We start from the raw sequence: 288,358 nt of genomic DNA, 5'->3' as shown, positions 1-288,358 counted from the left end.
ACGTTATACGTTATACGCTATACGTTATACGTTATACGTTATACGTTATACGTTATACGTTATACGTTATACGTTATACGTTATACGTTATACGTTATACGTTATACGTTATACGTTATACGATATGCTCTACACGTTAAACGTTATATGTTATAAGTTATACGTTATACGTTGTACGTTATACGTTATACATTATTCGTTATACGTTATACGTTATACGTTATACGTTATACGACATACGTTTTACGTTATACGCTACACGTTGAACGTTATACGTTACACGTTATACGTTATACGTTATACGTTATACAATATGCTCTACACGTTACACGTTATACGTTATACGTTATACGTTATACGTTATACGTTATACGTTATACGTTATACGTTATACGTTATACGTTATACGTTATACGTTATACGTTATACGTTATACGTTATACGTTATACGTTATACGTTATACGTTATACGTTATACGTTATACGTTATACGTTATACGTTATACGTTATACGTTATACGTTATACGTTATACGTTATACGTTATACGTTATACGTTCTACGTTATACGTTGTACGTTATACGTTATACATTATTCGTTATACGTTATACGTTATACGTTATACGTTATACGACATACGTTTTACGTTATACGCTACACGTTGAACGTTATACGTTATACGTTATACGTTATACGTTATACGTTATACGTTATACGTTATACGTTATACGTTATACGTTATACGTTATACGTTATACGTTATACGTTAAACGTTATACGTTATACGTTATACGTTATACGTTATCCGTTATAGGTTATACGTTATACGTTACACGTTATACGTTATACGTTATACGTTATACGTTATACGTTATACGTTATACGTTATACGTTATACGTTATACGTTATACGTTATACGTTATACGTTATACGTTATACGTTATACGTTATACGCTATACGTTATACGTTATACGTTATACGTTATACGTTATACGTTATACGTTATACGTTATACGTTATACGTTATACGTTATACGTTATACGTTATACGTTATACGTTATACGATATGCTCTACACGTTAAACGTTATATGTTATAAGTTATACGTTATACGTTGTACGTTATACGTTATACATTATTCGTTATACGTTATACGTTATACGTTATACGTTATACGACATACGTTTTACGTTATACGCTACACGTTGAACGTTATACGTTACACGTTATACGTTATACGTTATACGTTATACAATATGCTCTACACGTTACACGTTATACGTTATACGTTATACGTTATACGTTATACGTTATACGTTATACGTTATACGTTATACGTTATACGTTATACGTTATACGTTATACGTTATACGTTATACGTTATACGTTATACGTTATACGTTATACGTTATACGTTATACGTTATACGATATGCTCTACACGTTAAACGTTATATGTTATAAGTTATACGTTATACGTTGTACGTTATACGTTATACATTATTCGTTATACGTTATACGTTATACGTTATACGTTATACGTTATACGTTATACGTTATACGTTATACGTTATACGCTATACGTTATACGTTATACGTTATACGTTATACGTTATACGTTATACGTTATACGTTATCCGTTATAGGTTATACGTTATACGTTATACGTTATACGATATACGTTATACGTTATACGTTATACGTTATACGTTATACGTTATACGTTATACGCTATACGTTATACGTTATACGTTATACGTTATACGTTATACGTTATACGTTATACGTTATACGTTATACATTATTCGTTATACGTTATACGTTATACGTTATACGTTATACGACATACGTTTTACGTTATACGCTACACGTTGAACGTTATACGTTACACGTTATACGTTATACGTTATACGTTATACAATATGCTCTACACGTTACACGTTATACGTTATACGTTATACGTTATACGTTATACGTTATACGTTATACGTTATACGTTATACGTTATACGTTATACGTTATACGTTATACGCTACACGTTGAACGTTATACGTTACACGTTATACGTTATACGTTATACGTTATACAATATGCTCTACACGTTACACGTTATACGTTATACGTTATACGTTATACGTTATACGTTATACGTTATACGTTATACGTTATACGTTATACGTTATACGTTATACGTTATACGTTATACGTTATACGTTATACGTTATACGTTATACGTTATACGCTATACGTTATACGTTATACGTTATACGTTATACGTTATACGTTATACGTTATACGTTATACGTTATACGTTATACGTTATACGCTATACGTTATACGTTATACGTTATACGTTATACGTTATACGTTATACGTTATACGTTATACGTTATACGTTATACGTTATACGTTATACGTTATACGTTATACGTTATACGTTATACGTTATACGATATGCTCTACACGTTAAACGTTATATGTTATAAGTTATACGTTATACGTTGTACGTTATACGTTATACATTATTCGTTATACGTTATACGTTATACGTTATACGTTATACGACATACGTTTTACGTTATACGCTACACGTTGAACGTTATACGTTACACGTTATACGTTATACGTTATACGTTATACAATATGCTCTACACGTTACACGTTATACGTTATACGTTATACGTTATACGTTATACGTTATACGTTATACGTTATACGTTATACGTTATACGTTATAGGTTATACGTTATACGTTATACGTTATACGTTATACGTTATACGTTATACGCTATACGTTATACGTTATACGTTATACGTTATACGTTATACGTTATACGTTATACGTTATACGTTATACGTTATACGTTATACGTTATACGTTATACGTTATACGTTAAACGTTATACGTTATACGTTATACGTTATACGTTATCCGTTATAGGTTATACGTTATACGTTACACGTTATACGTTATACGTTATACGTTATACGTTATACGTTATACGTTATACGTTATACGTTATACGTTATACGTTATACGTTATACGTTATACGTTATACGTTATACGTTATACGTTATACGCTATACGTTATACGTTATACGTTATACGTTATACGTTATACGTTATACGTTATACGTTATACGTTATACGTTATACGTTATACGTTATACGTTATACGTTATACGATATGCTCTACACGTTAAACGTTATATGTTATAAGTTATACGTTATACGTTGTACGTTATACGTTATACATTATTCGTTATACGTTATACGTTATACGTTATACGTTATACGACATACGTTTTACGTTATACGCTACACGTTGAACGTTATACGTTACACGTTATACGTTATACGTTATACGTTATACAATATGCTCTACACGTTACACGTTATACGTTATACGTTATACGTTATACGTTATACGTTATACGTTATACGTTATACGTTATACGTTATACGTTATACGTTATACGTTATACGTTATACGTTATACGTTATACGTTATACGTTATACGTTATACGTTATACGTTATACGTTATACGTTATACGTTATACGTTATACGTTATACGTTATACGTTATACGTTATACGTTATACGTTATACGTTCTACGTTATACGTTGTACGTTATACGTTATACATTATTCGTTATACGTTATACGTTATACGTTATACGTTATACGACATACGTTTTACGTTATACGCTACACGTTGAACGTTATACGTTATACGTTATACGTTATACGTTATACGTTAAACGTTATACGTTATACGTTATACGTTATACGTTATCCGTTATAGGTTATACGTTATACGTTATACGTTATACGTTATACGTTATACGTTATACGTTATACGTTATACGTTATACGTTATACGTTATACGTTATACGTTATACGTTATACGTTATACGTTATACGTTATACGTTATACGTTATACGTTATACGTTATACGTTATACGTTATACGTTATACGTTATACGTTATACGTTATACGCTATACGTTATACGTTATACGTTATACGTTATACGTTATACGTTATACGTTATACGTTATACGTTATACGTTATACGTTATACGTTATACGTTATACGTTATACGATATGCTCTACACGTTAAACGTTATATGTTATAAGTTATACGTTATACGATATGCTCTACACGTTAAACGTTATATGTTATAAGTTATACGTTATACGTTGTACGTTATACGTTATACATTATTCGTTATACGTTATACGTTATACGTTATACGTTATACGACATACGTTTTACGTTATACGCTACACGTTGAACGTTATACGTTACACGTTATACGTTATACGTTATACGTTATACAATATGCTCTACACGTTACACGTTATACGTTATACGTTATACGTTATACGTTATACGTTATACGTTATACATTATACGTTATACGTTATACGTTATACGTTATACGTTATACGTTATACGTTATACGTTATACGTTATACGTTATACGTTATACGTTATACGCTATACGTTATACGTTATACGTTATACGTTATACGTTATACGTTATACGTTATACGTTATACGTTATACGTTATACGTTATACGTTATACGTTATACGTTATACGTTAAACGTTATACGTTATACGTTATACGTTATACGTTATCCGTTATAGGTTATACGTTATACGTTACACGTTATACGTTATACGTTATACGTTATACGTTATACGTTATACGTTATACGTTATACGTTATACGTTATACGTTATACGTTATACGTTATACGTTATACGTTATACGTTATACGTTATACGTTATACGTTATACGTTATACGTTATCCGTTATAGGTTATACGTTATACGTTACACGTTATACGTTATACGTTATACGTTATACATTATACGTTATACGTTATACGTTATACGTTATACGTTATACGTTATACGTTATACGTTATACGTTATACGTTATACGTTATACGTTATACGTTATACGTTATACGTTATACGTTATACGTTATACGTTATACGTTATACGTTATACGCTATACGTTATGCGTTATACGTTATACGTTATACATTATTCGTTATACGTTATACGTTATACGTTATACGTTATACGACATACGTTTTACGTTATACGCTACACGTTGAACGTTATACGTTATACGTTATACGTTATACGTTATACGTTATACGTTATACGTTATACGTTATACGTTATACGTTATACGTTATACGTTATACGTTATACGTTATACGTTATACGTTATACAATATGCTCTACACGTTACACGTTATACGTTATACGTTATACGTTATAACATATGCTCTACACGTTACAGTTATACGTTATACGTTATACGTTATACGTTATACGTTATACGTTATACGTTATACGTTATACGTTATACGTTATACGTTATACGTTATACGTTATACGTTATGCGTTATACGTTATACGTTATACGTTATACGTTATACGTTATACGTTATACGTTATACGTTATACGTTATACGATATGCTCTACACGTTAAACGTTATATGTTATAAGTTATACGTTATACGTTGTACGTTATACGTTATACATTATTCGTTATACGTTATACGTTATACGTTATACGTTATACGACATACGTTTTGCGTTATACGCTACACGTTGAACGTTATACGTTATACGTTATACGTTATACGTTATACGTTATACGTTATACGTTATACGTTATACGTTATACGTTATACGTTATACGTTATACGTTATACGTTATACGCTATACGTTATACGTTATACGTTATACGTTATACGTTATACGTTATACGTTATACGTTATACGTTATACGTTATACGTTATACGTTATACGTTAAACGTTATACGTTATACGTTATACGTTATACGTTATCCGTTATAGGTTATACGTTATACGTTATACGTTATACGTTATACGATATGCTCTACACGTTACACGTTATACGTTATACGTTATACGTTATAACATATGCTCTACACGTTACAGTTATACGTTATACGTTATACGTTATACGTTATACGTTATACGTTATACGTTATACGTTATACGTTATACGTTATACGTTATACGTTATACGTTATACGTTATGCGTTATACGTTATACGTTATACGTTATACGTTATACGTTATACGTTATACGTTATACGTTATACGTTATACGATATGCTCTACACGTTAAACGTTATATGTTATAAGTTATACGTTATACGTTGTACGTTATACGTTATACATTATTCGTTATACGTTATACGTTATACGTTATACGTTATACGACATACGTTTTGCGTTATACGCTACACGTTGAACGTTATACGTTATACGTTATACGTTATACGTTATACGTTATACGTTATACGTTATACGTTATACGTTATACGTTATACGTTATACGTTATACGTTATACGTTATACGTTATACGTTATACGTTATACGTTATACGCTATACGTTATACGTTATACGTTATACGTTATACGTTATACGTTATACGTTATACGTTATACGTTATACGTTATACGTTATACGTTATACGTTAAACGTTATACGTTATACGTTATACGTTATACGTTATCCGTTATAGGTTATACGTTATACGTTACACGTTATACGTTATACGTTATACGTTATACGTTATACGTTATACGTTATACATCATACGTTATACGTTATACGTTATACGTTATACGTTATACGTTATACGTTATACGTTATACGTTATACGTTATACGTTATACGTTATACGTTATACGTTATACGCTATACGTTATACGTTATACGTTATACGTTATACATTATTCGTTATACGTTATACGTTATACGTTATACGTTATACGACATACGTTTTACGTTATACGCTACACGTTGAACGTTATACGTTACACGTTATACGTTATACGTTATACGTTATACAATATGCTCTACACGTTACACGTTATACGTTATACGTTATACGTTATAACATATGCTCTACACGTTACACGTTATACGTTATACGTTATACGTTATACGTTATACGTTATACGTTATACGTTATACGTTATGCGTTATACGTTATACGTTATACGTTATACGTTATACGTCATACGTTATACGTTATACGTTATACGTTATACGTTATACGTTATACGTTATACGTTATACGTTATACGTAATACGTTATACGTTATACGTTATACGTTATACGTTATACGTTATACGTTATACGTTATACGTTATACGTTATACGTTATACGTTATACGTTATACGTTCTACGTTATACGTTGTACGTTATACGTTGTACGTTATACGTTGTACGTTATACGTTGTACGTTATACGTTGTACGTTATACGTTGTACGTTGTACGTTGTACGTTATACGTTGTACGTTGTACGTTGTACGTTATACGTTGTACGTTATACGTTGTACGTTATACGTTGTACGTTGTACGTTGTACGTTATACGTTGTACGTTATACGTTATACGTTGTACGTTATACGTTATACGTTATACGTTATACGTTATACGTTATACGTTATACGTTATACGTTATACGTTATACGTTATACGTTATACGTTCTACGTTATACGTTATACGTTATACGTTATACGTTATACGTTATACGTTATACGTTATACGTTATACGTTAAACGTTATACGTTATACGTTATGCGTTATACGTTATGCGTTATACGTTATGCGTTATACGTTATGCGTTATACGTTATGCGTTAGACGTTATGCGTTATACGTTATACGTTATACGTTATACGTTATACGTTATACGTTATACGTTATACGTTATACGTTATATGTTATACAATATACGTTATTCGTTTCACGTTATACGTTATACGGTATAAGGCAATGCGTTATACGTTACACGTTATACGTTACACGTTATACGTTATGCGTCATGCGTCATACGTTATACGTTATACGTTATACGTTATACGTTATACGTTATACGTTATACGTTATACGTTATACGTTATACGTTATACGTTATACGTTATACGTTATACGTTATACGTTATACGTTATACGTTATACGTTATCCGTTGTACGTTATACGTTGTACGTTATACGTTGTACGTTATACGTTGTACGTTATACGTTGTACGTTATACGTTGTACGTTATACGTTGTACGTTGTACGTTGTACGTTATACGTCGTACGTTGTACGTTGTACGTTATACGTTGTACGTTGTACGTTGTACGTTATACGTTGTACGTTGTACGTTATACGTTGTACGTTGTACGTTATACGTTGTACGTTATACGTTGTACGTTATACGTTGTACGTTGTACGTTGTACGTTATACGTTATACGTTGTACGTTATACGTTATACGTTATACGTTATACGTTATACGTTATACGTTATACGTTATACGTTATTCGTTTCACGTTATACGTTATACGGTATAAGGCAATGCGTTATACGTTACACGTTATACGTTACACGTTATACGTTATGCGTCATGCGTCATACGTTATACGCTATACGTTATACGTTATACGTTATACGTTATACGTTATACGTTATACGTTATACGTTATACGTTATACGTTATACGTTATACGTTATACGTTATACGTTATACGTTATACGTTATACGTTATACGTTATTCGTTATACGTTATACGTTATACGTTATACGTTATACGTTATACGTTATACGTTATACGTTATACGTTATACGTTATACGTTATACGTTATACGTTATACGTTATACGTTATACGTTATACGTTATACGTTATACGTTATACGTTATGCGTTATACGTTCTACGTTATACGTTGTACGTTATACGTTGTACGTTATACGTTGTACGTTATACGTTGTACGTTATACGTTGTACGTTATACGTTGTACGTTGTACGTTGTACGTTATACGTTGTACGTTGTACGTTGTACGTTATACGTTGTACGTTATACGTTGTACGTTATACGTTGTACGTTGTACGTTGTACGTTATACGTTGTACGTTATACGTTATACGTTGTACGTTATACGTTATACGTTATACGTTATACGTTATACGTTATACGTTATACGTTATACGTTATACGTTATACGTTATACGTTATACGTTCTACGTTATACGTTCTACGTTATACGTTATACGTTATACGTTATACGTTATACGTTATACGTTATACGTTATACGTTATACGTTATACGTTATACGTTATACGTTATACGTTATACGTTATACGTTATACGTTATACGTTATACGTTATACGTTATACGTTATACGTTATACGTTATACGCTATACGTTATGCGTTATACGTTATGCGTTATACGTTATACGTTATACATTATTCGTTATACGTTATACGTTATACGTTATACGTTATACGACATACGTTTTACGTTATACGCTACACGTTGAACGTTATACGTTATACGTTATACGTTATACGTTATACGTTATACGTTATACGTTATACGTTATACGTTATACGTTATACGTTATACGTTATACGTTATACGTTATACGTTATACGTTATACGTTATACGTTATACGTTATACGTTATACGTTATACGTTATACGTTATACGTTATACGTTATGCGTTATACGTTATGCGTTAGACGTTATGCGTTATACGTTATACGTTATACGTTATACGTTATACGTTATACGTTATACGTTATACGTTATATGTTATATGTTATACAATATACGTTATTCGTTTCACGTTATACGTTATACGGTATAAGGCAATGCGTTATACGTTACACGTTATACGTTACACGTTATACGTTATGCGTCATGCGTCATACGTTATACGCTATACGTTATACGTTATACGTTATACGTTATACGTTATACGTTATACGTTATACGTTATACGTTATACGTTATACGTTATACGTTATACGTTATACGTTATACGTTATACGTTATACGTTATACGTTATACGTTATACGTTATACGTTATACGTTATACGTTATACGTTATACGTTATACGTTATACGTTATACGTTATACGTTATACGTTATACGTTATACGTTATACGTTATACGTTATACGTTATACGTTATACGTTATACGTTATACGTTATACGTTATACGTTATCCGTTATACGTTATACGTTATACGTTATCCGTTGTACGTTATACGTTGTACGTTATACGTTGTACGTTATACGTTGTACGTTATACGTTGTACGTTATACGTTGTACGTTATACGTTGTACGTTATACGTTGTACGTTGTACGTTGTACGTTATACGTTGTACGTTGTACGTTGTACGTTATACGTTGTACGTTGTACGTTATACGTTGTACGTTGTACGTTATACGTTGTACGTTATACGTTGTACGTTATACGTTGTACGTTGTACGTTGTACGTTATACGTTATACGTTGTACGTTATACGTTATACGTTATACGTTATACGTTATACGTTATACGTTATACGTTATACGTTATACGTTATTCGTTTCACGTTATACGTTATACGGTATAAGGCAATGCGTTATACGTTACACGTTATACGTTACACGTTATACGTTATGCGTCATGCGTCATACGTTATACGCTATACGTTATACGTTATACGTTATACGTTATACGTTATACGTTATACGTTATACGTTATACGTTATACGTTATACGTTATACGTTATACGTTATACGTTATACGTTATACGTTATACGTTATACGTTATACGTTATACGTTATACGTTAAACGTTATACGTTATACGTTATACGTTATACGTTATACGTTATACGTTATACGTTATACGTTATACGTTATACGTTATACGTTATACGTTATACGTTATACGTTATACGTTATACGTTATCCGTTGTACGTTATACGTTGTACGTTATACGTTGTACGTTATACGTTGTACGTTATACGTTGTACGTTATACGTTGTACGTTATACGTTGTACGTTATACGTTGTACGTTGTACGTTGTACGTTATACGTTGTACGTTGTACGTTGTACGTTATACGTTGTACGTTGTACGTTATACGTTGTACGTTGTACGTTATACGTTGTACGTTATACGTTGTACGTTATACGTTGTACGTTGTACGTTGTACGTTATACGTTATACGTTGTACGTTATACGTTATACGTTATACGTTATACGTTATACGTTATACGTTATACGTTATACGTTATACGTTATTCGTTTCACGTTATACGTTATACGGTATAAGGCAATGCGTTATACGTTACACGTTATACGTTACACGTTATACGTTATGCGTCATGCGTCATACGTTATACGCTATACGTTATACGTTATACGTTATACGTTATACGTTATACGTTATACGTTATACGTTATACGTTATACGTTATACGTTATACGTTATACGTTATACGTTATACGTTATACGTTATACGTTATACGTTATACGTTATACGTTATACGTTAAACGTTATACGTTATACGTTATACGTTATACGTTATACGTTATACGTTATACGTTATACGTTATACGTTATACGTTATACGTTATACGTTATACGTTATACGTTATACGTTATACGTTATCCGTTGTACGTTATACGTTGTACGTTATACGTTGTACGTTATACGTTGTACGTTATACGTTGTACGTTATACGTTGTACGTTATACGTTGTACGTTATACGTTGTACGTTGTACGTTGTACGTTATACGTTGTACGTTGTACGTTGTACGTTATACGTTGTACGTTGTACGTTATACGTTGTACGTTGTACGTTATACGTTGTACGTTATACGTTGTACGTTATACGTTGTACGTTGTACGTTGTACGTTATACGTTATACGTTGTACGTTATACGATATACGTTATACGTTATACGTTATACGTTATACGTTATACGTTATACGTTATACGTTATTCGTTTCACGTTATACGTTATACGGTATAAGGCAATGCGTTATACGTTACACGTTATACGTTACACGTTATACGTTATGCGTCATGCGTCATACGTTATACGCTATACGTTATACGTTATACGTTATACGTTATACGTTATACGTTATACGTTATACGTTATACGTTATACGTTATACGTTATACGTTATACGTTATACGTTATACGTTATACGTTATACGTTATACGTTATACGTTATACGTTATACGTTATACGTTAAACGTTATACGTTATACGTTATACGTTATACGTTATACGTTATACGTTATACGTTATACGTTATACGTTATACGTTATACGTTATACGTTATACGTTATACGTTATACGTTATACGTTATACGTTATACGTTATACGTTCTACGTTATACGTTGTACGTTATACGTTGTACGTTATACGTTGTACGTTATACGTTGTACGTTATACGTTGTACGTTATACGTTGTACGTTGTACGTTGTACGTTATACGTTGTACGTTGTACGTTGTACGTTATACGTTGTACGTTATACGTTGTACGTTATACGTTGTACGTTGTACGTTGTACGTTATACGTTGTACGTTATACGTTATACGTTGTACGTTATACGTTATACGTTATACGTTATACGTTATACGTTATACGTTATACGTTATACGTTATACGTTATACGTTATACGTTCTACGTTATACGTTATACGTTATACGTTATACGTTATACGTTATACGTTATACGTTATACGTTATACGTTATACGTTATACGTTATACGTTATACGTTATACGTTATACGTTATACGTTATACGTTATACGTTATACGTTATACGTTATACGTTATACGTTATACGTTATACGTTATACGCTATACGTTATGCGTTATACGTTATACGTTATACATTATTCGTTATACGTTATACGTTATACGTTATACGTTATACGACATACGTTTTACGTTATACGCTACACGTTGAACGTTATACGTTATACGTTATACGTTATACGTTATACGTTATACGTTATACGTTATACGTTATACGTTATACGTTATACGTTATACGTTATACGTTATACGTTATACGTTATACGTTATACGTTATACGTTATACGTTATACGTTATACGTTATACGTTATACGTTATACAATATGCTCTACACGTTACACGTTATACGTTATACGTTATACGTTATAACATATGCTCTACACGTTACAGTTATACGTTATACGTTATACGTTATACGTTATACGTTATACGTTATACGTTATACGTTATGCGTTATACGTTATACGTTATACGTTATACGTTATACGTTATACGTTATACGTTATACGTTATACGTTATACGATATGCTCTACACGTTAAACGTTATATGTTATAAGTTATACGTTATACGTTGTACGTTATACGTTATACATTATTCGTTATACGTTATACGTTATACGTTATACGTTATACGTTATACGTTATACGTTATACGTTATACGTTATACGTTATACGTTATACGTTATACGTTAAACGTTATACGTTATACGTTATACGTTATACGTTATCCGTTATAGGTTATACGTTATGCGTTACACGTTATACGTTATACGTTATACGTTATACATTATACGTTATACGTTATACATCATACGTTATACGTTATACGTTATACGTTATACGCTATACGTTATACGTTATACGTTATACGTTATACATTATTCGTTATACGTTATACGTTATACGTTATACGTTATACGTTATACGTTATACGTTATACGTTATACGTTATACGTTATACGTTATACGTTATACGTTATACGCTATACGTTATACGTTATACGTTATACGTTATACGTTATACGTTATACGTTATACGTTATACGTTATACGTTATACGTTATACGTTATACGTTAAACGTTATACGTTATACGTTATACGTTATACGTTATCCGTTATAGGTTATACGTTATGCGTTACACGTTATACGTTATACGTTATACGTTATACATTATACGTTATACGTTATACATCATACGTTATACGTTATACGTTATACGTTATACGTTATACGTTATACGTTATACGTTATACGTTATACGTTATACGTTATACGTTATACGTTATACGTTATACGCTATACGTTATACGTTATACGTTATACGTTATACATTATTCGTTATACGTTATACGTTATACGTTATACGTTATACGACATACGTTTTACGTTATACGCTACACGTTGAACGTTATACGTTACACGTTATACGTTATACGTTATACGTTATACAATATGCTCTACACGTTACACGTTATACGTTATACGTCATACGTTATAACATATGCTCTACACGTTACACGTTATACGTTATACGTTATACGTTATACGTTATACGTTATACGTTATACGTTATACGTTATGCGTTATACGTTATACGTTATACGTTATACGTTATACGTTATACGTTATACGTTATACGTTATACGTTATACGTTATACGTTATACGTTATACGTTATACGTTATACGTTATACGTTATACGTTATACGTTATACGTTATACGTTATACGTTATACGTTATACGTCATACGTTATACGTTATACGTTATACGTTATACGTTATACGTTATACGTTCTACGTTATACGTTGTACGTTATACGTTGTACGTTATACGTTGTACGTTATACGTTGTACGTTATACGTTGTACGTTATACGTTGTACGTTGTACGTTGTACGTTATACGTTGTACGTTGTACGTTGTACGTTATACGTTGTACGTTATACGTTGTACGTTATACGTTGTACGTTGTACGTTGTACGTTATACGTTGTACGTTATACGTTATACGTTGTACGTTATACGTTATACGTTATACGTTATACGTTATACGTTATACGTTATACGTTATACGTTATACGTTATACGTTATACGTTCTATGTTATACGTTATACGTTATACGTTATACGTTATACGTTATACGTTATACGTTATACGTTATACGTTATACGTTATACGTTATACGTTATACGTTATACGTTATACGTTATACGTTATACGTTATGCGTTATACGTTATGCGTTATACGTCATGCGTCATACGTTATACGCTATACGTTATACGTTATACGTTATACGTTATACGACATACGTTTTACGTTATACGCTACACGTTGAACGTTATACGTTATACGTTATACGTTATACGTTATACGTTATACGTTATACGTTATACGTTATACGTTATACGTTATACGTTATACGTTATACGTTATACGTTATACGTTATACGTTATACGTTATACGTTATACGTTATACGTTATACGTTATACGTTATACGTTATACAATATGCTCTACACGTTACACGTTATACGTTATACGTTATACGTTATAACATATGCTCTACACGTTACAGTTATACGTTATACGTTATACGTTATACGTTATACGTTATACGTTATACGTTATACGTTATGCGTTATACGTTATACGTTATACGTTATACGTTATACGTTATACGTTATACGTTATACGTTATACGTTATACGATATGCTCTACACGTTAAACGTTATATGTTATAAGTTATACGTTATACGTTGTACGTTATACGTTATACATTATTCGTTATACGTTATACGTTATACGTTATACGTTATACGACATACGTTTTACGTTATACGCTACACGTTGAACGTTATACGTTATACGTTATACGTTATACGTTATACGTTATACGTTATACGTTATACGTTATACGTTATACGTTATACGTTATACGTTATACGTTATACGTTATACGTTATACGCTATACGTTATACGTTATACGTTATACGTTATACGTTATACGTTATACGTTATACGTTATACGTTATACGTTATACGTTATACGTTATACGTTAAACGTTATACGTTATACGTTATACGTTATACGTTATCCGTTATAGGTTATACGTTATGCGTTACACGTTATACGTTATACGTTATACGTTATACATTATACGTTATACGTTATACATCATACGTTATACGTTATACGTTATACGTTATACGTTATACGTTATACGTTATACGTTATACGTTATACGTTATACGTTATACGTTATACGTTATACGTTATACGCTATACGTTATACGTTATACGTTATACGTTATACATTATTCGTTATACGTTATACGTTATACGTTATACGTTATACGACATACGTTTTACGTTATACGCTACACGTTGAACGTTATACGTTACACGTTATACGTTATACGTTATACGTTATACAATATGCTCTACACGTTACACGTTATACGTTATACGTCATACGTTATAACATATGCTCTACACGTTACACGTTATACGTTATACGTTATACGTTATACGTTATACGTTATACGTTATACGTTATACGTTATGCGTTATACGTTATACGTTATACGTTATACGTTATACGTTATACGTTATACGTTATACGTTATACGTTATACGTTATACGTTATACGTTATACGTTATACGTTATACGTTATACGTTATACGTTATACGTTATACGTTATACGTTATACGTTATACGTTATACGTTATACGTTATACGTCATACGTTATACGTTATACGTTATACGTTATACGTTATACGTTATACGTTCTACGTTATACGTTGTACGTTATACGTTGTACGTTATACGTTGTACGTTATACGTTGTACGTTATACGTTGTACGTTATACGTTGTACGTTGTACGTTGTACGTTATACGTTGTACGTTGTACGTTGTACGTTATACGTTGTACGTTATACGTTGTACGTTATACGTTGTACGTTGTACGTTGTACGTTATACGTTGTACGTTATACGTTATACGTTGTACGTTATACGTTATACGTTATACGTTATACGTTATACGTTATACGTTATACGTTATACGTTATACGTTATACGTTATACGTTCTATGTTATACGTTATACGTTATACGTTATACGTTATACGTTATACGTTATACGTTATACGTTATACGTTATACGTTATACGTTATACGTTATACGTTATACGTTATACGTTATACGTTATGCGTTATACGTTATGCGTTATACGTCATGCGTCATACGTTATACGCTATACGTTATACGTTATACGTTATACGTTATACGTTATACGTTATACGTTATCCGTTATAGGTTATACGTTATACGTTATACGTTATACGTTATACGTTATACGTTATACGCTATACGTTATACGTTATACGTTATACGTTATACGTTATACGTTATACGTTATACGTTATACGTTATACGTTATACGTTAAACGTTATGCGTTATACGTTATGCGTTATACGTTATGCGTTATACGTTATGCGTTATACGTTATGCGTTATACGTTATGCGTTAGACGTTATGCGTTATACGTTATACGTTATACGTTATACGTTATACGTTATACGTTACACGTTATACGTTATACGTTATATGTTATACAATATACGTTATTCGTTTCACGTTATACGTTATACGGTATAAGGCAATGCGTTATACGTTACACGTTATACGTTACACGTTATACGTTATGCGTCATGCGTCATACGTTATACGCTATACGTTATACGTTATACGTTATACGTTATACGTTATACGTTATACGTTATACGTTATACGTTATACGTTATACGTTATACGTTATACGTTATACGTTATACGTTATACGTTGTACGTTGTACGTTATACGTTGTACGTTGTACGTTGTACGTTATACGTTGTACGTTATACGTTGTACGTTATACGTTGTACGTTGTACGTTGTACGTTATACGTTGTACGTTATACGTTATACGTTGTACGTTATACGTTATACGTTATACGTTATACGTTATACGTTATACGTTATACGTTATACGTTATACGTTATACGTTATACGTTCTACGTTATACGTTATACGTTATACGTTATACGTTATACGTTATACGTTATACGTTATACGTTATACGTTATACGTTATACGTTATACGTTATACGTTATACGTTATACGTTATACGTTATACGTTATACGTTATACGTTATACGTTATACGTTATACGTTATACGTTATACGTTATACGCTATACGTTATGCGTTATACGTTATACGTTATACATTATTCGTTATACGTTATACGTTATACGTTATACGTTATACGACATACGTTTTACGTTATACGCTACACGTTGAACGTTATACGTTATACGTTATACGTTATACGTTATACGTTATACGTTATACGTTATACGTTATACGTTATACGTTATACGTTATACGTTATACGTTATACGTTATACGTTATACGTTATACGTTATACGTTATACGTTATACGTTATACGTTATACGTTATACGTTATACGTTATACGTTATACGTTATACAATATGCTCTACACGTTACACGTTATACGTTATACGTTATACGTTATAACATATGCTCTACACGTTACAGTTATACGTTATACGTTATACGTTATACGTTATACGTTATACGTTATACGTTATACGTTATGCGTTATACGTTATACGTTATACGTTATACGTTATACGTTATACGTTATACGTTATACGTTATACGTTATACGATATGCTCTACACGTTAAACGTTATATGTTATAAGTTATACGTTATACGTTGTACGTTATACGTTATACATTATTCGTTATACGTTATACGTTATACGTTATACGTTATACGACATACGTTTTACGTTATACGCTACACGTTGAACGTTATACGTTATACGTTATACGTTATACGTTATACGTTATACGTTATACGTTATACGTTATACGTTATACGTTATACGTTATACGTTATACGTTATACGTTATACGTTATACGCTATACGTTATACGTTATACGTTATACGTTATACGTTATACGTTATACGTTATACGTTATACGTTATACGTTATACGTTATACGTTATACGTTAAACGTTATACGTTATACGTTATACGTTATACGTTATCCGTTATAGGTTATACGTTATGCGTTACACGTTATACGTTATACGTTATACGTTATACATTATACGTTATACGTTATACATCATACGTTATACGTTATACGTTATACGTTATACGTTATACGTTATACGTTATACGTTATACGTTATACGTTATACGTTATACGTTATACGTTATACGTTATACGCTATACGTTATACGTTATACGTTATACGTTATACATTATTCGTTATACGTTATACGTTATACGTTATACGTTATACGACATACGTTTTACGTTATACGCTACACGTTGAACGTTATACGTTACACGTTATACGTTATACGTTATACGTTATACAATATGCTCTACACGTTACACGTTATACGTTATACGTCATACGTTATAACATATGCTCTACACGTTACACGTTATACGTTATACGTTATACGTTATACGTTATACGTTATACGTTATACGTTATACGTTATGCGTTATACGTTATACGTTATACGTTATACGTTATACGTTATACGTTATACGTTATACGTTATACGTTATACGTTATACGTTATACGTTATACGTTATACGTTATACGTTATACGTTATACGTTATACGTTATACGTTATACGTTATACGTTATACGTTATACGTTATACGTCATACGTTATACGTTATACGTTATACGTTATACGTTATACGTTATACGTTATACGTTATACGTTATACGTTATACGTTATACGTTATACGTTATACGTTATACGTTATACGTTATACGTTATACGTTATACGTTATACGTTATACGTTATACGTTATGCGTTATACGTTATGCGTTATACGTCATGCGTCATACGTTATACGCTATACGTTATACGTTATACGTTATACGTTATACGACATACGTTTTACGTTGTACGCTACACGTTGAACGTTATACGTTATACGTTATACGTTATACGTTATACGTTATACGTTATACGTTATACGTTATACGTTATACGTTATACGTTATACGTTATACGTTATACGTTATACGTTATACGTTATACGTTATACGTTATACGTTATACGTTATACGTTATACGTTATACAATATGCTCTACACGTTACACGTTATACGTTATACGTTATACGTTATAACATATGCTCTACACGTTACAGTTATACGTTATACGTTATACGTTATACGTTATACGTTATACGTTATACGTTATACGTTATGCGTTATACGTTATACGTTATACGTTATACGTTATACGTTATACGTTATACGTTATACGTTATACGTTATACGATATGCTCTACACGTTAAACGTTATATGTTATAAGTTATACGTTATACGTTGTACGTTATACGTTATACATTATTCGTTATACGTTATACGTTATACGTTATACGTTATACGACATACGTTTTACGTTATACGCTACACGTTGAACGTTATACGTTATACGTTATACGTTATACGTTATACGTTATACGTTATACGTTATACGTTATACGTTATACGTTATACGTTATACGTTACACGTTATACGTTATACGTTATACGCTATACGTTATACGTTATACGTTATACGTTATACGTTATACGTTATACGTTATACGTTATACGTTATACGTTATACGTTATACGTTATACGTTAAACGTTATACGTTATACGTTATACGTTATACGTTATCCGTTATAGGTTATACGTTATGCGTTACACGTTATACGTTATACGTTATACGTTATACATTATACGTTATACGTTATACATCATACGTTATACGTTATACGTTATACGTTATACGTTATACGTTATACGTTATACGTTATACGTTATACGTTATACGTTATACGTTATACGTTATACGTTATACGCTATACGTTATACGTTATACGTTATACGTTATACATTATTCGTTATACGTTATACGTTATACGTTATACGTTATACGACATACGTTTTACGTTATACGCTACACGTTGAACGTTATACGTTACACGTTATACGTTATACGTTATACGTTATACAATATGCTCTACACGTTACACGTTATACGTTATACGTCATACGTTATAACATATGCTCTACACGTTACACGTTATACGTTATACGTTATACGTTATACGTTATACGTTATACGTTATACGTTATACGTTATGCGTTATACGTTATACGTTATACGTTATACGTTATACGTTATACGTTATACGTTATACGTTATACGTTATACGTTATACGTTATACGTTATACGTTATACGTTATACGTTATACGTTATACGTTATACGTTATACGTTATACGTTATACGTTATACGTTATACGTCATACGTTATACGTTATACGTTATACGTTATACGTTATACGTTATACGTTCTACGTTATACGTTGTACGTTATACGTTGTACGTTATACGTTGTACGTTATACGTTGTACGTTATACGTTGTACGTTATACGTTGTACGTTGTACGTTGTACGTTATACGTTGTACGTTGTACGTTGTACGTTATACGTTGTACGTTATACGTTGTACGTTATACGTTGTACGTTGTACGTTGTACGTTATACGTTGTACGTTATACGTTATACGTTGTACGTTATACGTTATACGTTATACGTTATACGTTATACGTTATACGTTATACGTTATACGTTATACGTTATACGTTATACGTTCTATGTTATACGTTATACGTTATACGTTATACGTTATACGTTATACGTTATACGTTATACGTTATACGTTATACGTTATACGTTATACGTTATACGTTATACGTTATACGTTATACGTTATGCGTTATACGTTATGCGTTATACGTCATGCGTCATACGTTATACGCTATACGTTATACGTTATACGTTATACGTTATACGTTATACGTTATACGTTATCCGTTATAGGTTATACGTTATACGTTATACGTTATACGTTATACGTTATACGTTATACGCTATACGTTATACGTTATACGTTATACGTTATACGTTATACGTTATACGTTATACGTTATACGTTATACGTTATACGTTAAACGTTATGCGTTATACGTTATGCGTTATACGTTATGCGTTATACGTTATGCGTTATACGTTATGCGTTATACGTTATGCGTTAGACGTTATGCGTTATACGTTATACGTTATACGTTATACGTTATACGTTATACGTTATACGTTATACGTTATACGTTACACGTTATACGTTATACGTTATATGTTATACAATATACGTTATTCGTTTCACGTTATACGTTATACGGTATAAGGCAATGCGTTATACGTTACACGTTATACGTTACACGTTATACGTTATGCGTCATGCGTCATACGTTATACGCTATACGTTATACGTTATACGTTATACGTTATACGTTATACGTTATACGTTATACGTTATACGTTATACGTTATACGTTATACGTTATACGTTATACGTTATACGTTATACGTTATACGTTATACGTTATACGTTATACGTTATACGTTATACGTTATACGTTATACGTTATACGTTATACGTTATACGTTGTACGTTGTACGTTGTACGTTATACGTTGTACGTTATACGTTGTACGTTATACGTTGTACGTTGTACGTTGTACGTTATACGTTGTACGTTATACGTTATACGTTGTACGTTATACGTTATACGTTATACGTTATACGTTATACGTTATACGTTATACGTTATACGTTATACGTTATACGTTATACGTCATACGTTCTACGTTATACGTTATACGTTATACGTTATACGTTATACGTTATACGTTATACGTTATACGTTATACGTTATACGTTATACGTTATACGTTATACGTTATACGTTATACGTTATACGTTATACGTTATACGTTATACGTTATACGTTATACGCTATACGTTATGCGTTATACGTTATACGTTATACATTATTCGTTATACGTTATACGTTATACGTTATACGTTATACGACATACGTTTTACGTTATACGCTACACGTTGAACGTTATACGTTATACGTTATACGTTATACGTTATACGTTATACGTTATACGTTATACGTTATACGTTATACGTTATACGTTATACGTTATACGTTATACGTTATACGTTATACGTTATACGTTATACGTTATACGTTATACGTTATACGTTATACGTTATACGTTATACGTTATACGTTATACGTTATACGTTATACGTTATACGTTATACGTTATACGTTATACGTTATACGTTATACGTTATACGTTATACGTTATACGTTATACGTTATACGTTATACGTTATGCGTTATACGTTATGCGTTAGACGTTATGCGTTATACGTTATACGTTATACGTTATACGTTATACGTTATACGTTATACGTTATACGTTATACGTTATATGTTATACAATATACGTTATTCGTTTCACGTTATACGTTATACGGTATAAGGCAATGCGTTATACGTTACACGTTATACGTTACACGTTATACGTTATGCGTCATGCGTCATACGTTATACGCTATACGTTATACGTTATACGTTATACGTTATACGTCATACGTTATACGTTATACGTTATACGTTATACGTTATACGTTATGCGTTATACGTTATGCGTTATACGTTATGCGTTATACGTTATGCGTTATACGTTATGCGTTAGACGTTATGCGTTATACGTTATACGTTATACGTTATACGTTATACGTTATACGTTATACGTTATACGTTATACGTTATATGTTATACAATATACGTTATTCGTTTCACGTTATACGTTATACGGTATAAGGCAATGCGTTATACGTTACACGTTATACGTTACACGTTATACGTTATGCGTCATGCGTCATACGTTATACGCTATACGTTATACGTTATACGTTATACGTTATACGTTATACGTTATACGTTATACGTTATACGTTATACGTTATACGTTATACATTATACGTTATACGTTATACGTTATACGTTATACGTTATACGTTATACGTTATACGTTATACGTTATACGTTATACGTTATACGTTATACGTTATACGTTATACGTTATACGTTATACGTTATACGTTATACGTTATACGTTATACGTTATACGTTATACGTTATACGTATACGTTATACGTTATACGTTATACGTTATACGTTATACGTTATACGTTATACGTTATACGTTATACGTTATACGTTATACGTTATACGTTATACGTTATACGTTATACGTTATACGTTATCCGTTGTACGTTATACGTTGTACGTTATACGTTGTACGTTATACGTTGTACGTTATACGTTGTACGTTATACGTTGTACGTTATACGTTGTACGTTGTACGTTGTACGTTATACGTTGTACGTTGTACGTTGTACGTTATACGTTGTACGTTGTACGTTGTACGTTATACGTTGTACGTTGTACGTTATACGTTGTACGTTGTACGTTATACGTTGTACGTTATACGTTGTACGTTATACGTTGTACGTTGTACGTTGTACGTTATACGTTATACGTTGTACGTTATACGTTATACGTTATACGTTATACGTTATACGTTATACGTTATACGTTATACGTTATTCGTTTCACGTTATACGTTATACGGTATAAGGCAATGCGTTATACGTTACACGTTATACGTTACACGTTATACGTTATGCGTCATGCGTCATACGTTATACGCTATACGTTATACGTTATACGTTATACGTTATACGTTATACGTTATACGTTATACGTTATACGTTATACGTTATACGTTATACGTTATACGTTATACGTTATACGTTATACGTTATACGTTATACGTTATACGTTATACGTTATACGTTATACGTTATACGTTATACGTTATACGTTATACGTTATACGTTATACGTTATACGCTATACGTTATGCGTTATACGTTATACGTTATACATTATTCGTTATACGTTATACGTTATACGTTATACGTTATACGACATACGTTATACGTTATACGTTATACGTTATACGTTATACGTTATACGTTATACGTTATACGTTATGCGTTATACGTTATGCGTTAGACGTTATGCGTTATACGTTATACGTTATACGTTATACGTTATACGTTATACGTTATACGTTATACGTTATACGTTATATGTTATACAATATACGTTATTCGTTTCACGTTATACGTTATACGGTATAAGGCAATGCGTTATACGTTACACGTTATACGTTACACGTTATACGTTATGCGTCATGCGTCATACGTTATACGCTATACGTTATACGTTATACGTTATACGTTATACGTTATACGTTATACGTTATACGTTATACGTTATACGTTATACGTTATACGTTATACGTTATACGTTATACGTTATACGTTATACGTTATACGTTATACGTTATACGTTATACGTTATACGTTATACGTTATACGTTATACGTTATACGTTATACGTTATACGTTATACGTTATACGTTATACGTTATACGTTATACGTTATACGTTATACGTTATACGTTATACGTTATACGTTATACGTTATACGTTATACGTTATACGTTATACGTTATACGTTATACGTTATACGTTATACGTTATACGTTATACGTTATACGTTATACGTTATACGTTATACGTTATCCGTTGTACGTTATACGTTGTACGTTATACGTTGTACGTTATACGTTGTACGTTATACGTTGTACGTTATACGTTGTACGTTATACGTTGTACGTTATACGTTGTACGTTGTACGTTGTACGTTATACGTTGTACGTTGTACGTTGTACGTTATACGTTGTACGTTGTACGTTATACGTTGTACGTTGTACGTTATACGTTGTACGTTATACGTTGTACGTTATACGTTGTACGTTGTACGTTGTACGTTATACGTTATACGTTGTACGTTATACGTTATACGTTATACGTTATACGTTATACGTTATACGTTATACGTTATACGTTATTCGTTTCACGTTATACGTTATACGGTATAAGGCAATGCGTTATACGTTACACGTTATACGTTACACGTTATACGTTATGCGTCATGCGTCATACGTTATACGTTATACGTTATACGTTATACGTTATACGTTATACGTTATACGTTATACGTTATACGTTATACGTTATACGTTATACGTTATACGTTATACGTTATACGTTATACGTTATACGTTATACGTTATACGTTATACGTTATACGTTATACGTTATACGTTATACGTTAAACGTTATACGTTATACGTTATACGTTATACGTTATACGTTATACGTTATACGTTATACGTTATACGTTATACGTTATACGTTATACGTTATACGTTATACGTTATACGTTATACGTTATACGTTATACGTTATACGTTATACGTTATACGTTATACGTTATACGTTATACGTTATACGTTATACGTTATACGCTATACGTTATGCGTTATACGTTAAACGTTATACATTATTCGTTATACGTTATACGTTATACGTTATACGTTATACGACATACGTTTTACGTTATACGCTACACGTTGAACGTTATACGTTATACGTTATACGTTATACGTTATACGTTATACGTTATACGTTATACGTTATACGTTATACGTTATACGTTATACGTTATACGTTATACGTTATACGTTATACGTTATACAATATGCTCTACACGTTACACGTTATACGTTATACGTTATACGTTATAACATATGCTCTACACGTTACAGTTATACGTTATACGTTATACGTTATACGTTATACGTTATACGTTATACGTTATACGTTATGCGTTATACGTTATACGTTATACGTTATACGTTATACGTTATACGTTATACGTTATACGTTATACGTTATACGATATGCTCTACACGTTAAACGTTATATGTTATAAGTTATACGTTATACGTTGTACGTTATACGTTATACATTATTCGTTATACGTTATACGTTATACGTTATACGTTATACAACATACGTTTTACGTTATACGCTACACGTTGAACGTTATACGTTATACGTTATACGATATACGTTATACGTTATACGTTATACGTTATACGTTATACGTTATACGTTATACGTTATACGTTATACGTTATACGTTATACGTTATACGCTATACGTTATACGTTATACGTTATACGTTATACGTTATACGTTATACGTTATACGTTATACGTTATACGTTATACGTTATACGTTATACGTTAAACGTTATACGTTATACGTTATACGTTATACGTTATCCGTTATAGGTTATACGTTATACGTTACACGTTATACGTTATACGTTATACGTTATACATTATACGTTATACGTTATACATCATACGTTATACGTTATACGTTATACGTTATACGTTATACGTTATACGTTATACGTTATACGTTATACGTTATACGTTATACGTTATACGTTATACGTTATACGTTATACGCTATACGTTATACGTTATACGTTATACGTTATACATTATTCGTTATACGTTATACGTTATACGTTGTACGTTATACGACATACGTTTTACGTTATACGCTACACGTTGAACGTTATACGTTACACGTTATACGTTATACGTTATACGTTATACAATATGCTCTACACGTTACACGTTATACGTTATACGTTATACGTTATAACATATGCTCTACACGTTACACGTTATACGTTATACGTTATACGTTATACGTTATACGTTATACGTTATACGTTATACGTTCTACGTTATACGTTGTACGTTATACGTTGTACGTTATACGTTGTACGTTATACGTTGTACGTTATACGTTGTACGTTATACGTTGTACGTTGTACGTTGTACGTTATACGTTGTACGTTGTACGTTGTACGTTATACGTTGTACGTTATACGTTGTACGTTATACGTTGTACGTTGTACGTTGTACGTTATACGTTGTACGTTATACGTTATACGTAATACGTTATACGTTATACGTTATACGTTATACGTTATACGTTATACGTTATACGTTATACGTTATACGTTATACGTTATACGTTATACGTTATACGTTATACGTTATACGTTCTATGTTATACGTTATACGTTATACGTTATACGTTATACGTTATACGTTATACGTTATACGTTATACGTTATACGTTATACGTTATACGTTATACGTTATACGTTATGCGTTATACGTTATGCGTTATACGTCATGCGTCATACGTTATACGCTATACGTTATACGTTATACGTTATACGTTATACGTTATACGTTATACGTTATCCGTTATAGGTTATACGTTATACGTTATACGTTATACGTTATACGTTATACGTTATACGCTATACGTTATACGTTATACGTTATACGTTATACGTTATACGTTATACGTTATACGTTATACGTTATACGTTATACGTTAAACGTTATACGTTATACGTTATGCGTTATACGTTATGCGTTATACGTTATGCGTTATACGTTATGCGTTATACGTTATGCGTTAGACGTTATGCGTTATACGTTATACGTTATACGTTATACGTTATACGTTATACGTTACACGTTATACGTTATACGTTATATGTTATACAATATACGTTATTCGTTTCACGTTATACGTTATACGGTATAAGGCAATGCGTTATACGTTACACGATATACGTTACACGTTATACGTTATGCGTCATGCGTCATACGTTATACGCTATACGTTATACGTTATACGTTATACGTTATACGTTATACGTTATACGTTATACGTTATACGTTATACGTTATACGTTATACGTTATACGTTATACGTTATACGTTATACGTTATACGTTATACGTTATACGTTATACGTTATACGTTATACGTTATACGTTATACGTTATACGTTGTACGTTATACGTTGTACGTTGTACGTTATACGTTGTACGTTATACGTTGTACGTTATACGTTGTACGTTGTACGTTGTACGTTATACGTTATACGTTGTACGTTATACGTTATACGTTATACGTTATACGTTATACGTTATACGTTATACGTTATACGTTATTCGTTTCACGTTATACGTTATACGGTATAAGGCAATGCGTTATACGTTACACGTTATACGTTACACGTTATACGTTATGCGTCATGCGTCATACGTTATACGCTATACGTTATACGTTATACGTTATACGTTATACGTTATACGTTATACGTTATACGTTATACGTTATACGTTATACGTTATACGTTATACGTTATACGTTATACGTTATACGTTATACGTTATACGTTATACGTTATACGTTATACGTTATACGTTATACGTTATACGTTATACGTTATACGTTATACGTTATACGTTATACGTTATACGTTATACGTTATACGTTATACGTTATACGTTATACGTTATACGTTCTACGTTATACGTTGTACGTTATACGTTGTACGTTATACGTTGTACGTTATACGTTGTACGTTATACGTTGTACGTTGTACGTTGTACGTTGTACGTTGTACGTTGTACGTTGTACGTTGTACGTTGTACGTTGTACGTTATACGTTGTACGTTATACGTTGTACGTTGTACGTTGTACGTTATACGTTGTACGTTATACGTTATACGTTGTACGTTATACGTTATACGTTATACGTTATACGTTATACGTTATACGTTATACGTTATACGTTATACGTTATACGTTATACGTTCTACGTTATACGTTCTACGTTATACGTTATACGTTATACGTTATACGTTATACGTTATACGTTATACGTTATACGTTATACGTTATACGTTATACGTTATACGTTATACGTTATACGTTATACGTTATACGTTATACGTTATACGTTATACGTTATACGTTATACGTTATACGCTATACGTTATGCGTTATACGTTATACGTTATACATTATTCGTTATACGTTATACGTTATACGTTATACGTTATACGACATACGTTTTGCGTTATACGCTACACGTTGAACGTTATACGTTATACGTTATACGTTATACGTTATACGTTATACGTTATACGTTATACTTTATACGTTATACGTTATACGTTATACGTTATACGTTATACGTTATACGTTATACGTTATACAATATGCTCTACACGTTACACGTTATACGTTATACGTTATACGTTATACGTTATACGTTATACGTTATACGTTATACGTTATACGTTATACAATATGCTCTACACGTTACACGTTATACGTTATACGTTATACGTTATACCATATGCTCTACACGTTACAGTTATACGTTATACGTTATACGTTATACGTTATACGTTATACGTTATACGTTATACGTTATGCGTTATACGTTATACGTTATACGTTATACGTTATACGTTATACGTTATACGTTATACGTTATACGTTATACGTTATACGTTATACGTTATACGATATGCTCTACACGTTAAACGTTATATGTTATAAGTTATACGTTATACGTTGTACGTTATACGTTATACATTATTCGTTATACGCTATACGTTATACGTTATACGTTATACGACATACGTTTTACGTTATACGCTACACGTTGAACGTTATACGTTATACGTTGTACGTTATACGTTATACGTTATACGTTATACGTTATACGTTATACGTTATACGTTATACGTTATACGTTATACGTTATACGTTATACGCTATACGTTATACGTTATACGTTATACGTTATACGTTATAGGTTATACGTTATACGTTATACGTTATACGTTATACGTTATACGTTATACGTTAAACGTTATACGTTATACGTTATACGTTATACGTTATCCGTTATAGGTTATACGTTATACGTTACACGTTATACGTTATACGTTATACGTTATACATTATACGTTATACGTTATACATCATACGTTATACGTTATACGTTATACGTTATACGTTATACGTTATACGTTATACGTTATACGTTATACGTTATACGTTATACGTTATACGTTATACGTTATACGTTATACGCTATACGTTATACGTTATACGTTATACGTTATACATTATTCGTTATACGTTATACGTTATACGTTATACGTTATACGACATACGTTTTACGTTATACGCTACACGTTGAACGTTATACGTTACACGTTATACGTTATACGTTATACGTTATACAATATGCTCTACACGTTACACGTTATACGTTATACGTTATACGTTATAACATATGCTCTACACGTTACACGTTATACGTTATACGTTATACGTTATACGTTATACGTTGTACGTTGTACGTTGTACGTTATACGTTGTACGTTATACGTTGTACGTTATACGTTGTACGTTGTACGTTGTACGTTATACGTTGTACGTTATACGTTATACGTTGTACGTTATACGTTATACGTTATACGTTATACGTTATACGTTATACGTTATACGTTATACGTTATACGTAATACGTTATACGTTATACGTTATACGTTATACGTTATACGTTATACGTTATACGTTATACGTTATACGTTATACGTTATACGTTATACGTTATACGTTATACGTTATACGTTATACGTTATACGTTATACGTTATACGTTATACGTTATACGTTATACGTTGTACGTTGTACGTTGTACGTTATACGTTGTACGTTATACGTTGTACGTTATACGTTGTACGTTGTACGTTGTACGTTATACGTTGTACGTTATACGTTATACGTTGTACGTTATACGTTATACGTTATACGTTATACGTTATACGTTATACGTTATACGTTATACGTTATACGTTATACGTTATACGTTATACGTTATACGTTATACGTTATGCGTTATACGTTATGCGTTATACGTCATGCGTCATACGTTATACGCTATACGTTATACGTTATACGTTATACGTTATACGTTATACGTTATACGTTATCCGTTATAGGTTATACGTTATACGTTATACGTTATACGTTATACGTTATACGTTATACGCTATACGTTATACGTTATACGTTATACGTTATACGTTATACGTTATACGTTATACGTTATACGTTATACGTTATACGTTAAACGTTATACGTTATACGTTATGCGTTATACGTTATGCGTTATACGTTATGCGTTATACGTTATGCGTTATACGTTATGCGTTAGACGTTATGCGTTATACGTTATACGTTATACGTTATACGTTATACGTTATACGTTACACGTTATACGTTATACGTTATATGTTATACAATATACGTTATTCGTTTCACGTTGTACGTTGTACGTTGTACGTTATACGTTGTACGTTATACGTTGTACGTTATACGTTGTACGTTGTACGTTGTACGTTATACGTTGTACGTTATACGTTATACGTTGTACGTTATACGTTATACGTTATACGTTATACGTTATACGTTATACGTTATACGTTATACGTTATACGTTATACGTTATACGTTCTACGTTATACGTTATACGTTATACGTTATACGTTATACGTTATACGTTATACGTTATACGTTATACGTTATACGTTATACGTTATACGTTATACGTTATACGTTATACGTTATACGTTATACGTTATACGTTATACGTTATACGTTATACGTTATACGTTATACGTTATACGTTATACGCTATACGTTATGCGTTATACGTTATACGTTATACATTATTCGTTATACGTTATACGTTATACGTTATACGTTATACGACATACGTTTTACGTTATACGCTACACGTTGAACGTTATACGTTATACGTTATACGTTATACGTTATACGTTATACGTTATACGTTATACGTTATACGTTATACGTTATACGTTATACGTTATACGTTATACGTTATACGTTATACGTTATACGTTATACGTTATACGTTATACGTTATACGTTATACGTTATACGTTATACAATATGCTCTACACGTTACACGTTATACGTTATACGTTATACGTTATAACATATGCTCTACACGTTACAGTTATACGTTATACGTTATACGTTATACGTTATACGTTATACGTTATACGTTATACGTTATGCGTTATACGTTATACGTTATACGTTATACGTTATACGTTATACGTTATACGTTATACGTTATACGTTATACGATATGCTCTACACGTTAAACGTTATATGTTATAAGTTATACGTTATACGTTGTACGTTATACGTTATACATTATTCGTTATACGTTATACGTTATACGTTATACGTTATACGACATACGTTTTACGTTATACGCTACACGTTGAACGTTATACGTTATACGTTATACGTTATACGTTATACGTTATACGTTATACGTTATACGTTATACGTTATACGTTATACGTTATACGTTATACGTTATACGTTATACGTTATACGCTATACGTTATACGTTATACGTTATACGTTATACGTTATACGTTATACGTTATACGTTATACGTTATACGTTATACGTTATACGTTATACGTTAAACGTTATACGTTATACGTTATACGTTATACGTTATCCGTTATAGGTTATACGTTATACGTTACACGTTATACGTTATACGTTATACGTTATACATTATACGTTATACGTTATACATCATACGTTATACGTTATACGTTATACGTTATACGTTATACGTTATACGTTATACGTTATACGTTATACGTTATACGTTATACGTTATACGTTATACGTTATACGTTATACGTTATACGCTATACGTTATACGTTATACGTTATACGTTATACATTATTCGTTATACGTTATACGTTATACGTTATACGTTATACGACATACGTTTTACGTTATACGCTACACGTTGAACGTTATACGTTACACGTTATACGTTATACGTTATACGTTATACAATATGCTCTACACGTTACACGTTATACGTTATACGTTATACGTTATAACATATGCTCTACACGTTACACGTTATACGTTATACGTTATACGTTATACGTTATACGTTATACGTTATACGTTATACGTTATGCGTTATACGTTCTACGTTATACGTTGTACGTTATACGTTGTACGTTGTACGTTATACGTTGTACGTTATACGTTGTACGTTATACGTTGTACGTTATACGTTGTACGTTGTACGTTGTACGTTATACGTTGTACGTTGTACGTTGTACGTTATACGTTGTACGTTGTACGTTATACGTTGTACGTTATACGTTATACGTTGTACGTTATACGTTATACGTTATACGTTATACGTTATACGTTATACGTTATACGTTATACGTTATACGTAATACGTTATACGTTCTACGTTATACGTTATACGTTATACGTTATACGTTATACGTTATACGTTATACGTTATACGTTATACGTTATACGTTATACGTTATACGTTATACGTTATACGTTATACGTTATACGTTATACGTTATACGTTATACGTTATACGTTATACGCTATACGTTATGCGTTATACGTTATACGTTATACATTATTCGTTATACGTTATACGTTATACGTTATACGTTATACGACATACGTTTTACGTTATACGCTACACGTTGAACGTTATACGTTATACGTTATACGTTATACGTTATACGTTATACGTTATACGTTATACGTTATACGTTATACGTTATACGTTATACGTTATACGTTATACGTTATACGTTATACAATATGCTCTACACGTTACACGTTATACGTTATACGTTATACGTTATAACATATGCTCTACACGTTACAGTTATACGTTATACGTTATACGTTATACGTTATACGTTATACGTTATACGTTATACATTATGCGTTATACGTTATACGTTATACGTTATACGTTATACGTTATACGTTATACGTTATACGTTATACGTTATACGATATGCTCTACACGTTAAACGTTATATGTTATAAGTTATACGTTATACGTTGTACGTTATACGTTATACATTGTTCGTTATACGTTATACGTTATACGTTATACGTTATACGACATACGTTTTACGTTATACGCTACACGTTGAACGTTATACGTTATACGTTATACGTTATACGTTATACGTTATACGTTATACGTTATACGTTATACGTTATACGTTATACGTTATACGTTATACGCTATACGTTATGCGTTATACGTTATACGTTATACGTTATACGTTATACGTTATACGTTATACGTTATACGTTATACGTTATACGTTATACGTTAAACGTTATACGTTATACGTTATACGTTATACGTTATCCGTTATAGGTTATACGTTATACGTTACACGTTATACGTTATACGTTATACGTTATACATTATACGTTATACGTTATACATCATACGTTATACGTTATACGTTATACGTTATACGTTATACGTTATACGTTATACGTTATACGTTATACGTTATACGTTATACGTTATACGTTATACGTTATACGCTATACGTTATACGTTATACGTTATACGTTATACATTATTCGTTATACGTTATACGTTATACGTTATACGTTATACGACATACGTTTTACGTTATACGCTACACGTTGAACGTTATACGTTACACGTTATACGTTATACGTTATACGTTATACAATATGCTCTACACGTTACACGTTATACGTTATACGTTATACGTTATAACATATGCTCTACACGTTACACGTTATACGTTATACGTTATACGTTATACGTTATACGTTATACGTTATACGTTATACGTTATACGTTATGCGTTATACGTTATACGTTATACGTTATACGTTATACGTTATACGTTATACGTTATACGTTATACGTTATACGTTATACATTATACGTTATACGTTATACGTTATACGTTATACGTTATACGTTATACGTTATACGTTATACGTTATACGTTATACGTTATACGTTATACGTTGTACGTTGTACGTTGTACGTTATACGTTGTACGTTGTACGTTATACGTTGTACGTTGTACGTTATACGTTATACGTTATACGTTATACGTTATACGTTATACGTTATACGTTATACGCTATACGTTATACGTTATACGTTATACGTTATACATTATTCGTTATACGTTATACGTTATACGTTATACGTTATACGACATACGTTTTACGTTATACGCTACACGTTGAACGTTATACGTTACACGTTATACGTTATACGTTATACGTTATACAATATGCTCTACACGTTACACGTTATACGTTATACGTTATACGTTATAACATATGCTCTACACGTTACACGTTATACGTTATACGTTATACGTTATACGTTATACGTTATACGTTATACGTTATACGTTATACGTTATGCGTTATACGTTATACGTTATACGTTATACGTTATACGTTATACGTTATACGTTATACGTTATACGTTATACGTTATACATTATACGTTATACGTTATACGTTATACGTTATACGTTATACGTTATACGTTATACGTTGTACGTTGTACGTTGTACGTTATACGTTGTACGTTGTACGTTATACGTTGTACGTTGTACGTTATACGTTGTACGTTATACGTTGTACGTTATACGTTGTACGTTGTACGTTGTACGTTATACGTTATACGTTGTACGTTATACGTTATACGTTATACGTTATACGTTATACGTTATACGTTATACGTTATACGTTATTCGTTTCACGTTATACGTTATACGGTATAAGGCAATGCGTTATACGTTACACGTTATACGTTACACGTTATACGTTATGCGTCATGCGTCATACGTTATACGCTATACGTTATACGTTATACGTTATACGTTATACGTTATACGTTATACGTTATACGTTATACGTTATACGTTATACGTTATACGTTATACGTTATACGTTATACGTTATACGTTATACGTTATACGTTATACGTTATACGTTATACGTTATACGTTATACGTTATACGTTATACGTTATACGTTATACGTTTTACGTTATACGTTATACGTTATACGTTATACGTTATACGTTATATGTTGTACGTTATACGTTGTACGTTATACGTTGTACGTTGTACGTTGTACGTTATACGCTACACGTTGAACGTTACACGTTACACGTTATACGTTATACGTTATACGTTATACAATATGCTCTACACGTTACACGTTATACGTTATACGTTATACGTTATACAATATGCTCTACACGTTACACGTTATACGTTGTACGTATTACGTTATATGTTGTACCTTATATGTTATACGTTATACGTTTTACGTTATACGTTATACGTTATACGTTATACGTCATCCGTTATACCTTATACGTAATACGTTATACGTTATACGTGTTACGTCATCCGTTATACCTTATACGTAATACGTTATACGTTATACGTTATCCGTTATAGGTTATACGTTATACGTTATACGTTATACGTTATACGTTATACGTTATACGTTATACGTTATACGTTATACGTTATACGTTATACGTCATACGTTATACGTTATACGTTATACGTTATACGTTATACGTTATACGTTATACGTTATACGTTATACGTTATACGTTATACGTTATACGTTATACGTTATACGTTATACGTTATACGTTATACGTTATACGTTTTACGTTATACGTTATACGTTATACGTTATCCGTTATAGGTTATACGTTATACGTTATGCGTTATACGTTATACGTTATACGTAATACGTTATACGTTATACGTTATACGTTATACGTTATACGTTATACGTTATACGTTATACGTTATACGTTATACGTTATACGTTATACGTTATACGTTATACGTTATACGTTATACGTTATACGTTATCCGTTATAGGTTATACGTTATACGTTATACGTTATACGTTATACGTTATACGTTATACATTATACGTTATACGTTATACGTTATACGTTATACGTTATACGTTATACGTTATACGTTATACGTTATACGTTATACGTTATACGTTATACGTTATACGTTATACGCTATACGTTATACGTTATACGTTATACGTTATACATTATTCGTTATACGTTATACGTTATACGTTATACGTTATACGACATACGTTTTACGTTATACGCTACACGTTGAACGTTATACGTTACACGTTATACGTTATACGTTATACGTTATACAATATGCTCTACACGTTACACGTTATACAATATGCTCTACACGTTACACGTTATACGTTATACGTTATACGTTATAACATATGCTCTACACGTTACACGTTATACGTTATACGTTATACGTTATAACATATGCTCTACACGTTACACGTTATACGTTATACGTTATACGTTATACGTTATACGTTACACGTTATACGTTATACGTTATGCGTTATACGTTATACGTTATACGTTATACGTTATACGTTATACGTTATACGTTATACGTTATACGTTATACGTTATAACATATGCTCTACACGTTACACGTTATACGTTATACGTTATACGTTATAACATATGCTCTACACGTTACACGTTATACGTTATACGTTATACGTTATACGTTATACGTTATACGTTATACGTTATACGTTATGCGTTATACGTTATACGTTATACGTTATACGTTATACGTTATACGTTATACGTTATACGTTATACGTTATACGTTATACGTTATACGTTATACGTTATACGTTATACGTTATACGTTATACATTATACGTTATACGTTATACGTTATACGTTAAACGTTATGCGTTATACGTTATGCGTTATACGTTATGCGTTATACGTTATGCGTTATACGTTATGCGTTTTACGTTTTGCGTTATACGTTATGCGTTATACGTTATACGTTATACGTTATACGTTATACGTTATACGTTATACGTTATACGTTGTACGTTGTACGTTATACGTTGTACGTTATACGTTGTACGTTATACGATGTACGTTATACGTTGTACGTTGTACGTTGTACGTTATACGTTGTACGTTATACGTTATACGTTATACGTTATACGTTATACGTTATACGTTATACGTTATACGTTATACGTTATACGTTATACGTTATACGTTATACGTTATACGTTATACGTTATACGTTATACGTTATACGTTATACGTTCTACGTTATACGTTCTACGTTATACGTTCTACGTTATACGTTATACGTTATACGTTATACGTTATACGTTATACGTTATACGTTATACGTTATACGTTATACGTTATACGTTATACGTTATACGTTATACGTTATACGTTATACGTTATACGTTATACGTTATACGTTATACGTTATACGTTATACGTTATACGTTATACGTTATACGTTATACGTTATACGTTATACGTTATACGATATGCTCTACACGTTAAACGTTATATGTTATAAGTTATACGTTATACCTTGTACGTTATACGTTATACATTATTCGTTATACGTTATACGTTATACGTTATACGTTATACGACATACGTTTTACGTTATACGCTACACGTTGAACGTTATACGTTACACGTTATACGTTATACGTTATATGTTATACAATATGCTCTACACGTTACACGTTATACGTTATACGTTATACGACATACGTTTTTCGTTATACGCTACACGTTGAACGTTATACGTTACACGTTATACGTTATACGTTATACGTTATACGTTATACAATATGCTCTACACGTTACACGTTATACGTTCTACGTATTACGTTATATGTTGTACCTTATATGTTATACGTTATACGTTTTACGTTATACGTTATACGTTATACGTGTTACGTCATCCGTTATACCTTATACGTAATACGCTATACGTTATACGTTATCCGTTATAGGTTATACGATATACGTTATACGTTATACGTTATACGTTATACGTTATACGTTATACGTTATACGTTATACGTTATACGTTATACGTTATACGTTATACGTTATACGTTATACGTTATACGTTATACGTTATACGCTATACGTTATACGTTATACGTTATACGTTATACGTTATACGTTATACGTTATACGTTATACGTTATACGTTATACGTTATACGTTATACGTTATACGTTATACGTTATACGTTAAATGTTATACGTTATACGTTATACGTTATACGTTATCCGTTATAGGTTATACGTTATACGTTACACGTTATACGTTATACGTTATACGTTATACATTATACGTTATACGTTATACGTTATACGTTATACGTTATACGTTATACGTTATACGTTATACGTTATACGTTATACGTTATACGTTATACGTTATACGTTATACGTTATACGTTATACGTTATACGTTATACGTTATACGTTATACGTTATACGTTATACGCTATACGTTATGCGTTATACGTTATACGTTATACATTATTCGTTATACGTTATACGTTATACGTTATACGTTATACGACATACGTTTTACGTTATACGCTACACGTTGAACGTTATACGTTACACGTTATACGTTATACGTTATACGTTATACAATATGCTCTACACGTTACACGTTATACGTTATACGTTATACGTTATAACATATGCTCTACACGTTACAGTTATACGTTATACGTTATACGTTATACGTTATACGTTATACGTTATACGTTATACGTTATGCGTTATACGTTATACGTTATACGTTATACGTTATACGTTATACGTTATACGTTATACGTTGTACGTTATACGATATGCTCTACACGTTAAACGTTATATGTTATAAGTTATACGTTATACGTTGTACGTTATACGTTATACATTATTCGTTATACGTTATACGTTATAGGTTATACGTTATACGTTACACGTTATACGTTATACGTTATACGTTATACATTATACGTTATACGTTATACGTCATACGTTATACGTTATACGACATACGTTTTACGTTATACGCTACACGTTGAACGTTATACGTTACACGTTATACGTTATACGTTATACGTTATACAATATGCTCTACACGTTACACGTTATACGTTATACGTTATACGTTATAACATATGCTCTACACGTTACAGTTATACGTTATACGTTATACGTTATACGTTATACGTTATACGTTATACGTGATACGTTATGCGTTATACGTTATACGTTATACGTTATACGTTATACGTTATACGTTATACGTTATACGTTGTACGTTATACGATATGCTCTACACGTTAAACGTTATATGTTATAAGTTATACGTTATACGTTGTACGTTATACGTTATACATTATTCGTTATACGTTATACGTTATAGGTTATACGTTATACGTTACACGTTATACGTTATACGTTATACGTTATACATTATACGTTATACGTTATACGTCATACGTTATACGTTATACGTTATACGTTATACGTTATACGTTATACGTTATACGTTATACGTTATACGTTATACGTTATACGTTATACGTTATACGTTATACGTTATACGCTGTACGTTATACGTTATACGTTATACGTTATACATTATTCGTTATACGTTATACGTTATACGTTATACGTTATACGACATACGTTTTACGTTATACGCTACACGTTGAACGTTATACGTTACACGTTATACGTTATACGTTATACGTTATACAATATGCTCTACACGTTACACGTTATACGTTATACGTTATACGTTATAACATATGCTCTACACGTTACACGTTATACGTTATACGTTATACGTTATACGTTATACGTTATACGTTATACGTTATGCGTTATACGTTATACGTTATACGTTATACGTTATACGTTATACGTTATACGTTATACGTTATACGTTATACGTTATACGTTATACGTTATACGTTATACGTTATACGTTATACGTTATACGTTATACGTTATACGTTATACGTTATACGTTATACGCTATACGTTATACGCTATACGTTATACGTTATACGTTATACGTTCTACGTTATACGTTGTACGTTATACGTTGTACGTTATACGTTGTACGTTATACGTTGTACGTTATACGTTGTACGTTGTACGTTGTACGTTATACGTTGTACGTTGTACGTTGTACGTTGTACGTTGTACGTTATACGTTGTACGTTATACGTTGTACGTTGTACGTTGTACGTTATACGTTATACGTTATACGTTGTACGTTATACGTTATACGTTATACGTTATACGTTATACGTTATACGTTATACGTTATACGTTATACGTTATACGTTATACGTTATATGTTATACAATATACGTTATTCGTTTCACGTTATACGTTATACGGTATAAGGCAATGCGTTATACGTTACACGTTATACGTTACACGTTATACGTTAGGCGTCATGCGTCATACGTTATACGCTATACGTTATACGTTATACGTTATACGTTATACGTTATACGTTATACGTTATACGTTATACGTTATACGTTATACGTTATACGTTATACGTTATACGTTATACGTTATACGTTATACGTTATACGTTATACGTTATACGTTATACGTTATACGTTATACGTTATACGTTATACGTTATACGTTATACGTTATACGTTATACGTTATACGTTATACGTTATACGTTATACGTTATACGTTATACGTTATACGTTCTACGTTCTACGTTATACGTTGTACGTTGTACGTTGTACGTTATACGTTGTACGTTATACGTTGTACGTTATACGTTGTACGTTATACGTTGTACGTTGTACGTTGTACGTTATACGTTGTACGTTGTACGTTGTACGTTATACGTTGTACGTTATACGTTGTACGTTATACGTTGTACGTTGTACGTTGTACGTTATACGTTGTACGTTATACGTTATACGTTGTACGTTATACGTTATACGTTACACGTTATACGTTATACGTTATACGTTACACGTTATACGTTATACGTTATACGTTATACGTTATACGTTATACGTTACACGTTATACGTTATACGTTATACGTTCTACGTTATACGTTATACGTTATACGTTATACGTTATACGTTATACGTTATACGTTATACGTTATACGTTATACGTTATTCGTTATACGTTATACGTTATACGTTATACGTTATGCGTTATACGTTATGCGTTATACGTCATGCGTCATACGTTATACGCTATACGTTATACGTTATACGTTATACGTTATACGTTATACGTTATACGTTATCCGTTATAGGTTATACGTTATACGTTATACGTTATACGTTATACGTTATACGTTATACGCTATACGTTATACGTTATACGTTATACGTTATACGTTATACGTTATACGTTATACGTTATACGTTATACGTTATACGTTAAACGTTATACGTTATACGTTATGCGTTATACGTTATGCGTTATACGTTATGCGTTATACGTTATGCGTTATACGTTATGCGTTATACGTTATGCGTTATACGTTATGCGTTATACGTTATACGTTATACGTTATACGTTATACGTTATACGTTATACGTTATACGTTATATGTTATACAATATACGTTATTCGTTTCACGTTATACGTTATACGGTATAATGCAATGCGTTATACGTTACACGTTATACGTTACACGTTATACGTTATGCGTCATGCGTCATACGTTATACGCTATACGTTATACGTTATACGTTATACGTTATACGTTATACGTTATACGTTATACGTTATACGTTATACGTTATACGTTATACGTTATACGTTATACGTTATACGTTATACGTTATACGTTATACGTTATACGTTATACGTTATACGTTATACGTTATACGTTATACGTTATACGTTATACGTTATACGTTATACGTTATACGTTATACGTTATACGTTATACGTTATACGTTATACGTTATACGTTATACGTTATACGTTATACGTTATACGTTATACGTTATACGTTATACGTTATACGTTATACGTTATACGTTATACGTTATACGTTATACGTTATACGTTATACGTTATACGTTATACGTTATACGTTATACGTTATACGTTATACGTTATACGTTATACGTTATACGTTATACGTTATACGTTATACGTTATACGTTATACGTTATACGTTATACGTTATACGTTATACGTTATACGTTATACGTTATACGTTATACGTTATACGTTATACGTTATACGTTATACGTTATACGTTATACGTTATACGTTATACGTTATACGTTATACGTTATACGTTATACGTTATACGTTATACGTTATACGTTATACGTTATACGTTATACGTTATACGTTATACGTTATACGTTATACGTTATACGTTATACGTTATACGTTATACGTTATACGTTATACGTTATACGTTATACGTTATACGTTATACGTTATACGTTATACGTTATACGTTATACGTTATACGTTATACGTTATACGTTATACGTTATACGTTATACGTTATACGTTATACGTTATACGTTATACGTTATACGTTATACGTTATACGTTATACGTTATACGTTATACGTTATACGTTATACGTTATACGTTATACGTTATACGTTATACGTTATACGTTATACGTTATACGTTATACGCTATACGTTATACGTTATACGTTATACGTTATACATTATTCGTTATACGTTATACGTTATACGTTATACGTTATACGACATACGTTTTACGTTATACGCTACACGTTGAACGTTATACGTTACACGTTATACGTTATACGTTATACGTTATACAATATGCTCTACACGTTACACGTTATACAATATGCTCTACACGTTACACGTTATACGTTATACGTTATACGTTATAACATATGCTCTACACGTTACACGTTATACGTTATACGTTATACGTTATAACATATGCTCTACACGTTACACGTTATACGTTATACGTTATACGTTATACGTTATACGTTATACGTTATACGTTATACGTTATACGTTATGCGTTATACGTTATACGTTATACGTTATACGTTATACGTTATACGTTATACGTTATACGTTATACGTTATACGTTATACGTTATACGTTATACGTTATACGTTATACATTATACGTTATACGTTATACGTTATACGTTAAACGTTATGCGTTATACGTTATGCGTTATACGTTATGCGTTATACGTTATGCGTTATACGTTATGCGTTTTACGTTATGCGTTATACGTTATGCGTTATACGTTATACGTTATACGTTATACGTTATACGTTATACGTTATACGTTATACGTTATACGTTATACGTTAAACGTTATACGTTATACGTTATACGTTATACGTTATCCGTTATAGGTTATACGTTATACGTTCTACGTTATACGTTGTACGTTATACGTTGTACGTTATACGTTGTACGTTATACGTTGTACGTTATACGTTGTACGTTGTACGTTGTACGTTATACGTTGTACGTTGTACGTTGTACGTTGTACGTTGTACGTTATACGTTGTACGTTATACGTTGTACGTTGTACGTTGTACGTTATACGTTATACGTTATACGTTGTACGTTATACGTTATACGTTATACGTTATACGTTATACGTTATACGTTATACGTTATACGTTATACGTTATACGTTATACGTTCTACGTTATACGCTATACGTTATACGTTATACGTTATACGTTATACGTTATACGTTATACGTTATACGTTATACGTTATACGTTATACGTTATACGTTATGCGTTATACGTTATGCGTTATACGTCATGCGTCATACGTTATACGCTATACGTTATACGTTATACGTTATACGTTATACGTTATACGTTATACGTTATACGTTATCCGTTATAGGTTATACGTTATACCTTATACGTTATACGTTATGCGTTATACGTTATGCGTTATACGTTATGCGTTATACGTTATGCGTTATACGTTATGCGTTATACGTTATGCGTTATACGTTATTCTTTATACGTTATACGTTATACGTTATACGTTATACGTTATACGTTATATGTTATACAATATACGTTATTCGTTTCACGTTATACGTTATACGGCATAAGGCAATGCGTTATACGTTACACGTTATACGTTACACGTTATACGTTATGCGTCATGCGTCATACGTTATACGCTATACGTTATACGTTATACGTTATACGTTATACGTTATACGTTATACGTTATACGTTATACGTTATACGTTATACGTTATACGTTATACGTTATACGTTATACGTTATACGTTAAACGTTATGCGTTATACGTTATGCGTTATACGTTATGCGTTATACGTTATGCGTTATACGTTATGCGTTTTACGTTATGCGTTATACGTTATGCGTTATACGTTATACGTTATACGTTATACGTTATACGTTATACGTTATACGTTATACGTTATACGTTATACGTTAAACGTTATACGTTATACGTTATACGTTATACGTTATCCGTTATAGGTTATACGTTATACGTTCTACGTTATACGTTGTACGTTATACGTTGTACGTTATACGTTGTACGTTATACGTTGTACGTTATACGTTGTACGTTGTACGTTGTACGTTATACGTTGTACGTTGTACGTTGTACGTTATACGTTGTACGTTATACGTTGTACGTTATACGTTATACGTTATACGTAATACGTTATACGTTATACGTTATACGTTATATGTTATACAATATACGTTATTCGTTTCACGTTATACGTTATACGGTATAAGGCAATGCGTTATACGTTACACGTTATACGTTACACGTTATACGTTATGCGTCATGCGTCATACGTTATACGCTATACGTTATACGTTATACGTTATACGTTATACGTTATACGTTATACGTTATACGTTATACGTTATACGTTATACGTTATACGTTACACGTTATACGTTATACGTTATACGTTATACGTTATACGTTATACGTTATACGTTATACGTTATACGTTATACGTTATACGATATACGTTATACGTTATACGTTATACGTTATACGTTATACGTTATACGTTATACGTTATACGTTATACGTTCTACGTTATACGTTGTACGTTGTACGTTGTACGTTGTACGTTGTACGTTATACGTTGTACGCTATACGTTGTACGTTATACGTTGTACGTTGTACGTTGTACGTTATACGTTGTACGTTGTACGTTGTACGTTATACGTTGTACGTTATACGTTGTACGTTATACGTTGTACGTTGTACGTTGTACGTTATACGTTGTACGTTATACGTTATACGTTGTACGTTATACGTTATACGTTATACGTTATACGATATACGTTATACGTTATACGTTATACGTTATACGCTATACGTTATACGCTATACGTTATACGTTATACGTTATACGTTCTACGTTATACGTTGTACGTTATACGTTGTACGTTATACGTTGTACGTTATACGTTGTACGTTATACGTTGTACGTTGTACGTTGTACGTTATACGTTGTACGTTGTACGTTGTACGTTGTACGTTGTACGTTATACGTTGTACGTTATACGTTGTACGTTGTACGTTGTACGTTATACGTTATACGTTATACGTTGTACGTTATACGTTATACGTTATACGTTATACGTTATACGTTATACGTTATACGTTATACGTTATACGTTATACGTTATACGTTATACGTTATATGTTATACAATATACGTTATTCGTTTCACGTTATACGTTATACGGTATAAGGCAATGCGTTATACGTTACACGTTATACGTTACACGTTATACGTTATGCGTCATGCGTCATACGTTATACGCTATACGTTATACGTTATACGTTATACGTTATACGTTATACGTTATACGTTATACGTTATACGTTATACGTTATACGTTATACGTTATACGTTATACGTTATACGTTATACGTTATACGTTATACGTTATACGTTATACGTTATACGTTATACGTTATACGTTATACGTTATACGTTATACGTTATACGTTATACGTTATACGTTCTACGTTATACGTTGTACGTTGTACGTTGTACGTTATACGTTGTACGTTATACGTTGTACGTTATACGTTGTACGTTATACGTTGTACGTTGTACGTTGTACGTTATACGTTGTACGTTGTACGTTGTACGTTATACGTTGTACGTTATACGTTGTACGTTATACGTTGTACGTTGTACGTTGTACGTTATACGTTGTACGTTATACGTTATACGTTGTACGTTATACGTTATACGTTACACGTTATACGTTATACGTTATACGTTATACGTTATACGTTATACGTTATACGTTATACGTTATACGTTATACGTTCTACGTTATACGTTATACGTTATACGTTATACGTTATACGTTATACGTTATACGTTATACGTTATACGTTATACGTTATACGTTATACGTTATACGTTATACGTTATACGTTATGCGTTATACGTTATGCGTTATACGTCATGCGTCATACGTTATACGCTATACGTTATACGTTATACGTTATACGTTATACGTTATACGTTATACGTTATCCGTTATAGGTTATACGTTATACGTTATACGTTATACGTTATACGTTATACGTTATACGCTATACGTTATACGTTATACGTTATACGTTATACGTTATACGTTATACGTTATACGTTATACGTTATACGTTATACGTTAAACGTTATACGTTATACGTTATGCGTTATACGTTATGCGTTATACGTTATGCGTTATACGTTATGCGTTATACGTTATGCGTTATACGTTATGCGTTATACGTTATGCGTTACACGTTATACGTTATACGTTATACGTTATACGTTATACGTTATACGTTATACGTTATATGTTATACAATATACGTTATTCGTTTCACGTTATACGTTATACGGTATAATGCAATGCGTTATACGTTACACGTTATACGTTACACGTTATACGTTATGCGTCATGCGTCATACGTTATACGCTATACGTTATACGTTATACGTTATACGTTATACGTTTTACGTTATACGTTATACGTTATACGTTATACGTTATACGTTATACGTTATACGTTATACGTTATACGTTATACGTTATACGTTATACGTTATACGTTATACGTTATACGTTATACGTTATACGTTATACGTTATACGTTATACGTTATACGTTATACGTTATACGTTATACGTTATACGTTATACGTTATACGTTATACGTTATACGTTATACGTTATACGTTATACGTTATACGTTATACGTTATACGTTATACGTTATACGTTATACGTTATACGTTATACGTTATACGTTATACGTTATACGTTATACGTTATACGTTATACGTTATACGTTATACGTTATACGTTATACGTTATACGTTATACGTTATACGTTATACGTTATACGTTATACGTTATACGTTATACGTTATACGTTATACGTTATACGTTATACGTTATACGTTATACGTTATACGTTATACGTTATACGTTATACGTTATACGTTATACGTTATACGTTATACGTTATACGTTATACGTTATACGTTATACGTTATACGTTATACGTTATACGTTATACGTTATACGTTATACGCTATACGTTATACGTTATACGTTATACGTTATACATTATTCGTTATACGTTATACGTTATACGTTATACGTTATACGACATACGTTTTACGTTATACGCTACACGTTGAACGTTATACGTTACACGTTATACGTTATACGTTATACGTTATACAATATGCTCTACACGTTACACGTTATACAATATGCTCTACACGTTACACGTTATACGTTATACGTTATACGTTATAACATATGCTCTACACGTTACACGTTATACGTTATACGTTATACGTTATAACATATGCTCTACACGTTACACGTTATACGTTATACGTTATACGTTATACGTTATACGTTATACGTTATACGTTATACGTTATACGTTATGCGTTATACGTTATACGTTATACGTTATACGTTATACGTTATACGTTATACGTTATACGTTATACGTTATACGTTATACGTTATACGTTATACGTTATACGTTATACATTATACGTTATACGTTATACGTTATACGTTAAACGTTATGCGTTATACGTTATGCGTTATACGTTATGCGTTATACGTTATGCGTTATACGTTATGCGTTTTACGTTATGCGTTATACGTTATGCGTTATACGTTATACGTTGTACGTTGTACGTTATACGTTGTACGTTATACGTTGTACGTTGTACGTTGTACGTTATACGTTGTACGTTGTACGTTGTACGTTGTACGTTGTACGTTATACGTTGTACGTTATACGTTGTACGTTGTACGTTGTACGTTATACGTTATACGTTATACGTTGTACGTTATACGTTATACGTTATACGTTATACGTTATACGTTATACGTTATACGTTATACGTTATACGTTATACGTTATACGTTCTACGTTATACGCTATACGTTATACGTTATACGTTATACGTTATACGTTATACGTTATACGTTATACGTTATACGTTATACGTTATACGTTATACGTTATGCGTTATACGTTATGCGTTATACGTCATGCGTCATACGTTATACGCTATACGTTATACGTTATACGTTATACGTTATACGTTATACGTTATACGTTATACGTTATCCGTTATAGGTTATACGTTATACCTTATACGTTATACGTTATGCGTTATACGTTATGCGTTATACGTTATGCGTTATACGTTATGCGTTATACGTTATGCGTTATACGTTATGCGTTATACGTTATTCTTTATACGTTATACGTTATACGTTATACGTTATACGTTATACGTTATATGTTATACAATATACGTTATTCGTTTCACGTTATACGTTATACGGCATAAGGCAATGCGTTATACGTTACACGTTATACGTTACACGTTATACGTTATGCGTCATGCGTCATACGTTATACGCTATACGTTATACGTTATACGTTATACGTTATACGTTATACGTTATACGTTATACGTTATACGTTATACGTTATACGTTATACGTTATACGTTATACGTTATACGTTATACGTTATACGTTAAACGTTATGCGTTATACGTTATGCGTTATACGTTATGCGTTATACGTTATGCGTTATACGTTATGCGTTTTACGTTATGCGTTATACGTTATGCGTTATACGTTATACGTTATACGTTATACGTTATACGTTATACGTTATACGTTATACGTTATACGTTATACGTTAAACGTTATACGTCATACGTTATACGTTATACGTTATCCGTTATAGGTTATACGTTATACGTTCTACGTTATACGTTGTACGTTATACGTTGTACGTTATACGTTGTACGTTATACGTTGTACGTTATACGTTGTACGTTGTACGTTGTACGTTATACGTTGTACGTTGTACGTTGTACGTTATACGTTGTACGTTATACGTTGTACGTTATACGTTATACGTTATACGTAATACGTTATACGTTATACGTTATACGTTATATGTTATACAATATACGTTATTCGTTTCACGTTATACGTTATACGGTATAAGGCAATGCGTTATACGTTACACGTTATACGTTACACGTTATACGTTATGCGTCATGCGTCATACGTTATACGCTATACGTTATACGTTATACGTTATACGTTATACGTTATACGTTATACGTTATACGTTATACGTTATACGTTATACGTTATACGTTACACGTTATACGTTATACGTTATACGTTATACGTTATACGTTATACGTTATACGTTATACGTTATACGTTATACGTTATACGTTATACGTTATACGTTATACGTTATACGTTATACGTTATACGTTATACGTTATACGTTATACGTTATACGTTCTACGTTATACGTTGTACGTTGTACGTTGTACGTTATACGTTGTACGTTATACGTTGTACGCTATACGTTGTACGTTATACGTTGTACGTTGTACGTTGTACGTTATACGTTGTACGTTGTACGTTGTACGTTATACGTTGTACGTTATACGTTGTACGTTATACGTTGTACGTTGTACGTTGTACGTTATACGTTGTACGTTATACGTTATACGTTGTACGTTATACGTTATACGTTATACGTTATACGTTATACGTTATACGTTATACGTTATACGTTATACGTTATACGTTATACGTTATACGTTCTACGTTATACGTTATACGTTATACGTTATACGTTATACGTTATACGTTATACGTTATACGTTATACGTTATACGTTATACGTTATACGTTATACGTTATACGTTATACGTTATACGTTATACGTTATACGTTATGCTTTATACGTTATGCGTTATACGTCATGCGTCATACGTTATACGCTATACGTTATACGTTATACGTTATACGTTATACGTTATACGTTATACGTTATCCGTTATAGGTTATACGTTATACGTTATACGTTATACGTTATACGTTATACGTTATACGCTATACGTTATACGTTATACGTTATACGTTATACGTTATACGTTATACGTTATACGTTATACGTTATACGTTATACGTTAAACGTTATACGTTATACGTTATGCGTTATACGTTATGCGTTATACGTTATGCGTTATACGTTATGCGTTATACGTTATGCGTTATACGTTATGCGTTATACGTTATGCGTTATACGTTATGCGTTATACGTTATACGTTATACGTTATACGTTATACGTTATATGTTATACAATATACGTTATTCGTTTCACGTTATACGTTATACGGTATAAGGCAATGCGTTATACGTTACACGTTATACGTTACACGTTATACGTTATGCGTCATGCGTCATACGTTATACGCTATACGTTATACGTTATACGTTATACGTTATACGTTATACGTTATACGTTATACGTTATACGTTATACGTTATACGTTATACGTTATACGTTATACGTTATACGTTATACGTTATACGTTATACGTTATACGTTATACGTTATACGTTATACGTTATACGTTATACGTTATACGTTATACGTTATACGTTATACGTTATACGTTATACGTTATACGTTATACGTTATACGTTATACGTTATACGTTATACGTTATACGTTATACGTTATACGTTATACGTTATACGTTATACGTTATACGTTATACGTTATACGTTATACGTTATACGTTATACGTTATACGTTATACGTTATACGTTATACGTTATACGTTATACGTTATACGTTATACGTTATACGTTATACGTTATACGTTATACGTTATACGTTATACGTTATACGTTATACGTTATACGTTATACGTTATACGTTATACGTTATACGTTATACGTTATACGTTATACGTTATACGTTATACGTTATACGTTATACGTTATACGTTATACGTTATACGTTATACGTTATACGTTATACGTTATACGTTATACGTTATACGTTATACGTTATACGTTATACGTTATACGTTATACGTTATACGTTATACGTTATACGTTCTACGTTATACGTTATACGTTATACGTTATACGTTATACGATATGCTCTACACGTTAAACGTTATATGTTATAAGTTATACGTTATACGTTGTACGTTATACGTTATACATTATTCGTTATACGTTATACGTTATACGTTATACGTTATACGTTATACGTTATACGTTATACGTTATACGTTATACGTTATACGTTATACGTTATACGTTATACGTTATACGTTCTACGTTATACGTTATACGTTATACGTTATCCGTTATAGGTTATACGTTATACCTTATACGTTATACGTTATGCGTTATACGTTATGCGTTACACGTTATGCGTTATACGTTATGCGTTATACGTTATGCGTTATACGTTATGCGTTATACGTTATTCTTTATACGTTATACGTTATACGTTATACGTTATACGTTATACGTTATATGTTATACAATATACGTTATTCGTTTCACGTTATACGTTATACGGCATAAGGCAATGCGTTATACGTTACACGTTATACGTTACACGTTATACGTTATGCGTCATGCGTCATACGTTATACGCTATACGTTATACGTTATACGTTATACGTTATACGTTATACGTTATACGTTATACGTTATACGTTATACGTTATACGTTATACGTTATACGTTATACGTTATACGTTATACGTTAAACGTTATGCGTTATACGTTATGCGTTATACGTTATGCGTTATACGTTATGCGTTATACGTTATGCATTTTACGTTATGCGTTATACGTTATGCGTTATACGTTATACGTTATACGTTATACGTTATACGTTATACGTTATACGTTATACGTTATACGTTATACGTTAAACGTTATACGTTATACGTTATACGTTATACGTTATCCGTTATAGGTTATACGTTATACGTTCTACGTTATACGTTGTACGTTATACGTTGTACGTTATACGTTGTACGTTATACGTTGTACGTTATACGTTGTACGTTGTACGTTGTACGTTATACGTTGTACGTTGTACGTTGTACGTTATACGTTGTACGTTATACGTTGTACGTTATACGTTATACGTTATACGTAATACGTTATACGTTATACGTTATACGTTATATGTTATACAATATACGTTATTCGTTTCACGTTATACGTTATACGGTATAAGGCAATGCGTTATACGTTACACGTTATACGTTACACGTTATACGTTATGCGTCATGCGTCATACGTTATACGCTATACGTTATACGTTATACGTTATACGTTATACGTTATACGTTATACGTTATACGTTATACGTTATACGTTATACGTTATACGTTATACGTTATACGTTATACGTTATACGTTATACGTTATACGTTATACGTTATACGTTATACGTTCTACGTTATACGTTGTACGTTGTACGTTGTACGTTATACGTTGTACGTTATACGTTGTACGTTATACGTTGTACGTTATACGTTGTACGTTGTACGTTGTACGTTATACGTTGTACGTTGTACGTTGTACGTTATACGTTGTACGTTATACGTTGTACGTTATACGTTGTACGTTGTACGTTGTACGTTATACGTTGTACGTTATACGTTATACGTTGTACGTTATACGTTATACGTTACACGTTATACGTTACACGTTATACGTTATACGTTATACGTTATACGTTATACGTTATACGTTATACGTTATACGTTCTACGTTATACGTTATACGTTATACGTTATACGTTATACGTTATACGTTATACGTTATACGTTATACGTTATACGTTATACGTTATACGTTATACGTTATACGTTATCCGTTATACGTTATGCGTTATACGTTATGCGTTATACGTCATGCGTCATACGTTATACGCTATACGTTATACGTTATACGTTATACGTTATACGTTATACGTTATACGTTATCCGTTATAGGTTATACGTTATACGTTATACGTTATACGTTATACGTTATACGTTATACGCTATACGTTATACGTTATACGTTATACGTTATACGTTATACGTTATACGTTATACGTTATACGTTATACGTTATACGTTAAACGTTATACGTTATACGTTATGCGTTATACGTTATGCGTTATACGTTATGCGTTATACGTTATGCGTTATACGTTATGCGTTATACGTTATGCGTTATACGTTATGCGTTATACGTTATACGTTATACGTTATACGTTATACGTTATACGTTATACGTTATACGTTATATGTTATACAATATACGTTATTCGTTTCACGTTATACGTTATACGGTATAATGCAATGCGTTATACGTTACACGTTATACGTTACACGTTATACGTTATGCGTCATGCGTCATACGTTATACGCTATACGTTATACGTTATACGTTATACGTTATACGTTATACGTTATACGTTATACGTTATACGTTATACGTTATACGTTATACGTTATACGTTATACGTTATACGTTATACGTTATACGTTATACGTTATACGTTATACGTTATACGTTATACGTTATACGTTATACGTTATACGTTATACGTTATACGTTATACGTTATACGTTATACGTTATACGTTATACGTTATACGTTATACGTTATACGTTATACGTTATACGTTATACGTTATACGTTATACGTTATACGTTATACGTTATACGTTATACGTTATACGTTATACGTTATACGTTATACGTTATACGTTATACGTTATACGTTATACGTTATACGTTATACGTTATACGTTATACGTTATACGTTATACGTTATACGTTATACGTTATACGTTATACGTTATACGTTATACGTTATACGTTATACGTTATACGTTATACGTTATACGTTATACGTTATACGTTATACGTTATACGTTATACGTTATACGTTATACGCTATACGTTATACGTTATACGTTATACGTTATACATTATTCGTTATACGTTATACGTTATACGTTATACGTTATACGACATACGTTTTACGTTATACGCTACACGTTGAACGTTATACGTTACACGTTATACGTTATACGTTATACGTTATACAATATGCTCTACACGTTACACGTTATACAATATGCTCTACACGTTACACGTTATACGTTATACGTTATACGTTATAACATATGCTCTACACGTTACACGTTATACGTTATACGTTATACGTTATAACATATGCTCTACACGTTACACGTTATACGTTATACGTTATACGTTATACGTTATACGTTATACGTTATACGTTATACGTTATACGTTATGCGTTATACGTTATACGTTATACGTTATACGTTATACGTTATACGTTATACGTTATACGTTATACGTTATACGTTATACGTTATACGTTATACGTTATACGTTATACATTATACGTTATACGTTATACGTTATACGTTAAACGTTATGCGTTATACGTTATGCGTTATACGTTATGCGTTATACGTTATGCGTTATACGTTATGCGTTTTACGTTATGCGTTATACGTTATGCGTTATACGTTATACGTTATACGTTATACGTTATACGTTATACGTTATACGTTATACGTTATACGTTATACGTTAAACGTTATACGTTATACGTTATACGTTATACGTTATCCGTTATAGGTTATACGTTATACGTTCTACGTTATACGTTGTACGTTATACGTTGTACGTTATACGTTGTACGTTATACGTTGTACGTTATACGTTGTACGTTGTACGTTGTACGTTATACGTTGTACGTTGTACGTTGTACGTTGTACGTTGTACGTTATACGTTGTACGTTATACGTTGTACGTTGTACGTTGTACGTTATACGTTATACGTTATACGTTGTACGTTATACGTTATACGTTATACGTTATACGTTATACGTTATACGTTATACGTTATACGTTATACGTTATACGTTATACGTTCTACGTTATACGCTATACGTTATACGTTATACGTTATACGTTATACGTTATACGTTATACGTTATACGTTATACGTTATACGTTATACGTTATACGTTATGCGTTATACGTTATGCGTTATACGTCATGCGTCATACGTTATACGCTATACGTTATACGTTATACGTTATACGTTATACGTTATACGTTATACGTTATACGTTATCCGTTATAGGTTATACGTTATACCTTATACGTTATACGTTATGCGTTATACGTTATGCGTTATACGTTATGCGTTATACGTTATGCGTTATACGTTATGCGTTATACGTTATGCGTTATACGTTATTCTTTATACGTTATACGTTATACGTTATACGTTATACGTTATACGTTATATGTTATACAATATACGTTATTCGTTTCACGTTATACGTTATACGGCATAAGGCAATGCGTTATACGTTACACGTTATACGTTACACGTTATACGTTATGCGTCATGCGTCATACGTTATACGCTATACGTTATACGTTATACGTTATACGTTATACGTTATACGTTATACGTTATACGTTATACGTTATACGTTATACGTTATACGTTATACGTTATACGTTATACGTTATACGTTAAACGTTATGCGTTATACGTTATGCGTTATACGTTATGCGTTATACGTTATGCGTTATACGTTATGCGTTTTACGTTATGCGTTATACGTTATGCGTTATACGTTATACGTTATACGTTATACGTTATACGTTATACGTTATACGTTATACGTTATACGTTATACGTTAAACGTTATACGTTATACGTTATACGTTATACGTTATCCGTTATAGGTTATACGTTATACGTTCTACGTTATACGTTGTACGTTATACGTTGTACGTTATACGTTGTACGTTATACGTTGTACGTTATACGTTGTACGTTGTACGTTGTACGTTATACGTTGTACGTTGTACGTTGTACGTTATACGTTGTACGTTATACGTTGTACGTTATACGTTATACGTTATACGTAATACGTTATACGTTATACGTTATACGTTATATGTTATACAATATACGTTATTCGTTTCACGTTATACGTTATACGGTATAAGGCAATGCGTTATACGTTACACGTTATACGTTACACGTTATACGTTATGCGTCATGCGTCATACGTTATACGCTATACGTTATACGTTATACGTTATACGTTATACGTTATACGTTATACGTTATACGTTATACGTTATACGTTATACGTTATACGTTACACGTTATACGTTATACGTTATACGTTATACGTTATACGTTATACGTTATACGTTATACGTTATACGTTATACGTTATACGTTATACGTTATACGTTATACGTTATACGTTATACGTTATACGTTATACGTTATACGTTATACGTTATACGTTCTACGTTATACGTTGTACGTTGTACGTTGTACGTTATACGTTGTACGTTATACGTTGTACGCTATACGTTGTACGTTATACGTTGTACGTTGTACGTTGTACGTTATACGTTGTACGTTATACGTTATACGTTGTACGTTATACGTTATACGTTATACGTTATACGTTATACGTTATACGTTATACGTTATACGTTATACGTTATACGTTATACGTTATACGTTCTACGTTATACGTTATACGTTATACGTTATACGTTATACGTTATACGTTATACGTTATACGTTATACGTTAAACGTTATACGTTATACGTTATGCGTTATACGTTATGCGTTATACGTTATGCGTTATACGTTATGCGTTATACGTTATGCGTTATACGTTATGCGTTATACGTTATGCGTTATACGTTATACGTTATACGTTATACGTTATACGTTATATGTTATACAATATACGTTATTCGTTTCACGTTATACGTTATACGGTATAAGGCAATGCGTTATACGTTACACGTTATACGTTACACGTTATACGTTATGCGTCATGCGTCATACGTTATACGCTATACGTTATACGTTATACGTTATACGTTATACGTTATACGTTATACGTTATACGTTATACGTTATACGTTATACGTTATACGTTATACGTTATACGTTATACGTTATACGTTATACGTTATACGTTATACGTTATACGTTATACGTTATACGTTATACGTTATACGTTATACGTTATACGTTATACGTTATACGTTATACGTTATACGTTATACGTTATACGTTATACGTTATACGTTATACGTTATACGTTATACGTTATACGTTATACGTTATACGTTATACGTTATACGTTATACGTTATTCGTTATACGTTATACGTTATACGTTATACGTTATACGTTATACGTTATACGTTATACGTTATACGTTATACGTTATACGTTATACGTTATACGTTATACGTTATACGTTATACGTTCTACGTTATACGTTATACGTTATACGTTATACGTTATTCGTTATACGTTATACGTTATACGTTATACGTTATACGTTATACGTTATACGTTATACGTTATACGTTATACGTTATACGCTATACGTTATACGTTATACGTTATACGTTATACGTTATACGTTATACGTTATACGTTATACGTTATACGTTATACGTTATACGTTATACGTTATACGTTATACGTTATACGTTATACGTTATACGTTATACGTTATACGTTATACGTTATACGTTATACGTTATACGTTATACGTTATACGTTATACGTTATACGTTATACGTTATACGTTCTACGTTATACGTTATACGTTATACGTTATACGTTATACGTTATACGATATGCTCTACACGTTAAACGTTATATGTTATAAGTTATACGTTATACGTTGTACGTTATACGTTATACATTATTCGTTATACGTTATACGTTATACGTTATACGTTATACGTTATACGTTATACGTTATACGTTATACGTTATACGTTATACGTTATACGTTATACGTTATACGTTATACGTTCTACGTTATACGTTATACGTTATACGTTATACGTTATTCGTTATACGTTATACGTTATACGTTATACGTTATACGTTATACGTTATACGTTATACGCTATACGTTATACGTTATACGTTATACGTTATACATTATTCGTTATACGTTATACGTTATACGTTATACGTTATACGACATACGTTTTACGTTATACGCTACACGTTGAACGTTATACGTTACACGTTATACGTTATACGTTATACGTTATACAATATGCTCTACACGTTATACGTTACACGTTATACGTTATACGTTATACGTTATACAATATGCTCTACACGTTACACGTTATACAATATGCTCTACACGTTACACGTTATACGTTATACGTTATACGTTATAACATATGCTCTACACGTTACACGTTATACGTTATACGTTATACGTTATAACATATGCTCTACACGTTACACGTTATACGTTATACGTTATACGTTATACGTTATACGTTATACGTTATACGTTATACGTTATGCGTTATACGTTATACGTTATACGTTATACGTTATACGTTATACGTTATACGTTATACGTTATACGTTATACATTATACGTTATACGTTATACGTTATACGTTATACGTTATACGTTATACGTTATACGTTATACGTTATACGTTATACGTTATACGTTATACATTATTCGTTATACGTTATACGTTATACGTTATACGTTATACGTTATACGTTATACGTTATACGTTATACGTTATACGTTATACGTTATACGTTATACGTTATACGTTATACGTTATACGTTATACGTTATACGTTCTACGTTATACGTTATACGTTATACGTTATACGTTATTCGTTATACGTTATACGTTATACGTTATACGTTATACGTTATACGTTATACGTTATACGTTATACGTTATACGTTATACGCTATACGTTATACGTTATACGTTATACGTTATACGTTATACGTTATACGTTATACGTTATACGTTATACGTTATACGTTATACGTTATACGTTATACGTTATACGTTATACGTTATACGTTATACGTTATACGTTATACGTTATACGTTATACGTTATACGTTATACGTTATACGTTATACGTTATACGTTATACGTTATACGTTATACGTTCTACGTTATACGTTATACGTTATACGTTATACGTTATACGTTATACGTTATACGTTATACGATATGCTCTACACGTTAAACGTTATATGTTATAAGTTATACGTTATACGTTGTACGTTATACGTTATACATTATTCGTTATACGTTATACGTTATACGTTATACGTTATACGTTATACGTTATACGTTATACGTTATACGTTATACGTTATACGTTATACGTTATACGTTATACGTTATACGTTCTACGTTATACGTTATACGTTATACGTTATACGTTATTCGTTATACGTTATACGTTATACGTTATACGTTATACGTTATACGTTATACGTTATACGCTATACGTTATACGTTATACGTTATACGTTATACATTATTCGTTATACGTTATACGTTATACGTTATACGTTATACGACATACGTTTTACGTTATACGCTACACGTTGAACGTTATACGTTACACGTAATACGTTATACGTTATACGTTATACAATATGCTCTACACGTTATACGTTACACGTTATACGTTATACGTTATACGTTATACAATATGCTCTACACGTTACACGTTATACAATATGCTCTACACGTTACACGTTATACGTTATACGTTATACGTTATAACATATGCTCTACACGTTACACGTTATACGTTATACGTTATACGTTATAACATATGCTCTACACGTTACACGTTATACGTTATACGTTATACGTTATACGTTATACGTTATACGTTATACGTTATACGTTATGCGTTATACGTTATACGTTATACGTTATACGTTATACGTTATACGTTATACGTTATACGTTATACGTTATACATTATACGTTATACGTTATACGTTATACGTTATACGTTATACGTTATACGTTATACGTTATACGTTAAACGTTATGCGTTATACGTTATGCGTTATACGTTATGCGTTATACGTTATGCGTTATACGTTATGCGTTTTACGTTATGCGTTATACGTTATGCGTTATACGTTATACGTTATACGTTATACGTTATACGTTATACGTTATACGTTATACGTTATACGTTATACGTTATACGTTATACGTTAAACGTTATACGTTATACGTTATACGTTATACGTTATACGTTATACGTTATACGTTATACGTTATACGTTAAACGTTATACGTTATACGTTATACGTTATACGTTATCCGTTATAGGTTATACGTTATACGTTCTACGTTATACGTTGTACGTTATACGTTGTACGTTATACGTTGTACGTTATACGTTGTACGTTATACGTTGTACGTTGTACGTTGTACGTTATACGTTGTACGTTGTACGTTGTACGTTATACGTTGTACGTTATACGTTGTACGTTATACGTTATACGTTATACGTTATACGTTATACGTTATACGTTATACGTTATACGTTATACGTTATACGTTATACGTTAAACGTTATACGTTATACGTTATACGTTATACGTTATCCGTTATAGGTTATACGTTATACGTTATACGTTATACGTTATACGTTATACGTTATACGTTATACGTTATACGTTATACGTTATACGTTATACGTTATACATTATACGTTATACGTTATACGTTATACGTTATACGTTATACGTTATACGTTATACGTTATACGTTATACGTTATACGTTATACGTTATACATTATTCGTTATACGTTATACGTTATACGTTATACGTTATACGTTATACGTTATACGTTATACGTTATACGTTATACGTTATACGTTATACGTTATACGTTATACGTTATACGTTATACGTTCTACGTTATACGTTATACGTTATACGTTATACGTTATTCGTTATACGTTATACGTTATACGTTATACGTTATACGTTATACGTTATACGTTATACGTTATACGTTATACGTTATACGCTATACGATATACGTTATACGTTATACGTTATACGTTATACGTTATACGTTATACGTTATACGTTATACGTTATACGTTATACGTTATACGTTATACGTTATACGTTATACGTTATACGTTATACGTTATACGTTATACGTTATACGTTATACGTTATACGTTATACGTTATACGTTATACGTTATACGTTATACGTTATACGTTATACGTTCTACGTTATACGTTATACGTTATACGTTATACGTTATACGTTATACGATATGCTCTACACGTTAAACGTTATATGTTATAAGTTATACGTTATACGTTGTACGTTATACGTTATACATTATTCGTTATACGTTATACGTTATACGTTATACGTTATACGTTATACGTTATACGTTATACGTTATACGTTATACGTTATACGTTATACGTTATACGTTATACGTTATACGTTCTACGTTATACGTTATACGTTATACGTTATACGTTATTCGTTATACGTTATACGTTATACGTTATACGTTATACGTTATACGTTATACGTTATACGCTATACGTTATACGTTATACGTTATACGTTATACATTATTCGTTATACGTTATACGTTATACGTTATACGTTATACGACATACGTTTTACGTTATACGCTACACGTTGAACGTTATACGTTACACGTAATACGTTATACGTTATACGTTATACAATATGCTCTACACGTTATACGTTACACGTTATACGTTATACGTTATACGTTATACAATATGCTCTACACGTTACACGTTATACAATATGCTCTACACGTTACACGTTATACGTTATACGTTATACGTTATAACATATGCTCTACACGTTACACGTTATACGTTATACGTTATACGTTATAACATATGCTCTACACGTTACACGTTATACGTTATACGTTATACGTTATACGTTATACGTTATACGTTATACGTTATACGTTATGCGTTATACGTTATACGTTATACGTTATACGTTATACGTTATACGTTATACGTTATACGTTATACGTTATACATTATACGTTATACGTTATACGTTATACGTTATACGTTATACGTTATACGTTATACGTTATACGTTAAACGTTATGCGTTATACGTTATGCGTTATACGTTATGCGTTATACGTTATGCGTTATACGTTATGCGTTTTACGTTATGCGTTATACGTTATGCGTTATACGTTATACGTTATACGTTATACGTTATACGTTATACGTTATACGTTATACGTTATACGTTATACGTTATACGTTATACGTTAAACGTTATACGTTATACGTTATACGTTATACGTTATACGTTATACGTTATACGTTATACGTTATACGTTAAACGTTATACGTTATACGTTATACGTTATACGTTATCCGTTATAGGTTATACGTTATACGTTCTACGTTATACGTTGTACGTTATACGTTGTACGTTATACGTTGTACGTTATACGTTGTACGTTATACGTTGTACGTTGTACGTTGTACGTTATACGTTGTACGTTGTACGTTGTACGTTATACGTTGTACGTTATACGTTGTACGTTATACGTTATACGTTATACGTTATACGTTATACGTTATACGTTATACGTTATACGTTATACGTTATACGTTATACGTTAAACGTTATACGTTATACGTTATACGTTATACGTTATCCGTTATAGGTTATACGTTATACGTTATACGTTATACGTTATACGTTATACGTTATACGTTATACGTTATACGTTATACGTTATACGTTATACGTTATACGTTATACGTTATACGTTATACGTTATACGTTATACGTTATACGTTATACGTTATACGTTATACGTTATACGTTATACGTTATACGTTATACGTTATACGTTATACGTTATACGTTATACGTTATACGTTATACGTTATACGTTATACGTTATACGTTATACGTTATACGTTATACGTTATACGTTATACGTTATACGTTATACGTTATACGTTATACGTTATACGTTATACGTTATACGTTATACGTTATACGTTATACGTTATACGTTATACGTTCTACGTTATACGTTCTACGTTATACGTTGTACGTTATACGTTGTACGTTATACGTTGTACGTTATACGTTATACGTTATACGTTCTACGTTATACGTTGTACGTTATACGTTGTACGTTATACGTTGTACGTTATACGTTGTACGTTATACGTTGTACATTGTACGTTGTACGTTATACGTTGTACGTTGTACGTTATACGTTATACGTTATACGTTATACGTTATACGTTATACGTTATACGTTATACGTTATACGTTATACGTTATACGTTATACGTTATACGTTATACGTTATACATTATACGTTATACGTTATACGTTATACGTTCTACGTTATACGTTATACGTTATACGTTATACGTTATACGTTATACGTTATACGTTATACGTTATACGTTCTACGTTATACGTTGTACGTTATACGTTGTACGTTATACGTTATACGTTATACGTTATACGTTATACGTTCTACGTTATACGTTATACGTTATCCGTTATGGGTTATACGTTATACGTTACACGTTATACGTCATACGTTACACGTTATACATTATACGTTATACGTTATACGTTATACGTTATACGTTATACGTTATACGTTATACGTTATACGTTATACGTTATACGTTATACGTTATACGTTATACGTTATACGTTATACGTTATACGTTATACGTTATACGTTATACGTTATACGTTATACGCTATACGTTATACGTTATACGTTATACGTTATACATTATTCGTTATACGTTATACGTTATACGTTATACGTTATACGACATACGTTTTACGTTATACGCTACACGTTGAACGTTATACGTTACACGTTATACGTTATACGTTATACGTTATACAATATGCTCTACACGTTACACGTTATACGTTATACGTTATACGTTATAACATATGCTCTACACGTTACACGTTATACGTTATACGTTATACGTTATACGTTATACGTTATACGTTATACGTTATACGTTATACGTTATACGTTATGCGTTATACGTTATACGTTATACGTTATACGTTATACGTTATACGTTATACGTTATACGTTATACGTTATACGTTATACGTTATACGTTATACGTTATACGTTATACGTTATACGTTATACGTTATACGTTATACGTTATACGTTATACGTTATACGTTATACGTTATACGTTGTACGTTATACGTTATACGTTCTACGTTATACGTTGTACGTTATACGTTGTACGTTATACGTTGTACGTTATACGTTGTACGTTATACGTTGTACGTTATACGTTGTACGTTGTACGTTGTACGTTATACGTTGTACGTTGTACGTTGTACGTTATACGTTATACGTTGTACGTTATACGTTATACGTTATACGTTATACGTTATACGTTATACGTTATACGTTATACGTTATACGTTATACGTTATACGTTATACGTTATACGTTATACGTTATACGTTATACGTTATACGTTATACGTTATACGTTATACGTTATACGTTATACGTTATACGTTATACGTTATACGTTATACGTTATACGTTATACGTTATACGTTATACGTTATACAATATGCTCTACACGTTACACGTTATACGTTCTACGTATTACGTTATATGTTGTACCTTATATGTTATACGTTATACGTTTTACGTTATACGTTATACGTTATACGTTATACGTCATCCGTTATACCTTATACGTAATACGTTATACATTATACGTGTTACGTCATCCGTTATACCTTATACGTAATACGTTATACGTTATACGTTATCCGTTATAGGTTATACGTTATACGTTATACGTTATACGTTATACGTTATACGTTATACATTATACGTTATACGTTATACGTTATACGTTATACGTTATACGTTATACGTTATACGTTATACGTTATACGTTATACGTTATACGTTATACGTTATACGTTATACGTTATACGTTATACGTTATACGTTATACGTTATACGTTATACGTTATACGTTATACGTTATACGTTATACGTTATACGTTATACGTTATACGTTATACGTTATACGTTATACGTTATACGTTATACGTTATACGTTAACCGTTATACGTTATACGTTATACGTTATACGTTATCCGTTATAGGTTATACGTTATACGTTATGCGTTATACGTTATACGTTATACGTTATACATTATACGTTATACGTTATACGTTATACGTTATACGTTATACGTTATACGTTATACGTTATACGTTATACGTTATACAATATGCTCTACACGTTACACGTTATACGTTCTACGTATTACGTTATATGTTGTACCTTATATGTTATACGTTATACGTTATACGTTGTACGTTATACGTTGTACGTTATACGTTATACGTTATACGTTATACGTTATACGTTCTACGTTATACGTTATACGTTATCCGTTATGGGTTATACGTTATACGTTACACGTTATACGTCATACGTTACACGTTATACATTATACGTTACACGTTATACGTTATACGTTATACGTTATACGTTATACGTTATACGTTATACGTTATACGTTATACGTTATACGTTATACGTTATACGTTATACGCTATACGTTATACGTTATACGTTATACGTTATACATTATTCGTTATACGTTATACGTTATACGTTATACGTTATACGACATACGTTTTACGTTATACGCTACACGTTGAACGTTATACGTTACACGTTATACGTTATACGTTATACGTTATACAATATGCTCTACACGTTACACGTTATACGTTATACGTTATACGTTATAACATATGCTCTACACGTTACACGTTATACGTTATACGTTATACGTTATACGTTATACGTTATACGTTAGACGTTATACGTTATACGTTATACGTTATACGTTATACGTTATACGTTATACGTTATACGTTATACGTTATACAATATGCTCTACACGTTACACGTTATACGTTCTACGTATTACGTTATATGTTGTACCTTATATGTTATACGTTATACGTTTTACGTTATACGTTATACGTTATACGTTATACGTCATCCGTTATACCTTATACGTAATACGTTATACGTTATACGTGTTACGTCATCCGTTATACCTTATACGTAATACGTTATACGTTATACGTTATCCGTTATAGGTTATACGTTATACGTTATACGTTATACGTTATACGTTATACGTTATACATTATACGTTATACGTTATACGTTATACGTTATACGTTATACGTTATACGTTATACGTTATACGTTATACGTTATACGTTATACGTTATACGTTATACGTTATACGTTATACGTTATACGTTATACGTTATACGTTATACGTTATACGTTATACGTTATACGTTAAACGTTATACGTTATACGTTATACGTTATACGTTATCCGTTATAGGTTATACGTTATACGTTATGCGTTATACGTTATACGTTATACGTTATACATTATACGTTATACGTTATACGTTATACGTTATACGTTATACGTTATACGTTATACGTTATACGTTATACGTTATACGTTATACGTTATACGTTATACAATATGCTCTACACGTTACACGTTATACGTTCTACGTATTACGTTATATGTTGTACCTTATATGTTATACGTTATACGTTATACGTTATACGACATACGTTTTACGTTATACGCTACACGTTGAACGTTATACGTTACACGTTATACGTTATACGTTATACGTTATACAATATGCTCTACACTTTACACGTTATACGTTATACGTTATACGTTATAACATATGCTCTACACGTTACACGTTATACGTTATACGTTATACGTTATACGTTATACGTTATACGTTATACGTTATACGTTATACGTTATACGTTATACGTTATACGCTATACGTTATACGTTATACGTTATACGTTATACATTATTCGTTATACGTTATACGTTATACGTTATACGTTATACGACATACGTTTTACGTTATACGCTACACGTTGAACGTTATACGTTACACGTTATACGTTATACGTTATACGTTATACAATATGCTCTACACGTTACACGTTATACGTTATACGTTATACGTTATAACATATGCTCTACACGTTACACGTTATACGTTATACGTTATACGTTATACGTTATACGTTATACGTTAGACGTTATACGTTATACGTTATACGTTATACGTTATACGTTATACGTTATACGTTATACGTTATACAATATGCTCTACACGTTACACGTTATACGTTCTACGTATTACGTTATATGTTGTACCTTATATGTTATACGTTATACGTTTTACGTTATACGTTATACGTTATACGTTATACGTCATCCGTTATACCTTATACGTAATACGTTATACGTTATACGTGTTACGTCATCCGTTATACCTTATACGTAATTCGTTATACGTTATACGTTATCCGTTATAGGTTATACGTTATACGTTATACGTTATACGTTATACGTTATACGTTATACATTATACGTTATACGTTATACGTTATACGTTATACGTTATACGTTATACGTTATACGTTATACGTTATACGTTATACGTTATACGTTATACGTTATACGTTATACGTTATACGTTATACGTTATACGTTATACGTTATACGTTATACGTTATACGTTATACGTTATACGTTATACGTTATACGTTAAACGTTATACGTTATACGTTATACGTTATACGTTATCCGTTATAGGTTATACGTTATACGTTATGCGTTATACGTTATACGTTATACGTTATACATTATACGTTATACGTTATACGTTATACGTTATACGTTATACGTTATACGTTATACGTTATACGTTATACGTTATACGTTATACGTTATACGTTATACGTTATACGTTATACGTTATACGTTATACGTTATACGTTATACGTTATACGTTATACGTTATACGTTATCCGTTATAGGTTATACGTTATACGTTATACGTTATACGTTATACGTTATACGTTATACGTTATACGTTATACGTTATACGTTATACGTTATACGTTATACGTTATACGTTATACGTTATACGTTATACGCTATACGTTATACGCTATACGTTATACGTTATACGTTATACGTTATACGTTATACGTTATACGTTATACGTTATACGTTATACGTTATACGTTATACGTTATACGTTATACGTTAAACGTTATACGTTATACGTTATACGTTATACGTTATCCGTTATAGGTTATACGTTATACGTTATGCGTTATACGTTATACGTTATACGTTATACATTATACGTTATACGTTATACGTTATACGTTATACGTTATACGTTATACGTTATACGTTATACGTTATACGTTATACGTTATACGTTATACGTTATACGTTATACGTTATACGTTATACGTTATACGTTATACGTTATACGTTATACGTTATACGTTATACGCTATACGTTATACGTTATACGTTATACGTTATACATTATTCGTTATACGTTATACGTTATACGTTATACGTTATACGACATACGTTTTACGTTATACGCTACACGTTGAACGTTATACGTTACACGTTATACGTTATACGTTATACGTTATACAATATGCTCTACACGTTACACGTTATACAATATGCTCTACACGTTACACGTTATACGTTATACGTTATACGTTATAACATATGCTCTACACGTTACACGTTATACGTTATACGTTATACGTTATACGTTATACGTTATACGTTATACGTTATACGTTATGCGTTATACGTTATACGTTATACGTTATACGTTATACGTTATACGTTATACGTTATACGTTATACGTTATACGTTATACGTTATACGTTATACGATATACGTTATACGTTATACGTTATACGTTATACATTATACGTTATACGTTATACGTTATACGTTAAACGTTATGCGTTATACGTTATGCGTTATACGTTATGCGTTATACGTTATGCGTTATACGTTATGCGTTTTACGTTATGCGTTATACGTTATGCGTTATACGTTATACGTTATACGTTATACGTTATACGTTATACGTTATACGTTATACGTTATACGTTATCCGTTATAGGTTATACGTTATACGTTATACGTTATACGTTATACGTTATACGTTATACATTATACGTTATACGTTATACGTTATACGTTATACGTTATACGTTATACGTTATACGTTATACGTTATACGTTATACGTTATACGTTATACGTTATACGTTATACGTTATACGTTATACGTTATACGTTATACGTTATACGCTATACGTTATACGTTATACGTTATACGTTATACATTATTCGTTATACGTTATACGTTGTACGTTATACGTTATACGACATACGTTTTACGTTATACGCTACACAGTTGAACGTTATACGTTACACGTTATACGTTATACGTTATACGTTATACAATATGCTCTACACGTTACACGTTATACAATATGCTCTACACGTTACACGTTATACGTTATACGTTATACGTTATAACATATGCTCTACACGTTACACGTTATACGTTATACGTTATACGTTATACGTTATACGTTATACGTTATACGTTATACGTTAAACGTTATACGTTATACGTTATACGTTATACGTTATCCGTTATAGGTTATACGTTATACGTTATGCGTTATACGTTATACGTTATACGTTATACATTATACGTTATACGTTATACGTTATACGTTATACGTTATACGTTATACGTTATACGTTATACGTTATACGTTAGACGTTATACGTTATACGTTATACAATATGCTCTACACGTTACACGTTATACGTTATACGTTATACAATATGCTCTACACGTTACACGTTATACGTTCTACGTATTACGTTATATGTTGTACCTTATATGTTATACGTTATACGTTATACGTTATACGACATACGTTTTACGTTATACGCTACACGTTGAACGTTATACGTTACACGTTATACGTTATACGTTATACGTTATACAATATGCTCTACACTTTACACGTTATACGTTATACGTTATACGTTATAACATATGCTCTACACGTTACACGTTATACGTTATACGTTATACGTTATACGTTATACGTTATACGTTATACGTTATACGTTATACGTTATACGTTATACGTTATACGCTATACGTTATACGTTATACGTTATACGTTATACATTATTCGTTATACGTTATACGTTATACGTTATACGTTATACGACATACGTTTTACGTTATACGCTACACGTTGAACGTTATACGTTACACGTTATACGTTATACGTTATACGTTATACAATATGCTCTACACGTTACACGTTATACAATATGCTCTACACGTTACACGTTATACGTTATACGTTATACGTTATAACATATGCTCTACACGTTACACGTTATACGTTATACGTTATACGTTATACGTTATACGTTATACGTTATACGTTATACGTTATGCGTTATACGTTATACGTTATACGTTATACGTTATACGTTATACGTTATACGTTATACGTTATACGTTATACGTTATACGTTATACGTTATACGATATACGTTATACGTTATACGTTATACGTTATACATTATACGTTATACGTTATACGTTATACGTTAAACGTTATGCGTTATACGTTATGCGTTATACGTTATGCGTTATACGTTATGCGTTATACGTTATGCGTTTTACGTTATGCGTTATACGTTATGCGTTATACGTTATACGTTATACGTTATACGTTATACGTTATACGTTATACGTTATACGTTATACGTTATCCGTTATAGGTTATACGTTATACGTTATACGTTATACGTTATACGTTATACGTTATACATTATACGTTATACGTTATACGTTATACGTTATACGTTATACGTTATACGTTATACGTTATACGTTATACGTTATACGTTATACGTTATACGTTATACGTTATACGTTATACGTTATACGTTATACGTTATACGTTATACGCTATACGTTATACGTTATACGTTATACGTTATACATTATTCGTTATACGTTATACGTTGTACGTTATACGTTATACGACATACGTTTTACGTTATACGCTACACAGTTGAACGTTATACGTTACACGTTATACGTTATACGTTATACGTTATACAATATGCTCTACACGTTACACGTTATACAATATGCTCTACACGTTACACGTTATACGTTATACGTTATACGTTATAACATATGCTCTACACGTTACACGTTATACGTTATACGTTATACGTTATACGTTATACGTTATACGTTATACGTTATACGTTAAACGTTATACGTTATACGTTATACGTTATACGTTATCCGTTATAGGTTATACGTTATACGTTATGCGTTATACGTTATACGTTATACGTTATACATTATACGTTATACGTTATACGTTATACGTTATACGTTATACGTTATACGTTATACGTTATACGTTATACGTTAGACGTTATACGTTATACGTTATACAATATGCTCTACACGTTACACGTTATACGTTCTACGTATTACGTTATATGTTGTACCTTATATGTTATACGTTATACGTTATACGTTATACGACATACGTTTTACGTTATACGCTACACGTTGAACGTTATACGTTACACGTTATACGTTATACGTTATACGTTATACAATATGCTCTACACTTTACACGTTATACGTTATACGTTATACGTTATAACATATGCTCTACACGTTACACGTTATACGTTATACGTTATACGTTATACGTTATACGTTATACGTTATACGTTATACGTTATACGTTATACGTTATACGTTATACGCTATACGTTATACGTTATACGTTATACGTTATACATTATTCGTTATACGTTATACGTTATACGTTATACGTTATACGACATACGTTTTACGTTATACGCTACACGTTGAACGTTATACGTTACACGTTATACGTTATACGTTATACGTTATACAATATGCTCTACACGTTACACGTTATACGTTATACGTTATACGTTATAACATATGCTCTACACGTTACACGTTATACGTTATACGTTATACGTTATACGTTATACGTTATACGTTAGACGTTATACGTTATACGTTATACGTTATACGTTATACGTTATACGTTATACGTTATACGTTATACAATATGCTCTACACGTTACACGTTATACGTTCTACGTATTACGTTATATGTTGTACCTTATATGTTATACGTTATACGTTTTACGTTATACGTTATACGTTATACGTTATACGTCATCCGTTATACCTTATACGTAATACGTTATACGTTATACGTGTTACGTCATCCGTTATACCTTATACGTAATTCGTTATACGTTATACGTTATCCGTTATAGGTTATACGTTATACGTTATACGTTATACGTTATACGTTATACGTTATACATTATACGTTATACGTTATACGTTATACGTTATACGTTATACGTTATACGTTATACGTTATACGTTATACGTTATACGTTATACGTTATACGTTATACGTTATACGTTATACGTTATACGTTATACGTTATACGTTATACGTTATACGTTATACGTTATACGTTAAACGTTATACGTTATACGTTATACGTTATACGTTATCCGTTATAGGTTATACGTTATACGTTATGCGTTATACGTTATACGTTATACGTTATACATTATACGTTATACGTTATACGTTATACGTTATACGTTATACGTTATACGTTATACGTTATACGTTATACGTTATACGTTATACGTTATACGTTATACGTTATACGTTATACGTTATACGTTATACGTTATACGTTATACGTTATCCGTTATAGGTTATACGTTATACGTTATACGTTATACGTTATACGTTATACGTTATACGTTATACGTTATACGTTATACGTTATACGTTATACGTTATACGTTATACGTTATACGTTATACGTTATACGTTATACGTTATACGTTATACGCTATACGTTATACGTTATACGTTATACGTTATACGTTATACGTTATACGTTATACGTTATACGTTATACGTTATACGTTATACGTTAAACGTTATACGTTATACGTTATACGTTATACGTTATCCGTTATAGGTTATACGTTATACGTTATGCGTTATACGTTATACGTTATACGTTATACGTTATACGTTATACGTTATACGTTATACGTTATACGTTATACGTTATACGTTATACGTTATACGTTATACGTTATACGTTATACGTTATACGTTATACGTTATACGTTATACGTTATACGTTATACGTTATACGTTATACGTTATACGTTATACGTTATACGGTATACGTTATACGTTATACGTTATACGTTATACATTATTCGTTATACGTTATACGTTATACGTTATACGTTATACGACATACGTTTTACGTTATACGCTACACGTTGAACGTTATACGTTACACGTTATACGTTATACGTTATACGTTATACGTTATACAATATGCTCTACACGTTACACGTTATACAATATGCTCTACACGTTACACGTTATACGTTATACGTTATACGTTATAACATATGCTCTACACGTTACACGTTATACGTTATACGTTATACGTTATACGTTATACGTTATACGTTATACGTTATACGTTATGCGTTATACGTTATACGTTATACGTTATACGTTATACGTTATACGTTATACGTTATACGTTATACGTTATACGTTATACGTTATACGTTATACGTTATACGTTATACGTTATACGTTATACGTTATACGTTATACATTATACGTTATACGTTATACGTTATACGTTAAACGTTATGCGTTATACGTTATGCGTTATACGTTATGCGTTATACGTTATGCGTTATACGTTATGCGTTTTACGTTATGCGTTATACGTTATGCGTTATACGTTATACGTTATACGTTATACGTTATACGTTATACGTTATACGTTATACGTTATACGTTATCCGTTATAGGTTATACGTTATACGTTATACGTTATACGTTATACGTTATACGTTATACATTATACGTTATACGTTATACGTTATACGTTATACGTTATACGTTATACGTTATACGTTATACGTTATACGCTATACGTTATACGTTATACGTTATACGTTATACGTTATACGTTATACGTTATACGTTATACGTTATACGTTATACGTTATACGTTATACGTTATACGTTATACGTTATACGTTATACGTTAAACGTTATACGTTATACGTTATACGTTATACGTTATACGTTATCCGTTATAGGTTATACGTTATACGTTATGCGTTATACGTTATACGTTATACGTTATACATTATACGTTATACGTTATACGTTATACGTTATACGTTATACGTTATACGTTATACGTTATACGTTATACGTTATACGTTATACGTTATACGTTATACGTTATACGTTATACGTTATACGTTATACGTTATACGTTATACGTTATACGTTATACGCTATACGTTATACGTTATACGTTATACGTTATACATTATTCGTTATACGTTATACGTTATACGTTATACGTTATACGACATACGTTTTACGTTATACGCTACACAGTTGAACGTTATACGTTACACGTTATACGTTATACGTTATACGTTATACAATATGCTCTACACGTTACACGTTATACAATATGCTCTACACGTTACACGTTATACGTTATACGTTATACGTTATAACATATGCTCTACACGTTACACGTTATACGTTATACGTTATACGTTATACGTTATACGTTATACGTTATACGTTATACGTTATGCGTTATACGTTATACGTTATACGTTATACGTTATACGTTATACGTTATACGTTATACGTTATACGTTATACGTTATACGTTATACGTTATACGTTATACGTTATACGTTATACGTTATACGTTATACATTATACGTTATACGTTATACGTTATACGTTAAACGTTATGCGTTATACGTTATGCGTTATACGTTATGCGTTATACGTTATGCGTTATACGTTATGCGTTTTACGTTATGCGTTATACGTTATGCGTTATACGTTATACGTTATACGTTATACGTTATACGTTATACGTTATACGTTATACGTTATACGTTATACGTTATACGTTATACGTTATCCCTTATAGGTTATACGTTATACGTTATACGTTATACGTTATACGTTATACGTTATACGTTATACGTTATACGTTATACGTTATACGTTATACGTTATACGTTATACGTTATACGTTATACGTTATACGTTATACGTTATACGTTATACGTTATACGTTATACGTTATACGTTATACGTTATACGTTATACGTTATACGTTATACGTTATACGTTATACGTTATACGTTATACGTTCTACGTTCTACGTTATACGTTCTACGTTATACGTTCTACGTTATACGTTATACGTTATACGTTATACGTTATACGTTATACGTTATACGTTATACGTTATACGTTATACGTTATACGTTATACGTTATACGTTATACGTTATACGTTATACGTTATACGTTATACGTTATACGATATGCTCTACACGTTAAACGTTATATGTTATAAGTTATACGTTATACGTTGTACGTTATACGTTATACATTATTCGTTATACGTTATACGTTATACGTTATACGTTATACGTTATACGACATACGTTTTACGTTATACGCTACACGTTGAACGTTATACGTTACACGTTATACGTTATACGTTATACGTTATACGTTATACGTTATACGTTATATGTTATACAATATACGTTATTCGTTTCACGTTATACGTTATACGGTATAAGGCAATGCGTTATACGTTACACGTTATACGTTACACGTTATACGTTATGCGTCATGCGTCATACGTTATACGCTATACGTTATACGTTATACGTTATACGTTATACGTTATACGTTATACGTTATACGTTATACGTTATACGTTATACGTTATGCGTTATACGTTATGCGTTATACGTTATGCGTTATACGTTATGCGTTATACGTTATGCGTTATACGTTATACGTTATACGTTATACGTTATACGTTATACGTTATACGTTATACGTTATACGTTATACGTTATACGTTATACGTTATACGTTATACGTTATATGTTATACAATATACGTTATTCGTTTCACGTTATACGTTATACGGTATAAGGCAATGCGTTATACGTTACACGTTATACGTTACACGTTATACGTTATGCGTCATGCGTCATACGTTATACGCTATACGTTATACGTTATACGTTATACGTTATGCGTTATACGTTATACGTTATACGTTATACGTTATAGGTTATACGTTATACGTTATGCGTTATACGTTATGCGTTATACGTTATGCGTTATACGTTATGCGTTATACGTTATGCGTTATACGTTATGCGTTATACGTTATACGTTATACGTTATACGTTATACGTTAAACGTTATACGTTATACGTTATGCGTTATACGTTATGCGTTATACGTTATGCGTTATACGTTATGCGTTATACGTTATGCGTTATACGTTATGCGTTATATGTTATACGTTATACGTTATACGTTATACGTTATACGTTATACGTTATACGTTATACGCTATACGTTATACGTTATACGTTATACGTTATACGTTATACGTTATACGTTATACGTTATACGTTATACGTTATACGTTATACGTTATACGTTATACGTTATACGTTATACGTTATACGTTATACGTTATACGTTATACGTTATACGTTATACGTTATACGCTATACGTTATACGTTATACGTTATACGTTATACGTTATACGTTATACGTTATACGTTATACGTTATACGTTATACGTTATACGTTAAACGTTATACGTTATACGTTATACGTTATACGTTATCCGTTATAGGTTATACGTTATACGTTACACGTTATACGTTATACGTTATACGTTATACATTATACGTTATACGTTATACGTCATACGTTATACGTTATACGTTATACGTTATACCATATACGTTATACGTTATACGTTATACGTTATACGTTATACGTTATACGTTATACGTTATACGTTATACGTTATACGCTATACGTTATACGTTATACGTTATACGTTATACATTATTCGTTATACGTTATACGTTATACGTTATACGTTATACGACATACGTTTTACGTTATACGCTACACGTTGAACGTTATACGTTACACGTTATACGTTATACGTTATACGTTATACAATATGCTCTACACGTTACACGTTATACGTTATACGTTATACGTTATAACATATGCTCTACACGTTACACGTTATACGTTATACGTTATACGTTATACGTTATACGTTATACGTTATACGTTATACGTTATGCGTTATACGTTATACGTTATACGTTATACGTTATACGTTATACGTTATACGTTATACGTTATACGTTATACGTTATACGTTATACGTTATACGTTATACGTTATACGTTATACGTTATACGCTATACGTTATACGTTATACGTTATACGTTATACATTATTCGTTATACGTTATACGTTATACGTTATACGTTATACGTTATACGTTATACGTTATACGTTATACGTTTTACGTTATACGTTATACGTTATACGTTATACGTTATACGTTATACGTTATACGTTATACGTTATACGTTATACGTTCTACGTTATACGTTGTACGTTATACGTTGTACGTTATACGTTGTACGTTATACGTTGTACGTTATACGTTGTACGTTATACGTTGTACGTTGTACGTTGTACGTTATACGTTGTACGTTGTACGTTGTACGTTATACGTTGTACGTTATACGTTGTACGTTATACGTTGTACGTTGTACGTTGTACGTTATACGTTGTACGTTATACGTTATACGTTGTACGTTATACGTTATACGTTATACGTTATACGTTATACGTTATGCGTTATACGTTATACGTTATACGTTATACGTTATACGTTAAACGTTATACGTTATACGTTATGCGTTATACGTTATGCGTTATACGTTATGCGTTATACGTTATGCGTTATACGTTATGCGTTATACGTTATGCGTTATACGTTATGCGTTATACGTTATACGTTATACGTTATACGTTATACGTTATACGTTATACGTTATACGTTATACGTTATACGTTATACGTTATACGTTATACGTTATACGTTATACGTTATACGTTATACGTTATACGTTATACGTTATACGTTATACGTTATACGTTATACGTTATACGTTATACGTTATACGTTATACGTTATACGTTATACGCTATACGTTATACGTTATACGTTATACGTTATACGTTATACGTTATACGTTATACGTTATACGTTATACGTTATACGTTATACGTTATACGTTAAACGTTATACGTTATACGTTATACGTTATACGTTATCCGTTATAGGTTATACGTTATACGTTACACGTTATACGTTATACGTTATACGTTATACATTATACGTTATACGTTATACGTCATACGTTATACGTTATACGTTATACGTTATACCATATACGTTATACGTTATACGTTATACGTTATACGTTATACGTTATACGTTATACGTTATACGTTATACGTTATACGCTATACGTTATACGTTATACGTTATACGTTATACATTATTCGTTATACGTTATACGTTATACGTTATACGTTATACGACATACGTTTTACGTTATACGCTACACGTTGAACGTTATACGTTACACGTTATACGTTATACGTTATACGTTATACAATATGCTCTACACGTTACACGTTATACGTTATACGTTATACGTTATAACATATGCTCTACACGTTACACGTTATACGTTATACGTTATACGTTATACGTTATACGTTATACGTTATACGTTATACGTTATGCGTTATACGTTATACGTTATACGTTATACGTTATACGTTATACGTTATACGTTATACGTTATACGTTATACGTTATACGTTATACGTTATACGTTATACGTTATACGTTATACGTTATACGTTATACGTTATACGCTATACGTTATACGTTATACGTTATACGTTATACATTATTCGTTATACGTTATACGTTATACGTTATACGTTATACGTTATACGTTATACGTTATACGTTATACGTTTTACGTTATACGTTATACGTTATACGTTATACGTTATACGTTATACGTTATACGTTATACGTTATACGTTATACGTTCTACGTTATACGTTGTACGTTATACGTTGTACGTTATACGTTGTACGTTATACGTTGTACGTTATACGTTGTACGTTATACGTTGTACGTTGTACGTTGTACGTTATACGTTGTACGTTGTACGTTGTACGTTATACGTTGTACGTTATACGTTGTACGTTATACGTTGTACGTTGTACGTTGTACGTTATACGTTGTACGTTATACGTTATACGTTGTACGTTATACGTTATACGTTATACGTTATACGTTATACGTTATGCGTTATACGTTATACGTTATACGTTATACGTTATACGTTAAACGTTATACGTTATACGTTATGCGTTATACGTTATGCGTTATACGTTATGCGTTATACGTTATGCGTTATACGTTATGCGTTATACGTTATGCGTTATACGTTATGCGTTATACGTTATACGTTATACGTTATACGTTATACGTTATACGTTATACGTTATACGTTATACGTTATACGTTATACGTTATACGTTATACGTTATACGTTATACGTTATACGTTATACGTTATACGTTATACGTTATGCGTTATACGTTATGCGTTATACGTCATGCGTCATACGTTATACGCTATACGTTATACGTTATACGTTATACGTTATACGTTATACGTTATACGTTATCCGTTATAGGTTATACGTTATACGTTATGCGTTATACGTTATGCGTTATACGTTATGCGTTATACGTTATGCGTTATACGTTATGCGTTATACGTTATGCGTTATACGTTATACGTTATACAATGTACGTTATACGTTATACGTTGTACGTTATACGTTGTACGTTATACGTTATACGTTATATGTTATACGTTATACGTTATACGTTATACGTTATACGTTATACGTTATACGTTATACGTTATACGTTATACGTTATATGTTATACAATATACGTTATTCGTTTCACGTTATGCGTTATACGGTATAAGGCAATGCGTTATACGTTACACGTTATACGTTACACGTTATACGTTATGCGTCATGCGTCATACGTTATACGCTATACGTTATACGTTATACGTTATACGTTATACGTTATACGTTATACGTTATACGTTATACGTTATACGTTATACGTTATACGTTATACGTTATACGTTATACGTTATGCGTTATACGTTATGCGTTATACGTTATGCGTTATACGTTATGCGTTATACGTTATGCGTTATACGTTATGCGTTATACGTTATGCGTTATACGTTATGCGTTATACGTTATACGTTATACGTTATACGTTATACGTTATACGTTATACGTTATACATTATACGTTATACAATCTACGTTATTCGTTTCACGTTATACGTTATACGGTATAAGGCAATGCGTTATACGTTACACGTTATACGTTATACGTTATACGTTATGCGTCATGCGTCATACGTTATACGCTATACGTTATACGTTATACGTTATACGTTATACGTTATACGTTCTACGTTATACGTTGTGCGTTATACGTTGTACGTTATACGTTGTACGTTATACGTTGTACGTTATACGTTGTACGTTATACGTTGTACGTTATACGTTGTACGTTGTACGTTGTACGTTATACGTTGTACGTTGTACGTTATACGTTGTACGTTGTACGTTATACGTTGTACGTTATACATTGTACGTTATCCGATGTACGTTGTACGTTGTACGTTATACGTTGTACGTTATACGTTATACGTTATACGTTATACGTTATACGTTATACGTTCTACGTTATACGTTATACGTTATACCTTATACGTTATACGTTATGCGTTATACGTTATGCGTTATACGTTATGCGTTATACGTTATGCGTTATACGTTATGCGTTATACGTTATGCGTTATACGTTATACGTTATACGTTATACGTTATACGTTATACGTTATACGTTATACGATATGCTCTACACGTTAAACGTTATATGTTATAAGTTATACGTTATACGTTATACGTTATACGTTATACATTATACGTTATACGTTATACGTTATACGTTAAACGTTATGCGTTATACGTTATGCGTTATACGTTATGCGTTATACGTTATGCGTTATACGTTATGCGTTTTACGTTATGCGTTATACGTTATGCGTTATACGTTATACGTTATACGTTATACGTTATACGTTATACGTTATACGTTATACGTTATACGTTATACGTTATACGTTATACGTTATCCCTTATAGGTTATACGTTATACGTTATACGTTATACGTTATACGTTATACGTTATACGTTATACGTTATACGTTATACGTTATACGTTATACGTTATACGTTATACGTTATACGTTATACGTTATACGTTATACGTTATACGTTATACGTTATACGTTATACGTTATACGTTATACGTTATACGTTATACGTTATACGTTATACGTTATACGTTATACGTTATACGTTCTACGTTATACGTTCTACGTTATACGTTCTACGTTATACGTTCTACGTTATACGTTATACGTTATACGTTATACGTTATACGTTATACGTTATACGTTATACGTTATACGTTATACGTTATACGTTATACGTTATACGTTATACGTTATACGTTATACGTTATACGTTATACGTTATACGATATGCTCTACACGTTAAACGTTATATGTTATAAGTTATACGTTATACGTTGTACGTTATACGTTATACATTATTCGTTATACGTTATACGTTATACGTTATACGTTATACGTTATACGACATACGTTTTACGTTATACGCTACACGTTGAACGTTATACGTTACACGTTATACGTTATACGTTATACGTTATACGTTATACGTTATACGTTATATGTTATACAATATACGTTATTCGTTTCACGTTATACGTTATACGGTATAAGGCAATGCGTTATACGTTACACGTTATACGTTACACGTTATACGTTATGCGTCATGCGTCATACGTTATACGCTATACGTTATACGTTATACGTTATACGTTATACGTTATACGTTATACGTTATACGTTATACGTTATACGTTATACGTTATGCGTTATACGTTATGCGTTATACGTTATGCGTTATACGTTATGCGTTATACGTTATGCGTTATACGTTATACGTTATACGTTATACGTTATACGTTATACGTTATACGTTATACGTTATACGTTATACGTTATACGTTATACGTTATATGTTATACAATATACGTTATTCGTTTCACGTTATACGTTATACGGTATAAGGCAATGCGTTATACGTTACACGTTATACGTTACACGTTATACGTTATGCGTCATGCGTCATACGTTATACGCTATACGTTATACGTTATACGTTATACGTTATACGTTATACGTTATACGTTATACGTTATACGTTATACGTTATACGTTATACGTTATGCGTTATACGTTATGCGTTATACGTTATGCGTTATACGTTATGCGTTATACGTTATGCGTTATACGTTATACGTTATACGTTATACGTTATACGTTAAACGTTATACGTTATACGTTATGCGTTATACGTTATGCGTTATACGTTATGCGTTATACGTTATGCGTTATACGTTATGCGTTATACGTTATGCGTTATACGTTATGCGTTATATGTTATACGTTATACGTTATACGTTATACGTTATACGTTATACGTTATACGTTATACGCTATACGTTATACGTTATACGTTATACGTTATACGTTATACGTTATACGTTATACGTTATACGTTATACGTTATACGTTATACGTTATACGTTATACGTTATACGTTATACGTTATACGTTATACGTTATACGTTATACGTTATACGTTATACGTTATACGTTATACGCTATACGTTATACGTTATACGTTATACGTTATACGTTATACGTTATACGTTATACGTTATACGTTATACGTTATACGTTATACGTTAAACGTTATACGTTATACGTTATACGTTATACGTTATCCGTTATAGGTTATACGTTATACGTTACACGTTATACGTTATACGTTATACGTTATACATTATACGTTATACGTTATACGTCATACGTTATACGTTATACGTTATACGTTATACCATATACGTTATACGTTATACGTTATACGTTATACGTTATACGTTATACGTTATACGTTATACGTTATACGTTATACGCTATACGTTATACGTTATACGTTATACGTTATACATTATTCGTTATACGTTATACGTTATACGTTATACGTTATACGACATACGTTTTACGTTATACGCTACACGTTGAACGTTATACGTTACACGTTATACGTTATACGTTATACGTTATACAATATGCTCTACACGTTACACGTTATACGTTATACGTTATACGTTATAACATATGCTCTACACGTTACACGTTATACGTTATACGTTATACGTTATACGTTATACGTTATACGTTATACGTTATACGTTATGCGTTATACGTTATACGTTATACGTTATACGTTATACGTTATACGTTATACGTTATACGTTATACGTTATACGTTATACGTTATACGTTATACGTTATACGTTATACGTTATACGTTATACGATATGCTCTACACGTTAAACGTTATATGTTATAAGTTATACGTTATACGTTGTACGTTATACGTTATACATTATTCGTTATACGTTATACGTTATACGTTATACGTTATACGTTATACGACATACGTTTTACGTTATACGCTACACGTTGAACGTTATACGTTACACGTTATACGTTATACGTTATACGTTATACGTTATACGTTATACGTTATACGTTATATGTTATACAATATACGTTATTCGTTTCACGTTATACGTTATACGGTATAAGGCAATGCGTTATACGTTACACGTTATACGTTACACGTTATACGTTATGCGTCATGCGTCATACGTTATACGCTATACGTTATACGTTATACGTTATACGTTATACGTTATACGTTATACGTTATACGTTATACGTTATACGTTATACGTTATGCGTTATACGTTATGCGTTATACGTTATGCGTTATACGTTATGCGTTATACGTTATGCGTTATACGTTATACGTTATACGTTATACGTTATACGTTATGCGTTATACGTTATGCGTTATACGTTATGCGTTATACGTTATGCGTTATACGTTATGCGTTATACGTTATGCGTTATACGTTATGCGTTATACGTTATGCGTTATACGTTATACGTTATACGTTATACGTTATACGTTATACGTTATACGTTATACATTATACGTTATACAATCTACGTTATTCGTTTCACGTTATACGTTATACGGTATAAGGCAATGCGTTATACGTTACACGTTATACGTTATACGTTATACGTTATGCGTCATGCGTCATACGTTATACGCTATACGTTATACGTTATACGTTATACGTTATACGTTATACGTTCTACGTTATACGTTGTGCGTTATACGTTGTACGTTATACGTTGTACGTTATACGTTGTACGTTATACGTTGTACGTTATACGTTGTACGTTATACGTTGTACGTTGTACGTTGTACGTTATACGTTGTACGTTGTACGTTATACGTTGTACGTTGTACGTTATACGTTGTACGTTATACATTGTACGTTATCCGATGTACGTTGTACGTTGTACGTTATACGTTGTACGTTATACGTTATACGTTATACGTTATACGTTATACGTTATACGTTCTACGTTATACGTTATACGTTATACCTTATACGTTATACGTTATGCGTTATACGTTATGCGTTATACGTTATGCGTTATACGTTATGCGTTATACGTTATGCGTTATACGTTATGCGTTATACGTTATACGTTATACGTTATACGTTATACGTTATACGTTATACGTTATACGATATGCTCTACACGTTAAACGTTATATGTTATAAGTTATACGTTATACGTTATACGTTATACGTTATACATTATACGTTATACGTTATACGTTATACGTTAAACGTTATGCGTTATACGTTATGCGTTATACGTTATGCGTTATACGTTATGCGTTATACGTTATGCGTTTTACGTTATGCGTTATACGTTATGCGTTATACGTTATACGTTATACGTTATACGTTATACGTTATACGTTATACGTTATACGTTATACGTTATACGTTATACGTTATACGTTATCCCTTATAGGTTATACGTTATACGTTATACGTTATACGTTATACGTTATACGTTATACGTTATACGTTATACGTTATACGTTATACGTTATACGTTATACGATATGCTCTACACGTTAAACGTTATATGTTATAAGTTATACGTTATACGTTGTACGTTATACGTTATACATTATTCGTTATACGTTATACGTTATACGTTATACGTTATACGTTATACGACATACGTTTTACGTTATACGCTACACGTTGAACGTTATACGTTACACGTTATACGTTATACGTTATACGTTATACGTTATACGTTATACGTTATATGTTATACAATATACGTTATTCGTTTCACGTTATACGTTATACGGTATAAGGCAATGCGTTATACGTTACACGTTATACGTTACACGTTATACGTTATGCGTCATGCGTCATACGTTATACGCTATACGTTATACGTTATACGTTATACGTTATACGTTATACGTTATACGTTATACGTTATACGTTATACGTTATACGTTATGCGTTATACGTTATGCGTTATACGTTATGCGTTATACGTTATGCGTTATACGTTATGCGTTATACGTTATACGTTATACGTTATACGTTATACGTTATACGTTATACGTTATACGTTATACGTTATACGTTATACGTTATACGTTATATGTTATACAATATACGTTATTCGTTTCACGTTATACGTTATACGGTATAAGGCAATGCGTTATACGTTACACGTTATACGTTACACGTTATACGTTATGCGTCATGCGTCATACGTTATACGCTATACGTTATACGTTATACGTTATACGTTATACGTTATACGTTATACGTTATACGTTATACGTTATACGTTATACGTTATACGTTATGCGTTATACGTTATGCGTTATACGTTATGCGTTATACGTTATGCGTTATACGTTATGCGTTATACGTTATACGTTATACGTTATACGTTATACGTTAAACGTTATACGTTATACGTTATGCGTTATACGTTATGCGTTATACGTTATGCGTTATACGTTATGCGTTATACGTTATGCGTTATACGTTATGCGTTATACGTTATGCGTTATATGTTATACGTTATACGTTATACGTTATACGTTATACGTTATACGTTATACGTTATACGCTATACGTTATACGTTATACGTTATACGTTATACGTTATACGTTATACGTTATACGTTATACGTTATACGTTATACGTTATACGTTATACGTTATACGTTATACGTTATACGTTATACGTTATACGTTATACGTTATACGTTATACGTTATACGTTATACGTTATACGCTATACGTTATACGTTATACGTTATACGTTATACGTTATACGTTATACGTTATACGTTATACGTTATACGTTATACGTTATACGTTAAACGTTATACGTTATACGTTATACGTTATACGTTATCCGTTATAGGTTATACGTTATACGTTACACGTTATACGTTATACGTTATACGTTATACATTATACGTTATACGTTATACGTCATACGTTATACGTTATACGTTATACGTTATACCATATACGTTATACGTTATACGTTATACGTTATACGTTATACGTTATACGTTATACGTTATACGTTATACGTTATACGCTATACGTTATACGTTATACGTTATACGTTATACATTATTCGTTATACGTTATACGTTATACGTTATACGTTATACGACATACGTTTTACGTTATACGCTACACGTTGAACGTTATACGTTACACGTTATACGTTATACGTTATACGTTATACAATATGCTCTACACGTTACACGTTATACGTTATACGTTATACGTTATAACATATGCTCTACACGTTACACGTTATACGTTATACGTTATACGTTATACGTTATACGTTATACGTTATACGTTATACGTTATGCGTTATACGTTATACGTTATACGTTATACGTTATACGTTATACGTTATACGTTATACGTTATACGTTATACGTTATACGTTATACGTTATACGTTATACGTTATACGTTATACGTTATACGTTATACGTTATACGCTATACGTTATACGTTATACGTTATACGTTATACATTATTCGTTATACGTTATACGTTATACGTTATACGTTATACGTTATACGTTATACGTTATACGTTATACGTTTTACGTTATACGTTATACGTTATACGTTATACGTTATACGTTATACGTTATACGTTATACGTTATACGTTATACGTTCTACGTTATACGTTGTACGTTATACGTTGTACGTTATACGTTGTACGTTATACGTTGTACGTTATACGTTGTACGTTATACGTTGTACGTTGTACGTTGTACGTTATACGTTGTACGTTGTACGTTGTACGTTATACGTTGTACGTTATACGTTGTACGTTATACGTTGTACGTTGTACGTTGTACGTTGTACGTTGTACGTTATACGTTGTACGTTATACGTTACACGTTATACGTTATACGTTATACGTTATACAATATGCTCTACACGTTACACGTTATACGTTATACGTTATACGTTATAACATATGCTCTACACGTTACACGTTATACGTTATACGTTATACGTTATACGTTATACGTTATACGTTATACGTTATACGTAATGCGTTATACGTTATACGTTATACGTTATACGTTATACGTTATACGTTATACGTTATACGTTATACGTTATACGTTATACGTTATACGTTATACGTTATACGTTATACGTTATACGTTATACGTTATACGTTATACGCTATACGTTATACGTTATACGTTATACGTTATAAATTATTCGTTATACGTTATACGTTATACGTTATACGTTATACGTTATACGTTATACGTTATACGTTATACGTTTTACGTTATACGTTATACGTTATACGTTATACGTTATACGTTATACGTTATACGTTATACGTTATACGTTATACGTTCTACGTTATACGTTGTACGTTATACGTTGTACGTTATACGTTGTACGTTATACGTTGTACGTTATACGTTGTACGTTATACGTTGTACGTTGTACGTTGTACGTTATACGTTGTACGTTGTACGTTGTACGTTATACGTTGTACGTTATACGTTGTACGTTATACGTTGTACGTTGTACGTTGTACGTTATACGTTGTACGTTATACGTTATACGTTGTACGTTATACGTTATACGTTGTACGTTATACGTTATACGTTATGCGTTATACGTTATACGTTATACGTTATACGTTATACGTTAAACGTTATACGTTATACGTTATGCGTTATACGTTATGCGTTATACGTTATGCGTTATACGTTATGCGTTATACGTTATGCGTTATACGTTATGCGTTATACGTTATGCGTTATACGTTATACGTTATACGTTATACGTTATACGTTATACGTTATACGTTATACGTTATACGTTATACGTTATACGTTATACGTTATACGTTATACGTTATACGTTATACGTTATACGTTATACGTTATACGTTATGCGTTATACGTTATGCGTTATACGTCATGCGTCATACGTTATACGCTATACGTTATACGTTATACGTTATACGTTATACGTTATACGTTATACGTTATCCGTTATAGGTTATACGTTATACGTTATGCGTTATACGTTATGCGTTATACGTTATGCGTTATACGTTATGCGTTATACGTTATGCGTTATACGTTATGCGTTATACGTTATACGTTATACAATGTACGTTATACGTTATACGTTGTACGTTATACGTTGTACGTTATACGTTATACGTTATATGTTATACGTTATACGTTATACGTTATACGTTATACGTTATACGTTATACGTTATACGTTATACGTTATACGTTATATGTTATACAATATACGTTATTCGTTTCACGTTATGCGTTATACGGTATAAGGCAATGCGTTATACGTTACACGTTATACGTTACACGTTATACGTTATGCGTCATGCGTCATACGTTATACGCTATACGTTATACGTTATACGTTATACGTTATACGTTATACGTTATACGTTATACGTTATACGTTATACGTTATACGTTATACGTTATACGTTATACGTTATACGTTATACGTTATACGTTATGCGTTATACGTTATGCGTTATACGTTATGCGTTATACGTTATGCGTTATACGTTATGCGTTATACGTTATGCGTTATACGTTATGCGTTATACGTTATGCGTTATACGTTATACGTTATACGTTATACGTTATACGTTATACGTTATACGTTATACATTATACGTTATACAATCTACGTTATTCGTTTCACGTTATACGTTATACGGTATAAGGCAATGCGTTATACGTTACACGTTATACGTTATACGTTATACGTTATGCGTCATGCGTCATACGTTATACGCTATACGTTATACGTTATACGTTATACGTTATACGTTATACGTTCTACGTTATACGTTGTGCGTTATACGTTGTACGTTATACGTTGTACGTTATACGTTGTACGTTATACGTTGTACGTTATACGTTGTACGTTATACGTTGTACGTTGTACGTTGTACGTTATACGTTGTACGTTGTACGTTATACGTTGTACGTTGTACGTTATACGTTGTACGTTATACATTGTACGTTATCCGATGTACGTTGTACGTTGTACGTTATACGTTGTACGTTATACGTTATACGTTATACGTTATACGTTATACGTTATACGTTCTACGTTATACGTTATACGTTATACCTCATACGTTATACGTTATGCGTTATACGTTATGCGTTATACGTTATGCGTTATACGTTATGCGTTATACGTTATGCGTTATACGTTATGCGTTATACGTTATACGTTATACGTTATACGTTATACGTTATACGTTATACGTTATACGTTATACGTTATACGTTATACTATATACGTTATTCGTTTCACGTTATACGTTATACGGTATAAGGCAATGCGTTATACGTTACACGTTATACGTTACACGTTATACGTTATACGTTATACGTTATACGTTATACGTTATACGTTATACGTTATACGTTATACGTTATACGTTATACGTTATACGTTATACGTTATACGTTATACGTTATACGTTATACGTTATACGTTATACGTTATACGTTATAACATATGCTCTACACGTTACACGTTATACGTTATACGTTATACGTTATACGTTATACGTTATACGTTATACGTTATACGTTATACGTTATACGTTATACGTTATACGTTATACGTTATGCGTTATACGTTATGCGTTATACGTTATGCGTTATACGTTATGCGTTATACGTTATGCGTTATACGTTATGCGTTATACGTTATGCGTTATACGTTATGCGTTATACGTTATGCGTTATACGTTATGCGTTATACGTTATACGTTATACGTTATACGTTATACGTTATACGTTATACGTTATACGTTATACGTTATACGTTATACGTTATACGTTATACGTTATACGTTATACGCTATACGCTATACGTTATACGTTATACGTTATACGTTATACGTTATACGTTATACGTTATACGTTATACGTTATACGTTATACGTTATACGTTATACGTTATACGTTATACGTTATACGTTATACGTTATACGTTATACGTTATACGTTATACGTTATACGTTATACGTTATACGTTATACGTTATACGTTATACGTTATACGTTATACGTTATACGTTATACGGTATACGTTATACGCTATACGCTATACGTTATACGTTATACGTTATACGTTATACGTTATGCGTTATACGTTATACGTTATACGTTATACGTTATACGTTATACGTTATACGTTATACGTTTTACAATATACGTTATTCGTTTCACGTTATACGTTATACGGTATAAGGCAATGCGTTATACGTTACACGTTATACGTTACACGTTATACGTTATGCGTCATGCGTCATACGTTATACGCTATACGTTATACGTTATACGTTATACGTTATACGTTATACGTTATACGTTATACGTTATACGTTATACGTTATACGTTATACGTTATACGTTATACGTAATACGTTATACGTTATACGTTATACGTTATACGTTATACGTTATACGTTATACGTTATACGTTATACGTTATACGTTATACGTTATACGTTATACGTTATACGTTATACGGTATACGTTATACGTTATACGTTATACGTTATACGGTATACGTTATACGTTATACGTTATACGTTATACGTTATACGTTATACGGTATAAGGCAATGCGTTATACGTTACACGTTATACGTTACACGTTATACGTTATGCGTCATGCGTCATACGTTATACGCTATACGTTATACGTTATACGTTATACGTTATACGTTATACGTTATACGTTATACGTTATACGTTATACGTTATACGTTATACGTTATACGTTATACGCTATACGTTATACGTTATACGTTATACGTTATACGTTATACGTTATACGTTATACGTTATACGTTATACGTTATACGTTATACGTTATACGTTATACGTTATACGTTATACGTTATACGTTATACGGTATACGTTATACGTTATACGTTATACGTTATACGGTATACGTTATACGTTATACGTTATACGTTATACGTTATACGTTATACGTTATACGTTATACGTTATACGTTATACGTTATACGTTATACGTTATACGTTATACGTTATACGTTATACGTTATACGTTATACGTTATACGTTATACGTTATACGTTATACGTTATACGTTATACGTTATACGTTATACGTTATACGTTATACGTTATACGTTATACGTTATACGTTATACGTTATACGTTATACGTTATACGTTATACGTTATTCGTTATACGTTATACGTTATACGTTATACGTTATACGTTATACGTTATACGTTATACGTTATACGTTATACGTTATACGCTATACGTTATACGTTATACGTTATACGTTATACGTTATACGTTATACGTTATACGTTATACGTTATACGTTATACGTTATACGTTATACGTTATACGTTATACGTTATACGTTATACGTTATACGTTATACGTTATACGTTATACGTTATACGTTATACGTTATACGTTATACGCTATACGCTATACGTTATACGTTATACGTTATACGTTATACGTTATGCGTTATACGTTATACGTTATACGTTATACGTTATACGTTATACGTTATACGTTATACAATATACGTTATTCGTTTCACGTTATACGTTATACGGTATAAGGCAATGCGTTATACGTTACACGTTATACGTTACACGTTATACGTTATGCGTCATGCGTCATACGTTATACGCTATACGTTATACGTTATACGTTATACGTTATACGTTATACGTTATACGTTATACGTTATACGTTATACGTTATACGTTATACGTTATACGTTATACGTAATACGTTATACGTTATACGTTATACGTTATACGTTATACGTTATACGTTATACGTTATACGTTATACGTTATACGTTATACGTTATACGTTATACGTTATACGTTATACGTTATACGTTATACGTTATACGTTATACGTTATACGTTACACGTTATACGTTATACGTTATACGTTCTACGTTATACGTTGTACGTTATACGTTGTACGTTATACGTTGTACGTTATACGTTGTACGTTATACGTTGTACGTTATACGTTGTACGTTATACGTTGTACGTTGTACGTTGTACGTTATACGTTGTACGTTATACGTTATACGTTATACGTTATACGTTATACGTTATACGTTATACGTCATACGTTATACGTTATACGTTATACGTTATACGATATGCTCTACACGTTACACGTTATACGTTCTACGTATTACGTTATATGTTGTATCTTATATGTTATACGTTATACGTTTTACGTTATACGTTATACGTTATACGTTATACGTCATCCGTTATACCTTATACGTAATACGTTATACGTTATACGTGTTACGTCATCCGTTATACCTTATACGTAATACGTTATACGTTATACGTTATCCGTTATAGGTTATACGTTATACGTTATACGTTATACGTTATACGTTATACGTTATACGTTATACATTATACGTTATACGTTATACGTTATACGTTATACGTTATACGCTATACGTTATACGTTATACGTTATACATTATACGTTATACGTTATACGTTATACGTTATACGCTATACGTTATACGTTATACGTTATACGTTATACATTATTCGTTATACGTTATACGTTATACGTTATACGTTATACGACATACGTTTTACGTTATACGCTACACGTTGAACGTTATACGTTATACGTTATACGTTATACGTTATACGTAATACGTTATATGTTATACGTTATACGTTATACGTTATACGTTGTACGTTGTACGTTGTACGTTGTACGTTGTACGTTATACGTTGTACGTTGTACGTTATACGTTGTACGTTGTACGTTATACGTTGTACGTTATACGTTGTACGTTCTACGTTGTACGTTGTACGTTGTACGTTATACGTTGTACGTTATACGTTATACGTTATACGTTATACGTTATACGATATGCTCTACACGTTGTACGTTATACGATATGCTCTACACGTTACACGTTATACGTTCTACGTATTACGTTATATGTTGTACCTTATATGTTATACGTTATACGTTTTACGTTATACGTTATACGTTATACGTTATACGTTATACGTTATACGTCATCCGTTATACCTTATACGTAATACGTTATACGTTATACGTGTTACGTCATCCGTTATACCTTATACGTTTTACGTTATACGTTATACGTTATACGTTATACGTCATCCGTTATACCTTATACGTAATACGTTATACGTTATACGTGTTACGTCATCCGTTATACCTTATACGTAATACGATATGCTCTACACGTTAAACGTTATATGTTATAAGTTATACGTTATACGTTGTACGTTATACGTTATACATTATTCGTTATACGTTATACGTTATACGTTATACGTTATACGTTATACGTTATACGTTATACGTTATACGTTATACGTTATACGTTATACGTTATACGTTATACGATATGCTCTACACGTTGTACGTTATACGATATGCTCTACACGTTAAACGATATATGTTATAAGTTATACGTTATACGTTGTACGTTATACGATATGCTCTACACGTTAAACGATATATGTTATAAGTTATACGTTATACGTTGTACGTTATACGTTATACATTATTCGTTATACGTTATACGTTATACGTTATACGTTATACGACATACGTTTTACGTTATACGCTACACGTTGAACGTTATACGTTACACGTTATACGTTATACGTTATACGTTATACAATATGCTCTACACGTTACACGTTATACGTTATACGTTATACGTTATACAATATGCTCTACACGTTACACGTTATACGTTCTACGTATTACGTTATACGTTATACGTTATACGTTATACGTCATCCGTTATACCTTATACGTAATACGTTATACGTTATACGTGTTACGTCATCCGTTATACCTTATACGTAATACGTTATACGTTATACGTTATCCGTTATAGGTTATACGTTATACGTTATACGTTATACGTTATACGTTATACGTTATACATTATAGGTTATACGTTATACGTTATACGTTACACGTTATACGTTATACGTTATACGTTATACGTTATACGTTATACGTTATACGTTATACGTTATACGTTATACGTTATACGTTATACGTTATACGTTATACGTTATACGTTATACGTTATACGTTATACGTTATACGTTATACGTTATACGTTATACGTTATACGTTATACGTTGTACGTTATACGTTATACGTTATACGTTATACGTTATACGTTATACGTTATACGTTGTACGTTATACGTTGTACGTTATACGTTGTACGTTGTACGTTGTACGTTATACGTTGTACGTTATACGTTATACGTTATACGTTATACGTTGTACGTTATACGTTGTACGTTATACGTTGTACGTTATACGTTGTACGTTATACGTTGTACGTTGTACGTTGTACGTTATACGTTGTACGTTATACGTTATACGTTAAACGTTATACGTTATACGTTATGCGTTATACGTTATGCGTTATACGTTATGCGTTATACGTTATGCGTTATACGTTATGCGTTATACGTTATGCGTTATACGTTATGCGTTATGCGTTATACGTTATGCGTTATACGTTATGCGTTATACGTTATGCGTTATACGTTATGCGTTATACGTTATGCGTTATACGTTATACGTTATACGTTATACGTTATACGTTATACGTTATACGTTATACGTTATACGTTATACGTTATACGTTATACGTTATACGTTATACGTTATACGTTATACGTTATGCGTTATACGTTATGCGTTATACGTTATGCGTTATACGTTATGCGTTATACGTTATGCGTTATACGTTATGCGTTATACGTTATGCGTTATACGTTATACGTTATACGTTATACGTTATACGTTATACGTTATACGTTATACGTTATACGTTATACGTTATACGTTATACGTTATACGTCATCCGTTATACCTTATACGTAATACGTTATACGTTATACGTGTTACGTCATCCGTTATACCTTATACGTTTTACGTTATACGTTATACGTTATACGTTATACGTCATCCGTTATACCTTATACGTAATACGTTATACGTTATACGTGTTACGTCATCCGTTATACCTTATACGTAATACGATATGCTCTACACGTTAAACGTTATATGTTTTAAGTTATACGTTATACGTTGTACGTTATACGTTATACATTATTCGTTATACGTTATACGTTATACGTTATACGTTATACGTTATACGTTATACGTTATACGTTATACGTTATACGTTATACGTTATACGTTATACGTTATACGATATGCTCTACACGTTGTACGTTATACGATATGCTCTACACGTTAAACGATATATGTTATAAGTTATACGTTATACGTTGTACGTTATACGATATGCTCTACACGTTAAACGATATATGTTATAAGTTATACGTTATACGTTGTACGTTATACGTTATACATTATTCGTTATACGTTATACGTTATACGTTATACGTTATACGACATACGTTTTACGTTATACGCTACACGTTGAACGTTATACGTTACACGTTATACGTTATACGTTATACGTTATACAATATGCTCTACACGTTACACGTTATACGTTATACGTTATACGTTATACAATATGCTCTACACGTTACACGTTATACGTTCTACGTATTACGTTATACGTTATACGTTATACGTTATACGTCATCCGTTATACCTTATACGTAATACGTTATACGTTATACGTGTTACGTCATCCGTTATACCTTATACGTAATACGTTATACGTTATACGTTATCCGTTATAGGTTATACGTTATACGTTATACGTTATACGTTATACGTTATACGTTATACATTATAGGTTATACGTTATACGTTATACGTTACACGTTATACGTTATACGTTATACGTTATACGTTATACGTTATACGTTATACGTTATACGTTATACGTTATACGTTATACGTTATACGTTATACGTTATACGTTATACGTTATACGTTATACGTTATACGTTATACGTTATACGTTATACGTTATACGTTGTACGTTATACGTTATACGTTATACGTTATACGTTATACGTTATACGTTATACGTTGTACGTTATACGTTGTACGTTATACGTTGTACGTTGTACGTTGTACGTTATACGTTGTACGTTATACGTTATACGTTATACGTTATACGTTGTACGTTATACGTTGTACGTTATACGTTGTACGTTATACGTTGTACGTTATACGTTGTACGTTGTACGTTGTACGTTATACGTTGTACGTTGTACGTTGTACGTTATACGTTGTACGTTATACGTTGTACGTTATACGTTGTACGTTGTACGTTGTACGTTGTACGTTGTACGTTATACGTTATACGTTGTACGTTATACGTTATACGTTATACGTTATACGTTATACGTTATACGTTATACGTTATACGTTATACGTTATACGTTCTACGTTATACGTTATACGTTATACGTTATACGTTATACGTTATACGTAATACGTTATACGTTATGCGTTATACGTTATACGTTATACGGTATACGTTATACGTTATACGTTATACGTTATACGTTATACGTTATACGATATGCTCTACACGTTAAACGTTATATGTTATAAGTTATACGTTATACGTTGTACGTTATACGTTATACATTATTCGTTATACGTTATACGTTATACGTTATACGTTATACGTTATACGTTATACGTTATACGTTATACGTTATACGTTATACGTTATACGTTATACGTTATACGATATGCTCTACACGTTGTACGTTATACGATATGCTCTACACGTTAAACGATATATGTTATAAGTTATACGTTATACGTTGTACGTTATACGTTATACATTATTCGTTATACGTTATACGTTATACGTTATACGTTATACGACATACGTTTTACGTTATACGCTACACGTTGAACGTTATACGTTACACGTTATACGTTATACGTTATACGTTATACAATATGCTCTACACGTTACACGTTATACGTTATACGTTATACGTTATACAATATGCTCTACACGTTACACGTTATACGTTCTACGTATTACGTTATACGTTATACGTTATACGTTATACGTCATCCGTTATACCTTATACGTAATACGTTATACGTTATACGTGTTACGTCATCCGTTATACCTTATACGTAATACGTTATACGTTATACGTTATCCGTTATAGGTTATACGTTATACGTTATACGTTATACGTTATACGTTATACGTTATACATTATAGGTTATACGTTATACGTTATACGTTACACGTTATACGTTATACGTTATACGTTATACGTTATACGTTATACGTTATACGTTATACGTTATACGTTATACGTTATACGTTATACGTTATACGTTATACGTTATACGTTATACGTTATACGTTATACGTTATACGTTATACGTTATACGTTATACGTTATACGTTATACGTTATACGTTATACGTTATACGTTATACGTTATACGTTATACGTTATACGTTATACGTTATACGTTATACGTTATACGTTATACGTTATACGTTATACGTTATACGTTATACGTTATACGTTATACGTTATACAATATGCTCTACACGTTACACGTTATACGTTCTACGTATTACGTTATATGTTGTACCTTATATGTTATACGTTATACGTTTTACGTTATACGTTATACGTTATACGTTATACGTTATACGTCATCCGTTATACCTTATACGTAATACGTTATACGTTATACGTGTTACGTCATCCGTTATACCTTATACGTTTTACGTTATACGTTATACGTTATACGTTATACGTCATCCGTTATACCTTATACGTAATACGTTATACGTTATACGTGTTACGTCATCCGTTATACCTTATACGTAATACGTTATACGTTATACGTTATACGTTACACGTTATACGTTCTACGTAATACGTTATACGTTATACGTTATACGTTATACGTTAAAAGTTATACGTTATACGTTATACGTTATACGTTATACACTATACGTTATACGTTATACGTTATACGTTATACGTTATACGTTATACGTTATACGTTATACGTTATACGCTATACGTTATACGTTATACGTTATACGTTATACGTTATACGTTATACGTTATACGTTATACGTTATACGTTATACGTTATACGTTATACGTTATACGTTATACGTTATACGCTATACGTTATACGTTATACGTTATACGTTATACGTTATACGTTATACGTTATACGTTATACGTTATACGTTATACGTTATACGTTATACGTTATACGTTATACGTCATACGTTATACGTTTCGCGTTATACTTTATACGTTATACGTTATACGTTATACGTTATACGTTATACGTTATACGTTATACGCTATACGTTATACGTTATACGTTATACGTTATACGTTATACGTTTTACGTTATACGTTATACGTTATACGTTATACGTTATACGTTATACGTTATACGTTGTACGTTATACGTTGTACGTTATACGTTGTACGTTATACGTTGTACGTTATACGTTATACGTTATACGTTAGACGTTATACGTAACTCGTTGTACGTTATACGTTATACGTTATACGTTATACGTTATACGTTATACGTTATACGTTATACGTTATACGTTATACGTTATACGTTATACGTTATACGTTATACGTTATACGTTATACGTTCTACGTAATACGTTATACGTTATACGTTATACGTTATACGTTAAAAGTTATACGTTATACGTTATACGTTATACGTTATACACTATACGTTATACGTTATACGTTATACGTTATACGTTATACGTTATACGTTATACGTTATACGTTATTCAGCATAAGTTCTAGGATATGCGTTATACATTATATGTTATACGTTATACGTTAAACGTTATACTTTATACGTTATACGTTATACGTTATACGTTATACGTTATACGTTATACGTTATACGTTATACGTTATACGTTATACGTTATACGTTATACGTTATACGTTATACGTTATACGTTATACGTTATACGTTATACCTTATACGTTATACGTTATACGTTATACGTTATACGTTATACGTTATACGTTATACGTTATACGTTATACGTTATACGTTATACGTTATACGTTAAAAGTTATACGTTAAAAGTTATACGTTATACGTTATACGTTATACGTTATGCGTTATACGTTATACGTTATACGTTATACGTATTACGTTATAGGATATAGGTTATACGATATAGGTTATACGTTATACGTTATACGTTATACATTATACGTTGTACGTTATACGTTATACGTTATACGTTATACGTTATACGTTAAAAGTTATACGTTATACGTTATACGTTATACACTATACGTTATACGTTATACGTTATACGTTATACGTTATACGTTACACGTTATACGTTATTTGTTATAGGTTATACGTTATACGTCATACGTTATACGTTATACGTTATACGTTATACGATATACGTTAAACGGTATACGTTATACGTTATACGTTTTACGTTAAAAGTTATACGTTATACGTTATATGCTATACGATATACGTTATACGTTATACGTTATACGTTATTCAGCATAAGTTCTAGGATATGCGTTATACATTATACGTGATACGTTATACGTTATACGTTATACGTTATACGTTATACGTTATACGTTGTACGTTATACGTTGTACGTTATACGTTGTACGTTATACGTTGTACGTTATACGTTATACGTTATACGTTAGACGTTATACGTAACTCGTTGTACGTTATACGTTATACGTTATACGTTATACGTTATACGTTATACGTTATACGTTATACGTTATACGTTATACGTTATACGTTATACGTTATACGTTATACGTTATTCAGCATAAGTTCTAGGATATGCGTTATACATTATATGTTATACGTTATACGTTAAACGTTATACGTTATACGTTATACGTTATACGTTATACGTTATACGTTATACGTTATACGTTATACGTTATACGTTATACGTTATACGTTATACGTTATACGTTATACGTTATACGTTATACGTTATACGTTATACGTTATACGTTATACGTTATACGTTATACGTTATACGTTATACGTTATACGCTATACGTTATACGTTATACGTTATACGTTATACGTTATACGTTATACGTTATACGTTATACGTTATACGTTATACGTTATACGTTATACGTTATACGTTATACGTCATACGTTATACGTTTCGCGTTATACTTTATACGTTATACGTTATACGTTATACGTTATACGTTATACGTTATACGTTATACGCTATACGTTATACGTTATACGTTATACGTTATACGTTATACGTTTTACGTTATACGTTATACGTTATACGTTATACGTTATACGTTATACGTTATACGTTGTACGTTATACGTTGTACGTTATACGTTGTACGTTATACGTTGTACGTTATACGTTATACGTTATACGTTAGACGTTATACGTAACTCGTTGTACGTTATACGTTATACGTTATACGTTATACGTTATACGTTATACGTTATACGTTATACGTTATACGTTATACGTTATACGTTATACGTTATACGTTATACGTTATACGTTATACGTTATACGTTCTACGTAATACGTTATACGTTATACGTTATACGTTATACGTTAAAAGTTATACGTTATACGTTATACGTTATACGTTATACACTATACGTTATACGTTATACGTTATACGTTATACGTTATACGTTATACGTTATACGTTATACGTTATTCAGCATAAGTTCTAGGATATGCGTTATACATTATATGTTATACGTTATACGTTAAACGTTATACGTTATACGTTATACGTTATACGTTATACGTTATACGTTATACGTTATACGTTATACGTTATACGTTATACGTTATACGTTATACGTTATACGTTATACGTTATACGTTATACGTTATACGTTATACGTTATACCTTATACGTTATACGTTATACGTTATACGTTATACGTTATACGTTATACGTTATACGTTATACGTTATACGTTATACGTTATACGTTATACGTTAAAAGTTATACGTTAAAAGTTATACGTTATACGTTATACGTTATACGTTATGCGTTATACGTTATACGTTATACGTTATACGTATAACGTTATAGGATATAGGTTATACGATATAGGTTATACGTTATACGTTATACGTTATACATTATACGTTGTACGTTATACGTTATACGTTATACGTTATACGTTATACGTTAAAAGTTATACGTTATACGTTATACGTTATACACTATACGTTATACGTTATACGTTATACGTTATACGTTATACGTTACACGTTATACGTTATTTGTTATAGGTTATACGTTATACGTCATACGTTATACGTTATACGTTATACGTTATACGATATACGTTAAACGGTATACGTTATACGTTATACGTTTTACGTTAAAAGTTATACGTTATACGTTATATGCTATACGATATACGTTATACGTTATACGTTATACGTTATTCAGCATAAGTTCTAGGATATGCGTTATACATTATACGTGATACGTTATACGTTATACGTTATACGTTATACGTTATACGTTATACGTTGTACGTTATACGTTGTACGTTATACGTTGTACGTTATACGTTGTACGTTATACGTTATACGTTATACGTTAGACGTTATACGTAACTCGTTGTACGTTATACGTTATACGTTATACGTTATACGTTATACGTTATACGTTATACGTTATACGTTATACGTTATACGTTATACGTTATACGTTATACGTTATACGTTATTCAGCATAAGTTCTAGGATATGCGTTATACATTATATGTTATACGTTATACGTTAAACGTTATACGTTATACGTTATACGTTATACGTTATACGTTATACGTTATACGTTATACGTTATACGTTATACGTTATACGTTATACGTTATACGTTATACGTTATACGTTATACGTTATACGTTATACGTTATACGTTATACGTTATACGTTATACGTTATACGTTATACGTTATACGTTATACGTTATACGTTATACGTTATACGTTATACGTTATACGTTATACGTTATACGTTATACGTTATACGTTATACGTTATACGTTATACGTTATACGTTATAAGTTATACGTTATGCGTTATACGTTATACGCTATACGTTATACGTATTACGTTATAGGTTATACGTTATACGTTATAGGTTATACGTTATACGTTATACGTTATACATTATACGTTGTACGTTATACGTTATACGTTATACGTCATTCAGCATAAGTTCTAGGATATGCGTTATACATTATATGTTATACGTTATACGTTAAACGTTATACGTTATACGTTATACGTTATACGTTATACGTTATACGATATACGTTATACGTTATACGTTATACGTTATACGTAATACGTTATACGTTATACGTTATACGTTATACGTAATACGTTATACGTTATACGTTATACGTTGTACGTTATACGTTGTACGTTATACGTTGTACGTTATACGTTGTACGTTATACGTTATACGTTATACGTTAGACGTTATACGTAACTCGTTGTACGTTATACCATATACGTTATACGTTATACGTTATACGTTATACGTTATACGTTATACGTTATACGTTATACGCTATACGTTATACGTATGACGTTATAGGTTATACGTTATACGTTATAGGTTATACGTTATACGTTATCGTTATACATTATACGTTGTACGTTATACGTTATACGTTATACGTTATACGTAATACGTTATACGTTATACGTTATACGTTGTACGTTATACGTTGTACGTTATACGTTGTACGTTATACGTTGTACGTTATACGTTATACGTTATACGTTAGACGTTATACGTAACTCGTTGTACGTTATACGTTATACGTTATACGTTATACGTTACACGTTATACGTTATACGTTATACGTTATACGTTATACGTTATACGATATACGTTATACGTTATACGTTATACGTTATACGTTATACGTAATACGTTATACGTTATACGTTATACGTAATACGTTATACGTTATACGTCACTCGTTGTACGTTATACGGTATACGATATACGATATACGTTACACGTTACACGTTATCCTTTATACGTTATACGTTATTCGTTTTACGTTATACGTTATACGTTATACGATATACGTTAAACGGTATACGTTATACGATATACGTTATACGTTAAACGTTATACGTTATACGTATTACGTTATAGGTTATACGTTATACGTTATAGGTTATACGTTATACGTTATCGTTATACATTATACGTTGTACGTTATACGTTATACGTTATACGTTATACGTAATACGTTATACGTTATACGTTATACGTTGTACGTTATACGTTGTACGTTATACGTTGTACGTTATACGTTGTACGTTATACGTTATACGTTATACGTTAGACGTTATACGTAACTCGTTGTACGTTATACGTTATACGTTATACGTTATACGTTATACGTTATACGTTATACGTTATACGTTATACGTTATACGTTATACGATATACGTTATACGTTTTACGTTATACGTTATACGTTATACGTTATACGTTATACGTTATACGTTATACGTTATACGTTATACGTTATACGTTATACGTTATACGTTATACGTTATACGTTATACGTTATACGTTATACGTTATACGTTATACGTTGTACGTTGTACGTTATACGTTATACGTTGTACGTTATACGTTATACGTTATACGATATACGTTATACGTTATACGTTATACGTTATACGGTATACGTTATATGTTATACGTTATACGTTATACGTTATACGTTATACGTTATACGTTATTCAGCATAAGTTCGAGGATATGCGTTATACATTATATGTTATACGTTATACGTTAAACGTTATACGTTATACGTATTACGTTATACGTTATACGTTATACGTTATACGTTATACGTTCTACGTTCTACGATCTACGTTATACGTTATACGTTATACGTTATACGTTATACGTTATACGTTATACGTTATACGTTATACGTTATTCAGCATAAGTTCTAGGATATGCGTTATACATTATATGTTATACGTTATACGTTAAACGTTATACGTTATACGTTATACATTATACGTTATACGTTATACGTTATACGTTATACGTTATACGTTATACGTTATACGTTATACGTTATACGTTATACGTTATACGTTATACGTTATACGTTATACGTTATACGTTATACGTTATACGTTATACGTTATACGTTATACGTTATACGTTATACGTTATACGTTATACGTTATACGTTATACGTTCTACGTAATACGTTATACGTTATACGTTATACGTTATACGTTAAAAGTTATACGTTATACGTTATACGTTATACGTTATACACTATACGGTATACGTTATACGTTATACGTTGTACGTTAAACGTTATACGTTATACGTTATATGCTATACGATATACGTTATACGCTATACGTTATACGTTATACGTTATACGTTATACGTTATACGTTATACGTTATACGTTATACGTTATACGTTATACGTTATACGTTAAAAGTTATACGTTATACGTTATACGTTATACGTTATGCGTTATACGTTATACGTTATACGTTATATGTATTACGTTATAGGATATACGTTATACGTTATAGGTTATACGTTATACGTTATACGTTATACATTATACGTTGTACGTTATACGTTATACGTTATACGTTATACGTTATACGTTAAAAGTTATACGTTATACGTTATACGTTATACACTATACGTTATACGTTATACGTTATACGTTATACGTTATACGTTACACGTTATACGTTATTTGTTATAGGTTATACGTTATACGTTATACGTTATACGTTATACGTTATACGTTATACGTTATACGATATACGTTAAACGGTATACGTTATACGTTATACGTTTTACGTTAAAAGTTATACGTTATACGTTATATGCTATACGATATACGTTATACGCTATACGTTATACGTTATACGTTATACGTTATACGTTATTCAGCATAAGTTCTAGGATATGCGTTATACATTATACGTTATACGTTATGCGTTATACGTTATACGTTATACGTTATACGTTATACGTTATACTTTATACGTTATACGTTATACGTTATACGTTATACGTTATACGTTATACGTTATTCAGCATAAGTTCTAGGATATGCGTTATACATTATATGTTATACGTTATACGTCATACGTTATACGTTAAACGGTATACGTTATACGTTATACGTTGTACGTTAAACGTTATACGTTATACGTTATATGCTATACGATATACGTTATACGCTATACGTTATACGTTATACGTTATACGTTATACGTTATACGTTATACGTTATACGTTATACGTTATACGTTATACGTTATACGTTATACGTTATACGTTACACGTTTTACGTTATACGTTATACGATATACGTTATACGTTATACGTTATACGTTATACGTTACACGTTATACGTTATACGGTATACGTTATACGTTATACGTTATACGCTATACGTTATGCGTTATACGTTATACGTTATACGTTATACGTTATACACTATACGTTATACGTTATACGTTATACGTTATACGTTATACGTTATACGTTATACGTTATACGTTATACGTTATACGTTATACGTTATACGTTGTACGTTGTACGTTATACGTTATACGTTGTACGTTATACGTTATACGTTATACGATATACGTTATACGTTATACGTTATACGTTATACGGTATACGTTATATGTTATACGTTATACGTTATACGTTATACGTTATACGTTATACGTTATTCAGCATAAGTTCGAGGATATGCGTTATACATTATATGTTATACGTTATACGTTAAACGTTATACGTTATACGTATTACGTTATACGTTATACGTTATACGTTATACGTTATACGTTCTACGTTCTACGATCTACGTTATACGTTATACGTTATACGTTATACGTTATACGTTATACGTTATACGTTATACGTTATTCAGCATAAGTTCTAGGATATGCGTTATACATTATATGTTATACGTTATACGTTAAACGTTATACGTTATACGTTATACATTATACGTTATACGTTATACGTTATACGTTATACGTTATACGTTATACGTTATACGTTATACGTTATACGTTATACGTTATACGTTATACGTTATACGTTATACGTTATACGTTATACGTTATACGTTATACGTTATACGTTATACGTTATACGTTATACGTTATACGTTATACGTTATACGTTATACGTTATACGTTATACGTTCTACGTAATACGTTATACGTTATACGTTATACGTTATACGTTAAAAGTTATACGTTATACGTTATACGTTATACGTTATACACTATACGGTATACGTTATACGTTATACGTTGTACGTTAAACGTTATACGTTATACGTTATATGCTATACGATATACGTTATACGCTATACGTTATACGTTATACGTTATACGTTATACGTTATACGTTATACGTTATACGTTATACGTTATACGTTATACGTTATAAGTTAAAAGTTATACGTTATACGTTATACGTTATACGTTATGCGTTATACGTTATACGTTATACGTTATATGTATTACGTTATAGGATATACGTTATACGTTATAGGTTATACGTTATACGTTATACGATATACGTTAAACGGTATACGTTATACGTTATACGTTTTACGTTAAAAGTTATACGTTATACGTTATATGCTATACGATATACGTTATACGCTATACGTTATACGTTATACGTTATACGTTATACGTTATTCAGCATAAGTTCTAGGATATGCGTTATACATTATACGTTATACGTTATGCGTTATACGTTATACGTTATACGTTATACGTTATACGTTATACTTTATACGTTATACGTTATACGTTATACGTTATACGTTATACGTTATACGTTATTCAGCATAAGTTCTAGGATATGCGTTATACATTATATGTTATACGTTATACGTCATACGTTATACGTTAAACGGTATACGTTATACGTTATACGTTGTACGTTAAACGTTATACGTTATACGTTATATGCTATACGATATACGTTATACGCTATACGTTATACGTTATACGTTATACGTTATACGTTATACGTTATACGTTATACGTTATACGTTATACGTTATACGTTATACGTTATACGTTATACGTTATACGTTACACGTTTTACGTTATACGTTATACGATATACGTTATACGTTATACGTTATACGTTATACGTTACACGTTATACGTTATACGGTATACGTTATACGTTATACGTTATACGCTATACGTTATGCGTTATACGTTATACGTTATACGTTATACGTTATACACTATACGTTATACGTTATACGTTATACGTTATACGTTATACGTTATACGTTATACGTTATACGTTATACGTTATACGTTATACGTTATACGTTGTACGTTGTACGTTATACGTTATACGTTGTACGTTATACGTTATACGTTATACGATATACGTTATACGTTATACGTTATACGTTATACGGTATACGTTATATGTTATACGTTATACGTTATACGTTATACGTTATACGTTATACGTTATTCAGCATAAGTTCGAGGATATGCGTTATACATTATATGTTATACGTTATACGTTAAACGTTATACGTTATACGTATTACGTTATACGTTATACGTTATACGTTATACGTTATACGTTCTACGTTCTACGATCTACGTTATACGTTATACGTTATACGTTATACGTTATACGTTATACGTTATACGTTATACGTTATTCAGCATAAGTTCTAGGATATGCGTTATACATTATATGTTATACGTTATACGTTAAACGTTATACGTTATACGTTATACATTATACGTTATACGTTATACGTTATACGTTATACGTTATACGTTATACGTTATACGTTATACGTTATACGTTATACGTTATACGTTATACGTTATACGTTATACGTTATACGTTATACGTTATACGTTATACGTTATACGTTATACGTTATACGTTATACGTTATACGTTATACGTTATACGTTATACGTTATACGTTATACGTTCTACGTAATACGTTATACGTTATACGTTATACGTTATACGTTAAAAGTTATACGTTATACGTTATACGTTATACGTTATACACTATACGGTATACGTTATACGTTATACGTTGTACGTTAAACGTTATACGTTATACGTTATATGCTATACGATATACGTTATACGCTATACGTTATACGTTATACGTTATACGTTATACGTTATACGTTATACGTTATACGTTATACGTTATACGTTATACGTTATAAGTTAAAAGTTATACGTTATACGTTATACGTTATACGTTATGCGTTATACGTTATACGTTATACGTTATATGTATTACGTTATAGGATATACGTTATACGTTATAGGTTATACGTTATACGTTATACGTTATACATTATACGTTGTACGTTATACGTTATACGTTATACGTTATACGTTATACGTTAAAAGTTATACGTTATACGTTATACGTTATACACTATACGTTATACGTTATACGTTATACGTTATACGTTATACGTTACACGTTATACGTTATTTGTTATAGGTTATACGTTATACGTTATACGTTATACGTTATACGTTATACGTTACACGTTTTACGTTATACGTTATACGATATACGTTATACGTTATACGTTATACGTTATACGTTACACGTTATACGTTATACGGTATACGTTATACGTTATACGTTATACGCTATACGTTATGCGTTATACGTTATACGTTATACGTTATACGTTATACGTTATACACTATACGTTATACGTTATACGTTGTACGTTATACGTTATACGTTATACCTTATACGTTATACGTTATACGTTAAAAGTTATACGTTATACGTTATACGATATACGCTATACGTTATACTTTATACGGTATACGTTATACGTTATACGTTATACCTTATACGTTATACGTTATACGTTACTCGTTGTACGTTATACGGTATACGATATACGATATACGTTACACGTTATCCGTTATACGTTATACGTTATACGTTATACGTATTACGTTCTACGTTCTACGTTCTACGTTCTACGTTCTACGTTCTACGTTCTACGTTATACGTTATACGTTATACGTTATACGTTATACGTTATACGTTATACGTTATACGTTATACGTTATACGTTATACGTTATACGTTATACGTTATACGTTATACGTTATACGTTATACGTTATACGTTATACGTTATACGTTATACGCTATACGATATACGTATTACGTTATAGGTTATACGTTATACGTTATAGGTTATACGTTATACGTTATCGTTATACATTATACGTTGTACGTTATACGTTATACGTTATACGTTATACGTTATACGATATACGTTATACGTTATACGTTATACGTTATACGTAATACGTTATACGTTATACGTTATACGTTATACGTAATACGTTGTACGTTATACGTTATACGTTATACGTTATACGTTATACGATATACGTTATACGTTATACGTTATACGTTATACGTTATACGTTATACGTTATACGTTATACGTTATACGTTATACGTTATACGTTATACGTTATACGTTATACGTTATACGTTATATGTTATACGTTATACGTTATACGTTATACGTTATACGTTATACGTTATACGTTATACGATGTACGTTATACGTTACACGTTTTACGTTATACGTTATACGTTATACGTTATACGTTATACGTTATACGTTATACGTTCTACGTTATACGTTATACGTTATACGTTATACGTTCTACGTTATACGTTATACGTTATACGTTATACGTTATACGTTATACGTTATACGTTATACGTTATACGTTATACGTTATTCAGCATAAGTTCTAGGATATGCGTTATACATTATATGTTATACGTTATACGTTAAACGTTATACGTTATACGTTATACGTTATACGTTATACGTTATACGTTATACGTTATACGTTATACGTTATACGTTATACGTTATACGTTATACGTTATACGTTCTACGTTCTACGTTCTACGTTCTACGTTCTACGTTCTACGTTCTACGTTATACGTTATACGTTATACGTTATACGTTATACGTTCTACGTTATACGTTATACGTTATACGTTATACGTTATACGTTATACGTTATACGTTATACGTTATACGTTATACGTTATACGTTATACGTTATACGTTATACGTTATACGTTATACGTTATACGTTATACGTTATACGTTATACGTTATACGTTATACGTTATACGTTAAACGTTATACGTTATACGTTATACGTTATACGTTATACGTTATACGTTATACGTTATACGTTGTACGTTATACGTTGTACGTTATACGTTGTACGTTATACGTTGTACGTTATACGTTATACGTTATACGTTAGACGTTATACGTAACTCGTTGTACGTTATACGTTATACGTTATACGTTATACGTTATACGTTATACGTTATACGTTATACGTTATACGTTATACGTTATACGTTATACGTTATACGTTATACGTTATACGTTATACGTTATACGTTATACGTTATACGTTCTACGTAATACGTTATACGTTATACGTTATACGTTATACGTTAAAAGTTATACGTTATACGTTTTACGTTATACGTTATACACTATACGTTATACGTTATACGTTATACGTTATACGTTATACGTTATACGTTATACGTTATACGTTATACGTTATACGTTATTCAGCATAAGTTCTAGGATATGCGTTATACATTATATGTTATACGTTATACGTTAAACGTTATACGTTATACGTTATACGTTATACGTTATACGTTATACGTTATACGTTATACGTTATACGTTATACGTTATACGTTATACGTTATATGTTATACGTTATACGTTATACGTTATACGTTATACGTTATACGTTATACGTTATACGATGTACGTTATACGTTACACGTTTTACGTTATACGTTATACGTTATACGTTATACGTTATACGTTATACGTTATACGTTCTACGTTATACGTTATACGTTATACGTTATACGTTCTACGTTATACGTTATACGTTATACGTTATACGTTATACGTTATACGTTATACGTTATACGTTATACGTTATACGTTATTCAGCATAAGTTCTAGGATATGCGTTATACATTATATGTTATACGTTATACGTTAAACGTTATACGTTATACGTTATACGTTATACGTTATACGTTATACGTTATACGTTATACGTTATACGTTATACGTTATACGTTATACGTTATACGTTATACGTTCTACGTTCTACGTTCTACGTTCTACGTTCTACGTTCTACGTTATACGTTATACGTTATACGTTATACGTTATACGTTCTACGTTATACGTTATACGTTATACGTTATACGTTATACGTTATACGTTATACGTTATACGTTATACGTTATACGTTATACGTTATACGTTATACGTTATACGTTATACGTTATACGTTATACGTTATACGTTATACGTTATACGTTATACGTTATACGTTATACGTTATACGTTAAACGTTATACGTTATACGTTATACGTTATACGTTATACGTTATACGTTATACGTTATACGTTATACGTTGTACGTTATACGTTGTACGTTATACGTTGTACGTTATACGTTGTACGTTATACGTTATACGTTATACGTTATACGTTAGACGTCATACGTAACTCGTTGTACGTTATACGTTATACGTTATACGTTATACGTTATACGTTATACGTTATACGTTATACGTTATACGTTATACGTTATACGTTATACGTTATACGTTATACGTTATACGTTATACGTTATACGTTCTACGTAATACGTTATACGTTATACGTTATACGTTATACGTTAAAAGTTATACGTTATACGTTTTACGTTATACGTTATACACTATACGTTATACGTTATACGTTATACGTTATACGTTATACGTTATACGTTATACGTTATACGTTATACGTTATACGTTATACGTTATTCAGCATAAGTTCTAGGATATGCGTTATACATTATATGTTATACGTTATACGTTAAACGTTATACGTTATACGTTATACGTTATACGTTATACGTTATACGTTATACGTTATACGTTATACGTTATACGTTATACGTTATACGTTATACGTTATACGTTATACGTTATACGTTATACGTTATACGTTATACGTTATACGTTATACGTTATACGTTATACGTTATACGTTATACGTTATACGTTATACGTTATACGTTATACGTTATACGTTATACGTTATACGTTATACGTTATACGTTATACGTTATACGTTATACGTTATACGTTATAAGTTATACGTTATGCGTTATACGTTATACGCTATACGTTATACGTATTACGTTATAGGTTATACGTTATACGTTATAGGTTATACGTTATACGTTATACGTTATACATTATACGTTGTACGTTATACGTTATATGTTATACGTTATACGTTATACGTTATACGTTATACGTTATACGTTATACGTTATACGTTATACGTTATACGTTATACGTTATACGTTATACGTTATACGTTATACGTTATACGTTATACGTTATACGTTATACGTTGTACGTTATACGTTACACGTTATACGATGTACGTTATACGTTACACGTTTTACGTTATACGTTATACGTTATACGTTATACGTTATACGTTATACGTTATACGTTCTACGTTATACGTTATACGTTATACGTTTTACGTTATACGTTATACGTTATACGTTATACGTTATACGTTATACGTTATACGTTATACGTTATACGTTATACGTTATACGTTATACGTTATACGTTATACGTTATACGTTATACGTTATACGTTATACGTTAAAAGTTATACGTTATACGTTATACGTTATACGTTATACGTTATGCGTTATACGTTATACGTTATACGTTATACGTATTACGTTATAGGATATAGGTTATACGTTATAGGTTATACGTTATACGTTATACATTATACGTTGTACGTTATACGTTATACGTTATACGTTATACGTTATACGTTAAAAGTTATACGTTATACGTTATACGTTATTATCTATACGTTATACGTTATACGTTATACGTTATACGTTATACGTTACACGTTATACGTTATTTGTTATAGGTTATACGTTATACGTTATACGTCATACGTTATACGTTATACGTTATACGTTATACGATATACGTTAAACGGTATACGTTATACGTTATACGTTTTACGTTAAAAGTTATACGTTATACGTTATATGCTATACGATATACGTTATACGTTATACGTTATACGTTATTCAGCATAAGTTCTAGGATATGCGTTATACATTATACGTTATACGTTATACGTTATACGTTATACGTTATACGTTATACGTTATACGTTATACGTTATACGTTATACGTTATACGTTATACGTTATACGTTATACGTTATACGTTATACGTTATACGTTATACGTTATACGTTATACGTTATACGTTATACGTTATACGTTATACGTTATACGTTATACGTTATACGTTATACGTTATACGTTATACGATGTACGTTATACGTTACACGTTTTACGTTATACGTTATACGTTATACGTTATACGTTATACGTTATACGTTATACGTTCTACGTTATACGTTATACGTTATACGTTATACGTTATACGTTATACGTTATACGTTATACGTTATACGTTATACGTTATACGTTATACGTTATACGTTATACGTTATACGTTATACGTTAAAAGTTATACGTTATACGTTATACGTTATACGTTATGCGTTATACGTTATACGTTATACGTTATATGTATTACGTTATAGGATATACGTTATACGTTATAGGTTATACGTTATACGTTATACGTTATACATTATACGTTGTACGTTATACGTTATACGTTATACGTTATACGTTATACGTTAAAAGTTATACGTTATACGTTATACGTTATACACTATACGTTATACGTTATACGTTATACGTTATACGTTATACGTTACACGTTATACGTTATTTGTTATAGGTTATACGTTATACGTTATACGTTATACGTTATACGTTATACGTTATACGTTATACGATATACGTTAAACGGTATACGTTATACGTTATACGTTTTACGTTAAAAGTTATACGTTATACGTTATATGCTATTCGATATACGTTATACGCTATACGTTATACGTTATACGTTATACGTTATACGTTATTCAGCATAAGTTCTAGGATATGCGTTATACATTATACGTTATACGTTATACGTTATACGTTATACGTTATACGTTATACGTTATACGTTATACGTTATACTTTATACGTTATACGTTATACGTTATACGTTATACGTTATACGTTATACGTTATTCAGCATAAGTTCTAGGATATGCGTTATACATTATATGTTATACGTTATACGTCATACGTTATACGTTAAACGGTATACGTTATACGTTATACGTTGTACGTTAAACGTTATACGTTATACGTTATATGCTATACGATATACGTTATACGCTATACGTTATACGTTATACGTTATACGTTATACGTTATACGTTATACGTTATACGTTATACGTTATACGTTATACGTTATACGTTATACGTTATACGTTATACGTTATACGTTATACGTCATACGTTATACGTTATACGATGTACGTTATACGTTACACGTTTTACGTTATACGTTATACGTAATACGTTATTCGTTATACGTTAAAAGTTATACGTTATACGTTATACGTTATACACTATACGTTATACGTTATACGTTATACGTTATACGTTATACGTTATACGTTATACGTTATACGTTAAAAGTTATACGTTATACGTTATACGTTATACACTATACGTTATACGTTATACGTTATACGTTACACGTTATACGTTATACCTTATACGTTATACGTTATACGTTATACGTTAAAAGTTATACGTTATACGTTATACGTTTTACGTTATACGTTATACGTTATACGATATACGTTAAACGGTATACGTTATACGTTATACGTTATACGTTGTACGTTAAACGTTATACGTTATACGTTATATGCTATACGATATACGTTATACGCTATACGTTATACGTTATACGTTATACGTTATACGTTATACGTTATACGTTATACGTTATACGTTATACGTTATACGTTATACGTTATACGTTATACGTTATACGTTATACGTTATACGTTATACGTCATACGTTATACGTTATACGATGTACGTTATACGTTACACGTTTTACGTTATACGTTATACGTTATACGTTCTACGTTATACGTTATACGTTATACGATATACGTTCTACGTTATACGTTATACGTTATACGTTATACGTTATACGTTATACGTTATACGTTATACGTTATACGTTATACGTTATACGTTATACGTTATACGTTATACGTTATACGTTATACGTTAAAAGTTATACGTTATACGTTATACGTTATACGTTACGCGTTATACGTTATACGTTATACGTTATACGTATTACGTTATAGGATATACGTTATACGTTATAGGTTATACGTTATACGTTATACGTTATACATTATACGTTGTACGTTATACGTTATACGTTATACGTTATACGTTATACGATATACGTTATACGTTATACGTTATACGTTATACGTTACACGTTATACGTTATACGGTATACGTTATACGTTATACGTTATACGCTATACGTTATGCGTTATACGTTATACGTTATACGTTATACGTTATACGTTATACGTTATACGTTATACGTTATACGTTATACGTTATACGTTATACGTTATACGTTATACGTTATACGTTATACGTTAAAAGTTATACGTTATACGTTATACGTTATACGTTATACGTTATACGTTAAAAGTTATACGTTATACGTTATACGTTATACACTATACGTTATACGTTATACGTTATACGTTATACGTTATACGTTATACGTTATACGTTAAAAGTTATACGTTATACGTTATACGTTATACACTATACGTTATACGTTATACGTTATACGTTATACGTTATACGTTATACGTTATACGTTATACGTTATACGTTATACGTTATACGTTATACGTTAAAAGTTATACGTTATACGTTATATGTTATACGTTATGCGTTATACGTTATACGTTATACGTTATACGTATTACGTTATAGGATATACGTTATACGTTATAGGTTATACGTTATACGTTATACGTTATACATTATACTTTGTACGTTATACGTTATACGTTATACGTTATACGTTATACGATATACGTTATACGTTATACGTTATACGTTATACGTTATACGTTATACGTTATACGTTATACGTAATACGTTATACGTTATACGTTATACGTTATACGTTATACGTTATACGTTCTACGTTCTACGTTATACGTTATACGTTATACGTTATACGTTATACGTTATACGTTATACGTTATACGTTATACGTTATACGTTATACGTTATACGTTAAAAGTTATACGTTATACGTTATACGTTATACACTATACGTTATACGTTATACGGTATACGTTATACGTTATACGTTATACGTTATACGTTATACGTTAAAAGTTATACGTTATACGTTATACGTTATACACTATACGTTATACGTTATACGTTATACGTTATACGTTATACGTTATACGTTATACGTTATACGTTATACGTTATACGTTATACGTTATACGTTATACGTTATACGTTATACGTTATTCAGCATAAGTTCTAGGATATGCGTTATACATTATATGTTATACGTTATACGTCATACGTTATACGTTATACGTTATACGTTATACGTTATACGTTATACGTTATACGTTATACGTCACTCGTTGTACGTTATACGTTATACGATATACGATATACGTTACACGTTATCCTTTATACGTTATACGTTATACGTTTTACGTTATACGTTATACGATATACGTTAAACGGTATACGTTATACGTTATACGTTGTACGTTAAACGTTATACGTTATACGTTATATGCTATACGATATACGTTATACGCTATACGTTATACGTTATACGTTATACGTTATACGTTATACGTTATACGTTATACGTTATACGTTATACGTTATACGAATTACGTTATACGTTACACGTTTTACGTTATACGTTATACGTTATACGTTATACGTTATACGTTATACGTTATACGTTATACGTTATACGTTATACGTTATACGTTATACGTTATACGTTATACGTTATACGTTATACGTTATACGTTATACGTTATACGTTATACGTTATACGTTATACGTTATACGTTATACGTTATACGTTGTACGTTGTACGTTATACGTTATACGTTGTACGTTATACGTTATACGTTATACGATATACGTTATACGTTATACGTTATACGTTATACGTTATACGTTATACGTTATGTGTTATACGTTATACGTTATACGTTATACGTTATACGTTATTCAGCATAAGTTCGAGGATATGCGTTATACATTATATGTTATACGTTATACGTTAAACGTTATACGTTATACGTATTACGTTATGCGTTATACGTTATACGTTATACGTTATACGTTCTACGTTCTACGTTCTACGTTATACGTTATACGTTATACGTTATACGTTATACGTTATACGTTATACGTTATACGTTATTCAGCATAAGATCTAGGATATGGGTTATACATTATATGTTATACGTTATACGTTAAACGTTATACGTTATACGTTATACATTATACGTTATACGTTATACGTTATACGTTATACGTTATACGTTATACGTTATACGTTATACGTTATACGTTATACGTTATACGTTATACGTTATACGTCATACGTTATACGTTATACGTTATACGTTATACGTTATACGTTATACGTTATACGTTATACGTTATACGTTATACGTTATACGTTATACGTTATACGTTATACGTTATACTTTATACGTTATACGTTATACGTTATACGTTATACGTTATACGTTATACGTTATACGTTATACGTTATACGTTATACGTTATACGTTGTACGTTAGACGTTATACGTTACTCGTTGTACGTTATACGTTATACGTTATACGTTATACGTTATACGTTATACGATATACGCTATACGTTATACTTTATACGGTATACGTTATACGTTATACGTTATACCTTATACGTTATACGTTATACGTTACTCGTTGTACGTTATACGGTATACGATATACGATATACGTTACACGTTATCCGTTATACGTTATACGTTATACGTTATACGTATTACGTTATACGTTCAACGTTCTACGTTCTACGTTCTACGTTCTACGTTCTACGTTCTACGTTATACGTTATACGTTATACTTTATACGTTATACGTTATACGTTATACGTTATACGTTATACGTTATACGTTATACGTTATACGTTATACGATATACGCTATACGTTATACTTTATACGGTATACGTTATACGTTATACGTTATACCTTATACGTTATACGTTATACGTTACTCGTTGTACGTTATACGGTATACGATATACGATATACGTTACACGTTATCCGTTATACGTTATACGTTATACGTTATACGTATTACGTTATACGTTCTACGTATTACGTTATACGTTATACGTTATACGTTATACGTTATACGTTATACGTTATACGTTGTACGTTAGACGTTATACGTTACTCGTTGTACGTTATACGTTATACGTTATACGTTATACGTTATACGATATACGCTATACGTTATACTTTATACGGTATACGTTATACGTTATACGTTATACCTTATACGTTATACGTTATACGTTACTCGTTGTACGTTATACGGTATACGATATACGATATACGTTACACGTTATCCGTTATACGTTATACGTTATACGTTATACGTATTACGTTATACGTTATACGTTATACGTTATACGTTATACGTTATACGTTATACGTTATACGTTATACGTTATACGTTATACGTTATAAGTTATACGTTATACGTTATACGTTATACGTTATACCTTATACGTTATACGTTATACGTTATACGTTATACGTTATACGTTATACGTTATACGTTATACGTTATACGTTATACGTTATACGTTATACGTTATACGTTATACGTTATACGTTATACGTTATACGTTATACGTTATACGTTATACGTTATACGTTATACGTTATACGTTATACGTTATACGTTATACGTTATACGTTATACGTTATACGTTATACGTTATACGTTATACGTTATTCAGCATAAGATCTAGGATATGCGTTATACATTATATGTTATACGTTATACGTTAAACGTTATACGTTATACGTTATACGTTATACATTATACGTTATACGTTATACGTTATACGTTATACGTTATACGTTATACGTTATACGTTATACGTTATACGTCATACGTTATACGTTATACGTTATGTGTTATACGTTATACGTTATACGTTATACGTTATACGTTATACGTTATACGTTATACGTTATACGTTATACGTTATACGTTATACGTTATACGTTATACGTTATACGTTATACGTTATACGTTATACTTTATACGTTATACGTTATACGTTATACGTTATACGTTATTCAGCATAAGTTCGAGGATATGCGTTATACATTATATGTTATACGTTATACGTTAAACGTTATACGTTATACGTATTACGTTATGCGTTATACGTTATACGTTATACGTTATACGTTATACGTTCTACGTTCTACGTTATACGTTATACGTTATACGTTATACGTTATACGTTATACGTTATACGTTATTCAGCATAAGATCTAGGATATGCGTTATACATTATATGTTATACGTTATACGTTAAACGTTATACGTTATACGTTATACATTATACGTTATACGTTATACGTTATACGTTATACGTTATACGTTATACGTTATACGTTATACGTTATACGTCATACGTTATACGTTATACGTTATACGTTATACGTTATACGTTATACGTTATACGTTATACGTTATACGTTATACGTTATACGTTATACGTTATACGTTATACGTTATACGTTATACTTTATACGTTATACGTTATACGTTATACGTTATACGTTATACGTTATACGTTATACGTTATACGTTATACGTTATACGTTATACGTTGTACGTTAGACGTTATACGTTACTCGTTGTACGTTATACGTTATACGTTATACGTTATACGTTATACGATATACGCTATACGTTATACTTTATACGGTATACGTTATACGTTATACGTTATACCTTATACGTTATACGTTATACGTTACTCGTTGTACGTTATACGGTATACGATATACGATATACGTTACACGTTATCCGTTATACGTTATACGTTATACGTTATACGTATTACGTTATACGTTCTACGTTCTACGTTCTACGTTCTACGTTCTACGTTCTACGTTCTACGTTATACGTTATACGTTATACTTTATACGTTATACGTTATACGTTATACGTTATACGTTATACGTTATACGTTATACGTTATACGATATACGCTATACGTTATACTTTATACGGTATACGTTATACGTTATACGTTATACCTTATACGTTATACGTTATACGTTACTCGTTGTACGTTATACGGTATACGATATACGTTATACGTTATACGTTATACGTTATACGTTATACGGTATACGTTATACGTTATACGTTATACGTTCTACGTTCTACGTTCTACGTTATACGTTATACGTTATACGTTATACGTTATACGTTATACGTTATACGTTATACTTTATACGTTATACGTTATACGTTATACGTTATACCTTATACGTTATACGTTATACGTTACTCGTTGTACGTTATACGGTATACGATATACGTTATACGTTATACGTTATACGTTATACGTTATACGTTATACGTTATACGTTATACGTTATACGTTATACGATATACGCTATACGTTATACTTTATACGGTATACGTTATACGTTATACGTTATACCTTATACGTTATACGTTATACGTTACTCGTTGTACGTTATACGGTATACGATATACGATATACGTTACACGTTATCCGTTATACGTTATACGTTATACGTTATACGTATTACGTTATACGTTCTACGTATTACGTTATACGTTATACGTTATGCGTTATACGTTATACGTTCTACGTTCTACGTTCTACGTTATACGTTATACGTTATACGTTATACGTTATACGTTATACGTTATACGTTATTCAGCATAAGTTCGAGGATATGCGTTATACATTATATGTTATACGTTATACGTTAAACGTTATACGTTATACGTATTACGTTATACGTTATACGTTATACGTTATACGTTATACGTTCTACGTTCTACGTTCTACGTTATACGTTATACGTTATACGTTATACGTTATACGTTATACGTTATACGTTATACGTTATTCAGCATAAGATCTAGGATATGCGTTATACATTATATGTTATACGTTATACGTTAAACGTTATACGTTATACGTTATACATTATACGTTATACGTTATACGTTATACGTTATACGTTATACGTTATACGTTATACGTTATACGTTATACGTCATACGTTATACGTTATACGTTATACGTTATACGTTATACGTTATACGTTATACGTTATACGTTATACGGTATACGTTATACGTTATACGTTATACTTTATACGTTATACGTTATACGTTATACGTTATACGTTATACGTTATACGTTATACGTTATACGTTATACGTTATACGTTATACGTTATACGTTATACGTTATACGTTGTACGTTAGACGTTATACGTTACTCGTTGTACGTTATACGTTATACGTTATACGTTATACGTTATACGTTATACGATATACACTATACGTTATACTTTATACGGTATACGTTATACGTTATACGTTATACCTTATACGTTATACGTTATACGTTACTCGTTGTACGTTATACGGTATACGATATACGATATACGTTACACGTTATCCGTTATACGTTATACGTTATACGTTATACGTTATACGTTATACGTTATACGTTATACGTTATACGTTATACGTTATACGTTATACGTTATACGTTATACGTTATACGTTATACGTTATACGTTATACGTTATACGTTATACGTTATACGTTATACGTTATACGTTATACGTTATACGTTAAAAGTTATACGTTATACGTTATACGTTATACGTTATGCGTTATACGTTATACGTTATACGTTATATGTATTACGTTATAGGATATACGTTATACGTTATAGGTTATACGTTATACGTTATACGTTATACATTATACGTTGTACGTTATACGTTATACGTTATACGTTATACGTTATACGTTAAAAGTTATACGTTATACGTTATACGTTATACACTATACGTTATACGTTATACGTTATACGTTATACGTTATACGTTACACGTTATACGTTATTTGTTATAGGTTATACGTTATACGTTATACGTTATACGTTATACGTTATACGTTATACGATATACGTTAAACGGTATACGTTATACGTTATACGTTTTACGTTAAAAGTTATACGTTATACGTTATATGCTATACGATATACGTTATACGCTATACGTTATACGTTATACGTTATACGTTTTACGTTATTCAGCATAAGTTCTAGGATATGCGTTATACATTATACGTTATACGTTATACGTTATACGTTATACGTTATACGTTATACGTTATACGTTATACTTTATACGTTATACGTTATACGTTATACGTTATACGTTATACGTTATACGTTATGCAGCATAAGTTCTAGGATATGCGTTATACATTATATGTTATACGTTATACGTCATACGTTATACGTTAAACGGTATACGTTATACGTTATACGTTGTACGTTAAACGTTATACGTTATACGTTATATGCTATACGATATACGTTATACGCTATACGTTATACGTTATACGTTATACGTTATACGTTATACGTTATACGTTATACGTTATACGTTATACGTTATACGTTATACGTTATACGTTATACGTTATACGTTATACGTTATACGTCATACGTTATACGTTATACGATGTACGTTATACGTTACACGTTTTACGTTATACGTTATACGTAATACGTTATTCGTTATACGTTAAAAGTTATACGTTATACGTTATACGTTATACACTATACGTTATACGTTATACGTTATACGTTATACGTTATACGTTATACGTTATACGTTATACGTTAAAAGTTATACGTTATACGTTATACGTTATACACTATACGTTATACGTTATACGTTACGCGTTATACGTTATACGTTATACGTTATACGTATTACGTTATAGGATATACGTTATACGTTATAGGTTATACGTTATACGTTATACGTTATACATTATACGTTGTACGTTATACGTTATACGTTATACGTTATACGTTATACGATATACGTTATACGTTATACGTTATACGTTATACGTTACACGTTATACGTTATACGGTATACGTTATACGTTATACGTTATACGCTATACGTTATGCGTTATACGTTATACGTTATACGTTATACGTTATACGTTATACGTTATACGTTATACGTTATACGTTATACGTTATACGTTATACGTTATACGTTAAAAGTTATACGTTATACGTTATACGTTATACGTTATACGTTATACGTTAAAAGTTATACGTTATACGTTATACGTTATACACTATACGTTATACGTTATACGTTATACGTTATACGTTATACGTTATACGTTAAAAGTTATACGTTATACGTTATACGTTATACACTATACGTTATACGTTATACGTTATACGTTATACGTTATACGTTATACGTTATACGTTATACGTTATACGTTATACGTTATACGTTATACGTTAAAAGTTATACGTTATACGTTATACGTTATACGTTATGCGTTATACGTTATACGTTATACGTTATACGTATTACGTTATAGGATATACGTTATACGTTATAGGTTATACGTTATACGTTATACGTTATACATTATACTTTGTACGTTATACGTTATACGTTATACGTTATACGTTATACGATATACGTTATACGTTATACGTTATACGTTATACGTTATACGTTATACGTTATACGTTATACGTTATACGTAATACGTTATACGTTATACGTTATACGTTATACGTTATACGTTATACGTTCTACGTTCTACGTTATACGTTATACGTTATACGTTATACGTTATACGTTATACGTTATACGTTATACGTTATACGTTATACGTTATACGTTATACGTTATACGTTATACGTTAAAAGTTATACGTTATACGTTATACGTTATACACTATACGTTATACGTTATACGTTATACGTTATACGTTATACGTTATACGTTATACGTTATACGTTATACGTTATACGTTATACGTTATACGTTATACGTTATACGTTATACGTTATACGTTATTCAGCATAAGTTCTAGGATATGCGTTATACATTATATGTTATACGTTATACGTCATACGTTATACGTTATACGTTATACGTTATACGTTATACGTTATACGTTATACGTTATACGTTATACGTCACTCGTTGTACGTTATACGTTATACGATATACGATATACGTTACACGTTATCCTTTATACGTTATACGTTATACGTTTTACGTTTTACGTTATACGTTATACGATATACGTTAAACGGTATACGTTATACGTTATACGTTGTACGTTAAACGTTATACGTTATACGTTATATGCTATACGATATACGTTATACGTTATACGTTATACGTTATACGTTATACGTTATACGTTATACGTTATACGTTATACCTATTACGTTATACGTTACACGTTTTACGTTATACGTTATACGTTATACGTTATACGTTATACGTTATACGTTATACGTTATACGTTATACGTTATACGTTATACGTTATACGTTATACGTTATACGTTATACGTTATACGTTATACGTTATACGTTATACGTTATACGTTATACGTTATACGTTATACGTTATACGTTATACGTTGTACGTTGTACGTTATACGTTATACGTTGTACGTTATACGTTATACGTTATACGATATACGTTATACGTTATACGTTATACGTTATACGTTATACGTTATGTGTTATACGTTATACGTTATACGTTATACGTTATACTTTATTCAGCATAAGTTCGAGGATATGCGTTATACATTATATGTTATACGTTATACGTTAAACGTTATACGTTATTCGTATTACGTTATGCGTTATACGTTATACGTTATACGTTATACGTTCTACGTTCTACGTTCTACGTTATACGTTATACGTTATACGTTATACGTTATACGTTATACGTTATACGTTATTCAGCATAAGATCTGGGGGGAGGGGGGGGGGGGGGGGGGGGGGGGAAAAAATATGCGTTATACATTATATGTTATACGTTATACGTTAAACGTTATACGTTATACGTTATACATTATACGTTATACGTTATACGTTATACGTTATACGTTATACGTTATACGTTATACGTTATACGTTATACGTCATACGTTATACGTTATACGTTATACGTTATACGTTATACGTTATACGTTATACGTTATACGTTATACGTTATACGTTATACGTTATACGTTATACGTTATACGTTATACTTTATACGTTATACGTTATACGTTATACGTTATACGTTATACGTTATACGTTATACGTTATACGTTATACGTTATACGTTATACGTTGTACGTTAGACGTTATACGTTACTCGTTGTACGTTATACGTTATACGTTATACGTTATACGTTATACGATATACGCTATACGTTATACTTTATACGGTATACGTTATACGTTATACGTTATACCTTATACGTTATACGTTATACGTTACTCGTTGTACGTTATACGGTATACGATATACGATATACGTTACACGTTATCCGTTATACGTTATACGTTATACGTTATACGTATTACGTTATACGTTCTACGTTCTACGTTCTACGTTCTACGTTCTACGTTCTACGTTCTACGTTCTACGTTATACGTTATACGTTATACGTTATACGTTATACGTTATACGTTATACGTTATACGTTATACGTTATACGTTATACGTTATACGTTATACGTTATACGTTATACGTGAAAAGTTATACGTTATACGTTATACGTTATACACTATACGTTATACGTTATACGTTATACGTTATACGTTATACGTTATACGTTATACGTTATACGTTATACGTTATACGTTATACGTTATACGTTATACGTTATACGTTATACGTTATACGTTATACGTTATACGTTATACGTTATACGTTATACGTTATACGTTATACGTTATACGTTATACGTTATACGTTATACGTTATACGTTATACGTTGTACGTTGTACGTTATACGTTATACGTTGTACGTTATACGTTATACGTTACACGATATACGTTATACGTTATACGTTATACGTTATACGTTATATGTTATATGTTATACGTTATACGTTATACGTTATACGTTATACGTTATTCAGCATAAGTTCGAGGATATGCGTTATACATTATATGTTATACGTTATACGTTAAACGTTATACGTTATACGTATTACGTTATACGTTATACGTTATACGTTATACGTTATACGTTCTACGTTCTACGTTCTACGTTATACGTTATACGTTATACGTTATACGTTATACGTTATACGTTATACGTTATACGTTATACGTTATACGTTATACGTTATACGTTATACGTTGTACGTTAGACGTTATACGTTACTCGTTGTACGTTATACGTTATACGTTATACGTTATACGTTATACGATATACGCTATACGTTATACTTTATACGGTATACGTTATACGTTATACGTTATACCTTATACGTTATACGTTATACGTTATACGTTACTCGTTGTACGTTATACGGTATACGATATACGATATACGTTACACGCTATCCGTTATACGTTATACGTTATACGTTATACGTATTACGTTCTACGTTCTACGTTCTACGTTCTACGTTCTACGTTCTACGTTCTACGTTCTACATTATACGTTATACGTTATACGTTATACGTTATACGTTATACGTTATACGTTATACGTTATACGTTATACGTTATACGTTATACGTTATACGTTATACGTTATACGTTATACGTTATACGTTATACGTTATACGTTATACGTTATACGTTATACGTTATACGTTATACGTTATACGTTACACGTTATCCGTTATACGTTATACGTTATACGTTATACGTATTACGTTATACGTTATACGTTATACGTTATACGTTATACGTTCTACGTTCTACGTTCTACGTTATACGTTATACGTTAAACGTTATACGTTATACGATATACGTTATACGCTATACTTTATACGTTATACGTTACACGTTATACGTTATACGGTATACGTTATACGTTATACGTTATACGTTATACGTTATACGTTATACGTTATACGTTATACGTTATACGTTATACGTTATACGTTACACGTTATACGTTATACGGTATACGTTATACGTTATACGTTATACGTTATACGTTATGCGTTATACGTTATACGCTATACGTTATACGTATTACGTTATAGGTTATACGTTATACGTTATAGGTTATACGTTATACGTTATCGTTATACATTATACGTTGTACGTTATACGTTATACGTTATACGTTATACGTTATACGATATACGTTATACGTTATACGTTATACGTTATACGTAATACGTTATACGTTATACGTTATACGTAATACGTTATACGTTATACGTTATACGTTGTACGTTATACGTTGTACGTTATACGTTGTACGTTATACGTTGTACGTTATACGTTATACGTTATACGTTAGACGTTATACGTAACTCGTTGTACGTTATACGTTATACGTTATACGTTATACGTTATACGTTATACGTTATACGTTATACGTTATACGTTATACGTTATACGTTATACGTTCTACGTAATACGTTATACGTTATACGTTATACGTTATACGTTAAAAGTTATACGTTATACGTTATACGTTATACGTTATACACTATACGTTATACGTTATACGTTATACGTTATACGTTATACGTTATACGTTATACGTTATACGTTATACGTTATTCAGCATAAGTTCTAGGATATGCGTTATACATTATATGTTATACGTTATACGTTAAACGTTATACGTTATACGTTATACGTTATACGTTATACGTTATACGTTATACGTTATACGTTATACGTTATACGTTATACGTTATACGTTATACGTTATACGTTATACGTTATACGTTATACGTTATACGTTATACGTTATACGTTATACGTTATACGTTATACGTTATACGTTATACGTTATACGTTATACGTTATACGTTATACGTTATACGTTATACGTTATACGTTATACGTTATACGTTATACGTTATACGTTATACGTTATACGTTATACGTTATACGTTATACGTTATACGTTATACGTTATACGTTATACGTTATGCGTTATACGTTATGCGTTATACGTTATACGTTATACGTTATACGTTATACGTTATACGTTACACGTTATCCGTTATACGTTATACGTTATACGTTATACGTATTACGTTATACGTTATACGTTATACGTTATACGTTATACGTTCTACGTTCTACGTTCTACGTTATACGTTATACGTTAAACGTTATACGTTATACGATATACGTTATACGCTATACTTTATACGTTATACGTTACACGTTATACGTTATACGGTATACGTTATACGTTATACGTTATACGTTATACGTTATACGTTATACGTTATACGTTATACGTTATACGTTATACGTTATACGTTACACGTTATACGTTATACGGTATACGTTATACGTTATACGTTATACGTTATACGTTATGCGTTATACGTTATACGCTATACGTTATACGTATTACGTTATAGGTTATACGTTATACGTTATAGGTTATACGTTATACGTTATCGTTATACATTATACGTTGTACGTTATACGTTATACGTTATACGTTATACGTTATACGATATACGTTATACGTTATACGTTATACGTTATACGTAATACGTTATACGTTATACGTTATACGTAATACGTTATACGTTATACGTTATACGTTGTACGTTATACGTTGTACGTTATACGTTGTACGTTATACGTTGTACGTTATACGTTATACGTTATACGTTAGACGTTATACGTAACTCGTTGTACGTTATACGTTATACGTTATACGTTATACGTTATACGTTATACGTTATACGTTATACGTTATACGTTATACGTTATACGTTATACGTTCTACGTAATACGTTATACGTTATACGTTATACGTTATACGTTAAAAGTTATACGTTATACGTTATACGTTATACGTTATACACTATACGTTATACGTTATACGTTATACGTTATACGTTATACGTTATACGTTATACGTTATACGTTATACGTTATTCAGCATAAGTTCTAGGATATGCGTTATACATTATATGTTATACGTTATACGTTAAACGTTATACGTTATACGTTATACGTTATACGTTATACGTTATACGTTATACGTTATACGTTATACGTTATACGTTATACGTTATACGTTATACGTTATACGTTATACGTTATACGTTATACGTTATACGTTATACGTTATACGTTATACGTTATACGTTATACGTTATACGTTATACGTTATACGTTATACGTTATACGTTATACGTTATACGTTATACGTTATACGTTATACGTTATACGTTATACGTTATACGTTATACGTTATACGTTATACGTTATACGTTATACGTTATACGTTATACGTTATACGTTATACGTTATACGTTATACGTTATACGTTATACGTTATACGTTATACGATATACGTTATACGTTATACGTTATACGTTATACGTAATACGTTATACGTTATACGTTATACGTAATACGTTATACGTTATACGTTATACGTTGTACGTTATACGTTGTACGTTATACGTTGTACGTTATACGTTGTACGTTATACGTTATACGTTATACGTTAGACGTTATACGTAACTCGTTGTACGTTATACGTTATACGTTATACGTTATACGTTATACGTTATACGTTATACGTTATACGTTATACGTTATACGTTATACGTTATACGTTCTACGTAATACGTTATACGTTATACGTTATACGTTATACGTTAAAAGTTATACGTTATACGTTATACGTTATACACTATACGTTATACGTTATACGTTATACGTTATACGTTATACGTTATACGTTATACGTTATACGTTATATGTTAGACATTATACGTAACTCGTTGTACGTTATACGTTATACGTTATACGTTATACGTTATACGTCATACGTTATGAGTTATACGTTATACGTTATACGTTATACGTTATACGTTATACGTTATACGTTATACGTTATACGTTATACGTTACACGTTATACGTTATTTGTTATAGGTTATACGTTATACGTTATACGTTATACGTTATACGTTATACGTTATACGATATACGTTAAACGGTATTTTTTTTTTTTTTTTTTTTATTAACGTGGGGGAAATCTTCGAAAGACCCCCCCGCCGCCTGGGGAGGGGCGGGGGGAGTGTGGGATTCCCCGCGCCCGGAAGGAAACCCATCGGGCGCGGGACCTACCCACTAAAACCCACCACGGTGGCCATCCTAGCACTATGCAGGGGGAGCACCTGGGACCGAAGACATCGTAACATCAGGTGCTCCCCCGTGCAGGGCTCTCGCGCCCGTGTCCTCCCGTTCCAGGGAAGGGAGGGGGTACTTCACCCTCCCTTCCCTGTTTTCTCCTCGGCGCTCTGGCGCCCGACGTCGGAGCAGGGCCACACTGCTCCGACGTCCCACTCCCGGGGGCCGCCCGAGGGCGGCCGCGAGTCCCACACTCGCGACCGCCCACGGCCCCCATAGCCGCGCCGGAGGCACGGCCCTGGGACCGTGCCGTCGGCGCGGCCGTACCCCGGCTCGTACGCTCCCGAGGGCGGCTCTGGCCTCTCCGCCCTCGAGAGCGTCGCCGTCCCTTATTCTTCCCACCCCTCAGACGACGGGCGGTGGCACGAGCCTCAAGGGCTACGCACCCCCGCCCGCCGCTCTCAGGGTGGCCTCCCCGGCCCTTCCGGAGGCCCACCCGCCCCCGGCCTCGGACGAGGCCTCGCTCGCGGTCTCCCGCTCTCGCGAATGCGGCTCGCGGCCTCCTTCTGCGAGATTACCTCCTCGCAGAAGGAGGCCACGGCCCGCCACTTCGTCTCGCTGCCGAGCATGGCCCGTACCACGCCCGGCAGCGATAGATCCGCCCCAATCACGGCCGTGAGGACACGGCGCCCCACCCCCCAGGCCGGACACACCTCGAGGGTGTGTTGCGCCGTGTCCTCGTCCGCTGGACAGTGCCAGCAGCGCGCCGCCTCTTCCACACCGATCCGGCACAGGTACTGTCCGAAGCATCCGTGCCCGGACAGCACCTGCACCAACCGGTAGGTGAGTGAGCCGAAGCGCCTACCCAGCCACTCAAACAGGACCGGCCGGATAGCCCGGACAGTCCTCTGGCCGAACAACGGCTCGGCCAGCCGCTGCTGCCAAAGCTGCAGCATGGACTCCCGGGCCTGGCGCCTGAGGGCCTCCACCTCGCATCCCGCCAGGACCACCCCATCCTCGCGGGCGCGCATGCGGCCCTCGTAGAAAGCCGCATGCGCGCCCGCGATCAAGTCCGCCGGGGGTAGCCCTGACAGGACGCTCGCCGCCTCATACGAAACGGTCCGGTACCCCCGGGCGATCCGCAGTGCAAGCCGCCTTTGAACCCGGCGCAGCAATACCTTGCTGCGCCGGGAGGCGGCCAGGTCGCCCGCCCAAACGGGGGCCCCGTATAGGGCCACCGAGTGGACCATTCCCGCGTAGAGGCGGCGAACCCGGTCACTCGGGCCCCGCAGGTTGGGGAGAATACGGCCCAAAGCGCCAACTATCCTCTCCAACCGCGGGGCCAGGGCCCGGAAATGGCCCTCGAAGCGCCAGTGGCTGTCGAGGTGAAGTCCCAGATATTTCATCTGAGACCTCACCTCGACGTCTGTCTCACCCACCCGGATCAGGGGGGGAGGCGGCTCTCCCCGGGGTCTATACATCCCGAGTACCTCGGTTTTGTGGAGAGCCACCTCCAAACCGATCCCCCTGATCCGGGAGACGACGCGCCGGGCACCGTCATCGGCGGCCCGAACAGACCCCTCCAGTCCCCCCCGACGGCCAGCAACAAGGTGTCGTCCGCGTAACACGTCAGACTGACGCCGTCGGGGAGGTCTTCGGCCCGCAGGACGGTGTCGTACCCGAGGTTCCACAGCAGGGGTCCTAACACCGACCCCTGCGGAACCCCGGAGTACACCGCTCTCCTCTCCGTCCCGCACCGGCCCGGATACTCGATCCACCTGTCGCGGAGGTAGTCCTCGACGACTGCCCTAAGGTAGGCGGGGACTCGATGTTCCTCAAGCCCCCGCCTAATCGCCTCCCAGGGTAGGGTGTTAAACGCATTGGCGATGTCCAAGGACACCGCCAATGCCACCCCACCCCGGGAGACCGCCGAGGCCGAGAGGGACCGGACGCGTCGAATCGCGTCGATCGTCGACCGGCCCTCCCGGAACCCGAACTGGCACTCCGCCAGCCCGGGCCCACCCCGCGACAGGTGCCCGACGATGCGGGCCGCCACGACTCTTTCTAGGAGCTTGCCCACATCGTCGAGCAGGCAAATCGGCCGGTACGCGGACGGAGAGTCCGCGGGCCTACCCTCTTTCCGGAGGAGGACCATTCGGGCCACCTTCCATGCGGAGGGGAATCGCCCGGCCTCCAGGCAGCGGTCGAATAGCTCCCGGAGGCCGTCACCCAGGACGTCCGCGGCCAAGACCAAGACTCGGCCGGGCACTCCCGAAGGACCCGGGGCAGTATCCTTCGCCCCGAGTCTTCGGATGGCCGCGGCTAGCTCCCCAGCCGAGACCCCCAGCTCCGCGGACCAGGTGGTCGGGTCCGCAGAGGGACGTGGCCCGCTCTCCCCCACGATCGGGAAGAGCGTGTCGACCACGTCCCTCAAGAGCTGGGGGTCGAGACTCTCGGTGATCGGGGGAGCCCATGGCCGGAGTTTATTGAGAACTATCCGGTATGGGCGCCCCCATGGATCCCGCTCGAGGGTCTCGAGGAGCTCCTTCCAGCTCTGGGCCTTGGCCCGTTTGATGGCGACCTGCAGAGCCCTCTTTTCCGCCCGATAGGACTCGTACAGTTCCGCCGCCCCCGCCCGCGCGCCGTCGTCGCCGTTCCGTCCGGCCCGACGACGCGCGCGGGTGTACTGGCGTCGGGCCCGGACGCATGCTGTCCGCAATTCCCCGATTTCGCCCGACCACCAGTACACCGCCCGACGAGGAGACCGCGGCCCGGCCCGGGGCATCGCCGCGTCGCAAATGCGCGCGACGGCGCTCCCGAGCCGAGCCACGGCCTCCTCCAGGTCGGGCAGCCTGGTCTCCCGTCGAGGCCAGGTTTCGGCTAGAGCGGCTGCCACCAGGACGTCCTTGTCAAGGCGCCGAAGCGCCCATCTGCGTGGTGGGGCACGTTAAACGGTATACGTTATACGTTATACGTTTTACGTTAAAAGTTATACGTTATACGTTATATGCTATACGATATACGTTATACGCTATACGTTATACGTTATACGTTATACGTTATACGTTATACGTTATACGTTATACGTTATACGTTATACGTTATACGTTATACGTTATACGTTATACGTATTACGTTATACGTTACAAGTTTTACGTTATACGTTATACGTTATACGTTATACGTTATACGTTATACGTTATACGTTATACGTTATACGTTATACGTTATACGTTATACGTTATACGTTCTAAGTTATACGTTATACGTTATACGTTATACGTTATACGTTCTACGTTATACGTTATACGTTATTCGTTATACGTTCTACGTTCTACGTTCTACGTTATACGTTATACGTTATACGTTATACGTTATACGTTATACGTTATACGTTATACGTTATACGTTATACCTTATACGTTATACGTTATACGTTACTCGTTGTACGTTATACGTTACACGTTAGACGTTATACGTAACTCGTTGTACGTTAAACGTTATACGTTATACGTTATACGTTATACGTCATACGTTATGAGTTATACGTTATACGTTATACGTTATACGTTATACGTTATACGTTATACGTTATACGTTATACGTTATACGTTACACGTTATACGTTATTTGTTATAGGTTATACGTTATACGTTATACGTTATACGTTATACGTTATACGTTATACGATATACGATAAACGGTAGACGTTATACGTTATACGTTTTACGTTAAAAGTTATACGTTATACGTTATATGCTATACGATATACGTTATACGCTATACGTTATACGTTATACGTTATACGTTATACGTTATACGTTATACGTTATACGTTATACGTTATACGTTATACGTTATACGTTATACGTTATACGTATTACGTTATACGTTACAAGTTTTACGTTATACGTTATACGTTATACGTTATACGTTATACGTTATACGTTATACGTTATACGTTATACGTTATACGTTATTCGTTATACGTTCTACGTTCTACGTTCTACGTTATACGTTATACGTTATACGTTATACGTTATACGTTATACGTTATACGTTATACGTTATACCTTATACGTTATACGTTATACGTTACTCGTTGTACGTTATACGTTACACGTTAGACGTTATACGTAACTCGTTGTACGTTAAACGTTATACGTTATACGTTATACGTTATACGTCATACGTTATGAGTTATACGTTATACGTTATACGTTATACGTTATACGTTTTACGTTATACGTTATACGTTATACGTTACACGTTATACGTTATTTGTTATAGGTTATACGTTATACGTTATACGTTATACGTTATACGTTATACGTTATACGATATACGTTAAACGGTAGACGTTATACGTTATACGTTTTACGTTAAAAGTTATACGTTATACGTTATATGCTATACGATATACGTTATACGCTATACGTTATACGTTATACGTTATACGTTATACGTTATACGTTATACGTTATACGTTATACGTTATACGTTATACGTTATACGTTATACGTTATACGTTATACGTATTACGTTATACGTTACAAGTTTTACGTTATACGTTATACGTTATACGTTATACGTTATACGTTATACGTTATACGTTATACGTTATACGTTATACGTTATACGTTATACGTTATACGTTATACGTTAAAAGTTATACGTTATACGTTATACGTTATACGTTATGCGTTATACGTTATACGTTATACGTTATACGTCTTACGTTATAGGATATACGTTATACGTTATAGGTTATACGTTATACGTTATACGTTATACATTATACTTTGTACGTTATACGTTATACGTTATACGTTATACGTTATACGATATACGTTATACGTTATACGTTATACGTTATACGTTATACGTTATACGTTATACGTTATACGTTATACGTAATACGTTATACGTTATACGTTATACGTTATACGTTATACGTTATACGTTCTACGTTCTACGTTATACGTTATACGTTATACGTTATACGTTATACGTTATACGTTATACGTTATACGTTATACGTTATACGTTATACGTTATACGTTATACGTTATACGTTATACGTTAAAAGTTATACGTTATACGTTATACGTTATACACTATACGTTATACGTTATACGTTATACGTTATACGTTATACGTTATACGTTATACGTTATACGTTATACGTTATACGTTATACGTTATACGTTATACGTTATACGTTATACGTTATTCAGCATAAGTTCTAGGATATGCGTTATACATTATATGTTATACGTTATACGTCATACGTTATACGTTATACGTTATACGTTATACGTTATACGTTATACGTTATACGTTATACGTTATACGTCACTCGTTGTACGTTATACGTTATACGATATACGTTACACGTTATCCTTTATACGTTATACGTTATACGTTTTACGTTATACGTTATACGATATACGTTAAACGGTATACGTTATACGTTATACGTTGTACGCTAAACGTTATACGTTATACGTTATATGCCATACGATATACGTTATACGCTATACGTTATACGTTATACGTTATACGTTATACGTTATACGTTATACGTTATACGTTATACGTTATACGTTATACGTATTACGTTATACGTTACACGTTTTACGTTATAGGTTATACGTTATACGTTATACGTTATACGTTATACGTTATACGTTATACGTTATACGTTATACGTTATACGTTATACGTTATACGTTATACGTTATACGTTATACGTTATACGTTATACGTTATACGTTATACGTTATACGTTATACGTTATACGTTATACGTTATACGTTATACGTTGTACGTTGTACGTTATACGTTATACGTTATACGATATACGTTATACGTTATACGTTATACGTTATACGTTATACGTTATATGTTATACGTTATACGTTATACGTTATACGTTATACGTTATTCAGCATAAGTTCGAGGATATGCGTTATACATTATATGTTATACGTTATACGTTAAACGTTATACGTTATACGTATTACGTTATACGTTATACGTTATACGTTATACGTTATACGTTCTACGTTCTACGTTCTACGTTATACGTTATACGTTATACGTTATACGTTATACGTTATACGTTATACGTTATTCAGCATAAGATCTAGGATATGCGTTATACATTATATGTTATACGTTATACGTTAAACGTTATACGTTATACGTTATACATTATACGTTATACGTTATACGTTATACGTTATACGTTATACGTTATACGTTATACGTTATACGTTATACGTCATACGTTATACGTTATACGTTATACGTTATACGTTATACGTTATACGTTATACGTTATACGTTATACGTTATACGTTATACGTTATACGTTATACTTTATACGTTATACGTTATACGTTATACGTTATACGTTATACGTTATACGTTATACGTTATACGTTATACGTTATACGTTATACGTTATACGTTGTACGTTAGACGTTATACGTTACTCGTTGTACGTTATACGTTATACGTTATACGTTATACGTTATACGATATACGCTATACGTTATACTTTATACGGTATACGTTATACGTTATACGTTATACCTTATACGTTATACGTTATACGTTACTCGTTGTACGTTATACGGTATACGATATACGATATACGTTACACGTTATCCGTTATACGTTATACGTTATACGTTATACGTATTACGTTCTACGTTCTACGTTCTACGTTCTACGTTCTACGTTCTACGTTCTACGTTCTACGTTCTACGTTATACGTTATACGTTATACGTTATACGTTATACGTTATACGTTATACGTTATACGTTATACGTTATACGTTATACGTTATACGTTATACGTTATACGTTATACGTTATACGTTATACGTTATACGTTATACGTTATACGTTATACGTTATACGTTATACGTTATAAGTTATACGTTATACGTTATACGTTATACGTTATACGTTATACGTTATACGTTATACGTTATACGTTATACGTTACACGTTATACGTTACACGTTATCCGTTATACGTTATACGTTATACGTTATACGTATTACGTTATACGTTATACGTTATACGTTATACGTTATACGTTCTACGTTCTACGTTCTACGTTATACGTTATACGTTAAACGTTATACGTTATACGATATACGTTATACGCTATACTTTATACGTTATACGTTACACGTTATACGTTATACGGTATACGTTATACGTTATACGTTATACGTTATACGTTATACGTTATACGTTATACGTTATACGTTATACGTTATAACGTTATACGTTATACGTTATACGTTATACGTTACACGTTATACGTTATACGGTATACGTTATACGTTATACGTTATACGTTATACGTTATGCGTTATACGTTATTCGCTATACGTTATACGATATACGTTATACGTTATACGTTATACGTTATACGTAATACGTTATACGTTATACGTTATACGTAATACGTTATACGTTATACGTTATACGTTGTACGTTATACGTTGTACGTTATACGTTGTACGTTATACGTTGTACGTTATACGTTATACGTTATACGTTATACGTTAGACGTTATACGTAACTCGTTGTACGTTATACGTTATACGTTATACGTTATACGTTATACGTTATACGTTATACGTTATACGTTATACGTTATACGTTATAAGTTATACGTTATACGTTATACGTTCTACGTAATACGTTATACGTTATACGTTATACGTTATACGTTAAAAGTTATACGTTATACGTTATACGTTATACGTTATACACTATACGTTATACGTTATACGTTATACGTTATACGTTATACGTTATACGTTATACGTTATACGTTATTCAGCATAAGTTCTAGGATATGCGTTATACATTATATGTTATACGTTATACGTTAAACGTTATACGTTTTACGTTATACGTTATACCTTATACGTTATACGTTATACGTTACTCGTTGTACGTTATACGGTATACGATATACGATATACGTTACACGTTATCCGTTATACGTTATACGTTATACGTTATACGTATTACGTTATACGTTCTACGTTCTACGTTCTACGTTCTACGTTCTACGTTCTACGTTCTACGTTCTACGTTATACGTTATACGTTATACGTTATACGTTATACGTTATACGTTATACGTTATACGTTATACGTTATACGTTATACGTTATACGTTATACGTTATACGTTATACGTTATACGTTATACGTTATACGTTATACGTTACACGTTATACGTTACACGTTATCCGTTATACGTTATACGTTATACGTTATACGTATTACGTTATACGTTATACGTTATACGTTATACGTTATACGTTATACGTTCTACGTTCTACGTTCTACGTTATACGTTATACGTTAAACGTTATACGTTATACGATATACGTTATACGCTATACTTTATACGTTATACGTTACACGTTATACGTTACACGTTATACGTTATACGGTATACGTTATACGTTATACGTTATACGTTATACGTTATACGTTATACGTTATACGTTATACGTTATACGTTATACGTTATACGTTACACGTTATACGTTATACGGTATACGTTATACGTTATACGTTATACGTTATACGTTATGCGTTATACGTTATACGCTATACGTTATACGTATTACGTTATAGGTTATACGTTATACGTTATAGGTTATACGTTATACGTTATCGTTATACATTATACGTTGTACGTTATACGTTATACGTTATACGTTATACGTTATACGATATACGTTATACGTTATACGTTATACGTTATACGTAATACGTTATACGTTATACGTTATACGTAATACGTTATACGTTATACGTTATACGTTGTACGTTATACGTTGTACGTTATACGTTGTACGTTATACGTTGTACGTTATACGTTATACGTTATACGTTATACGTTAGACGTTATACGTAACTCGTTGTACGTTATACGTTATACGTTATACGTTATACGTTATACGTTATACGTTATACGTTATACGTTATACGTTATACGTTATACGTTATACGTTATACGTTATACGTTCTACGTAATACGTTATACGTTATACGTTATACGTTATACGTTAAAAGTTATACGTTATACGTTATACGTTATACGTTATACACTATACGTTATACGTTATACGTTATACGTTATACGTTATACGTTATACGTTATACGTTATACGTTATTCAGCATAAGTTCTAGGATATGCGTTATACATTATATGTTATACGTTATACGTTAAACGTTATACGTTATACGTTATACGTTATACGTTATACGTTATACGTTATACGTTATACGTTATACGTTATACGTTATACGTTATACGTTCTACGTTCTACGTTATACGTTATACGTTATACGTTATACGTTATACGTTGTACGTTAGACGTTATACGTTACTCGTTGTACGTTATACGTTATACGTTATACGTTATACGTTATACGATATACGCTATACGTTATACTTTATACGGTATACGTTATACGTTATACGTTATACCTTATACGTTATACGTTATACGTTACTCGTTGTACGTTATACGGTATACGATATACGATATACGTTACACGTTATCCGTTATACGTTATACGTTATACGTTATACGTATTACGTTCTACGTTCTACGTTCTACGTTCTACGTTCTACGTTCTACGTTCTACGTTCTACGTTCTACGTTATACGTTATACGTTATACGTTATACGTTATACGTTATACGTTATACGTTATACGTTATACGTTATACGTTATACGTTATACGTTATACGTTATACGTTATACGTTATACGTTATACGTTATACGTTATACGTTATACGTTATACGTTATACGTTATACGTTATACGTTATACGTTATACGTTATACGTTATACGTTATACGTTATACGTTATACGTTATACGTTATACGTTATACGTTATACGTTATAAGTTATACGTTATACGTTATACGTTATACGTTATACCTTATACGTTATACGTTATACGTTATACGTTATACGTTATACGTTATACGTTATACGTTATACGTTATACGTTATACGTTATACGTTATACGTTATACGTTATACGTTATACGTTATACGTTATACGTTATACGTTATACGTTATACGTTATACGTTATACGTTATACGTTATACGTTATACGTTATACGTTATACGTTATACATTATACGTTATACGTTATACGTTATACGTTATACGTTATAAGTTATACGTTATGCGTTATACGTTATACGCTATACTTTATACGTATTACGTTATAGGTTATACGTTATACGTTATAGGTTATACGTTATACGTTATACGTTATACATTATACGTTGTACGTTATACGTTATACGTTATACGTTATACGTTATACGTTCTACGTTCTACGTTCTACGTTATACGTTATACGTTATACGTTATACGTTATACGTTATACGTTATACGTTATTCAGCATAAGATCTAGGATATGCGTTATACATTATATGTTATACGTTATACGTTAAACGTTATACGTTCTACGTTCTACGTTATACGTTATACGTTATACGTTATACGTTATACGTTATACGTTATACGTTATTCAGCATAAGATCTAGGATATGCGTTATACATTATATGTTATACGTTATACGTTAAACGTTATACGTTATACGTTATACATTATACGTTATACGTTATACGTTATACGTTATACGTTATACGTTATACGTTATACGTTATACGTTATACGTTATACGTCATACGTTATACGTTATACGTTATACGTTATACGTTATACGTTATACGTTATACGTTATACGTTATACGGTATACGTTATACGTTATACGTTATACTTTATACGTTATACGTTATACGTTATACGTTATACGTTATACGTTATACGTTATACGTTATACGTTATACGTTATACGTTATACGTTATACGTTATACGTTATACGTTATAAGTTATACGTTATGCGTTATACGTTATACGCTATACGTTATACGTATTACGTTATAGGTTATACGTATTACGTTATAGGTTATACGTTATACGTTATAGGTTATACGTTATACGTTATACGTTATACATTATACGTTGTACGTTATACGTTATACGTTATACGTTATACGTTATACGTTCTACGTTCTACGTTCTACGTTATACGTTATACGTTATACGTTATACGTTATACGTTATACGTTATACGTTATTCAGCATAAGATCTAGGATATGCGTTATACATTATATGTTATACGTTATACGTTAAACGTTATACGTTCTACGTTCTACGTTATACGTTATACGTTATACGTTATACGTTATACGTTATACGTTATACGTTATTCAGCATAAGATCTAGGATATGCGTTATACATTATATGTTATACGTTATACGTTAAACGTTATACGTTATACGTTATACATTATACGTTATACGTTATACGTTATACGTTATACGTTATACGTTATACGTTATACGTTATACGTTATACGTTATACGTCATACGTTATACGTTATACGTTATACGTTATACGTTATACGTTATACGTTATACGTTATACGTTATACGGTATACGTTATACGTTATACGTTATACTTTATACGTTATACGTTATACGTTATACGTTATACGTTATACGTTATACGTTATACGTTATACGCTATACGTTATACGTTATACGTTATACGTTATACGTTGTACGTTAGACGTTATACGTTACTCGTTGTACGTTATACGTTATACGTTATACGTTATACGTTATACGATATACGCTATACGTTATACTTTATACGGTATACGTTATACGTTATACGTTATACCTTATACGTTATACGTTATACGTTACTCGTTGTACGTTATACGGTATACGATATACGATATACGTTACACGTTATCCGTTATACGTTATACGTTATACGTTATACGTATTACGTTATACGTTCTACGTTCTACGTTCTACGTTCTACGTTCTACGTTCTACGTTCTACGTTCTACGTTCTACGTTCTACGTTCTACGTTATACGTTATACGTTATACGTTATACGTTATACGTTATACGTTATACGTTATACGTTATACGTTATACGTTATACGTTATACGTTATACGTTATACGTTATACGTTATACGTTATACGTTATACGTTATACGTTATACGTTATACGTTATACGTTATACGTTATACGTTATACGTTATAAGTTATACGTTATACGTTATACGTTATACGTTATACCTTATACGTTATACGTTATACGTTATACGTTATACGTTATACGTTATACGTTATACGTTATACGTTATACGTTATACGTTATACGTTATACGTTATACGTTATACGTTATACGTTATACGTTATACGTTATACGTTATACGATGTACGTTATACGTTACACGTTTTACGTTATACGTTATACGTTATACGTTATACGTTATACGTTATACGTTATACGTTCTACGTTATACGTTATACGTTATACGTTATACGTTATACGTTATACGTTATACGTTATACGTTATACGTTATACGTTACTCGTTGTACGTTATACGGTATACGATATACGATATACGTTATACGTTATACGTTATACGTTATACGTTGTACGTTAGACGTTATACGTTACTCGTTGTACGTTATACGTTATACGTTATACGTTATACGTTATACGATATACGCTATACGTTATACTTTATACGGTATACGTTATACGTTATACGTTATACCTTATACGTTATACGTTATACGTTACTCGTTGTACGTTATACGGTATACGATATACGATATACGTTACACGTTATCCGTTATACGTTATACGTTATACGTTATACGTATTACGTTATACGTTCTACGTTCTACGTTCTACGTTCTACGTTCTACGTTCTACGTTCTACGTTCTACGTTCTACGTTCTACGTTCTACGTTCTACGTTCTACGTTATACGTTATACGTTATACGTTATACGTTATACGTTATACGTTATACGTTATACGTTATACGTTATACGTTATACGTTATACGTTATACGTTATACGTTATACGTTATACGTTATACGTTATACGTTATACGTTATACGTTATACGTTATACGTTATACGTTATAAGTTATACGTTATACGTTATACGTTATACGTTATACCTTATACGTTATACGTTATACGTTATACGTTATACGTTATACGTTATACGTTATACGTTATACGTTATACGTTATACGTTATACGTTATACGTTATACGTTATACGTTATACGTTATACGTTATACGTTATACGTTATACGTTATACGTTATACGTTATACGATGTACGTTATACGTTACACGTTTTACGTTATACGTTATACGTTATACGTTATACGTTATACGTTATACGTTATACGTTCTACGTTATACGTTATACGTTATACGTTATACGTTATACGTTATACGTTATACGTTATACGTTATACGTTATACGTTATACGTTATACGTTATACGTTATACGTTATACGTTATACGTTAAAAGTTATACGTTATACGTTATACGTTATACGTTATACGTTATGCGTTATACGTTATACGTTATACGTTATACGTATTACGTTATAGGATATAGGTTATACGTTATAGGTTATACGTTATACGTTATACGTTATACATTATACGTTGTACGTTATACGTTATACGTTATACGTTATACGTTATACGTTAAAAGTTATACGTTATACGTTATACGTTATACACTATACGTTATACGTTATACGTTATACGTTATACGTTATACGTTACACGTTATACGTTATTTGTTATAGGTTATACGTTATACGTCATACGTTATACGTTATACGTTATACGTTATACGATATACGTTAAACGGTATACGTTATACGTTATACGTTTTACGTTAAAAGTTATACGTTATACGTTATATGCTATACGATATACGTTATACGTTATACGTTATACGTTATTCAGCATAAGTTCTAGGATATGCGTTATACATTATACGTTATACGTTATACGTTATACGTTATACGTTATACGTTATACGTTATACGTTATACGTTATACGTTATACGTTATACGCTATACGTTATACGTTATGCGTTATACGTTATACGTTATACGTTATACGTTATACGATGTACGTTATACGTTACACGTTTTACGTTATACGTTATACGTTATACGTTATACATTATACGTTGTACGTTATACGTTATACGTTATACGTTATACGTTATACGTTAAAAGTTATACGTTATACGTTATACGTTATACACTATACGGTATACGTTATACGTTATACGTTATACGTTATACGTTACACGTTATACGTTATTTGTTATAGGTTATACGTTATACGTTATACGTTATACGTTATACGTTATACGTTATACGATATACGTTAAACGGTATACGTTATACGTTATACGTTTTACGTTAAAAGTTATACGTTATACGTTATATGCTATACGATATACGTTATACGCTATACGTTATACGTTATACGTTATACGTTATACGTTATTCAGCATAAGTTCTAGGATATGCGTTATACATTATACGTTATACGTTATACGTTATACGTTATACGTTATACGTTATACGTTATACGTTATACTTTATACGTTATACGTTATACGTTATACGTTATACGTTATACGTTATACGTTATACGTTATTCAGCATAAGTTCTAGGATATGCGTTATACATTATATGTTATACGTTATACGTCATACGTTATACGTTAGACGGTATACGTTATACGTTATACGTTGTACGTTAAACGTTATACGTTATACGTTATATGCTATACGATATACGTTATACGCTATACGTTATACGTTATACGTTATACGTTATACGTTATACGTTATACGTTATACGTTATACGTTATACGTTATACGTTATACGTTATACGTTATACGTTATACGTTATACGTTATACGTTATACGTCATACGTTATACGTTATACGATGTACGTTATACGTTACACGTTTTACGTTATACGTTATACGTAATACGTTATTCGTTATACGTTAAAAGTTATACGTTATACGTTATACGTTATACACTATACGTTATACGTTATACGTTATACGTTATACGTTATACGTTATACGTTATACGTTATACGTTAAAAGTTATACGTTATACGTTATACGTTATACACTATACGTTATACGTTATACGTTATACGTTACGCGTTATACGTTATACGTTATACGTTATACGTATTACGTTATAGGATATACGTTATACGTTATACGTTATACGTTATACGTTATACCTTATACGTTGTACGTTATACGTTATACGTTATACGTTATACGTTATACGATATACGTTATACGTTATACGTTATACGTTATACGTTACACGTTATACGTTATACGGTATACGTTATACGTTATACGTTATACGCTATACGTTATGCGTTATACGTTATACGTTATACGTTATACGTTATACGTTATACGTTATACGTTATACGTTATACGTTATACGTTATACGTTATACGTTATACGTTAAAAGTTATACGTTATACGTTATACGTTATACGTTATACGTTATACGTTAAAAGTTATACGTTATACGTTATACGTTATACACTATACGTTATACGTTATACGTTATACGTTATACGTTATACGTTATACGTTATACGTTAAAAGTTATACGTTATACGTTATACGTTATACACTATACGTTATACGTTATACGTTATACGTTATACGTTATACGTTATACGTTATACGTTATACGTTATACGTTATACGTTATACGTTAAAAGTTATACGTTATACGTTATATGCTATACGATATACGTTATACGTTATACGTTATACGTTATTCAGCATAAGTTCTAGGATATGCGTTATACATTATACGTTATACGTTATACGTTATACGTTATACGTTATACGTTATACGTTAAAAGTTATACGTTATACGTTATACGTTATACGTTATACGTTATGCGTTATACGTTATACGTTATACGTTATACGTATTACGTTATAGGATATAGGTTATACGTTATAGGTTATACGTTATACGTTATACGTTATACATTATACGTTGTACGTTATACGTTATACGTTATACGTTATACGTTATACGTTAAAAGTTATACGTTATACGTTATACGTTATACACTATACGTTATACGTTATACGTTATACGTTATACGTTATACGTTACACGTTATACGTTATTTGTTATAGGTTATACGTTATACGTCATACGTTATACGTTATACGTTATACGTTATACGATATACGTTAAACGGTATACGTTATACGTTATACGTTTTACGTTAAAAGTTATACGTTATACGTTATATGCTATACGATATACGTTATACGTTATACGTTATACGTTATTCAGCATAAGTTCTAGGATATGCGTTATACATTATACGTTATACGTTATACGTTATACGTTATACGTTATACGTTATACGTTATACGTTATACGTTATACGTTATACGCTATACGTTATACGTTATGCGTTATACGTTATACGTTATACGTTATACGTTATACGATGTACGTTATACGTTACACGTTTTACGTTATACGTTATACGTTATACGTTATACATTATACGTTGTACGTTATACGTTATACGTTATACGTTATACGTTATACGTTAAAAGTTATACGTTATACGTTATACGTTATACACTATACGGTATACGTTATACGTTATACGTTATACGTTATACGTTACACGTTATACGTTATTTGTTATAGGTTATACGTTATACGTTATACGTTATACGTTATACGTTATACGTTATACGATATACGTTAAACGGTATACGTTATACGTTATACGTTTTACGTTAAAAGTTATACGTTATACGTTATATGCTATACGATATACGTTATACGCTATACGTTATACGTTATACGTTATACGTTATACGTTATTCAGCATAAGTTCTAGGATATGCGTTATACATTATACGTTATACGTTATACGTTATACGTTATACGTTATACGTTATACGTTATACGTTATACTTTATACGTTATACGTTATACGTTATACGTTATACGTTATACGTTATACGTTATACGTTATTCAGCATAAGTTCTAGGATATGCGTTATACATTATATGTTATACGTTATACGTCATACGTTATACGTTAGACGGTATACGTTATACGTTATACGTTGTACGTTAAACGTTATACGTTATACGTTATATGCTATACGATATACGTTATACGCTATACGTTATACGTTATACGTTATACGTTATACGTTATACGTTATACGTTATACGTTATACGTTATACGTTATACGTTATACGTTATACGTTATACGTTATACGTTATACGTTATACGTTATACGTCATACGTTATACGTTATACGATGTACGTTATACGTTACACGTTTTACGTTATACGTTATACGTAATACGTTATTCGTTATACGTTAAAAGTTATACGTTATACGTTATACGTTATACACTATACGTTATACGTTATACGTTATACGTTATACGTTATACGTTATACGTTATACGTTATACGTTAAAAGTTATACGTTATACGTTATACGTTATACACTATACGTTATACGTTATACGTTATACGTTACGCGTTATACGTTATACGTTATACGTTATACGTATTACGTTATAGGATATACGTTATACGTTATACGTTATACGTTATACGTTATACCTTATACGTTGTACGTTATACGTTATACGTTATACGTTATACGTTATACGTTATACGTTATACGTTATACGTTATACGTTACTCGTTGTACGTTATACGGTATACGATATACGATATACGTTATACGTTATACGTTATACGTTATACGTTGTACGTTAGACGTTATACGTTACTCGTTGTACGTTATACGTTATACGTTATACGTTATACGTTATACGATATACGCTATACGTTATACTTTATACGGTATACGTTATACGTTATACGTTATACCTTATACGTTATACGTTATACGTTACTCGTTGTACGTTATACGGTATACGATATACGATATACGTTACACGTTATCCGTTATACGTTATACGTTATACGTTATACGTATTACGTTATACGTTCTACGTTCTACGTTCTACGTTCTACGTTCTACGTTCTACGTTCTACGTTCTACGTTCTACGTTCTACGTTCTACGTTCTACGTTCTACGTTATACGTTATACGTTATACGTTATACGTTATACGTTATACGTTATACGTTATACGTTATACGTTATACGTTATACGTTATACGTTATACGTTATACGTTATACGTTATACGTTATACGTTATACGTTATACGTTATACGTTATACGTTATACGTTATACGTTATAAGTTATACGTTATACGTTATACGTTATACGTTATACCTTATACGTTATACGTTATACGTTATACGTTATACGTTATACGTTATACGTTATACGTTATACGTTATACGTTATACGTTATACGTTATACGTTATACGTTATACGTTATACGTTATACGTTATACGTTATACGTTATACGTTATACGTTATACGTTATACGATGTACGTTATACGTTACACGTTTTACGTTATACGTTATACGTTATACGTTATACGTTATACGTTATACGTTATACGTTCTACGTTATACGTTATACGTTATACGTTATACGTTATACGTTATACGTTATACGTTATACGTTATACGTTATACGTTATACGTTATACGTTATACGTTATACGTTATACGTTATACGTTAAAAGTTATACGTTATACGTTATACGTTATACGTTATACGTTATGCGTTATACGTTATACGTTATACGTTATACGTATTACGTTATAGGATATAGGTTATACGTTATAGGTTATACGTTATACGTTATACGTTATACATTATACGTTGTACGTTATACGTTATACGTTATACGTTATACGTTATACGTTAAAAGTTATACGTTATACGTTATACGTTATACACTATACGTTATACGTTATACGTTATACGTTATACGTTATACGTTACACGTTATACGTTATTTGTTATAGGTTATACGTTATACGTCATACGTTATACGTTATACGTTATACGTTATACGATATACGTTAAACGGTATACGTTATACGTTATACGTTTTACGTTAAAAGTTATACGTTATACGTTATATGCTATACGATATACGTTATACGTTATACGTTATACGTTATTCAGCATAAGTTCTAGGATATGCGTTATACATTATACGTTATACGTTATACGTTATACGTTATACGTTATACGTTATACGTTATACGTTATACGTTATACGTTATACGTTATACGCTATACGTTATACGTTATGCGTTATACGTTATACGTTATACGTTATACGTTATACGATGTACGTTATACGTTACACGTTTTACGTTATACGTTATACGTTATACGTTATACATTATACGTTGTACGTTATACGTTATACGTTATACGTTATACGTTATACGTTAAAAGTTATACGTTATACGTTATACGTTATACACTATACGGTATACGTTATACGTTATACGTTATACGTTATACGTTACACGTTATACGTTATTTGTTATAGGTTATACGTTATACGTTATACGTTATACGTTATACGTTATACGTTATACGATATACGTTAAACGGTATACGTTATACGTTATACGTTTTACGTTAAAAGTTATACGTTATACGTTATATGCTATACGATATACGTTATACGCTATACGTTATACGTTATACGTTATACGTTATACGTTATTCAGCATAAGTTCTAGGATATGCGTTATACATTATACGTTATACGTTATACGTTATACGTTATACGTTATACGTTATACGTTATACGTTATACTTTATACGTTATACGTTATACGTTATACGTTATACGTTATACGTTATACGTTATACGTTATTCAGCATAAGTTCTAGGATATGCGTTATACATTATATGTTATACGTTATACGTCATACGTTATACGTTAGACGGTATACGTTATACGTTATACGTTGTACGTTAAACGTTATACGTTATACGTTATATGCTATACGATATACGTTATACGCTATACGTTATACGTTATACGTTATACGTTATACGTTATACGTTATACGTTATACGTTATACGTTATACGTTATACGTTATACGTTATACGTTATACGTTATACGTTATACGTTATACGTTATACGTCATACGTTATACGTTATACGATGTACGTTATACGTTACACGTTTTACGTTATACGTTATACGTAATACGTTATTCGTTATACGTTAAAAGTTATACGTTATACGTTATACGTTATACACTATACGTTATACGTTATACGTTATACGTTATACGTTATACGTTATACGTTATACGTTATACGTTAAAAGTTATACGTTATACGTTATACGTTATACACTATACGTTATACGTTATACGTTATACGTTACGCGTTATACGTTATACGTTATACGTTATACGTATTACGTTATAGGATATACGTTATACGTTATACGTTATACGTTATACGTTATACCTTATACGTTGTACGTTATACGTTATACGTTATACGTTATACGTTATACGATATACGTTATACGTTATACGTTATACGTTATACGTTACACGTTATACGTTATACGGTATACGTTATACGTTATACGTTATACGCTATACGTTATGCGTTATACGTTATACGTTATACGTTATACGTTATACGTTATACGTTATACGTTATACGTTATACGTTATACGTTATACGTTATACGTTATACGTTAAAAGTTATACGTTATACGTTATACGTTATACGTTATACGTTATACGTTAAAAGTTATACGTTATACGTTATACGTTATACACTATACGTTATACGTTATACGTTATACGTTATACGTTATACGTTATACGTTATACGTTAAAAGTTATACGTTATACGTTATACGTTATACACTATACGTTATACGTTATACGTTATACGTTATACGTTATACGTTATACGTTATACGTTATACGTTATACGTTATACGTTATACGTTAAAAGTTATACGTTATACGTTATATGCTATACGATATACGTTATACGTTATACGTTATACGTTATTCAGCATAAGTTCTAGGATATGCGTTATACATTATACGTTATACGTTATACGTTATACGTTATACGTTATACGTTATACGTTAAAAGTTATACGTTATACGTTATACGTTATACGTTATACGTTATGCGTTATACGTTATACGTTATACGTTATACGTATTACGTTATAGGATATAGGTTATACGTTATAGGTTATACGTTATACGTTATACGTTATACATTATACGTTGTACGTTATACGTTATACGTTATACGTTATACGTTATACGTTAAAAGTTATACGTTATACGTTATACGTTATACACTATACGTTATACGTTATACGTTATACGTTATACGTTATACGTTACACGTTATACGTTATTTGTTATAGGTTATACGTTATACGTCATACGTTATACGTTATACGTTATACGTTATACGATATACGTTAAACGGTATACGTTATACGTTATACGTTTTACGTTAAAAGTTATACGTTATACGTTATATGCTATACGATATACGTTATACGTTATACGTTATACGTTATTCAGCATAAGTTCTAGGATATGCGTTATACATTATACGTTATACGTTATACGTTATACGTTATACGTTATACGTTATACGTTATACGTTATACGTTATACGTTATACGCTATACGTTATACGTTATGCGTTATACGTTATACGTTATACGTTATACGTTATACGATGTACGTTATACGTTACACGTTTTACGTTATACGTTATACGTTATACGTTATACATTATACGTTGTACGTTATACGTTATACGTTATACGTTATACGTTATACGTTAAAAGTTATACGTTATACGTTATACGTTATACACTATACGGTATACGTTATACGTTATACGTTATACGTTATACGTTACACGTTATACGTTATTTGTTATAGGTTATACGTTATACGTTATACGTTATACGTTATACGTTATACGTTATACGATATACGTTAAACGGTATACGTTATACGTTATACGTTTTACGTTAAAAGTTATACGTTATACGTTATATGCTATACGATATACGTTATACGCTATACGTTATACGTTATACGTTATACGTTATACGTTATTCAGCATAAGTTCTAGGATATGCGTTATACATTATACGTTATACGTTATACGTTATACGTTATACGTTATACGTTATACGTTATACGTTATACTTTATACGTTATACGTTATACGTTATACGTTATACGTTATACGTTATACGTTATACGTTATTCAGCATAAGTTCTAGGATATGCGTTATACATTATATGTTATACGTTATACGTCATACGTTATACGTTAGACGGTATACGTTATACGTTATACGTTGTACGTTAAACGTTATACGTTATACGTTATATGCTATACGATATACGTTATACGCTATACGTTATACGTTATACGTTATACGTTATACGTTATACGTTATACGTTATACGTTATACGTTATACGTTATACGTTATACGTTATACGTTATACGTTATACGTTATACGTTATACGTTATACGTCATACGTTATACGTTATACGATGTACGTTATACGTTACACGTTTTACGTTATACGTTATACGTAATACGTTATTCGTTATACGTTAAAAGTTATACGTTATACGTTATACGTTATACACTATACGTTATACGTTATACGTTATACGTTATACGTTATACGTTATACGTTATACGTTATACGTTAAAAGTTATACGTTATACGTTATACGTTATACACTATACGTTATACGTTATACGTTATACGTTACGCGTTATACGTTATACGTTATACGTTATACGTATTACGTTATAGGATATACGTTATACGTTATACGTTATACGTTATACGTTATACCTTATACGTTGTACGTTATACGTTATACGTTATACGTTATACGTTATACGATATACGTTATACGTTATACGTTATACGTTATACGTTACACGTTATACGTTATACGGTATACGTTATACGTTATACGTTATACGCTATACGTTATGCGTTATACGTTATACGTTATACGTTATACGTTATACGTTATACGTTATACGTTATACGTTATACGTTATACGTTATACGTTATACGTTATACGTTAAAAGTTATACGTTATACGTTATACGTTATACGTTATACGTTATACGTTAAAAGTTATACGTTATACGTTATACGTTATACACTATACGTTATACGTTATACGTTATACGTTATACGTTATACGTTATACGTTATACGTTAAAAGTTATACGTTATACGTTATACGTTATACACTATACGTTATACGTTATACGTTATACGTTATACGTTATACGTTATACGTTATACGTTATACGTTATACGTTATACGTTATACGTTATACGTTAAAAGTTATACGTTATACGTTATACGTTATACGTTATGCGTTATACGTTATACGTTATACGTTATACGTATTACGTTATAGGATATACGTTATACGTTATAGGTTATACGTTATACGTTATACGTTATACATTATACTTTGTACGTTATACGTTATACGTTATACGTTATACGTTATACGATATACGTTATACGTTATACGTTATACGTTATACGTTATACGTTATACGTTATACGTTATACGTTATACGTAATACGTTATACGTTATACGTTATACGTTATACGTTATACGTTATACGTTCTACGTTCTACGTTATACGTTATACGTTATACGTTATACGTTATACGTTATACGTTATACGTTATACGTTATACGTTATACGTTATACGTTATACGTTATACGTTATACGTTAAAAGTTATACGTTATACGTTATACGTTATACACTATACGTTATACGTTATACGTTATACGTTATACGTTATACGTTATACGTTATACGTTATACGTTATACGTTATACGTTATACGTTATACGTTATACGTTATACGTTATTCAGCATAAGTTCTAGGATATGCGTTATACATTATATGTTATACGTTATACGTCATACGTTATACGTTATACGTTATACGTTATACGTTATACGTTATACGTTATACGTTATACGTCACTCGTTGTACGTTATACGTTATACGATATACGATATACGTTACACGTTATCCTTTATACGTTATACGTTATACGTTTTACGTTATACGTTATACGATATACGTTAAACGGTATACGTTATACGTTATACGTTGTACGTTAAACGTTATACGTTATACGTTATATGCTATACGATATACGTTATACGCTATACGTTATACGTTATACGTTATACGTTATACGTTATACGTTATACGTTATACGTTATACGTTATACGTTATACGTTATACGTATTACGTTATACGTTACACGTTTTACGTTATACGTTATACGTTATACGTTATACGTTATACGTTATACGTTATACGTTATACGTTATACGTTATACGTTATACGTTATACGTTATACGTTATACGTTATACGTTATACGTTATACGTTATACGTTATACGTTATACGTTATACGTTATACGTTATACGTTATACGTTATACGTTATACGTTATACGTTATTCAGCATAAGATCTAGGATATGCGTTATACATTATATGTTATACGTTATACGTTAAACGTTATACGTTATACGTTATACATTATACGTTATACGTTATACGTTATACGTTATACGTTATACGTTATACGTTATACGTTATACGTTATACGTTATACGTCATACGTTATACGTTATACGTTATACGTTATACGTTATACGTTATACGTTATACGTTATACGTTATACGTTATACGTTATACGTTATACGTTATACGTTATACGTTATACGTTATATGTTATACGTTATACGTTATACGTTATACGTTATACGTTATTCAGCATAAGTTCGAGGATATGCGTTATACATTATATGTTATACGTTATACGTTAAACGTTATACGTTATACGTATTACGTTATACGTTATACGTTATACGTTATACGTTATACGTTCTACGTTCTACGTTCTACGTTATACGTTATACGTTACACGTTATACGTTATACGTTATACGTTATACGTTATACGTTATACGTTATACGTTATACGTTATACGTTATACGTTATACGTTATACGTTATACGTTATACGTTATACGTTATACGTTATACGTTATACGTTATACGTCATACGTTATACGTTATACGTTATACGTTATACGTTATACGTTATACGTTATACGTTATACGTTATACGGTATACGTTATACGTTATACGTTATACTTTATACGTTATACGTTATACGTTATACGTTATACGTTATACGTTATACGTTATACGTTATACGTTATACGTTATACGTTATACGTTGTACGTTAGACGTTATACGTTACTCGTTGTACGTTATACGTTATACGTTATACGTTATACGTTATACGATATACGCTATACGTTATACTTTATACGGTATACGTTATACGTTATACGTTATACCTTATACGTTATACGTTATACGTTACTCGTTGTACGTTATACGGTATACGATATACGATATACGTTACACGTTATCCGTTATACGTTATACGTTATACGTTATACGTATTACGTTCTACGTTCTACGTTCTACGTTCTACGTTCTACGTTCTACGTTCTACGTTCTACATTATACGTTATACGTTATACGTTATACGTTATACGTTATACGTTATACGTTATACGTTATACGTTATACGTTATACGTTATACGTTATACGTTATACGTTATACGTTATACGTTATACGTTATACGTTATACGTTATACGTTATACGTTATACGTTATACGTTATACGTTATACGTTATACGTTATACGTTATACGTTATAAGTTATACGTTATACGTTATACGTTATACGTTATACGTTATACGTTATACGTTATACGTTATACGTTATACGTTATACGTTATACGTTACACGTTATCCGTTATACGTTATACGTTATACGTTATACGTATTACGTTATACGTTATACGTTATACGTTATACGTTATACGTTCTACGTTCTACGTTCTACGTTATACGTTATACGTTAAACGTTATACGTTATACGATATACGTTATACGCTATACTTTATACGTTATACGTTACACGTTATACGTTATACGGTATACGTTATACGTTATACGTTATACGTTATACGTTATACGTTATACGTTATACGTTATACGTTATACGTTATACGTTATACGTTATACGTTACACGTTATACGTTATACGGTATACGTTATACGTTATACGTTATACGTTATACGTTATGCGTTATACGTTATACGCTATACGTTATACGTATTACGTTATAGGTTATACGTTATACGTTATAGGTTATACGTTATACGTTATCGTTATACATTATACGTTGTACGTTATACGTTATACGTTATACGTTATACGTCACTCGTTGTACGTTATACGTTATACGATATACGATATACGTTACACGTTATCCTTTATACGTTATACGTTATACGTTTTACGTTATACGTTATACGATATACGTTAAACGGTATACGTTATACGTTATACGTTGTACGTTAAACGTTATACGTTATACGTTATATGCTATACGATATACGTTATACGCTATACGTTATACGTTATACGTTATACGTTATACGTTATACGTTATACGTTATACGTTATACGTTATACGTTATACGTTATACGTTATACGTAATACGTTATACGTTATACGTTATACGTTATACGTTATACGTTCTACGTTCTACGTTCTACGTTATACGTTATACGTTATACGTTATACGTTATACGTTATACGTTATACGTTATACGTTATACGTTATACGTTATACGTTATACGTTATACGTTAAAAGTTATACGTTATACGTTATACGTTATACACTATACGTTATACGTTATACGTTATACGTTATACGTTATACGTTATACGTTATACGTTATACGTTATACGTTATACGTTATACGTTATACGTTATACGTTATACGTTATTCAGCATAAGTTCTAGGATATGCGTTATACATTATATGTTATACGTTATACGTCATACGTTATACGTTATACGTTATACGTTATACGTTATACGTTATACGTTATACGTTATACGTCACTCGTTGTACGTTATACGTTATACGATATACGATATACGTTACACGTTATCCTTTATACGTTATACGTTATGCGTTATACGTTATACGTTATACGTTATACGTATTACGTTATAGGATATACGTTATACGTTATAGGTTATACGTTATACGTTATACGTTATACATTATACTTTGTACGTTATACGTTATACGTTATACGTTATACGTTATACGATATACGTTATACGTTATACGTTATACGTTATACGTTATACGTTATACGTTATACGTTATACGTTATACGTAATACGTTATACGTTATACGTTATACGTTATACGTTATACGTTATACGTTCTACGTTCTACGTTATACGTTATACGTTATACGTTATACGTTATACGTTATACGTTATACGTTATACGTTATACGTTATACGTTATACGTTATACGTTATACGTTATACGTTAAAAGTTATACGTTATACGTTATACGTTATACACTATACGTTATACGTTATACGTTATACGTTATACGTTATACGTTATACGTTATACGTTATACGTTATACGTTATACGTTATACGTTATACGTTATACGTTATTCAGCATAAGTTCTAGGATATGCGTTATACATTATATGTTATACGTTATACGTCATACGTTATACGTTATACGTTATACGTTATACGTTATACGTTATACGTTATACGTTATACGTTATACGTCACTCGTTGTACGTTATACGTTATACGATATACGATATACGTTACACGTTATCCTTTATACGTTATACGTTATACGTTTTACGTTATACGTTATACGATATACGTTAAACGGTATACGTTATACGTTATACGTTGTACGTTAAACGTTATACGTTATACGTTATATGCTATACGATATACGTTATACGCTATACGTTATACGTTATACGTTATACGTTATACGTTATACGTTATACGTTATACGTTATACGTTATACGTTATACGTTATACGTATTACGTTATACGTTACACGTTTTACGTTATACGTTATACGTTATACGTTATACGTTATACGTTATACGTTATACGTTATACGTTATACGTTATACGTTATACGTTATACGTTATACGTTATACGTTATACGTTATACGTTATACGTTATACGTTATACGTTATACGTTATACGTTATACGTTATACGTTATACGTTATACGTTATACGTTATTCAGCATAAGATCTAGGATATGCGTTATACATTATATGTTATACGTTATACGTTAAACGTTATACGTTATACGTTATACATTATACGTTATACGTTATACGTTATACGTTATACGTTATACGTTATACGTTATACGTTATACGTTATACGTTATACGTCATACGTTATACGTTATACGTTATACGTTATACGTTATACGTTATACGTTATACGTTATACGTTATACGTTATACGTTATACGTTATACGTTATACGTTATACGTTATACTTTATACGTTATACGTTATACGTTATACGTTATACGTTATACGTTATACGTTATACGTTATACGTTATACGTTATACGTTATACGTTGTACGTTAGACGTTATACGTTATACGTTACTCGTTGTACGTTATACGTTATACGTTATACGTTATACGTTATACGATATACGCTATACGTTATACTTTATACGGTATACGTTATACGTTATACGTTATACCTTATACGTTATACGTTATACGTTACTCGTTGTACGTTATACGGTATACGATATACGATATACGTTACACGTTATCCGTTATACGTTATACGTTATACGTTATACGTATTACGTTATACGTTCTACGTTCTACGTTCTACGTTCTACGTTCTACGTTCTACGTTCTACGTTATACGTTATACGTTATACGTTATACGTTATACGTTATACGTTATACGTTATACGTTATACGTTATACGTTATACGTTATACGTTATACGTTATACGTTATACGTTATACGTTATACGTTATACGTGAAAAGTTATACGTTATACGTTATACGTTATACACTATACGTTATACGTTATACGTTATACGTTATACGTTATACGTTATACGTTATACGTTATACGTTATACGTTATACGTTATACGTCACTCGTTGTACGTTATACGTTATACGATATACGATATACGTTACACGTTATCCTTTATACGTTATACGTTATACGTTTTACGTTATACGTTATACGATATACGTTAAACGGTATACGTTATACGTTATACGTTGTACGTTAAACGTTATACGTTATACGTTATATGCTATACGATATACGTTATACGCTATACGTTATACGTTATACGTTATACGTTATACGTTATACGTTATACGTTATACGTTATACGTTATACGTTATACGTATTACGTTATACGTTACACGTTTTACGTTATACGTTATACGTTATACGTTATACGTTATACGTTATACGTTATACGTTATACGTTATACGTTATACGTTATACGTTATACGTTATACGTTATACGTTATACGTTATACGTTATACGTTATACGTTGTACGTTGTACGTTATACGTTATACGTTGTACGTTATACGTTATACGTTATACGTATTACGTTATACGTTACACGTTTTACGTTATACGTTATACGTTATACGTTATACGTTATACGTTATACGTTATACGTTATACGTTATACGTTATACGTTATACGTTATACGTTATACGTTATACGTTATACGTTATACGTTATACGTTATACGTTATACGTTATACGTTATACGTTATACGTTATACGTTATACGTTGTACGTTGTACGTTATACGTTATACGTTGTACGTTATACGTTATACGTTATACGATATACGTTATACGTTATACGTTATACGTTATACGTTATACGTTATATGTTATACGTTATACGTTATACGTTATACGTTATACGTTATTCAGCATAAGTTCGAGGATATGCGTTATACATTATATGTTATACGTTATACGTTAAACGTTATACGTTATACGTATTACGTTATACGTTATACGTTATACGTTATACGTTATACGTTCTACGTTCTACGTTCTACGTTATACGTTATACGTTATACGTTATACGTTATACGTTATACGTTATACGTTATACGTTATACGTTATACGTTATACGTTATACGTTATACGTTATACGTTATACGTTATACGTTATACGTTATACGTTATACGTTATACGTTATACGTTATACGTTATACGTTATACGTCATACGTTATACGTTATACGTTATACGTTATACGTTATACGTTATACGTTATACGTTATACGTTATACGGTATACGTTATACGTTATACGTTATACTTTATACGTTATACGTTATACGTTATACGTTATACGTTATACGTTATACGTTATACGTTATACGTTATACGTTATACGTTATACGTTGTACGTTAGACGTTATACGTTACTCGTTGTACGTTATACGTTATACGTTATACGTTATACGTTATACGATATACGCTATACGTTATACTTTATACGGTATACGTTATACGTTATACGTTATACCTTATACGTTATACGTTATACGTTACTCGTTGTACGTTATACGGTATACGATATACGATATACGTTACACGTTATCCGTTATACGTTATACGTTATACGTTATACGTATTACGTTCTACGTTCTACGTTCTACGTTCTACGTTCTACGTTCTACGTTCTACGTTCTACATTATACGTTATACGTTATACGTTATACGTTATACGTTATACGTTATACGTTATACGTTATACGTTATACGTTATACGTTATACGTTATACGTTATACGTTATACGTTATACGTTATACGTTATACGTTATACGTTATACGTTATACGTTATACGTTATACGTTATACGTTATACGTTATACGTTATACGTTATACGTTATACGTTATAAGTTATACGTTATACGTTATACGTTATACGTTATACGTTATACGTTATACGTTATACGTTATACGTTATACGTTATACGTTATACGTTACACGTTATCCGTTATACGTTATACGTTATACGTTATACGTATTACGTTATACGTTATACGTTATACGTTATACGTTATACGTTCTACGTTCTACGTTCTACGTTATACGTTATACGTTAAACGTTATACGTTATACGATATACGTTATACGCTATACTTTATACGTTATACGTTACACGTTATACGTTATACGGTATACGTTATACGTTATACGTTATACGTTATACGTTATACGTTATACGTTATACGTTATACGTTATACGTTATACGTTATACGTTATACGTTATACGTTACACGTTATACGTTATACGGTATACGTTATACGTTATACGTTATACGTTATACGTTATGCGTTATACGTTATACGCTATACGTTATACGTATTACGTTATAGGTTATACGTTATACGTTATAGGTTATACGTTATACGTTATCGTTATACATTATACGTTGTACGTTATACGTTATACGTTATACGTTATACGTCACTCGTTGTACGTTATACGTTATACGATATACGATATACGTTACACGTTATCCTTTATACGTTATACGTTATACGTTTTACGTTATACGTTATACGATATACGTTAAACGGTATACGTTATACGTTATACGTTGTACGTTAAACGTTATACGTTATACGTTATATGCTATACGATATACGTTATACGCTATACGTTATACGTTATACGTTATACGTTATACGTTATACGTTATACGTTATACGTTATACGTTATACGTTATACGTTATACGTTATACGTATTACGTTATACGTTACACGTTTTACGTTATACGTTATACGTTATACGTTATACGTTATACGTTATACGTTATACGTTATACGTTATACGTTATACGTTATACGTTATACGTTATACGTTATACGTTATACGTTATACGTTATACGTTATACGTTATACGTTATACGTTAAAAGTTATACGTTATACGTTATACGTTATACACTATACGTTATACGTTATACGTTATACGTTATACGTTATACGTTATACGTTATACGTTATACGTTATTCAGCATAAGTTCTAGGATATGCGTTATACATTATATGTTATACGTTATACGTCATACGTTATACGTTATACGTTATACGTTATACGTTATACGTTATACGTTATACGTTATACGTTATACGTCACTCGTTGTACGTTATACGTTATACGATATACGATATACGTTACACGTTATCCTTTATACGTTATACGTTATACGTTTTACGTTATACGTTATACGATATACGTTAAACGGTATACGTTATACGTTATACGTTGTACGTTAAACGTTATACGTTATACGTTATATGCTATACGATATACGTTATACGCTATACGTTATACGTTATACGTTATACGTTATACGTTATACGTTATACGTTATACGTTATACGTTATACGTTATACGTATTACGTTATACGTTACACGTTTTACGTTATACGTTATACGTTATACGCTATACGTTATACGTTATACGTTATACGTTATACGTTATACGTTATACGTTATACGTTATACGTTATACGTTATACGTTATACGTTATACGTTATACGTTATACGTTATACGTTATACGTTATACGTTATACGTTATACGTTATACGTTATACGTTGTACGTTGTACGTTATACGTTATACGTTGTACGTTATACGTTATACGTTATACGATATACGTTATACGTTATACGTTATACGTTATACGTTATACGTTATGTGTTATACGTTATACGTTATACGTTATACGTTATACTTTATTCAGCATAAGTTCGAGGATATGCGTTATACATTATATGTTATACGTTATACGTTAAACGTTATACGTTATTCGTATTACGTTATGCGTTATACGTTATACGTTATACGTTATACGTTCTACGTTCTACGTTCTACGTTATACGTTATACGTTATACGTTATACGTTATACGTTATACGTTATACGTTATTCAGCATAAGATCTAGGATATGCGTTATACATTATATGTTATACGTTATACGTTAAACGTTATACGTTATACGTTATACATTATACGTTATACGTTATACGTTATACGTTATACGTTATACGTTATACGTTATACGTTATACGTTATACGTTATACGTTATACGTTATACGTCATACGTTATACGTTATACGTTATACGTTATACGTTATACGTTATACGTTATACGTTATACGTTATACGTTATACGTTATACGTTATACGTTATACGTTATACGTTATACGTTATACTTTATACGTTATACGTTATACGTTATACGTTATACGTTATACGTTATACGTTATACGTTATACGTTATACGTTATACGTTATACGTTGTACGTTAGACGTTATACGTTATACGTTACTCGTTGTACGTTATACGTTATACGTTATACGTTATACGTTATACGATATACGCTATACGTTATACTTTATACGGTATACGTTATACGTTATACGTTATACCTTATACGTTATACGTTATACGTTACTCGTTGTACGTTATACGGTATACGATATACGATATACGTTACACGTTATCCGTTATACGTTATACGTTATACGTTATACGTATTACGTTATACGTTCTACGTTCTACGTTCTACGTTCTACGTTCTACGTTCTACGTTCTACGTTATACGTTATACGTTATACGTTATACGTTATACGTTATACGTTATACGTTATACGTTATACGTTATACGTTATACGTTATACGTTATACGTTATACGTTATACGTTATACGTTATACGTGAAAAGTTATACGTTATACGTTATACGTTATACACTATACGTTATACGTTATACGTTATACGTTATACGTTATACGTTATACGTTATACGTTATACGTTATACGTTATACGTTATACGTTATACGTCACTCGTTGTACGTTATACGTTATACGATATACGATATACGTTACACGTTATCCTTTATACGTTATACGTTATACGTTTTACGTTATACGTTATACGATATACGTTAAACGGTATACGTTATACGTTATACGTTGTACGTTAAACGTTATACGTTATACGTTATATGCTATACGATATACGTTATACGCTATACGTTATACGTTATACGTTATACGTTATACGTTATACGTTATACGTTATACGTTATTCGTTATACGTTATACGTTATACGTATTACGTTATACGTTACACGTTTTACGTTATACGTTATACGTTATACGTTATACGTTGTACGTTATACGTTATACGTTATACGTTATACGTTATACGTTATACGTTATACGTTATACGTTATACGTTATACGTTATACGTTATACGTTATACGTTATACGTTATACGTTATACGTTATACGTTATACGTTATACGTTATACGTTATACGTTATACGTTGTACGTTGTACGTTATACGTTATACGTTGTACGTTATACGTTATACGTTATACGATATACGTTATACGTTATACGTTATACGTTATACGTTATACGTTATACGTTATTTGTTATACGTTATACGTTATACGTTATACGTTATACGTTATTCAGCATAAGTTCGAGGATATGCGTTATACATTATATGTTATACGTTATACGTTAAACGTTATACGTTATACGTTATACGTATTACGTTATACGTTATACGTTATACGTTATACGTTATACGTTCTACGTTCTACGTTCTACGTTATACGTTATACGTTATACGTTATACGTTATACGTTATACGTTATACGTTATTCAGCATAAGATCTAGGATATGCGTTATACATTATATGTTATACGTTATACGTTAAACGTTATACGTTATACGTTATACATTATACGTTATACGTTATACGTTATACGTTATACGTTATACGTTATACGTTATACGTTATACGTTATACGTTATACGTTATACGTTATACGTTATACGTTGTACGTTGTACGTTATACGTTATACGTTGTACGTTATACGTTATACGTTATACGTATTACGTTATACGTTACACGTTTTACGTTATACGTTATACGTTATACGTTATACGTTATACGTTATACGTTATACGTTATACGTTATACGTTATACGTTATACGTTATACGTTATACGTTATACGTTATACGTTATACGTTATACGTTATACGTTATACGTTATACGTTATACGTTATACGTTATACGTTATACGTTATACGTTGTACGTTGTACGTTATACGTTATACGTTGTACGTTATACGTTATACGTTATACGATATACGTTATACGTTATACGTTATACGTTATACGTTATACGTTATATGTTATACGTTATACGTTATACGTTATACGTTATACGTTATTCAGCATAAGTTCGAGGATATGCGTTATACATTATATGTTATACGTTATACGTTAAACGTTATACGTTATACGTATTACGTTATACGTTATACGTTATACGTTATACGTTATACGTTCTACGTTCTACGTTCTACGTTATACGTTATACGTTATACGTTATACGTTATACGTTATACGTTATACGTTATACGTTATACGTTATTCAGCATAAGATCTAGGATATGCGTTATACATTATATGTTATACGTTATACGTTAAACGTTATACGTTATACGTTATACATTATACGTTATACGTTATACGTTATACGTTATACGTTATACGTTATACGTTATACGTTATACGTTATACGTCATACGTTATACGTTATACGTTATACGTTATACGTTATACGTTATACGTTATACGTTATACGTTATACGGTATACGTTATACGTTATACGTTATACTTTATACGTTATACGTTATACGTTATACGTTATACGTTATACGTTATACGTTATACGTTATACGTTATACGTTATACGTTATACGTTGTACGTTAGACGTTATACGCTACTCGTTGTACGTTATACGTTATGCGTTATACGTTATACGTTATACGATATACGCTATACGTTATACTTTATACGGTATACGTTATACGTTATACGTTATACCTTATACGTTATACGTTATACGTTACTCGTTGTACGTTATACGGTATACGATATACGATATACGTTACACGTTATCCGTTATACGTTATACGTTATACGTTATACGTATTACGTTCTACGTTCTACGTTCTACGTTCTACGTTCTACGTTCTACGTTCTACGTTCTACATTATACGTTATACGTTATACGTTATACGTTATACGTTATACGTTATACGTTATACGTTATACGTTATACGTTATACGTTATACGTTATACGTTATACGTTATACGTTATACGTTATACGTTATACGTTATACGTTATACGTTATACGTTATACGTTATACGTTATACGTTATACGTTATACGTTATACGTTATACGTTATACGTTATAAGTTATACGTTATACGTTATACGTTATACGTTATACGTTATACGTTATACGTTATACGTTATACGTTATACGTTATACGTTATACGTTACACGTTATCCGTTATACGTTATACGTTATACGTTATACGTATTACGTTATACGTTATACGTTATACGTTATACGTTATACGTTCTACGTTCTACGTTCTACGTTATACGTTATACGTTAAACGTTATACGTTATACGATATACGTTATACGCTATACTTTATACGTTATACATTATACTTTGTACGTTATACGTTATACGTTATACGTTATACGTTATACGATATACGTTATACGTTATACGTTATACGTTATACGTTATACGTTATACGTTATACGTTATACGTTATACGTTATACGTTATACGTTATACGTTATACGTTATACGTTAAAAGTTATACGTTCTACGTTATACGTTATACGTTATACGTTATACGTTATACGTTATACGTTATACGTTATACGTTATACGTTATACGTTATACGTTATACGTTATACGTTATACGTTATACGTTAAAAGTTATACGTTATACATTATACGTTATACACTATACGTTATACGTTATACGTTATACGTTATACGTTATACGTTATACGTTATACGTTATACGTTATACGTTATACGTTATACGTTATACGTTATACGTTATTCAGCATAAGTTCTAGGATATGCGTTATACATTATATGTTATACGTTATACGTCATACGTTATACGTTATACGTTATACGTTATACGTTATACGTTATACGTTATACGTTATACGTCACTCGTTGTACGTTATACGTTATACGATATACGATATACGTTACACGTTATCCTTTATACGTTATACGTTATGCGTTGTACGTTATACGTTATACGATATACGATATACGTTACACGTTATCCTTTATACGTTATACGTTATGCGTTATACGTTATACGTTATACGTTATACGTATTACGTTATAGGATATACGTTATACGTTATAGGTTATACGTTATACGTTATACGTTATACATTATACTTTGTACGTTATACGTTATACGTTATACGTTATACGTTATACGATATACGTTATACGTTATACGTTATACGTTATACGTTATACGTTATACGTTATACGTTATACGTTATACGTTATACGTTATACGTAATACGTTATACGTTATACGTTATACGTTATACGTTATACGTTATACGTTCTACGTTCTACGTTATACGTTATACGTTATACGTTATACGTTATACGTTATACGTTATACGTTATACGTTATACGTTATACGTTATACGTTATACGTTATACGTTATACGTTAAAAGTTATACGTTATACGTTATACGTTATACACTATTCGTTATACGTTATACGTTATACGTTATACGTTATACGTTATACGTTATACGTTATACGTTATACGTTATACGTTATACGTTATACGTTATACGTTATTCAGCATAAGTTCTAGGATATGCGTTATACATTATATGTTATACGTTATACGTCATACGTTATACGTTATACGTTATACGTTATACGTTATACGTTATACGTTATACGTTATACGTCACTCGTTGTACGTTATACGTTATACGATATACGATATACGTTACACGTTATCCTTTATACGTTATACGTTATACGTTTTACGTTATACGTTATACGATATACGTTAAACGGTATACGTTATACGTTATACGTTGTACGTTAAACGTTATACGTTATACGTTATATGCTATACGATATACGTTATACGCTATACGTTATACGTTATACGTTATACGTTATACGTTATACGTTATACGTTATACGTTATACGTTATACGTTATACGTATTACGTTATACGTTACACGTTTTACGTTATACGTTATACGTTATACGTTATACGTTATACGTTATACGTTATACGTTATACGTTATACGTTATACGTTATACGTTATACGTTATACGTTATACGTTATACGTTATACGTTATACGTTATACGTTATACGTTATACGTTATACGTTATACGTTATACGTTATACGTTATACGTTATACGTTATTCAGCATAAGATCTAGGATATGCGTTATACATTATATGTTATACGTTATACGTTAAACGTTATACGTTATACGTTATACATTATACGTTATACGTTATACGTTATACGTTATACGTTATACGTTATATGTTATACGTTATACGTTATACGTTATACGTCATACGTTATACGTTATACGTTATACGTTATACGTTATACGTTATACGTTATACGTTATACGTTATACGTTATACGTTATACGTTATACGTTATACGTTATACGTTATACTTTATACGTTATACGTTATACGTTATACGTTATACGTTATACGTTATACGTTATACGTTATACGTTATACGTTATACGTTATACGTTGTACGTTAGACGTTATACGTTATACGTTACTCGTTGTACGTTATACGTTATACGTTATACGTTATACGTTATACGATATACGCTATACGTTATACTTTATACGGTATACGTTATACGTTATACGTTATACCTTATACGTTATACGTTATACGTTACTCGTTGTACGTTATACGGTATACGATATACGATATACGTTACACGTTATCCGTTATACGTTATACGTTATACGTTATACGTATTACGTTATACGTTCTACGTTCTACGTTCTACGTTCTACGTTCTACGTTCTACGTTCTACGTTATACGTTATACGTTATACGTTATACGTTATACGTTATACGTTATACGTTATACGTTATACGTTATACGTTATACGTTATACGTTATACGTTATACGTTATACGTTATACGTTATACGTTATACGTGAAAAGTTATACGTTATACGTTATACGTTATACACTATACGTTATACGTTATACGTTATACGTTATACGTTATACGTTATACGTTATACGTTATACGTTATACGTTATACGTTATACGTCACTCGTTGTACGTTATACGTTATACGATATACGATATACGTTACACGTTATCCTTTATACGTTATACGTTATACGTTTTACGTTATACGTTATACGATATACGTTAAACGGTATACGTTATACGTTATACGTTGTACGTTAAACGTTATACGTTATACGTTATATGCTATACGATATACGTTATACGCTATACGTTATACGTTATACGTTATACGTTATACGTTATACGTTATACGTTATACGTTATACGTTATACGTTATACGTATTACGTTATACGTTACACGTTTTACGTTATACGTTATACGTTATACGTTATACGTTATACGTTATACGTTATACGTTATACGTTATACGTTATACGTTATACGTTATACGTTATACGTTATACGTTATACGTTATACGTTATACGTTATACGTTGTACGTTGTACGTTATACGTTATACGTTGTACGTTATACGTTATACGTTATACGTATTACGTTATACGTTACACGTTTTACGTTATACGTTATACGTTATACGTTATACGTTATACGTTATACGTTATACGTTATACGTTATACGTTATACGTTATACGTTATACGTTATACGTCATACGTTATACGTTATACGTTATACGTTATACGTTATACGTTATACGTTATACGTTATACGTTATACGTTATACGTTGTACGTTGTACGTTATACGTTATACGTTGTACGTTATACGTTATACGTTATACGATATACGTTATACGTTATACGTTATACGTTATACGTTATACGTTATATGTTATACGTTATACGTTATACGTTATACGTTATACGTTATTCAGCATAAGTTCGAGGATATGCGTTATACATTATATGTTATACGTTATACGTTAAACGTTATACGTTATACGTATTACGTTATACGTTATACGTTATACGTTATACGTTATACGTTCTACGTTCTACGTTCTACGTTACACGTTATACGTTATACGTTATACGTTATACGTTATACGTTATACGTTATACGTTATACGTTATACGTTATACGTTATACGTTATACGTTATACGTTATACGTTATACGTTATACGTTATACGTTATACGTTATACGTTATACGTTATACGTTATACGTTATACGTCATACGTTATACGTTATACGTTATACGTTATACGTTATACGTTATACGTTATACGTTATACGTTATACGGTATACGTTATACGTTATACGTTATACTTTATACGTTATACGTTATACGTTATACGTTATACGTTATACGTTATACGTTATACGTTATACGTTATACGTTATACGTTATACGTTGTACGTTAGACGTTATACGTTACTCGTTGTACGTTATACGTTATACGTTATACGTTATACGTTATACGATATACGCTATACGTTATACTTTATACGGTATACGTTATACGTTATACGTTATACCTTATACGTTATACGTTATACGTTACTCGTTGTACGTTATACGGTATACGATATACGATATACGTTACACGTTATCCGTTATACGTTATACGTTATACGTTATACGTATTACGTTCTACGTTCTACGTTCTACGTTCTACGTTCTACGTTCTACGTTCTACGTTCTACATTATACGTTATACGTTATACGTTATACGTTATACGTTATACGTTATACGTTATACGTTATACGTTATACGTTATACGTTATACGTTATACGTTATACGTTATACGTTATACGTTATACGTTATACGTTATACGTTATACGTTATACGTTATACGTTATACGTTATACGTTATACGTTATACGTTATACGTTATACGTTATAAGTTATACGTTATACGTTATACGTTATACGTTATACGTTATACGTTATACGTTATACGTTATACGTTATACGTTATACGTTATACGTTACACGTTATCCGTTATACGTTATACGTTATACGTTATACGTATTACGTTATACGTTATACGTTATACGTTATACGTTATACGTTCTACGTTCTACGTTCTACGTTATACGTTATACGTTAAACGTTATACGTTATACGATATACGTTATACGCTATACTTTATACGTTATACGTTACACGTTATACGTTATACGGTATACGTTATACGTTATACGTTATACGTTATACGTTATACGTTATACGTTATACGTTATACGTTATACGTTATACGTTATACGTTATACGTTATACGTTACACGTTATACGTTATACGGTATACGTTATACGTTATACGTTATACGTTATACGTTATGCGTTATACGTTATACGCTATACGTTATACGTATTACGTTATAGGTTATACGTTATACGTTATAGGTTATACGTTATACGTTATCGTTATACATTATACGTTGTACGTTATACGTTATACGTTATACGTTATACGTCACTCGTTGTACGTTATACGTTATACGATATACGATATACGTTACACGTTATCCTTTATACGTTATACGTTATACGTTTTACGTTATACGTTATACGATATACGTTAAACGGTATACGTTATACGTTATACGTTGTACGTTAAACGTTATACGTTATACGTTATATGCTATACGATATACGTTATACGCTATACGTTATACGTTATACGTTATACGTTATACGTTATACGTTATACGTTATACGTTATACGTTATACGTTATACGTTATACGTTATACGTATTACGTTATACGTTACACGTTTTACGTTATACGTTATACGTTATACGTTATACGTTATACGTTATACGTTATACGTTATACGTTATACGTTATACGTTATACGTTATACGTTATACGTTATACGTTATACGTTATACGTTATACGTTATACGTTATACGTTATACGTTAAAAGTTATACGTTATACGTTATACGTTATACACTATACGTTATACGTTATACGTTATACGTTATACGTTATACGTTATACGTTATACGTTATACGTTATTCAGCATAAGTTCTAGGATATGCGTTATACATTATATGTTATACGTTATACGTCATACGTTATACGTTATACGTTATACGTTATACGTTATACGTTATACGTTATACGTTATACGTTATACGTCACTCGTTGTACGTTATACGTTATACGATATACGATATACGTTACACGTTATCCTTTATACGTTATACGTTATACGTTTTACGTTATACGTTATACGATATACGTTAAACGGTATACGTTATACGTTATACGTTGTACGTTAAACGTTATACGTTATACGTTATATGCTATACGATATACGTTATACGCTATACGTTATACGTTATACGTTATACGTTATACGTTATACGTTATACGTTATACGTTATACGTTATACGTTATACGTATTACGTTATACGTTACACGTTTTACGTTATACGTTATACGTTATACGCTATACGTTATACGTTATACGTTATACGTTATACGTTATACGTTATACGTTATACGTTATACGTTATACGTTATACTTTATACGTTATACGTTATACGTTATACGTTATACGTTATACGTTATACGTTATACGTTATACGTTATACGTTATACGTTATACGTTGTACGTTAGACGTTATACGCTACTCGTTGTACGTTATACGTTATGCGTTATACGTTATACGTTATACGATATACGCTATACGTTATACTTTATACGGTATACGTTATACGTTATACGTTATACCTTATACGTTATACGTTATACGTTACTCGTTGTACGTTATACGGTATACGATATACGATATACGTTACACGTTATCCGTTATACGTTATACGTTATACGTTATACGTATTACGTTCTACGTTCTACGTTCTACGTTCTACGTTCTACGTTCTACGTTCTACGTTCTACATTATACGTTATACGTTATACGTTATACGTTATACGTTATACGTTATACGTTATACGTTATACGTTATACGTTATACGTTATACGTTATACGTTATACGTTATACGTTATACGTTATACGTTATACGTTATACGTTATACGTTATACGTTATACGTTATACGTTATACGTTATACGTTATACGTTATACGTTATACGTTATACGTTATAAGTTATACGTTATACGTTATACGTTATACGTTATACGTTATACGTTATACGTTATACGTTATACGTTATACGTTATACGTTATACGTTACACGTTATCCGTTATACGTTATACGTTATACGTTATACGTATTACGTTATACGTTATACGTTATACGTTATACGTTATACGTTCTACGTTCTACGTTCTACGTTATACGTTATACGTTAAACGTTATACGTTATACGATATACGTTATACGCTATACTTTATACGTTATACATTATACTTTGTACGTTATACGTTATACGTTATACGTTATACGTTATACGATATACGTTATACGTTATACGTTATACGTTATACGTTATACGTTATACGTTATACGTTATACGTTATACGTTATACGTTATACGTTATACGTTATACGTTATACGTTAAAAGTTATACGTTCTACGTTATACGTTATACGTTATACGTTATACGTTATACGTTATACGTTATACGTTATACGTTATACGTTATACGTTATACGTTATACGTTATACGTTATACGTTATACGTTAAAAGTTATACGTTATACATTATACGTTATACACTATACGTTATACGTTATACGTTATACGTTATACGTTATACGTTATACGTTATACGTTATACGTTATACGTTATACGTTATACGTTATACGTTATACGTTATTCAGCATAAGTTCTAGGATATGCGTTATACATTATATGTTATACGTTATACGTCATACGTTATACGTTATACGTTATACGTTATACGTTATACGTTATACGTTATACGTTATACGTCACTCGTTGTACGTTATACGTTATACGATATACGATATACGTTACACGTTATCCTTTATACGTTATACGTTATGCGTTGTACGTTATACGTTATACGATATACGATATACGTTACACGTTATCCTTTATACGTTATACGTTATGCGTTATACGTTATACGTTATACGTTATACGTATTACGTTATAGGATATACGTTATACGTTATAGGTTATACGTTATACGTTATACGTTATACGTTATACGTTATACGTTATACGTTATACGTTATACGTTATACGTTATACGTTATACGTTATACGTTAAAAGTTATACGTTATACGTTATACGTTATACACTATACGTTATACGTTATACGTTATACGTTATACGTTATACGTTATACGTTATACGTTATACGTTATACGTTATACGTTATACGTTATACGTTATACGTTATTCAGCATAAGTTCTAGGATATGCGTTATACATTATATGTTATACGTTATACGTCATACGTTATACGTTATACGTTATACGTTATACGTTATACGTTATACGTTATACGTTATACGTCACTCGTTGTACGTTATACGTTATACGATATACGATATACGTTACACGTTATCCTTTATACGTTATACGTTATACGTTTTACGTTATACGTTATACGATATACGTTAAACGGTATACGTTATACGTTATACGTTGTACGTTAAACGTTATACGTTATACGTTATATGCTATACGATATACGTTATACGCTATACGTTATACGTTATACGTTATACGTTATACGTTATACGTTATACGTTATACGTTATACGTTATACGTTATACGTATTACGTTATACGTTACACGTTTTACGTTATACGTTATACGTTATACGTTATACGTTATACGTTATACGTTATACGTTATACGTTATACGTTATACGTTATACGTTATACGTTATACGTTATACGTTATACGTTATACGTTATACGTTATACGTTATACGTTATACGTTATACGTTATACGTTATACGTTATACGTTATACGTTATACGTTATACGTTATTCAGCATAAGATCTAGGATATGCGTTATACATTATATGTTATACGTTATACGTTAAACGTTATACGTTATACGTTATACATTATACGTTATACGTTATACGTTATACGTTATACGTTATACGTTATACGTTATACGTTATACGTTATACGTTATACGTCATACGTTATACGTTATACGTTATACGTTATACGTTATACGTTATACGTTATACGTTATACGTTATACGTTATACGTTATACGTTATACGTTATACGTTATACGTTATACTTTATACGTTATACGTTATACGTTATACGTTATACGTTATACGTTATACGTTATACGTTATACGTTATACGTTATACGTTATACGTTGTACGTTAGACGTTATACGTTATACGTTACTCGTTGTACGTTATACGTTATACGTTATACGTTATACGTTATACGATATACGCTATACGTTATACTTTATACGGTATACGTTATACGTTATACGTTATACCTTATACGTTATACGTTATACGTTACTCGTTGTACGTTATACGGTATACGATATACGATATACGTTACACGTTATCCGTTATACGTTATACGTTATACGTTATACGTATTACGTTATACGTTCTACGTTCTACGTTCTACGTTCTACGTTCTACGTTCTACGTTCTACGTTATACGTTATACGTTATACGTTATACGTTATACGTTATACGTTATACGTTATACGTTATACGTTATACGTTATACGTTATACGTTATACGTTATACGTTATACGTTATACGTTATACGTTATACGTTATACGTGAAAAGTTATACGTTATACGTTATACGTTATACACTATACGTTATACGTTATACGTTATACGTTATACGTTATACGTTATACGTTATACGTTATACGTTATACGTTATACGTTATACGTCACTCGTTGTACGTTATACGTTATACGATATACGATATACGTTACACGTTATCCTTTATACGTTATACGTTATACGTTTTACGTTATACGTTATACGATATACGTTAAACGGTATACGTTATACGTTATACGTTGTACGTTAAACGTTATACGTTATACGTTATATGCTATACGATATACGTTATACGCTATACGTTATACGTTATACGTTATACGTTATACGTTATACGTTATACGTTATACGTTATACGTTATACGTTATACGTATTACGTTATACGTTACACGTTTTACGTTATACGTTATACGTTATACGTTATACGTTATACGTTATACGTTATACGTTATACGTTATACGTTATACGTTATACGTTATACGTTATACGTTATACGTTATACGTTATACGTTATACGTTATACGTTGTACGTTGTACGTTATACGTTATACGTTGTACGTTATACGTTATACGTTATACGTATTACGTTATACGTTACACGTTTTACGTTATACGTTATACGTTATACGTTATACGTTATACGTTATACGTTATACGTTATACGTTATACGTTATACGTTATACGTTATACGTTATACGTCATACGTTATACGTTATACGTTATACGTTATACGTTATACGTTATACGTTATACGTTATACGTTATACGTTATACGTTGTACGTTGTACGTTATACGTTATACGTTGTACGTTATACGTTATACGTTATACGATATACGTTATACGTTATACGTTATACGTTATACGTTATACGTTATATGTTATACGTTATACGTTATACGTTATACGTTATACGTTATTCAGCATAAGTTCGAGGATATGCGTTATACATTATATGTTATACGTTATACGTTAAACGTTATACGTTATACGTATTACGTTATACGTTATACGTTATACGTTATACGTTATACGTTCTACGTTCTACGTTCTACGTTATACGTTATACGTTATACGTTATACGTTATACGTTATACGTTATACGTTATACGTTATACGTTATACGTTATACGTTATACGTTATACGTTATACGTTATACGTTATACGTTATACGTTATACGTTATACGTTATACGTTATACGTTATACGTTATACGTTATACGTCATACGTTATACGTTATACGTTATACGTTATACGTTATACGTTATACGTTATACGTTATACGTTATACGGTATACGTTATACGTTATACGTTATACTTTATACGTTATACGTTATACGTTATACGTTATACGTTATACGTTATACGTTATACGTTATACGTTATACGTTATACGTTATACGTTGTACGTTAGACGTTATACGTTACTCGTTGTACGTTATACGTTATACGTTATACGTTATACGTTATACGATATACGCTATACGTTATACTTTATACGGTATACGTTATACGTTATACGTTATACCTTATACGTTATACGTTATACGTTACTCGTTGTACGTTATACGGTATACGATATACGATATACGTTACACGTTATCCGTTATACGTTATACGTTATACGTTATACGTATTACGTTCTACGTTCTACGTTCTACGTTCTACGTTCTACGTTCTACGTTCTACGTTCTACATTATACGTTATACGTTATACGTTATACGTTATACGTTATACGTTATACGTTATACGTTATACGTTATACGTTATACGTTATACGTTATACGTTATACGTTATACGTTATACGTTATACGTTATACGTTATACGTTATACGTTATACGTTATACGTTATACGTTATACGTTATACGTTATACGTTATACGTTATACGTTATAAGTTATACGTTATACGTTATACGTTATACGTTATACGTTATACGTTATACGTTATACGTTATACGTTATACGTTATACGTTATACGTTACACGTTATCCGTTATACGTTATACGTTATACGTTATACGTATTACGTTATACGTTATACGTTATACGTTATACGTTATACGTTCTACGTTCTACGTTCTACGTTATACGTTATACGTTAAACGTTATACGTTATACGATATACGTTATACGCTATACTTTATACGTTATACGTTACACGTTATACGTTATACGGTATACGTTATACGTTATACGTTATACGTTATACGTTATACGTTATACGTTATACGTTATACGTTATACGTTATACGTTATACGTTATACGTTATACGTTACACGTTATACGTTATACGGTATACGTTATACGTTATACGTTATACGTTATACGTTATGCGTTATACGTTATACGCTATACGTTATACGTATTACGTTATAGGTTATACGTTATACGTTATAGGTTATACGTTATACGTTATCGTTATACATTATACGTTGTACGTTATACGTTATACGTTATACGTTATACGTCACTCGTTGTACGTTATACGTTATACGATATACGATATACGTTACACGTTATCCTTTATACGTTATACGTTATACGTTTTACGTTATACGTTATACGATATACGTTAAACGGTATACGTTATACGTTATACGTTGTACGTTAAACGTTATACGTTATACGTTATATGCTATACGATATACGTTATACGCTATACGTTATACGTTATACGTTATACGTTATACGTTATACGTTATACGTTATACGTTATACGTTATACGTTATACGTTATACGTTATACGTATTACGTTATACGTTACACGTTTTACGTTATACGTTATACGTTATACGTTATACGTTATACGTTATACGTTATACGTTATACGTTATACGTTATACGTTATACGTTATACGTTATACGTTATACGTTATACGTTATACGTTATACGTTATACGTTATACGTTATACGTTAAAAGTTATACGTTATACGTTATACGTTATACACTATACGTTATACGTTATACGTTATACGTTATACGTTATACGTTATACGTTATACGTTATACGTTATTCAGCATAAGTTCTAGGATATGCGTTATACATTATATGTTATACGTTATACGTCATACGTTATACGTTATACGTTATACGTTATACGTTATACGTTATACGTTATACGTTATACGTTATACGTCACTCGTTGTACGTTATACGTTATACGATATACGATATACGTTACACGTTATCCTTTATACGTTATACGTTATACGTTTTACGTTATACGTTATACGATATACGTTAAACGGTATACGTTATACGTTATACGTTGTACGTTAAACGTTATACGTTATACGTTATATGCTATACGATATACGTTATACGCTATACGTTATACGTTATACGTTATACGTTATACGTTATACGTTATACGTTATACGTTATACGTTATACGTTATACGTATTACGTTATACGTTACACGTTTTACGTTATACGTTATACGTTATACGCTATACGTTATACGTTATACGTTATACGTTATACGTTATACGTTATACGTTATACGTTATACGTTATACGTTATACGTTATACGTTATACGTTATACGTTATACGTTATACGTTATACGTTATACGTTATACGTTATACGTTATACGTTATACGTTGTACGTTGTACGTTATACGTTATACGTTGTACGTTATACGTTATACGTTATACGATATACGTTATACGTTATACGTTATACGTTATACGTTATACGTTATGTGTTATACGTTATACGTTATACGTTATACGTTATACTTTATTCAGCATAAGTTCGAGGATATGCGTTATACATTATATGTTATACGTTATACGTTAAACGTTATACGTTATTCGTATTACGTTATGCGTTATACGTTATACGTTATACGTTATACGTTCTACGTTCTACGTTCTACGTTATACGTTATACGTTATACGTTATACGTTATACGTTATACGTTATACGTTATTCAGCATAAGATCTAGGATATGCGTTATACATTATATGTTATACGTTATACGTTAAACGTTATACGTTATACGTTATACATTATACGTTATACGTTATACGTTATACGTTATACGTTATACGTTATACGTTATACGTTATACGTTATACGTTATACGTTATACGTTATACGTCATACGTTATACGTTATACGTTATACGTTATACGTTATACGTTATACGTTATACGTTATACGTTATACGTTATACGTTATACGTTATACGTTATACGTTATACGTTATACTTTATACGTTATACGTTATACGTTATACGTTATACGTTATACGTTATACGTTATACGTTATACGTTATACGTTATACGTTATACGTTGTACGTTAGACGTTATACGTTATACGTTACTCGTTGTACGTTATACGTTATACGTTATACGTTATACGTTATACGATATACGCTATACGTTATACTTTATACGGTATACGTTATACGTTATACGTTATACCTTATACGTTATACGTTATACGTTACTCGTTGTACGTTATACGGTATACGATATACGATATACGTTACACGTTATCCGTTATACGTTATACGTTATACGTTATACGTATTACGTTATACGTTCTACGTTCTACGTTCTACGTTCTACGTTCTACGTTCTACGTTCTACGTTATACGTTATACGTTATACGTTATACGTTATACGTTATACGTTATACGTTATACGTTATACGTTATACGTTATACGTTATACGTTATACGTTATACGTTATACGTTATACGTTATACGTGAAAAGTTATACGTTATACGTTATACGTTATACACTATACGTTATACGTTATACGTTATACGTTATACGTTATACGTTATACGTTATACGTTATACGTTATACGTTATACGTTATACGTTATACGTCACTCGTTGTACGTTATACGTTATACGATATACGATATACGTTACACGTTATCCTTTATACGTTATACGTTATACGTTATACGTTACACGTTTTACGTTATACGTTATACGTTATACGTTATACGTTGTACGTTATACGTTATACGTTATACGTTATACGTTATACGTTATACGTTATACGTTATACGTTATACGTTATACGTTATACGTTATACGTTATACGTTATACGTTATACGTTATACGTTATACGTTATACGTTATACGTTATACGTTATACGTTATACGTTGTACGTTGTACGTTATACGTTATACGTTGTACGTTATACGTTATACGTTATACGATATACGTTATACGTTATACGTTATACGTTATACGTTATACGTTATACGTTATTTGTTATACGTTATACGTTATACGTTATACGTTATACGTTATTCAGCATAAGTTCGAGGATATGCGTTATACATTATATGTTATACGTTATACGTTAAACGTTATACGTTATACGTTATACGTATTACGTTATACGTTATACGTTATACGTTATACGTTATACGTTCTACGTTCTACGTTCTACGTTATACGTTATACGTTATACGTTATACGTTATACGTTATACGTTATACGTTATTCAGCATAAGATCTAGGATATGCGTTATACATTATATGTTATACGTTATACGTTAAACGTTATACGTTATACGTTATACATTATACGTTATACGTTATACGTTATACGTTATACGTTATACGTTATACGTTATACGTTATACGTTATACGTTATACGTTATACGTTATACGTTATACGTTGTACGTTGTACGTTATACGTTATACGTTGTACGTTATACGTTATACGTTATACGTATTACGTTATACGTTACACGTTTTACGTTATACGTTATACGTTATACGTTATACGTTATACGTTATACGTTATACGTTATACGTTATACGTTATACGTTATACGTTATACGTTATACGTTATACGTTATACGTTATACGTTATACGTTATACGTTATACGTTATACGTTATACGTTATACGTTATACGTTATACGTTATACGTTGTACGTTGTACGTTATACGTTATACGTTGTACGTTATACGTTATACGTTATACGATATACGTTATACGTTATACGTTATACGTTATACGTTATACGTTATATGTTATACGTTATACGTTATACGTTATACGTTATACGTTATTCAGCATAAGTTCGAGGATATGCGTTATACATTATATGTTATACGTTATACGTTAAACGTTATACGTTATACGTATTACGTTATACGTTATACGTTATACGTTATACGTTATACGTTCTACGTTCTACGTTCTACGTTATACGTTATACGTTATACGTTATACGTTATACGTTATACGTTATACGTTATACGTTATACGTTATTCAGCATAAGATCTAGGATATGCGTTATACATTATATGTTATACGTTATACGTTAAACGTTATACGTTATACGTTATACATTATACGTTATACGTTATACGTTATACGTTATACGTTATACGTTATACGTTATACGTTATACGTTATACGTCATACGTTATACGTTATACGTTATACGTTATACGTTATACGTTATACGTTATACGTTATACGTTATACGGTATACGTTATACGTTATACGTTATACTTTATACGTTATACGTTATACGTTATACGTTATACGTTATACGTTATACGTTATACGTTATACGTTATACGTTATACGTTATACGTTGTACGTTAGACGTTATACGCTACTCGTTGTACGTTATACGTTATACGTTATACGTTATACGTTATACGATATACGCTATACGTTATACTTTATACGGTATACGTTATACGTTATACGTTATACCTTATACGTTATACGTTATACGTTACTCGTTGTACGTTATACGGTATACGATATACGATATACGTTACACGTTATCCGTTATACGTTATACGTTATACGTTATACGTATTACGTTCTACGTTCTACGTTCTACGTTCTACGTTCTACGTTCTACGTTCTACGTTCTACATTATACGTTATACGTTATACGTTATACGTTATACGTTATACGTTATACGTTATACGTTATACGTTATACGTTATACGTTATACGTTATACGTTATACGTTATACGTTATACGTTATACGTTATACGTTATACGTTATACGTTATACGTTATACGTTATACGTTATACGTTATACGTTATACGTTATACGTTATACGTTATACGTTATAAGTTATACGTTATACGTTATACGTTATACGTTATACGTTATACGTTATACGTTATACGTTATACGTTATACGTTATACGTTATACGTTATACGTTATACGTTACACGTTATCCGTTATACGTTATACGTTATACGTTATACGTATTACGTTATACGTTATACGTTATACGTTATACGTTATACGTTCTACGTTCTACGTTCTACGTTATACGTTATACGTTAAACGTTATACGTTATACGATATACGTTATACGCTATACTTTATACGTTATACGTTACACGTTATACGTTATACGGTATACGTTATACGTTATACGTTATACGTTATACGTTATACGTTATACGTTATACGTTATACGTTATACGTTATACGTTATACGTTACACGTTATACGTTATACGGTATACGTTATACGTTATACGTTATACGTTATACGTTATACGTTATGCGTTATACGTTATACGCTATACGTTATACGTATTACGTTATAGGTTATACGTTATACGTTATAGGTTATACGTTATAGGTTATACGTTATACGTTATCGTTATACATTATACGTTGTACGTTATACGTTATACGTTATACGTTATACGTTATACGATATACGTTATACGTTATACGTTATACGTTATACGTAATACGTTATACGTTATACGTTATACGTAATACGTTATACGTTATACGTTATACGTTGTACGTTATACGTTGTACGTTATACGTTGTACGTTATACGTTGTACGTTATACGTTATACGTTATACGTTATACGTTATACGTAACTCGTTGTACGTTATACGTTATACGTTATACGTTATACGTTATACGTTATACGTTATACGTTATACGTTATACGTTATACGTTATACGTTATACGTTATACGTTCTACGTAATACGTTATACGTTATACGTTATACGTTATACGTTAAAAGTTATACGTTATACGTTATACGTTATACGTTATACACTATACGTTATACGTTAAAAGTTATACGTTATACGTTATACGTTATACACTATACGTTATACGTTATACGTTATACGTTATACGTTATACGTTATACGTTATACGTTATTCAGCATAAGTTCTAGGATATGCGTTATACATTATATGTTATACGTTATACGTTAAACGTTATACGTTATACGTTATACGTTATACGTTATACGTTATACGTTATACGTTATACGTTATACGTTATACGTTATACGTTATACGTTATACGTTATACGTTATACGTTATACGTTATACGTTATACGTTATACGTTATACGTTATACGTTATACGTTATACGTTATACGTTATACGTTATACGTTATACGTTATACGTTATACGTTATACGTTATACGTTATACGTTATACGTTATACGTTATACGTTATACGTTATACGTTATACGTTATACGTTATACGTTATACGTTATACGTTATACGTTATACGTTATACGTTATACGTTATACGTTATACGTTATACGATATACGTTATACGTTATACGTTATACGTTATACGTAATACGTTATACGTTATACGTTATACGTAATACGTTATACGTTATACGTTATACGTTGTACGTTATACGTTGTACGTTATACGTTGTACGTTATACGTTGTACGTTATACGTTATACGTTATACGTTAGACGTTATACGTAACTCGTTGTACGTTATACGTTATACGTTATACGTTATACGTTATACGTTATACGTTATACGTTATACGTTATACGTTATACGTTATACGTTATACGTTCTACGTAATACGTTATACGTTATACGTTATACGTTATACGTTAAAAGTTATACGTTATACGTTATACGTTATACACTATACGTTATACGTTATACGTTATACGTTATACGTTATACGTTATACGTTATACGTTAGACATTATACGTAACTCGTTGTACGTTATACGTTATACGTTATACGTTATACGTTATACGTCATACGTTATGAGTTATACGTTATACGTTATACGTTATACGTTATACGTTATACGTTATACGTTATACGTTATACGTTACACGTTATACGTTATTTGTTATAGGTTATACGTTATACGTTATACGTTATACGTTATACGTTATACGTTATACGATATACGTTAAACGGTATTTTTTTTTTTTTTTTTTTTTATTAACGTGGGGGAAATCTTCGAAAGACCCCCCCGCCGCCTGGGGAGGGGCGGGGGGAGTGTGGGATTCCCCGCGCCCGTAAGGAAACCCATCGGGCGCGGGACCTACCCACTAAAACCCACCACGGTGGCCATCCTCGCACTATGCAGGGGGAGCACCTGGGACCGAAGACATCATAACATCAGGTGCTCCCCCGTGCAGGGCTCTCGCGCCCGTGTCCTCCCGTTCCAGGGAAGGGAGGGGGTACTTCACCCTCCCTTCCCTGTTTTCTCCTCGGCGCTCTGGCGCCCGACGTCGGAGCAGGGCCACACTGCTCCGACGTCCCACTCCCGGGGGCCGCCCGAGGGCGGCCGCGAGTCCCACACTCGCGACCGCCCACGGCCCCCATAGCCGCGCCGGAGGCACGGCCCTGGGACCGTGCCGTCGGCGCGGCCGCACCCCGGCTCGTACGCTCCCGAGGGCGGCTCTGGCCTCTCCGCCCTCGAGAGCGTCGCCGTCCCTTATTCTTCCCACCCCTCAGACGACGGGCGGTGGCACGAGCCTCAAGGGCTACGCACCCCCGCCCGCCGCTCTCAGGGTGGCCTCCCCGGCCCTTCCGGAGGCCCACCCGCCCCCGGCCTCGGACGAGGCCTCGCTCGCGGTCTCCCGCTCTCGCGAATGCGGCTCGCGGCCTCCTTCTGCGAGATTACCTCCTCGCAGAAGGAGGCCACAGCCCGCCACTTCGTCTCGCTGCCGAGCATGGCCCGTACCACGCCCGGCAGCGATAGATCCGCCCCAATCACGGCCGTGAGGACACGGCGCCCCACCCCCCAGGCCGGACACACCTCGAGGGTGTGTTGCGCCGTGTCCTCGTCCGCTGGACAGTGCCAGCAGCGCGCCGCCTCTTCCACACCGATCCGGCACAGGTACTGTCCGAAGCATCCGTGCCCGGACAGCACCTGCACCAACCGGTAGGTGAGTGAGCCGAAGCGCCTACCCAGCCACTCAAACAGGACCGGCCGGATAGCCCGGACAGTCCTCTGGCCGAACAACGGCTCGGCCAGCCGCTGCTGCCAAAGCTGCAGCATGGACTCCCGGGCCTGGCGCCTGAGGGCCTCCACCTCGCATCCCGCCAGGACCACCCCATCCTCGCGGGCGCGCATGCGGCCCTCGTAGAAAGCCGCATGCGCGCCCGCGATCAAGTCCGCCGGGGGTAGCCCTGACAGGACGCTCGCCGCCTCACACGAAACGGTCCGGTACCCCCGGGCGATCCGCAGTGCAAGCCGCCTTTGAACCCGGCGCAGCAATACCTTGCTGCGCCGGGAGGCGGCCAGGTCGCCCGCCCAAACGGGGGCCCCGTATAGGGCCACCGAGTGGACCATTCCCGCGTAGAGGCGGCGAACCCGGTCACTCGGGCCCCGCAGGTTGGGGAGGATACGGCCCAAAGCGCCAACTATCCTCTCCAACCGCGGGGCCAGGGCCCGGAAATGGCCCTCGAAGCGCCAGTGGCTGTCGAGGTGAAGTCCCAGATATTTCATCTGAGACCTCACCTCGACGTCTGTCTCACCCACCCGGATCAGGGGGGGAGGCGGCTCTCCCCGGGGTCTATACATCCCGAGTACCTCGGTTTTGTGGAGAGCCACCTCCAAACCGATCCCCCTGATCCGGGAGACGACGCGCCGGGCACCGTCCTCGGCGGCCCGAACAGCCCCCCTCCAGTCCCCCCCGACGGCCAGCAACAAGGTGTCGTCCGCGTAACACGTCAGACTGACGCCGTCGGGGAGGTCTTCGGCCCGCAGGACGGTGTCGTACCCGAGGTTCCACAGCAGGGGTCCTAACACCGACCCCTGCGGAACCCCGGAGTACACCGCTCTCCTCTCCGTCCCGCACCGGCCCGGATACTCGATCCACCTGTCGCGGAGGTAGTCCTCGACGACTGCCCTAAGGTAGGCGGGGACTCGATGTTCCTCAAGCCCCCGCCTAATCGCCTCCCAGGGTAGGGTGTTAAACGCATTGGCGATGTCCAAGGACACCGCCAATGCCACCCCACCCCGGGAGACCGCCGAGGCCGAGAGGGACCGGACGCGTCGAATCGCGTCGATCGTCGACCGGCCCTCCCGGAACCCGAACTGGCACTCCGCCAGCCCGGGCCCACCCCGCGACAGGTGCCCGACGATGCGGGCCGCCACGACTCTTTCTAGGAGCTTGCCCACATCGTCGAGCAGGCAAATCGGCCGGTACGCGGACGGAGAGTCCGCGGGCCTACCCTCTTTCCGGAGGAGGACCATTCGGGCCACCTTCCATGCGGAGGGGAATCGCCCGGCCTCCAGGCAGCGGTCGAATAGCTCCCGGAGGGCGTCACCCAGGACGTCCGCGGCCAAGACCAAGACTCGGCCGGGCACTCCCGAAGGACCCGGGGCAGTATCCTTCGCCCCGAGTCTTCGGATGGCCGCGGCTAGCACCCCAGCCGAGACCCCCAGCTCCGCGGACCAGGTGGTCGGGTCCGCAGAGGGACGTGGCCCGCTCTCCCCCACGATCGGGAAGAGCGTGTCGACCACGTCCCTCAAGAGCTGGGGGTCGAGACTCTCGGTGATCGGGGGAGCCCATGGCCGGAGTTTATTTAGAACTATCCGGTATGGGCGCCCCCATGGATCCCGCTCGAGGGTCTCGAGGAGCTCCTTCCAGCTCTGGGCCTTGGCCCGTTTGATGGCGACCTGCAGAGCCCTCTTTTCCGCCCGATAGGACTCGTACAGTTCCGCCGCCCCCGCCCGCGCGCCGTCGTCGCCGTTCCGTCCGGCCCGACGACGCGCGCGGGTGTACTGGCGTCGGGCCCGGACGCATGCTGTCCGCAATTCCCCGATTTCGCCCGACCACCAGTACACCGCCCGACGAGGAGACCGCGGCCCGGCCCGGGGCATCGCCGCGTCGCAAATGCGCGCGACGGCGCTCCCGAGCCGAGCCACGGCCTCCTCCAGGTCGGGCAGCCTGGTCTCCCGTCGAGGCCAGGTTTCGGCTAGAGCGGCTGCCACCAGGACGTCCTTGTCAAGGCGCCGAAGCGCCCATCTGCGTGGTGGGGCACGTTAAACGGTATACGTTATACGTTATACGTTTTACGTTAAAAGTTATACGTTATACGTTATATGCTATACGATATACGTTATACGCTATACGTTATACGTTATACGTTATACGTTATACGTTATACGTTATACGTTATACGTTATACGTTATACGTTATACGTTATACGTTATACGTTATACGTTATACGTTATACGTATTACGTTATACGTTACAAGTTTTACGTTATACGTTATACGTTATACGTTATACGTTATACGTTATACGTTATACGTTATACGTTATACGTTATAAGTTATACGTTATACGTTATACGTTATACGTTATACGTTATACGTTATACGTTATACGTTATTCGTTATACGTTCTACGTTCTACGTTCTACGTTATACGTTATACGTTATACGTTATACGTTATACGTTATACGTTATACGTTATACGTTATACGTTATACCTTATACGTTATACGTTATACGTTACTCGTTGTACGTTATACGTTATACGTAACTCGTTGTACGTTAAACGTTATACGTTATACGTTATACGTTATACGTCATACGTTATGAGTTATACGTTATACGTTATACGTTATACGTTATACGTTATACGTTATACGTTATACGTTATACGTTACACGTTATACGTTATTTGTTATAGGTTATACGTTATACGTTATACGTTATACGTTATACGTTATACGTTATACGATATACGTTAAACGGTAGACGTTATACGTTATACGTTTTACGTTAAAAGTTATACGTTATACGTTCTACGTTATACGTCACTCGTTGTACGTTATACGTTATACGATATACGATATACGTTACACGTTATCCTTTATACGTTATACGTTATACGTTTTACGTTATACGTTATACGATATACGTTAAACGGTATACGTTATACGTTATACGTTGTACGTTAAACGTTATACGTTATACGTTATATGCTATACGATATACGTTATACGCTATACGTTATACGTTATACGTTATACGTTATACGTTATACGTTATACGTTATACGTTATACGTTATACGTTATACGTATTACGTTATACGTTACACGTTTTACGTTATAGGTTATACGTTATACGTTATACGTTATACGTTATACGTTATACGTTATACGTTATACGTTATACGTTATACGTTATACGTTATACGTTATACGTTATACGTTATACGTTATACGTTATACGTTTTACGTTATACGTTATACGATATACGTTAAACGGTATACGTTATACGTTATACGTTGTACGTTAAACGTTATACGTTATACGTTATATGCTATACGATATACGTTATACGCTATACGTTATACGTTATACGTTATACGTTATACGTTATACGTTATACGTTATACGTTATACGTTATACGTTATACGTATTACGTTATACGTTACACGTTTTACGTTATAGGTTATACGTTATACGTTATACGTTATACGTTATACGTTATACGTTATACGTTATACGTTATACGTTATACGTTATACGTTATACGTTATACGTTATACGTTATACGTTATACGTTATACGTTATACGTTATACGTTATACGTTATACGTTATACGTTATACGTTATACGTTATACGTTATACGTTATACGTTGTACGTTGTACGTTGTACGTTATACGTTATACGTTGTACGTTATACGTTATACGTTATACGATATACGTTATACGTTATACGTTATACGTTATACGTTATACGTTATACGTTATATGTTATACGTTATACGTTATACGTTATACGTTATACGTTATTCAGCATAAGTTCGAGGATATGCGTTATACATTATATGTTATACGTTATACGTTAAACGTTATACGTTATACGTATTACGTTATACGTTATACGTTATACGTTATACGTTATACGTTCTACGTTCTACGTTCTACGTTATACGTTATACGTTATACGTTATACGTTATACGTTATACGTTATACGTTATTCAGCATAAGATCTAGGATATGCGTTATACATTATATGTTATACGTTATACGTTAAACGTTATACGTTATACGTTATACATTATACGTTATACGTTATACGTTATACGTTATACGTTATACGTTATACGTTATACGTTATACGTTATACGTCATACGTTATACGTTATACGTTATACGTTATACGTTATACGTTATACGTTATACGTTATACGTTATACGTTATACGTTATACGTTATACGTTATACGTTATACGTTATACTTTATACGTTATACGTTATACGTTATACGTTATACGTTATACGTTATACGTTATACGTTATACGTTATACGTTATACGTTATACGTTGTACGTTAGACGTTATACGTTACTCGTTGTACGTTATACGTTATACGTTATACGTTATACGTTATACGATATACGCTATACGATATACTTTATACGGTATACGTTATACGTTATACGTTATACCTTATACGTTATACGTTATACGTTACTCGTTGTACGTTATACGGTATACGATATACGATATACGTTATACGTTATACGTTATACGTTATACGTTATACGTTCTACGTTCTACGTTCTACGTTCTACGTTATACGTTATACGTTATACGTTATACGTTATACGTTATACGTTATACGTTATACGTTATACGTTATACGTTATACGTTATACGTTATACGTTGTACGTTAGACGTTATACGTTACTCGTTGTACGTTATACGTTATACGTTATACGTTATACGTTATACGATATACGCTATACGTTATACTTTATACGGTATACGTTATACGTTATACGTTATACCTTATACGATATACGTTATACGTTACTCGTTGTACGTTATACGGTATACAATATACGATATACGTTACACGTTATCCGTTATACGTTATACGTTATACGTTATACGTATTACGTTATACGTTATACGTTATACGTTATACGTTATACGTTATACGTTATACGTTATTCGTTATACGTTCTACGTTCTACGTTCTACGTTATACGTTATACGTTATACGTTATACGTTATACGTTATACGTTATACGTTATACGTTATACGTTATACCTTATACGTTATACGTTATACGTTACTCGTTGTACGTTATACGTTATACGTAACTCGTTGTACGTTAAACGTTATACGTTATACGTTATACGTTATACGTTATACGTTATACGTTATACGTTATACGTTATACGTTATACGTTATACGTTATACGTTATACGTTATACGTTATACGTATTACGTTATACGTTACAAGTTTTACGTTATACGTTATACGTTATACGTTATACGTTATACGTTATACGTTATACGTTATACGTTATACGTTATAAGTTATACGTTATACGTTATACGTTATACGTTATACGTTATACGTTATACGTTATACGTTATTCGTTATACGTTCTACGTTCTACGTTCTACGTTATACGTTATACGTTATACGTTATACGTTATACGTTATACGTTATACGTTATACGTTATACGTTATACCTTATACGTTATACGTTATACGTTACTCGTTGTACGTTATACGTTATACGTAACTCGTTGTACGTTAAACGTTATACGTTATACGTTATACGTTATACGTCATACGTTATGAGTTATACGTTATACGTTATACGTTATACGTTATACGTTATACGTTATACGTTATACGTTATACGTTACACGTTATACGTTATTTGTTATAGGTTATACGTTATACGTTATACGTTATACGTTATACGTTATACGTTATACGATATACGTTAAACGGTAGACGTTATACGTTATACGTTTTACGTTAAAAGTTATACGTTATACGTTCTACGTTATACGTCACTCGTTGTACGTTATACGTTATACGATATACGATATACGTTACACGTTATCCTTTATACGTTATACGTTATACGTTTTACGTTATACGTTATACGATATACGTTAAACGGTATACGTTATACGTTATACGTTGTACGTTAAACGTTATACGTTATACGTTATATGCTATACGATATACGTTATACGCTATACGTTATACGTTATACGTTATACGTTATACGTTATACGTTATACGTTATACGTTATACGTTATACGTTATACGTATTACGTTATACGTTACACGTTTTACGTTATAGGTTATACGTTATACGTTATACGTTATACGTTATACGTTATACGTTATACGTTATACGTTATACGTTATACGTTATACGTTATACGTTATACGTTATACGTTATACGTTATACGTTATACGTTATACGTTTTACGTTATACGTTATACGATATACGTTAAACGGTATACGTTATACGTTATACGTTGTACGTTAAACGTTATACGTTATACGTTATATGCTATACGATATACGTTATACGCTATACGTTATACGTTATACGTTATACGTTATACGTTATACGTTATACGTTATACGTTATACGTTATACGTTATACGTATTACGTTATACGTTACACGTTTTACGTTATAGGTTATACGTTATACGTTATACGTTATACGTTATACGTTATACGTTATACGTTATACGTTATACGTTATACGTTATACGTTATACGTTATACGTTATACGTTATACGTTATACGTTATACGTTATACGTTATACGTTATACGTTATACGTTATACGTTATACGTTATACGTTATACGTTATACGTTGTACGTTGTACGTTGTACGTTATACGTTATACGTTGTACGTTATACGTTATACGTTATACGATATACGTTATACGTTATACGTTATACGTTATACGTTATACGTTATACGTTATATGTTATACGTTATACGTTATACGTTATACGTTATACGTTATTCAGCATAAGTTCGAGGATATGCGTTATACATTATATGTTATACGTTATACGTTAAACGTTATACGTTATACGTATTACGTTATACGTTATACGTTATACGTTATACGTTATACGTTATACGTTCTACGTTCTACGTTCTACGTTATACGTTATACGTTATACGTTATACGTTATACGTTATACGTTATACGTTATTCAGCATAAGATCTAGGATATGCGTTATACATTATATGTTATACGTTATACGTTAAACGTTATACGTTATACGTTATACATTATACGTTATACGTTATACGTCATACGTTATACGTTATACGTTATACGTTATACGTTATACGTTATACGTCATACGTTATACGTTATACGTTATACGTTATACGTTATACGTTATACGTTATACGTTATACGTTATACGTTATACGTTATACGTTATACGTTATACGTTATACGTTATACTTTATACGTTATACGTTATACGTTATACGTTATACGTTATACGTTATACGTTATACGTTATACGTTATACGTTATACGTTATACGTTGTACGTTAGACGTTATACGTTACTCGTTGTACGTTATACGTTATACGTTATACGTTATACGTTATACGATATACGCTATACGATATACTTTATACGGTATACGTTATACGTTATACGTTATACCTTATACGTTATACGTTATACGTTACTCGTTGTACGTTATACGGTATACGATATACGATATACGTTATACGTTATACGTTATACGTTATACGTTATACGTTCTACGTTCTACGTTCTACGTTCTACGTTATACGTTATACGTTATACGTTATACGTTATACGTTATACGTTATACGTTATACGTTATACGTTATACGTTATACGTTATACGTTATACGTTGTACGTTAGACGTTATACGTTATACTTTATACGTTATACGTTATACGTTATACGTTATACGTTATACGTTATACGTTATACGTTATACGTTATTCAGCATAAGATCTAGGATATGCGTTATACATTATATGTTATACGTTATACGTTAAACGTTATACGTTATACGTTATACATTATACGTTATACGTTATACGTCATACGTTATACGTTATACGTTATACGTTATACGTTATACGTTATACGTCATACGTTATACGTTATACGTTATACGTTATACGTTATACGTTATACGTTATACGTTATACGTTATACGTTATACGTTATACGTTATACGTTATACGTTATACGTTATACTTTATACGTTATACGTTATACGTTATACGTTATACGTTATACGTTATACGTTATACGTTATACGTTATACGTTATACGTTATACGTTGTACGTTAGACGTTATACGTTACTCGTTGTACGTTATACGTTATACGTTATACGTTATACGTTATACGATATACGCTATACGATATACTTTATACGGTATACGTTATACGTTATACGTTATACCTTATACGTTATACGTTATACGTTACTCGTTGTACGTTATACGGTATACGATATACGATATACGTTATACGTTATACGTTATACGTTATACGTTATACGTTCTACGTTCTACGTTCTACGTTCTACGTTATACGTTATACGTTATACGTTATACGTTATACGTTATACGTTATACGTTATACGTTATACGTTATACGTTATACGTTATACGTTATACGTTGTACGTTAGACGTTATACGTTACTCGTTGTACGTTATACGTTATACGTTATACGTTATACGTTATACGATATACGCTATACGTTATACTTTATACGGTATACGTTATACGTTATACGTTATACCTTATACGATATACGTTATACGTTACTCGTTGTACGTTATACGGTATACAATATACGATATACGTTACACGTTATCCGTTATACGTTATACGTTATACGTTATACGTATTACGTTATACGTTATACGTTATACGTTATACGTTATACGTTATACGTTATACGTTATACGTTATACGTTATACGTTATACGTTCTACGTTCTACGTTCTACGTTCTACGTTATACGTTATACGTTATACGTTATACGTTATACGTTATACGTTATACGTTATACGTTATACGTTATACGTTAAACGTTATACGTTATACGTTATACGTTATACGTTATACGTTATACCTTATACGTTATACGTTATAAGTTATACGTTATGCGTTATACGTTATACGCTATACGTTATACGTATTACGTTATAGGTTATACGTTATACGTTATAGGTTATACGTTATACGTTATACGTTATACATTATACGTTGTACGTTATACGTTATACGTTATACGTTATACGTTATACGATATACGTTATACGTTATACGTTATACGTTATACGTAATACGTTATACGTTATACGTTATACGTAATACGTTATACGTTATACGTTATACGTTATACGTTGTACGTTATACGTTGTACGTTATACGTTGTACGTTATACGTTGTACGTTATACGTTATACGTTATACGTTAGACGTTATACGTAACTCGTTGTACGTTATACGTTATACGTTATACGTTATACGTTATACGTTATACGTTATACGTTATACGTTATACGTTATACGTTATACGTTATACGCTATACGTTCTACGTAATACGATATACGTTATACGTTATACGTTATACGTTAAAAGTTATACGTTATACGTTATACGTTATACACTATACGTTATACGTTATACGTTATACGTTATACGTTATACGTTATACGTTATACGTTAGACATTATACGTAACTCGTTGTACGTTATACGTTATACGTTATACGATATACGTTATACGTTATACGTTATACGTTATACGTAATACGTTATACGTTATACGTTATACGTAATACGTTATACGTTATACGTTATACGTTAAAAGTTATACGTTATACGTTATACGTTATACACTATACGTTATACGTTATACGTTATACGTTATACGTTATACGTTATACGTTATACGTTATACGTTATACGTTATACGTTATACGTTAGACATTATACGTAACTCGTTGTACGTTATACGTTATACGTTATACATTATACGTTATACGTCATACGTTATGAGTTATACGTTATACGTTATACGTTATACGTTATACGTTATACGTTATACGTTATACGTTATACGTTACACGTTATACGTTATTTGTTATAGGTTATACGTTATACGTTATACGTTATACGTTATACGTTATACGTTATACGATATACGTTAAACGGTATACGTTATACGTTATACGTTTTACGTTAAAAGTTATACGTTATACGTTATATGCTATACGATATACGTTATACGCTATACGTTATACGTTATACGTTATACGTTATACGTTATACGTTATACGTTATACGTTATACGTTATACGTTATACGTTATGCGTTATACGTTATACGTTATACGTTATACGTTATACGTTATACGTTATACGTATTACGTTATACGTTACAAGTTTTACGTTATACGTTATACGTTATACGTTATACGTTATACGTTATACGTTATACGTTATACGTTATACGTTATACGTTATACGTTATAAGTTATACGTTATACGTTATACGTTATACGTTATACGTTATACGTTATACGTTATACGTTATTCGTTATACGTTCTACGTTCTACGTTCTACGTTATACGTTATACGTTATACGTTATACGTTATACGTTATACGTTATACGTTATACGTTATACCTTATACGTTATACGTTATACGTTACTCGTTGTACGTTATACGTTACACGTTAGACGTTATACGTAACTCGTTGTACGTTAAACGTTATACGTTATACGTTATACGTTATACGTTATACGTCATACGTTATGAGTTATACGTTATACGTTATACGTTATACGTTATACGTTATACGTTATACGTTATACGTTATACGTTATACGTTACACGTTATACGTTATTTGTTATAGGTTATACGTCATACGTTATACGTTATACGTTATACGTTATACGTTATACGATATACGTTAAACGGTAGACGTTATACGTTATACGTTTTACGTGAAAAGTTATACGTTATACGTTATATGCTATACGATATACGTTATACGCTATACGTTATACGTTATACGTTATACGTTATACGTTATACGTTATACGTTATACGTTATACGTTATACGTTATACGTTATACGTTCTACGTAATACGTTATACGTTATACGTTATACGTTATACGTTAAAAGTTATACGTTATACGTTATACGTTATACGTTATACACTATACGTTATACGTTATACGTTATACGTTATACGTTATACGTTATACGTTATACGTTATACGTTATTCAGCATAAGTTCTAGGATATGCGTTATACACTATATGTTATACGTTATACGTTAAACGTTATACGTTATACGTTATACGTTATACGTTATACGTTATACGTTATACGTTATACGTTATACGTTATACGTTATACGTTATACGTTATACGTTATACGTTATACGTTATACGTTATACGTTATACGTTATACGTTATACGTTATACGTTATACGTTATACGTTATTCGTTATACGTTATACGTTATACGTTATACGTTATACGTTATACGTTATACGTTATACGTTATACGTTATACGTTATACGTTATACGTTATACGTTATACGTTATACGTTATACGTTATACGTTATACGTTATACGTTATACGTTATACGTTATACGTTATACGTTATACGTTATACGTTATACGTTATACGTTATACGTTATACGTTATACGTTGTACGTTAGACGTTATACGTTACTCGTTGTACGTTATACGTTATACGTTATACGTTATACGTTATACGATATACGCTATACGTTATACTTTATACGGTATACGTTATACGTTATACGTTATACCTTATACGATATACGTTATACGTTACTCGTTGTACGTTATACGGTATACAATATACGATATACGTTACACGTTATCCGTTATACGTTATACGTTATACGTTATACGTATTACGTTATACGTTATACGTTATACGTTATACGTTATACGTTATACGTTATACGTTATACGTTATACGTTATACGTTCTACGTTCTACGTTCTACGTTCTACGTTATACGTTATACGTTATACGTTATACGTTATACGTTATACGTTATACGTTATACGTTATACGTTACACGTTATACGTTATTTGTTATAGGTTATACGTTATACGTTATACGTTATACGTTATACGTTATACGTTATACGATATACGTTAAACGGTATACGTTATACGTTATACGTTTTACGTTAAAAGTTATACGTTATACGTTATATGCTATACGATATACGTTATACGCTATACGTTATACGTTATACGTTATACGTTATACGTTATACGTTATACGTTATACGTTATACGTTATACGTTATACGTTATACGTTATACGTTATACGTTATACGTTATACGTTATACGTTATACGTTATACGTATTACGTTATACGTTACAAGTTTTACGTTATACGTTATACGTTATACGTTATACGTTATACGTTATACGTTATACGTTATACGTTATACGTTATACGTTATACGTTATAAGTTATACGTTATACGTTATACGTTATACGTTATACGTTATACGTTATACGTTATACGTTATTCGTTATACGTTCTACGTTCTACGTTCTACGTTATACGTTATACGTTATACGTTATACGTTATACGTTATACGTTATACGTTATACGTTATACCTTATACGTTATACGTTATACGTTACTCGTTGTACGTTATACGTTACACGTTAGACGTTATACGTAACCCGTTGTACGTTAAACGTTATACGTTATACGTTATACGTTATACGTTATACGTCATACGTTATGAGTTATACGTTATACGTTATACGTTATACGTTATACGTTATACGTTATACGTTATACGTTATACGTTACACGTTATACGTTATTTGTTATAGGTTATACGTCATACGTTATACGTTATACGTTATACGTTATACGTTATACGTTATACGTTATACGTTATACGTTATACGTTGTACGTTAGACGTTATACGTTACTCGTTGTACGTTATACGTTATACGTTATACGTTATACGTTATACGATATACGCTATACGTTATACTTTATACGGTATACGTTATACGTTATACGTTATACCTTATACGATATACGTTATACGTTACTCGTTGTACGTTATACGGTATACAATATACGATATACGTTACACGTTATCCGTTATACGTTATACGTTATACGTTATACGTTATACGTTATACGTTATACGTTGTACGTTAGACGTTATACGTTATACGTTATACGTTATACGTTATACGTTATACGTTACACGTTATACGTTATTTGTTATAGGTTATACGTCATACGTTATACGTTATACGTTATACGTTATACGTTATACGTTATACGTTATACGTTATACGTTATACGTTGTACGTTAGACGTTATACGTTACTCGTTGTACGTTATACGTTATACGTTATACGTTATACGTTATACGTTATACGTTATACGTTATACGTTATACGTTATACGTCATACGTTATACGTTCTACGTTCTACGTTCTACGTTCTACGTTATACGTTATACGTTATACGTTATACGTTATACGTTATACGTTATACGTTATACGTTATACGTTATACGTTATACGTTATACGTTATACGTTATACGTTATACGTTATACGTTATACGTTATACGTTATAAGTTATACGTTATGCGTTATACGTTATACGTTATACGCTATACGTTATACGTATTACGTTATAGGTTATACGTTATAGGTTATACGTTATACGTTATACGTTATACATTATACGTTGTACGTTATACGTTATACGTTATACGTTATACGTTATACGATATACGTTATACGTTATACGTTATACGTTATACGTAATACGTTATACGTTATACGTTATACGTTATACGTAATACGTTATACGTTATACGTTATACGTTGTACGTTATACGTTGTACGTTATACGTTGTACGTTATACGTTGTACGTTATACGTTATACGTTATACGTTAGACGTTATACGTAACTCGTTGTACGTTATACGTTATACGTTATACGTTATACGTTATACGTTATACGTTATACGTTATACGTTATACGTTATACGTTATACGTTATACGTTATACGTTCTACGTAATACGTTATACGTTATACGTTATACGTTATACGTTAAAAGTTATACGTTATACGTTATACGTTATACACTATACGTTATACGTTATACGTTATACGTTATACGTTATACGTTATACGTTATACGTTAGACATTATACGTAACTCGTTGTACGTTATACGTTATACGTTATACGATATACGTTATACGTTATACGTTATACGTTATACGTAATACGTTATACGTTATACGTTATACGTAATACGTTATACGTTATACGTTATACGTTAAAAGTTATACGTTATACGTTATACGTTATACACTATACGTTATACGTTATACGTTATACGTTATACGTTATACGTTAAACGTTATACGTTATACGTTATACGTTATACGTTATACGTTATACGTTATACGTTATACGTTATACGTTATACGTTATACGTTATACGTTATACGTTATACGTTATACGTTATACGTTATACGTTATACGTTATACGTTATACGTTATACGTTATACGTTATACGTTATACGTTATACGTTATACGTTATACGTTATACGTTATACGTTATACGTTATACGTTATACGTTATACGTTATACGTTATACGTTATACGTTATACGTTATACGTTATACGTTATACGTTATACGTTATACGTTATACGTTATACGTTATACGTTATACGTTATACGTTATACGTTATACGTTATACGTTGTACGTTAGACGTTATACGTTACTCGTTGTACGTTATACGTTATACGTTATACGTTATACGTTATACGATATACGCTATACGTTATACTTTATACGGTATACGTTATACGTTATACGTTATACCTTATACGATATACGTTATACGTTACTCGTTGTACGTTATACGGTATACAATATACGATATACGTTACACGTTATCCGTTATACGTTATACGTTATACGTTATACGTATTACGTTATACGTTATACGTTATACGTTATACGTTATACGTTATACGTTATACGTTATACGTTATACGTTCTACGTTCTACGTTCTACGTTCTACGTTATACGTTATACGTTATACGTTATACGTTATACGTTATACGTTATACGTTATACGTTATACGTTATACGTTAAACGTTATACGTTATACGTTATACGTTATACGTTATACGTTATACGTTATACGTTATACGTTATATGTTATACGTTATGCGTTATACGTTATACGTTATACGCTATACGTTATACGTATTACGTTATAGGTTATACGTTATAGGTTATACGTTATACGTTATACGTTATACATTATACGTTGTACGTTATACGTTATACGTTATACGTTATACGTTATACGATATACGTTATACGTTATACGTTATACGTTATACGTAATACGTTATACGTTATACGTTATACGTAATACGTTATACGTTATACGTTATACGTTGTACGTTATACGTTGTACGTTATACGTTGTACGTTATACGTTGTACGTTATACGTTATACGTTATACGTTAGACGTTATACGTAACTCGTTGTACGTTATACGTTATACGTTATACGTTATACGTTATACGTTATACGTTATACGTTATACGTTATACGTTATACGCTATACGTTATACGTTATACGTTATACGTTATACGTTATACGTTATACGTTATACGTTCTACGTAATACGTTATACGTTATACGTTATACGTTATACGTTAAAAGTTATACGTTATACGTTATACGTTATACGTTATACGTTATACGTTATACGTTATACGTTAGACATTATACGTAACTCGTTGTACGTTATACGTTATACGTTATACGATATACGTTATACGTTATACGTTATACGTTATACGTAATACGTTATACGTTATACGTTATACGTAATAAGTTATACGTTATACGTTATACGTTAAAAGTTATACGTTATACGTTATACGTTATACGTAATACGTTATACGTTATACGTTATACGTAATACGTTATACGTTATACGTTATACGTTGTACGTTATACGTTGTACGTTATACGTTGTACGTTATACGTTGTACGTTATACGTTATACGTTATACGTTAGACGTTATACGTAACTCGTTGTACGTTATACGTTATACGTTATACGTTATACGTTATACGTTATACGTTATACGTTATACGTTATACGTTATACGTTATACGTTATACGTTATACGTTCTACGTAATACGTTATACGTTATACGTTATATGTTATACGTTAAAAGTTATACGTTATACGTTATACGTTATACACTATACGTTATACGTTATACGTTATACGTTATACGTTATACGTTATACGTTATACGTTATACGTTATACGTTAGACATTATACGTAACTCGTTGTACGTTATACGTTATACGTTATACGATATACGTTATACGTTATACGTTATACGTTATACGTAATACGTTATACGTTATACGTTATACGTAATACGTTATACGTTATACGTTATACGTTAAAAGTTATACGTTATACGTTATACGTTATACACTATACGTTATACGTTATACGTTATACGTTATACGTTATACGTTAAACGTTATACGTTATACGTTATACGTTATACGTTATACGTTATACGTTATACGTTATACGTTATACGTTATACGTTATACGTTATACGTTATACGTTATACGTTATACGTTATACGTTATACGTTATACGTTATACGTTATACGTTATACGTTATACGTTATACGTTATACGTTATACGTTATACGTTATACGTTATACGTTATACGTTATACGTTATACGTTATACGTTATACGTTATACGTTATACGTTATACGTTATACGTTATACGTTATACGTTATACGTTATACGTTATACGTTATACGTTATACGTTATACGTTATACGTTATACGTTATACGTTATACGTTATACGTTATACGTTATACGTTATACGTTATACGTTATACGTTATACGTTATACGTTATACGTTATACGTTATACGTTATACGTTATACGTTATACGTTATACGTTATACGTTATACGTTATACGTTATACGTTATACGTTATACGTTATACGTTATACGTTGTACGTTATACGTTATACGTTATACGTTGTACGTTAGACGTTATACGTTACTCGTTGTACGTTATACGTTATACGTTATACGTTATACGTTATACGATATACGCTATACGTTATACTTTATACGGTATACGTTATACGTTATACGTTATACCTTATACGATATACGTTATACGTTACTCGTTGTACGTTACACGTTATCCGTTATACGTTATACGTTATACGTTATACGTATTACGTTATACGTTATACGTTATACGTTATACGTTATACGTTATACGTTATACGTTATACGTTATACGTTCTACGTTCTACGTTCTACGTTCTACGTTATACGTTATACGTTATACGTTATACGTTATACGTTATACGTTATACGTTATACGTTATACGTTATACGTTAAACGTTATACGTTATACGTTATACGTTATACGTTATACGTTATACGTTATACGTTATACGTTATAAGTTATACGTTATGCGTTATACGTTATACGCTATACGTTATACGTATTACGTTATAGGTTATACGTTATACGTTATAGGTTATACGTTATACGTTATACGTTATACATTATACGTTGTACGTTATACGTTATACGTTATACGTTATACGTTATACGATATACGTTATACGTTATACGTTATACGTTATACGTAATACGTTATACGTTATACGTTATACGTAATACGTTATACGTTATACGTTATACGTTGTACGTTATACGTTGTACGTTATACGCTGTACGTTATACGTTGTACGTTATACGTTATACGTTATACGTTAGACGTTATACGTAACTCGTTGTACGTTATACGTTATACGTTATACGTTATACGTTATACATTATACGTTATACGTTATACGTTATACGTTATACGTTATACGTTATACGTTATACGTTCTACGTAATACGTTATACGTTATACGTTATACGTTATACGTTAAAAGTTATACGTTATACGTTATACGTTATACACTATACGTTATACGTTATACGTTATACGTTATACGTTATACGTTATACGTTATACGTTAGACATTATACGTAACTCGTTGTACGTTATACGTTATACGTTATACGATATACGTTATACGTTATACGTTATACGTTATACGTAATACGTTATACGTTATACGTTATACGTTATACGTTATACGTTATACGTTATACGTTATACGTTAGACATTATACGTAACTCGTTGTACGTTATACGTTATACGTTATACGATATACGTTATACGTTATACGTTATACGTTATACACTATACGTTATACGTTATACGTTATACGTTATACGTTATACGTTATACGTTATACGTTAGACATTATACGTAACTCGTTGTACGTTATACGTTATACGTTATACGTTATACGTTATACGTCATACGTTATGAGTTATACGTTATACGTTATACGTTATACGTTATACGTTATACGTTATACGTTATACGTTATACGTTACACGTTATACGTTATTTGTTATAGGTTATACGTTATACGTTATACGTTATACGTTATACGTTATACGTTATACGATATACGTTAAACGGTATACGTTATACGTTATACGTTTTACGTTAAAAGTTATACGTTATACGTTATATGCTATACGATATACGTTATACGCTACACGTTATACGTTATACGTTATACGTTATACGTTATACGTTATACGTTATACGTTATACGTTATACGTTATACGTTATACGTTACACGTTATACGTTATACGTTATACGTATTACGTTATACGTTACAAGTTTTACGTTATACGTTATACGTTATACGTTATACGTTATACGTTATACGTTATACGTTATACGTAATACGTTATACGTTATAAGTTATACGTTATACGTTATACGTTATACGTTATACGTTATACGTTATACGTTATACGTTATTCGTTATACGTTCTACGTTCTACGTTCTACGTTATACGTTATACGTTATACGTTATACGTTATACGTTATACGTTATACGTTATACGTTATACCTTATACGTTATACGTTATACGTTACTCGTTGTACGTTATACGTTACACGTTAGACGTTATACGTAACTCGTTGTACGTTAAACGTTATACGTTATACGTTATACGTTATACGTTATACGTCATACGTTATGAGTTATACGTTATACGTTATACGTTATACGTTATACGTTATACGTTATACGTTATACGTTATACGTTATACGTTATACGTTACACGTTATACGTTATTTGTTATAGGTTATACGTCATACGTTATACGTTATACGTTATACGTTATACGTTATACGATATACGTTAAACGGTAGACGTTATACGTTATACGTTTTACGTGAAAAGTTATACGTTATACGTTATATGCTATACGATATACGTTATACGCTATACGTTATACGTTATACGTTATACGTTATACGTTATACGTTATACGTTATACGTTATACGTTATACGTTATACGTTATACGTTATACGTTATACGCTGTACGTTATACGTTGTACGTTATACGGTGTACGTTATACGTTGTACGTTATACGTTATACGTTATACGTTAGACGTTATACGTAACTCGTTGTACGTTATACGTTATACGTTATACGTTATACGTTATACGTTATACGTTATACGTTATACGTTATACGTTATACGTTATACGTTATACGTTATACGTTATACGTTCTACGTAATACGTTATACGTTATACGTTATACGTTATACGTTAAAAGTTATACGTTATACGTTATACGTTATACACTATACGTTATACGTTATACGTTATACGTTATACGTTATACGTTATACGTTATACGTTGGACATTATACGTAACTCGTTGTACGTTATACGTTATACGTTATACGTTATACGTTATACGTCATACGTTATGAGTTATACGTTATACGTTATACGTTATACGTTATACGTTATACGTTATACGTTATACGTTATACGTTACACGTTATACGTTATTTGTTATAGGTTATACGTTATACGTTATACGTTATACGTTATACGTTATACGTTATACGATATACGTTAAACGGTATACGTTATACGTTATACGTTTTACGTTAAAAGTTATACGTTATACGTTATATGCTATACGATATACGTTATACGCTATACGTTATACGTTATACGTTATACGTTATACGTTATACGTTATACGTTATACGTTATACGTTATACGTTATACGTTATACGTTATACGTTATACGTTATACATATTACGTTATACGTTACAAGTTTTACGTTATACGTTATACGTTATACGTTATACGTTATACGTTATACGTTATACGTTATACGTTAGACGTTATACGTAACTCGTTGTACGTTATACGTTATACGTTATACGTTATACGTTATACGTTATACGTTATACGTTATACGTTAGACGTTATACGTAACTCGTTGTACGTTATACGTTATACGTTATACGTCATACGTTATGAGTTATACGTTATACGTTATACGTTATACGTTATACGTTATACGTTATACGTTATACGTTATACGTTACACGTTATACGTTATTTGTTATAGGTTATACGTTATACGTTATACGTTATACGTTATACGTTATACGTTATACGATATACGTTAAACGGTATACGTTATACGTTATACGTTTTACGTTAAAAGTTATACGTTATACGTTATATGCTATACGATATACGTTATACGCTATACGTTATACGTTATACGTTATACGTTATACGTTATACGTTATACGTTATACGTTATACGTTATACGTTATACGTTATACGTTATACGTTATACGTTATACGTTATACGTTATACGTTATACGTAGTACGTTATACGTTACAAGTTTTACGTTATACGTTATACGTTATACGTTATACGTTATACGTTATACGTTATACGTTATACGTTATACGTTATACGTTATACGTTATAAGTTATACGTTATACGTTATACGTTATACGTTATACGTTATACGTTATACGTTATACGTTATTCGTTATACGTTCTACGTTCTACGTTCTACGTTATACGTTATACGTTATACGTTATACGTTATACGTTATACGTTATACGTTATACGTTATACGTTATACGTTATACGTTATACGTTATACGTTTTACGTTATACGTTATACGTTATACGTTATACGTTATACGTTATACGTTATACGTTATACGTTATACGTTATACGTTATACGTTATACGTTATACGTTATACGTTATACGTAGTACGTTATACGTTACAAGTTTTACGTTATACGTTATACGTTATACGTTATACGTTATACGTTATACGTTATACGTTATACGTTATACGTTATACGTTATACGTTATAAGTTATACGTTATACGTTATACGTTATACGTTATACGTTATACGTTATACGTTATACGTTATTCGTTATACGTTCTACGTTCTACGTTCTACGTTATACGTTATACGTTATACGTTATACGTTATACGTTATACGTTATACGTTATACGTTATACGTTATACGTTATACGTTATACGTTATACGTTATACGTTATACGTTATACGTTATACGTTATACGTTATACGTTATACGTTAAAAGTTATACGTTATACGTTATACGTTATACACTATACGTTATACGTTATACGTTATACGTTATACGTTATACGTTATACGTTAGACGTTATACGTAACTCGTTGTACGTTATACGTTATACGTTATACGTTATACGTTATACGTCATACGTTATGAGTTATACGTTATACGTTATACGTTATACGTTATACGTTATACGTTATACGTTATACCTTATACGTTACACGTTATACGTTATTTGTTATAGGTTATACGTTATACGTTATACGTTATACGTTATACGTTATACGTTATACGATATACGTTAAACGGTATACGTTATACGTTATACGTTTTACGTTAAAAGTTATACGTTATACGTTATATGCTATACGATATACGTTATACGCTATACGTTATACGTTATACGTTATACGTTATACGTTATACGTTATACGTTATACGTTATACGTTATACGTTATACGTTATACGTTATACGTTATACGTTATACGTTATACGTTATACGTTATACGTAGTACGTTATACGTTACAAGTTTTACGTTATACGTTATACGTTATACGTTATACGTTATACGTTATACGTTATACGTTATACGTTATACGTTATACGTTATACGTTATACGTTATAAGTTATACGTTATACGTTATACGTTATACGTTATACGTTATACGTTATACGTTATACGTTATACGTTATACGTTCTACGTTCTACGTTCTACGTTATACGTTATACGTTATACGTTATACGTTATACGTTATACGTTATACGTTATACGTTATACGTTATACGTTATACGTTATACGTTATACGTTATACGTTATACGTTATACGTTATACGTAGTACGTTATACGTTACAAGTTTTACGTTATACGTTATACGTTATACGTTATACGTTATACGTTATACGTTATACGTTATACGTTATACGTTATACGTTATACGTTATACGTTATACGTTATACGTTATACGTTATACGTTATACGTTATACGTTATACGTTATACGTTAAAAGTTATACGTTATACGTTATACGTTATACACTATACGTTATACGTTATACGTTATACGTTATACGTTATACGTTATACGTTATACGTTATACGTTCTACGTTCTACGTTCTACGTTCTACGTTATACGTTATACGTTATACGTTATACGTTATACCTTATACGTTACACGTTATACGTTATTTGTTATAGGTTATACGTTATACGTTATACGTTATACGTTATACGTTATACGTTATACGATATACGTTAAACGGTATACGTTATACGTTATACGTTTTACGTTAAAAGTTATACGTTATACGTTATATGCTATACGATATACATTATACGCTATACGTTATACGTTATACGTTATACGTTATACGTTATACGTTATACGTTATACGTTATACGTTATACGTTATACGTTATACGTTATACGTTATACGTTATACGTTATACGTTATGCGTTATACGTTATACGTAGTACGTTATACGTTACAAGTTTTACGTTATACGTTATACGTTATACGTTATACGTTATACGTTATACGTTATACGTTATACGTTATACGTTATACGTTATACGTTATACGTTATAAGTTATACGTTATACGTTATACGTTATACGTTATACGTTATACGTTATACGTTATACGTTATTCGTTATACGTTCTACGTTCTACGTTCTACGTTATACGTTATACGTTATACGTTATACGTTATACGTTATACGTTATACGTTATACGTTATACGTTATACGTTACTCGTTGTACGTTATACGGTATACGATATACGATATACGTTACACGTTATCCGTTATACGTTATACGTTATACGTTATACGTTATACGTTATACGTTATACGTTATACGTTATACGTTATACGTTATACGTTATACGTTATACGTTATACGTTATACGTTATACGTTATACGTTATACGTTATACGTTATACGTTATAAGTTACACGTTATACGTTATACGTTATACGTTATACGTTATACGTTATACGTTATACGTTATACGTTATACGTTATACGTTATACGTTATACGTTATACGTTATACGTTATACGTTATACGTTATACGTTATTCAGCATAAGTTCTAGGATATGCGTTATACATTATATGTTATACGTTATACGTTAAACGTTATACGTTATACGATATACGTTATACGCTATACTTTATACGTTATACGTTATACGTTATACGTTATACGTTATACGTTATACGTTCTACGTAATACGTTACACGTTATACGTTATACGTTATACGTTAAAAGTTATACGTTATACGTTATACGTTATACACTATACGTTATATGTTATACGTTCTACGTTATACGTTATACGTTACACGTTATACGTTATTTGTTACAGGTTATACGTTATACGTTATACGTTATACGTTATACGTTATACGTTATACGTTATACGATATACGTTAAACGGTATACGTTATACGTTATACGTTTTACGTTAAAAGTTATACGTTATACGTTATATGCTATACGATATACGTTATACGCTATACGTTATACGTTATACGTTATACGTTATACGTTATACGTTATACGTTATACGTTATACGTTATACGTTATACGTTGTACGTATTACGTTATACGTTACAAGTTTTACGTTATACGTTATACGTTATACGTTATACGTTATACGTTATACGTTATACGTTATACGTTATACGTTGTACGTTATACGTTGTACGTTATACGTTGTACGTTATACGTTGTACGTTATACGTTATACGTTATACGTTATACGTTAGACGTTATACGTAACTCGTTGTACGTTATACGTTATACGTTATACGTTGTACGTTATACGTTACACGTTATACGTTATACGTTATACGTTATACGTTATACGTTATACGTTATACGTTCTACGTAATACGTTATACGTTATACGTTATACGTTATACGTTAAAAGTTATACGTTATACGTTATACGTTATACACTATACGTTATACGTTATACGTTATACGTTATACGTTATACGTTATACGTTATACGTTAGACGTTATACGTAACTCGTTGTACGTTATACGTTATACGTTATACGTCATACGTTATGAGTTATACGTTATACGTTATACGTTATACGTTATACGTTATACGTTATACGTTATACGTTATACGTTACACGTTATACGTTATTTGTTATAGGTTATACGTTATACGTTATACGTTATACGTTATACGTTATACGTTATACGTTATACGATATACGTTAAACGGTATACGTTATACGTTATACGTTTTACGTTAAAAGTTATACGTTATACGTTATATGCTATACGATATACGTTATACGCTATACGTTATACGTTATACGTTATACGTTATACGTTATACGTTATACGTTTTACGTTATACGTTATACGTTATACGTTATACGTTATACGTTATACGTTATACGTTATACGTTATACGTTATACGTAGTACGTTATACGTTACAAGTTTTACGTTATACGTTATACGTTATACGTTATACGTTATACGTTATACGTTATACGTTATACGTTATACGTTATACGTTATACGTTATAAGTTATACGTTATACGTTATACGTTATACGTTATACGTTATACGTTATACGTTATACGTTATTCGTTATACGTTCTACGTTCTACGTTCTACGTTATACGTTATACGTTATACGTTATACGTTATACGTTATACGTTATACGTTATACGTTATACGTTATACGTTATACGTTATACGTTATACGTAGTACGTTATACGTTACAAGTTTTACGTTATACGTTATACGTTATACGTTATACGTTATACGTTATACGTTATACGTTATACGTTATACGTTATACGTTATACGTTATACGTTATACGTTATACGTTAAAAGTTATACGTTATACGTTATACGTTATACACTATACGTTATACGTTATACGTTATACGTTATACGTTATACGTTATACGTTATACGTTATACGTTCTACGTTCTACGTTATACGTTATACGTTATACGTTATACGTTATATTTTATACGTTATACGTTATACGTTATACGTTATACGTTATACGTTATACGTTATACGTTATACGTTATACGTTATACGTTATACGTTATACGTTATACGTTAAAAGTTATACGTTATACGTTATACGTTATACACTATACGTTATACGTTATACGTTATACGTTATACGTTATACGTTATACGTTATACGTTATACGTTATACGTTATACGTTATACGTTATACGTTATACGTTATACGTTGTACGTTAGACGTTACACGTTACTCGTTGTACGTTATACGTTATACGTTATACGTTATACGTTATACGTTATACGTTATACGTTATACGTTGTACGTTATACGTTGTACGTTATACGTTGTACGTTATACGTTGTACGTTATACGTTATACGTTATACGTTAGACGTTATACGTAACTCGTTGTACGTTATACGTTATACGTTATACGTTATACGTTATACGTTATACGTTATACGTTATACGTTATACGTTATACGTTATACGTTATACGTTATACGTTCTACGTAATACGTTATACGTTATACGTTATACGTTATACGTTATACGTTCTACGTAATACGTTATACGTTATACGTTATACGTTATACGTTAAAAGTTGTACGTTATACGTTATACGTTATACACTATACGTTATACGTTATGCGTTATACGTTATACGTTATACGTTATACGTTATACGGTAGACGTTATACGTAACTCGTTGTACGTTATACGTTATACGTTATACGTTATACGTTATACGTTATACGTCATACGTTATGAGTTATACGTTATACGTTATACGTTATACGTTATACGTTATACGTTATACGTTATACGTTATACGTTACACGTTATACGTTATTTGTTATAGGTAATACGTTATACGTTATACGTTTTACGTGAAAAGTTATACGTTATACGTTATATGCTATACGATATACGTTATACGCTATACGTTATACGTTATACGTTATACGTTATACGTCATACGTTATGAGTTATACGTTATACGTTATACGTTATACGTTATACGTTATACGTTATACGTTATACGTTATACGTTATACGTTATACGTTATACGTTATACGATATACGTTAAACGGTATACGTTATACGTTATACGTTTTACGTAAAAAGTTATACGTTATACGTTATATGCTATACGATATACGTTATACGCTATGCGTTATACGTTATACGTTATACGTTATACGTTATACGTTATACGTTATACGTTATACGTTATACGTTATACGTTATACGTTATACGTTATACGTTATACGTTATACGTATTACGTTATACGTTACAAGTCTTACGTTATACGTTATACGTTATACGTTATACGTTATACGTTATACGTTATACGTTATACGTTATACGTTATACGTTATACGTTATACGTTATACGTTATACGTTATACGTTATACGTTATACGTTATACGTTATACGTTATACGTTATACGTTATACGTTATACGTTATATGATATACGTTAAACGGTATACGTTATACGTTATACGTTTTACGTTAAAAGTTATACGTTATACGTTATATGCTATACGATATACGTTATACGCTATACGTTATACGTTATACGTTATACGTTATACGTCATACGTTATGAGTTATACGTTATACGTTATACGTTATACGTTATACGTTATACGTTATACGTTATACGTTATACGTTATACGTTATACGTCATACGTTATGAGTTATACGTTATACGTTATACGTTATACGTTATACGTTATACGTTATACGTTATACGTTATACGTTATACGTTATACGTTATACGTTATACGTTATACGTTATAAGTTACACGTTATACGTTATACGTTATACGTTATACGTTGTACGTTATACGTTATACGTTATACGTTATATGCTATACGATATACGTTATACGCTATACGTTATACGTTATACGTTATACGTTATACGTTATACGTTATACGTTATACGTTATACGTTATACGTTATACGTTATACGTTATACGTTATACGTTATACGTTATACGTATTACGTTATACGTTACAAGTCTTACGTTATACGTTATACGTTATACGTTATACGTTATACGTTATACGTTATACGATATACGTTATACGTTATACGTTATACGTTATACGTTATACGTTATACGTTATACGTTATACGTTATACGTTCTACGTTCTACGTTCTACGTTCTACGTTCTACGTTCTACGTTCTACGTTCTACGTTCTACGTTATACGTTATACGTTATACGTTATACGTTATACGTTATACGTTATACGTTATACCTTATACGTTATACGTTATACGTTATACGTTACTCGTTGTACGTTATACGGTATACGATATACGATATACGTTACACGTTATCCGTTATACGTTATACGTTATACGTTATACGTTATACGTTATACGTTATACGTTATACGTTATACGTTATACGTTATACGTTATACGTTATACGTTACACGTTATACGTTATACGTTATACGTTATACGTTATACGTTATACGTTATAAGTTAAACGTTATACGTTATACGTTATACGTTATACGTTATACGTTATACGTTATACGTTATACGTTATACGTTATACGTTTACGTTATACGTTATACGTTATACGTTATACGTTATACGTTATACGTTATACGTTATACGTTATACGTTATACGTTATACGTTATACGTTATACGTTATACGTTATAAGTTATACGTTATGCGTTATACGTTATACGTTATACGTTATACGTTATACGTTATACGTTATTCGTTATACGTTCTACGTTCTACGTTCTACGTTATACGTTATACGTTATACGTTATACGTTATACGTTATACGTTACACGTTATACGTTATTTGTTATAGGTTATACGTTATACGTTATACGTTATACGTTATACGTTATACGTTATACGTTATACGTTATACGTTATACGTTATACGTTATACGTTACACGTTATACGTTATTTGTTATAGGTTATACGTTATACGTTATACCTTATACGTTATACGTTATACGTTATACGATATACGTTAAACGGTATACGTTATACGTTATACGTTTTACGTTAAAAGTTATACGTTATACGTTATATGCTATACGATATACGTTATACGCTATACGTTATACGTTATACGTTATACGTTATACGTTATACGTTATACGTTATACGTTATACGTTATACGTTGTACGTATTACGTTATACGTTACAAGTTTTACGTTATACGTTAGACGTTATACGTAACTCGTTGTACGTTATACGTTATACGTTATACGTTATACGTTATACGTTATACGTTATACGTTATACGTTCTACGTAATACGTTATACGTTATACGTTATACGTTATACGTTAAAAGTTATACGTTATACGTTATACGTTATACACTATACGTTATACGTTATACGTTATACGTTATACGTTATACGTTATACGTTAGACGTTATACGTAACTCGTTGTACGTTATACGTTATACGTTATACGTTATACGTTATACGTCATACGTTATGAGTTATACGTTATACGTTATACGTTATACGTTATACGTTATACGTTATACGTTATACGTTATACGTTACACGTTATACGTTATTTGTTATAGGTTATACGTTATACGTTATACGTTATACGTTATACGTTATACGTTATACGTATTACGTTATACGTTACAAGTTTTACGTTATACGTTATACGTTATACGTTATACGTTATACGTTATACGTTATACGTTATACGTTATACGTTATACGTTATACGTTATACGTTATACGTTATACGTTATACGTTATACGTTATACGTTATACGTTATACGTTATACGTTATACGTTATACGTTATACGTTATACGTTATACGTTATAAGTTATACGTTATACTTTATACGTTATACGTTATACGTTATACGTTATACGTTATACGTTATACGTTATTCGTTTTACGTTCTACGTTCTACGTTCTACGTTATACGTTATACGTTATACGTTATACGTTATACGTTATACGTTATACGTTATACGTTATACGTTATACGTTATACCTTATACGTTATACGTTATACGTTACTCGTTGTACGTTATACGTTATACGTTAGACGTTATACGTAACTCGTTGTACGTTAAACGTTATACGTTATACGTTATACGTTATACGTCATACGTTATGAGTTATACGTTATACGTTATACGTTATACGTTATACGTTATACGTTATACGTTATACGTTATACGTTACACGTTATACGTTATTTGTTATAGGTTATACGTTATACGTTATACGTTATACGTTATACGTTATACGTTATACGATATACGTTAAACGGTATACGTTATACGTTATACGTTTTACGTTAAAAGTGATACGTTATACGTTATATGCTATACGATATACGTTATACGCTATACGTTATACGTTATACGTTATACGTTATACGTTATACGTTATACGTTATACGTTATACGTTATACGTTATACGTTATACGTTATACGTTATACGTTATACGTTATACGTATTACGTTATACGTTACAAGTTTTACGTTATACGTTATACGTTATACGTTATACGTTATACGTTATACGTTATACGTTATACGTTATACGTTATACGTTATACGTTATACGTTATACGTTATACGTTATACGTTATACGTTATACGTTATACGTTATACGTTATACGTTATACGTTATACGTTATACGTTATAAGTTAAACGTTATACGTTATACGTTATACGTTATACGTTATACGTTATACGTTATACGTTATACGTTATACGTTATACGTTATACGTTATACGTTATACGTTATACGTTATACGTTATACCTTATACGTTATACGTTATACGTTACTCGTTGTACGTTATACGGTATACGATATACGATATACGTTACACGTTATCCGTTATACGTTATACGTTATACGTTATACGTACTACGTTATACGTTATACGTTATACGTTATACGTTATACGTTCTACGTTCTACGTTCTACGATATACGTTATACGTTATACGTTATACGTTATACGTTATACGTTATACGTTATACGTTATACGTTATACGTTATACGTTATACGTTATACGTTATACGTTATACGTTATACGTTATACGTTATACGTTATACGTTATACGTTATACGTTGTACGTTATACGTTGTACGTTATACGTTGTACGTTATACGTTGTACGTTACAAGTTTTACGTTATACGTTATACGTTATACGTTATACGTTATACGTTATACGTTATACGTTATACGTTATACGTTATACGTTATACGTTATAAGTTATACGTTATACGTTATACGTTATACGTTATACGTTATACGTTATACGTTATACGTTATTCGTTATACGTTCTACGTTCTACGTTCTACGTTATACGTTATACGTTATACGTTATACGTTATACGTTATACGTTACTCGTTGTACGTTATACGTTATACGTTAGACGTTATACGTAACTCGTTGTACGTTAAACGTTATACGTTATACGTAATACGTTATACGTCATACGTTATGAGTTATACGTTATACGTTATACGTTATACGTTATACGTTATACGTTATACGTTATACGTTATACGTTACACGTTATACGTTATACGTTATACGTTATACGTTATACGTTATACGTTATACGTTATACGTTATACGTTATACGTTATACGTTATACGTTATACGTTATACGTTATACGTTATACGTTATAAGTTAAACGATATACGTTATACGTTATACGTTATACGTTATACGTTATACGTTATACGTTATACGTTATACGTTATACGTTATACGTTATACGTTATACGTTATACGTTATACGTTATACGTTATACGTTATACGTTATACGTTATACCTTATACGTTATACGTTATACGTTACTCGTTGTACGTTATACGGTATACGATATACGATATACGTTACACGTTATCCGTTATACGTTATACGTTATACGTTATACGTATTACGTTATACGTTATACGTTATACGTTATACGTTATACGTTCTACGTTCTACGTTCTACGATATACGTTATACGTTATACGTTATACGTTATACGTTATACGTTATACGTTATACGTTATACGTTATACGTTATACGTTATACGTTATACGTTATACGTTATACGTTATACGTTATACGTTATACGTTATACGTTATACGTTATACGTTGTACGTTAGACGTTATACGTTATACTTTATACGTTATACGTTATACGTTATACGTTATACGTTATACGTTATACGTTATACGTTATACGTTATTCAGCATAAGATCTAGGATATGCGTTATACATTATATGTTATACGTTATACGTTAAACGTTATACGTTATACGTTATACATTATACGTTATACGTTATACGTCATACGTTATACGTTATACGTTATACGTTATACGTTATACGTTATACGTCATACGTTATACGTTATACGTTATACGTTATACGTTATACGTTATACGTTATACGTTATACGTTATACGTTATACGTTATACGTTATACGTTATACGTTATACGTTATACGTTATACTTTATACGTTATACGTTATACGTTATACGTTATACGTTATACGTTATACGTTATACGTTATACGTTATACGTTATACGTTATACGTTGTACGTTAGACGTTATACGTTACTCGTTGTACGTTATACGTTATACGTTATACGTTATACGTTATACGATATACGCTATACGATATACTTTATACGGTATACGTTATACGTTATACGTTATACCTTATACGTTATACGTTATACGTTACTCGTTGTACGTTATACGGTATACGATATACGATATACGTTATACGTTATACGTTATACGTTATACGTTATACGTTCTACGTTCTACGTTCTACGTTCTACGTTATACGTTATACGTTATACGTTATACGTTATACGTTATACGTTATACGTTATACGTTATACGTTATACGTTATACGTTATACGTTATACGTTGTACGTTAGACGTTATACGTTACTCGTTGTACGTTATACGTTATACGTTATACGTTATACGTTATACGATATACGCTATACGTTATACTTTATACGGTATACGTTATACGTTATACGTTATACCTTATACGATATACGTTATACGTTACTCGTTGTACGTTATACGGTATACAATATACGATATACGTTACACGTTATCCGTTATACGTTATACGTTATACGTTATACGTATTACGTTATACGTTATACGTTATACGTTATACGTTATACGTTATACGTTATACGTTATACGTTATACGTTATACGTTATACGTTCTACGTTCTACGTTCTACGTTCTACGTTATACGTTATACGTTATACGTTATACGTTATACGTTATACGTTATACGTTATACGTTATACGTTATACGTTAAACGTTATACGTTATACGTTATACGTTATACGTTATACGTTATACCTTATACGTTATACGTTATAAGTTATACGTTATGCGTTATACGTTATACGCTATACGTTATACGTATTACGTTATAGGTTATACGTTATACGTTATAGGTTATACGTTATACGTTATACGTTATACATTATACGTTGTACGTTATACGTTATACGTTATACGTTATACGTTATACGATATACGTTATACGTTATACGTTATACGTTATACGTAATACGTTATACGTTATACGTTATACGTAATACGTTATACGTTATACGTTATACGTTATACGTTGTACGTTATACGTTGTACGTTATACGTTGTACGTTATACGTTGTACGTTATACGTTATACGTTATACGTTAGACGTTATACGTAACTCGTTGTACGTTATACGTTATACGTTATACGTTATACGTTATACGTTATACGTTATACGTTATACGTTATACGTTATACGTTATACGTTATACGCTATACGTTCTACGTAATACGATATACGTTATACGTTATACGTTATACGTTAAAAGTTATACGTTATACGTTATACGTTATACACTATACGTTATACGTTATACGTTATACGTTATACGTTATACGTTATACGTTATACGTTAGACATTATACGTAACTCGTTGTACGTTATACGTTATACGTTATACGATATACGTTATACGTTATACGTTATACGTTATACGTAATACGTTATACGTTATACGTTATACGTAATACGTTATACGTTATACGTTATACGTTAAAAGTTATACGTTATACGTTATACGTTATACACTATACGTTATACGTTATACGTTATACGTTATACGTTATACGTTATACGTTATACGTTATACGTTATACGTTATACGTTATACGTTAGACATTATACGTAACTCGTTGTACGTTATACGTTATACGTTATACATTATACGTTATACGTCATACGTTATGAGTTATACGTTATACGTTATACGTTATACGTTATACGTTATACGTTATACGTTATACGTTATACGTTACACGTTATACGTTATTTGTTATAGGTTATACGTTATACGTTATACGTTATACGTTATACGTTATACGTTATACGATATACGTTAAACGGTATACGTTATACGTTATACGTTTTACGTTAAAAGTTATACGTTATACGTTATATGCTATACGATATACGTTATACGCTATACGTTATACGTTATACGTTATACGTTATACGTTATACGTTATACGTTATACGTTATACGTTATACGTTATACGTTATGCGTTATACGTTATACGTTATACGTTATACGTTATACGTTATACGTTATACGTATTACGTTATACGTTACAAGTTTTACGTTATACGTTATACGTTATACGTTATACGTTATACGTTATACGTTATACGTTATACGTTATACGTTATACGTTATACGTTATAAGTTATACGTTATACGTTATACGTTATACGTTATACGTTATACGTTATACGTTATACGTTATTCGTTATACGTTCTACGTTCTACGTTCTACGTTATACGTTATACGTTATACGTTATACGTTATACGTTATACGTTATACGTTATACGTTATACCTTATACGTTATACGTTATACGTTACTCGTTGTACGTTATACGTTACACGTTAGACGTTATACGTAACTCGTTGTACGTTAAACGTTATACGTTATACGTTATACGTTATACGTTATACGTCATACGTTATGAGTTATACGTTATACGTTATACGTTATACGTTATACGTTATACGTTATACGTTATACGTTATACGTTATACGTTACACGTTATACGTTATTTGTTATAGGTTATACGTCATACGTTATACGTTATACGTTATACGTTATACGTTATACGATATACGTTAAACGGTAGACGTTATACGTTATACGTTTTACGTGAAAAGTTATACGTTATACGTTATATGCTATACGATATACGTTATACGCTATACGTTATACGTTATACGTTATACGTTATACGTTATACGTTATACGTTATACGTTATACGTTATACGTTATACGTTATACGTTCTACGTAATACGTTATACGTTATACGTTATACGTTATACGTTAAAAGTTATACGTTATACGTTATACGTTATACGTTATACACTATACGTTATACGTTATACGTTATACGTTATACGTTATACGTTATACGTTATACGTTATACGTTATTCAGCATAAGTTCTAGGATATGCGTTATACACTATATGTTATACGTTATACGTTAAACGTTATACGTTATACGTTATACGTTATACGTTATACGTTATACGTTATACGTTATACGTTATACGTTATACGTTATACGTTATACGTTATACGTTATACGTTATACGTTATACGTTATACGTTATACGTTATACGTTATACGTTATACGTTATACGTTATACGTTATTCGTTATACGTTATACGTTATACGTTATACGTTATACGTTATACGTTATACGTTATACGTTATACGTTATACGTTATACGTTATACGTTATACGTTATACGTTATACGTTATACGTTATACGTTATACGTTATACGTTATACGTTATACGTTATACGTTATACGTTATACGTTATACGTTATACGTTATACGTTATACGTTATACGTTATACGTTGTACGTTAGACGTTATACGTTACTCGTTGTACGTTATACGTTATACGTTATACGTTATACGTTATACGATATACGCTATACGTTATACTTTATACGGTATACGTTATACGTTATACGTTATACCTTATACGATATACGTTATACGTTACTCGTTGTACGTTATACGGTATACAATATACGATATACGTTACACGTTATCCGTTATACGTTATACGTTATACGTTATACGTATTACGTTATACGTTATACGTTATACGTTATACGTTATACGTTATACGTTATACGTTATACGTTATACGTTATACGTTCTACGTTCTACGTTCTACGTTCTACGTTATACGTTATACGTTATACGTTATACGTTATACGTTATACGTTATACGTTATACGTTATACGTTACACGTTATACGTTATTTGTTATAGGTTATACGTTATACGTTATACGTTATACGTTATACGTTATACGTTATACGATATACGTTAAACGGTATACGTTATACGTTATACGTTTTACGTTAAAAGTTATACGTTATACGTTATATGCTATACGATATACGTTATACGCTATACGTTATACGTTATACGTTATACGTTATACGTTATACGTTATACGTTATACGTTATACGTTATACGTTATACGTTATACGTTATACGTTATACGTTATACGTTATACGTTATACGTTATACGTTATACGTATTACGTTATACGTTACAAGTTTTACGTTATACGTTATACGTTATACGTTATACGTTATACGTTATACGTTATACGTTATACGTTATACGTTATACGTTATACGTTATAAGTTATACGTTATACGTTATACGTTATACGTTATACGTTATACGTTATACGTTATACGTTATTCGTTATACGTTCTACGTTCTACGTTCTACGTTATACGTTATACGTTATACGTTATACGTTATACGTTATACGTTATACGTTATACGTTATACCTTATACGTTATACGTTATACGTTACTCGTTGTACGTTATACGTTACACGTTAGACGTTATACGTAACCCGTTGTACGTTAAACGTTATACGTTATACGTTATACGTTATACGTTATACGTCATACGTTATGAGTTATACGTTATACGTTATACGTTATACGTTATACGTTATACGTTATACGTTATACGTTATACGTTACACGTTATACGTTATTTGTTATAGGTTATACGTCATACGTTATACGTTATACGTTATACGTTATACGTTATACGTTATACGTTATACGTTATACGTTATACGTTGTACGTTAGACGTTATACGTTACTCGTTGTACGTTATACGTTATACGTTATACGTTATACGTTATACGATATACGCTATACGTTATACTTTATACGGTATACGTTATACGTTATACGTTATACCTTATACGATATACGTTATACGTTACTCGTTGTACGTTATACGGTATACAATATACGATATACGTTACACGTTATCCGTTATACGTTATACGTTATACGTTATACGTTATACGTTATACGTTATACGTTGTACGTTAGACGTTATACGTTATACGTTATACGTTATACGTTATACGTTATACGTTACACGTTATACGTTATTTGTTATAGGTTATACGTCATACGTTATACGTTATACGTTATACGTTATACGTTATACGTTATACGTTATACGTTATACGTTATACGTTATACGTTGTACGTTAGACGTTATACGTTACTCGTTGTACGTTATACGTTATACGTTATACGTTATACGTTATACGTTATACGTTATACGTTATACGTTATACGTTATACGTCATACGTTATACGTTCTACGTTCTACGTTCTACGTTCTACGTTATACGTTATACGTTATACGTTATACGTTATACGTTATACGTTATACGTTATACGTTATACGTTATACGTTATACGTTATACGTTATACGTTATACGTTATACGTTATACGTTATACGTTATACGTTATAAGTTATACGTTATGCGTTATACGTTATACGTTATACGCTATACGTTATACGTATTACGTTATAGGTTATACGTTATAGGTTATACGTTATACGTTATACGTTATACATTATACGTTGTACGTTATACGTTATACGTTATACGTTATACGTTATACGATATACGTTATACGTTATACGTTATACGTTATACGTAATACGTTATACGTTATACGTTATACGTTATACGTAATACGTTATACGTTATACGTTATACGTTGTACGTTATACGTTGTACGTTATACGTTGTACGTTATACGTTGTACGTTATACGTTATACGTTATACGTTAGACGTTATACGTAACTCGTTGTACGTTATACGTTATACGTTATACGTTATACGTTATACGTTATACGTTATACGTTATACGTTATACGTTATACGTTATACGTTATACGTTATACGTTCTACGTAATACGTTATACGTTATACGTTATACGTTATACGTTAAAAGTTATACGTTATACGTTATACGTTATACACTATACGTTATACGTTATACGTTATACGTTATACGTTATACGTTATACGTTATACGTTAGACATTATACGTAACTCGTTGTACGTTATACGTTATACGTTATACGTTATACGTTAGACATTATACGTAACTCGTTGTACGTTATACGTTATACGTTATACGATATACGTTATACGTTATACGTTATACGTTATACGTAATACGTTATACGTTATACGTTATACGTAATACGTTATACGTTATACGTTATACGTTAAAAGTTATACGTTATACGTTATACGTTATACACTATACGTTATACGTTATACGTTATACGTTATACGTTATACGTTAAACGTTATACGTTATACGTTATACGTTATACGTTATACGTTATACGTTATACGTTATACGTTATACGTTATACGTTATACGTTATACGTTATACGTTATACGTTATACGTTATACGTTATACGTTATACGTTATACGTTATACGTTATACGTTATACGTTATACGTTATACGTTATACGTTATACGTTATACGTTATACGTTATACGTTATACGTTATACGTTATACGTTATACGTTATACGTTATACGTTATACGTTATACGTTATACGTTATACGTTATACGTTATACGTTATACGTTATACGTTATACGTTATACGTTATACGTTATACGTTATACGTTATACGTTATACGTTGTACGTTAGACGTTATACGTTACTCGTTGTACGTTATACGTTATACGTTATACGTTATACGTTATACGATATACGCTATACGTTATACTTTATACGGTATACGTTATACGTTATACGTTATACCTTATACGATATACGTTATACGTTACTCGTTGTACGTTATACGGTATACAATATACGATATACGTTACACGTTATCCGTTATACGTTATACGTTATACGTTATACGTATTACGTTATACGTTATACGTTATACGTTATACGTTATACGTTATACGTTATACGTTATACGTTATACGTTCTACGTTCTACGTTCTACGTTCTACGTTATACGTTATACGTTATACGTTATACGTTATACGTTATACGTTATACGTTATACGTTATACGTTATACGTTAAACGTTATACGTTATACGTTATACGTTATACGTTATACGTTATACGTTATACGTTATACGTTATATGTTATACGTTATGCGTTATACGTTATACGTTATACGCTATACGTTATACGTATTACGTTATAGGTTATACGTTATAGGTTATACGTTATACGTTATACGTTATACATTATACGTTGTACGTTATACGTTATACGTTATACGTTATACGTTATACGATATACGTTATACGTTATACGTTATACGTTATACGTAATACGTTATACGTTATACGTTATACGTAATACGTTATACGTTATACGTTATACGTTGTACGTTATACGTTGTACGTTATACGTTGTACGTTATACGTTGTACGTTATACGTTATACGTTATACGTTAGACGTTATACGTAACTCGTTGTACGTTATACGTTATACGTTATACGTTATACGTTATACGTTATACGTTATACGTTATACGTTATACGTTATACGCTATACGTTATACGTTATACGTTATACGTTATACGTTATACGTTATACGTTATACGTTCTACGTAATACGTTATACGTTATACGTTATACGTTATACGTTAAAAGTTATACGTTATACGTTATACGTTATACGTTATACGTTATACGTTATACGTTATACGTTAGACATTATACGTAACTCGTTGTACGTTATACGTTATACGTTATACGATATACGTTATACGTTATACGTTATACGTTATACGTAATACGTTATACGTTATACGTTATACGTAATAAGTTATACGTTATACGTTATACGTTAAAAGTTATACGTTATACGTTATACGTTATACGTAATACGTTATACGTTATACGTTATACGTAATACGTTATACGTTATACGTTATACGTTGTACGTTATACGTTGTACGTTATACGTTGTACGTTATACGTTGTACGTTATACGTTATACGTTATACGTTAGACGTTATACGTAACTCGTTGTACGTTATACGTTATACGTTATACGTTATACGTTATACGTTATACGTTATACGTTATACGTTATACGTTATACGTTATACGTTATACGTTATACGTTCTACGTAATACGTTATACGTTATACGTTATATGTTATACGTTAAAAGTTATACGTTATACGTTATACGTTATACACTATACGTTATACGTTATACGTTATACGTTATACGTTATACGTTATACGTTATACGTTATACGTTATACGTTAGACATTATACGTAACTCGTTGTACGTTATACGTTATACGTTATACGATATACGTTATACGTTATACGTTATACGTTATACGTAATACGTTATACGTTATACGTTATACGTAATACGTTATACGTTATACGTTATACGTTAAAAGTTATACGTTATACGTTATACGTTATACACTATACGTTATACGTTATACGTTATACGTTATACGTTATACGTTAAACGTTATACGTTATACGTTATACGTTATACGTTATACGTTATACGTTATACGTTATACGTTATACGTTATACGTTATACGTTATACGTTATACGTTATACGTTATACGTTATACGTTATACGTTATACGTTATACGTTATACGTTATACGTTATACGTTATACGTTATACGTTATACGTTATACGTTATACGTTATACGTTATACGTTATACGTTATACGTTATACGTTATACGTTATACGTTATACGTTATACGTTATACGTTATACGTTATACGTTATACGTTATACGTTATACGTTATACGTTATACGTTATACGTTATACGTTATACGTTATACGTTATACGTTATACGTTATACGTTATACGTTATACGTTATACGTTATACGTTATACGTTATACGTTATACGTTATACGTTATACGTTATACGTTATACGTTATACGTTATACGTTATACGTTATACGTTATACGTTATACGTTATACGTTGTACGTTATACGTTATACGTTATACGTTGTACGTTAGACGTTATACGTTACTCGTTGTACGTTATACGTTATACGTTATACGTTATACGTTATACGATATACGCTATACGTTATACTTTATACGGTATACGTTATACGTTATACGTTATACCTTATACGATATACGTTATACGTTACTCGTTGTACGTTACACGTTATCCGTTATACGTTATACGTTATACGTTATACGTATTACGTTATACGTTATACGTTATACGTTATACGTTATACGTTATACGTTATACGTTATACGTTATACGTTCTACGTTCTACGTTCTACGTTCTACGTTATACGTTATACGTTATACGTTATACGTTATACGTTATACGTTATACGTTATACGTTATACGTTATACGTTAAACGTTATACGTTATACGTTATACGTTATACGTTATACGTTATACGTTATACGTTATACGTTATAAGTTATACGTTATGCGTTATACGTTATACGCTATACGTTATACGTATTACGTTATAGGTTATACGTTATACGTTATAGGTTATACGTTATACGTTATACGTTATACATTATACGTTGTACGTTATACGTTATACGTTATACGTTATACGTTATACGATATACGTTATACGTTATACGTTATACGTTATACGTAATACGTTATACGTTATACGTTATACGTAATACGTTATACGTTATACGTTATACGTTGTACGTTATACGTTGTACGTTATACGCTGTACGTTATACGTTGTACGTTATACGTTATACGTTATACGTTAGACGTTATACGTAACTCGTTGTACGTTATACGTTATACGTTATACGTTATACGTTATACATTATACGTTATACGTTATACGTTATACGTTATACGTTATACGTTATACGTTATACGTTCTACGTAATACGTTATACGTTATACGTTATACGTTATACGTTAAAAGTTATACGTTATACGTTATACGTTATACACTATACGTTATACGTTATACGTTATACGTTATACGTTATACGTTATACGTTATACGTTAGACATTATACGTAACTCGTTGTACGTTATACGTTATACGTTATACGATATACGTTATACGTTATACGTTATACGTTATACGTAATACGTTATACGTTATACGTTATACGTTATACGTTATACGTTATACGTTATACGTTATACGTTAGACATTATACGTAACTCGTTGTACGTTATACGTTATACGTTATACGATATACGTTATACGTTATACGTTATACGTTATACACTATACGTTATACGTTATACGTTATACGTTATACGTTATACGTTATACGTTATACGTTAGACATTATACGTAACTCGTTGTACGTTATACGTTATACGTTATACGTTATACGTTATACGTCATACGTTATGAGTTATACGTTATACGTTATACGTTATACGTTATACGTTATACGTTATACGTTATACGTTATACGTTACACGTTATACGTTATTTGTTATAGGTTATACGTTATACGTTATACGTTATACGTTATACGTTATACGTTATACGATATACGTTAAACGGTATACGTTATACGTTATACGTTTTACGTTAAAAGTTATACGTTATACGTTATATGCTATACGATATACGTTATACGCTACACGTTATACGTTATACGTTATACGTTATACGTTATACGTTATACGTTATACGTTATACGTTATACGTTATACGTTATACGTTACACGTTATACGTTATACGTTATACGTATTACGTTATACGTTACAAGTTTTACGTTATACGTTATACGTTATACGTTATACGTTATACGTTATACGTTATACGTTATACGTAATACGTTATACGTTATAAGTTATACGTTATACGTTATACGTTATACGTTATACGTTATACGTTATACGTTATACGTTATTCGTTATACGTTCTACGTTCTACGTTCTACGTTATACGTTATACGTTATACGTTATACGTTATACGTTATACGTTATACGTTATACGTTATACCTTATACGTTATACGTTATACGTTACTCGTTGTACGTTATACGTTACACGTTAGACGTTATACGTAACTCGTTGTACGTTAAACGTTATACGTTATACGTTATACGTTATACGTTATACGTCATACGTTATGAGTTATACGTTATACGTTATACGTTATACGTTATACGTTATACGTTATACGTTATACGTTATACGTTATACGTTATACGTTACACGTTATACGTTATTTGTTATAGGTTATACGTCATACGTTATACGTTATACGTTATACGTTATACGTTATACGATATACGTTAAACGGTAGACGTTATACGTTATACGTTTTACGTGAAAAGTTATACGTTATACGTTATATGCTATACGATATACGTTATACGCTATACGTTATACGTTATACGTTATACGTTATACGTTATACGTTATACGTTATACGTTATACGTTATACGTTATACGTTATACGTTATACGTTATACGCTGTACGTTATACGTTGTACGTTATACGGTGTACGTTATACGTTGTACGTTATACGTTATACGTTATACGTTAGACGTTATACGTAACTCGTTGTACGTTATACGTTATACGTTATACGTTATACGTTATACGTTATACGTTATACGTTATACGTTATACGTTATACGTTATACGTTATACGTTATACGTTATACGTTCTACGTAATACGTTATACGTTATACGTTATACGTTATACGTTAAAAGTTATACGTTATACGTTATACGTTATACACTATACGTTATACGTTATACGTTATACGTTATTCGTTATACGTTATACGTTATACGTTGGACATTATACGTAACTCGTTGTACGTTATACGTTATACGTTATACGTTATACGTTATACGTCATACGTTATGAGTTATACGTTATACGTTATACGTTATACGTTATACGTTATACGTTATACGTTATACGTTATACGTTACACGTTATACGTTATTTGTTATAGGTTATACGTTATACGTTATACGTTATACGTTATACGTTATACGTTATACGATATACGTTAAACGGTATACGTTATACGTTATACGTTTTACGTTAAAAGTTATACGTTATACGTTATATGCTATACGATATACGTTATACGCTATACGTTATACGTTATACGTTATACGTTATACGTTATACGTTATACGTTATACGTTATACGTTATACGTTATACGTTATACGTTATACGTTATACGTTATACATATTACGTTATACGTTACAAGTTTTACGTTATACGTTATACGTTATACGTTATACGTTATACGTTATACGTTATACGTTATACGTTAGACGTTATACGTAACTCGTTGTACGTTATACGTTATACGTTATACGTTATACGTTATACGTTATACGTTATACGTTATACGTTAGACGTTATACGTAACTCGTTGTACGTTATACGTTATACGTTATACGTCATACGTTATGAGTTATACGTTATACGTTATACGTTATACGTTATACGTTATACGTTATACGTTATACGTTATACGTTACACGTTATACGTTATTTGTTATAGGTTATACGTTATACGTTATACGTTATACGTTATACGTTATACGTTATACGATATACGTTAAACGGTATACGTTATACGTTATACGTTTTACGTTAAAAGTTATACGTTATACGTTATATGCTATACGATATACGTTATACGCTATACGTTATACGTTATACGTTATACGTTATACGTTATACGTTATACGTTATACGTTATACGTTATACGTTATACGTTATACGTTATACGTTATACGTTATACGTTATACGTTATACGTTATACGTAGTACGTTATACGTTACAAGTTTTACGTTATACGTTATACGTTATACGTTATACGTTATACGTTATACGTTATACGTTATACGTTATACGTTATACGTTATACGTTATAAGTTATACGTTATACGTTATACGTTATACGTTATACGTTATACGTTATACGTTATACGTTATTCGTTATACGTTCTACGTTCTACGTTCTACGTTATACGTTATACGTTATACGTTATACGTTATACGTTATACGTTATACGTTATACGTTATACGTTATACGTTATACGTTATACGTTATACGTTTTACGTTATACGTTATACGTTATACGTTATACGTTATACGTTATACGTTATACGTTATACGTTATACGTTATACGTTATACGTTATACGTTATACGTTATACGTTATACGTAGTACGTTATACGTTACAAGTTTTACGTTATACGTTATACGTTATACGTTATACGTTATACGTTATACGTTATACGTTATACGTTATACGTTATACGTTATACGTTATAAGTTATACGTTATACGTTATACGTTATACGTTATACGTTATACGTTATACGTTATACGTTATTCGTTATACGTTCTACGTTCTACGTTCTACGTTATACGTTATACGTTATACGTTATACGTTATACGTTATACGTTATACGTTATACGTTATACGTTATACGTTATACGTTATACGTTATACGTTATACGTTATACGTTATACGTTATACGTTATACGTTATACGTTATACGTTAAAAGTTATACGTTATACGTTATACGTTATACACTATACGTTATACGTTATACGTTATACGTTATACGTTATACGTTATACGTTAGACGTTATACGTAACTCGTTGTACGTTATACGTTATACGTTATACGTTATACGTTATACGTCATACGTTATGAGTTATACGTTATACGTTATACGTTATACGTTATACGTTATACGTTATACGTTATACCTTATACGTTACACGTTATACGTTATTTGTTATAGGTTATACGTTATACGTTATACGTTATACGTTATACGTTATACGTTATACGATATACGTTAAACGGTATACGTTATACGTTATACGTTTTACGTTAAAAGTTATACGTTATACGTTATATGCTATACGATATACGTTATACGCTATACGTTATACGTTATACGTTATACGTTATACGTTATACGTTATACGTTATACGTTATACGTTATACGTTATACGTTATACGTTATACGTTATACGTTATACGTTATACGTTATACGTTATACGTAGTACGTTATACGTTACAAGTTTTACGTTATACGTTATACGTTATACGTTATACGTTATACGTTATACGTTATACGTTATACGTTATACGTTATACGTTATACGTTATACGTTATAAGTTATACGTTATACGTTATACGTTATACGTTATACGTTATACGTTATACGTTATACGTTATACGTTATACGTTCTACGTTCTACGTTCTACGTTATACGTTATACGTTATACGTTATACGTTATACGTTATACGTTATACGTTATACGTTATACGTTATACGTTATACGTTATACGTTATACGTTATACGTTATACGTTATACGTTATACGTAGTACGTTATACGTTACAAGTTTTACGTTATACGTTATACGTTATACGTTATACGTTATACGTTATACGTTATACGTTATACGTTATACGTTATACGTTATACGTTATACGTTATACGTTATACGTTATACGTTATACGTTATACGTTATACGTTATACGTTATACGTTAAAAGTTATACGTTATACGTTATACGTTATACACTATACGTTATACGTTATACGTTATACGTTATACGTTATACGTTATACGTTATACGTTATACGTTCTACGTTCTACGTTCTACGTTCTACGTTATACGTTATACGTTATACGTTATACGTTATACCTTATACGTTACACGTTATACGTTATTTGTTATAGGTTATACGTTATACGTTATACGTTATACGTTATACGTTATACGTTATACGATATACGTTAAACGGTATACGTTATACGTTATACGTTTTACGTTAAAAGTTATACGTTATACGTTATATGCTATACGATATACATTATACGCTATACGTTATACGTTATACGTTATACGTTATACGTTATACGTTATACGTTATACGTTATACGTTATACGTTATACGTTATACGTTATACGTTATACGTTATACGTTATACGTTATGCGTTATACGTTATACGTAGTACGTTATACGTTACAAGTTTTACGTTATACGTTATACGTTATACGTTATACGTTATACGTTATACGTTATACGTTATACGTTATACGTTATACGTTATACGTTATACGTTATAAGTTATACGTTATACGTTATACGTTATACGTTATACGTTATACGTTATACGTTATACGTTATTCGTTATACGTTCTACGTTCTACGTTCTACGTTATACGTTATACGTTATACGTTATACGTTATACGTTATACGTTATACGTTATACGTTATACGTTATACGTTACTCGTTGTACGTTATACGGTATACGATATACGATATACGTTACACGTTATCCGTTATACGTTATACGTTATACGTTATACGTTATACGTTATACGTTATACGTTATACGTTATACGTTATACGTTATACGTTATACGTTATACGTTATACGTTATACGTTATACGTTATACGTTATACGTTATACGTTATACGTTATAAGTTACACGTTATACGTTATACGTTATACGTTATACGTTATACGTTATACGTTATACGTTATACGTTATACGTTATACGTTATACGTTATACGTTATACGTTATACGTTATACGTTATACGTTATACGTTATTCAGCATAAGTTCTAGGATATGCGTTATACATTATATGTTATACGTTATACGTTAAACGTTATACGTTATACGATATACGTTATACGCTATACTTTATACGTTATACGTTATACGTTATACGTTATACGTTATACGTTCTACGTAATACGTTACACGTTATACGTTATACGTTATACGTTAAAAGTTATACGTTATACGTTATACGTTATACACTATACGTTATATGTTATACGTTCTACGTTATACGTTATACGTTACACGTTATACGTTATTTGTTACAGGTTATACGTTATACGTTATACGTTATACGTTATACGTTATACGTTATACGTTATACGATATACGTTAAACGGTATACGTTATACGTTATACGTTTTACGTTAAAAGTTATACGTTATACGTTATATGCTATACGATATACGTTATACGCTATACGTTATACGTTATACGTTATACGTTATACGTTATACGTTATACGTTATACGTTATACGTTATACGTTATACGTTGTACGTATTACGTTATACGTTACAAGTTTTACGTTATACGTTATACGTTATACGTTATACGTTATACGTTATACGTTATACGTTATACGTTATACGTTGTACGTTATACGTTGTACGTTATACGTTGTACGTTATACGTTGTACGTTATACGTTATACGTTATACGTTATACGTTAGACGTTATACGTAACTCGTTGTACGTTATACGTTATACGTTATACGTTGTACGTTATACGTTACACGTTATACGTTATACGTTATACGTTATACGTTATACGTTATACGTTATACGTTCTACGTAATACGTTATACGTTATACGTTATACGTTATACGTTAAAAGTTATACGTTATACGTTATACGTTATACACTATACGTTATACGTTATACGTTATACGTTATACGTTATACGTTATACGTTATACGTTAGACGTTATACGTAACTCGTTGTACGTTATACGTTATACGTTATACGTCATACGTTATGAGTTATACGTTATACGTTATACGTTATACGTTATACGTTATACGTTATACGTTATACGTTATACGTTACACGTTATACGTTATTTGTTATAGGTTATACGTTATACGTTATACGTTATACGTTATACGTTATACGTTATACGTTATACGATATACGTTAAACGGTATACGTTATACGTTATACGTTTTACGTTAAAAGTTATACGTTATACGTTATATGCTATACGATATACGTTATACGCTATACGTTATACGTTATACGTTATACGTTATACGTTATACGTTATACGTTTTACGTTATACGTTATACGTTATACGTTATACGTTATACGTTATACGTTATACGTTATACGTTATACGTTATACGTAGTACGTTATACGTTACAAGTTTTACGTTATACGTTATACGTTATACGTTATACGTTATACGTTATACGTTATACGTTATACGTTATACGTTATACGTTATACGTTATAAGTTATACGTTATACGTTATACGTTATACGTTATACGTTATACGTTATACGTTATACGTTATTCGTTATACGTTCTACGTTCTACGTTCTACGTTATACGTTATACGTTATACGTTATACGTTATACGTTATACGTTATACGTTATACGTTATACGTTATACGTTATACGTTATACGTTATACGTAGTACGTTATACGTTACAAGTTTTACGTTATACGTTATACGTTATACGTTATACGTTATACGTTATACGTTATACGTTATACGTTATACGTTATACGTTATACGTTATACGTTATACGTTATACGTTATACGTTATACGTTATACGTTATACGTTAAAAGTTATACGTTATACGTTATACGTTATACACTATACGTTATACGTTATACGTTATACGTTATACGTTATACGTTATACGTTATACGTTATACGTTCTACGTTCTACGTTATACGTTATACGTTATACGTTATACGTTATATTTTATACGTTATACGTTATACGTTATACGTTATACGTTATACGTTATACGTTATACGTTATACGTTATACGTTATACGTTATACGTTATACGTTATACGTTAAAAGTTATACGTTATACGTTATACGTTATACACTATACGTTATACGTTATACGTTATACGTTATACGTTATACGTTATACGTTATACGTTATACGTTATACGTTATACGTTATACGTTATACGTTATACGTTATACGTTGTACGTTAGACGTTACACGTTACTCGTTGTACGTTATACGTTATACGTTATACGTTATACGTTATACGTTATACGTTATACGTTATACGTTGTACGTTATACGTTGTACGTTATACGTTGTACGTTATACGTTGTACGTTATACGTTATACGTTATACGTTAGACGTTATACGTAACTCGTTGTACGTTATACGTTATACGTTATACGTTATACGTTATACGTTATACGTTATACGTTATACGTTATACGTTATACGTTATACGTTATACGTTATACGTTCTACGTAATACGTTATACGTTATACGTTATACGTTATACGTTATACGTTCTACGTAATACGTTATACGTTATACGTTATACGTTATACGTTAAAAGTTGTACGTTATACGTTATACGTTATACACTATACGTTATACGTTATGCGTTATACGTTATACGTTATACGTTATACGTTATACGGTAGACGTTATACGTAACTCGTTGTACGTTATACGTTATACGTTATACGTTATACGTTATACGTTATACGTCATACGTTATGAGTTATACGTTATACGTTATACGTTATACGTTATACGTTATACGTTATACGTTATACGTTATACGTTACACGTTATACGTTATTTGTTATAGGTAATACGTTATACGTTATACGTTTTACGTGAAAAGTTATACGTTATACGTTATATGCTATACGATATACGTTATACGCTATACGTTATACGTTATACGTTATACGTTATACGTCATACGTTATGAGTTATACGTTATACGTTATACGTTATACGTTATACGTTATACGTTATACGTTATACGTTATACGTTATACGTTATACGTTATACGTTATACGATATACGTTAAACGGTATACGTTATACGTTATACGTTTTACGTAAAAAGTTATACGTTATACGTTATATGCTATACGATATACGTTATACGCTATGCGTTATACGTTATACGTTATACGTTATACGTTATACGTTATACGTTATACGTTATACGTTATACGTTATACGTTATACGTTATACGTTATACGTTATACGTTATACGTATTACGTTATACGTTACAAGTCTTACGTTATACGTTATACGTTATACGTTATACGTTATACGTTATACGTTATACGTTATACGTTATACGTTATACGTTATACGTTATACGTTATACGTTATACGTTATACGTTATACGTTATACGTTATACGTTATACGTTATACGTTATACGTTATACGTTATACGTTATACGTTATATGATATACGTTAAACGGTATACGTTATACGTTATACGTTTTACGTTAAAAGTTATACGTTATACGTTATATGCTATACGATATACGTTATACGCTATACGTTATACGTTATACGTTATACGTTATACGTCATACGTTATGAGTTATACGTTATACGTTATACGTTATACGTTATACGTTATACGTTATACGTTATACGTTATACGTTATACGTTATACGTCATACGTTATGAGTTATACGTTATACGTTATACGTTATACGTTATACGTTATACGTTATACGTTATACGTTATACGTTATACGTTATACGTTATACGTTATACGTTATACGTTATAAGTTACACGTTATACGTTATACGTTATACGTTATACGTTGTACGTTATACGTTATACGTTATACGTTATATGCTATACGATATACGTTATACGCTATACGTTATACGTTATACGTTATACGTTATACGTTATACGTTATACGTTATACGTTATACGTTATACGTTATACGTTATACGTTATACGTTATACGTTATACGTTATACGTATTACGTTATACGTTACAAGTCTTACGTTATACGTTATACGTTATACGTTATACGTTATACGTTATACGTTATACGATATACGTTATACGTTATACGTTATACGTTATACGTTATACGTTATACGTTATACGTTATACGTTATACGTTCTACGTTCTACGTTCTACGTTCTACGTTCTACGTTGTACGTTCTACGTTCTACGTTCTACGTTATACGTTATACGTTATACGTTATACGTTATACGTTATACGTTATACGTTATACCTTATACGTTATACGTTATACGTTATACGTTACTCGTTGTACGTTATACGGTATACGATATACGATATACGTTACACGTTATCCGTTATACGTTATACGTTATACGTTATACGTTATACGTTATACGTTATACGTTATACGTTATACGTTATACGTTATACGTTATACGTTATACGTTACACGTTATACGTTATACGTTATACGTTATACGTTATACGTTATACGTTATAAGTTAAACGTTATACGTTATACGTTATACGTTATACGTTATACGTTATACGTTATACGTTATACGTTATACGTTATACGTTTACGTTATACGTTATACGTTATACGTTATACGTTATACGTTATACGTTATACGTTATACGTTATACGTTATACGTTATACGTTATACGTTATACGTTATACGTTATAAGTTATACGTTATGCGTTATACGTTATACGTTATACGTTATACGTTATACGTTATACGTTATTCGTTATACGTTCTACGTTCTACGTTCTACGTTATACGTTATACGTTATACGTTATACGTTATACGTTATACGTTACACGTTATACGTTATTTGTTATAGGTTATACGTTATACGTTATACGTTATACGTTATACGTTATACGTTATACGTTATACGTTATACGTTATACGTTATACGTTATACGTTACACGTTATACGTTATTTGTTATAGGTTATACGTTATACGTTATACCTTATACGTTATACGTTATACGTTATACGATATACGTTAAACGGTATACGTTATACGTTATACGTTTTACGTTAAAAGTTATACGTTATACGTTATATGCTATACGATATACGTTATACGCTATACGTTATACGTTATACGTTATACGTTATACGTTATACGTTATACGTTATACGTTATACGTTATACGTTGTACGTATTACGTTATACGTTACAAGTTTTACGTTATACGTTAGACGTTATACGTAACTCGTTGTACGTTATACGTTATACGTTATACGTTATACGTTATACGTTATACGTTATACGTTATACGTTCTACGTAATACGTTATACGTTATACGTTATACGTTATACGTTAAAAGTTATACGTTATACGTTATACGTTATACACTATACGTTATACGTTATACGTTATACGTTATACGTTATACGTTATACGTTAGACGTTATACGTAACTCGTTGTACGTTATACGTTATACGTTATACGTTATACGTTATACGTCATACGTTATGAGTTATACGTTATACGTTATACGTTATACGTTATACGTTATACGTTATACGTTATACGTTATACGTTACACGTTATACGTTATTTGTTATAGGTTATACGTTATACGTTATACGTTATACGTTATACGTTATACGTTATACGTATTACGTTATACGTTACAAGTTTTACGTTATACGTTATACGTTATACGTTATACGTTATACGTTATACGTTATACGTTATACGTTATACGTTATACGTTATACGTTATACGTTATACGTTATACGTTATACGTTATACGTTATACGTTATACGTTATACGTTATACGTTATACGTTATACGTTATACGTTATACGTTATAAGTTATACGTTATACTTTATACGTTATACGTTATACGTTATACGTTATACGTTATACGTTATACGTTATTCGTTTTACGTTCTACGTTCTACGTTCTACGTTATACGTTATACGTTATACGTTATACGTTATACGTTATACGTTATACGTTATACGTTATACGTTATACGTTATACCTTATACGTTATACGTTATACGTTACTCGTTGTACGTTATACGTTATACGTTAGACGTTATACGTAACTCGTTGTACGTTAAACGTTATACGTTATACGTTATACGTTATACGTCATACGTTATGAGTTATACGTTATACGTTATACGTTATACGTTATACGTTATACGTTATACGTTATACGTTATACGTTACACGTTATACGTTATTTGTTATAGGTTATACGTTATACGTTATACGTTATACGTTATACGTTATACGTTATACGATATACGTTAAACGGTATACGTTATACGTTATACGTTTTACGTTAAAAGTGATACGTTATACGTTATATGCTATACGATATACGTTATACGCTATACGTTATACGTTATACGTTATACGTTATACGTTAAACGTTATACGTTATACGTTATACGTTATACGTTATACGTTATACGTTATACGTTATACGTATTACGTTATACGTTACAAGTTTTACGTTATACGTTATACGTTATACGTTATACGTTATACGTTATACGTTATACGTTATACGTTATACGTTATACGTTATACGTTATACGTTATACGTTATACGTTATACGTTATACGTTATACGTTATACGTTATACGTTATACGTTATACGTTATACGTTATACGTTATAAGTTAAACGTTATACGTTATACGTTATACGTTATACGTTATACGTTATACGTTATACGTTATACGTTATACGTTATACGTTATACGTTATACGTTATACGTTATACGTTATACGTTATACCTTATACGTTATACGTTATACGTTACTCGTTGTACGTTATACGGTATACGATATACGATATACGTTACACGTTATCCGTTATACGTTATACGTTATACGTTATACGTACTACGTTATACGTTATACGTTATACGTTATACGTTATACGTTCTACGTTCTACGTTCTACGATATACGTTATACGTTATACGTTATACGTTATACGTTATACGTTATACGTTATACGTTATACGTTATACGTTATACGTTATACGTTATACGTTATACGTTATACGTTATACGTTATACGTTATACGTTATACGTTATACGTTATACGTTGTACGTTATACGTTGTACGTTATACGTTGTACGTTATACGTTGTACGTTACAAGTTTTACGTTATACGTTATACGTTATACGTTATACGTTATACGTTATACGTTATACGTTATACGTTATACGTTATACGTTATACGTTATAAGTTATACGTTATACGTTATACGTTATACGTTATACGTTATACGTTATACGTTATACGTTATTCGTTATACGTTCTACGTTCTACGTTCTACGTTATACGTTATACGTTATACGTTATACGTTATACGTTATACGTTACTCGTTGTACGTTATACGTTATACGTTAGACGTTATACGTAACTCGTTGTACGTTAAACGTTATACGTTATACGTAATACGTTATACGTCATACGTTATGAGTTATACGTTATACGTTATACGTTATACGTTATACGTTATACGTTATACGTTATACGTTATACGTTACACGTTATACGTTATACGTTATACGTTATACGTTATACGTTATACGTTATACGTTATACGTTATACGTTATACGTTATACGTTATACGTTATACGTTATACGTTATACGTTATACGTTATAAGTTAAACGATATACGTTATACGTTATACGTTATACGTTATACGTTATACGTTATACGTTATACGTTATACGTTATACGTTATACGTTATACGTTATACGTTATACGTTATACGTTATACGTTATACGTTATACGTTATACGTTATACCTTATACGTTATACGTTATACGTTACTCGTTGTACGTTATACGGTATACGATATACGATATACGTTACACGTTATCCGTTATACGTTATACGTTATACGTTATACGTATTACGTTATACGTTATACGTTATACGTTATACGTTATACGTTCTACGTTCTACGTTCTACGATATACGTTATACGTTATACGTTATACGTTATACGTTATACGTTATACGTTATACGTTATACGTTATACGTTATACGTTATACGTTATACGTTGTACGTTATACGTTGTACGTTATACGTTGTACGTTATACGTTGTACGTTACAAGTTTTACGTTATACGTTATACGTTATACGTTATACGTTATACGTTATACGTTATACGTTATACCTTATACGTTATACGTTATACGTTACTCGTTGTACGTTATACGGTATACGATATACGATATACGTTACACGTTATCCGTTATACGTTATACGTTATACGTTATACGTATTACGTTATACGTTATACGTTATACGTTATACGTTATACGTTCTACGTTCTACGTTCTACGATATACGTTATACGTTATACGTTATACGTTATACGTTATACGTTATACGTTATACGTTATACGTTATACGTTATACGTTATACGTTATACGTTGTACGTTATACGTTGTACGTTATACGTTGTACGTTATACGTTGTACGTTACAAGTTTTACGTTATACGTTATACGTTATACGTTATACGTTATACGTTATACGTTATACGTTATACGTTATACGTTATACGTTATACGTTATACGTTATACGTTATAAGTTAAACGTTATACGTTATACGTTATACGTTATACGTTATACGTTATACGTTATACGTTATACGTTATACGTTTACGTTATACGTTATACGTTATACGTTATACGTTATACGTTATACGTTATACGTTATACGTTATACGTTATACCTTATACGTTATACGTTATACGTTACTCGTTGTACGTTATAAGGTATACGATATACGATATACGTTACACGTTATCCGTTATACGTTATACGTTATACGTTATACGTATTACGTTATACGTTATACGTTATACGTTATACGTTATACGTTCTACGTTCTACGTTCTACGATATACGTTATACGTTATACGTTATACGTTATACGTTATACGTTATACGTTATATGTTATACGTTATACGTTATACGTTATACGTTATACGTTATACGTTATACGTTATACGTTATACGTTATACGTTATACGTTATACGTTATACGTTATACGTTATTCAGCATAAGTTCTAGGATATGCGTTATACATTATATGTTATCCGTTATACGTTAAACGTTATACGTTATACGATATACGTTATACGCTATACTTTATACGTTATACGTTATACGTTATACGTTATACGTTATACGTTCTACGTAATACGTTATACGTTATACGTTATACGTTATACGTTAAAAGTTATACGTTATACGTTATACGTTATACACTATACGTTATACGTTATACGTTATACGTTATACGTTATACGTTATACGTTATACGTTATACGTTATACGTTATACGTTATACGTTATAAGTTATACGTTATGCGTTATACGTTATACGTTATACGTCATACGTTATACGTTATACGTTATTCGTTATACGTTCTACGTTCTACGTTCTACGTTATACGTTATACGTTATACGTTATACGTTATACGTTATACGTTACACGTTATACGTTATTTGTTATAGGTTATACGTTATACGTTATACGTTATACGTTATACGTTATACGTTATACGTTATACGTTATACGTTATACGTTATACGTTATACGTTACACGTTATACGTTATTTGTTATAGGTTATACGTTATACGTTATACCTTATACGTTATACGTTATACGTTATACGATATACGTTAAACGGTATACGTTATACGTTATACGTTTTACGTTAAAAGTTATACGTTATACGTTATATGCTATACGATATACGTTATACGCTATACGTTATACGTTATACGTTATACGTTATACGTTATACGTTATACGTTATACGTTATACGTTATACGTTGTACGTATTACGTTATACGTTACAAGTTTTACGTTATACGTTAGACGTTATACGTAACTCGTTGTACGTTATACGTTATACGTTATACGTTATACGTTATACGTTATACGTTATACGTTATACGTTCTACGTAATACGTTATACGTTATACGTTATACGTTATACGTTAAAAGTTATACGTTATACGTTATACGTTATACACTATACGTTATACGTTATACGTTATACGTTATACGTTATACGTTATACGTTAGACGTTATACGTAACTCGTTGTACGTTATACGTTATACGTTATACGTTATACGTTATACGTCATACGTTATGAGTTATACGTTATACGTTATACGTTATACGTTATACGTTATACGTTATACGTTATACGTTATACGTTACACGTTATACGTTATTTGTTATAGGTTATACGTTATACGTTATACGTTATACGTTATACGTTATACGTTATACGATATACGTTAAACGGTATACGTTATACGTTATACGTTTTACGTTAAAAGTTATACGTTATACGTTATATGCTATACGATATACGTTATACGCTATACGTTATACGTTATACGTTATACGTTATACGTTATACGCTATACGTTATACGTTATACGTTATACGTTATACGTTATACGTTATACGTTATACGTTATACGTTATACGTTATACGTTATACGTTATACGTTATACGTTATACGTAGTACGTTATACGTTACAAGTTTTACGTTATACGTTATACGTTATACGTTATACGTTATACGTTATACGTTATACGTTATACGTTATACGTTATACGTTATACGTTATACGTTATACGTTATACGTTATACGTTATCAGTTATACGTTATACGTTATACGTTATACGTTATACGTTATACGTTATACGTTATACGTTATACGTTATTCGTTTTACGTTCTACGTTCTACGTTCTACGTTATACGTTATACGTTATACGTTATACGTTATACGTTATACGTTATACGTTATACGTTATACGTTATACGTTATACGTTATACCTTATACGTTATACGTTATACGTTACTCGTTGTACGTTATACGTTATACGTTAGACGTTATACGTAACTCGTTGTACGTTAAACGTTATACGTTATACGTTATACGTTATACGTCATACGTTATGAGTTATACGTTATACGTTATACGTTATACGTTATACGTTATACGTTATACGTTATACGTTATACGTTACACGTTATACGTTATTTGTTATAGGTTATACGTTATACGTTATACGTTATACGTTATACGTTATACGTTATACGATATACGTTAAACGGTATACGTTATACGTTATACGTTTTACGTTAAAAGTGATACGTTATACGTTATATGCTATACGATATACGTTATACGCTATACGTTATACGTTATACGTTATACGTTATACGTTATACGTTATACGTTATACGTTATACGTTATACGTTATACGTTATACGTTATACGTTATACGTATTACGTTATACGTTACAAGTTTTACGTTATACGTTATACGTTATACGTTATACGTTATACGTTATACGTTATACGTTATACGTTATACGTTATACGTTATACGTTATACGTTATACGTTATACGTTATACGTTATACGTTATACGTTATACGTTATACGTTATACGTTATACGTTATACGTTATACGTTATAAGTTAAACGTTATACGTTATACGTTATACGTTATACGTTATACGTTATACGTTATACGTTATACGTTATACGTTATACGTTATACGTTATACGTTATACGTTATACGTTATACGTTATACGTTATACGTTATACCTTATACGTTATACGTTATACCTTATACGTTATACGTTATACGTTACTCGTTGTACGTTATACGGTATACGATATACGATATACGTTACACGTTATCCGTTATACGTTATACGTTATACGTTATACGTACTACGTTATACGTTATACGTTATACGTTATACGTTATACGTTCTACGTTCTACGTTCTACGATATACGTTATACGTTATACGTTATACGTTATACGTTATACGTTATACGTTATACGTTATACGTTATACGTTATACGTTATACGTTATACGTTATACGTTATACGTTATACGTTATACGTTATACGTTATACGTTATACGTTATACGTTATACGTTATACGTTATACGTTGTACGTTATACGTTGTACGTTATACGTTGTACGTTATACGTTGTACGTTACAAGTTTTACGTTATACGTTATACGTTATACGTTATACGTTATACGTTATACGTTATACGTTATACGTTATACGTTATACGTTATACGTTATAAGTTATACGTTATACGTTATACGTTATACGTTATACGTTATACGTTATACGTTATTCGTTATACGTTCTACGTTCTACGTTCTACGTTATACGTTATACGTTATACGTTATACGTTATACGTTATACGTTACTCGTTGTACGTTATACGTTATACGTTAGACGTTATACGTAACTCGTTGTACGTTAAACGTTATACGTTATACGTAATACGTTATACGTCATACGTTATGAGTTATACGTTATACGTTATACGTTATACGTTATACGTTATACGTTATACGTTATACGTTATACGTTATACGTTATACGTTACACGTTATACGTTATACGTTATACGTTATACGTTATACGTTATACGTTATACGTTATACGTTATACGTTATACGTTATACGTTATACGTTATACGTTATACGTTATACGTTATAAGTTAAACGATATACGTTATACGTTATACGTTATACGTTATACGTTATACGTTATACGTTATACGTTATACGTTATACGTTATACGTTATACGTTATACGTTATACGTTATACGTTATACGTTATACGTTATACGTTATACGTTATACGTTATACGTTATACCTTATACGTTATACGTTATACGTTACTCGTTGTACGTTATACGGTATACGATATACGATATACGTTACACGTTATCCGTTATACGTTATACGTTATACGTTATACGTATTACGTTATACGTTATACGTTATACGTTATACGTTATGCGTTCTACGTTCTACGTTCTACGATATACGTTATACGTTATACGTTATACGTTATACGTTATACGTTATACGTTATACGTTATACGTTATACGTTATACGTTATACGTTATACGTTGTACGTTATACGTTGTACGTTATACGTTGTACGTTATACGTTGTACGTTACAAGTTTTACGTTATACGTTATACGTTATACGTTATACGTTATACGTTATACGTTATACGTTATACGTTATACGTTATACGTTATACGTTATACGTTATACGTTATACGTTATACGTTGTACGTTATACGTTGTACGTTATACGTTGTACGTTACAAGTTTTACGTTATACGTTATACGTTATACGTTATACGTTATACGTTATACGTTATACGTTATACGTTATACGTTATACGTTATACGTTATAAGTTATACGTTATACGTTATACGTTATACGTTATACGTTATACGTTATACGTTATTCGTTATACGTTCTACGTTCTACTTTCTACGTTATACGTTATACGTTATACGTTATACCTTATACGTTATACGTTATACGTTACTCGTTGTACGTTATACGTTATACGTTAGACGTTATACGTAACTCGTTGTACGTTAAACGTTATACGTTATACGTTATACGTTATACGTCATACGTTATGAGTTATACGTTATACGTTATACGTTATACGTTATACGTTATACGTTATACGTTATACGTTATACGTTACACGTTATACGTTACACGTTATACGTTATACGTTATACGTTATACGTTATACGTTATACGTTATACGTTATACGTTATACGTTATACGTTATACGTTATACGTTATACGTTATACGTTATAAGTTAAACGATATACGTTATACGTTATACGTTATACGTTATACGTTATACGTTATACGTTATACGTTACTCGTTGTACGTTATACGGTATACGATATACGATATACGTTACACGTTATCCGTTATACGTTATACGTTATACGTTATACGTATTACGTTATACGTTATACGTTATACGTTATACGTTATACGTTCTACGTTCTACGTTCTACGATATACGTTATACGTTATACGTTATACGTTATACGTTATACGTTATACGTTATACCTTATACGTTATACGTTATACGTTACTCGTTGTACGTTATACGGTATACGATATACGATATACGTTACACGTTATCCGTTATACGTTATACGTTATCCGTTATACGTTATACGTTATACGTTATACGTTATACGTTATACGTTATACGTTATACGTTATACGTTATTGGTTATTCAGCATAAGTTCTAGGATATGCGTTATACATTGTATGTTATACGTTATACGTTAAACGTTATACGTTATACGATATACGTTATACGCTATACTTTATACGTTATACGTTATACGTTATACGTTATACGTTATACGTTCTACGTAATACGTTATACGTTATACGTTATACGTTATACGTTAAAAGTTATACGTTATACGTTATACGTTATACACTATACGTTATACGTTATACGTTATACGTTATACGTTATACGTTACACGTTATACGTTATTTGTTATAGGTTATACGTTATACGTTATACGTTATACGTTATACGTTATACGTTATACGTTATACGATATACGTTAAACGGTATACGTTATACGTTATACGTTTTACGTTAAAAGTTATACGTTATACGTTATATGCTATACGATATACGTTATACGCTATACGTTATACGTTATACGTTATACGTTATACGTTATACGTTATGCGTTATACGTTATACGTTATACGTTATACGTTATACGTTGTACGTATTACGTTATACGTTACAAGTTTTACGTTATACGTTATACGTTATACGTTATACGTTATACGTTATACGTTATACGTTATACGTTATACGTTATACGTTATACGTTATACGTTATACGTTATACGTTATACGTTATACGTTATACGTTATACGTTATACGTTATACGTTATACGTTATACGTTCTACGTTCTACGTTCTACGTTCTACGTTCTACGTTATACGTTATACGTTATACGTTATACGTTATACGTTATACGTTATACGTTATACGTTATACGTTATACCTTATACGTTATACGTTATACGTTACTCGTTGTACGTTATACGGTATACGATATACGATATACGTTACACGTTATCCGTTATACGTTATACGTTATACGTTATACGTTATACGTTATACGTTATACGTTATACGTTATACGTTATACGTTATACGTTATACGTTATACGTTATACGTTATACGTTATACGTTATACGTTATACGTTATACGTTATACGTTATACGTTATACGTTATACGTTATAAGTTATACGTTATACGTTATACGTTATACGTTATACGTTATACGTTATACGTTATACGTTATACGTTATACGTTATACGTTATACGTTATACGTTATACGTTATACGTTATACGTTATACGTTATACGTTATTCAGCATAAGTTCTAGGATATGCGTTATACATTATATGTTATACGTTATACGTTAAACGTTATACGTTATACGATATACGTTATACGCTATACTTTATACGTTATACGTTATACGTTATACGTTATACGTTATACGTTATACGTTATACGTTATACGTTATGCGTTATACGTTATACGTTATACGTTATACGTTATACGTTATACGTTATACGTTATACGTTATACGTTATACGTTATTCAGCATAAGTTCTAGGATATGCGTTATACGTTATACGTTATACGTTATACGTTATACGTTATACGTTATTCGTTATACGTTCTACGTTCTACGTTCTACGTTATACGTTATACGTTATACGTTATACGTTATACGTTATACGTTACTCGTTGTACGTTATACGTTATACGTTAGACGTTATACGTAACTCGTTGTACGTTAAACGTTATACGTTATACGTAATACGTTATACGTCATACGTTATGAGTTATACGTTATACGTTATACGTTATACGTTATACGTTATACGTTATACGTTATACGTTATACGTTACACGTTATACGTTATACGTTATACGTTATACGTTATACGTTATACGTTATACGTTATACGTTATACGTTATACGTTATACGTTATACGTTATACGTTATACGTTATACGTTATAAGTTAAACGATATACGTTATACGTTATACGTTATACGTTATACGTTATACGTTATACGTTATACGTTATACGTTATACGTTATACGTTATACGTTATACGTTATACGTTATACGTTATACGTTATACGTTATACGTTATACGTTATACGTTATACGTTATACCTTATACGTTATACGTTATACGTTACTCGTTGTACGTTATACGGTATACGATATACGATATACGTTACACGTTATCCGTTATACGTTATACGTTATACGTTATACGTATTACGTTATACGTTATACGTTATACGTTATACGTTATGCGTTCTACGTTCTACGTTCTACGATATACGTTATACGTTATACGTTATACGTTATACGTTATACGTTATACGTTATACGTTATACGTTATACGTTATACGTTATACGTTATACGTTGTACGTTATACGTTGTACGTTATACGTTGTACGTTATACGTTGTACGTTACAAGTTTTACGTTATACGTTATACGTTATACGTTATACGTTATACGTTATACGTTATACGTTATACGTTATACGTTATACGTTATACGTTATACGTTATACGTTATACGTTATACGTTGTACGTTATACGTTGTACGTTATACGTTGTACGTTACAAGTTTTACGTTATACGTTATACGTTATACGTTATACGTTATACGTTATACGTTATACGTTATACGTTATACGTTATACGTTATACGTTATACGTTATAAGTTATACGTTATACGTTATACGTTATACGTTATACGTTATACGTTATACGTTATTCGTTATACGTTCTACGTTCTACTTTCTACGTTATACGTTATACGTTATACGTTATACCTTATACGTTATACGTTATACGTTACTCGTTGTACGTTATACGTTATACGTTAGACGTTATACGTAACTCGTTGTACGTTAAACGTTATACGTTATACGTTATACGTTATACGTCATACGTTATGAGTTATACGTTATACGTTATACGTTATACGTTATACGTTATACGTTATACGTTATACGTTATACGTTACACGTTATACGTTACACGTTATACGTTATACGTTATACGTTATACGTTATACGTTATACGTTATACGTTATACGTTATACGTTATACGTTATACGTTATACGTTATACGTTATACGTTATAAGTTAAACGATATACGTTATACGTTATACGTTATACGTTATACGTTATACGTTATACGTTATACGTTACTCGTTGTACGTTATACGGTATACGATATACGATATACGTTACACGTTATCCGTTATACGTTATACGTTATACGTTATACGTATTACGTTATACGTTATACGTTATACGTTATACGTTATACGTTCTACGTTCTACGTTCTACGATATACGTTATACGTTATACGTTATACGTTATACGTTATACGTTATACGTTATACCTTATACGTTATACGTTATACGTTACTCGTTGTACGTTATACGGTATACGATATACGATATACGTTACACGTTATCCGTTATACGTTATACGTTATCCGTTATACGTTATACGTTATACGTTATACGTTATACGTTATACGTTATACGTTATACGTTATACGTTATTGGTTATTCAGCATAAGTTCTAGGATATGCGTTATACATTGTATGTTATACGTTATACGTTAAACGTTATACGTTATACGATATACGTTATACGCTATACTTTATACGTTATACGTTATACGTTATACGTTATACGTTATACGTTCTACGTAATACGTTATACGTTATACGTTATACGTTATACGTTAAAAGTTATACGTTATACGTTATACGTTATACACTATACGTTATACGTTATACGTTATACGTTATACGTTATACGTTACACGTTATACGTTATTTGTTATAGGTTATACGTTATACGTTATACGTTATACGTTATACGTTATACGTTATACGTTATACGATATACGTTAAACGGTATACGTTATACGTTATACGTTTTACGTTAAAAGTTATACGTTATACGTTATATGCTATACGATATACGTTATACGCTATACGTTATACGTTATACGTTATACGTTATACGTTATACGTTATGCGTTATACGTTATACGTTATACGTTATACGTTATACGTTGTACGTATTACGTTATACGTTACAAGTTTTACGTTATACGTTATACGTTATACGTTATACGTTATACGTTATACGTTATACGTTATACGTTATACGTTATACGTTATACGTTATACGTTATACGTTATACGTTATACGTTATACGTTATACGTTATACGTTATACGTTATACGTTATACGTTATACGTTCTACGTTCTACGTTCTACGTTCTACGTTCTACGTTATACGTTATACGTTATACGTTATACGTTATACGTTATACGTTATACGTTATACGTTATACGTTATACCTTATACGTTATACGTTATACGTTACTCGTTGTACGTTATACGGTATACGATATACGATATACGTTACACGTTATCCGTTATACGTTATACGTTATACGTTATACGTTATACGTTATACGTTATACGTTATACGTTATACGTTATACGTTATACGTTATACGTTATACGTTATACGTTATACGTTATACGTTATACGTTATACGTTATACGTTATACGTTATACGTTATACGTTATACGTTATACGTTATAAGTTATACGTTATACGTTATACGTTATACGTTATACGTTATACGTTATACGTTATACGTTATACGTTATACGTTATACGTTATACGTTATACGTTATACGTTATACGTTATACGTTATACGTTATACGTTATTCAGCATAAGTTCTAGGATATGCGTTATACATTATATGTTATACGTTATACGTTAAACGTTATACGTTATACGATATACGTTATACGCTATACTTTATACGTTATACGTTATACGTTATACGTTATACGTTATACGTTATACGTTATACGTTATACGTTATGCGTTATACGTTATACGTTATACGTTATACGTTATACGTTATACGTTATACGTTATACGTTATACGTTATACGTTATTCAGCATAAGTTCTAGGATATGCGTTATACATTATATGTTATACGTTATACGTTAAACGTTATACGTTATACGATATACGTTATACGCTATACTTTATACGTTATACGTTACACGTTATACGTTATACGGTATACGTTATACGTTATACGTTATACGATATACGTTATACGTTATACGTTATACGTTATACGTAATACGTTATACGTTATACGTTATACGTTATACGTTAAACGTTATACGTTATACGATATACGTTATACGTTATACGTTATACACTAGACGCTATACGGCATAAGTTCTAGGACATGCGTTATATATTATATGTTATACGTTATACGTTATACGTTATACGTTATACGTTATACGTTATACGTTATACGTTGTACGTTATACGTTATACGTTATACGTTATACGTTATACGTTATACGTTATACGTTATACGTTATACGTTGTACGTTATACGTTATACGTTATACGTTATACGTTATACGTTATACGATATACGTTATACGTTATACGTCATACGTTATACGTTATACGTTATACGTTATATGTTATAGGTTATACGTAATACGTTATACGTAATACGTTATACGTTATACGTTATACGTTATACGTTCTACGTTATACGTTATACGTTATACGTTATACGTTATACGTTATACGTTATACGTTATACACTATACGTTATACGGCATAAGTTCTAGGATATGCGTTATATATTATATGTTATACGTTATACGTTATACGTTATACGTTATACGTTTTACGTTATACGTTATACGTTATTCGTTATACGGCATAAGTTCTAGGATATGCGTTATACATTATATGTTATACGTTATACGTTATACGTTATACGTTATACGTTGTACGTTTTACGGTATACGTTATACGTTATACGTTATACGTTATACGTTATACGTTATACGTTATACGTTATACGTTATACGTTATACGTAATACGTTATACGTTATACGTTATTCGTTATACGTTATACGTTATACGTTATACGTTATACGTTATACGATATACGCTATACGTTATACTTTATACGGTATACGTTATACGTTATACGTTATATGTTATACGTTATACGTTATACGTTATACGTTATACGTTATACGTTATACGTTATACGTTATACGTTATACGTTATACGTTATACGTTATACGTTATACGTTATACGTTCTACGTTATACGTTATACGTTATACGTTATACGTTATACGTTATACGTTATACGTTATACACTATACGTTATACGGCATAAGTTCTAGGATATGCGTTATATATTATATGTTATACGTTATACGTTATACGTTATACGTTATACGTTATACGTTATACGTTATACGTTATACCTTATACGTTATACGTTATACGTTACTCGTTGTACGTTATACGGTATACGATATACGATATACGTTACACGTTATCCGTTATACGTTATACGTTATACGTTATACGTTATACGTATTACGTTATACGTTATACGTTATACGTTATACGTTATACGTTCTACGTTCTACGTTATACGTTATACGTTATACGTTATACGTTATACGTTATACGTTATACGTTATGCGTTATACGTTATACGTTATACGTTATACGTTATACGTTATACGCTATACGTTATACTTTATACGTTATACGTTATACGTTATACGTTATACGTTATACGTTATACGTTATACGTTATACGTTATACACTAGACGCTATACGGCATAAGTTCTAGGACATGCGTTATATATTATATGTTATACGTTATACGTTATACGTTATACGTTATACGTTATACGTTATACGTTATACGTTATACGTTATACGTTATACGTTATACGTTATACGTTATACGTTATACGTTATACGTTATACGTTATACGTTATACTTTATACGTTATACGTTATACGTTATACGTTATACGTTATACGTTATACGTTATACGTTATACGTGATACGTTATACGTTAAAAGTTATACGTTATACGTTATACGTTATACGTTATACGTTATACGTTATACGTTATACGTGATACGTTATACGTTGAAAGTTATACGTTATACGTTATACGTGATACGTTATACGTTAAAAGTTATACGTTATACGTTATACGTTATATACTATACGTTATACGGCATAAGTTCTAGGATATGCGTTATATATTGTATGTTATACGTTATACGTTATACGTTATACGTTTTACGTTATACCTTATACGTTATACGTTATACGTTATACGTTCTACGTTCTACGTTCTACGTTATACGTTATACGTTATACGTTATACGTTATACGTTATACGTTATACGTTATACGTTACACGTTATACGTTATACGTTATACGTTATACGTTATACGTTATACGTTATACGTTATACGTTATACGTTATACGTTATACGTTATACGTTATACGTTATACGTTATACGTTATACGTTATACGTTATACGTTGTACGTTATACGTCGTACGTTATACGTTATACGTTATACGTTATACGTTATACGTTATACGTTATACGTTATACGTTATACGTTATACGTTATACGTTATACGTTATACGTTATACGGTATACGTTATACGTTATACGTTATACGTTATACGTTATACGTTATACGTTATACGTTATACGTTATACGTTGTACGTTATACGTTATACGTTATACGTTATACGTTATACGTTATACGATATACGTTATACGTTATACGTCATACGTTATACGTTATACGTTATACGTTATAGGTTATACGTAATACGTTATACGTTATACGTTATACGTTATACGTTATACGTTATACGTTATACGTTATACGTTATACGTTATACGTTATACTTTATACGTTATACGTTATACGTTATACGTTATACGTTATACGTTATACGTTATACGTTATACGTTATACGTTATACTTTATACGTTATACTTTATACGTTATACGTTATACGTTATACGTTATACGATATACGTTATACGTTATACGTTATACGTGATACGTTATACGTTAAAAGTTATACGTTATACGTTATACGTTATACGTTATACGTTATACGTTATACGTTATACGTTATACGTTATACGTTATACGTTATACGTTATACGTGATACGTTATACGTTAAAAGTTATACGTTATACGTTATACGTTATACACTATACGTTATACGGCATAAGTTCTAGGATATGCGTTATATTATATATTGTATGTTATACGTTATACGTTATACGATATACGTTTTACGTTATACCTTATACGTTATACGTTATACGTTCTACGTTCTACGTTATACGTTATACGTTATACGTTATACGTTGTACGTTATACGTTATACGTTATGCGTTATACGTTATACGTTATACGTTATACGTTATACGTTATACGTTATACGTTATACGTATTACGTTATACGTTATACGTTATACGTTATACGTTAAAAGTTATACGTTATACGTTATTCAGCATAAGTTCGAGGATATGCGTTATACATTATATGTTATACGTTATACGTTAAAGGTTATACGTTATACGATATACGTTATACGTTATACGTTATACACCAGACGTTATACGGCATAAGTTCTAGGACATGCGTTATATATTATATGTTATACGTTATACGTTATACGTTATACGTTATACGTTGTACGTTATACGTTATACGTTATACGTTATACGTTATACGTTATACGTTATACGTTATACGTTATACGTTATACGTTATACGTTACACGTTATACGTTACACGTTATACGTTACACGTTATACGTTACACGTTATACGTTATACGTTATACGTTATACGTTATACGTTATACGTTATACGTTATACGTTATACGTTATACGTTATACGTTATACAATATACGTTATACGTTATACGTTATACGTTATACGTTATACGTTATACGTTATACGTTATACGTTACACGTTACACGTTATACGTTATACGTTATACGTTATACGTTACACGTTACACGTCACACGTCATACGTTATACGATATACGTTATACGTTACACGTTACACGTTATACGTTATACGTTATACGTTATACGTTATACGTTATACGTTATACGTTATACGTTATACGTTATACGTTATACGTTATACGTTATACGTTATACGTTATACGTTATACGTTAAACGTTATACGTTATACGATATACGTTATACACTAGACGCTATACGGCATAAGTTCTAGGACATGCGTTATATATTATATGTTATACGTTATACGTTATACGTTACACGTTATACGTTATACGTTATACGTTATACGTTATACGTTATACGTTATACGTTATACGTTATACGTTATACGTTATACGTTATACGTTATACGTTATACGTTATACGTTATACGTTATAAGTTAAACGATATACGTTATACGTTATACGTTATACGTTATACGTTATACGTTATACGTTATACGTTATACGTTATACGTTATACGTTATACGTTATACGTTATACGTTATACGTTATACGTTATACGTTATACGTTATACGTTATACGTTATACGTTATACCTTATACGTTATACGTTATACGTTACTCGTTGTACGTTATACGGTATACGATATACGATATACGTTACACGTTATCCGTTATACGTTATACGTTATACGTTATACGTATTACGTTATACGTTATACGTTATACGTTATACGTTATACGTTCTACGTTCTACGTTCTACGATATACGTTATACGTTATACGTTATACGTTATACGTTATACGTTATACGTTATACGTTATACGTTATACGTTATACGTTATACGTTATACGTTATACGTTATACGTTGTACGTTATACGTTGTACGTTATACGTTGTACGTTATACGTTGTACGTTACAAGTTTTACGTTATACGTTATACGTTATACGTTATACGTTATACGTTATACGTTATACGTTATACGTTATACGTTATACGTTATACGTTATACGTTATACGTTGTACGTTATACGTTGTACGTTATACGTTGTACGTTATACGTTGTACGTTACAAGTTTTACGTTATACGTTATACGTTATACGTTATACGTTATACGTTATACGTTATACGTTATACGTTATACGTTATACGTTATACGTTATAAGTTATACGTTATACGTTATACGTTATACGTTATACGTTATACGTTATACGTTATTCGTTATACGTTCTACGTTCTACTTTCTACGTTATACGTTATACGTTATACGTTATACCTTATACGTTATACGTTATACGTTACTCGTTGTACGTTATACGTTATACGTTAGACGTTATACGTAACTCGTTGTACGTTAAACGTTATACGTTATACGTTATACGTTATACGTCATACGTTATGAGTTATACGTTATACGTTATACGTTATACGTTATACGTTATACGTTATACGTTATACGTTATACGTTACACGTTATACGTTACACGTTATACGTTATACGTTATACGTTATACGTTATACGTTATACGTTATACGTTATACGTTATACGTTATACGTTATACGTTATACGTTATACGTTATACGTTATAAGTTAAACGATATACGTTATACGTTATACGTTATACGTTATACGTTATACGTTATACGTTATACGTTATACGTTATACGTTATACGTTATACGTTATACGTTATACGTTATACGTTATACGTTATACGTTATACGTTATACGTTATACGTTATACGTTATACCTTATACGTTATACGTTATACGTTACTCGTTGTACGTTATACGGTATACGATATACGATATACGTTACACGTTATCCGTTATACGTTATACGTTATACGTTATACGTATTACGTTATACGTTATACGTTATACGTTATACGTTATACGTTCTACGTTCTACGTTCTACGATATACGTTATACGTTATACGTTATACGTTATACGTTATACGTTATACGTTATACCTTATACGTTATACGTTATACGTTACTCGTTGTACGTTATACGGTATACGATATACGATATACGTTACACGTTATCCGTTATACGTTATACGTTATCCGTTATACGTTATACGTTATACGTTATACGTTATACGTTATACGTTATACGTTATACGTTATACGTTATTGGTTATTCAGCATAAGTTCTAGGATATGCGTTATACATTGTATGTTATACGTTATACGTTAAACGTTATACGTTATACGATATACGTTATACGCTATACTTTATACGTTATACGTTATACGTTATACGTTATACGTTATACGTTCTACGTAATACGTTATACGTTATACGTTATACGTTATACGTTAAAAGTTATACGTTATACGTTATACGTTATACACTATACGTTATACGTTATACGTTATACGTTATACGTTATACGTTACACGTTATACGTTATTTGTTATAGGTTATACGTTATACGTTATACGTTATACGTTATACGTTATACGTTATACGTTATACGATATACGTTAAACGGTATACGTTATACGTTATACGTTTTACGTTAAAAGTTATACGTTATACGTTATATGCTATACGATATACGTTATACGCTATACGTTATACGTTATACGTTATACGTTATACGTTATACGTTATGCGTTATACGTTATACGTTATACGTTATACGTTATACGTTGTACGTATTACGTTATACGTTACAAGTTTTACGTTATACGTTATACGTTATACGTTATACGTTATACGTTATACGTTATACGTTATACGTTATACGTTATACGTTATACGTTATACGTTATACGTTATACGTTATACGTTATACGTTATACGTTATACGTTATACGTTATACGTTATACGTTATACGTTATACGTTATACGTTATACGTTCTACGTTCTACGATATACGTTATACGTTATACGTTATACGTTATACGTTATACGTTATACGTTATACGTTATACGTTATACCTTATACGTTATACGTTATACGTTACTCGTTGTACGTTATACGGTATACGATATACGATATACGTTACACGTTATCCGTTATACGTTATACGTTATACGTTATACGTTATACGTTATACGTTATACGTTATACGTTATACGTTATACGTTATACGTTATACGTTATACGTTATACGTTATACGTTATACGTTATACGTTATACGTTATACGTTATACGTTATACGTTATACGTTATACGTTATAAGTTATACGTTATACGTTATACGTTATACGTTATACGTTATACGTTATACGTTATACGTTATACGTTATACGTTATACGTTATACGTTATACGTTATACGTTATACGTTATACGTTATACGTTATACGTTATACGTTATTCAGCATAAGTTCTAGGATATGCGTTATACATTATATGTTATACGTTATACGTTAAACGTTATACGTTATACGATATACGTTATACGCTATACTTTATACGTTATACGTTATACGTTATACGTTATACGTTATACGTTATACGTTATACGTTATACGTTATGCGTTATACGTTATACGTTATACGTTATACGTTATACGTTATACGTTATACGTTATACGTTATACGTTATACGTTATTCAGCATAAGTTCTAGGATATGCGTTATACATTATATGTTATACGTTATACGTTAAACGTTATACGTTATACGATATACGTTATACGCTATACTTTATACGTTATACGTTACACGTTATACGTTATACGGTATACGTTATACGTTATACGTTATACGATATACGTTATACGTTATACGTTATACGTTATACGTAATACGTTATACGTTATACGTTATACGTTATACGTTAAACGTTATACGTTATACGATATACGTTATACGTTATACGTTATACACTAGACGCTATACGGCATAAGTTCTAGGACATGCGTTATATATTATATGTTATACGTTATACGTTATACGTTATACGTTATACGTTATACGTTATACGTTATACGTTGTACGTTATACGTTATACGTTATACGTTATACGTTATACGTTATACGTTATACGTTATACGTTATACGTTGTACGTTATACGTTATACGTTATACGTTATACGTTATACGTTATACGATATACGTTATACGTTATACGTCATACGTTATACGTTATACGTTATACGTTATATGTTATAGGTTATACGTAATACGTTATACGTTATACGTTATACGTTATACGTTATACGTTATACGTTCTACGTTATACGTTATACGTTATACGTTATACGTTATACGTTATACGTTATACGTTATACACTATACGTTATACGGCATAAGTTCTAGGATATGCGTTATATATTATATGTTATACGTTATACGTTATACGTTATACGTTATACGTTTTACGTTATACGTTATACGTTATTCGTTATACGGCATAAGTTCTAGGATATGCGTTATACATTATATGTTATACGTTATACGTTATACGTTATACGTTATACGTTGTACGTTTTACGGTATACGTTATACGTTATACGTTATACGTTATACGTTATACGTTATACGTTATACGTTATACGTTATACGTTATACGTTATACGTAATACGTTATACGTTATACGTTATTCGTTATACGTTATACGTTATACGTTATACGTTATACGTTATACGATATACGCTATACGTTATACTTTATACGGTATACGTTATACGTTATACGTTATATGTTATACGTTATACGTTATACGTTATACGTTATACGTTATACGTTATACGTTATACGTTATACGTTATACGTTATACGTTATACGTTATACGTTATACGTTATACGTTATACGTTATACGTTATACGTTATACGTTATACGTTATACGTTATACGTTATACGTTATACGTTATACGTTCTACGTTCTACGTTATACGTTATACGTTATACGTTATACGTTATACGTTATACGTTATACGTTATACGTTATACGTTATACGTTATACGTTATACGTTATACGTTATACGTTATACGTTATACGTTATACGTTATACTTTATACGTTATACGTTATAGGTTATACGTTATACGTTCTACGTTATACGTTATACGTTATACGTTATACGTTATACGTTATACGTTATACGTTATACACTATACGTTATACGGCATAAGTTCTAGGATATGCGTTATATATTATATGTTATACGTTATACGTTATACGTTATACGTTATACGTTATACGTTATACGTTATACGTTATACCTTATACGTTATACGTTATACGTTACTCGTTGTACGTTATACGGTATACGATATACGATATACGTTACACGTTATCCGTTATACGTTATACGTTATACGTTATACGTATTACGTTATACGTTATACGTTATACGTTATACGTTATACGTTCTACGTTCTACGTTATACGTTATACGTTATACGTTATACGTTATACGTTATACGTTATACGTTATGCGTTATACGTTATACGTTATACGTTATACGTTATACGTTATACGCTATACGTTATACTTTATACGTTATACGTTATACGTTATACGTTATACGTTATACGTTATACGTTATACGTTATACGTTATACACTAGACGCTATACGGCATAAGTTCTAGGACATGCGTTATATATTATATGTTATACGTTATACGTTATACGTTATACGTTATACGTTATACGTTATACGTTATACGTTATACGTTATACGTTATACGTTATACGTTATACGTTATACGTTATACGTTATACGTTATACGTTATACGTTATACTTTATACGTTATACGTTATACGTTATACGTTATACGTTATACGTTATACGTTATACGTTATACGTGATACGTTATACGTTAAAAGTTATACGTTATACGTTATACGTTATACGTTATACGTTATACGTTATACGTTATACGTGATACGTTATACGTTAAAAGTTATACGTTATACGTTATACGTGATACGTTATACGTTAAAAGTTATACGTTATACGTTATACGTTATATACTATACGTTATACGGCATAAGTTCTAGGATATGCGTTATATATTGTATGTTATACGTTATACGTTATACGTTATACGTTTTACGTTATACCTTATACGTTATACGTTATACGTTATACGTTCTACGTTCTACGTTCTACGTTCTACGTTATACGTTATACGTTATACGTTATACGTTATACGTTATACGTTATACGTTATACGTTATACGTTATACGTTACACGTTATACGTTATACGTTATACGTTATACGTTATACGTTATACGTTATACGTTATACGTTATACGTTATACGTTATACGTTATACGTTATACGTTATACGTTATACGTTATACGTTATACGTTATACGTTGTACGTTATACGTCGTACGTTATACGTTATACGTTATACGTTATACGTTATACGTTATACGTTATACGTTATACGTTATACGTTATACGTTATACGTTATACGTTATACGTTATACGTTATACGGTATACGTTATACGTTATACGTTATACGTTATACGTTATACGTTATACGTTATACGTTATACGTTATACGTTGTACGTTATACGTTATACGTTATACGTTATACGTTATACGTTATACGATATACGTTATACGTTATACGTCATACGTTATACGTTATACGTTATACGTTATAGGTTATACGTAATACGTTATACGTTATACGTTATACGTTATACGTTATACGTTATACGTTATACGTTATACGTTATACGTTATACGTTATACTTTATACGTTATACGTTATACGTTATACGTTATACGTTATACGTTATACGTTATACGTTATACGTTATACGTTATACTTTATACGTTATACTTTATACGTTATACGTTATACGTTATACGTTATACGATATACGTTATACGTTATACGTTATACGTGATACGTTATACGTTAAAAGTTATACGTTATACGTTATACGTTATACGTTATACGTTATACGTTATACGTTATACGTTATACGTTATACGTTATACGTTATACGTTATACGTTATACGTTATACGTTATACGTTATACGTTATACGTTATACGTTATACGTTATACGTTACACGTTATACGTTATTTGTTATAGGTTATACGTTATACGTTATACGTTATACGTTATACGTTATACGTTATACGATATACGTTAAACGGTATACGTTATACGTTATACGTTTTACGTTAAAAGTTATACGTTATACGTTATATGCTATACGATATACGTTATACGCTATACGTTATACGTTATACGTTATACGTTATACGTTATACGCTATACGTTATACGTTATACGTTATACGTTATACGTTATACGTTATACGTTATACGTTATACGTTATACGTTATACGTTATACGTTATACGTTATACGTTATACGTTATACGTAGTACGTTATACGTTACAAGTTTTACGTTATACGTTATACGTTATACGTTATACGTTATACGTTATACGTTATACGTTATACGTTATACGTTATACGTTATACGTTATACGTTATACGTTATACGTTATCAGTTATACGTTATACGTTATACGTTATACGTTATACGTTATACGTTATACGTTATACGTTATACGTTATTCGTTTTACGTTCTACGTTCTACGTTCTACGTTATACGTTATACGTTATACGTTATACGTTATACGTTATACGTTATACGTTATACGTTATACGTTATACGTTATACCTTATACGTTATGCGTTATACGTTACTCGTTGTACGTTATACGTTATACGTTAGACGTTATACGTAACTCGTTGTACGTTAAACGTTATACGTTATACGTTATACGTTATACGTCATACGTTATGAGTTATACGTTATACGTTATACGTTATACGTTATACGTTATACGTTATACGTTATACGTTATACGTTATACGTTATACGTTACACGTTATACGTTATTTGTTATAGGTTATACGTTATACGTTATACGTTATACGTTATACGTTATACGTTATACGATATACGTTAAACGGTATACGTTATACGTTATACGTTTTACGTTAAAAGTGATACGTTATACGTTATATGCTATACGATATACGTTATACGCTATACGTTATACGTTATACGTTATACGTTATACGTTATACGTTATACGTTATACGTTATACGTTATTCGTTATACGTTATACGTTATACGTTATACGTATTACGTTATACGTTACAAGTTTTACGTTATACGTTATACGTTATACGTTATACGTTATACGTTATACGTTATACGTTATACGTTATACGTTATACGTTATACGTTATACGTTATACGTTATACGTTATACGTTATACGTTATACGTTATACGTTATACGTTATACGTTATACGTTATACGTTATAAGTTAAACGTTATACGTTATACGTTATACGTTATACGTTATACGTTATACGTTATACGTTATACGTTATACGTTATACGTTATACGTTATACGTTATACGTTATACGTTATACATTATACGTTATACCTTATACGTTATACGTTATACCTTATACGTTATACGTTATACGTTACTCGTTGTACGTTATACGGTATACGATATACGATATACGTTACACGTTATCCGTTATACGTTATACGTTATACGTTATACGTACTACGTTATACGTTATACGTTATACGTTATACGTTATACGTTCTACGTTCTACGTTCTACGATATACGTTATACGTTATACGTTATACGTTATACGTTATACGTTATACGTTATACGTTATACGTTATACGTTATACGTTATACGTTATACGTTATACGTTATACGTTATACGTTATACGTTATACGTTATACGTTATACGTTATACGTTATACGTTGTACGTTATACGTTGTACGTTATACGTTGTACGTTATACGTTGTACGTTACAAGTTTTACGTTATACGTTATACGTTATACGTTATACGTTATACGTTATACGTTATACGTTATACGTTATACGTTATACGTTATACGTTATACGTTATAAGTTATACGTTATACGTTATACGTTATACGTTATACGTTATACGTTATACGTTATTCGTTATACGTTCTACGTTCTACGTTCTACGTTATACGTTATACGTTATACGTTATACGTTATACGTTATACGTTATACGTTACTCGTTGTACGTTATACGTTATACGTTAGACGTTATACGTAACTCGTTGTACGTTAAACGTTATACGTTATACGTAATACGTTATACGTCATACGTTATGAGTTATACGTTATACGTTATACGTTATACGTTATACGTTATACGTTATACGTTATACGATATACGTTACACGTTATACGTTATACGTTATACGTTATACGTTATACGTTATACGTTATACGTTATACGTTATACGTTATACGTTATACGTTATACGTTATACGTTATACGTTATACGTTATACGTTATACGTTATACGTTATACGTTATACGTTATAAGTTAAACGATATACGTTATACGTTATACGTTATACGTTATACGTTATACGTTATACGTTATACGTTATACGTTATACGTTATACGTTATACGTTATACGTTATACGTTATACGTTATACGTTATACGTTATACGTTATACCTTATACGTTATACGTTATACGTTACTCGTTGTACGTTATACGGTATACGATATACGATATACGTTACACGTTATCCGTTATACGTTATACGTTATACGTTATACGTATTACGTTATACGTTATACGTTATACGTTATACGTTATACGTTCTACGTTCTACGTTCTACGATATACGTTATACGTTATACGTTATACGTTATACGTTATACGTTATACGTTATACGTTATACGTTATACGTTATACGTTATACGTTATACGTTGTACGTTATACGTTGTACGTTATACGTTGTACGTTATACGTTGTACGTTACAAGTTTTACGTTATACGTTATACGTTATACGTTATACGTTATACGTTATACGTTATACGTTATACGTTATACGTTATACGTTATACGTTATACGTTATACGTTGTACGTTATACGTTGTACGTTATACGTTGTACGTTATACGTTGTACGTTACAAGTTTTACGTTATACGTTATACGTTATACGTTATACGTTATACGTTATACGTTATACGTTATACGTTATACGTTATACGTTATACGTTATACGTTATAAGTTATACGTTATACGTTATACGTTATACGTTATACGTTATACGTTATACGTTATTCGTTATACGTTCTACGTTCTACTTTCTACGTTATACGTTATACGTTATACGTTATACCTTATACGTTATACGTTATACGTTACTCGTTGTACGTTATACGTTATACGTTAGACGTTATACGTAACTCGTTGTACGTTAAACGTTATACGTTATACGTTATACGTTATACGTCATACGTTATGAGTTATACGTTATACGTTATACGTTATACGTTATACGTTATACGTTATACGTTATACGTTATACGTTACACGTTATACGTTATTTGTTATAGGTTATACGTTATACGTTATACGTTATACGTTATACGTTATACGTTATACGATATACGTTAAACGGTATACGTTAAACGTTATACGTTTTACGTTAAAAGTGATACGTTATACGTTATATGCTATACGATATACGTTATACGCTATACGTTATACGTTATACGTTATACGTTATACGTTATACGTTATACGTTATACGTTATACGTTATACGTTATACGTTATACGTTATACGTATTACGTTATACGTTACAAGTTTTACGTTATACGTTATACGTTATACGTTATACGTTATACGTTATACGTTATACGTTATACGTTATACGTTATACGTTATACGTTATACGTTATACGTTATACGTTATACGTTATACGTTATACGTTATACGTTATACGTTATACGTTATACGTTATACGTTATAAGTTAAACGTTATACGTTATACGTTATACGTTATACGTTATACGTTATACGTTATACGTTATACGTTATACGTTATACGTTATACGTTATACGTTATACGTTATACGTTATACGTTATACGTTATACCTTATACGTTATACGTTATACCTTATACGTTATACGTTATACGTTACTCGTTGTACGTTATACGGTATACGATATACGATATACGTTACACGTTATCCGTTATACGTTATACGTTATACGTTATACGTACTACGTTATACGTTATACGTTATACGTTATACGTTATACGTTCTACGTTCTACGTTCTACGATATACGTTATACGTTATACGTTATACGTTATACGTTATACGTTATACGTTATACGTTATACGTTATACGTTATACGTTATACGTTATACGTTATACGTTATACGTTATACGTTATACGTTATACGTTATACGTTATACGTTGTACGTTATACGTTGTACGTTATACGTTGTACGTTATACGTTGTACGTTACAAGTTTTACGTTATACGTTATACGTTATACGTTATACGTTATACGTTATACGTTATACGTTATACGTTATACGTTATACGTTATACGTTATAAGTTATACGTTATACGTTATACGTTATACGTTATACGTTATACGTTATACGTTATTCGTTATACGTTCTACGTTCTACGTTCTACGTTATACGTTATACGTTATACGTTATACGTTATACGTTATACGTTACTCGTTGTACGTTATACGTTATACGTTAGACGTTATACGTAACTCGTTGTACGTTAAACGTTATACGTTATACGTAATACGTTATACGTCATACGTTATGAGTTATACGTTATACGTTATACGTTATACGTTATACGTTATACGTTATACGTTATACGATATACGTTACACGTTATACGTTATACGTTATACGTTATACGTTATACGTTATACGTTATACGTTATACGTTATACGTTATACGTTATACGTTATACGTTATACGTTATACGTTATACGTTATAAGTTAAACGATATACGTTATACGTTATACGTTATACGTTATACGTTATACGTTATACGTTATACGTTATACGTTATACGTTATACGTTATACGTTATACGTTATACGTTATACGTTATACGTTATACGTTATACGTTATACCTTATACGTTATACGTTATACGTTACTCGTTGTACGTTATACGGTATACGATATACGATATACGTTACACGTTATCCGTTATACGTTATACGTTATACGTTATACGTATTACGTTATACGTTATACGTTATACGTTATACGTTATACGTTCTACGTTCTACGTTCTACGATATACGTTATACGTTATACGTTATACGTTATACGTTATACGTTATACGTTATACGTTATACGTTATACGTTATACGTTATACGTTATACGTTGTACGTTATACGTTGTACGTTATACGTTGTACGTTATACGTTGTACGTTACAAGTTTTACGTTATACGTTATACGTTATACGTTATACGTTATACGTTATACGTTATACGTTATACGTTATACGTTATACGTTATACGTTATACGTTATACGTTGTACGTTATACGTTGTACGTTATACGTTGTACGTTATACGTTGTACGTTACAAGTTTTACGTTATACGTTATACGTTATACGTTATACGTTATACGTTATACGTTATACGTTATACGTTATACGTTATACGTTATACGTTATACGTTATAAGTTATACGTTATACGTTATACGTTATACGTTATACGTTATACGTTATACGTTATTCGTTATACGTTCTACGTTCTACTTTCTACGTTATACGTTATACGTTATACGTTATACCTTATACGTTATACGTTATACGTTACTCGTTGTACGTTATACGTTATACGTTAGACGTTATACGTAACTCGTTGTACGTTAAACGTTATACGTTATACGTTATACGTTATACGTTATACGTTATACCTTATACGTTATACGTTATACCTTATACGTTATACGTTATACGTTACTCGTTGTACGTTATACGGTATACGATATACGATGTACGTTACACGTTATCCGTTATACGTTATACGTTATACGTTATACGTACTACGTTATACGTTATACGTTATACGTTATACGTTATACGTTCTACGTTCTACGTTCTACGATATACGTTATACGTTATACGTTATACGTTATACGTTATACGTTATACGTTATACGTTATACGTTATACGTTATACGTTATACGTTATACGTTATACGTTATACGTTATACGTTATACGTTATACGTTATACGTTATACGTTATACGTTATACGTTGTACGTTATACGTTGTACGTTATACGTTGTACGTTATACGTTGTACGTTACAAGTTTTACGTTATACGTTATACGTTATACGTTATACGTTATACGTTATACGTTATACGTTATACGTTATACGTTATACGTTATACGTTATAAGTTATACGTTATACGTTATACGTTATACGTTATACGTTATACGTTATACGTTATTCGTTATACGTTCTACGTTCTACGTTCTACGTTATACGTTATACGTTATACGTTATACGTTATACGTTATACGTTACTCGTTGTACGTTATACGTTATACGTTAGACGTTATACGTAACTCGTTGTACGTTAAACGTTATACGTTATACGTAATACGTTATACGTCATACGTTATGAGTTATACGTTATACGTTATACGTTATACGTTATACGTTATACGTTATACGTTATACGATATACGTTACACGTTATACGTTATACGTTATACGTTATACGTTATACGTTATACGTTATACGTTATACGTTATACGTTATACGTTATACGTTATACGTTATACGTTATACGTTATACGTTATAAGTTAAACGATATACGTTATACGTTATACGTTATACGTTATACGTTATACGTTATACGTTATACGTTATACGTTATACGTTATACGTTATACGTTATACGTTATACGTTATACGTTATACGTTATACGTTATACGTTATACGTTATACGTTATACGTTATACCTTATACGTTATACGTTATACGTTACTCGTTGTACGTTATACGGTATACGATATACGATATACGTTACACGTTATCCGTTATACGTTATACGTTATACGTTATACGTATTACGTTATACGTTATACGTTATACGTTATACGTTATACGTTCTACGTTCTACGTTCTACGATATACGTTATACGTTATACGTTATACGTTATACGTTATACGTTATACGTTATACGTTATACGTTATACGTTATACGTTATACGTTATACGTTGTACGTTATACGTTGTACGTTATACGTTGTACGTTATACGTTGTACGTTACAAGTTTTACGTTATACGTTATACGTTATACGTTATACGTTATACGTTATACGTTATACGTTATACGTTATACGTTATACGTTATACGTTATACGTTATACGTTATACGTTGTACGTTATACGTTGTACGTTATACGTTGTACGTTATACGTTGTACGTTACAAGTTTTACGTTATACGTTATACGTTATACGTTATACGTTATACGTTATACGTTATACGTTATACGTTATACGTTATACGTTATACGTTATAAGTTATACGTTATACGTTATACGTTATACGTTATACGTTATACGTTATACGTTATACGTTATTCGTTATACGTTCTACGTTCTACTTTCTACGTTATACGTTATACGTTATACGTTATACCTTATACGTTATACGTTATACGTTACTCGTTGTACGTTATACGTTATACGTTAGACGTTATACGTAACTCGTTGTACGTTAAACGTTATACGTTATACGTTATACGTTATACGTCATACGTTATGAGTTATACGTTATACGTTATACGTTATACGTTATACGTTATACGTTATACGTTATACGTTATACGTTACACGTTATACGTTACACGTTATACGTTATACGTTATACGTTATACGTTATACGTTATACGTTATACGTTATACGTTATACGTTATACGTTATACGTTATACGTTATACGTTATACGTTATAAGTTAAACGATATACGTTATACGTTATACGTTATACGTTATACGTTATACGTTATACGTTATACGTTATACGTTATACGTTATACGTTATACGTTATACGTTATACGTTATACGTTATACGTTATACGTTATACGTTATACGTTATACGTTATACGTTATACGTTATACGATATACGTTAAACGGTATACGTTATACGTTATACGTTTTACGTTAAAAGTTATACGTTATACGTTATATGCTATACGATATACGTTATACGCTATACGTTATACGTTATACGTTATACGTTATACGTTATACGTTATGCGTTATACGTTATACGTTATACGTTATACGTTATACGTTATACGTTATACGTTATAAGTTAAACGATATACGTTATACGTTATACGTTATACGTTATACGTTATACGTTATACGTTATACGTTATACGTTATACGTTATACGTTATACGTTATACGTTATACGTTATACGTTATACGTTATTCGTTATACGTTCTACGTTCTACTTTCTACGTTATACGTTATACGTTATACGTTATACCTTATACGTTATACGTTATACGTTACTCGTTGTACGTTATACGGTATACGATATACGATATACGTTACACGTTATACGTTATACGTTATACGTATTACGTTATACGTTATACGTTATACGTTATACGTTATACGTTCTACGTTCTACGTTCTACGATATACGTTATACGTTATACGTTATACGTTATACGTTATACGTTATACGTTATACCTTATACGTCATACGTTATACGTTACTCGTTGTACGTTATACGGTATACGATATACGATATACGATATACGTTACACGTTATCCGTTATACGTTATACGTTATCCGTTATACGTTATACGTTATACGTTATACGTTATACGTTATACGTTATACGTTATACGTTATACGTTATTGGTTATTCAGCATAAGTTCTAGGATATGCGTTATACATTGTATGTTATACGTTATACGTTAAACGTTATACGTTATACGATATACGTTATACGCTATACTTTATACGTTATACGTTATACGTTATACGTTATACGTTATACGTTATACGTTCTACGTAATACGTTATACGTTATACGTTATACGTTATACGTTAAAAGTTATACGTTATACGTTATACGTTATACACTATACGTTATACGTTATACGTTATACGTTATACGTTATACGTTACACGTTATACGTTATTTGTTATAGGTTATACGTTATACGTTATACGTTATACGTTATACGTTATACGTTATACGTTATACGATATACGTTAAACGGTATACGTTATACGTTATACGTTTTACGTTAAAAGTTATACGTTATACGTTATATGCTATACGATATACGTTATACGCTATACGTTATACGTTATACGTTATACGTTATACGTTATACGTTATGCGTTATACGTTATACGTTATACGTTATACGTTATACGTTGTACGTATTACGTTATACGTTACAAGTTTTACGTTATACGTTATACGTTATACGTTATACGTTATACGTTATACGTTATACGTTATACGTTATACGTTATACGTTATACGTTATACGTTATACGTTATACGTTATACGTTATACGTTATACGTTATACGTTATACGTTATACGTTATACGTTATACGTTATACGTTCTACGTTCTACGTTCTACGTTATACGTTATACGTTATACGTTATACGTTATACGTTATACGTTATACGTTATACGTTATACGTTATACCTTATACGTTATACGTTATACGTTACTCGTTGTACGTTATACGGTATACGATATACGATATACGTTACACGTTATCCGTTATACGTTATACGTTATACGTTATACGTTATACGTTATACGTTATACGTTATACGTTATACGTTATACGTTATACGTTATACGTTATACGTTATACGTTATACGTTATACGTTATACGTTATACGTTATACGTTATACGTTATACGTTATACGTTATACGTTATACGTTATACGTTATAAGTTATACGTTATACGTTATACGTTATACGTTATACGTTATACGTTATACGTTATACGTTATACGTTATACGTTATACGTTATACGTTATACGTTATACGTTATACGTTATACGTTATACGTTATACGTTATTCAGCATAAGTTCTAGGATATGCGTTATACATTATATGTTATACGTTATACGTTAAACGTTATACGTTATACGATATACGTTATACACTATACTTTATACGTTATACGTTATACGTTATACGTTATACGTTATACGTTATACGTTATACGTTATACGTTATGCGTTATACGTTATACGTTATACGTTATACGTTATACGTTATACGTTATACGTTATACGTTATACGTTATACGTTATTCAGCATAAGTTCTAGGATATGCGTTATACATTATATGTTATACGTTATACGTTAAACGTTATACGTTATACGATATACGTTATACGCTATACTTTATACGTTATACGTTATACGTTATACGTTATACGTTATACGTTATACGTTATACGTTATACGTTATACGTTATACGTTATACGTTATACGTTATACGTTATACGTTATACGTTATACGTTATAAGTTATACGTTATACGTTATACGTTATACGTTATACGTTATACGTTATACGTTATACGTTATACGTTATACGTTATACGTTATACGTTATACGTTATACGTTATACGTTATACGTAATACGTTATACGTTATACGTTATACGTTATACGTTAAACGTTATACGTTATACGATATACGTTATACGTTATACGTTATACACTAGACGCTATACGGCATAAGTTCTAGGACATGCGTTATATATTATATGTTATACGTTATACGTTATACGTTATACGTTATACGTTATACGTTATACGTTATACGTTGTACGTTATACGTTATACGTTATACGTTATACGTTATACGTTATACGTTATACGTTATACGTTATACGTTGTACGTTATACGTTATACGTTATACGTTATACGTTATACGTTATACGATATACGTTAAAAGTTATACGTTATACGTTATACGTTATACACTATACGTTATACGTTATACGTTATACGTTATACGTTATACGTTACACGTTATACGTTATTTGTTATAGGTTATACGTTATACGTTATACGTTATACGTTATACGTTATACGTTATACGTTATACGATATACGTTAAACGGTATACGTTATACGTTATACGTTTTACGTTAAAAGTTATACGTTATACGTTATATGCTATACGATATACGTTATACGCTATACGTTATACGTTATACGTTATACGTTATACGTTATACGTTATACGTTATACGTTATACGTTATACGTTATACGTTATGCGTTATACGTTATACGTTATACGTTATACGTTATACGTTGTACGTATTACGTTATACGTTACAAGTTTTACGTTATACGTTATACGTTATACGTTATACGTTATACGTTATACGTTATACGTTATACGTTATACGTTATACGTTATACGTTATACGTTATACGTTATACGTTATACGTTATACGTTATACGTTATACGTTATACGTTATACGTTATACGTTATACGTTCTACGTTCTACGTTCTACGTTATACGTTATACGTTATACGTTATACGTTATACGTTATACGTTATACGTTATAAGTTATACGTTATACGTTATACGTTATACGTTATACGTTATACGTTATACGTTATACGTTATTCGTTATACGTTCTACGTTCTACTTTCTACGTTATACGTTATACGTTATACGTTATACGTTATACCTTATACGTTATACGTTATACGTTACTCGTTGTACGTTATACGTTATACGTTAGACGTTATACGTAACTCGTTGTACGTTAAACGTTATACGTTATACGTTATACGTTATACGTCATACGTTATGAGTTATACGTTATACGTTATACGTTATACGTTATACGTTATACGTTATACGTTATACGTTATACGTTACACGTTATACGTTACACGTTATACGTTATACGTTATACGTTATACGTTATACGTTATACGTTATACGTTATACGTTATACGTTATACGTTATACGTTATACGTTATACGTTATACGTTATAAGTTAAACGATATACGTTATACGTTATACGTTATACGTTATACGTTATACGTTATACGTTATACGTTATACGTTATACGTTATACGTTATACGTTATACGTTATACGTTATACGTTATACGTTATACGTTATACGTTATACGTTATACGTTATACGTTATACCTTATACGTTATACGTTATACGTTACTCGTTGTACGTTATACGGTATACGATATACGATATACGTTACACGTTATCCGTTATACGTTATACGTTATACGTTATACGTATTACGTTATACGTTATACGTTATACGTTATACGTTATACGTTCTACGTTCTACGTTCTACGATATACGTTATACGTTATACGTTATACGTTATACGTTATACGTTATACGTTATACGTTATACCTTATACGTCATACGTTATACGTTACTCGTTGTACGTTATACGGTATACGATATACGATATACGTTACACGTTATCCGTTATACGTTATACGTTATCCGTTATACGTTATACGTTATACGTTATACGTTATACGTTATACGTTATACGTTATACGTTATACGTTATTGGTTATTCAGCATAAGTTCTAGGATATGCGTTATACATTGTATGTTATACGTTATACGTTAAACGTTATACGTTATACGATATACGTTATACGCTATACTTTATACGTTATACGTTATACGTTATACGTTATACGTTATACGTTCTACGTAATACGTTATACGTTATACGTTATACGTTATACGTTAAAAGTTATACGTTATACGTTATACGTTATACACTATACGTTATACGTTATACGTTATACGTTATACGTTATACGTTACACGTTATACGTTATTTGTTATAGGTTATACGTTATACGTTATACGTTATACGTTATACGTTATACGTTATACGTTATACGATATACGTTAAACGGTATACGTTATACGTTATACGTTTTACGTTAAAAGTTATACGTTATACGTTATATGCTATACGATATACGTTATACGCTATACGTTATACGTTATACGTTATACGTTATACGTTATACGTTATACGTTATGCGTTATACGTTATACGTTATACGTTATACGTTATACGTTGTACGTATTACGTTATACGTTACAAGTTTTACGTTATACGTTATACGTTATACGTTATACGTTATACGTTATACGTTATACGTTATACGTTATACGTTATACGTTATACGTTATACGTTATACGTTATACGTTATACGTTATACGTTATACGTTATACGTTATACGTTATACGTTATACGTTATACGTTATACGTTCTACGTTCTACGTTCTACGTTATACGTTATACGTTATACGTTATACGTTATACGTTATACGTTATACGTTATACGTTATACGTTATACCTTATACGTTATATGTTATACGTTACTCGTTGTACGTTATACGGTATACGATATACGATATACGTTACACGTTATCCGTTATACGTTATACGTTATACGTTATACGTTATACGTTATACGTTATACGTTATACGTTATACGTTATACGTTATACGTTATACGTTATACGTTATACGTTATACGTTATACGTTATACGTTATACGTTATACGTTATACGTTATACGTTATACGTTATACGTTATACGTTATAAGTTATACGTTATACGTTATACGTTATACGTTATACGTTATACGTTATACGTTATACGTTATACGTTATACGTTATACGTTATACGTTATACGTTATACGTTATACGTTATACGTTATACGTTATACGTTATACGTTATACGTTATTCAGCATAAGTTCTAGGATATGCGTTATACATTATATGTTATACGTTATACGTTAAACGTTATACGTTATACGATATACGTTATACGCTATACTTTATACGTTATACGTTATACGTTATACGTTATACGTTATACGTTATACGTTATACGTTATACGTTATGCGTTATACGTTATACGTTATACGTTATACGTTATACGTTATACGTTATACGTTATACGTTATACGTTATACGTTATTCAGCATAAGTTCTAGGATATGCGTTATACATTATATGTTATACGTTATACGTTAAACGTTATACGTTATACGATATACGTTATACGCTATACTTTATACGTTATACGTTATACGTTATACGTTATACGTTATACGTTATACGTTATACGTTATACGTTATACGTTATACGTTATACGTTATACGTTATACGTTATACGTTATACGTTATACGTTATAAGTTATACGTTATACGTTATACGTTATACGTTATACGTTATACGTTATACGTTATACGTTATACGTTATACGTTATACGTTATACGTTATACGTTATACGTTATACGTTATACGTAATACGTTATACGTTATACGTTATACGTTATACGTTAAACGTTATACGTTATACGATATACGTTATACGTTATACGTTATACACTAGACGCTATACGGCATAAGTTCTAGGACATGCGTTATATATTATATGTTATACGTTATACGTTATACGTTATATGTTATAGGTTATACGTAATACGTTATACGTTATACGTTATACGTTATACGTTATACGTTATACGTTCTACGTTATACGTTATACGTTATACGTTATACGTTATACGTTATACGTTATACGTTATACGTTATACACTATACGTTATACGGCATAAGTTCTAGGATATGCGTTATATATTATATGTTATACGTTATACGTTATACGTTATACGTTATACGTTTTACGTTATACGTTATACGTTATTCGTTATACGGCATAAGTTCTAGGATATGCGTTATACATTATATGTTATACGTTATAAGTTATACGTTATACGTTATACGTTGTACGTTTTACGGTATACGTTATACGTTATACGTTATACGTTATACGTTATACGTTATACGTTATACGTTATACGTTATACGTTATACGTAATACGTTATACGTTATACGTTATACGTTATACGTTAAACGTTATACGTTATACGATATACGTTATACGTTATACGTTATACACTAGACGCTATACGGCATAAGTTCTAGGACATGCGTTATATATTATATGTTATACGTTATACGTTATACGTTATACGTTATACGTTATACGTTATACGTTATACGTTATACGTTATACGTTGTACGTTATACGTTATACGTTATACGTTATACGTTATACGTTATACGATATACGTTATACGTTATACGTCATACGTTATACGTTATACGTTATACGTTATATGTTATAGGTTATACGTAATACGTTATACGTTATACGTTATACGTTATACGTTATACGTTATACGTTCTACGTTATACGTTATACGTTATACGTTATACGTTATACGTTATACGTTATACGTTATACGTTATACACTATACGTTATACGGCATAAGTTCTAGGATATGCGTTATATATTATATGTTATACGTTATACGTTATACGTTATACGTTATACGTTTTACGTTATACGTTATACGTTATTCGTTATACGGCATAAGTTCTAGGATATGCGTTATACATTATATGTTATACGTTATACGTTATACGTTATACGTTATACGTTGTACGTTTTACGGTATACGTTATACGTTATACGTTATACGTTATACGTTATACGTTATACGTTATACGTTATACGTTATACGTTATACGTAATACGTTATACGTTATACGTTATTCGTTATACGTTATACGTTATACGTTATACGTTATACGTTATACGATATACGCTATACGTTATACTTTATACGGTATACGTTATACGCTATACGTTATATGTTATACGTTATACGTTATACGTTATACGTTATACGTTATACGTTATACGTTATACGTTATACGTTATACGTTATACGTTATACGTTATACGTTATACGTTATACGTTATACGTTATACGTTATACGTTATACGTTATACGTTATACGTTATACGTTATACGTTATACGTTATACGTTATACGTTCTACGTTCTACGTTATACGTTATACGTTATACGTTATACGTTATACGTTATACGTTATACGTTATACGTTATACGTTATACGTTATACGTTATACGTTATACGTTATACGTTATACGTTATACGTTATACGTTATACGTTATACGTTATACTTTATACGTTATACGTTATAGGTTATACGTTATACGTTCTACGTTATACGTTATACGTTATACGTTATACGTTATACGTTATACGTTATACGTTATACACTATACGTTATACGGCATAAGTTCTAGGATATGCGTTATATATTATATGTTATACGTTATACGTTATACGTTATACGTTATACGTTATACGTTATACGTTATACGTTATACCTTATACGTTATACGTTATACGTTACTCGTTGTACGTTATACGGTATACGATATACGATATACGTTACACGTTATCCGTTATACGTTATACGTTATACGTTATACGTATTACGTTATACGTTATACGTTATACGTTATACGTTATACGTTCTACGTTCTACGTTATACGTTATACGTTATACGTTATACGTTATACGTTATACGTTATACGTTATACGTTATGCGTTATACGTTATACGTTATACGTTATACGTTATACGTTATACGCTATACGTTATACTTTATACGTTATACGTTATACGTTATACGTTATACGTTATACGTTATACGTTATACGTTATACGTTATACACTAGACGCTATACGGCATAAGTTCTAGGACATGCGTTATATATTATATGTTATACGTTATACGTTATACGTTATACGTTATACGTTATACGTTATACGTTATACGTTATACGTTATACGTTATACGTTATACGTTATACGTTATACGTTATACGTTATACGTTATACGTTATACGTTATACTTTATACGTTATACGTTATACGTTATACGTTATACGTTATACGTTATACGTTATACGTTATACGTGATACGTTATACGTTAAAAGTTATACGTTATACGTTATACGTTATACGTTATACGTTATACGTTATACGTTATACGTGATACGTTATACGTTAAAAGTTATACGTTATACGTTATACGTGATACGTTATACGTTAAAAGTTATACGTTATACGTTATACGTTATATACTATACGTTATACGGCATAAGTTCTAGGATATGCGTTATATATTGTATGTTATACGTTATACGTTATACGTTATACGTTTTACGTTATACCTTATACGTTATACGTTATACGTTATACGTTCTACGTTCTACGTTATACGTTATACGTTATACGTTATACGTTATACGTTATACGTTATACGTTATACGTTATACGTTATACGTTATACGTTACACGTTATACGTTATACGTTATACGTTATACGTTATACGTTATACGTTATACGTTATACGTTATACGTTATACGTTATACGTTATACGTTATACGTTATACGTTATACGTTATACGTTATACGTTATACGTTGTACGTTATACGTCGTACGTTATACGTTATACGTTATACGTTATACGTTATACGTTATACGTTATACGTTATACGTTATACGTTATACGTTATACGTTATACGTTATACGTTATACGTTATACGGTATACGTTATACGTTATACGTTATACGATATACGTTATACGTTATACGTTATACGTTATACGTTATACGTTATACGTTATACGTTATACAATATACGTTATACGTTATACGTTATACGTTATACGTTATACGTTATACGTTATACGTTATACGTTACACGTTACACGTTATACGTTATACGTTATACGTTATACGTTACACGTTACACGTCACACGTCATACGTTATACGATATACGTTATACGTTACACGTTACACGTTATACGTTATACGTTATACGTTATACGTTATACGTTATACGTTATACGTTATACGTTATACGTTATACGTTATACGTTATACGTTATACGTTATACGTTATACGTTAAACGTTATACGTTATACGATATACGTTATACACTAGACGCTATACGGCATAAGTTCTAGGACATGCGTTATATATTATATGTTATACGTTATACGTTATACGTTATACGTTATACGTTATACGTTATACGTTATACGTTGTACGTTATACGTTATACGTTATACGTTATACGTTATACGTTATACGTTATACGTTATACGTTATACGTTGTACGTTATACGTTATACGTTATACGATATACGTTATACGTTATACGTTATACGTTATACGTTATACGTTATACGTTATACGTTATACGTTATACGTTATACTTTATACAGTATACGTTATACGTTATACGTTATACGTTATACGTTATACGTTATACGTTATACGTTATACGTTATACGTTATGCGTTATACGTTATACGTTATACGTTATACGCTATACGTTATACGTTATACGTTATACGTTATATGTTATAGGTTATACGTAATACGTTATACGTTATACGTTATACGTTATACGTTCTACGTTATACGTTATACGTTATACGTTATACGTTATACGTTATACGTTATACGTTATACGTTATACGTTATACGTTATACGTTATACGTTATACGTTATACGTTATACGTTATACGTTATACGTTATACGTTATACGTATTACGTTATACGTTATACGTTATACGTAATACGTTATACGTTATACGTTATACGTTATACGTTATACGTTAAACGTTATACGTTATACGATATACGTTATACGTTATACGTTATACACTAGACGCTATACGGCATAAGTTCTAGGACATGCGTTATATATTATATGTTATACGTTATACGTTATACGTTATACGTTATACGTTATACGTTATACGTTATACGTTGTACGTTATACGTTATACGTTATACGTTATACGTTATACGTTATACGTTATACGTTATACGTTATACGTTGTACGTTATACGTTATACGTTATACGATATACGTTATACGTTATACGATATACGTTATACGTTATACGTCATACGTTATACGTTATACGTTATATGTTATAGGTTATACGTAATACGTTATACGTTATACGTTATACGTTATACGTTATACGTTATACGTTCTACGTTATACGTTATACGTTATACGTTATACGTTATACGTTATACGTTATACGTTATACACTATACGTTATACGGCATAAGTTCTAGGATATGCGTTATATATTATATGTTATACGTTATACGTTATACTTTATACGGTATACGTTATACGTTATACGTTAAACGTTATACGTTATACGTTATACGTTATACGTTATACGTTATACGTTATACGTTATACGTTATACGTTATACGTTATACGTTATACGTTATACGTTATACGTTATACGTTATACGTTATACGTTATACGTTATACGTTATACGTTATACGTTATACGTTATACGTTATACGTTATACGTTATACGTTATACGTTATACGTTATACGTTATACGTTATACGTTATACGTTATACGTTATACGTTATACGTTATACGTTATACGTTATACGTTATACGTTATACGTTATACGTTATACGTTATACGTTATACGTTATACGTTATACGTTATACGTTATACGTTATACGTTATACGTTATACGTTATACGTTATACGTTATACGTTATACGTTATACGTTCTACGTTCTACGTTATACGTTATACGTTATACGTTATACGTTATACGTTATACGTTATACGTTATACGTTATACGTTATACGTTATACGTTATACGTTATACGTTATACGTTATACGTTATACGTTATACGTTATACGTTATACGTTATACGTTATACGTTATACGTTATACGTTATACGTTATACTTTATACGTTATACGTTATACGTTATACGTTATACGTTATACGTTATACGTTATACGTTATACGTTATACGTTATACGTTATACGTTATACGTTATACGTTATACGTTATACACTATACGTTATACGGCATAAGTTCTAGGATATGCGTTATATATTATATGTTATACGTTATACGTTATACGTTATACGTTATACGTTATACGTTATACGTTATACGTTATACCTTATACGTTATACGTTATACGTAACTCGTTGTACGTTATACGGTATACGATATACGATATACGTTACACGTTATCCGTTATACGTTATACGTTATACGTTATACGTATTACGTTATACGTTATACGTTATACGTTATACGTTATACGTTCTACGTTCTACGTTATACGTTATACGTTATACGTTATACGTTATACGTTATACGTTATACGTTATGCGTTATACGTTATACGTTATACGTTATACGTTATACGTTATACGCTATACGTTATACTTTATACGTTATACGTTATACGTTATACGTTATACGTTATACGTTATACGTTATACGTTATACGTTATACACTAGACGCTATACGGCATAAGTTCTAGGACATGCGTTATATATTATATGTTATACGTTATACGTTATACGTTATACGTTATACGTTATACGTTATACGTTGTACGTTATACGTTATACGTTATACGTTATAGGTTATACGTTATACGTTATACGTTATACGTTGTACGTTATACGTTATACGTTATACGTTATACGTTATACGTTATACGATATACGTTATACGTTATACGTCATACGTCATACGTTATACGTTATACGTTATATGTTATAGGTTATACGT

The sequence above is a fragment of the Ptiloglossa arizonensis genome, unplaced genomic scaffold, assembly GCF_051014685.1.
Source record: "Ptiloglossa arizonensis isolate GNS036 unplaced genomic scaffold, iyPtiAriz1_principal scaffold0099, whole genome shotgun sequence".
Classification (NCBI taxonomy): Eukaryota; Metazoa; Arthropoda; class Insecta; order Hymenoptera; family Colletidae; genus Ptiloglossa; species Ptiloglossa arizonensis.
The sequence above is the reverse complement of the archived record's forward strand: the minus strand, read 5'-3'. Positions refer to the sequence as shown.